At 44.2% G+C, this 288358-nt stretch overlaps 2 protein-coding genes across 3 annotated transcripts in view; one reads left to right on the forward strand and one right to left on the reverse strand.

The window, feature by feature from the left end:
• The first annotated feature begins 18318 nt into the window (after positions 1-18318).
• Positions 18319-198260, forward strand: sorcs3a (sortilin related VPS10 domain containing receptor 3a). 2 transcript variants are annotated; one of them, XM_070925801.1, is made up of 28 exons: positions 18319-18588; positions 18700-19005; positions 92152-92219; positions 122147-122246; positions 128913-129071; positions 152414-152487; positions 153811-153875; positions 154505-154623; positions 157160-157249; positions 157661-157840; positions 163339-163485; positions 165275-165377; positions 166959-167035; positions 168290-168381; positions 169586-169693; positions 170289-170406; positions 170497-170630; positions 173173-173286; positions 174876-175047; positions 180227-180413; positions 184433-184566; positions 185911-186034; positions 186530-186642; positions 192734-192865; positions 193036-193135; positions 195236-195341; positions 196176-196336; positions 198202-198260. In XM_070925801.1, the coding sequence occupies exons 1-28, from the start codon at positions 18319-18321 to the stop codon at positions 198258-198260; spliced, it is 3612 nt and encodes a 1203-aa protein (XP_070781902.1). The 2 variants fall into 2 exon arrangements, with proteins under 2 accessions (XP_070781902.1, XP_070781893.1); XM_070925792.1 differs by having other exon boundaries at positions 18319-19005.
• A 74138-nt stretch (positions 198261-272398) lies between these two features.
• sorcs1 (sortilin-related VPS10 domain containing receptor 1) overlaps positions 272399-288358 on the reverse strand; it is a 126438-nt gene continuing 110478 nt past the window's right edge. Inside the window, exons 17-27 of the mRNA XM_070925721.1 lie at positions 286748-286861; positions 285412-285583; positions 284426-284612; positions 283671-283804; positions 282561-282684; positions 280812-280924; positions 277789-277923; positions 275255-275354; positions 274681-274786; positions 273913-274070; positions 272399-272460 (exon numbers count right to left, since the gene is read on the reverse strand). Coding sequence (XP_070781822.1) covers positions 272399-272460; positions 273913-274070; positions 274681-274786; positions 275255-275354; positions 277789-277923; positions 280812-280924; positions 282561-282684; positions 283671-283804; positions 284426-284612; positions 285412-285583; positions 286748-286861 — 1405 coding nt within the window. The remainder of the gene's footprint in view (positions 272461-273912; positions 274071-274680; positions 274787-275254; positions 275355-277788; positions 277924-280811; positions 280925-282560; positions 282685-283670; positions 283805-284425; positions 284613-285411; positions 285584-286747; positions 286862-288358) is intronic.

Here is a 288358-nt window from a genome sequence, read left to right on the forward strand (position 1 = left end):
TGCCATTAATATTTATACTTGCATATGAAAAGCAGGAGCAGATTTCACAGATTTTCTCTTTTTTTTTTTTTTTCTTTTCCAAATTTTTTTTTTTTTTTTTTCCCAAGCTGCTCCTTTTAATGATCAGTTGCAGTTACACAATTTGTACACATACAGTATGTATGCATACACGTCATGCATTGCCAGCACACACAGGCTTGTCTTAGGGACTGCCACAAACCAAATGCTTTCCTTCCCTTCCTCAAAGCGGCCAGGGGCTTTTAGATGAATTGGCCTGCGAGGAAATATTGGATGATGAGAAATTGAAAAATGGAAATGGCTCCAGCCGCTTGCCTCAGCCCAGCAGTGATTGCCGCTTTAATCTCCCTCTCTCCAACTTATCTAAACAACTCTTAGCGTTTAACCAGATCTACTCACACCAGGAACATCTAGTCGGGGTGCGTGTGGGGGGCAGCTCAGATAAACAAACAAACACCGTCAGAGGAACTCAGGCAGTCTGTAGGTGGCATCAGGGATAGGCGTGTAGAGCTTTACCGCGGCATTTTTTGCAGTAAACCCAGATCCTTGCAGTGAAGCGCTGGCAGACCAGGAAATAGACCTCTCCCTCCGCCCTACAGTGGTATTGGGAGCCCCAGCCGGAGTTCCCACTGGACAGCGGTCGTGCCCTGGCGGCCAGGCCACTAAAATGGCGCCAGCTAAGTAAACACAAGTAAAGTAAAAGCTTTAAAAAACATACATTTGTAACTTCATCATGGTTGGCGGCGAGTATTGTGCGCCAGCAGTGTGTGTCCAGATTGATTCTAAAACATGAACGCTATGTCAGAAAGCAAGTCCTGGACATTAAAATGCCCCCCCCCCCCAGAGAGCTGCTGCAGGCCGCCTGACTCAACCCCCATCCCCCAGGATCCCAAACGAGTGGCGCCGGATGGCAGAGCCTTAACACAGAACGCTCATTTATTAGCTCTCACTTCAAAACACAGTGTGGCTGGAATATTTGTTCAAAACCAGATGGAGCATTGTTTTGTAATGTTTGCCATAAAAATTTGCTGTGGCTAATCTGTGTGCCTTCGTGGCTTTTTTTTTTAATTATGTAGACTTTTCTTGTGGGATATGGGATATGACGTTTTAAGGAAAAGCCTTTGTCTGAAGTGATGACATGATGGACAATAAAACAATAAAAGTGCATTTCATTTTCGACCCCAGACCAGATCACAACAGGCGACACTTTCTATTCTCCTCTGGAATTGAGAGGGAGCGTCCAGTTTCCACCGCCAGAGGCGAGATACCACATCTCAACCTCCGTGCTCCAGTCGTACTCTGGTATATAATATAACTGGTATATTGCAATATTTCCGATCAACGCGTGACCCCATTCATTCAAAGTTTTCAGGGCTGAGCCCCGGATCTCCGCTGACCCTAGAACTGCCGCTGTTCTAGTCTTTGTTTTTCTGTTCTCTCAGTCATAACTCCTGTCCACCCTGCAGAAGGATACTGGGAGGAGGTTCTCATTCCTTTTATTTTGGTGCCTTTCCCTTTTGTCTGCCCCCCCCCCCCCCCCCCCCCACTTCTTTCTCTCTGTTCTTGAGACACGAGGAGGAGGAAGCTTGAAAAGGTGCACCGTGTCTCCCTTGCTTGCTCGAGCAACCACTACGAGGTGCTTTTCACTTCACAACAGCATTACACATCAATTATTCAGAGGCACTGAAATAAAGCAGTTTTCCTCTTCTGTCTCTTAAGGAGGGAAGAGAGAATTGTAAATGAAAAGGCACAGAAGTGGCGGTGACGATCCTGCGTGTGCAATTAAAACACACCACTTTAAAAAGGATTCAAAGGAGATAAGAAGCCACAGCCTCGGTATCTGCAGCCTCCTGCCTTTTGTAGCTCAGACTTGGAGTTGGATTATTCCTATTCATGCTGCACTTTGTCTTTAAATTAATAATTCATTTTCTCCCCTGTCAATGCATCAGCTGGTGTTAAAGCACATTATCACGAGCTATTTTGATATAATAACACTGAAATGCTGATAAATGAGTTGGCAACACCAGGAGTCATGTCTCCAGTTTGTTCTTGATGTTTAAGTTTAAAACCAACGGATGTATTTTCCCTTACAACCTCTTACAAACTTTTTTTTGCAAAGTTTCAATCATTTAACTTAAAGCTGCATTCATTTTAAAAAAACTTTTTTTTTGCTACGCTGCTAAATGCTCCACTACGTCTGCTGTTTGACGCTGGGCAGGTAGCGTACAACGTGTTTATCAGAGCTGGAAGGAGGTTTGATAAGAGCGGAGCTGGCAGGCAGCAGAACCAAAACAACGAGCTAAAAGAGGCTAAAAGGCTCCGGAGGGCTGAGGTGAACTAAAGAGTTGGGTCATAGTTATTGGAACATTGACACATAATCATTTCATTTTTTGTTTGAACGAAAATAATGATCAGTGCAGCTTTCAGTTGAAAATTCAAAAATGAATGAATAAAAGATGTCCTGTGAGGACACGAAAGGATCGCCGGATTAAAACTTGTGTGGTGTAAATACAAATGTTTCCACTCATAACTGCAGGAGGGAAAGGGTTTATATTTCCACAGCTATTTCTCAGATGTCTGCCTTCTGAAGAAAACTTTTTGAACCTTCTTGTGCTCAAGATTTCCCTCACATGTGTTGATGAACTGACTCATCACGAGGAGGGCTAAAGCCTGTTGTGAACAGTTGTATAACCTGAACCTTAAATGACCCTGACGACGTCTCAAATCTCAGCTTGGGTTTTAAGACTTTTACTCATTTTTTAATGCCTGCCAGAAGACTTGGAAGAGACTAAAGTCTGACACCCTCTCACACATAAAGACAATGTGTCATAAGCCACAAGGGTTTGAGATTTTGCAAAGACTGGGGATTTCGCAGGGTCACTATTTGCAAGACTCCAACTAGACTCCCTTTGAGATGATCTCCCATCCTGCTCCTGGTGGAAATTTACGAGAAGAAAAACTCTCACTTTCACTCTTACAACTCTTGGTTTGCTACTTCCTGTTTGGTGCTGGAGAGTGCGCACCAATTGACAATGTTTACATCACTGAACTTCACTATTTGCATGAGCCAAGACTAAAAACACCCAGTAATATCAAACATGTTTGATTATATCGGAACGGACTAAAAGTCAGGATCTTGGCATCTGACCATCTCATGTCTCTTGCAAGTCCAGCAATTCTGTAGAAGGGCAATACTAAATATGCTGGAGTAGAGCACACAAGAAGTCAGAAGTTGCACAAAATGACCTCAGTTTGTCACCGCCAGACTGAAGAGTTTCTCAGAAGAGTTTCCATAAAACTCCACGAATTACGATAAATAACCCACCTACAGGTACAGACAGTCTGTGTTCTGTGAGTTCGGAGTGTGGCCCAGATTAGAGTTAATTAAGCCTAGCTGCCAAATAGTTTCCTATATAGGACAAAACGTCTGCAGTTCTGTCGCTGCCCACTTGTGAAATTAAATGTTGTTGGCGTTTTGTTTGCCTTTAAAAACAACAACTGTTTGAGACGCCTCTGTAATCGTTAATTAGTTCCCCAAAACTAAACAGAAAGCGTCTATGCAACCAGACTTTGTACTTTATAGTGCAAATATTGTTTATCCCAATGACAAAAGTTGCAGACAGAAGTAATGGCTGACTCACTCACAAAGTCATTGTTCTCTGCAACCTTCCTGGCACCCTTCTTACATGCACTGAGATTCTAAGAAGCTGTGAAAACCCCCCCGAATACAAGCACATGCTATGCTCATGCTATGCTATTGTATATCTATAGGGTTGTACAGTAGAATACAGCCTTGTACTATAACATGCCAGTAATGTGTTTCATACACAATGGTATAAATACATTTCTTCCTACAGCAGTCTGACAAATATCCACCACTATTCATGTAGCGGCACTAATTAGATCAGTTCTCCCACACAGCTCTGGGATCAGTTGGTCATGTACCTCATATAATAGTCATGGTGACTGTGTGGCCGTTCAAAACGCGTGCTATATACACTGCTCAAAGAAATGAAAGGAACACTTTTTAATCAGAGTATAGCGTCAAGTTAATTAAACTTCTGGGATATTGATCTGGTCAGTTAAGCAGCAGAGGGGGTTGTTAATCAGTTTCAGCTGCTTTGGTGTGAATGAAATTAACAACAGGTGCACTAGAGGGGCAACAATGAGAAGACCCCCAAAGCAGGAATGGTTTTCCAGGTGGAGGCCACTGGCATTTTTTCCCTCCTCATCTTTTCTTTCTGTTTTTCACTAGTGTTGCATTTGGCTAGGGTCAGTGTCACTACTGGTAGCACGAGGCGATACCTGGACCCTACAGAGGTTGCACAGGCAGTCCAACTCCTCCAGGATGGCACATCAATCACGTGCCATTGCCAGAAGGTTTGCTGTGTCTCCCAGCACAGCCTCAAGAACATGGAGGAGATTTCAGGAGACAGGCAGTTACTCTAGGAGAGCTGGACAGGGCCGTAGAAGGTCCTTAACCCATCAGCAGGACCGGTATCTGTTCCTTTGTGCAAGGAGGAACAGGATGAGCACTGCCAGAGCCCTACAAAATGACCTCCAGCAGGCCACTGGTGTGAATGTCTCTGATCAAACAACCAGAAACAGACTTCATGAGGGTGGCCTGAGGGCCCGACGTCCTCCATTGACTGGCCCCCACGCTCGCCTGACCTGAATCTAATAGAACACCTCTGGGACATTATGTTTCGGTCCATCCGATGCCGCCAGGTTGCACCTCAGACTGTCCAGGAGCTCAGTGATGCCCTGGTTCAGATCTGGGAGGAGACACCCCAGGACACCATCCGTTGTCAGGCGTGCTTACAAGCACGTGGGGGCAATACACAGTACTGAGTACCATTTTGAGTTGCTGCAATGGAATTTCAGCAAAATGGACGAGCCTGCCGCATCATTTTTTCACTTTGATTTTCGGGGTGTCTTTGAATTCAGCCCTCTGTAGGTTGATCATTTTCATTTCAAGCGATGTGGCATCCTTTCCTTCCTAACACATTACACAGTCCATATCAGTATAGATATCCAGCATGACTTTTTTTTCCCATTGAGATCTGATGTGTTTTCAAAGTGTTCCTTTAATTTTTTTGAGCAGTGTATATATACAATATAATACAATATGTCCAAAAACTGTGTTCCATGACACGGGCTTATTATTGGGTAACAAGCTGATTATTACACATTATATTATTAATAAAATGTATTTTACATATTAGTGGGGAGAAAAGTTGTATTTTAATTCAATTAATCATATTTATAAATAAGCCTCCAGACCAGCAAAGAAAAAATATCTGCTGGTTAAGTGATTGTTTGTGGCAACTGCTAATAACGATGATAACTTAATAACCTGCTAAAGTTAGCATCAGGGCTCTTGCAATTTTTCACCACAGAAACATCAAGCTGCTGCTATAAAAGTAGTTTTAAGCCATATACATAGAATATAGTATAGCTCAGGTTTATAGCAGGCTGTGGCAACCAATCAGGACCGCGACTTTTAACAAGAGGTTACCACAGACGGCGACAGCGACCGGAAGAAGCACGAACCCGGAAATGGAACAATGGGCCACATAAGGTCAGTACAGTCGATAGCTGTGAGTGTGTATTGTGTTTTCTCCCTCCCTCTGCCGAGTCAGAACATTTTACTTCAAGACTTCTTCTACACACTAAAATGTATTCAGCCAGGAGAGACTAGTTTAAGAACATAACGCGTTGTTGATATAATCTGGGGTCCACATTGATCAGAAGCTGAAGGCATCATGCTATGTGTGCACTTCATTTGATTGGCTCCCATTTGGGCAAGTGAAAGGATTGGTAATGTTAGGCTTACGTGATTGGATAAAGGTGAACAGGAGGAAGTCGCCTCTTGGATTTTAAAGTGACAGCATAATAAAGGAAGCAGGGGAAGTACGCCAAGAGGTGTGGCTCAGCAGCAGTAATGAATGAAGGAGTCGGGGAGGATGAAAGTCCTCCTGATTAACTGTTGCTGATGGTTCATTAACATTATATTTTCCATCAATCTTCGTCGAGAAGCTCTCTTTCTCTTTGTCCCAAATGATCTGAGGTCTGCTTCGGCACATCAGTGCAAGCAATCGGGGACTTGCTCGAGGATACTTCAGCAGGGATGAAGCATTGGTGACAAAGTGGCTCAAATGTGACTTCCCTGGCTCACCGCTCTGCCAGCTCTGTCAAGATATGCCTTTTTTATTTTTAACATATTGAAGACCCCACATTTTGGCCGGATATGATTCCAGACACGGTGGCTAGCACATGAAATGTATCACACACACAAAAAAAGAGGTATGATAAAGTTCAAAGCATTGCCCCTGATTTTTCTGCTCAAAAAAAAAAAAAAAAACGTCCCTGAAGTACGGCTAAATAATGCATCCAGAGAGAGGCTGGTTACCTGAAATGCCCTGCTTAGATTCAGCAAAGTTGGCCGTTTGGGAGAGCGGCTGCCTACTGAGGACCCCGAGGTGTGAAGATGGATATCCTTATCCACTGATAGGGGAACGAACCTGCCACTGGCAAGCACAGCTGTGACAGCGACAAGGCACTGACTCAGCCATTGGAGGATCCAGTGGCTGCCTGGACTGTCAGTCTCAATTTGGAATTAAAGCAGTAATCGATACGGCAACCATTCACCCTGCCCCTCGCGCTTTCTGTGACTAAATGGAAGGCCTTTAAGTACTTCAAAACTTCTGCATTTATTAAGTTCTTGCATCTTTACTCATTAACAAATGGCATTCACTGCAGTGATGCCTCAAGGCTGCTACAATTAGTCACATAAAACAACACTGTTCGGGGGTAGATTTATCACCTGTGCCTCTCTCTCTCGAAGAAGAAGAAAAATCCACACTCACAGAAGCAACACAAGTAATTAGGCTGCCAGATGTGATAGTGCAAAGAACAAGCAATTAGTGGTAGAATGATCAAGTGATCAAGTGAACAAGCGAGAGACACACAGTGGGATGCACTCACGTGATCCTGGATATAAGGAGCAACAACGTGGACAGTAGCTCCATACGCTGGGCTGGATGTTCAAAGACGATGCGTTCACTTTCACTTCCACATCCGCTGATGAATTTTGATTTAAAGTGCGCCGGGTGACCACTACAGTCGCCCCGAGTGAGCCATAAATCTGTTTACGGGTGTTGCATGTCTATTTAAGACCACTGTTTGGTATAACAACTGATACGTTCCAGGAAATCCTCATTGAAACGTTGTGAGCTCAGTTCAACACATACAAGGCCCGGGAAAGCTAAAGTGGTAGCGGCTGAGCTGACGTGCCTTCTCATTAGCTTTTTTTTTTTTGCCTATCTTGGTGTTGCAGACACTTCCCTCAAAAGCTGTTCAGTACATTGAATTAGAAACCAGCTCTAGTCTTCCTCAATCAATTGGAAAAGAAAACAACATTTGTATTCTGCAGTGGAGTATTGGCCTCAACAAGCATGCAGTGTGAAATGAAAGTCCAGTAAATCATGTCTCCTCATAATCCCAATTACCATTGTGTTTCTGCCTTGTATTCTACTTATTTATGTAGCTGTCATGGTAGAATTGGAACTGATAGTACTGTTGTTAGTGGTCAGAAATATATCTTTTCTGTTCCCAACTTGAGAAAAAAAAGGAAAAAAAAACAAACATAGTAGCCTACATGTAAAAGCACATTTTGAACAATATAATGAGCACGTTTCCAGTTTACCAGTATCATTGAGGGAGCGTATACCTGATCCGATTTAAAAGTAGCCTTCATGTTTTAAATGCTCAAAGATGTCCGTTAAAACTGCTCAGTGTTAATATTTTACATCTAACACTTGGATCCCGAGCAAGATATCTTAACGAACTTGCCATGGACTTTATGCAGCCGGAGGCCTTCTAAAAAAACAAAACAAAAAAACCTCTTGGCTGGAATTCAGTGTCCCCCCCATGTCCCCCATATCAGTGTACCACATAGGATCACCGAAATAAATTAAACAATTCTAAATAAATAAACAATAACAATAAAAATAAATGTTACTATTTCCATCATTGTCCCATATAAAATTCTAATGTCTTAGGTGACCCCCATGACCCTTTCCTTTAGCGCCACCTGTAAACATAAAAGATCAAGGCCAATGGGACTCATAAAGCGCCACGGGATAATGGTGTAAAGAGTTACTACAGCCCAAAACCAAAGTAACACCTCCCTTTATGAATCAGTATGTCCTCCTCTCTGTCTGCCATTTGGCGCTGGGCAGGTGGTGTTCAGTGGGTTCATCAGAGCAGCTACAGCCGCCTGTGGCTGGAAATGAGGTTCACGAGAGAGGTGAAAGTGAACCGAAACAAGAACGTTTTTTTTTTTTTTTGGGAGATGAGGGCAACTGCAAAGCAAGATTATTTTCTGCGGGTTCATCACCACAAGTGACCCCTTTCATATCACATGTGCTCATTTGCTCCATTGTTAATATAAAAATACTGATGAATGCAGCTTTGAAGTAGTGCATTGCCTCGGCCAGGGGTTCTAAATGGAGCTTTCATGTGCTTCAGTGGGAGAAAAAAAAGTAGACTCAAAGCATAAAAATGCACATCCAGTCATAGTTAAACATGTAAAACAGATGATGACGGAAGCGCTTTTGTTCCAGGAAGTCTAAGACTTGTTGAAACAATAGTCCCCCAGCAGAGTTTCTTTTATTTTTTGCACAAGGTCTCCAAACAGGTTAATCCGTCCATGCAATGTCACTCGGTATCGTGCCCTCTCAAGTCTATTATACCTATTACGCCGCAGTTTTATTACTGACATTCACGGAAAGCCGCTCAGACAACTGTGACACAGCTCGGCGAGAGAGCATGCAAAGAAAAAAACAACTCCGAGATAAAGCAGTCAAATTCCATATAAGCACTGGAAAGTATTGCTCTGTCGCTTCCTGCTCCCCTCATCCGCAGAGACTCTGAAGAGGTGTTTCTGATCTGTGTCCGCTCGCAGTCATGATCTCTCTCCGCCTCCATTGCAGCATCAGACACCATCTGAATAGTATTTATCCCGAAGCTGTGGCTGATGTGCACACAGGATGTGCCAGCCAGCTTCCAGCCAGAGACGACGTGACTGACAGCTGGTCCACTCTGACCGGCGCTGCATGAAGGGAGGGATGTAAACTCTCTGTCATCGACGAAATTAATCATTCAGGTATAGATAGATGCAATAAAGTTGCTGTGATGTATTTTCACGCTGTAGAAATTCTGGTTAGAGTGTGTGGCCTGGTTGGCGGCCGTTGATAGGTTGCTAGGTTACTGGCATAAAAAGGTAAGTAAGGCAGAGTGATACTTATAGAGATACCGTAGGAATGCTGACCATCAGATAATGGCACTCATTAAAGCACCTGTCAGCTTATCATAACGCGAGGTTGGAAGTCACGGTGACATCATTAATGTTGTTGCGTTACAGAGGCCGAGAGAATGCCTCACATGTTTTGACTAACAGTCACCTCATTGGATATGGAACACAAAGCGTGGCCCATTCCCACCAATGACATAGATGAATATCTTCAAATTCGAATCTTTTGTTGGCAGCAAATCCACCGCAACGGCGTACACAAAGACAGAAAAAAAAAAGCTATTGTGTTTCACCTCTTGTCACCACTGCTGAACCCCGTCCTCTAAGCCTGGCACGTACTGTACCTAATGACTCCCCGAGCAACTTAACTAATTATATTTGTACAGCAGTGAATGAAGCTGGGCCCCTATAGAAGCATATGTCAATCCGCGCTCTACTATCAAAGGAAAAGGTCAATTACAGTTGCGTGTCCAAGGACTCTCTATCATAGCCTGACCTTTTAGCTTGATGTGCCAGGAAACCCACAAGAGCCTCGTCCAAATGTCACATGTTTCCTGACAGTGCTCGATTCCCCAGGCTTTGGAGTATTTACTGTGTCCCTCGTCTGTATTGATTCAGTGCGTGTGACCTCCTACTGATGAAATCCCACAATTACTGCCCAGGCCGTATAGATATATAAGTGTTTTGTAAGACTGCCACAGCCTATGGAATAGCTCTCCCAGAGTTTGTTTCTCTCAGTGAATATCCTGATTTATTTGGAAATCTTCCATTCTACTGTTGTTCAGTATTCATTGTTATGACAAATAAACTTAATTTGACCTTTTATCACCTCATACCGGGCAAAACAAAGCCTGGCGGGGTTGTCGTGGCAATCAGAAAACCTGACGCTGTCTGTAGTCGGTGGGATGCTGGCAATGAAATACCCAAACACAATATCTGTCTTGATCTCTAGTTCCCAAGAATTCTTTATTGCTTGCATGCAAGAGTCACCCCATACGTGTTACACCACATATATATATATATATATATATATATACATATATATATACTCTGCATCACAAACCAATCATAAGCGAGTCTCAAGTTTCACAAACCTTCTATCATCCCCCCGCTATCCGGCTTATCTAATAGGGCAACAGGGTCTGCTCTGCATGCTCTATACCTTGTGATACATTAGACACAGTGCTTGTCTTTGTCTAACATATATCCACATTGATGATACTTACGCTTGCTCTCCCCATGCAGCCTTTACATCCCGTCATGAGGTTATCTTCCATGGTCATGACGCACACGCATACACAAGTCAAAGTCTAGTACTTTTCCAAGGTCTTCACCCTCACGTTGTCGCTTTCAGATTATATTTCAATACATTTTCCACTTACAAGCACATGGACATTTAAACACCTCGATTTCCATGACAGGGTACGTTGCCGCCATCAGCCGCCATCATTCACGTTTATCATGTCCTTGACAAGTAACCTCTTGCAGGTCTTAAAGAATAATCTCTCAGAAGCAAAGGCAGAGGTAGCAAAAACTTTTACGGAGGATAACTGGGTATACCAAGTATCTGGCTTTTACACTGACGGCCGCAGTTCGTGACAGTTGGCTGCTGGCATGACCCAAAGACGCTCCCTAACCTTTGCAAAGTAGGTTTTCTAAACATGACAATCATTTTTTTGTCCAACCAAGTCTTCCACAAAGGTCCACTTACTTGCTTTTCTTGAGCTAGAATCTACGGTTCTAAGAATTATGGATGACCACCAGAGACAATAAGTACCTTTTGGGAATTTTACTCCATTTTCTGTGAATAAAAGAGCTGCTGTTGCAATGAACACTATAGACAGGGACCATATTCACTTTATAGTATAATACAGTTACTGTACATACCATATAGATTCAATATTGAAGGGTTTATTTGTCACATACTCAGATTTCTCAATATGTGCGAGGGAAATGTGCAAAAATGTTAGTGCGCAAGGATAATAATAAAAATAATTAGAATAGAGACAGTTTAGCAACTTTGACTTTGAAAGAGTCATTGTCTTCCTGCAACAACTCAGCTCTCGTGAGATTTCAGAGCGAGACTTCTGTTTTTGGTTAAACACAGAGGATCTTACTCTTTACTAAGAAAGGTTTATCTCTGCAGGGGTCCTTTGTCATAATGGTTTCAGACAGTTAGAATACCAATCTGAGCCTGTCCCTGGCAAAAACAGTGATTACGTTGGAGCCATTGCAGCCCGCTGAGGCGATCTACCGGACCAATTCCAAAAACCTTTGATAGCTACTCATTTAGACCCCAACACTTACAAGAAAAGAATTACCCTTTAAGTACAAACTTGAGGTATCTCTACTTGAGTATTTCCATTTCATGACTCCTCTACATTTCAGCAATATTGTACTTTTTTACTTCACTACAATTATTCCACAACTATAGTCACTAGTTACTTTACAATACATGAACTGGATCTGTCTGGATCCCTGTGAAACACACATAAGTTGTCTTCACGAGATCACACTCTGTAATAAATCAGCATTCTTCAAAGCGACTAAGCATCGCTTACTCGCCATAAAGCAGACCTTCAGTTTGCACCTCTTTGAACCTCAACTGATTGGGCCACTGCCTTTCAAAGCACTTTGTTTGCTTCGCTGGATGCAGTGGCGAAACGTTTTGTTTCACATGCTGGCTAGGCTGGCACGTTCTGCTTGGAAGTTTGTGGGGGAGCCACTGTTTACCAGGAGAACTAATTTCAGTAACACGAGCTGCCAGCAATAACAATCAGTTACCATGCAGAATATGTGACATTCTCAGAGCTAGGAGGATTTATGGTTGTTAAATGCTCATATTTTTTCAGAAGAAGGGGGGAAAGAATGTATGTTAAAATCACATTTTATAGGTATTGTGCACAATTGTCTTTTTGGTCTAATGTACAGAAACCGCTGATGTTGTCTGCTTTTGGTGCTCCTTCAGTAACTTGACTGGTCCTTGCCATTGCTCCCTTGTGATGATCTCCACAGATACCTCCCCGGTCTTTCTCTCTTTAGGAGGTCCTGTCCAAGGTGTTGAATGGTTTGCTTAGGCGCTAACTCCTCGTGACTTAAACACTCTCTTCTGACCGCAGACGGGCGTCCCACTGGCATGCTTCTGGTGGACCCCGGTTGAGTTAGTAGTATCTGTTTTGGTCTTAAGTCAGGGCAGGATTCCTATTATCCAATCCTTGGCCTTGTTGGTCTGGAGAGCTCCTCAGATGTTTGGATGCTTTCACGCCTAAACTTCATCCATTTGGTTTGTTTGGGGTGTGAAAGCAAAACGGACAAGCCAGCACGGGTTCAAAAGCTAAATGACTATTAAAGCAATCTGCTCATTTTAAATGGGACATATACATTTATGCAAGATCATTTGGTACTCGTAGCAACACGGACGCATGTCACCTCGTGACGTTAGGGGATCTTCCCGGATATATAAAGAAAGTGCAATGAAACCTGTTAAAGCTGTGCTGTGTCCTACTACATCTAGTGTAACAGTTCCCCTATACAAAGTGATTGAAGTGAGCTACATGTAGCGTCCACACAGTAACTGTCCTCCAGTAATACCACAGCACAAGACCTCTTTTTTTGCCCGTTTCTGTTTATTCGTCACTATTTGTGACACACGAGGCCCTGTTGCAGCCTCGACTAATAATGTTCGTAATCTGCAATTTCTTCGCAAGCTCTTTGTGAAGACCAAAGAAGATAAATAAACACATCAGGTTCAGTGAAGAGCCACATGATTGTCAGTCGCTGGATTTGATTTCCCCGTCAGGGTCCATGACGCGTTGTTGATTCTGGATGAGTCCGCTGAATGAGTTTACCTTCCAGGCCATGTGACTTTAAGAATTGCTTCACGGTTACAGGTCTTGGTTTGTTGGTAAAAGAAGCTAGTGTGAACACAAAGAACCAGACCAGAACTAAAAGGCGACAATGTGTCTTTGTGCAACAAATCTGGTAGCTGGTCATTTTTTAAGTTCAGTGCCCGTTTAGTTTGGTTCCGTTGGGAAAGCAGTAAATCAAACTCTGGTGCGCTCCAAACAAGCGGACCACTTGATCGCGGTCCACCTCCAAGTGGATTCTGTAAGCGAAGCAGACCAACCACGGCATTCAAAGTCCTAAATAAACTCCAATGCATCCAGGACTCTGCTGCTCGCCCGCTCACCCACCCACCCCTGTCCTCCAGAACCTCCACCGGTTCCCTGTCCAACAGCGAGTCCCTCTCCTCACTCATAAAGCCCTCTTATGACCATTTGGACTTACGTAAAGTGTCTTTGAGTAACATGAAACGCGCTCTATAAATAAAATGTATTATTATTATTATTATTATGTATTTTGTGAGAGTGATTTTAGCACAAATTAAAAAGCTAAACTATAGTTAAATCCATCTGATTGTGAGCTGTCAAGGAATCTTATAGGTGATCATCCGATAACCATAGTAACACTGACGCATGTTGCCACGTTAGTCAGTTAAAACAGTGGTGTGTTGTGCGTGTGTATTGTGTGTATGTTAGTAATTCCACATGAAAAATTAACATAATGTAGCGACCACACAGCACTCCCCACCCCCTCGCCCCCCCCCCGCATACCATAGTACACGACTCCTCGGTTTCATCCTGTTTCTCTGTGTTTGTCACACGTGAGGTTGAGTTGCAGTCTCATAATCAGTTATTTCTCTGTGAGCTATTTGTCACCGGGGTACATAAATATACAGGTAAAAGGCAGTAAAGTGATGCATGACCAGCTGTTTAGTCTATTTCCCCACAAGCGTCCATGTAGTGCTGATGATGCAGGCTGACAGTCGCCAAAGCTTACATCATGTTCATTCCCCTCAGTGCGTTTGTAAAAAAAACCCAGTTTGAACATGAAACGGACCAGAACTAAAAGGGGGGACTGCTGTGATCAGAAATAAAATGTAAAGAATGAAAATGATCATTCGAGAATAAATAAAAGATGGAAAATCCAAATTCTCCCCTTGTAAGTCACTTTGAAAGTTTGTCTTTCTAACTGGATTGTATTAGCATTTTTCATCTACATCTCCCGTGAATACAAAACCATGTCTCATCCTTGGTGTTCCATTCATTACCACCCACTAACTCTTCATAATATTGTTTTAGAAAATATGACCATTCACAGCTGAAGAAGTGCTTCATATCACACACTATAATATAAATGTGATACTGAGTCTCAGCTGCCTCGCTGCATGGAGGACAGAGGGCAGGGTCAGCGACAGATCAGCACCCCTGGTCCAGGCAGGAATTAAGTGTCTTGCTGAAGGACACGTCCTCCTGTCGAAGGGGGACCACCCTTTAAACAGGCCCAGGCCCACTAAGACAGCTCCATATAGATGAGAGATACTTGTGTGTGGTAGGTCTGAGTCATAAAAATGTGCCAGTTCCTTTTCGGTGCAGTGCCCCTACAAGTTGCGAAATACATCTCACTTGGATGTTGATTGATTCAAAAAATTCCATCTGATTTGTAGTTAAAAGGGATTAATAATTTCCACTCCATTAGTAAACTATGGTAATTGATGAATGGCAGCATCGCATGAGATGAGAAGTTTCATTCACTTTCATTAAAATCTCATTACATGTCCCTCTCTGAAATAATTCAGTCTTGGCATGCAGTCCCTGTCTTTGTGTTGTTCAGGGTTGCTTCGTTTGTCTTGGGTGACGGCCCTTTAGAGTAGAGGGGCTGGAGTTCCCAAGGCTTTTTGGCTTGCGACCCATGAAAGGAATAGTCTGACGTTTTGGGAAATGTCTTTACTTTGAGACCGACACCACTCTCATCTTGTCCGCATGCAAAATATGTAGCTTGATAGCTTTAGCATAGCATAAAGACTGGAATCAGGGGGAAACCGCAAACCAGGCTCCGCCCAAGGTGTGGGACTATTTCCTTGACCGGGACCAGTCGCTTTAGCTTTATGCTAAGCTAAGCTAATCAGTTGCTGGCTCTAACTTGAGCGAGAGTGAGAGTGGCTCCTCTTATCTATTCCTTGGCAAAAAAAAACAAAACAGGTATTCCCAAAACGTTGAACTATTCCTTTAAAATGAAGCTATGTGTACTCGCGTTGAAACCAGTTTATTTGAATATTGAAATACATTTAGAGGCCTACAGAGCTGAAATGATCAGTGATTCACAAAAGCAAAGGATGAGGAGAAAGTCTGGGAAAATAAACCTTGCGATAAACAATGTCATCATTTTGTGCTTTCCTGCTTTGCTGTCATGTCATGACTCTTCAGAGTTACCTTGCAGCCTGACCCACCCCAAGATGGGAACAACTGGCCTCAGGCAAACCAGCATGGCCTTGGGGGTACAGAAATTCACAACACTGCATCACCACACCTTAAGTCCCTTCAAACCTTCAACGACGGATTTCTTTGGCAACACGGGCGGCTGAAACGACGTTGGAAACTCAACACTGACACGTCACCACCTTTTAAGTTGACGTGGCGAGCCTGTTGGTCAACAGTTGCTTATTTGCGCACTTTAGCCAGTCGCTAACTGTGTTTTTCTGCTGTTGTGGTGCTGAGCATGCGTCGCAGCTTTTTCCACTGAAAGCAACTTGTTTTAAACGCTGTACAGCTCTTTATTCTACAATATGCATTCATTTTTTTCAAGTGTAAATTTCTACAGGAGTTAAAAAAAAACAAAAACAGGTAGTCAAAATCCAGAGGACACGAGGAACTAATCAGGGCGGGGTGGGTAATCACGAGGGGCGGGGAAACGCACAGGGGCAGGAAGTGACGTGTCTGCGACGGGAGGAGAGGTGAGCACTACAAAATAAAACAGGAAATGTGCAACACATGGACAAAACAATGACGAAACTAACAACTAACGAACAGGACGAGGCGTTACGCTCTTGACTTTCACAGGCTACTTGTTTCTTTTAACAGGTTTTCTGTCGCTTCACAATAGTTAGGACCTACGGAAGTCTCGGACTAAACATATTTGACTTCTCTGGCTGACAAAAGGTCATCAAGTTGTAATTAGGCTTTCTTATAATCTTTATTTATTGACTTATTTGCCTTGTAAAGCACTTTGTAATTGCTTGGTTATTATTTTTTATCAACCATCCAACGTATGTTTGTGTACCGATTAAACCTTCCTTGCCCACAACCCAGCCTTAAAATATTACAATTACACAGAAAAATGTATTGTATGTAAATTATATATACATACATACATATATATATGTAAATTTTCTACAAAGCGCGGTATGTGGTGGTCAAAACGAAAAGCCAATCAGCTCCCTGATCAGGCGGCAGCCAGGCGTTTCCCATTACGCCCCGGGTCAAGTTATTCTGCGCAGGCCTGGCTCATCTCGACCAAGCCTTTTAATTCTAGCCACTTTAGATAAGGTGCTGTAAGGACAGCTGCTTTCCTCCAGACTCTCGGGTGAAATGTGACTCTGGTTACTCCGCATGTAATGCTGCACTGGTTCCCTCCGACGGATATTTGTGCGCAAAACAAAGTGTTTGCTCTGCAGCTGGACGTGGAAATGCGCAAAACTGTCTCTTTCATCACCGACGTGATTGGAAGTTTGTCAGGAAGTCAGACACCGTCCCCCGAGCATTCCCTGACGTGGGCAGTCAAGTTGACAGGCAGGGGCTCAGGAACACACACTCAAACAGGAACTCTCTCATACATATACAAGCTCTCTCTCTCTCTCTCTCTCTCTCTCTCTCTCTCTCTCTCTCTCTCTCATGCACGCACGTTTTCCTGCTTTTATGTCACCATTCCATCTGCAGGACGCGGCAGCACTGTGTCCCAGCACTCCCTCCCCTCCCTCCTTCTCTTATGCCTCTATAGGCGCTGCGTTATTTCCCCCTAGGAGCTAGGAGTGGTGCAACTCCCTGCCTAGTCTTCCCACTCCATTAGTAAGTGTTCACCCCCCCCCCCCCCCCCCCCCGCCTCCCCACCAGTGCCAGATCAGGGGCTTCTTACCGTGAAGGACCTGCTTCTACTTCATTATGTTGAGATTGGCATGTTGTATGTGGACAACACTGAGATTATTATTACTAAGGGGAATGGGGGTCACTAGGTTTATCTGCGAAATAATCCCTAATGATAATGATAGGAGGTGAGATCTGGATCAGATTCAAACATAGGCGTCCTGGTCCCCTTTCGGTCGTACCAATGAGTCGTCGAAAAAGAATCAGAACATTACTTCCTGGCAGTTTTGGCTGCACTTTAATAGTTTAATCGTCCGATGAAAACGTGCTCATACTTAAAGCGATGGTCAGGTGATGGTGGAGTGACCAAAGGCTGCGCTGTAACCGCTTTATCTGGAGTCGCACAACACAGATTATTATTACGCAGCGAATGAGTGACTACTAGTTTATTGAGGGCTTGTGGAGAAAGTGCTCCCAGTCTGGTCAACTCATCATGTGTCTACTGTTCACTCGGGTCGGGTCTTTCCTTGGTAACTGCTCACGTGTTCGTGTCACCCTTAGTGTTACTTTAATGTGTTAAAGTCTTTTTTTTTTACATCACGACGTGATATGTGCCGGACAGAGGGTGGTATGCGTTGCTGAGATCTTAAATGCGTCTAGAATAGGAGAAGGATCAGCACCATGGACAGATCCCCCCCCTCCCTCCCTCTCTGTGCCTCCCTCTCTCCCTCTCTCTCTCTCTCTCTCCCTCTCTCCCTCCCTCCCTCTCTCTCTCTCTCTCTAACTGTCTCTTCCGGACGCACACTCGGCAGCTGGCTGCGATACAGCTCCTCCCTCCTGTGTGTTGGCTTTCCCGAACAAAGATCCTTGGACGTGCACAGTTTCGCCGAAGAGCACTTTTCTCGCCTCCTCCCCCCCCTTTCCCCCCGCCCCAAAACAACCAGGCGGACAATCGAGGCGTCAGTTATTCCATATCGACCTGAGAGAAGGGAGTTAAGGTGTCGGATAAGGTCTCCAACGGTTCTTCACCACCCTCCCCCCCACCCTCCCAAATCTCTGTCAGCGATGGAGACTTGGGCTGGCTTCTGCCCAGGCTTGCACTTATCTCTGGGTATCTGGGTGATGATAGCCGCTCATACCCTCCAAAATGCCAAGGCGGAGATAACTTGCGCATCTTGCACGTCGCCGCTTCAACTTCACCTGGAGGGATTACAGCTGGGGATGCGCTCTGAGCCGACAGAGGAGCCGGGCACCCTGAAACGCATCCGAGTAGAGTTTATGGAACTCGGGGATAGCGACCAAAATACCGGAGTGGACGACGACCGTGAGGCGGGCGTTTCTGCCGAGGACGTCCCCCAGCTCCCTCGAGGTGTCAGTTCGGATGGAGTTAGTGCAAAAGAAGATGCGCCAGGGGCCAGTGGGGAAAGTCGCCGCGGCGGTGGTGAGGCAGGGGATGCGGGGACCGGTGAGGATGCCGCGCTCCGGCGAGCGAGGAGAAGCGGTCCGGAGTTTGCCGAGTTCGGCGAGAACGGGTGGACCGGCCGGACTGGCATGGATACGGGCGCTCCGGAGGATCGGGGCTCGTTGTTAGACGGGCACAGGCAGGGCAGGTCCGAGTTCAGATGGAACAGGGACGACGGGAGAGGGAATAACCGGCAGGATGAGCCCAAGCTCACCAGCAGCACTTTCGCTCTGACGGGGGACTCTGCGCATAACCACGCGGTGGTCTACTGGTCGGGCCAGAACAGCAGCGTAAGTGACAGTTCATTCTTATTTTTTTCTTTTCTTCTGCGTGTCATGTTGCTTTTCACGACTCCGCATTTCACGTGAACCTTCTCCGGAGAGTGGGGTATTTTGAGAAGCCGCAGGGGAAGGAGGTGGGGAGGAGGGGGGGGGGGGGGGCGCAAAACTCCGTGACGCACAGAGCGGAGACTCTGCGCTCCGCCGTGCCGCCGAGTTGTGGCTCGCCGTTAACAGGTGCACTGGAAGCTACAGATGCGCACCGACGCATGCTGCCCCCTAAATGCTGGACTTGTGCAGCGACTGTGAATCGCATTCGGCCGCGACCTTTGACTCCCCCGGCTGTTACGCACGGAGCCCCGCTCCGCCGCAGCCTGTCCTTTGCCGTTTTTATCCCGCTTTATCTGCGCTCGTCCGGCCGTGCACGGTCTGAGAGTCGAGCCTGTCCAGTTTGATATTTAGTCTGTCTTGATTTACAGCCTTAGTGGGGAAGGGGGGGGGGGGGGGCAGCGAATTTGAAATAGGCTGTGCTAATGCATGATTCATTCCTCCCAAATGATGCGAGGTTTTTTCATCCAAACTAATTGATCGGGGAAGGAGGGAGCCATAAATTATTGCTCCATCTCCAATAAGCCTGTAAATTCTTCAGATTAGGATGACTGCTCGTGCTTCCCATGAATTTTGGGGGGTTTGCTGTACCTAAATAGAGTGGACTCATTCGGCTGCATTGAGTGCCCAGGACCTCTCTCTTATGAAATGCAATAGGTGGCCAGCAGTGTCCTGTGATAACATCTTTATATTGCAAATGAAGAGGTGTCAGACCTGGATGCATTACCACAGCCTTTCCAAAGGGGCGGGTGTTCAGTGTTTGGAGGTCGGGTCATCTGCCTTAATCCTAAACTGGAGATGTGTTCCTCCTTGAAATAATGGTGCCCGATGACAGGGACTCATGGATTACATGCTGCCCTGAATTGTTTGAATTGAGGGAAAATCTTAGAAAATTTTAGTTATTCTAAACATTTAATTACCTGTTCACACGGATCGATTCCAGTACATTTATGTGCCCAGAAGATGCTCAGTTTAAGAAAAAATATGTACTCAAAATCAGAAGCTTAATCGGTTGCCTCGCTCTCTGGGTGCAGAAGGAGAACAGGTCAACCGCACAGGTGAAAGACGGGGTCGACCTGCTGCCACAGACGTGTAAATCAGCAGTAAAGGGTTCTCACAATACCACTTGCTCGTCTCTAAAATGACACTGACCACATTCAGGCCCATTCCGCGCAGGAAGTGGACGAAAATCCTGCCCCTCTTACACAAGAGGGCCCTCATAGGAAGAGAATAATGAGACAAAATGAATCAAAGTCATTTACACAACCATGTAAGCTCACAGGGAGCCGATGGGCTCTTCTTTGTGGTTTCACAAGCTTAATTTGTTGTTGTGGCTGCTCCTCTCGCTTTATTCCGTTAAAAACAAAAAAAGAAAAGAAATCCCACATATTCAGTCTTGTCTGAGCTGATTACGACACGGTGCATGAACTTGTTTTCTAACCCGCAGTGAAGACTGAAGCGATGCGAAGGGGAACATGCATGTGTGTGTGTGTGTGTGTGTGTGTGTGTGACTGTGCGCCCTGGTTGCAGAGGGTGAGGAGGTTATTGTTGCGCCGCTGCCCCTCGGCTTCAAATCCTTAATAATTATCTTGAAGATTGAGGCCTCGATTTCAAAGTGTTTCCTTCGTTGGCGGCAAGAGAAGGGAAATCAGGCCTGGCCTCGAGAGCATGCTCGAGAGAGAGGAGGTCTGCTACTTAATCTTCATTGGCCGTCGGTGTTTGTCCTCGTGACGAATGGAGTGGTAGGACAAAGAGATTGAGCTTGAAGTCCTTTAACTTAACTGCGGCAGTGGTTAAGTTGGAGTGAGAGTGAGTAAGGGGGTGACTAGCTGGTTGGATGGATGACCCCGTTTGCTTCGAACACCTCAATCTGGGCTGTCGATTCAAGACCCATCGTACGTTTGTGGGCTCCCTCATTTTTCATCTGATTTTCATCTTTTTACTATGGAGACTGTCCTCTGAAAAATGGCTTTTTGGTTATACACTTCAAACCACCTGAGGCATACAATCGAACAAAAATACCCCCAGCTCGATTCCAGCTGGGGACATTTCGCGGCACGACAAACCCTTGTCTTTCGGTCTTTTTCAACACTGTCAGCTATCAAATGCAAGCAAAAATGCCCCAAAATAATCGTTATATAACAAAACCTTTAAACAACCTATGGTTTGGTTTTCCTGAAGTTGGGTTCAAAGCGTCTGACCTCTAACCTCAGCCAAGTAGTTCATCTTCTAACCATAACCATGACTGTTCCCTAACCTTAACCAAGTAATGGCCTCCGGTGTCTGGCTGTTTACATCCCCAAAAGTCACAACCACAATCTTTCGAGGAACCTTGAGAACCGCCATTCCATAACCTTGACCCAGTAGTTCTTTTAACCACAAACGTGATTGTTCCCTAACCCTTAACCAAGTAGCTTGCGGTCATGGTGAATTCTTTTAACTTTGAACACAATGTTTCCCTAACGTTGACCAGGTGGTTCTTTTCTTAACCATGTTAGTGATCATTCTCTAACCTTAACCAAGTAGCAGCCCTTGGTGCGTGGCTGCTATTTGCTTTCCGTTTTCTACCAACAGCCGACATTGGTTTCAACCTTGACCATGCAGTTCTTCTTTTCACCATAATCACCAGCTGTCCCTGTCTTTAGCCAAGTAGTTTGAGTCGGCTAAACCTGACCAAACATTGACCAAAGAGGTGCCAGATCGGAAAAGGTCTCACATGGGTTGGTTTGGAAGGCAATGACAAACAACATTCTTTGTTGATGAGGTTGGAGAACTTATTGGTACTACCCTATATTGTTTTTGGTAGAAAGTGACCAATCTTGAGCGACTGGCAGACTAAGTGGACGGGTGGCGGCCATGTGCCCAACTCAACTGACCTTTAGTCAAGATACCGAAAACCTACTCGCTCAACAAATTCATTCGTCTGGACTAAACGACTAAAATATAAATGTAAATGAATCTCAACTGGTTGACTGGTACGCTGTTTGGTCGAGTCGCCCCGGCATCAGCCATAAATTCACAACATCTTTGGTCTAGAGACTTCCTCTCCGTCTTATTTCAGCCAGATTGGTCGGCCGTGTCTTGCACTGTGTCTACCTCTGGGAGGACTTGATGCGGCTGTGGGTTCCCTAGGGGGGAATGGTGTGTCCTCTGAGGCGTGTACACAAGGCTAATGCACTCTCATTGTCTCCCTGTACCTGTCCAACTTGCTGTCTCTGCCCCCGCTGCCCCTACCTCTCTTCCTCTCTGTCTGTCGATGTATGTGTCGTCATGTCTCTGCCTCAGGCTTACGCAGGTTATGTTGAAGCCTTAACCTTAGATATTAACTAGAGAATGTTGAGACTAACTGTCATTTGTAATATTCATGGGCATAATTCCAATGAAGCATCCCTACAGCAAAGTGACAAGTTCTTTCCTGAAGTATCTTTGAGGCTGTGTAAACCCCCCCCCCCCACCCTCCGCAGTCATGAGCATAATGGCATTGTGACTGACAGCTTGAATACAAAATGGATAGCAGTCCCTCGTTTAGTGTGATCTTGAAACATTCATCTCTTCTAAGGGAACCTTGAGATTTCTTCCCAACAGCATAACCACAATGAATGTGTTCCTTTAAGAAAGCTGTGACCATAAATATCGGCATATTTAGTCAATAGCTCAGGGCGGGGCGTCAACTTTTCAGCTGATCGCTATATTTTCACTCCTAGATGTCTTTTTCATGTGCCGTGGCACGCGGTGCTCTCTTTGATGTCCTTCGTCTGTTGGGGAGGTGTTTGAGGGAAATTAGCATAAGACGGCGCGAGTACGGGCGCAACTTGAGTGGTCTTTAAAGTCGCGAGAACTCACACAGAGGCAGGTCAGTCGTATCTGGCAAGTCATCAACAGAGCTGTGTGTGTGTTTGAAATTCACAAATCCCTCTTGAGAACCGAGTGTGGGGGGGGGGGGGGACACATGCAGACTCTCAGGAGCGGCATTTGAAGGCAAAAATATCATGCAGCAATAACGCACACAAGACCAGAAAAATACAATATTCACATTTTTGCAGGATGTTGCTGTAGAATCAACTGGACTGGATGTTATTTGCATGTTTATTGTCATTATATGCACCCTCCATAGTGCAGAGCCCAGAGACCCGCCAACAAGGACAGAGCCGCGCGCAGCAATTCCAACCGAGGGGATATGATTTAGGACGCAGAGGCAGGTCTCGTTGCCGCTCACTTTCCATCAACCCATCTCACCCCTCAGCCTAAATTACTGATGGTAATACATTATAAAGTTGTTTCTTTTCTTCCCTCTCTTGCTACCCTGGTGGCACTCTGCTCTGGGGGAAGAAAGAGGGGGAAAAAAAAGAAAAACGAGAATATCATAAATAATGTAGCCCTTCCAGCGGGGCCTTATCTCCCTTATTGCTCCATCTCTCCTCCCTCCTCCTGATTAGTGTCTACAAATTTGTTTCCCGTCCCTTGTTTTTTTTTTGTTTGGGGAGTATGATGTCGTGGCATGAAGCCATGTGCCGGAGAACATGAATGGAGAATCCGTCTTGACTGGCCTCCAAAGCTAAACTCTTGGCTGCAGTTCCCAGAACAGTCGGGGCAAGGCTGAGACTCGTCCCTTAGCCTCCTGATTCCATGCAGGGTGGTTTTTAAAAGCACGTTATGTCACCTAATGTTTACTATGTGTAGGGTGAGTCACACATCTATGGGATGTCATATTTCATTTCTGGATACCTTAATGGGCAGATTTTAGCCTTGCAGACTAAAGAGCAGCATTTGGTTACAAAGGTTTTGTGTGGGAATGACAGAACAATCCAACCCCATCATTTGAAACGTAACCAGAAAAATGCACATGCAGCTACCGAAAACATATTTATGACTTATGACTGCTGAATCTGCCTTCTTTCTTTTTTACCTGCAGTTAACTAGGTGAGCACAATTTGAGACTGCATTTTATAACTCCCGTTAAAAGGTCTCCGGATGCCCTTAAAAGCATCACATAATGTTAAAACTCTCCTTAGCGCTCGGCACAGAAGCGCTGCAACATTAAGGAAGCCATTCAGGAAGCCATCCAATCAGGACGCACTGCACCTGCTGCTGCTGCTGCAGCTCGCCGCGGATCTTGGATCGCATCAAGCCGCTAAAAGCTTTGAAGCTACGGGCACGTGCGCGGTGGAAACCCCCGGCCGGTCGGACAAGAGGCTTTAAGGCTGCGTTCGCCAAACCTAATGGCCTCATTATGTTCCCTGTATGACTGCCACGTTGGCTGAGGCGCTGATGGAAGCCACCTTGCTACGACTTCAGAGACTTGAGTATAATCATACGCTTGGCCACTGATCCTGTTCGCCGGTACAAGAGTGCTGACATTGTCTGTGTGTGTGGGAAAGAGTGTGAGGTAGAAAGAAGTGTGTGTGTGTGTGTGTGTAGGTATATGTGTGTTAATTACATTTGGTCCACCCCAGTGTCGGATTTCATTTGGTTTAATTTCTCTTCTATTAAATGCCTTTTCCCCATATGGGGTGCCCAGAGAATGCGGGGGGTACCACCTTCCAGGGCGGCGTATCTTCCTCCCGCTGCGCACACAGCTTGAACACCTATGGATTGACTCAAGGAATATCGAGCTTTCAGTTTGAGATTTCCAAGTCCCAGAGGCACAGTGCATCTTGACCTTCTCCCTTCCCTTTTTTTTTTTCCTGAGCCAAGTGCGATACCTTGTAATGCTGATGTCCCTTGCCATTTCCCAAACACGGAGCAAGCAGTGGAGAGTGGCCAGGCGATGAGCACGTTAATAATGTCAGACCACAGTGAAGCGATAGGCCGCACGCTGTGTTTCTCTCTCTCTCTCTCTGCCTCGCCCTCTATTCGCTATCTTCCCTTCCTCTTCCTCTCTGTTCGTCTTCAGCAGGCGCTGTCCCTCCCACGCATTGACATGTCTTCACTAGGTCACAGGCACACGGGAATCGCAGGCACCCCCAGAATATAGTTGCGCGCATGCAAACAGGCACACATAAAGTTGCACGCATGCACACGTGCGTTCATGTAAAAACAGACACACACACACACACACACACACACACACGCCCTCAATCATTCTCAGTATCACGTCTCACTCTCTGTCCTGTGAATGGTGTCGTGCCTGGAGGAGGTTGTCATTGATGGAGACTAATGTTGACACATCACACCCCAGGACCTGCAGTCAATTAACACATTGTCTAATTAAAGTGATCTACTGGTTTATCTATGAGAGATTGAAAGTGGCTGCAAAAATGGGCCCACGCTGCATTAACTTTACAATCAGGTCTGCTTCTTTATTTCTCTCTAGATTTTAATGGTAATAACCGTTTTAAACGTCCCCTCCATTACCAAACAGATTGTGTAAGCATCTCTCACTGATGGGCGGGCGGGAGACGGATGCTCATGATTTTGGATCCCTATTTCCTGTTAATTCCCCTCTCAAGCTGCACAAAATGCTGCGAGCGGCCGGCCATACGTGACTGAACTTCCGACTGTCCATAGTGTCTGCCGTGGAGCTCGGGCTCGAAAAGTGCCCTTTAAATAAATCATCCCTCACTCGGCTATAACTCATCTTCCTCCCCGGAAGGTTTCGCTTCTCACGTCTTTTGAATGGGAACCACATTACGTTTCTATCAAAACACAGTAATTGTCTCTTATTTACCCAGCCTCCACGCTGAGCTGCTTTTAAAATTTTAATGACGTTGTAAGAGTTGTTTGAACTGCTTGACGGGTACGGTGCTAATATAAGCCTGCCTTATAAAAGAGGAGGGCGTGAGTGGTCATGGATATCAATGCATTATTAATCCTCGCGCTCTTTTCTAGGTGTTTTCTGTGAGGGTGGAGCTTCCGCTGGGACAGAAAGTACAGTGCCTTCACATAATCCCGCTCAGAAAAAAAATACTGTGAACCACACAGAGGAAGGCAGGCCAAGGTAAAGGCGGATCGCTAACGATCCTTTCAGTTAGTCAATGAATCGAGGTGACACTAACACTGCCAGCCTGTGGCATTTAATTCCCACTGAGGCCCCATTATAAAAGGTATGCACTCAAGCTATATACTGTAGAAACAAGTGTGCGATGTAATGCAACATGCTTAACACTTCCTCATATAAAAAAATAATGGCCTTGGAACTGCAGTTTCCATGGTCAGAATTGAGTTGTCAGGCTCAGCCTTTAAAGAGGCAGGATGTTACTTTTGGAAGAAACAAACAAACAACTTGAATTCATAAATATAAAAGGCACTCTTTCGCTCAATTCGGTGCTCTCAGAGGTTTCGTCGACATACAGCCGTGCGCAGCCTTGTGTAACCGGTAGCTTGCGGTGGCTAATGTTGGCAAATTTAAGATACATCTTTGCTATTTAACTGATATTGTTGCATCAGTTTGCTCACTTTATGACTCTTCACTGCGTTTGCTACTGTCACACGATGTTTTTTTTTTTTTAGCAAGTACCATTGTCACTTCAGCAAAAGCTTTAAGCCAAAATGGACGACGAGTCCTTGAAGTGGTCGGAAAAATAGAAAGTTTGAACAGCGATCATAAAACCAAACACTGTGTGATCGCAGGCTCCGGAGCGAGCGAGTACGTGGACCTCAAGTGGCGATTGTTTTGCCCTAAACTAAAAATGACGTTTAAGAGGAGTAGCGTTGGATTGCATGACAGCGGCTTCCGTTTCTCTGGTCACGCTGTTAAAGAATCACAGGCAAAAATATCCGGTATTTGATGTGTCGCTTCAGCTGGATGATTGAGTCAGAATCAGAAATTATTTTATTGATCCCCTGGGGGAGGGGGGAATTACACAAAATGCTTCCAAGGATCTGTGAGAGCTGGCGCCTGGATCCAACAGACGACAAGCTGCTGCCACCTGTAATCAAGTTTGTTTAGCTAATGCACGGAGGAACGAGGCTGTTGCTCTGTGTTGCCGGTCAGCGTCCGTCTGTTGCCAGCATAGGGATGTGAGGGGATTGCATTTCGCCCATCGCCGCTCAGGTGTGACTGCAAAGATTTTGGAAACCAGAGCGCAGTTGCCTCACGCTGTCACATTTGTGGCCATCAGTGGCTTACAGATGTGTGAACATGCTTGTGTGTGTGTGTGTGTGTGTGTGCATTAGTGTAGTGGATGCTGCACGTGTCAATGCGTGTTGCTTACTAATGGACGCGAACTGCCGCGAACACAGAGACACCTAATGAAGCGCGAGGGATGAGGAGTTGTCAGCTTTGGCTTATTTAACTGACAAAGCAAGCGCCAGAGCTCGAGCTCAAAAAGTTCAGTCTTCATTCATTTCCCCGGTGGGTAATTTGTTGGCTGCAACTAAATAAAAGAAGAAATACCACAGTGTGGCGAGAAAAAAGGAACAAACATGCTGCAAATGAATATATAATCATATGCAGCACACCCATAATGAAAAAGAAAGCGCTGATGTCTCCTCTACTTTACATTAACCTCAACAGCTAAATAATCTGTCTTTCTCTTGCCGCTATAATAAAACCCTCCCCCAAGTGCCCCCCCGCCCCCCCGCCTCCGCACTTTCACTCGCGGCGTCTTGAGTTGAGGTTGTTGTACTGAAAGCACAAGCCAGTAATGTTGAGTAATGAGCGGTAACAGGCTCGTAACTAAATAAACACCCTTGGTCTGACACTTTTCACGTTCTCCAGCTCGCGAGGCCCCATTTTCTGTTGGGGGGGGGGGGGGGGGGGGGGGGGGGGGGGGTTTGCCGGTGTCAACAGCACAGCGATTTTCTGTGGCTCGTCGTGCTGAGAGCAGCACATAAAAAGGCAGCGTCAATGAGGGGCTTGTTCTTTTTTAATGCAAAGCTTTATCACCTTATTTTTTTGTTGTTTGTTGTAGTAGTTGTAATGAAGAGAGCCTCTTGAACATTCACTTATATTGCTGTGTCATTTGTTGATCAAAAAGCACACGTCGTTACCCCCCCACCCCCACCCGAAACCTGCCACCTCCTGGTACATTTCTTGCCCCCAATGTAGAAGCTTCAAAACCTTCTAAATCCCAATAATTCTCAGTGCAGGTAGCCACAGTGCTGCCCCAGTCCTGTCATCGAGAGACTGATGGTGCTCCTTTACAATCAATGGTGCTCAGTATCATTCCTGGTGTGTCATATGCCTCCAGGCCACAGTGAAAATAAGGCAAGTAACAGTTCAGCCAGAGTCGATTTTTGGGTGCTGTATTTTCTTGTGGTCTAAGGACGGCATAAACCTGCATTAAACAATGAATCAAATGACTACAATGTGGCAGGGGTCAGTTGAAGGGCCGAAACTGAGGTAGAGTTTTTGTTGGTAGCCTACACTTTTCTTCATTGTTCTGCGTCATAGCAAAAAAAAAAAAAAAAAAAAATATATATATAAGTCAGATAGCGACCAGATTTTGAAGGAAGTTGAACACTTTCTTCAAACAAACAAGCTGCAGACCCAGATATTTTCCTCAGGGTTGGTAGAAACCAAAAAAAACTCCAACTACATGCTAATGCTGTGTCTGCTGGGTGTGTAAGTATGCTACCGTTTGCTAACATGGAGATCTTCACCCAGGTACACGCTGGTGACCGCATTATTTTTTTTGCTGTTTGCTAACACCCCCAACACACACACACAAGGCACAAATGGCTCCCATTGGCTCACACAGCATGTTAGCGATAGCAGCCGTATGCCGAAGCCCCTTTTAATTATCACACATTATCCCGGAGGTGTCACAATAACATAGCAGGAGCATTAGCTTAGGCTTGACCTTTTCGTCTGGGGAGATGAGCAGAATCGCGACAGGAAAGATTGGACGAAACCTGTAATGTGCCAATGTCAGTGAGCTCATCTTTATTCTGGAAACACACACACACACACACACACACACACACACACAACAGACTACAGACGGATCCCTTAAGTTCATCAAGTCCGGCCCTTCAATGCGACACCATCTATGAGGTCTGGGCTGACCGTGGCTCTCCCTTTAACAATGGATATGTTATTGTGTAATCTTCAAAAGTAAGTCAGTTATATAAAATTGTATGAATTATGAATAATGCCCCAATTCCACCATGTGGTCTGCCCAGACTCTGGCTGTATCAATTATCTTGAAGGGGATGGATCTCATTCCAGTCCCTATCTGATTTTAAACATGTCAGTGTGGAGACATAATGGAATTTAAATGAGACCACTCAAATTGAAGCAATGATTTGTTGCGCGGAGAGAGCGCTCCGTGGCAACTTTATTTAATGAATTCTATTCAGTTCAGTGCGTCGAATTCTGACTCACCTTGTAATTTGTGTTGCGCGATGTAGCTCTGGAGTAAGACCATTATATTCATTATGTATCTGTACATTCAGCTTGATGTTTAGTGGGCTAATCTTCTCCGTTCTGAACACACGGCCACCGAATCTGATATAATAACTGATGGGTTATTAAAGCAACAGACCTGTTTTGTTTTGCTTTTTCTTCCCTTGCCCCGCGGCTTTTATCATTCGAAGACGATACCCCGTTGATAAGCGCCGGGAATGCAGATGGCAAAGTGGAGGCTGCGTATGATTATTAACATTCGCCGAGGTAGGGCCACGGGTGAAGGCATCGCTGCATCATCCAGACCAGTGAGATGGATGAGGGGAGCGGGGGCCGAGAGGGAAACTAGGCCTTGTTGGGAACCCACAGAGTAGCGTGCAGCTCTGAAGAAACCCAGCCCAGGTAATTATCACATTGCGCCACTTAAATACAAATGAACATGCTTTTTCACAGCAGAGAGCAGTTTAATCAAGTGTGTTTGCGCGCCTGTCTGTGTGTGTTTGTCCTCTGCCTGCTCCTGTGTGCTTTTTGTTTTTTTTTGGGGGGGGGTTAGCACTTTAGCCCGCCACATTTCCCCCCGTAACAGAGCACAACACTTGCACTCAGTCGATCATTTTTATGCGGTAAGCGACTGTTTTGTGTGCGTCCCGGCACACAAGCGTTCCTCTCTGTCCGCCGCTGTGTTTCCCACCGGCAGCCTGGCTCGGCATCCAGCCTGCGGCGAGGGAGGCTGACTCTTCCTGTCATTCCCGCGGTCCCACATTTGCCGCCTGCCTGCCTGCCTGCTGGCTGCTCCTCAGGCAGTGCCTTTGTCCATCACTAGAGGGAGCGGGTAGCCTGAAGAATAATGAAGTGTAATGGGAGCTGCAGGACAGGAGGACAGAGGGAGAAGTAGAGCGAGAGGGAGAGACCACTGATTATTCATTATCCTTACTTTAGAGCTGTAGCCACACTGTGCCCCATGCAGCTCCAATGCACATATGCACTAAATGATGAATATGCTGCATGTTGTAAATGTAGAGTGGAGCTGGGTGGATGCCATTGGACAAATCCCGCGGAGGGAAATGTCATGCTCGTTTGGCAGATAAAAAAACAACTCTGTGATTGTGATTGAAATGAATAGATATGGTGTTTACTCTCTGTCTGCGTCTGTGTCTGTGTGTGTGTGTGTGTGTGTGTGTGTGTGAGAGAAAGCATGGGGGGGTGGGGGCGCTCGGAGTCAGATAGATGGATGGTAACATGACAGCAGCAGACACGCGCTGAGCGATAAAGAGACACAGCCGAGCTCTTGGACTCTCACAAAGCAGCTAGTTGGGCGCATGCTAAATATTACAGCGCGTCTCCTGCAGCATCTCAAACCTCGCCCTCTCGCCTCCTCTGCTGCAGGACCGAGCTTGTTTGCCGCCCCCCTTTCACAGCTCACTTGCCGCACGTGAAAATGTTTATGTGGCCCTAATTGAATTTGGAGCAACATGGTTTACCAGATAGAACGGCGTTTGTGGAGCAGGCTGCTACAAGACAGCTAATCCAGCTAGCAAAGATTCCTCTGCTTCTGCAGCCAGTTAAGGAGCTTTTCGCTTTGGTTCCACGTAGACTAATAGATTATTACAACTGACAATCAATTGGCAATGATTATTACCACCAATAATACTTCAAGCAATTTCTGTGGCAAAAACTGATCGATTGATTTTTGATACTATACATTGACTCTCCATTTATTTTTGATAATTTTCCATAATTTTGACATTTTCTGGACTAAACGTTCGTCAGTTGCTTGAGACTTACAGGCTTGCTGTCTTTTCCTATTTAGGCCGTGGGTGAGTGCATACGGCCGTCACACATGAGAAGAAGTTGTGGTGCCCCCCCCGTTCTTGGCCAGTGGGTTCCCAGATGTGGAATTTACCGCTGGAACGTCTCTGGGCTGTTTTAATTTTTTAAAAGTTTATTTTAAGATCTCTGTGCATTGCTTGAGTGACAGGAAAGGAGAACAGAGGGGTGTGTGTGTGTGTGTGTGTGTGGGGGGGGGGGGGGTGATGTGATGAAGGTTGCATTTGACATTCTAACACATGCAATGAGAATTTCATTGTTTCATTGCAGCGATGAGTTCATCATATAGATTGTGGATCTGTTGCTGTGGAAAGGTTACAGGATAAACGGTGGTAACTCCATGTATCGCTCCATCCACAGTGTAAATACACATGAACGTAAAGTGGAACAGTATTGGCAGGCCGTATTTTGTGTCTTGTTTTCCTGTGGATAGAATGTCAATAAAGGGAAAGGGGGGCAGCTTTCCAATATATTCCTGCGGTATTACTTCTCATGTCATCACCATGCCAACCGAGACACGCATGAGCATCCTCTGCAACTTGAGGCGGATGAGTTGTCAACACAAGTTCAAAGGTCAGTTGAAGTGCGGTTGTCACCCCCCCCCCCACACACACACACACACACACACACACACTCACCCCTGCCTGAGTGATGGGCACCCAGGGCTTTAAAGTGCTGATAGGTGGGGGGAGACAGGTGATGGGTCGAACCAATCCATGACACATGGAGGGGGGAGTCACGTCGCGGCAGAAGCGGCACAGTTTAATAAATGGCTCCGCAAGTTTGTACAAGCGCTGCAACCTAGTTGTGCATGGAAATTTAAATAATCTAAATTAAAAATCTTTCCCGTTATTCCACTTGGCAATTGAGCAATTTCATCTCTCAGTGCAGTTAACATGTAATTTCATTCTTTCCAGTGACGGCAATGTCCTCAAATGAACCGAATGCTCTGCAGCGCATCCACAAACCTGCTAGGAAACAGAGGCTGAATGAGGATCAAACAATGCGAAAAGCAAGTAGCTTTTAAATATTTTAGCGTGCAGTTGGTTGCGTGGTCATTTTCGCGGTAATGGCTGCCTTCGCCACAAACTCAACAAGTGCCTGCACACCTGTGCATGCGCCGTCAACGCGCGCACGCACAAATCTGTCAAACGCGAATCTGTTTCAGAAAAGATCCAATTGTAGTTTATATTTTCTTATCAGCTGGATATCAAAGAGCCTTGATCCATAACAGGCTGTGTGTGTGTGTGTGTGTGTGTGTGTGTGTGTGTGTGTGTGTGTGTGTGGGGGGGGGGGAATCTGAATACACAGGAGTCTGGGGAGCATCATTTTTTGCTCTGCTGCATCGAGTCATCATGGAGTGGGTAATTCAGCCGAGTGGAAAGTGTTCTATCGGGAGGCAGACAAAGAGCGTGCCAACATGCCAAGCTCCCACTCACACTCAAAGCTCAGATGCAACATCGAGACGAGATTATAGATAATTACAGCGGGAGTGTGACTGGAGAAGCACTCCGAAATAAGTGCAAAAGGCAATGTAGGAATATCTGATACCTGTTGTTATCTACAGTATATTGATTCCACCACTGACTCCCATCTTTTTGTGCGAAGTTGTTCCATTTCTCTGTGTATATATATATATATAAGTGTGTGTGTGTGTGTGTCTGTGTGCGCAACATGGCTTCTCTGCAAGACTCCGTGTAGGTGTGTGCACATGCATGTGTGGTCGGCGTAGATAGCGTGCTCCCCGGTTTCTGTGTTATAGAGAGTGACATGCAGTGTGGGTGGATTCACAATTCGGACCATATCTGCTCCTCGGGCTCTGATGCGCATGGTGGGGGCTGGGACTGGAATTACTGAAAGAGCCCACTCCATGGTTTTTTTTTTCTTCTTTCTCTGTGCCAAGACCCCTGGGAAATGTGTTTATTTAAAGAGGGGGGACTTGTGTCTGGACTTAGTGGCCAGGATTGTTCCGCCCCAGAAAGGGAGGCCTAACTCCCCGGACCAACAACACACAGCCACAGGCATTCCTTTATCTCCTCATTTCAATATCGTTTTACTGTAAGGTGCTCGTACTTTACTCCACTACGCTCTCATATAGTACTTTGTGCTCCATTACATTTATTTGACAGCTGCCGTTACTGATCTCTTTGCAGATTCAATTTTGACATTAACAACATGTCTTTAGGAAGTACGATGCATTGTGTTGTGTGTAAAGAAAATGAAATCAGCTCCCCCGGTGATCAGCTACAACATCACATGCTGCTTGCTGTTAGAAATACCTCATATCAAAGCAAAATAAGATTCTCTGAGGACTACAGGCACGTTTGTTCCCCGAACAAAAATGCGTTTTCCGTTTAGCAAAAAAACAATACAAACCCTCAAATGTCAAATGTCTGAACACAAGCAGTCGTACGAGACGTACGCCTTAATAAAACAGTTTTCGACACTCTTTCCTATGGACAGTGTTCAGAATCAGAATCAGCTTTATTGGCCAAACATATATATATATATATCTAATTTGTCATTTCCCTATTAACAGTGGATCAAATGGTAACATGTCTTTTGAAAGACAGAAGACAGACCCTTCCCTCGGGAGTTTTTCTGGAGACCAAAACAGGTCGCTAATGTTGCCCTGTGTCTGCTGTGTCTGTAAATAGGCAACTGTTAGCTGACAACCTTTTAAGGTGACAGTATGTCAGGGTTTTTTTTTGTTCCGCTGCCCCCAAAGTGGCCAAAAAATAAATGATTTATTGCTTTAAGCACATTAAGCAGTAAGTATTTTTATGTTATGTGTATTTCTACTTTTAATTAAGTGAGGGATCTGAGTACTTCCATCAACCACTGATCCAGTGGTTTTGCCTCTCTCGTCTGTCTCTTCATTTAATTTGTCTCTATCGTACATCCATAAAAACAAGGGGCATTTTGTGTCATGGATTATACGCGCTCGGATAGTGGTCTTCAAAAAAAATGTCCATACTTAGAGTCACAGGCAACAACAGTGTGACCACGTGAAGTGAGATTAAAACAAGAGAGATCACATTATATGCACATCACTTGTAAATATCCTTATTTAGTCTACCAGCTAATGTCCACCATAACGACCAATTTCTGCCATGTGAACAGATTCCAAAAGGCCTAAGCGGCGGCATATGTCTCCCCAAATTAAGGGCCTGTTAGAGCATGTGAATTGGCTGCGCTCGCAGCGACTCCCCAGATGGATGGCGATTTCCCCACGGACAGGAACTTAAACCATCTCCTCGGCGCCCGCACCTCCTCCTCTCCTCTAGGGGTCCCTCTGTCTATTCCAGATATCATGGTCTCACTTTGTGACCTTGAGAGGATATCTCTTTTCTCCATTAGACACATATAATATTCCCTTCCACCCATCCCAGGAAAGGCGCTGGCTAAGCCTCAGGAGGGTGGGGGGGGGGGGGGGGGGGGGATGTGGCATTTCACCCTCGCCGGAGGACGACATTTTAAACACAGAACATTTAGAGTCTTCAGAGGCGCATTTAGTTGAGATCGTTTCATCCCTGAGTTAGAAAACACCTCTTTCTTTTGTCTCATGAGGGACTTGGGAGGAATTAGCTCTTTTCAAAACACTGACATCAAACATGGAGTTGAACGAGATGGTTGATGAATCCGCAGCCTTGCCTCTGGCACGCGGGGACGATCACTTCTCGCTATCAAGACTGCCTAAAAGTGAAAATCTCCCCAGAAGCCACGGTTACACAGCAATTAAAAACAACATTTGTTCCCCGTAGTCTAATATTAAACCCTGGGAGGTAAAACCATGGTATATATTTGCTTCAGCCCTGTGGGAGGCAATTAGAGATCTACTCCTGTTTTAGATTCATGGTCATCCACATGCACTCAGAAGTGATTTATTGATGTATACAAACAAACAGCGTAAATCTTGATTAGTAAACAGCCTGTGTGGCGACGGTGTCTGGAACCTCCCAGTGTGGACGGTGGATGGCAGAGCTCCTCCAGGCCATTTCTCTTTAGATCTGGCAGCCCTATGGCAGCCGTGGGCTGTTCCCTCCGTAAATTCAGCCTGGATGAGGGGTGAATGCTGATCAATTAGAGTACAGCTTTAAAGCGGGTCAGGCTCCGGTGGCGGCGGTGGCTGCCGTGCCTCCCTGGCCTCCAGATGTGCGTTCATCTCTGTGCCCTGGAACAAAACGTCAGCATCGGTATTACTTCATTTGACACCGGGAAGTTGTCATGGCAGATTGATTGTGTATGAAACGGCACAATGAGCTCACGAGAAAAGGTTGTGCAGGCTGGCAGGTTTAAAATCGGACCACGCACAGGTGTGATTGGGATTCATATGGCATGGAGAATTACCAGACGCATTGATTTAGATTTTACAAGATGCACAGATATGTAAATATGTTTCGGAGGTGTTCCTACGACTTGCAGAATATTAAGTCTGCAGAGCTTTAAATTCCCATTTTATAGTTTTCTTTATATTCTCTACACCATATCTATTCCTTCCAGATATTCCCAACGTTACTCAACATGGACGCACAAGAATCTCTTGGATGATTTAATGATAACATACGTTCACGTTGTGATCGTCACATCTTGTTGGCAAATTGGCAAATTAAAATACCCATGAGCCTCCTCTGCAAAACAAAACACTGCGCTGTAGTTGCTGAATTCATCCAAAAGTGATCCAGAATGTAAAAGTGAAGAGGGGGAATAAAAAAAAAAAAATAAGACCTGAAAAACCTCAACTTGTTGCGCTCCAACTGAGTCACCAAACATCTCAAAAATAAATCGGACTTCTACTTCCAGAAACCCAGAAGCCGGGAAAGAACTCCCACCGTCTGCAAGTAAAATCACATCATCAGCGCGTGCAGTGTGCGTCCATTGACTGGTGCTGTCACTGTCACATTGATGCCGTACAGTATTTATAGTGGAAAAATGCCTCGTGCGGGTGAAGAGGGGGTCATGGTCGGAGTTGGGGGGGGGGGTATACGGAACTCCAGGTACAGGAGCGGGTGGTAGCCAGTGGACCTCTCTGCTAATTGGACATTTTGGCATGCAGAGCCTGCTATTTTTTGTGCATCATCAGAGAAGCACATAAAAACAACCTGATGATAAACGACTGAGAGGCTCTATTTTTTTTATTTTTAATAATAACAGCTACATGTGACGCCTCCTTTTGCAATCTGACCGACAAGCGCCGCCGAAAGTCAAACTGAACGTGACGGACGACCTCGTAGACAAAAAAAAAAAAAAAAAAAAAGGTTGAGCGCTTTCATATACTTTTTTTTTTTTTGCGGTTTGATCGATTGAATGACATATTCTTTGCGACGGAGCTGACATTCCCGTTTGACCTAGGGGTCAGGGGACACGCCGCTCCTCGAACGCCACGGCGAAACCCCCCCCCCCGCAAAGAACGATTCACGTTGACGTTTCACATCCAGCGAAAGAAGCCTCGCCGGCGTGTACTTCTTTAATCATTCTGAAAAATGTGTCATACACAGCGATCCTACAAGGACTAGTACGTGCCTGATGGCGTCCTTGAGTCTACAAACAGCACCATTTACAGGTGTATTAGAGTCTTAAGGAACTCAATCAGTGGCTTTGCACTTCCTGCAGCAGTGATGACAGCGCCTTGATTGTGGCTGCTGGACTGTGAGAGCTAATTACAGGGTGAGAGGGTGATCCGCACCAATCTGGGGTGATGAGGACGCGATGCGTAACGCGGGCCCCCGAGCCTGATGAATGGGCCGCTATTGTGACAGAGCATGTGACTGATGGCGTACGGGGGGGGGGGGGGGGGGGGGGGACTCAGCGGGGGAGAGAGAGAGAGAGAAAGAGAGACTGTTTTGTACTGTGGTGGTAATTAACGGCCCTCACGCCGAAACGAAGCCCCTCTCCGAGCTTGTCTAATCAAACCGGCGCGCACCCCCCCCCCCCCCCCCTTCTGCCGCCCCGTCTCCCTCATGATGTCTTTCTCTCTGTCTTCCTTAGTAATTTGCTCAAGGTCTCTTCCTTTATCTTCCCGCTTTTACTTTTTAAGTGGTGGGGGGAAATGAGTAATAGGTTTTAATTAATGACAGTCGGTTTACATGAGGCTGTGCTGTTTTACATGGTGTTAATTCACATTCCCACACATGCTGTCCATTTTCTCACCTCCCAAACCCCCACAACAACACTGCCTGCATATGCAAGGATAACTCTTAATTGTTTTCTCTTTTGTGTAAGTATCGTATTTAAGAGTTAACCCTCAGATGTCTGGCTTAGAATAGAGTTTGCAAAGGTATTAGACTTAAGCTGGGTGTCCAAGGCTCCGAAAGCGAAAAAGGGGCCTGTTTATTTTCTGCACAGACAGTGCTGGGTTACACAGATGGAGAACCTCCAGGGCTCGGATGGGCATCAAGATCTCCCACTTAAATAATCAGTATAAAAGAAGTGTGCAAGAAACAGATGTGGTTCTTTGAGAAAAGGTCAAGGAGTCAAACTCCCAAGGTGCATACATCCAATTATCCAGCTTAACGGTTCTACTTTGAGTTTTCAGAAAGTCGTTGTTATTAATGACACCGGTGGCCGCGAAGTGAACTGCAGTCAGCATCCTGTTGCTCGCGCCCGCAGTCCGTAGGCACGAGTGAGTATCCGGGGCAGTGATATACACCAGACTGATTTACTGTGATTCACAATCACATTTAGAATAATGTTACTATCTGTAGTGTTCCTGTATTTTATTTGGGTGGCTATAACTTCTGCCGCTGGTTGCTGCGTATCATCAGCTGACAAGCTAAAGATGACACTCTGTGGAAGCCTGATAAATCGTGGTCAGGTGTACTACACTTTCCAATCTGCTCACTTTCAGTTGAGGTGTTTTGTTCTCGGGTGCAGCAACAATTGCACCGCAGACTCGCCTCTTCTTCACGGGAGCCATGTCTGAGCCTCGGTTTGCTCCAAGCAAAGTGCCTGTCGGTTGTCTAACACCCTTAATGAAGGACCCCCCCCCCCCCCCCCCCCCACAACAGACAAGCCGACAATCACGCCCGCTTCACGTAGGAATTGGCCAGGTGAGCAGAGGTGTGGAAGTAAAGCAGGGTTTGAACTTCTCTCTCAAGCTGTCTCTTTTCATCCTTCACACAACCATCTCTGGAACTTTCCAGCTGCAACACCCTGGATGCTTGTGAGGTGGACGTTTTTTGTCGTTCTAATTAATGTAATGAAAACACTTATTAGAAACCGATGCCTATAATGTCATAAACATGGTGAGCGAAGAATGTATATTTTTTCGTACCCATATTACATGCATGTTGGATCTGTGTAACCAGGTTTGCCAATATCGGGTTTATGTTTGCGTCTTTGGCCTTTTCCTGAAGTGGATTGTGGGAAGGTGTGCGTTATTTCAATGAAGAGCACATGAAGTGATGAGTCACACCATTGGTCATTCGCGTGTTTCCCCATTGGCCGTCACTCTTTCAAAATGAATGGAAGCTAACATTTGCTATTCCTGAGTGTCATGTGGGTCCGTGTATCATCCGTTCAACCTTCACAGGCTTTAAAAAAAAAAAGGAAAAAACGGCCGTGTGTGTTTTCTCGTTTTCATCTTGAAATGCAATCTAATAAACAAGATCAACCAAAAACAACAACAACAACAACAGCAAAAAAAAGTCTTATTTCTGTTTTTCTGTTATTTCTGTTTTGTACTGTTTCTCCGCTGTGGGGGCATGCAGATTCAAAGGAAACATTTGTAAAGTTTTAGTTACATTTTAAATTATTGGGGGGGGGGGGGGGGGGGGAGATTAGAGATAGATAGAGAAGTGACAGCCTGTCATGAAAGCAGGAGTGACCAAGTGCACAAAGATAGCCTTTTCCTACAGTGTGCAGTGTTTCCTGTGTTTAACCCCAGCAGTGAAATCACTTTCCGTCCACACCGATGTGTTTTTAAGCATGGGAGTTTAGACAGTTACCCTGTGCTGCACTCGGAACAGTGCAAGAGGAGACAGTAACCCTCTTGGTTCCCCTAATAGAGTCTTTGATTTGACACGCTCGTGTCGTACAGCGGCAGGAATTAGCCACAGTCGCGAAAGAAGTTCTCTTTCAAATCAAACATCTTGAGACATGAGTGGAAAGTATTGTTCTTGCAACTGGATTTATCCGCTGACTATTTCGCACGTTCTACCAAACACGGTCCAGCCATGCACTAGGTCTCGATCCCGTCCCGTCTCAAAATGACATTACGCACGCTTATTATGTTATCCACAGTTATTATAGTTCCTACTTGGCTTCAAGACTACAAGGACACAAGACAAAGTTCTCAGAGAGAGATCGGAGGAGGCAGTGTGGTGCAGTGGGGGGGGGGGGGGGGGGTTACGATCCGGTGTGGCCATTTAGGACAGGTGTTTTTATTCAGACGCAGTTTGTTTAAAGCAATATGGCACCTGTGGCAGAAAAAAATGAGAACTACAAAAAAAAAAATTTGGGTCTGATGCGCCTAATGTAAACCTATAGTATTATTAAAATCATTGTTTGAATTACAGGGGACATTGGGGAGGTCTGACCCCCTCCTAATTAAGACTTGGACCCCACTCCAAAAAGAGGCAAAAAGAACAGGTCGGGGTGGTACGAACATTTATATATCCTCTAGCTATGGAAGAATTTTGTAATACGATTTGTATTGACAACATGTTGCTAGGTCCTGCACCATCCGGCCCTGCACCATCCGGCCCTGCGCCATCCGGTCCTGCGCCATCCGGCCCTGCGCCACCAGGCTCGGGCACAGCTTCAACCTGCAGGCCATCAGACTGTTGAACTCTTAACCTCTCAAGCTCATTGCTATGAAACTTTACTCACACTGCACTTAGTATAGGTGCCATACTTGTACTATATTTATGACGCATAATCTACTGCACTGGTTCCACCTGGTCACTTACAAGCTCTTTACATCTCAGTATATTTATTTGTTTACTTCCTGTTTATGCCTGGACACATCAAAGTGATTTTACTACCTATAAGCTTTAGATCCATCACAGCCTATATAATTATATGCATACCTGTCAATGACAACAACAACAACAGATACCAAAAACAGATAATCTCCATGCATGACTACATGCCAACGTGGATATTTTCAAATCTTAAAATCCAGGATTTAACAGAGATTAGACAGGAACAAATTGGAACAGCTCACCGGATACTGCAAATAGGTATAATTCTGCTTTATCTCACTATATACTGACTGCTAAACTCTGCTGCATCATCTAGCGTTCAGATACAGAACTCTAGATGTGCGTCATGTGATATTTTATTTACCAGTAGCCGTAACACGACGCATTTGTTGTGTCGCTATTCATTAATTCTGCGTTGTGCTTATGTTGTTTTTGTTTTCTCTGTAAAGCATCAGCTTTAGCTGCTTATGACTTGATCCACGGGGCGGACTTGACAATTCAGATTATGTGTCTGAGTGTGCTGGGGTTTTTTTTTTTTTTCAAGCGCGAGACGACACGATCCCTTTTTGCTGCACTTGTCTGAACTTTTCGGGGGGGGGGGGGGGGCAAAGAAAGGAATGGGTGGGAAAAAGGAAAAAGAAAAAAAAAACGGAGAGAGAGCTAGTGACTGAGAATGAGGCAGAATAAAAGAGAAACAGTACAGTCATAGGTTGGCGGTCCATCCAGAGATGAATGCTGGGTTAGACTCTAGCCCCCCCCCCCCCCCCCCCCCCCCCCCCCATGACCTTGAGCTGGATAGGTAGGTATAGATAATGGATGGATGGATTAGCAGTAAAGCATGTTCTTTGGGAAGTGGCAGTTAAATTTGCCTTTCTGCTAAAGGTCTTCTATGCCAGTGATTCACAACCAGGGGTACTTAGCCCAGGGGGGGGTCCCTCTGGAGTTGCCAGGGGCTTCCTGGAAATATTGCAGAGTAGCTCAGAAAAATTAGAGAGAGAAAAAATAGAAATGATGATTAGGTTTTGGCTATAACCTACGTTTGTTCTAGTAGAAAGTGACAAAGGGGTCGCACTTAGTAATGAGGACCGTCACCTGAATCTGCCCCTCTGCCTTCAGCAGCTTTATAGTGAGGTTCAGCTCATGGTTTGCCACACCTTTACGGTTTCATGGCGTCGGTTTTGGCCACAGCGGGAAAAGCTCTAAAAGCCCAGCGTTCACCGCTCCGCACCACAACACAGACACAGTTAGCATGAAAGCAGGTGGCAACCAAAGGCTCGAATATCGGACACAAACGCGACTCCAAATGACCGATAACATTGCTCTGTCACCGCTGGACGTGTACACAGCAACTGTTTGCCAACAAGACATCAGTAATTGCCTTCAAATTCAAGAGGAAAAGAAAGACACAAATCGGATTGGAAGTTTAGCGTGATGCCTGATCTTCACTATATTGTCACTATAACTAATAATGTGTTTCAACCATGTTTCCTGTATGGTCAGCTTGTCAGAGCTGATAGATTATTAGTTATGTGCTGCAATTTAGACTGCATACAGTCAAAACTAGTTCAGTGCACCAGCAGGGAAATGGAGGATGGAAGTATGAATGTAAACCAACCCCCGACACGTCACTATATTGTGTATGGAAAGTGTGTAACATCTACATTTATATAATTAGGAGTGTTAAATAACAATTTAACAAATTAAATAGATTCAAATGGAGCACCAAAGCCCAGCCTGTTGGTGTCGATGAAGGGCGTATTTGGGCTCATCTCGTTGGCCCACCGGGGTCGGGAACCGCCGCTCTGCAGGTTTCAGGCTGGACGCTGCCTTTGACGATACCTCCCCCACCTTGCTTAACCTCAGTGCAGTCAGAGTGCTCACAGCCACAGCAGGAGGCTACTCGCTTTCCAGACAACAGCTAATGTCACACCTCGACACACCCCCCCCACCCGTCTCCAGCGAATGAAGATGCAACTCTTTGTTCACGCGCAGCATGCATTTGTACATTTTTTGGAGCGGCTACTCCAGATACTCCATAAATTATACAGTGCATCCATGTTCTCCCCGCTCTGCTGGGGGTTCTGTGTCACTTTCAATTTGCCATCCTCTCTCACCATTGACCTATTTCCGCCTTGGCTCCCACTCACTGCTGTGGCCCCCAGCGTCACGCTGACCCAGTAACCCCCCCCCCCCACCGCAACACCTGGCCACTGGCCCTCTGGGTGCTGGACAAGAGGTGAGGGTTCACACTAATATTAGCAAATACTATGTTATGACGGAGAGGAATGAGTTTTACCTCAATTTCATTTTGGTTTAAAGAAAAGGCGGGAAAGCACAAACTGCACACGCTGTTGTTGTGATGATATGTTTGTGGCTTTGGTCTTTTCCTGAAGTGGATTCTGGGAAGGTGTGCATTATGTCAATATATAAAAATAATGGTGGGTGATGAAGTTACACCATTGGCCGTCTCTCGTTTTGTCAAAAACGTATGTACAGGTAAAAAAAACACCTGTTTTCTAAATGTGCATTCCTAACTGTTGCTATGCATGAAGCACGGGGGATTTAGCATTTACCATCAGTGGGGCATTCCAGCCTCAACACTTTTCATCATCAAATTATGATTCTGGTCTTTTTTCCAATCTGTCTCAGGCTTCATGCTGTTTAATCCACCACGCGTGTGTGTGTGTGTGTGTGTGTGTGTGTGTGTGTGTCGTGCAGCAAGTGGATTCGTTCACTTTGTGGTGTTTTGAATCCCGGAGCGCTGTCGGCAAATGTTGGCGGTTGATTTTTTTAATTCTTTTAAATGTCTTTTTTAAAATGTGACCCATCCATCCATCCATCCATCCGTCGCTCTGCTGCTAGCTTCCTGTGCTATTTCCAAGAAAAAGTCCTTTCCAAGAAGTTTCTACCCGCTCGCCCGGGAACTCGTTTACACACTCGTGGTGGTGCAGATCTGTTGTGTTTTGCACGTGGGGGGCATTGTGCTGCGAGGTGTGCACGGCGTCAGTACTTGGACTGGACCCTTCGTTTAGCGCGACCTTCCGCGCAGCAATATCAGGGCTTGGCAACACTTTGGCTTTTGTCGCAGGGGATACATATGGGCAAGGGCACTCTGAGAACGAGCTCTCGGTGCCGTCGGGGGGCATGTTATGTCACCGGATTAATTGATGAGACTAATGGATGACATAACGTAATGATGGCAGCCTTCCATGCCAGTTCTTCACCTCTGGGTTATGAGAAGAGCAGGGAGGAGGGGGCGGGGGGGGGGGGGGGGGGGGTATAGAGGGAGGGTTTGCACACCAACAGCTCACAGAGAATAAAACTGAATACACCCACATGCAAACTATAATTAAAGACCTGAATATGCACACACACACACACACACACTTAAACTGTACATCTTCCTTCTCTGTTTCTCTTACGCTTGCTATTTCTTTTCCCAGATCACACTGCTTGAGAATCGTTCTTCAGTGCAGCCATTACTTAATAAACCCTCTGATACCATTACTAGTCAGCATATTATGCAGAATATAAAGCAGAGTTCTGCATTAAAAAAGGAATTCCAGCTGATTGTTCCTTCCAAACAATAGCCATAGCCGGCTTCTGTTAAACACTATAGCGCTTTGCCTTTGGGCTTTTTTTTTTTTTTTTTTGTGTGTGTGTGTGTGTCTCGTCTTGTAATTTAATTAAATCTATAAACATTCAGTCACAAAATTCCCTCTCCATGCTTAAAGCTTCCCCGTCAACAGCGCAAACTTGGGGCTTTGTGTGCCTTCAGCTTGAGGGCTTCTGTGCCAGCTTTTAATTTTTTCTCTTTGTTACGCAGACCAAACAAAACGAATGCTCCTTAGAGAGCCTTGGCAGAGACAGGATGTGACTCCTCGGGCCCCGAATCCTAATGACATGTAAATAAATATATAATGTCATCACTTCATTAATTGTACCGCGGATCCCGCAGTGAGTGTTTCCTCTCACATCATGTCTCCCTGTCTTTAACTGTGTGGGGCCTGATGCGAGTCGGAAGGCATATATATCTGTGTGTGTGTGTGTGTGTGTGTGTGTGTGCGTGCATGCGCGAACACAAACTCATCAATCTGGCAGTTGTTTCAGCTAAAATCAATTGATTTATTATATTCCATATGTTATGTGGCATCCGTCGATTCATCATCCGCTGGAATAATTGCGGTGCTGGATAAAACCTCAGTGAGAAATTGTATGGATCAGTCATGCTTCTTATCACTGGGTGGGGGAAAACAGCTAGAGTCAACATTCTGACATGTCTGTCATCCCACACATCGCCTATGAAATAATCGAGTCATCCCACATTCTGTATGTGATAAATGTACAGTATGTTTCCCCCACAGACACATGATATAGTTATCCAGGAAGCAGCTTACATATGGACTGTTTCCCTTTTTTTTCCCTTCTTTTTTTTTTGCCAGGGATGGACAGCCTTTAAATAGCCCAATTAGCATTCTTGGCTTGAAGGCGAGACAAAGCTGGCAACGTCTGTCCCTCAGTCTGGAAAAGTGCTCCTCCATTCTGATATGGCTTTGGCTTCATGCTCCGGCGCCAGCGCAGACTGTACACGCCGTCGCAGATGAAAATGGCGATGGGAAGAATTCCTTCACCGAGAGTTTTGGGAAAATCCCCTTTTAATTCAGTCTGATCCGGGGGGGTATTACACTCAAGGAGCTTTGCCAATTGTCATTTAGCTCAACTTGATTTTCAGGTATTTAACACTCTTAGGAGAGAATCTGCAAATTCCCCAAACAATTAGAAAATGTGGCTGTTATATATTTCACATCCCCTGGTAATAAATGACTTATTATTTAAGAGTTGCGTGGATTAGTTTAGTTCCAGCGGAGCTTGGCGCAGGCAATCAGCTGTGATGCTTTCACATGCAGGCTTAGCCAGGATTTTAGAAATACTGGAGGTCATGAGTCCGAGTCCCCTCTTCAGAAACTTCTGACCAGATTCCAAAGTGAAAGCCTTTTCTTTCTACTGTTCAATTATAATTTACTGTTCACTTAGATTTTTGTACAGGTCTAAATGTTGTTTCAAAACTTTCTCCAATAATGTTCTGGTGGTTAAATAGTGAATCCTTAAATTTATTTTTGGCTTTAAAAGTACACAAATTTGAATTGGTATTTTTTTTGGGCCACGTGGGGGCAGCAGAACAAGCTGCTAACATAACGCTTGCATATTATCACCTTATAAAGTTGATGTGGCGAATGTGTCAGCAAAAGAATCCCCTATTCACCTATACCAGCAGACAGCACAGCAACATTAGCATTCATTTGCACTCGTGTTTCATGCGATCTGACGACCGTGAGTCAAATATTCCCTCTCCTTGCTAAACGCTCCATTATGTCCGCTAGCTAGTTTTTCCCCCGAAACAAAATGGCAGAGCTGTGCACTTTATAACCAGAACAATTAGCTAAAATGCCACGTCGAACTGAGGGAAACTGCAGACTAAGGTGATAGTTCTCTGTGGGTTCGTCACTATAAGCAACCCCTTTCACTTTACGCGCAGTCATTTGAGCCATTGTTCATAAAATAAAAAAAAATACTGATAATTACACTGAGTCTAGAAATACTGGAATTAGCCAATTAAATACCCTCCATGTATCATTTTAGAATGTAGAATTACACATTTCTATTTCATAGAAATAAATCATGAGAACATAACCTCACTGTATTCAAAAGGTGGGTATGTAAACATAATAATTTCTAATGTCACAATACATCGATTAAAACCAAAGTCCTGTAGAGAGAGAGAGAGAGGCTGAAGATCGACTACAGCTTTGTGGGAATCTTAATTGAGCTTGCTTGCCTTTTTTTTTTTATTATATATTTGGAGAGGCTTGTCATTGAGCTTCTTTAAACAGACATATTGCTTCACCAAAATAGAAACCGAGGAACGCAGGAAGGAAGATAATAAAAGAAAGATGTGATGCTCGGAAACAAATCAGAGCCATCTGCATGAGGGCGTCAGATCCTTCCATGCATTTGCACAGCGGAGAAACGCGTTTCAGGTTCATTGCTTTACAGGTAACACTCGCTCTGTTATCCATACATCATAAACTCATCACTTACTTGTGCTGAACGGAGGTAATTTAGGATTTTTCTTTTTTTTCTTGCCCTGTGACAGCTTTAGAGCTACATATTCCTCTTTTGGCTCGTTTGTTTAAAATATAGCCACAGTAAAAGAAACATTACATACCATGATCGCAAGCCAATATAAACAGGAGTTCAAGGAATTTAGATAAATTAACCCTCAGACTATCGACTATATACATATTTATGGATATCTTGAAGGATGCTGATTTGACTTTAATCACCTTGTCCTTCATAAATCCTTTGTTTCTAATGTTTGCCTTAATTTAGACTCCAGGTGAAGACGTGTCTTTGGGGTCATAATTAAAACCCATGCCAACTCCACACAGAGGTAATGAAGAGATATGTTTTTGAATCAACTGCGGCTTCTTCATCACTACTTTTACTTTGAGGCCATGTCTGACTCCAGCTGGTCATTAGGGTATGCAAAATACTGCATGCTGACTGCCTCAAGGTTGGACTGATGTTTATTTTACTATTAGCTATCCAGCTAGTTAGCAAGGCTAATGCAATAGATGAAAAACTGAATTTTCATATTACTCGCAGATGAACGTGCTGCTGTGGCCGCCGTTGTGTAAAGCTGAGATCCCGGCGCGCGCGCCAGAGAGCATATTTCTCTCTGCGTTGACCCTGTTTGACCCTCCGGTCACCTCACCGAATTTAGGTATTTTTCTTATCATGCACGGCAGTGCAATTACACACAGGGGACCAACTACGAGCGTAATGACTCTCTGGGCTGAATTCCCTTAAATTGAATTCCACTGAATAATCACCCCGCAATATAATGAGCCATTACCCATTTGCTAGAATTGTCTCATTTGTCTTCTAAAACGCCTATTAATTTGCCCATAATGTATTATCTTTTCCCATCAGATTTCAAATCAGACATGTGTCCCTAAATGCGGCTGTATGACGCAAGATCTTTATTTTTCAAAAGATGTCCTCAAACTTGTTTCACCTCAGCCTCTCACACTTAATCTGTTTAGTAAATATAAGGTTTCAATAGTAGCTCAGTAGCTTAGCATAAAGACTGGAAACAGTAACAAAATCCGCCCACCAGCACTTCTAAAGCTCAGCAATTAACACAATATGTCATGAAAATGCTATTTTTACAATTTGCTATTTTACAGGGGGTGATGTGTTGAACTCTGCCTAGGCCAGGAACAGTAACTTCCAGGAGGTTTAGCTGGTTGCCGGGCTCAGAGCCAAGAAATGGTGCTTTTCAGCAGCCAGATTTTGTGTTGTTTTGCTTTCCTTGTTCTTTGGGCTTCAGTTACCTTTTACTTTATGATACACTGCCTCCCCTTCTATGGCAGTGGGTCATAAAAGTTGGTGTGTAAAGTCATCAGACATACTGCGTCATTCAATTCAATGTTATTCATATAGCGCCAAAGTCATCTCGTGGCACTTTTACATACGGAGCAGGTCTAGACCGACTCTTTATAATAGTATTTACAGAGACCCAACAGTTCCCACTACGAGCAAGCACTTGGCGACAACAGCAAGGAAAAACTTTCAACCTTTTAAAAGGCAGAAACCCCGAACAGAACTGGACTCTAGGTGGGCGGTCATCATCAATGCTGAAGTGGAGCAGAAAGAACTGATTATTTGCAATTCCTCCGACACTCTACGAAGAGTTCGTTTGCAGCTGGGCCACTTAAAGCGAATGGAGTTTGATTGCTTTACAAAAGAAAACACTCAAAAAAAAGGAGGTTGCCAGAAGTGCTTTCTTTCAGGGAAACGAGCATTGTACAGAAAACGGCTCGTCGAGACACTTGCGCCACTTCACATTAACCATATATTAAATGGTGCATGAGCTGAGTGGATCAGTCTGCTCAGAGTCGTTCATATACGTGTTCTCAGGCAGGAAGATGACACAAATTCCCTGATCGCATATTGATATTCATGCCTTAACTGTTTATTTCATACAATTTGTGTTACGGAGCTAACATTTGAGAGTGGGCTTTGAAGCCGTTTAGCTACGTCTATTTTTCTCTTCTCCTCCGTAAAAATCAGCCAAACGAATATACAATTTCCCACAGCGGCTCCCTCGGATTTTTTCAAAGGGAATTTCGTAAGAGGCCCTTGTGTGGCAATAATTATGCAAGTGTTAAGAATCGAACTATCTAGCGATCTGCAGGTGCCTTTTGAATTCGAAAGACTCAGTCAAAGTCCAGCTGCACAAATGGACGTTTTAGACTGCCCTGTGCCTCAGGGCTATGGCCGCAAACTCCTGGCTTTCATGAGGAATAAGTTCTCTCTCAGAAAGAAAGAAAGAATGAAAGAAAGAGGCAAAAGTATTTACATCAAAATGGAGACAAAGTCTGACTGAGAGAGAAGAAGAAGAGGCAAGACAGGAAGACAGAGCTTGAAACAGAGTCATGAGTTCGTGGGCTCATATGCAGTATTCCATCTTGTGTTTCGGCAGACAACACACAGCTGGGGACAAAATGATGGATCTCACAGAAGAACAGAAGTCTCATTAGATGCTATTAACATGGAGGCAGATGTATTTGTAGATATAACTTCATTGCTACAACTAAACCAACATTGTTACCGGGATTAAACAAATGCCATTTAAAGAATCAATTTCGGTTCATTCTGTTTAGCACGCAAATTTGAATAAATGTTACATTCGTTTCACAAAGCGAGGAGGAGAGGTCTTCGCAGGAAAATGTCTCGAGTGCAGATGACATGATTCTGTATATTAAAATCCTCATACAGCCTTCCCAGCTCTGACTCAAACTATAAAGAATACGGCTGGTTCTCTGGGTGTAACGTGAACGTGCAAAAAACAGGAATCTGTGTATGTTCAGATAATCGTGGATGACGAGTCACATTGATATTTAAGTAAAAGTATCAAATGGAAATGGAATAAAATAAGCCAAAGAATATAATTACAAAATATTAAATGTGGAACATGAGCAAAAAGACTTACTCTGGCTCTTTTAATAACTGAACAGAATTTAGCACCACCCATATATTTATCTCAGAAGTTCATGGATCAGATATTAGTAAGCTTGAGGTAGCAAGGAGGACTTGACCGGGAAGCCCAAGTTGCTCCATTTCTGCTCGATGTTTAATTCAAATCAGGGAGAGGGTTTGCTAACATTTTATCCATCTCTAATACAGCTTGACTTGTGCGCCAAAGGGTGTTGTGGGAGTATGTTTTTGTTACGGTGATAAGCAAAAAAGTGATAAACAGGCAGCAGGTCAAAACCCAGGGGGGGGGCAGGAACAGATGAGGCACATGACCAACTGGCAGAGGAACAATGGATCAGGGCTGGTACATATATAAGCTGCTGATGAGGGAATAAGGTGCAGGTGGGGAGGTGGGTGGGAAGCTCAGGTGAGGGGAATGAGGTGATTGCAGGGCAAATGGGAGTGACAGGATCTGGAGTGGAATGAGGAAAGTCAGAGGGCACCTGGTGGACAGGTACAGGAATAACGATGCCAGGGCCTGGGAAAGTGGAAATGTGGCCTGTGGAAGAGGGGACAGAGTTTTGACGTGTACCTTCAGTCCTCTTGTGTTACTTAAATGCTAACGTCAAGGCGCTAACATGCTCAGATGTAAATTAGATATAACCTTTACCATGTTCACCATCTTAGTTGGGCATGTTAGCCTGCTAACACTTAACGCTTAACACAAAGTAAAGCTGATGACCACATTTGGTCATGAACCAAGGTATTGGGCGAATTCAGATTGTGACCTGATACTGGCGCCAGTTGAAAAGTCAGATGATCACCAAGGTGATTATAATTCATCCTGAGGGGGGACATGAATGTCAAATTTAATGGCGATCCATGCAATTGTTGTCAAGACAAGCTGAAACAAGACACAAGACCTCATGGTAGCACTAGAGGAAAAGTCAGGGGATCACCAAAGTCAGCAGGCGTCATCCTCTGGGGACCATGAATGTCTGTACCAAATGTGCAGATTTAATTATAACATGAAAGAGTAACACCACATTTCCCAATATCTCTTATTGATATCAGGCCTCACTGTCGTATCAGTTACACGTATAGGTGCATCATCCCTTCTCCATATTCTCACCAATCATTCAGTCTGTCTTCTAAGGAGGCTAAAAATACACCCGGTACTCAGCACTTCAGTGCGCAAAAGGACACACAGCACACTTCAGCATCTCTGCTTTGATGTTCTCTGTGAGTGATGTGCTTAAACTCGTCGTGCAGTGTCAAAAAGTGTTGCGCGTGCAAGTTCCCATGGCGAACGCCAATTCATGCGTCTGCCATTAATTGGTTTCTGAGATAAGGAATCCCCTCTTTCACAATGTGGATGACTCAATCCCTGATCTTGTTAGGAAGCTTTTAGAGGATAGAGAGGGTCTCTGATTCTGGCCATAGGTTTTTTTTTTTTAATCTGTGGATGCCAGCTAGCTTGGGATGGCATGCCTCCTAGCCAATAATGGGCTTGGGTGCGATGATATGTGGCATTCTGTGTGAGTCAAATGAGAGGACGCTGGGCCTCAGTTGATGATGCTTCAAACCATAAAGTATAAAATGAGCCCTTTCCTGGTTGAATTGTGAGCACTCAATCCCTCTTCCACTCGAGCTTTCTTGTAAGGGTTGTTAAGGGGGCTGAAATCATTATTTCATCAGCCAGCCGAAATGCTGTCCAGGTGAGGTGACAATTATCGGCAGGCTTTTTGAAGTGCTGCTATATTGGGTCGACCAATTTATGACTCCCAGTTCAGACGATATCTCTCGGAAAAGCCGGGACTATGGGGTGGCGGAGGCGGAAATCTGTCAACGCTGACTGACTGGAAACAGAGACAACAGACTCCATCTTGGCCCGTGGTAGTTTTGGAGGTCCTCTTTTAGCCATCCCAGCTATTACATGGGTCATTTAACATACAGCACGCTGCCTGTTATGCTTCATTTTGGTGACCTCGTCGTGAACCATGGGAGAATCTTCTTACTCTTCTGAAGCAGTTGCAGGTAGTGGAAGATTTGTCTCGGAGTTTTATTCTGTAAATGGATGAAGAGTCAACGCATCAACTTTAGAGTTTTACTGCCTCCTGAAGATTTATCATTGAGTGATGGTCTCAAATTGTCTGTGCGTGTAGTAAGTTAGTACTTCATTAAAAAAAAAAAAAGAAGGTAGAGAGGAAGAGAGACTTTAATACATCCCTTTAGGATTTGTAGAACTGTGTCTTTAAGCCCCATCTGGCAACACTCTTTGCTAAAAAATAAATGCATTTTGGACGCAGTTATCCATATGGCATTCACATGTTCCGCCATGTCTTCGTCTGCCTGATGATGAGTCTGAGTATGGGGCCGTTTGGAAGGGAGTGAAGTGCACTATGCAGCGTGGGTGGGTGAGGTTTTGACTTTTGGACAGTTACAGATGTGAACCCGAGGGGATGAGGGCAAGAAAAAGGACACAGTACAGAGAAAACAGCCTGACAGGACAAGTCTCCCAGATTATAGTTGCAAACAGTTTAAATTTAGATGGAAGAGCAGGCATTACACAACCCCCCCCCCCACCCCCCCAAAATGAAAAGAGAGATGCACAATGGGCCGCTTTGTATGCACAGCATCAGCTGACTGAAAATACTTGTTGTTGTTTTTTCTTCTTTTAAATGGCTCGAAGCTCTAGTTGGAAAAGACGGTTTAAGAGCCAGATCTCCGATTTGTGCAGTGCATTGTAGCTCAGCACCGACATGGCTTTGTGCAGCGTGACTTGTCGTGCAAATCCAAAAAAGTGGATCAGCTGAACACATCAATGCACTTGGTTAGGGAGATGTACTCGAGTATATAAAATGTATAACCACTGTACACGAGGATGTGCAGATGAGGAGCCGCATAGTGAAGATCACCATCCTCGGGGCGCCCCGGTAGCTCAGCAGGTAGAGTACAGTCCATGTCATCCCCTCTTCCTCTCTCTCTCTCTCCCCTGTTTCCTGTCACTCTCCAAGCCAAAATGCCCCCCCCCCCCCCCCAACCCCCGCCAAAAATCAAATCTATATTTTTAAAGAAGATCCTCCTGTCGCCGCGTTCGTTATCATGTCGCGCTAACAAATCAGACGAAACCCCTGACGATACAACTGGAAGCCATGAGCAAACATTGTGTGCTTGCATGACGACGGATGTGTTTTATTCCCATTTAATCACATTTTGTGATCACTTCACAAACATTCGCTCTTGTTAGCGCATAATCCAGCTGTCATGTCAGATTCTATTATTATGTATGTAAACGGAGCATACTCCCTCCTCATGAACTAACAAATAGTGCTGCTTTTAGCTTCCCTCTTTTTTTTTTTTTTAAATTTCAATAGTATTCTTTTACAGTAAATGCCTATTTGCCAACGTACCATAAAACCATGCCTCCTTCATTGTTATTATAGGAGCGGATCCAACATGTTCATATATTTATAATTAATGCATGGAAATGTCATTGCTGCCCGGATTATGTTCACTGGCTGCATACACAGTCGCAGGACTCTCACGCCGAGACCAGGATCGGCGTCCTGCGTCCCGCGTCCCATGCAGGGTTAGAACTAAGCTCCTGAAACATTTTGGTCGAGGCTGCGCCAGCAAATATTTGTGCGTAATGTGAAAGAAGTCGCTTGCAGTTGACGAACCCTTACGGAGCATCATCACCCAACTCCGCAGCTCCCCTCAGCTCGACAGAGCCTTTTAGTGTCTTTTTCGGCTCATTGTTTTGCTTTTCATGCCCCGTGACTTTACTGTTTTGCTTCGGCCCCACTGTTCTCATCGTTTCCAGCTGAGGCGGGCAGCTGTTTCGCGCAGAACAGCTCAAAGTTAGACAAAGTAAGCGACTAGCCGGTGAACACAGCTGAGCATTTAGCAGCTAAAGAGCCAGACATTTCCTTTCCTTTTGAATATTCAAATTATATTTGCCAGGTGACCAGAGACTCCAAATGAATGCTAATGTTATGTACACATACCATGTGTGCTGGGTGTGGAAATAGGCAACCGTTTGCTCACGTATTTGCTCATTAATTGTAATTAAACTATTATTTATCCAAGACCACGATCTTTCCCGACCTTACCCGAGTGCTTTGAGTTGCCGAATCATTTTCCATCACCAATTAGTAGCATAGAAATATCACTTTTTGTCCCCTTTGCTCTGCGCCAACATTTGGGGAACAAGCCCAACTGAGTGAACGCGCTCTCAGTGGGTTGCCGTTGAAATGACAGGTGACGTTAATGTCCCACCGCCTTTGTTGTTGGTTTCATCCTGCTGAGAACGCGGCAATGAAATGCTGACAAGCTGCTGATGACCTAATTGATGGTGAGCTACTTGCAATGACTTTCACAGCCTCGCCGCCTCTGTCCATATGTCCATTCTCAAGGCTCTCTGGGGATTCACAACATGCAACAGCAAATTACTTTAACTATTAGAACTCGATGTCATGCTGGCACTGGGCTTATTGACTCAGAGAAAGTTCCATTGATGAGAGCTGCGCTAAGGTTTTAAATGGAATCCTTGACTGCCTCACAGAGAGAGAGAGAGAGCGAGAGAGAGAGACAGAGGGGAAGAGAGAGAAAAGATTTGCAAAGCTTCGACAAAGGTGACACGCATTTTTCTCTTTCAGGGATGTGCACTCTTGCAAGAGGTCAGGCCAGAATGTTCATGGCCCATTTAGTCCTGAACACATCAGTTCTGTGTTGTTGTTTTTTTTTCCTCTCTAAGAAGAGATGAAATCCCAGAAAGCGCAGTAATGTGACAGGGGGAGAAATGTCCTGGCAATGTTTTTGCGAGTGCAGAGCTGAACATAATTAGATTCCAGAAATCCACAGGGAGTTACCAAGCACACATCTCTAATGTCATCATGCCTGGGCCTCTGCTAGGGCCAACAGTACTGTCAAACAAGCAGTTTCAATAAACCAAATCTTTTTTTTTTTACAATGCTGTAGATAGTAACTGTGCGCTCAGAGATCTCCTGTCAAAAGCTAGATGCTGCAGAACGAGATCAATGCCAGCAGCGGCTCTATGGATGCCGATGTTAGTGTGTCTGTCAATTAACCACTTTGGTCCAGACTGTATATAAATAAATATCTGAACAGCTATTGGGTGGATTGCCACGGACGTCTTTTTAGACATTCCTTGTCCTCAGGGGACGGACCCTCTTGAGCCACCACGAGGTTTCCATTTGTCCAATATTTTGGTTTACGGCCAAATGCCTGCAAAGCTAATGACATCAGCCGAAGCTGTACTTTGTGCTTAGTGCCAATTAGCAAGCGCTAACACGCCGAGCTGAGATGGTGACCATGGCGGCCATTACACCTGCTAAACAATATCACGTTAGCATTGTCACTGTGAGCATGTTGCCGTGCCAGTGTTACGCAGAGCTGTTAGCATGGCTGTTGTTAGTTGATGAAGGGTTAACCCCATTACAGTCAAGTCAGTTTGAGAAAGTGCTGCAAAGTACTGCAGAGAAGAACCTTTTTTCCAAGTGAAAGAATGTGAATCATAGTCACCGCGCTGGAAAAACACGAGGCAGAATCATCGTCAGGGGGAAGAAGAAGAAGAAGAGAGGTGGGGGTGGGGGTGGGTGGGGAGGAGGCAAGTGAAGGGAGGGCAGAGCAAATTGGATGGCATCGCAGACTGTCATTGGTGGGAACAGAGTGTGTAACAGTTTGGGGAAACTGTGAGGAACTTCGCCGAGGTAATGGAGAAAAAAGGGCAGATGATAAGAGGGAGTTAGAATTAAGGCAATCAGCACTGAAGGACCTTGTTTGGGGTGTTTTTGCCCCCCCCCCCTTTGGCATTAGAATGCGAAGCGGCAGCCGCAGTCTGGGGCCGGGGAAGTGGGAGTGACACAGAGGGGGGAGGGAAAATAAAGGTGGCAAGAAGAAGAGGAAGGCAAGAACGTCTGTTGAGGATAAGGACGATATTGGAAATGACAAAAGTGGGTGCCTGTGATGTGGCGTCAACTGAATCCGAAATGGCAGCGAGAAAGAATGAGATGGAAAGATGGAGAGAGAGAGAGAGAGAGAGAGAGAGAGAGAGAGAGAGAGATGAAGACAGTGGAGGAGAGAAGGGAACTCAGAGAAAGAGGAAGTTGTCTAAAGTTCGTGATGATTTTTATATTTCTACATTGGCACCAGAAATAACTCAGCGCAGCAATTAAATAATCATTTTATTGTGACACTGCAGAATGTAAAATGAGTGTTTGCAGATACTTGCTGCATGTTTTCACTGGATTGCAAAGTGGAAACACTTCAGCGTAGGTGTTGCACTGTATTTCAACCGAATGCATGGCTGCCTATCAAGCTCGTCTTTGAAGACGGGAGACAATAATGTAGAACAAAGGGCTTCCCAAATGCTTTTTTATTGCACAACCTCCGGGCAGGATATTGAGAACAATTTCATCACGTTGGATTTTGAAAAAAAAAAAAAATATATATATATATATATATAAAATAAAATACTACGGCTACATGGGCTGTGATGAGTAGAGACATAAAAGCCTTTTTTTTTTTTTTTTTGTCAATGTAACGCATTCTTTACTGCTCTGCTGACATTCAAGCCCAAGGCAATGTTTAGTCATTCCATTAAAATGGAACACAAATGGATAGCCGTGTAGTTTTTGCTTCATTAGACACAAACTCTGCTGCTACCTTGCTACGTTGCGCTAAAGATCCTGCATTCCCTCCAGAAAATTAATTGCAGCGTGTGAGATTACTCTTGAAGCAAATATATGAATAAAGGATGTCAAAATGCGCGAGAGTGAGATTAATGGCTCATTCATTTTTCCTTCAGTATTCCTCTTCAGGTGCTGAGATCGTTGAATTATTATTATTTTTTTTATTACAGATCTTTTTTTTTTTGGCACAAAAGCAAACGCTAAACACTCGTCACCATGTGTTCCCACACCCGGTGAATTACCTCTGCAGCGTGATGAATGGCACTAATTGATGCTTTCTTTATTAACAATGAATCAAATGTGAACCTTTGTCTCCTCTTTCTGGCGTATATATGCCTCCAGGTTTTTCTGTAGCCCAGAGCCATGTAGAGAGAGAGAGAGAGAGAGAGAGAGAGAGAGAGACAGAGAGTTGCGTCAACTCCTTTCTCTAACTAATTACCAAAAATCGCAGTTTCTGTCTCCAGCGCGAAAATGGTACACTGACAAATGCAGAGAGATCCACCTGGCAGGCTTAATCAGCAACGGACGTTCGTTTACATGTAAGAGCCCACAGTTCACAGTAGTAGCAGTCCTAATAAACCTTAAACAGTATTACATATCACACAACAAACAATTCACAGTGGAGGGGGAGGGGACACTTGTCAGGGATTAAGGATAACAGAGTACTTATTGTGGTGGAGAAGAGACAGTTGTTAAAGTGGGACACATTGGTAGACAGAGACCTGGATATTGAGCGGGGATTTTACCTGTGCAATCATTGCATGGGCGGAGGTGGGAAAACCTGGTCTTAAACGATCTCTTGAGTGTGCCCTTCAGCTCTTTTTGGGTGTCCGACAGTTTGTGCCGTGTTTTCAGATGGCTGAGATCGTTTCAGCTGCATGAAACTGTCGGAACAGACAACAAGGCTGACGTAAACTTTAGATGAGATTAGATTGAATTCCTTGTAACGTGAAACGACCTCACCTATTTCTTGGTGTTATCTGCAAAGGCTCTATGGAAATCAGATTCCGTAGTTGGATTTAAGGGGTAGTAAGGTAGCAATTAGGCAAGTAACTGTGAGTTGAGTTTGAGAATTTCAGTAGGCAGCCGAAATTGAAATGCTCAGCTGGTTTTCTACCCCCCCCCCCCCACACAGTTGTTTTTGGTGGAAAACCTTGGCGTGTGACATTCAGCAAATTTCTATGAGACTCCCTCTTTGAGCAAATGAGGGCATAAGGCAGAGCCTGCTCAAAGAGGACATACAGTATATTTGATTTAATGTGCTAGGACAGTGCAGAGTTAGAGGATCCCCTCTGGTGCTTCGCAGAGGAGAACAGGAGGACTCCGCAACCAGCGTGATATTAGAGGACAGAGGCAGAGAAAGGGAAGGCAGAAATGTGCTAAAGAGGTTCAGAAGGAGTGATTGGAGGCATGTGGTCAAGCAGTGAAATGGCCCAGCAAGCAGAACCTGAGTAACATAAAAGAAGCTAATGCGCCCAAAAAATGAGGGGCCCCCCCCGGGATGTGCTGGAGCACAAAGGTTAATGACCGGAGAGATCCTCAGCAGGAGGCCTGATGAGAGAGGGGAGGACGAGATGATGTTACCTGAGAGGTTCCCGAACGGGTGGGGAATGTAGCCTGTTGCACCTATTTCTATTGAGTGTCCAAAATAACGTCAGCTAAAGCGACAGCCTAACGAGGGTGAATCTCCCTAACGAGCTTGATTTGAAAAGCAATATCACTTCAGTTCAATCCAAAGATTCAATAATGCTTTTTTTAAATAAAAAAAAAAAACTACTTGATATGAATGAACAATTTGCTCGTGCCGTCTTGGTGGGGAGCCATCCGCTCTGATGTGAACACGCACGGATTACGTTTCCCTGTCGTTCCAACACTCGAGCTGAATAGAAATTCCGCAGCGCTTGAACGCAGCACCAGTCACAAGGAGAGAGCTGTCTCAGGCGTGCCCCTGCCACGGCTAAAACAGAACCAAGGATTGATTTTCAAAAACAAAAGTGAGGAAGAAAAGAAAGGCCGATAAAAACAAAAAAAAAAACACATCATGCCGCCTGGCAAGATACACAACCTCTCTCACCCTTGCACAAAGGTTCCCCAACAGAAGTAGTTGCCAGATTGCTGGAGCATGAAGCACTAACAGCTTTGCCCAAGGCTAACTTCAACCTTTTCCAGTGGAATGGAATAGGAGATGTCTGGCGAATTTCTCATTGTTTATCGTCTCATTTCATGAAGAGATTAAGAGTGAGTCTCTTGCTTGGTGAAACAAGGAAAAGCCAGGGAAGCGGGGGGAGATCATTTACTTCTCTGACAAAATGAGCTTTCCTCTTAAGCGAAGCCACGTGTGATTTAAGGGTTGAATTTCGCCAGAAGTAAGGTGTAATACAGAGTAATTGTGCTTTCGACGTTTTCTCACATCTCGAAAAGATGTCGGATTTTAGGTTTTTCTCGGCGTTATTAATAAAAAGTGAAACTGTAGACCAGATTCACAGTTATTTTCCAGGAGGTAGAGGGTGGGTGGATGAAGGCTATATATCACAAAGGCTCTGCTCAGTTGTGCTGTGTGCAAGACTACAGAGACATGGGGGGGGGGGGGGGGGGGGGGATCCAAATAACTATCAATCTGAATGCCTCATTTAATATAATTTTCCATCTAAAATGTTTTGAAGTAAAAACGCTGTGTGAGGAAGGCAGTGGTTATTCAGAGGCAGCCTGTAAGCCCGCAGCCTCCGTGTCTTTTATCTCAACGACGGAAAATGATCAATACGATTGGTCAAAAAGACCAAGTGGTGGGATATCCCTTAAAGCTCTCCTGGGACAGGCGAAAGCTTGATGGGCAATTCGTCTTAACACTTCTGCTGTGGATCAAGCAGGCTTAAATGAATTCCTCACCGAGCATGCCCCTTTCCTGGGGGTTAACGAAGAGGGGGTGGGTGGTGGGGGCTGAAGGCGGAAAGAAATGCGTGTTATTCCAAAGAGGGGTGATTTGAGTCGGAATGGAAGTGGAACGCCAGAACATCCTCGGTACTCATTTAGCCTTTTACTGTATGAAAATCAAGCCTTCATCAGGTGTTTGTCTCCGTCTTTAAGGCGGCGGAGGCGCTTTGAACCTCAACAAAGGCTCTGAGCTGCTATCACATTGTCGTGTACTTGTGGAATGCCTCCTAGTCGTAACGATGTGGCATACCCCTCTTGATGTTGTTTTGGATGTTTTACAGTCGCACCGACTGTTTGCACTCAGCTCTGCGAGGCTCCCCCCGTCTGCCTGTCTCCCAGACATGGAAAGCAGGTGTTTGACAGCTGATGGGTCTTACTCTGCTGGGAGCGCCCGGCTCATCTCTCCTCTAATGAGCTACATGAGACGGATTGTTTCTTTATCCTTCACTTGACTTTACAACAAAAGTGAGCGTCTTAACAAAACTGTTTCGCTGCTGACAGGATATGTTTACCCCTTTGAGGCAGCAGAGAAACAAGGTGCCTCGATGAGGTTTTTGAAGGTGGCTTAATGATTTTCCTAAATTAGTGTTTTGGCAGTTCCACCGTCTGGCTGCTTCGGCCTGCTTTTATCGCACATTTTAGTTGCTGCGTGTTCAGTTTGGAGAATCAGTGGCATTTAGGTGATGTGAGAGATATTGAAGAAACCTGGAATATTGATTGCCGCTGCTGCAGTCTGTGTCACTTTTGATAATACCAGCACCTGAGAAAATGTTGAGTGGTTATCAAGGTTTTATTACAGTGTGACAAAAGCTGCGCAAAGAAGTGCAGCCCGTCATTACACCATAGTAGGTCCAGCGAGCTGGGGATGAACACATTGTCGGAGAAAAACAAACAAAGCCGGCTTGAAGTACAAAATAATCCTTCCATTAAAGTCGGATAAAACTACACACCGCAATTACAACTGGTAGTGTGACTAATCCATGTACATCCCGAGCTGGAAATATGTGATGAGCAATCTACACAACAATGCATCTGTTCAGAAACACCCAAGGCTGATTTTCACTGAGGATGTTTTTCAAGTGTGAGCACACTTGAAGCCTTCATCTTTTCAATGATAAAGAGATACCCAGAGGAAAAATTTGCCCTCAGATGTAGCCTCATCAAGTGCATATTAGCGCATGTTGTGATTCTGTCTCTGTCTCTTACTACTAAGATTTGCTGTGGTTTGAAAAAGGGGCGCCACCTTCAAAATTGAAGGAAATAAATAAACCAAATGAATCGTTAAATTGATCAGTCTCGTCAGAAGGAACTGGAATTTCTTTTCTGACACATTTACTTCTGTCTTCTGCTTCAAAGAAAACACACAGACAACTTCTTCTTGCTAAATGAGGTCATTCATAGCTTAAACGTCTAATAACTGAATAAAAGGATTAATAAAGGTCTTTATACTGGTCTGTCGGTCTAGTTTCATGTCCGACGGCAAAGGTTCTGGCCGGGCGTCGCTGGCACGGTTCTCCGGGGCAGTACGGCTCTTGTCGAGTCCCTGTGATGCGGTGGCTGAATGTCGAATTAAGTTTTTCCGGCAACGCTAACTTAAAAACAAACAAAAAAATGTGAGGCTTAGTGGAACAAAAACATAAAAATCTCCATTTAAAATATTAAGAAGATTCATGTTGTGGCTTCACATCTGGGTGTTACTTTGTTATCTTGACAAGACGTGTATTTCTCAGGGGTAGAAAGTCCTGGTACGTTCTCCGGGAAGTGTCCCAATGACACCTTCACTATTCAAGATGTGAGAAGTCAGTTAACAGATCAGGAGAGGTCTCCCCAAAGAGGGTTCTTCACCCCCCATTGGCAGTCTTGAAAGTGAAGGATCAGTCCCGCAGGATGTCTGTCAATCTGAGGGGGGGGGGGGGGGGGGGGGGCACTCTCCTCCATTGTAGTCACTACACACAACTTGTATCTAGAGAGTAGGGTTAATACAACAAATACCAAGAGTGACTTTTTTTTTCAATTCAGTGATTGAAAAAGAAACATTACTTTCCTAATTAATAATAATTTGTTATATTAATCGTGACATTACTTTCCACGACTCCAAAGGTTGGGGGGCAGTAGGAACACGTTGTGAAAACAGCACTGACAGCATCTTTGAAGCTGATATAGTGAACTTGTTAGCCAACGGTTAGTTATTTGCACACCCAGCAGTTATAACATTATAAAGAGTCGGTCTAGACCTGCTCTATTTTGTGAAGTGTCATGAGATGACTTTGTTGTGATTTGGCGCTATATAAATAAAATTGAATTGAATTGAATTGAATTATTGAACGACATTATCATTGATTTGGAGTCATGTTTGGTTGGCAGGTAGTGTACACACAAGTGTCACATTCTAGAGATTTTTTCAATGAAAACAATGAAAATGTAGATTAGAGGCGCATTAACTTCAAAATTGCATCTTTAATGAAACTTATAGTCTAACAGGCAGCCAGCCAACAACTTGGAGGTATTTACTGACCATCAACAACTAGCTTAGTTACTAGAAGGTGTATTCTTTAGAGGCTAGCTGCCTGCTCTTACACCAAGCTCATAGGACCAGTTTGTCCACTGAAGGCACAGAGACGGAAATGATATCAATCTCCCAACTCTGGTTATGTGCACGTGTTAACACGCTGAAATCCAGTTCAGTTCAGTTCAGTTCCATCGGCAACCTAAAAACCCATCACACACAGAGAGAATCTGCTCAATCACAAGTTAATAAACAATGTGTCTTTTCCGTGAGAACGCCTCAGTTGATAATGCACAAAGATCCGCTTCGCTCTCGTCTTGAAGAGCTCCTTTTCCGTAACGTCACTTGTACGTTTTGGCTTGTGTTTTTCTTATTGAGAGCAACTTCAAACACATGCAAATTTGCAATTGCCAAACCACCAGTATTAGAAGCACCCAAGTGGAGTGCAAAAGCCAGAGCCATAAGAGTACAGAATACTTGTACGGCAAAAAAAAGCAAGTGCAATTTAAAGGTGCTATAAAAACTAAATGAAAACACAGTAGGTAGCAAGGACAGGCAGAAGGGATCCTGTTGAATTGTGTTCGTTCAGCCTTTGCTGTCATTTTTTTTTATATATGTGCGGTAACAAAGCAAGCATTTCCCTAAGTGGTTTGCTCTGTATCTCGTCTATTAACAACAAGAGGTCAAAAGAACACTGGCAGGGAGAGTTGGAGTCAGTGTGGAGAAATGTTTTGTTAGGGAAACCATATGGTGCCCTAAGCGCTCATGGAACCTGAGGAGGAGGTCGCAGCCACATCAGAAGATGATGGATTGTATCGAGCTACAGGCAGGCAACGGTAGAAATAAGTAATAGAAAAGAAAGTGGGGGTAGGAGGTGTTTATGTGGAGGGGTTGCCCACCATTTCGTTCCTTTATTCCAAGAGGTGATGGAGCTTGTTATGTTGTTGATGGCATGAGGTATTGTACAAACTCTACTGCCTCCTGGCTCCGGTAGGTGTTTTAGTGGGATAGAGTTGAATTATCCATTTAGTACCAGAGGGGTACTTCATGACCTCTTCCTCTTCCACTCCCCCGCTGCTCCATCAGCCGCCCACAGTGCCAGCCACCGGTCAAGGTTAGCACTATGGCTATTCTGCATTTTCGACACTTTGTTGCGTGAACGGAGCCAGGGAAGTCTGCCAGACAGGTTTAGCCCGAGCGTACTCTGGTACAGAGCTGGTTTCGGGGCAAGCTTTCATTATGCAAGCAAATGACCAAGACTGTTTTTCTGTTGCCATGGTGCCTGCACACCACATGTACCAGAAATATCAGAAAGAGATTTTGAAATTTAAAAAGAAAAAAGAAAAAACAGGAGCAGGGCTGTGGGATTTTAACAGGAACTGATCAGTCTAAAAATAGATGGATTTTTTTAATCCAGCCAATAAAGCAGATAATGACACAGAGAAAAGCTGTGTTTCATGACAGACCTCACAAATAGGTACTGAGAAGAATTTTTTCACATCACTTTCAATTTGCTTTAATGATGCCAAGAAATTAGCTTTTCCAGAAAACAACGTAATGTGTAATGGTTTAGGAAAACAGACCATTAACACATCCGTTTTGGAACGATGAAAGCTTGGCTGAAAGGGTGCAATTCCCAGTGGGGGCACCTCTGGCTTGGTCATGCATTGCAACAAGCACAATTGGCCATGTTCGTGGAGAGGACGCCCGTGAGGGATCATGTCTTTGTCACTAGTCCTGCCGGCGGTTAGCACACAGAGACGGTGGGATGTCAGGGGATTAAGAGTCATGGAGGTGTCACAGGGGAAACTTTTTCACCCAACAAACTGTTTGGATGCAAATTTTCTATACTTTTTTTTCTCCACACTGATTGGACAGCCATAATTGCATGACTTAATACACAAATTTATGAACCACTAATAATGCTTGATTAATCAAAATAGGAAAAGGAATTTGAGCCGCATCTCTAATTTTCTTTAATGTGCTTAATTTAAAGAAGAAGTCCATTCATGAACGGCTAGGAGCTGGTGTGATTATGTTCATGTGAGTGTGTGAAATGCAACCGCAAACATTATTTTTTGTTCATCATTATATTTCACATAATGATTTGATTGAGCTTTTTTCCGCCCTTAATGAATAGCGGTGAGGCAAGAATAAATCCAAGGAACCTTGCACGTCCAACTGTGCAGTTTTAGGGGACAATATGTGTGATTTTTGTCAATGGGAGGCAAAAAAAAGTGCAGAAGAGACACATAGCATCCAATATCACAGAGGCCCAAGCTCAAAGACTACAAAGGATTTGTTACTGTAACGCTTTTACTTTGCTGCAACAGATTTATTGCAGCCCAGGAACAAAGAAATACAGCCGTGCTTCACCTCAAAGGAAATGACGCCACTTTAAAATGACGCTCGTCTGAGCAAGAATCACATTTGGCAGTGAAGAGTTGGGCAGGTTCCGGCACCCTCGCGTCTCATCCGTGCATCGCTCCATTGAGTCGGAAGAGGGAGGCGCTAGGTGGTGAGGAGGAGGTGCTGGTGATTCATGAAAGTTGGAACCTCTGCTGTGGATGACGGCCGCTCATCTCTTTCATTCGGCGGGAACCTTTGGTGTTATGATTGAAAGGATGATGGGAGGTGAAGCAGGTAATCTTCTCGCACCACGTCGGTCAGTTACGCATATTCTAACCTGAATAACAGTCACCCAAAAAAAACTATTTGGTCTCTTAAAAGGGGTCTGCCCTGAAGGCTAAGCCAATGCAGTGATATCCCTAGAACCACTTTCAGCCCAACAAATATCCGATGTAATCAGAATCAGAATCAGAATCCTTTTATTGCCAAGTAACATACATTGCAAGGAATTTGCCGTGGTCTGAAGGTGCTATTGTTTCGATAACAAATAAGTAGAATATAAAAGGTAAAATAAGAATAAAAATAAAAATAAGATAAATAACAAACAGTGCAATGGGACCAGCATAAATTCTCACGAGTCTCTTGAAAGATAATGCAGACATTCATTTTACAAGATGTAGTGATTATTGCTGACATATCCTCTACAGAGCGGCTATTTGCTCAGCAGAATTAACGACAAACCTTAGTGTAGCCCCCCCCCCCCCCCTCCCTTATAAAAAAGAAAGAGTATCGAGGTCCATCAGTGCTATTCTCTTTCAATCTGCAGTTTCTGATCAGAGTGTGTCGGGGGGGGCTTTGAAAAGATGTCGCTAGCCTGTCAGCGCAGATGATTTGCCATTAGTGAGCAGAATGATTGATTTCTTAAAGTGGATGTGTGGCACTGGAAAAGAAACATTTACCCCTCAGGCAGAGAGGCGGCATTAATAAAACATTACAGGGACTCGCCAGCTCTCAGATTCCAGAGTGTTTTCCTCCCTATCTTTCATATATGTTTAAATGCTGTTCATTGAGATTTTCAATTCTGAAACTATGCGAGTCGCGTAAACTACTGGGAGGAAAGTGGGTTAACTTTGCAAACTTGAACATCTGACTAAAAGTTATGAGTCTCGGGTGGTGTCACCGTGTTTGTGTTGGCGTTTCATTTTCCAGCATGATCTCCTTTCCATGAAGCGACTTGTAATTCCAGTCAGTGCCGGTGCCGGTTTCAAATGTTTCCATTAAATTTGAAATGGTAGGAAATTACCGTCAGTTTGACACATTCATTCAAAGCCAGGGGCTGATATTCTAAACCTGCCTTACTGTTTACCCGACCATGATTTGGAGTTAATTAACTGTGCTAATATTTCAGATGTAATCTGTATTCATTGTCCAGGCTGCTGTCTCTTGTTTGTTTCTTTGCATGACAAGTAGAATCTCATTTCACAATGAGAAATGCAGCACCATACCTTCCTGGTATTGCAACAATAATTGGACATTTATTCTTTGAAATGCTGTTTTTGTTTGTCACTTTGCTCACTCTTCTTCGAGTGTAGTTCTAGTGAATGAATGAAAGTGACTGAAATACTTCGTTCAGGACTATTAATGGCTTTCTTTCTTTCATTTTACCAAAGACCTTTATTTTGAACAGTTCCTCAAATGGATGTTCAGAAATGTAGGAAAGGGAAAATAGACCCAGATACGCTGTAGAAAATAGATGGATGGATCCCTGTGTCGCAGCTGCAGGCCAAGCAAAGTAGCCCAGGCTAGGATATGTAAGCCTTCCAATGTGTTCGGGGTCTACCTAAGGGTCATCTCCTAGTTGGACTTAGTTTGGAATAACTGCACTGAGAGGTGTCCCGATAAGATACACAAATCACTTCAACTCATTCCCCGTGATATGAAGGAGCAGTGGTCCTACTCCAAGCTGGTCGTGCATTTGTGAGTTCTTCACCCAGTCCTTGAAGGCTTGAAGGAGGCTCATTCACAACGCTGCAATGTATATCCAGACTGCACAGGCAAACACTCATGCCCCCTCCAGGGTTCTTATGAAGAGCGGGTCTGCTGCTCCGCAACAAGGTCAGAGTTCACATTGCTTACTCGAAATCCAAGCCTTTCCGTTACTTTGGCATAGGCATTCCAGGGAACCTATGCAGGGCGATATCGTGATAATTGCAGCAGGTCCTCTGGTCCTGTCTGGAAAGCCTATCAGTCCATAGATACTGTGCCTGTGCGACATTGGAGAGGTCTGTCAGGTATGACTACCCAACCATTCTCAGGGAAAATCTCCACCACCTCTAGAATCTGGAGCTTTTAAACTATCTCAGTGAGCTCAGCAAAAACAGTCAGCAGTCAATGCTTTTCTCTTTCTCACTCTGGACAACCCTCCGAAAAAGGAGACAGTCCAGCTCCTACCCAGGAGTGGAGTGTATTCAGCTCCCTCCCCACCAGAGAAGTTCCACAGCATTCCACCATCACAACAGCCATTTTGTAAATCCACCAAAGCTTCCACCTCCACCTACCATCTGACTGGCTATGCACCAGGCTGTACACCTGTCCTTGGGGGTGGTGATCCCACATGGTCGCGGCCTCGTGTTGCTTCTTTGAGCTTAGCCTGACAATGCCAATGAGTAAAGGCCCCACCACTAGGTGCTCGCCTGTGAGTTTGCCTCGCTCCAGGTGGGAGTCCTGGTGTGGCCAGTCTTTCCGAATCAAGCTTTATAGGGGCCTATGAGTCATCTAGCCCCTGACCTGGGACCAATTTGTCTTCAGAGAACCTATGAGCAGCTATTGCCCCTGACAACACAGCTTCCAGGGTAACCAGGGCATGCAAACAATTCCACCGTGATAAGCAAGGAATGCAGGTAGGAGACTGAAATCCCCATTAATAAGGTGTTTTCATCCATCATATAATTTGCTTTTCATTTGCATTCATGAGGATGCTCACATCTGTTTTGAGAGAAAGCCACAGTGAAGAAGATCGCCACAGGTTGATCACAGCATAATGAGTGAGTGCGCGAGTGGAAGCTGGCTGCCTTAAATAGAGAGGATTTGAGTGAAGCCTCCCATAATATGAAAATGTGCAGCAACTGGCTAGGTGCCACCTCCATGCATTAAATAAAGTGCACTTGTGTGCTCCACTGAGTGGGTTAACAAGGCACTCTCAAGTGAAGAATCAACATGCCCCAGAGAGAACAAAGGCTCATTCAAATCCAAGCCTTTCCAAAAAGTCATAAACCTCTCAAATGGGAGAAAAGAAAGGGGGGAAGAAGAGCTCAGCACAATAAACCTCTCACACGGTTGCGGTTGTATTTATAGGAAGCGAAATGGTTATACCTCATGTTTAAAAGTGACATTAGGAATATGTTTCTGCAGGACCACTGTCTTTGGAGTAACAGTGGTCATCTTTTATCGGAAGAGCTTTTGTTCTACGCCTGCTCCGTGTTCTACATCTTGGATCCAAGCCACTATGTCCGGTTGGTGTACCCTTTTGTGCTGCCTCTTTTGTCCTTCATCACTAAATGGCGGCAAAATGCATCTTCGAGGTTGCATACTAAATGCATGTCAATCATAAAGCCATCCTGTGTGGCATCTAACCCTGCACCGTCGCATTGGATTTCACTTTGGATCTCAAGAGCCTGTTGTCTTCTGCACCTCTGTGGACTGCTGCAGTGACATTCTTGTTTGAGCTATCAGCACCATTTTCTCACACACAATGAAATGCCGGCTGATAGAGTAACAACTTGTCTTGATTGTTAATACTAATAGTGTACCAAGGCTGTCATTTCCTCTGGGGACCCACCTCCTCTGTATATTTAATCTATATTCATATTTACAGCTGATATTCTTCTGAAAAGATGTTAGAATCAGACATCAGCAGAGCCGCCACGACACCTACAGCGGCCCAGGAAAGTCAACAGACGAATTGCATGCTTTGAAAATGATCTCACGTGACGAGAGGCATGAGGGGGGGGGAGACGAGACGAGAGACAACAGTCTGAGAAACAAGTGAGTCAGAGAAAAGTAATTTTACATGGCGTGCTCTAAAAAGAGACGGCGAAATTATTATTTTCAAAGGCAGCCTTTCTTTTTACTTGAAATGAGAAAAAAAATCCATTTATTTATTATTAGAGTCCTTATTATTTATAATCCCCCCTGTTCAGTGTGAAAAATAGACAATATAGTTGAAATATTACTGAACTGAACTTTATTTGATTTGTCAGCCAATACATCACATCACAATGTACGAGGCCTTTGTCATGGAATACCATGATTTTGAGAAGGGTTAGTGCATCAACACAACAGTTGTTGTTTTTTTTTATTCCATTGTGCCCTCCCAAGTTCTGAAATCAATCCTATTTCCTCCTCCTGTGCTTAAAGTACCACAAGTTAAAAAGTCTTTGTGTTTCTTGGTGATAAAAAAGCGTTAAAAACGGAGCAAGACTTATTTGTGTCGTAATTTAAGCACGTGTGATATTGTAAAATAAAACAATTTATCATATTTATGAAAAATGTATTTACTACTCTAAAATCTTAATTTATGACTTTTTGTCATATTTCTGGTGTGAAGTTTAATTAAAAAAAAAACCAATATCCTAGTTACAATCACACCAACGGGTGATTCGCTAGATCGTGGATGGAGTTTGCCATAAAGCGTGACATCTTAACATGAGGGAGTTCTTTTAAAATTTCCATTAAAAAAAAAAAAAAAGGAAGTTTTTCTTGCAGCGCAGGTCTTACTTTTAGTTGAGATCGCCAACTCACCAACATCTCACTGTCCAACTTCACTGAGATATGAGTCAACAGTGACACGGATCTCATTGTAAATGGAGCTTTAGATTTCATACGGAGTCAAATTGTTTGTGGCCCATTTTCTAACTTTTCTCATACTACTTATGTCCGATGTTTGAAAGCAACCATAGATGGATTTTAGGTCAGGCTCTAGTCTTTCCTGCAGAATTCACTCTCAAATCTGCATCCACGCAACCAGGTGAACTTAGATAGCGAATGACGTTAGGCCTTTTTACAGGTTGACAAAGCACAAACATAGTTTCTATAAATATACTATAGTATACAAAGTGGCCATAAAGTGTCATAAAACCTGCCTGGTGTTCAAAGGGTTAAGGTTGGCCGGGTTCACCAACACAGCTCTGCCTCCTTGACGCTGTTTGCCTCCACCCCCTGCTCCAGCTTGACTGAAGAATTACTGTATTTGGTGCAATTTGATGGACTGCTGAACTGTGAATATGCTCCAGCCCCAGACAGCTGTCCTGCCCGGAGTGAAATGTGATGGATGGGTGGGAGCACAAGGGGGACATATGGAAATGACCAGCATGAAGGGAGAGAGAAAATCTGTGGCGCCTTTGTTTCACTAACCCCTGACCACACGCAGGCACTCTTGTTTTCTTTTTCTTTGACCGTTTCTGCCAGAAACTGGACAATGTCGGCTGTTCTGTTTCCCAGTTAATCAATATCCGTGTGCCCTAATTTCCTGCACCTAACTCCGACTAAAATTCATCTAGAAAATGTAACATTTCTCTTTGGAGTTCAGTGATATTGATCAAAATAACCGACGCCTGAACTCATTGGGATGCATTTATCACGCCCGTAATGACACCCGCTCTGTCTCCGCAGCGGCGTCAGGTCACAGAGGCAAGCTGGGTGGTGCTCCGGTGACAGCGGCTAAATATCGGGATTGACAAAGTGGATCACCATCCCAGACAGAGTGGCAGCTAAGCATAATTTCCCAATAACTCACCATATTCGGCGATGCCTTAGTCAGCAGAGGGCCTGCGGGCCATCAATCCAATCCGAGGAGATTGATCCACTGAGTGTGTTTGCATGTGACTGTGTGAAAGAAGGGGGGAGAGAGAGGAGAGCAGCGAGGGAGAGGGGGAAAAAAAGAGGGAGACATGTGACTGCGTACATAAGGTTGGCAGGATGTTGAGACAGCTTTGTGTGGTTTTATTGTGTGATAGCGCGTGTGTGAGCAAACAAGTGTGTATTTGTGTGTGTGTGTGTGTGTCATGTGCATCCAAAAAGAGAGATGTGCCGGAACTGGTGGGTGTCAGGGGAGCCTTCAGCGGAGTCTTCACATGCCAAGTTAAGGCTGAGGAGGTGACCGGAGGCTGCCGTGTGTGTTGGCTGTATGAAAGGTCACTGAGCTGCGTCAACCCCCCTGACAGACTCCTCGAATGGAGCAGGCTAACAGCGCTGAAATGCAGTGGGACCGGACAGACACTCCTAAATATAACTCGTTTTCGCCAAACAAATCAAAGCCGTTCACAGAGGAGCCGGTTTTCTATGTAAATACAGTAGCAAATGACCTTGAAAAGGTCGCACTCGGAGACACACGGCTGCTGGTTTGCGGTGTCTAGATTTATCAGTGATGAAAAGAAAGAAAACGGCGCGCCTTGAGTCGCACATGAATGAACTAATGGACAATCAGGTGAAAAAGCACAGTTCTTCTTGAATGCCAATATTCATACTGGTTGAAATGTAATTTATGGCAAGCATTCTGAAAAGTGGGCGATACATTTAGACACGTCATTTTTTAATACCCAAACCGACAGAATGAGGATGTTTTATGGGTGCACTCCAGCACAATGGATTATATTTTTATTTACAATGTGTAAAAGTTTTGAAGTATATTTCCGTTAATTCATATGCACAAGCCTGTCCAATATCTCTGTGATGTGTGTTCATCAATAACTTCTGAGAAACTTCTAATAATTCTCTCGGTATGGTTTGTGGGCTGTGGAAAATTCCATTGCAGGATTTGTCAATGGGCACCCTGCCATTTTAATTTATCAAGTGTATTATGGATTGTGTAATATCTGCCCAGCTGGAACTATGGCAGGCTTGGGGTTTTTAGGGAATTACCTAATGATGTGCTGCTGCTACCTCTGCTATATGGCCAAAAGTATGAGGGCACCTAAACACTACACCCTTATGTGTTTGTTGAACGTTTCATTCCAAAAAACATGGGTATTAATATGCTGCTATAAGAGCCTCTCTTCTGCTGCTTTCCATAAGATTTTGGAACCTGGCTGCAGGGACTTGGCTCACAGTTGACGTGCCAATTCATCCCAAAGGTGATGGACAAGAATAATAGTAATAATTATACAGGTAAAAGTAAAACCATTGAGATAAATTAATAAATGAATGAAATAACACAATGTCCAGGAGATATAAAATCATACAAGTGTGCGCCCTTGAACATATGGGCTTAGAAGGTCAGAGACAGAGTGGATCTAATCCATTTAATGCTTTGTAAGTGATTAATATAATTTTAAACTGAAAGCAATGGCCAGCCAATGAAGGAAGGATGAAATTGGAGTAATGTGTTCTCATGGTTCCAGTTAAAAGCCGAGCCGCTGGACTTTGGACCAGTTGTCGACGATTTAGGGCTTTTTTACAGAATAAAAGTTAAAATAATCGAGACGGGATGAAATCAAGACATTCATAACTTTCACTCACATGAGGCAGACAGAAATGGTTTGATTTTAGAGATGCTTTTCAACTGATAAAAACAAGACTGCATAACCCTTGTACCTTCGTTTTGAATCAGATTTGAATCAAAAATGATGAATTTCTTTCAGACAGGTTGGTAATGGTTGGCGTGAAGCCAGGTTTTCCATTAATTTCGACTGTCTGGCTGAGTGGGGCAAATATAATTATCTTGGTCTCATTCTTGTTAAGCTGGCGAAAGTTACAAAACATCCAACGCTTAATGTCATCAAAGCAGCCTTTTAGGGCATCGAAACTACAAGAATCAGTACGGTTGAAAGGAAGATATAATTGTGTATCGTCTGCATAACAATGAAACAATATATTGTATCTACTAGTTATCTAATCAAGCAAATGTATGACATTTTGTGCTTAGCGGCACTATTATGTTGAAACAGGAAAGGGTCTTCCCCAAACTGTTGCTACAAAGTTGGAAGCCCACCATTGTTCCAAAGTAACCCCAGACCCAAACATGCCCCACACCAATTGGACATAAAAATCTGTGGATGGGGGCATCTACATCATGGCAGGGTTAACCTGTTAGAGGGCTCTAGAGCATAGATTTGCAGTTGAGCCCCTATTGAACCCCCATCCTCACCCACCACCGAATGCCCTCTGTGCATTGTGTATGTGCCCTATTCCCATGAAGTACAGTGCAAACAGCAGACTACATACAGCAGCAGCATCATACGTCCAGTGATCCAGACCCAGAGACCAACCAATACTCCTTTGCTGAAATAGTACCCGGAGCCATGATCAAACACAACTTTATTTACGAAAAAGTTTAGAGCCATGCTAGCGCGAGGCTGTACTTTGGCACAGCAGTGCTTTGACCAAACTGCCAACATCAGCATGCTAACATGCTCACAATGACAATGCTCACACACAAAGTGCAGTTGAGGCTGACGGGATTGTCTTTAGCTTTGCGGGTATTTGCTCATGAACTAAGGCATTGGACACATTTGGATGATTTAGCGAGATAGTGCAAAGTTGTTATAATTTGTTACAAGGGGAACATGAATATCGGTGCCGACTTTCATGACGATCCATCCTCAACAACCTCACAGTGTAGCATATCTAAAGTGCGCATCCTCTGTGAACATGGCAGATGCGAATGGAGGTTATTTTGAAATTTGAGTGGCTATTGTGTTTCACAGGTTTTAAAAGGTTGTGTTTGACACACTGTAATGCCTGTATTGTGAAAGTTTTTTGTTTTTTTCATGTAATCTCTTACTGTTTGCTTTAGTTCTGAGAAATACAATCAGGAGGCACTGTAACGTTTTGTTCAATTTGCTGTTGCTATCGGACTGAAAAGCCAATATCCACGGAGATGCTTCTGTGCCATATAAGTGCACAGCAGCTTGATAGCATTATGTATTACATTGGTTGAATTACAACAATATTTGCTTTCATTTATTGTATATATGAATCACGAAGTGAATGAATAGATGAAAAAAAAATCCAACAGTGGATAAAAGCAGGTTAGATTTGATTACAAATGCACTCTGCAACATTGCAGAGTCGAGCAGTTTAAGCGCAGCGGCAAGTATCAGAAATGAAAGCCTAAATGAAGCATTGATTTTAGGGGGAATTGCAGCTCTGTTTCAGTTCATGGCAAGACAGAACACATTTCCAAACATGAGGTAAGTTTAAAAATGTGCACTTCTTAGCTTCCATGGTCCAGCAGCTTTGTTTAATTGATTTTCACAATGAACATAAATTCCTGTTTCCTCGGGTTTATAGGAAAACAAGCTGTGCTTCCTATCTCCTCTGTCATATAAAGACACGAGGATTCATGGCTCTGATTGTTTTTCTTCCCACTAGCTATATTAAATGTTTTGTTTGTTTTCTCCTGAACACATAGCTCTCTTGTGTTTACCATAATTCAACAAGCGCCCCTTTGGGCTGACAGCCAGTATTTTAGCACTTATTTTAGTAGTTGAACATAAAATGCATGGAATGCGTGACAATATTTCTTTCTCTTTTTTTTTTTCGTAAAACAGACAGATATTTGTGTTTGGAGGCAGAGTTTGTCACCAGGCAAATTGTCAAAAATTGTGGTCTATGCATACAGTTTTTCTGGGTGCATTCACTGTTCATAGGCCTGCCAGTGTGTGTGTGTGTGTGTGTGTGTGTGTGTGTGTGTGTGTGTGTTTGCATGAGGCTATTTCCACACTCGAGACGTAAGAACAGACTCTAAGTGCACTCACTCCAGGTCAACTTTTAAAAATGAATGATTTGCAACTTCACAAAGTCACATTCTGGTCATAACAACTTGCAAGACCCGAACCACGTTGGTTTAAAGTCCCGCTTGTGATTCTGCGAAACAACAACCACCACTACGTTTTTTGGATCAGCTGAGTGGACCTCCATCCCCACCTGCTTCCATTATCTGGCGATGGGCGACAAGGGAGGGTGTGATGCTGCACTTTAGCCGAGCTTTGTCTTTCCGAATTGGACTGGATCCGGAACAGCTGATGATAACTAACTGCCGTCACTCATTGTCAGATGGCATACCATTTATTGTATTTGTCCTGGTAATGCATCAGTGGCAAGCCTTGCATTACCAATATGTCACCCTGTTTTTCACACAGCTGAGAGTGAGCAGCAGCACAAGAGACACAGTAATACTGATTTGTTATGAGCAAGGAGGTGGGCTGCCTTAGGAACAGTTTTCGTGTTTGATGAGTAGTTTCCATGAGGATGGCCACAAGTTAATATACACTTTTCCTTGGTTGTATGCACACAAAAACACGTTATACGCAGTAATACACCTAACAACAAGTAATGTGCCTCGGAGTTTTAACAGTGTGGCTGTATGGTTGGCAGTGTTGGTGGGTCGGTTGGTCCACCACTTTGGTCCAGACTGAAATATTCCATCATCTGTTGATGACGCAGACATTCATGGTTCCTACATGACGTACCCTTATGGCCCTAGCATCACCTCGAGGTTGCCGTTTGTGGATTTGGGTAAAAGGTCTCGTCAACTACTGGACGGATTGCCATGAAAATGCAGTACAGATGTATCTTAATGACCTGATCCTCTGACATTTCCTCTGGCGCCACCAGGAGGTTGGCATTTTTGGTTCAGAGTCACATGCATTCCGCAGCGAGTGTATGGATTTCTGTGAAAACCATTCCTCCAGGGCCATTATCAGGTAAAAAAAACGTTCATTTGTCCAAACCTGCAAAGCTAATGGCGTTCCCATCATCCTCAGCTGCATTGTGTTTAGTGCCAATGAGCAAATCTGAGCATGCTAACGCGCTTAACTACGTCGACGAACACGGTAAGCATTACCTGCCAATCATCAGCATGTTAAAATGATCATTGAGAGTGTTAGCATGCTGATGTTAGTATTTAGCTCGACACGCTGCAGCAGTCTCACAGGGCTGTATACTCTTGTTTCAGACACTGTGCCAGTGACTGTCGGCATTTTCAGCAATCTAAGGTTGTGATGTAATGGTGCAGCACACCTGCCATGCAGGAAATTTCACATCAGCGCTTGTTGTTTGCACAATAAGAATGTTGAGAAGCGAATGCCAGCAGTAAATGCCTTTTTTTCTACTTGTTGAAGAAAAGCCACCGTTCATTTGATGGCGATTGTCATGGGCTTTCTTGCTCTCCATTTTCATTAGTCCGCCATAAACCCTCCTCTTTCCCCACTCGACTCCAAACCACACATCAGATTCAAAACACAAAACATATGAGTGGGGTGTGGTTGAATTACATTGCATTGCATAAGCCCCTAACCCATATTCATGAATAAATAAATACAGTAGGGAGCAGGCAGCGGCCTAGTCGGGAAAAGGTGAGTCAAAAACTCAAATAAACACAGACACGAAACGCTGGGAAGTCGCTGGGCCGCTTGACACGGAGGACAAAGACGAACTGGCGCAGGAGGAGGGGAGCACACAGACTAAATACAGCCAGGCGAGTGACGAATGAGGGCCAGGTGAAACTAAGCAGGGCGGGGCAGCTAATCAGGCTGGCGGGTGAAACGCACGAGGGCAGGAAGTGTCATGTCTGAAACGAGAGGAGAGGTAAGCGCTCCAAAACAAAACAGGAAATGTGCAACAACCTATCACCTTTTTTCAGGTCCAAAGACAAAAACAGTGATACATCATATTCAGTTGAATCAAAGTGAAACACCACATCTGTTTCCACCTCCAACTCTGCACGCCGCTATAAAAGGGCCAAATCCTTTTTAATTGACCACCAAAGCCATCACAGTCTGCAGCTAAGGTGCCAGATTTAATTGAGGAGAGATGTCAGCTTCGGGATTGGAAGACTCAACTCCAGTGGTCCTCGGAGTCCAGCGAGAGTCAGTGAAAGCCTTGAACTTTCAGACAGCGTGAAAAGAAATGAAGGCAGGCGATAGAGATAGGGGGGCAGGAAAATGGCCAAGAGGGGAAAGAGGGAGTAAAGAGGACAGAGAATGAGAAGGAGGACGGTCAGAGAAACGGCGGATAGATACTGTATCTATTCAAGTGCCAGCGAGCAGACTCTATGCTGCTGAATTACACCTGATCCAAGAAGTGCAGACAGCTCCCTCCTCGGAGAGAGTTAGGGCCTATAATCTTCCGAGTTGATAATGAGAGCTCAACCTCAATGATACATCAGCCCAATGGAGAAACTTAACAGCAAAGGCATCATTCTTCATTGCAAAATCCTGACAGTTTTATTACCTCGCTTTTCTGAGGATATTTATAGCGCGGCAATGCTGTTATAGACACAAAGAGAACAGCAGCCAAGAGAGCTGAGAGGTAAGGTTAATACTGTGCCACACGGTGAAGCTCCACTTTTAACATTTAGACTAAGCGCTGTGCAAAAGAGGAGCACGCCAAAAAAGAAATGCAGGTCTCTTTGCTTATACAACAACAACAACCAAAAAAAAAAAAAAAAAAAAAAAAAAAAAAAGGCAATATAAAGCTTTGTTGGTGTTTTCAGAGTCATGAATAAAAATGGCTCCACATGCAGGAGCCATACATCTTATTTTGCATTCAAAAGGCTTTCTGTGATGCTGATCAATTTGGAAAAAAAAAGAAAGAAAAAAAAAGATCAAATAGATGCTCTGTTCCCACCTCTTTCTCCTTGAGCTCCCTCTCTATCTCTTTCCTCCTGTGGTGCAACAACAACAGCAGCAGAAGTAGCACAAGTATGATTTGCTAGGTGCTTTTTCGTGTGTGTGTGTGTGTGTGTGTGTGGGGGGGGGGGGTGTCCCTATCTCAGTGGCTTCAGATATCAGACATTCATTGGCAGCATCCACTGTGTCCCAGTGGCTGACAGAAAGAATAAATGTGCTTCTCTTTGTAACGATCACTCCAGGCCTTCGCCATCTCCCCAGCAAGCCCCGAAAGAGGAGCGAGAGAGGCACACTCGCAGGCTCTGATCGAGTCTCTTAATGAGACCTAATGGTCCTAATTCTCTGCGTCAATGGAAAATCCTTTATTTTCTTTCTTTCTGCATTCAAGGCAACAAAGTAGATTAGGCCTCCACAACATCAGGAGGTGCAGAGTGATTTTTGGGGGCTTTTTTTTTTTTTTTTGCACCGAGAACAAAGAAAGCTCCTCAGATTCAAGGACTGTGCAGTTTACTGATTGTTACCCACATGAAAAGGATACACCATTTACCATTTAAAGAATATGCTAAGCAAACAATGGAAGGAAATCAAATGTCCTTTACGCTGGGGCTTGCTTTTTTCCCGAGACAAAGGATTGATGTTGAACGGAAGAAAATAGCTCGCGTCATGTTGGTATTTTGTTTAAAGCCTGTTGTAAAGCGACGTCAGAGGATTTGTCTTCACATCACATTGTACATGTTAGAAAATAATCGCTGAAAATATGTGAAAAAGTTGAGGATTTTTTGGCCTGAAATCATGGCTCGCTGACACACTGGAGCCATACTGAGCATGACCCCCCCCCCCCCCAAACACTATACAAACACTAGGGCTTTGTGCAACTTTACATACATGGCAATTTTTTTAATCATTCAAATTTGGCTTTGGGTGGTGGTTTCTGTGGTGGGACAAAGTCGGAACACATTTATTAGGTTTGCGCTTCAAACTATCTGCTGCTCGTCAAAAACCTGTGTCCCTTTTGGGGTTCCGTAGTTTTTCCATTTTCTAAAAGGCAAATACAATATGTATGCTGTCCGATTCTGACCATAATTAAATGTGTTACGGTCATCACCGCTCATGTCTGTGCCATAACGACGTAGCCAGGGCAAATAAACTCAGCTTAACTTAAAGACTGGAAGCACAGCGACACAGCTTGCCTGGCTTTCTCCAGCGCCCGGCCGCTGGTGACCAAAAATCAGATGGTCAGGCCAGCTGTTTCCCCCTGCTTCCAGTCCTCTAGCTCCACAATGAATGCACAGACACGAGAGTGGTGTTTATCCCATCGTCAAGCTCTCAGCGAGAAAGCAAACGTGTGTTTTCCCAAACCGTTGTTTTTAAAGGTACGATTAAGTGCATCTGATCTGCTGCTCAACAGATATATCTGGCACTGCTTCACCCATTTCAAACACCAGGCCTGTTTTTAGGGTTAGGGGCAACGAGGAGGAGCACGTTCTTTGTTTTGTTTTGTTATTAAATTTCCGGGCGCGCGCGATCTACTTTCAAAAGCCTGCCGCGCTGACGTCCAATGTGCACGTTGCAATCTTTAGTAAACCCACACATAAAATGTGGTCAGTGCATCCATGAGGGAGAGTCAGGTACTGATAACACCTGCAGCTCAGTGCAGAAATGACAGAGACTATGGGATGTGGGGGAATGGAATAAACTCTGGCACAGATAAACAGTAAGCTGGATAAAGTTGGAGCCATGCAGGGATATGAATAACCAGGTTTGTCACGTTCCACACCCCAAACATGATGAAAACCAGGATAAAGGAACAACAGCCACACTAGTGTGCGTTTGAGGGTGCTAACTGACAGGCTATATGGTGTGGATGAAACGACACTTGAATTGAGTTCGATTACGGTTGAGGCAAAATGAAATACTGTAAAAGCATCAGATAAGCCTCGTAGTTAAACACATTTGACTACACCAGTTTTTATATTTCTTCGTGCAGCCGACTCCCCCTTTTCCCTTGTTTTCGCCGATAAGCAACTCGTGTCTCATGTTGTTGTTATTCTTACAAAACTTCATTATAGATTGTGATCAATTTCCATCTTTTGGGCACACTCGAACGCAGCGATCTGGGCGCCTGCAATCCATTTTGATAAGTTTGCTCTTCTTTTTTTCCTTTTTTTTTTGTTATCAGCGGCAGATGTAGCGGGAGACGGAGTGAAATGGGCATATAGTCTCATCCTCGCTCTACTTCAATGCTCGATTGAATAACTTAGTGAAAAGTGTGATGGTCAAAATTAGAGCATGAACCAATCCAATCAGGCTTTTATCTCTTTTTCTCCAAGGCTACTGTATGACCTTTTCTTCCTCTAATTGGTTTATGGAAAGTCTCTCACAGCTGCACTGAAGCTTGGCTAGATAAGTAAAGGCTGTTTCAAATGTCTTTTTTTTTAGTTTTTATTATTCCTCTGTGTGAGGACTGAACTTGTAGCACTCGTTCAGGCAATGTCATGCATGATTAAAAAAAAAGAAGAAGAAGAAAAAAAGAAAAAGTTCATAAACTGTGAAAGGAGCGTAGTCCTTTAAAGTTCATTGAGGCTAATTGATTGCTCAGCTTGCAAAATCGATCGGAGTCGGATGGCTTGTGAAGAAATTCCAAAATGTGGTTTCGTGTGTGGAGCTAAATAGTTTTGTAAATCTCAATGTGTTGCTGAGAGGTCAAATTGTTCTTTTTGGCCAGATTACTGATCAGGTAATCAGTGATGTCCTTGTGCTTAATAATAATAATAATAATAATAAGTACTGTATGAGTGTTATTTTTCAATTGTGCTTTACTTCCATTAGCCAGGCATGACCATAGAGCACCCCGGGGTCTAAGTACCACGTTGCTCCTGGGTGCTTCTAGAAACGTCTGAGCTCCGCTACTGCGATTAACGTTCGTCGTGACGAGGATTCGCGTGCAGCTAGATGGCTAAAGTGTAACATGCAATTGTGAGGAGACAAAAAGCTACATAGGCTAAGCAGTGATGCCACTAACTGGCTTGGTTGTTAGCATTGTAGAGCCAAATCATCATGGTGTGAAGTGAAAAAGAAAACGACGGCAGCCACCGCGTGATCGGCCCCCCGTGCTGAACGGCACACAGCAGGTCGGCTTCTTACCGGCCTGTCTCACGCAAGAGAACCTTTATTTTGAAATGGCGCTGGACTTAACACAGTGCTTTTCTACCAGAGCGCTTTATTATTTGCTCCTCGTTCACCAACACGCGCAGGCGTTTGAAAGACAACAGGAAGTCAGTTATTGTAGGTTGGCGCTTGAGTTGGCCTCCTCATCAACGCGGTCAGAAGTTGTGGCGGCAGCAGTGGCTGCAGTGACACACAGCTCGCGGAGGCGGGTGAGGTACTTTATTAGTGCCTTGGTGCCACAACGTGTCAGAAATCGTACTTCGCCCTGGGCTCATAACTTTAGATACATTTTTTTTTTTTAGATTCAGTGAGGAACAGTCACTACAATACATTTTGAATAGTGGTAAATTCGCCATTAAAATCAATCTGTCAAGTTCAATTCAGTTACTTCAAGAAACCTGCATCAGACTCGGTTCACATGTGGACCAGATAGTACAGGCGTTCTTCAAACACCAGCGTGGCACAGCTATGGAGGATCCCGCGCCCCCTATAGCTGACATATAGATGAGAATAGTTCCTCCAGTGAGTCGGCCAATGATTACAGGTGGCCACGTTGGGGGAGAGAGAGAGAGAGGCAAGTGCACAAACATTCTGTGCCGGCTCTGGTGACCGATAACGTCTCCTTCAAGCCCGTCATTGCATAATCGTGTTTGTTTGAGAATTCAGAGGTCTCATTATAAGTACATGCTGTAGCGAATCATCCCTGTATCCGTGCAGTATGAGAGAACCTTTAGCTTCTCTCGCAGTGTTTGTGCAGGGTTTTGTTTGGGGACCCGCGGCCCAAGACCCCTCACTCAGGAGTCTGAGCTGACTCTCGGAAATGACTCACTTAAAATGCCTTGGCTGTGAGGACACTGGACGCTAGGCATGTCAAAATGAATCACGCCATGCAACACATGGCACCAACTGTTTTGTTTGCCGGGCTACTGTTGCTGGCACAAAGTGATGCACGCTGCCCATGACCCGCGATGGCACTGGATGATGAGTTGAGACATGCAGGCTTTCTGGGGCTCCAGTCCTGAGCGCGTCGGGCGGAACTGGAGAGCACGGCTGTCTCGCTGGAACTTCACCGCAGTGACAGTTTGTGCTTTCTATGGAGCTATGCAGTTTGATGGGCCAAGCTCACAGAAACGGGCTGAGCTTTTTTTCCTCGAGTAAAATGTTTTTGGGTTTTTTTTTTTGTTCACTTCATATCTGTCTGCAAAACATAATCATTAAACAGAACACTTAGAAGCTGCCAATTCATGTTTTTCAGTCTCATTGATTTAGCTATTACATGTGTCATTTTTCCATTAGTTATAGATATCCCTTTTGCTTTTACACGTTCTCCAACCAGATGTTTCTTTTGGGGCTTTATCTAATCTCGCCGACTTCTTTCGAAATGTGATCTTGATCACTGCGCTGTTGGTTATTTATCTTCTCTTATTCTTTTACCTTTATATTTTTACATGCTTGTATGTTAAAAAAACAAAATGTAGCACCATCAGACCACGGCAAATTCCTTGTAATGTATGTTACTTGGCAATAAATAGTTTCCGATTCTGATTCTGATTACATCATCAGGACTCTTCGCCTTGTGGCTCTCTGAATACAGAAAGCTGAGAAAGTGTGACAAGCAAGCAGTTTGTTTTTTTTATCTGTCCCGTGATCACAAAGTTTCTTCACTGTTAAAAGAAAAGAAAAAAAAAAACAACAACCCCAAAACAGCCTGGCCTCAAATGATTCCCCCGAATGCGGTCGATCCGTCAGGTGGAAGGCGTAATGGTAATGGATAGGCGCGCCGGGGGGGGGCGGGGGGGGGGCATCGCCACCACACTCCATTGTCCTGCTAACCCAGCATTGTCACAGCAGATGTCAGTGTAAGCAGCTGCCGAGCCATCAGCGAGCCCAATGGATCAAGCGCCTGATGGATAACATAATGTCCCTGAAAGGACAACAAATTGCAAATACCACCCCATCAGTATGTACCATCTAGAGACAGGAGCTAGTGAAAACCATAACACTTTAAGACAGAGCCTGGTGTTAATCAGCTGTCCTGCTGCCTCCGTGTCGTGTCACCTCTGAGAAGATTCACAATGACACGCGGGTGCGCCCGCAGTTAAAGCCCTCTCTGCCTCGCTTCTCCTCTCTCCCCCCCCTCTGCTCCTGCTGACACCAGAGTGGGGGAAATTACCAGAGCTCAGAGAGAGATTGTGAAAAAAAAAAAAAAGAAGGAAATAATGTGAAGATGAAAATGACAGACTCCAACTAATTCCTGTCGCTCGTTTGCTGAATAAAGAGCAATATGTCCCTCTAATCAGAAATGATGGTAAGATGGGGGGAGAGGGGGAGGGGAGGGGAAAAAGAAGAAGCATATTCAGACTCGCTGAGGCGGAAGACGACTCTGATTAGATTAATAGTAGTTTGTGTCTCGAGGATGTGTTTAGACCTTCAGCTGTCAGGGTAATTCGCGCTTTTCGAGAATCAAAGCCAGCAGCCGTCATCGGGGTAACAGCACACAGCGCGTCTTCAGTCAATGAGAAAAGGTAGAAATCTCACCATAACCACAGCAGCTGCGGCTGGTGACACCTCCCCACCCTGACTCCGACTCCCCCGGGCTGACACAAGCTAGTCCCTCATGTCCCCTTCCACTTGCAAATTTGTTTTTCACACTACCTTGAGGGAAAAAAAACAAACAAAAAAAAAAATGGACCATTTTCTTGGCAAATTTTTTTTTAAAAAAATGGGTAAAACAGAATATTTCTGGCTTGCACATTTCACAGTCGGACGTCTGTCACTGGAGAGCCACGGACCATCAGCCCACCTGGTTCCCTCTGGTGAGAAGTGCATAATGCTTCTGTCAGTGAAAAAACTTCTCACCGAAAACACAAATTACATAATTACAAAATCCGGTCCAATACTTTCAACAATCCCCTGCAGAATTTCAAGGACAAATCATGCATTTTATTCAAACTTTGACGTTTTGCAGAAGTGTTAACTCTACCAGCATTGAAATCACTGAACTTGTGAAAAACATGAAAAAGGCCACTGTCACCTGCAAGGTGAGGGTCGCCTGACTCACGGGGGGGGGCAGCTGGCATTATGAGGGGAGTGTCTCGCTTACACGTCTTTATTCAGGGTGTTTCTCTCTGAATCTTCCTTTTTTTTTTGCATATTTTGGCATTGATTACATTCAAAATGACAGTAGGAACATAAATGCTTTGTTATGGCTAAATGAGAAGAATATGAACAATCATCATCATCATCATCAACAACAAATCCCCACCATCATTCAAATCAAAATCCAGCAAATAAAAGTACAGTGGATAAAATAGAATGAAATACCCAAAGTACGATAAAATAAGGTAAAAACGATACAGCCGAGGGCCTCGACCTTGCATGCCATGCCCATCTCTCTCTCTCTCCACATGTTTCCTTTGTCTCTCTACACTGCCGCCACCAAGCAAAAGGGCAAAAATAACTTATTTCTTTAAAAAAAAAAAAAAAAGAAAAAGCTAATATTTTGTTGCCATTTCTTGCCATGTCTTGAATCCCTTCGCTCTTAGTTTTGGCACCACATTTGATCGCACCTGGTTTTGGATTTAACTCGCAGCGCAGACGTGACCGCACACCTGTACAATATGACACAGTAATTATACAAATATAATATACAAAGCATAACGTGCGCGCACAGGTCCGCAGGGTCTGGACTCGCCTCAGGACTCACGCATCACACATGGCGATCCGTCCTGGCCGCTTCGAACCGTAACCTCCTTGAATCATTACACTTTTTTTCCTGCAGAACATGTCGTAGCATTCAATAAACGACGCCGCTGTATCATATTTACAGGCTGTATTGAGCATCATTCTGGGCTCTTCCCTTGCCGCAGTCCATTTTTTTTACCAGCTTTGCTTCCTACGTACACAACAGCCACTGCCCCGTCCTCTAATTAGTGATCACGCAGGGCTGCATTCTTATAAAAATAGTTCCCTCCGAGAAATGGAAATCCTTTGAACGTCTCCCAGATTGTCACTGTGGGATCCCGCTGAATTAACCCTCCATGTATTTCATGATTAAGATGTGAAAAGTCTGATGCGGTAGAACAAAGAAGAAGAACTGGACTTGCTTTGCTACTCTTTTGTTTCATTGTCAAAGACACATTATCATAGCTTCTCTTCCATAATCAGTCCAAGCCCAAGGGGATTGTGGGATGTCTTTTTTTTTGTTTCGCTGTGATGTCTGGCTAGTCTGAGTCTGTGTGTCAATGAAAGTCCACCTCTTCCGCTCTTCTCTGTCTGCCTCTGCGCTATACAGTATGATGGGGGTAAAAGTCAGGCAGCCTTTGTTTTTATTGCGACTGTGCTTGCACTGTGATAAGCTCTAACCCCCCAGTGCAGGCTCCACGGCCAGCCAGATAGTGTTTGCTTCGCTTGACTTCCTCAAGAGCTGGCCTGAGAGACAGATGCACCATGGGAAAGAAAAAAAAAAACCAAAACAAACAAAAAAACAAAACAAAACAGGACAAATAGGAGATCTCAGTGGCTGGTGTCCTGCATGCTCTTGAAATGCCTAAAATAGCCCATGCAAACGTTGGGAGTCCAAAGACTTGGAAGAGAAGCATTTTCCCCCTTTTGTTTGTTTAGGACAATTCCGATTTCCTTTTGAATCGGCAAATATTTTTAGAGCTAGTTAAGCCTAATTAGGTGGTGTGAAACGAGGCTGGCGTCTCGCGGCGCGCCGTGGAGCAGGCTGCGTGCGGGGAACATTCTGGGGTGCACTCCAAAGAGGATGAAACGAACGCCAAGAATGACTCGAAAATACAGATTCAAATCTGAAGAATCCGTTGCTGTTCTTCCTTTCTTTTCTTTCTTTTTTTAGATGAATCATCCATCAGCCCATACAGCTATCATTCAAAATGGCAGCAAAAGTGGTAACACCTAGCAGCTCAGTATCGTGCTTTTGCACTTGGGCAGCCTGCTCATGGCATTGCAAGCAAAAAAAAAAAAAAAAAGCAATGTACATGTAAGTCAGAGAAATCACTTTCCTATTCCCTTTTGAGGGTTAGGTACGTTTCAGCATTTTCATATCACCCGTGCCAGAATATCCTCACTTTTTTGGACAAATTATAAACCCCGCATGAAGAAGATAGCAGCGGGTTTCTCTAGACTTTGAGAAACTGTGGATCCAGAATGGCTGGAGCCCCCTGCGAGCTTTTGCAGCTGCTTTACAGACAGCGGTTGTTATGGTAACGCTTCTATCTCAAGCCTTTGAAGCTGAGGTAGGATATAGTGTGCTTGTGTGAAATGGAAGAACCTGAAACTTTTTTTTTTTTTGGGGGGTGGGATGCAGAGCATAATGTGACACGTTTATCTCAGCGTGCTGGAAAGGTTATTCCTCCCACGGTCTATAAGTCCAGCTGGGGTGATAAAGCAGATACGCTCGCAATCTCATTCCTGCCACTCAGGCCACTTGATTGGTTTATCAATTGACCTTTCCCTCACCTTGTTGCACCATATTGATCCTCCAGCTCTCTTTTTTTTTTTTTGGAACGCCGTGTCACCTGCTCAAGCAGGAACTTATGTTGTACCAGTCAATGACAAAGCAATCCAATGAAGAGCTTCTGCTCCCAAATTATATCTGTCAAAGGGTTAGCTGACGTTAGTTGAGAGATAAAGTGTTGCTTTTTTTTTTTTTTTTTTTTTTTTTTTTTTTTCAAAAGCCTGAAGTGAGCATTTTTAGGATTCCACCACGAATCTCTTTAAAAAAAAAAAAGTGCTTTCCTTATTGTGACCTCACTTGGATTCACCCACCTGCTGACGGGGGAAAGTTTCCCCGTGTTGAATTTGAGTCAATCATGTCTGGAGGTGATCTTTAAACACTAAAAACAACGCAGGGACGGATATTAAAGCTGCATTAACTGACCTTCTGCAGCACTCAGGGGAAGCAGAAAAGACAACACTGATATATTACCGCCTCGAAAAAGTTGTTACGGCAAATGTGCCCCCCCTCCTGTGGCTGGAGAGGAGGTTGACAAGCAGACTTGGGTTCTATTTCTCTGGCGTGGTTCTCTGCGGGCTGTCACTGAGAGCGACCACTTCCACAATTACATAAAGTCATTTGATTCTTATGTTAATTTAAAAAAAAAAAAAAAAAGCTTAGATTTTAAAGATTGGATTTGAATTAACTGCTGATATGATTATTAATATATAATTCTTAATATTTGGTGCTGCACCGTACATCGTGGTTAAGAATCACATCAAAGGCTGGATGGCGGTCAGTCTGGGGTGACGGCACACTTCCTGGATTTAAAGGCGGGCCCTGACGATGCAGTATTGCACTCTTTATGTTCTACACCTTGCCTTAGTGCCCTTGCGTATATGTAAAGCATCTGAATTGCCTTGTTGTTGAACGATGCAGATGAATACAGATGAGACAGAGTCAAAAAGAAAAATGAAAGTAGAGACCACCTCTTGATGGCATCACACCAGCCGGTCAACATGTTGACGTGCCGACCCACGAGTACTCGGTAGTCATTACTGCATAATCACATGAGTACTCAGAACTCATGGGTCGGCTAACGCTTCACATGCTAACATACCCAATAATCACAAATCACAATTTGCCTCAAGGGGCTTTACAATCAGTACAGCATACAACGCCCTCTGTCCTTAGACCCTCGATTCAAATGAGTAATATTAGGCCCTTTTTTCGAAAAGGAAAGCTGGAGGGTTCCTTTAAGTAGCACACTAACTCCATTCCTCATTGTAGTTCAGCAGGCGCTGCGTTCAAAAGATGATTTCAATTAGGAAATCTGTCAGTGTACAACTCAAAGTCTATGCCTTTCTCCCTTAATAGGCCAAAACAGACAGCGGTGGTGGAAGACAGGAGAAGGAAACAAAACAAGGCAGACAAGTAAAAGTAGAAGGGAGACAGGAAGGAGCATTAGGAAGAGATAACTAGAGGAAAAAGGACAGAGTGAAGGTGAGGAGCAGAGGTTGGGGAGGGGAATATGAGAAACAACTCAGAATATAAAGATAAGAGGTAAGCAAGAAGACTAAGAAAAACTCAGGGAGACCAGCACAAGGGGAATTGGGAAAAGACAAGCCCAGATAAACAGAGATAAAGTGGCTTTAGTTGGGTGGAATACTCAGAGTCGGTAAGGTAATGGCGGGGTGAGATGCAAGGGAAGTAACAAGGGAAAGACAGACACATGACGGATGCAGTAAATGAGAGAGGACTTCACTCCAGGGAAGGCAGGTAGGAAGTGATTCAGATACAGAGGGAGGGAGACAGCAAAGCGTGAGAGAGCAGAAAACAGAGAGAGAGAGAAGGAGGGAGGCTGCAAGGAAGCCGAGCGAGTGATGTCCAGGAGGGGCACGGTGCTGCAGTCTTCTCCCTGGCGTGGCCTTGATGGGACTGCGACATGCCAGCGGCCGCGGCATTACCCCGGCGGGCCGCATTCACACACGCAAACACAACCCCTTTCACGTCTTGGTTCCCTCCCTTTCATCCACCGGCGGCCCTCACCTCGGAAGTGTTAACGTTGATTTAATTGGCGCATAATGCCGACAAGTTAATCACAACATTCAGAGTGGTGAGCTTTAGCCGGAGCCTTGGGTTTTTTTTTTTTCTTTTCTTTCTTTCTTTGCTGTGAGTTGAAGAGGAGGTATATATATATATATATATATATATATATATATATATATATATATATATATATCGCCCTTAACTGCACAGCATGAAAGGAAACATATAGCGTAGAGGCATTTCAGCAGCCAGCCCCAGCTCTCCAGGTGCAAGCCTTTTCTTCGGCTCAGAATTCGGCACATTATTTAAGGGGGCTCGACATCCCAGTGTTTGTGGGACACCACGAGCCATGCCGTGACGGCTCGAGGCGCTCTGACCGTGACGCACAAAATGAGTAGTGGTTGAATATTGGAGCATTCTCACGGTTGAAGCACAAGAGTTTGGTGATTAAAAGAATCGGAGAGTCAAATGGGACGAATCACCCAGGGGCCCATGAGCATATACCCTTTCCTCCTGTGTCAGTCCTTCCCTGATTTAATTTTTTTTCTATGTTATTCGTCATAATCCTTCATGTCTTCAGTAGATATGGTTAATATAGAAGATTCACAAGGATTCCCTTAACATGACAGTAGCATTTAACCAATGGCAATCCTTTGTTGTCTTCTAAACAATAACTAGTTTCCACTGTTTGTAGCATTTCTACCTACTTGTTCCTTCTTAGCTTGACACGATGATGCGGGAAATGACTTTGTCATGCGTTCGTCTGTCATTACGTACAATTTGTTTTACAAAACTGCTGTAATCCAATTCGCCAGGAACCGCGATTAGCGCGCATCAATTTCAACGTTAGCGGTCAGGCTACTAAAGGTTGTTCCATTCGCTCACCGCAGGGCTGTATGTTCGCCATTATGTGAACACTGATTGCTCAGATTCTAAAGTAGCATTTATTGGGGTCTTTATTGGGGACTTTTGGGGCGGCAGACCTTTCAAAGGAAGTTATGGTACACATCTTAGCAAGCAATTAGCTATTTGCTCCCGCCAACGACGCAGAACAACATTAGCGCTCTTTTGGGGGTCAATTTTCTGGCCACCTGACCAATGAAAGTCTTAATATTCACTCTCCTTTAAGCTCTGTTTTTGTCTCCATCAACTTTTGAGGAAAAAAAAAAGAGAAAGAAGAAGATCTGGCTCTTTGGCTTGCTTGGTGTTCGGCTCTCTCGACCAGCGAGCCGCTAACTGCTTCGTGTTGCCATGTTTGGAGCGAGTGGGCTGGAATAGCCGAACAATGGCTGAAAAAGAGGCCAGAAAGAAAAGTGTGTCAACTACAAGCATGAAAAGCATTGATTAGTGCAGCTTTAATCTCTCAGGACTAATGGTCATCCGCTGTTACGCTGTTGTATTATGCTGTACAGCACAGTCGCGCCAACCCTTTGATCAAAATGGTGAACGGAGGGATCCTTACAGCCCGGCGCTCTTTGTTGCTAGCCACAAAACAAAGGCAACAGATGACAGTTGAGTCCTGCATGTCAGATACTCTCTATTGTTGCCCCCCCCCCTCGCTGCACTTTATTCCAGCTCACTATTTGTCTCCATTTATGATCCATGCAATTATTCCAAAACATCTCCCCGTGTATTTATCCACTTACCATTAAGTCAATAGCTTCGTTTTCCCTCACGACGTGCCAAATTGGGTGAAAGGACTGTTTTTCAGCCTCGCCTTGTTGTCAACTCTGTCGCCACCAGTTGACAATGTGCCTCATAAACAGCTCTCGCCAATTGACAAAGTAATTGCTCCGCTGTTGACATGTTACTGAGAGGCTTAATCACTTCTAGATAATGATCAGCTGCAGCTGCCATTTTGGTGTCGCCTATCCTGACGTGTTTGCCGACTGCTAAGAAAGCTTGTTTTCACGTTGTGTGCCAGACTGCCAATACCGAAGGGGCAACGACATTTTGCAATCAAAGGCACGGGGAGATCTTTTGTGCAAGAAGCGAGCGCACAAAGCGGACGTCTCCGCGACATCGTCTGAGGCGTGGAGTGAAGCGTCTGAGAGGTTGCAGTCGAGAAGGTGCACGCACCAGGGCCTTTGAGTGGAGTGAATGCCGCGCAGGGGAAACTTCTGTCAATCTGATTCATTTTATGCTGTTTTTGGTTTCACTGCATTGCAATTTTTGCTTTGGAGAGGTTTTCGGTGAATCACAAAACGGAACGTCTCTTCATGTCAACACCAAACGCGGCTGCCAATGCCGCGTTTGGTGTTTGCATTACTCCATTCACCACAAACTGACACATGCACCCGCTGCTATTGGCGGAAAGCGGCATTTTATTCGACGGCCTCGCCATGCTGACTCGTACCGCTGCCTGACATCGGAAGGCGAAAACTCTTCAGGTCAAGATCATAATTAAACTATCGCTCTGCAAAAAAAAAATGAAAAAGAAAAGAAAGAGGTGTTAAACATTTTTTCTCAGAAAAAGTCATTAGCGCTATCATTAGCACATTATGAGGTGAACCAATATTCAAAATTGTGTCTTGATCGTCGAGGACAAGGAGACATTTAGTTATGCTAATAATATGTTTTCACCCCAGTTGGTTAATTGCTGAGGCAACAGGGCTAATGCAAGTGCAATGTGACTGACATTTTGATTCAATAATTGCAAGTCAACCGGGGATTCAGAGGGGGAGAGTGTACTTGAAATACAGACGCCCTGTCAAACTTTTTTTTCCCTTTTATAAGCGTGCTGCAGTTTTGTCCTCCCGCTGCACAAAGACCGCGAACGCTTGCGAGCGAGCATGTAAATAAACAGCAAGAGCATCTGCCCGGCATCCCTTGAAACCCCCATGCCTTTTTCATTCAGGTCTGTGGCTTAATGCATTAAATATTCTTTAAAGAGGGCTTTAAAAGGAAAAAAAGATATTTTTGAGACGTATGTGAAGACTTTCTTCAAAGGCGCATTTGAGGGGACAGTAGTAGTTTCTCTGTTTTTTCGGCTGGTGTCCTGGTTGTTCAATGTGAATTTCAAAGAGACGACTCGTGTCTGTGTGTGTGTGTGTGTGTGTGTCACCCCCCCAAGCAGCCGAGACCACACATCTCTGCCAGCACAAAGCCCGTAGGAGCACACACACACACACACACACACACACACACAGAGTCTCTGAGACACCCTCATTTCTACAGTGGCACGACATGCACATATGCACTTCCAACAAATATGCACCCACGTACACACAACAACATGCACACATAGATCCAGATTTTGTGGTGCCGCCGCGTGGCAAGAATCCATTTTCGTCTTATCCGACGTTGCCCTCTCCCTGGCATTGCAATCTTGCTTGGCCTCAACCATATGTTCACAGTCTTAGTAGGAGGATCCCTTGGGCAAGTGGCACAAGAAACATCCAAGGGTCCCTGGTGAGCGTCTGGCTTGTTTAAAAGGGCTTGTGGGTATAGTGAGGTTCAGCCAGAGGTGGAAAGGTCCTGGAAGTCTGCGGGCCTCGGAGCTTCTAGAGGACACGAGCCCTGGGGAGGTGGAGGATGCCGGTGGAGGCTGGTTCTTTTCCAATCTGTGCAGAGATTCAGTTTCTTCTCATCTAGCCCTGATCGCTGATGCCTGTCAGAAGAGCGGAGGCCACACCTCCTGCCCCCCCCCCCGCAGCAAGTGACTCAAGTCGAGCTTGTCAGGTTGCGGGTCGCTAATGAGGAAGAGCAGCAGTCATTTAGTCAGGAAGGAAAACAGTACAGCAAACAAAACATGGATGGAAGAAAATAGCTTCTATTTTGTAAAAGGACCCCCCCCCCCGCTGAGGTCAGGTCAAGTGAAATGCTAAATTATTGTGAGCGCACACTTTCCTGTGTTTTCACATTTGCTCGACTGATTTTTTTTCCACACACCTCTGACTGCATTCTGCAACCCAGAGGTGAATATCTGTCATGGATGCTACCAGATGGTTAAGTGTAATAAATAGTGGGTTTTTTTTGTTTTTTTTTACCCCCCCAGTTAAGTGTATTACCTCTCATCTCTCGCGCAACTTTACACCCCCAGCTGTCTCTCTGTGCAACAGAGTTGTGATCCTCCGCTGTGTGAGTGGAGTATCACAGCCGACCACTCATCTAGGCCCTTCATGTCTTGCGGTTCGCTCTGAGGACTTGCACAGCGCTTATCAAAGTGCCCCGCCTGCTGATTATCTCTCCAAAAAAGAAAAGAAAAAAAAGAGCAGAGACCAAAGCTGCGAACACAGAGACTGTTGGATCAGGCTTTTCTACAGGGCCGAGGATGGCAGCGCGCTCCATCAAGAGAAAAAAAAAACTACACTTCAAAGTGGCGTGCTCAGTGCTAATTATGCAACGCACCACCTACCGACGCGCTTAAAACTATTGAACCTTGTAGTGCTTCAATTCAATTTACTGTTAACACAATCAGTGATACAGTATCAAGAGAACAAGAAGTACTTTATTTGTTTGAGATACAGACAACAGAACTGCGTCAGAAAGTTGCTGATAAATTGTTGGGTCTTATGGGATTGCAACATATATACATTTCACCTCAGGGTGACAACAAGACTTCAGGAGGTCACTTTTGAATGGATTAAACCTATATAACATATTAAAAAGTAAGATTGAGAGGTGCACGTAGGAGGGACTTTTTTTTTGGGACAAAGCCAGGCTAGTTGTTTATCTGTTTTCCTACTCTTTGCGCTAAGCTAAGCTAACCGATTGCTGGTTGCGGCCTCGTATTTAATGTACAGAAATGTGAGTGGTGTCAACCCTCTCACCTAACTCTCACCTAATAAGCAAATAAACCCATTTCCCCCAACTAAACTGCAGCTTCGAGGCTGAGCCCAGCCCACAATTTGGGCCACTCATCTCATTTTTTCATTTGTCATGACCAAAGGCGCAGGTTGGAAAATTGGAAATCTGAAAGAACTTCAGGCTCGGCGTCCTCTCCGCAACAACAGCCAGCCCTCGTGCTGCTCTTACCCTCACTTGTGAACTAGATCCTGGAGATGCTGGAGCTCCTTCACCAAGTCTGGTATTACACGCCGGGGTCATGAGGGGAAAAGGAACGAGCGTGATATTCTTTGGTGTCTCTGCTGTGAAGACTTCACCGCTGACGTTGACCGCCCTGCGCGAGGATTGTAACGGTTTCATCCCCTCTCTTTGCAGGTGATCCTGATCCTAACCAAGCTGTATGACTTTCACATTGGCAGCGTCACTGAGAGCACCCTTTGGAGGTGAGTACGATGAAGATTCCTACTCATAAAATGTTGAATTTAGGTATTTAAGTAGATGCCTTTGAAAATGAGTGCTAAGGGGTAGAATTAGCTGGTGTACACTGATGCTGTGATTGGCTTGATGTTTCAGCTAATTGATTAGTCTGTTTAATACATTTTATTCCCACTGTAGTGAACCCTTAAAACAAATGCTCGGGCTTCCCCACTCATTCATTTTCTTGTACATCCTTGAGCCATCAGTCTGTCTGTTCCCACCTGTTTGCGATTAATCCGTGTCCTTTCCTCACCCCCCGGTGCTGTGAACAGTATGTTCTGGTGTTATGCACGGTCAGACAGGGCACTCAGGGTGGAGGATGCTGTTTGCCATGCTCTTGTTCTGGTGTATTAACTGATGTACCCTCCTGAGAATAAAATAAACACAAACACACACACACACACACACACACACAACAAGAGTGCTTGTAAAGAATAAAAATACACTAGCAAAAAGGATGGGTAACACATCCCTGATGAGTTGAAACTGCATGTAACCCATTTCCAAATCTGGATGGAATGTGTAAACACATAGTTATTTATTCGAGCTTTTAGGAGTTTAAGGATGACGCCAGGTGAAGTTACAGCAACTAGACAGGCAACCAAATGAAACACACTGTTACCTTTTGTCGCGACCAGCTCAAAGGCCGTGACAAAATAAGGGAAGGTAACACAAGGAGTTAAAAAAAAAAACAAGTCACACAAAACACTGAAACGAACCAAAAGAAGTCAGCAGCAAACCAGGTGTTCCCAATAGCTGATGATCGACCGCACCCGCTGGACATGCACAGACAAGCAGGCAGCCCAGCAGCCAAAAGAGGCGGGGTCGTCGCAAAATTACGAATTTTCTCTGGTTTTGGACATTGTTGGAAACGACATGTTTTGAGAAAAAAAATAATCACAATATTTCGAGAAGAAATTAGGGAGCGAGAGGAAAAAATATATAGTAATTAGTTCCCACAAACTAATCAAAAAGTGGGAACAAAATGTGTTTTTCTCCAGGGCTTTGAAGCAAAGTCCTCATTTTTCAAGAGAAAAGCAATTATAGAAATTATCAAGTCACGTTATGCTTTTAGGGTTCATTTTGAATTGCCTGCAGTGTGACGTTGTTGGGGACTGTCTGACTCCAGGATGCTTCAGGGAGGCCGCCGAAGTTAACATTTGTGTGGACAGTGAGCCGCACAAAGGTCGAGATTAATGCCTCATCAGTGTCATCCAGAGACAGAGTCTCAAACGGGCTAAACGTGTCTGTCAGACGGCCTGAAAGGGATACTGCCATATCAGCAGAGCGCCGAGCCACAACACAATGCACTGCAGACTGCAGGACAGGTAGATTCTGGCTGCCCACCGAGCCTTAATCCCTTTCAGATGCCATGGCTGAACTCTGGTCTCAGCTGTGTGGAGAACACAAGGTGCCCCCCCCCCCCCCCCCTGTACTCCGGCTGCTGCTTCACATTGACTCGCACATCGTGGAGCTGGTTCCATTTTCTCTGATAATGAGGTCGGCTTCTTCTTGGCACGTACAGACAGACGCTCTCATCTCATCATTGACAACGACAGAGTGTTCAAATCTTTTTTTTTTTTTTTTTTTCTGGTAAAACCACGACTTTGTTCGAGCAATATTATGACTTTCTGGAAATAACGATGTTAGCCTTGTAATATTAAGACCTTTTCTCAACATGTTTCGACTTTATTCATAACGTCTCAATCAATGTGGCTCCAATGCTCCATCTGAGCATTAAAAGATTTTAGACGCTGGTTAATTTTGTTTTTCTCCTAGCCTTTCCAAAACCAAAGTCAAAGTCGTTGTTTTTGATTTGAGTTTAAACCTCCCTGCCAGTCCAAAGGAATAGTTATAGACTATCCCTACCATGCTGCCACCGTGCTATTTTCCAAGCTACTGTGGCTTGGTTTGTTTCACAGGAACCTGCGTGTCACCATGGGAACGCAGCCGTCTAAGCTTTTGTCATATGGAAGTGGCCGTGGTTTCATCTAAAGTTGGTTGGGAAAATGACAGAGTTCTGGATGCTATCAGTTTAGGCTAATATTAGCAGCTCTGTCCTGTTCTTTTATTGTGTTTGGGGGAGTTTTACGCTCCGGCAACCCCACCCAACGTTACATATATAGCATTATATTTGCCAAACGCACAATCATATATCCAAAATGCCAATACTCATTTAATGTTAAAACCAAATGTATGTTTGGATACATAGACTCATTGTTTTAGAACATGATTGAGTATTTCTAGAGGTAAATCTGCCACTGTTATGACTGTGAACTGCATTATGAGCCAAGAATGAAAAGCTTGATGGGGGGGGGGGGGGGGTTAGCGAACAGTCAACAGCATTTCAATTCATTGTGGGGTAATATGCTCACTGGGTGCCCTGGAAGTCGTCAAAAGCCCGCATGGGAAAAGGAATATGGAAGGGAGGAAGACTGGGGACCAGAGCAGTTTGGTGAGGAAACTGGGAGACAGATGCAGAGAAAAACAGAGTAAGAGCAACTTGTTTGTTTACTACTCAAGGACATTCAATCCCGTCTCTTCTTGATTCCGCTCAAATTTGCTTTTTGGCTAGCACCCCTCTCCAGTGATGCAGTTCTGCACTTGAGTATGCAATTACTGGTCCAAACCCCAGCAGCTCTATTTGACTAAAGAGAAAGGAACCGTATTCCATCTGTATGATTCCCCCCCCCTTTGAGATTTTAGAGATGACAGTCCTTTAAAGCACAAAACATTTGCACTTCTCAAGCTTGCTTACTCTGCCCAGCTTGAAGTAGTGGTTTGACAATGATAAGTGGTGCCAAAGTGACTGCTAGCCATTTTTTGACATTTAGACAGCGACTGTGTAATTTGGACCCCGAGGCAAAAACAGAGCAGTGTTTTGGTGTTTGAATAAGTGCAAAGAAAATGCAGTCCCCTGATATTCCGCGGTAAGACAGAACACAGCCGCTTAAGCTGCAGACACTATGGATCGTAAAATAGTCTGGATATACTCCTTTAAATTATTAAACAATTGTTTTCGTGATAAGTCTCTAATCTCGCCATTTCAAAATGATCTGCGCTGCCTGTCCTTTGAAACTCTGGTTACCTTTTCTCCCATGTTCGTCCTATTATACAACTTCACTTTGATGATCCCTATAGTCTCTGTTGCATAAACACCCCCAGACATACCCCTCCCCCGTCACAACCACCACAGATGGCAGAGAGAGGACACAATGTAGCCTTCAGGAGAGGTGAAAACCGTCATAATGCAAACTGAATGGAGCTGGCGTCAACTTGAGCAAGGAGAAAGTGGAGTTTCTCTCAGCACGCGATGCATTCATCCAAAACCAAGTGCCTTATTTCATACTCTCGGCATCTGACATGGTGCCCCCCCCTCATGTTATATGGTGCCTCCTTCACCAGTAACACACTAGTGAAATGTGTCTTTTTATTGCTAATGTTTGTGTGCCAACAACTATGTAATATTGTATGTACCTTATCAGGTTTGTGTAGGTTTATAGGTTTCTGATGCTAAATAACAACCTATTACAAAAGACAGCTTTGCCCAGAATGTAGCCCAGTCCAGTAAGAAACACTCAAGTCAAGGAATTGTCCTTTCATGGCTTGGAGAACAAATTCCCTTTGATAAACATACATGAACGTCAGATCCAAGTCATATCAATAATGCTCAAAACGTTGAGTTCAACCCCAGTTCAACCACACTCAGTCCTATGAAAGTTGCTAATTCGGCCCTTCTTTTTGGGCCCATAGAGCATGCCCACCAACCACGGAGCCAGTTGAAAGCATGCCGAGACTTCCTGTTGACTTCCTGTTGGCTCCCCGCACACATGTATGGGATACAGTTATTTAACCATACAGCTCTTCCAGACATTCCAAATGTTATTGAACCAAAATGGATCAAATTCTGATAACAAAAGAGTCATTTCAGGGGGTTTGTGACACTCTAAACAAATGTATTCACCCTTTTACAGGTGCTTCTTTTCCAATGATTGTGCATGCGAAAAAAATATTACCACGCAAATACCCCACGCAACCGGAATCCCTTCACAGCCCAGGTCAACTTCTGGGGGCCTGGTTGACATGAGTGTATCAGCAAAGTAATAGTGTGAGGTGTAACGTTTACTAGCCAGGTGGTAGCCAAGCAGCTGATGACTGAGCCGGGAAGTGTGAAGCATGAACGAAGCAGCTAGCGCCAATCAGCTAATGCAAGGGAGAGTTCCGTGCCCTACCCGAACTAAGGCTAAAAACTGGCCGACTGTGACAGGAGGGTGGAGTCATTCTGGGTGCCACTGTGCTGTCACTGGTACCATCGCTGTTAGCCTGCTACTCCCAAGAATTTAAAAGACGGACAAGCTAATTTGCCAATGCCGTTCCCAGACGTCAAAGTGTGCCTGTCTACGTTTCTTGAAGAATGGACTAATGCAATAGGTCAGAGAGGCCTGATGATAGTGGACCCCTGAACTAGTTACACAAGGCACAGAAGTACTAAATGAATGGACATTGAATGGAAGTTCAGTCCAGGTCAGGGAATAGCCAGCATCTGATAACACCGAAAGTCCTAGCATATGGTGAACAACCCAATGAGTACCTCACATAAATGATTTGCGGTACATTTAAAAGCCAACAATATCAACAGGATGTCTGAGTGCTACCCTCTGCTACACGGCTAATTTTTGCACACAAATAAGCGATGATTGGACTCACATAAACCCTGGCACTGTCATCAGAGTTAAATGCACCATGACAGTTTAACTCTGTAGGGAAGACGTAATCAGGTGAAGTAACTTATCCATGGTGTGAGAGCAGGGACATCACTGGGCTTGAAGATCAGCGTTATTGGCAGCACTCCCAGCCCTGTCACTCACCCACAAACCTACAGTGAGAGGGGAGCAGCTGTCCATCTAGGCTTGACTTTCCAATATGTCAGTGTCTGAAGGGATGCAGGGTTGTGTATGTAAAAAAAAAAAAAAAAACAAACAAACAAACAAACCAAACAGACATAAATGATCGCATTAATCTTGGTTTTCACAACTTGAGGAGCATTTGAGATAGGAACGTCAGAAGCAGAGGAAGTTGAAGGAAGGGGAAGTTGATGAAAGGCAAACTCGCAGCATTTCTTGAAGCAGCCATTTTCTTGGATCAGCTCAACTGTGGCAGTCGCTGAGAGACCTGGCTGTCTCATGTCAGCTCCGGTCAGTGATTCGTCTCTCTGTTGCCGGCTAATTGAGATCACAGCTCTGATGGGGTTTGAAGAGGAGCAGTTGGAGAGAATGTTTATCACTTCACGGCGAGAGACGTCCCAAATGGCAAGTCTAACGCTGCTTCTTTTTCTTTTTTTCTTTTTTTTTTTTTTTTTTGTTGCAAAGGTCAAGGCAGTGGCAACACCTCAAAGTATCACCCAGTCAGTCTGTCAATTTTAATGAACATGCTGACCTTAAACAATGGAAGCTGATCAGTCAGCCTGTGCATAATTTTCAAAGGAGCCTTCACATGCGCGTGGTGGAGGGGAGAACGAAATGAAGGGGAGCCTAGTCGCTGTTGACAATAAATCAACTCAGCAAAACAACTCTTCTTCAAAGTTGCTCAGCCTCTCTCATCTGGCCCCTGGAGTATTGTCCCTCTGTGGATGAAAACTGATCAAATGTGACAAGCCCTGTACTCATTTGCAGGTGTTCAGACGTGGGTAAATGAATGCCAACAACAAAGTCAGGCTGTATTTCCCTCCCATCGCTGTAGTAATTTGACATATCCTGTAAGTTTTTCCCCCCCAAAACAAGCCTATGCAGCGGTTGTTTTCTGTTGCTTTACACGGGGAGTCTATTGAAGTTGTGCTCGCAGTGTGTCACTGAATTACTGCGCCGGAAAGCTTGAGGATGAGCCGGTGATCTCTTTTTTTGCACCACTGCGTCACACGTAAGCAAAAGTCCAGCCCGTGTTTCTTATTTAGTGTTCAAACAGCTATGAGCCAGATATTGTTGCCATTACAAATAAAGGCTTAGTATTATTCGACATCTCCGGTACAGGAGTAAACACTGGATGCTCAAATGGAACTGAGTGTACTGAGTCATCACTGTCAGTGACAGCCAGCAGCATTGGAGCTCCCCTCGCTGGAGAAAGAAAGTGCCATGGCTGTGACAAACAGTGTGTTAGTTTAAAAAACAGCTGGGGGAAAAAAAAGAAAGACATTCTGTGTTGCAGATAGGTGCCACACAATGCGAATTTGGGCCTAGTTTTGTTCTGCAGGAGTTCAGTTTGAAGCAGCAGCAGACTAAACCGCATTAGAATCCAAAAAACTGCACTGAATGTTTGAAAAGGTGACGCGGCGGGCTCTTTCGATTGACCGATCAGATGCAACAACATCGTGACTTTCTATCTTTGCACTGAACTGGACTGAGAGTTACTCAGATCAGTTTTACAGCTGCTCATTTGCCAATAATTGTGCACGGGGGGGGGGGGGGGGGGGGGGCTTTCGTGTGTGCTTCACGTGATGAACGCGGAAGGCTGCAGTAACCCGTGCGGCCACTGTGCCAAAATCACGTCATGGCCCAGATCCATTCCTGGGGGCTTGATAGGAGCGCGGGCGATCTGAGAGACTACAGCTGACCCATGAGCTGCCTCACAGCTGACATTTGCCAGCACACAAATACTGACACGTCAGAGCCAAAACATGCAGGTTCACTTTTGATGTTCACATGAGCAAAAGCAGGAAATACTTTGGATGAACATGGTGCCACGGGCCCCCACCCGACCACCACTACCAGTACCCGAAGTGTGTTGCCGGACGTACCGTTCCAGCTGGTGTGACCGAACAGAGCACTGCTGGCTTGAGCCCGCCGCCATTTTGAAAAGGTTTCACAGAACGTTCCACATCAGCCATCTTGGTTGTCCACAAAAATGCCTAATATGGGGCGGGTTTTTTATCAAACCCGCCCCATATTAGACACGCGGTTGTGATTGGGCGGGAGATCTGCCTGAACGGGAACGGGTATAATTTGAGCGGATTTGTTGGGCGAAACGTTATACTTTAATGAATCGGCTTCTCCTCCCTTCCTACCACTATCATCGAGATTGACAGGTTGTTATCTGGTCTGAGATACTTCAATCAATATCTGTGAGAATGAACTACTCCCTTCAATGGACTTCTAAATGATGACACCACACCACCAATAAACTGTTTTGGGTTTTTTTTTTTCCATGTCATCCTCCAGGGACTTGCTGTAGTCTTAGTCAGTTTGTCCTATTTCATTAAGTCACATTTTCACACTAAATGATCAGGCGTTTGAGTCTAATTATTTTGATTTAATTGGTCTTATTCTCGCCTTCAGCAAATGAACACTGATCTGATAAAAAAGAAAAAAAAAAAAGAGCGTTCTCTTCACTCTTCTTTGTCCCCTATTAACATGCTGATTACAGTTGTAATGATGTTTGGTATGAAGGAATGTTAATTATGAGGATAACTGCCCGAAAATAGCGTCACGGAAAATGACAGTGATTATGAAGTATTAGGCAACAATTAAGGCAACTGGTGGGGAGATTTTGGGTGACACTACTTGCTTCAGGTCTGCGAACTAATTAGCGATCCGGGACAGAAGTTGGTTCAAGGGGAGCTTCGCAGATTCTGTGCATGAAGGTCAGTTTAACAGGCATCGGGAGTCCTGCTCAAGCCTGTGGCAACTGTTGTTTAATGCCTTTTGTGCCTCTGGATGGGTTTTTTTTTTTTTTTTCCCAAGTAAAGAACATAACTCCGGAAGATGTCATCTGGGGTTATTTTCATCCTTATAACAAGAAGGCTGCGGTATGAACTGAGAGGCATGGAGTTTGAAAGATGTGGGCATTTACCAGGCCGGGGAGGGGCTAAGAAAAGGACGCTCGTGGTTGCGTGAGGGTCAGGAAACCACAATGCCGACAGTTCGGCGGAAGATGTGGAGGTGTGTTACGCTCGTAGCAGCTAATGTAGCCTTCGAGCCGCTAGCGTCAGGTAAGCTCGCGCCTCCCTGACTCCACACCCCCAGATTGTTTTTTCGTTTTCAGACTTGTTTTGTGTGTGTTTGTGTCTTGAAAACACAATTTTGCTTTGTCCTTTGTCACTTTACATGACATTTTCTTGTTTTTATGTATGTTTGTAAAACACTTTGTAACTTGTTTTTGGAAGGTGCTGTACAATGATTAATGTAACTAATAATAATGATAATAATAAGATATTTTTATTAGGCAGGTTACCCTGTTTAAAAGCTACCAGATATACTGGAATCTGAAACGTGTCCCTTTGGAATACATTTCCAGTGCAGACCGTGAGAGAGTGAGAAAAATAAAAACAGGCCTAGTCAGTGCATGTGCACACCCTCCATCGTTGTTGGAGGGGATTCCCTTGCCTGAATCCAGGGGACCATCAGAGAGAGAGAGAGAGGAAGAGGAGATAGCTCTGTGTTATCGCTCCCTGGATGCAGACTCCACCTCTCCCGCTGTGCCAGGATGGGGGTCACCCGGGGGGTGAGGAGTGACATCCTCTCAAATTGCATCATTTTGCTGAGCATGCTCACAGGCTATGTGATATTTCACAGGTCAGTGCCTATAATAAGGGCCCGGCTTTCTCGGAGAGACCCACCTGATGTCTGTGACCTTTTGGACTTGGTATTTCCCTCAAAAACAAACCTCGCCATTCTGGGCTCGGCAGAACTTCAAGCACTTCAGTGAAAGCGCTTCTTTCGAGAGGATAAGATTGATACAGCTACTGTAGTCTCTCCTGAGATGGAAGGAAAATAGTGAAAGGTACGCTGGATGATAACTTTACCTGCACGTGGCAACAATGGTGTGGTCAAAGCCGCTCTTCAAATGACCATGGCTAATATGAAAGGTGTTGCTCATAGAGAGAGAGTCATCACCTGACTGTTTTAGCCCTCCTCTCACAGTCAAATGTTTTACGTTACAGTTGTAGTTGTTTTGGATTATGTCTGTCGTATACAGATATATTGTTGAGGAGCAAGCGCCCCAAGACTTTCACCCACCTTTTTATACTCGTGACGTGGCTCATAAACGTGAACCTTGGATTTTTGAAAGCTGACGAACAAATGCAACTGATTTAGTAGCAGTAGTTTTTATTATTATTATTGTATTGTTATTGCACCCGTAGTTTGTATTGTTGGTGCTGTTACCATGTGAAAGACGAGGACAAAAGGAGCTGACTGTGGATCTGAGGAGGACCAAGGCGATCCAGGGGGTCAGTGTGGACATTGTAGAGGACTACAAGAACCTGGGAGTCCACATAGGCAATAAACTGGACTGGGTAAAGAACACTAACGCCCTCTACAGGAAGGGCCAGAGCCGTCTCTATTTTCTGAAGCGTCTGAGGTCCTTCAACATCTGCCGGACTACGCTGAGGATGTTCTATGAGTCTGTGGTGGCCAGTGCTATCCTCTATGCTGTTGCATGCTGGGGGCAGCAGGCCGAGGGTGGCGGACTCCCAACAGACTCATCAAACCGATCCGCAAGGTCAGTTGTGGGGGTGGAGCTGGACTCTCTGAGTGGTGGCAGAGAGTAGGATGCTGTCCAAGCTGCGGGTCATCGTGGACAATGTCTCACATCCTTTTATAATTTATTTTTATATCTTTATTATAACCGCTAGATAACTGAGCCCAAATGGAAACAACAAAAAGGAAATCTGTCAGAACTTCACTTATGTTGCTTTGCCGTTCACGCACATTGCTGGTCTCGGTCAGCGCTTTGCATGTCAGCATACAATACGTGCAGTTACAAAAGATCACAAGTGTCCATCAGAGGCCAGTCAAACACAGTATTTGTCAGACAGAACGAGTGAGAGTGGGTTATTCATGAGCAGCTGTCAACCTGGAGTCAACACAAAGCCAATACATTTGCAAGACTGGCTGTGCACATCATTCATTTCATGGTAGTAAAAAAATAAATAAAATGACAGCACTGAATTATAGACACCCTGAAAAAACATATTATATGCATGCTGCTTTAAAACTAATTTCATGTGAATTACTGCGACCTTTTTGTTTCCTCCCTCTGCGCTGTACCTCAGAGTTAACGCATTAATCACCCTCGCCGTTATTAAAGAGGTCATCTGTTGTGATCCTTTCTCACAATATTTAAATTCTTACCTTTTTAATTACACACTCTTGCCCACCCACCCACCCCGCCACCCCTCTCACATCCTGAAGCACATACTCATTTGCCTGCTGTCATAATAGCAAAATGGTGGATTCCATCATGAGGCTTAAGTCTGGGGTGGGGGGAGGGGATGATATGGAAATTTCATACCAGAAGCAATTCAAGGGCATCTCTCTCGGAGGCGGTTGGGGGGGGGGGTGTTTTCCGATTTGCGCTAATCAACTTAAAGTCTCGTCAGCCATCCAGATGTTGAAGTGGTTAACGCTAATTCTTTTCCCTGCCATTCTGGGATGTTAAACTGGTATTTTTTTTTGTGTGTGTGTGTGTGTGTTTAAAAGTTGATGGATTTGTCAACCGTTCACCTCACACTTACACACTTTTCCAATTTTGATCCTGAACTAAAAATGGATTCACAAGCACACAGACTAGCAAATGAATGTATGACAAAGTGTCCCGTGTGTTTGTCGACAGCAGCGGGTCGCCTGAGAGCTTTGACTCCACTGCTTATCTGAGATGACAGAAATATTTCCACGGATCACAACGTTCTGACACCAGCTGCCCACAGCAAGTGGGCCGGACTGTGGCGGCTGGCTAGTGATGTGGCTGGCGGCATCGGGCGCTATAGCTAGGTGCATGTTTTATTTATTTATTTATTTATTTTGCCAGCACCAGCTTACACAACGGCCACTTACGTAGTCAGCGCCGAGGTCACGGGGCTCAGATCGGTGGAGATCATGGACGGGGAGCTGCCGGGACTGCCGAATGTGTGAAGAGCGCGTTTCGCAGCACTGGAAGAAAGTTTAGAGAAGGTTGGAGGAAAGTTTATTATTCATTCCCCCCCCCACCTCCTTCTACTCACTCACCTCGGTAAAACTTCCCTTTGACATGTCTGAGTTATAAGTTCCACATGATTGGCTCTGGAGCTGCTTATCAGAGAGAAGAAAGGTACCAGATAAAAGCACCGCGGAGTCGTGAAGGATAGGTCCCACTCACTTTCCAGGAGAGCTCTTTTCTCTTTGGAAATGGAAACAAAACGTGTATTTACCCTGTGCTGCTGCAACAGGATGCAAAGCTGGCAAATGAGCAGGCGATCAAACAAAAGACTTTTAAGAGCGTGCTCAGACTTCTTACGCTCCTGCCTGGCTTTTATCACTCCTACTTTCACCAAGTCCCCACCAGAGAAACAGCTGGTGTTCTGCTAAACACTTGCATTTGTGAGGCGCTCATCCCCGGCAAGCGACTTCTATGCTGACAGAAAAGGAGTGAATGATTTAAAATTGGATTCTGCATACACAGTGCATGATGAGCATGAATCCAAAGGAATTATTGCAGATATAAATGAAAAGTTTGTTTGCAACGCTCGTCTACTACGACGCAAAATATTTCTCAGCACCTATATCAGTTTACAGGTATATGTTTTTCAGAGTAACTCAGTAAGTTCACAGACAGACAGTCATTAAGCTGTCTCCATGGGAAAGACGCGGTCGAGGAAATGACGAGTGAAAGCGCACCTGACCCCCCGTGTCTGCGCTCTACACCTCAGTCTCCCTGTAGGTATACACTGCAGGAAAAGGGGATAGTAGATTAGCTGTAAACTGCGCACTAAATCACTGATGAATTTGGTTTAAATTATAATGACTATTTTGGGAAGTATGAAGCCCCAAAAGTGACTAAATGTTGTAAAGGGTTGGCAGACAAGTTGAAGACATAACTAGCGGTGGAGTGTAAAAATAATTAGATTTTTCAACGCCTTCCTTTTCCTTCCTAGTCTTGGCACACATTTAATCACTGATCGATTTTCCCCACACACATTTCCGATTTTTCCAATATTTATATGAGAGGGGCGTGTGCTGTATGTCCAGGGCAATGATCAGTGGTGTGTGCGTGCGTGTGTGTGTGTGGAACATGTGGAGCAACCACATGAGGACTATGTGGCTGGCTCAAGTCCCCGGGAAGGGCGTCGGGCTTTGAAGCCAATGTGACATAGTGGGTCAAACTGTGTGATTACAACATCCGGGTCCATCACGTGATGCACACTGGCCCGGAAATAGTCCCCCCCCCCCCCCCCCCCCCCATAGACTTTTTTAAGGACATCAACGTCAACGTACATCAATGTCCAAACGACAAAATCTAAAAAAACACTGGGAACACAAGGAACGCAGGGGAAACAGGGAGCCAAGAGAGGTAACACACACACACACACACACACACAGCAACAACATACAACAAACTGGCACTTGGGAGGGGGAAGCGCACAGACCAACTACAGCAGCAAGGTGGGAATAACGAGGGGCAGGTGAAACGAATCAGGACAGGTGGAGACAATCACACAGGCGGGAAAACACACAAAGACAGGAAGTGAAGTAGTCCGAAATGAGAGGAGAGTAAATTAACAAAATAAAACAGGAAACACGAAAACCTAAACGACTGAACTAAACACACAGGAAGCACTGTGACACCCTTATTTAAATCATTATGTCCTAAAGGTTCACTAAAATTCACTAATAGCCGCCTCGAGTCGAGTTAGTTGGGGATAAAGATGACGTTAGCGCGCTTGCTCTATGGGCCGCACAGAAACAGGAGCTTGGCGAAAGAAAAAAAAAAATAGAAAGAGAAAAGTTTATTCTCTCTTACATGAGCGAGTCAATTCAATTCAATTTTATTTATATAGCGCCAAATCACAACAAAAGTCATCTCATGACATTTTACAAAATAGAGCCGGTCTAGACCGACTCTATAATGTTATTACAGAGACCCAACAGTTCCCACCATGAGCAAGCACTTTGGCAACAGTGGCAAGGAAAAACTTCCTTTTAAGAGGCAGAAACCTGTTTGCTGCTTTGACCGGTTGGGTTTGAGAGAGAGAGGGGGAGGGAGGGAGAGAGAGAGAGGGGGAGGGAGAGACAGACAGACAGAAAGAGACAGAGAGAGAGATAGGCGTAGAGACACAGACAGGCAGGGATGTATGGCAGCGCTAGCAGTAGAAATAGCAGCTATAATTATAATAATAATGGAAATATGACTGATAGTAGTAGTTACAGCTGTAATAATAACTGAGATTAATAATAGCAGCTTTAATAGTAACAGAACTACGACTAAACATAATAACTGTAGTGATGAGAGTCAGGCAGGCCCATGGCAGTAGCACCCAGGCGTACCAGGACCACGATCCACAGGAACCTGCGAGACGAGAAAGCACAAAGAAACTCCGGGGGAAGATATAAAGTTAGTAACATGCATTGGACTGTGATGAATGTGCAAAGATGAAGAGGGAAATGTAAAAAGTTGTGATTTAGTTCATGAACTGATTGGCGGTCATGACGGAAGCGTTCATGTTATATTTTGGACTCCTCCGACACTCTTTTACTGGCTTTTGCCATTTTCAGGACTCCGTATTGTTGGGCATGCAGTTGAAAACCCAGTAATTGTGTCCTTATACCATGCTGTTCTTGCATTTCAATTGCAGGTATTTCCACGTCGGTGCTTAGAAAATGCTCTCGTACGTTGTGCACACCCGGTGGACCACTTAAACAGAAGAATAAACTTTTTTTTTTTTTTTGGTTGTCTTTATTACCTTCCACAAGCGTCTTCACTAGAGAGCTCCCGTACCTCTCCGGTGCCTTTTTTTTTAGCACATGGACTTCCTGACCCCGACATGTCAGTTATCATCACTAACAACGCTCCAGAGACCTTGTTGGAGCACAAACTGGAAACCTAAAGGCCACTGCAGTGCGCTGCCACTCTCCAGCAGTAGTAATCATCTAGTCATCGAATTGCTGTTTTCCAGGCCTTCTTGTGGCATGAATAATGAATGGAAGTCATTTCTGGTTGTTCTTTGCTCGCCAGCTTTGCGAGGTTGGAAGACACACTGGGGGCTTTTTTTATTTTTTATTTTTTTCCCTCCAAAGCCTGCACTCTGACTACGGTTTAAATCAAGCACAAGTACAGTAGCATCTGTGGTCGACTGCAGGGCAAACTGGCTGTCGGCTCACCCCAGACCGGACAGAGCGGAGGAGAAGAGGGTCGGGTAAGGTGACTTAGTCATGAGACTAGTCGGGTCGGGTCAGCAGCGGGCGACCACAGCGAAAACGAGGCGGATGTCAAGAGCAGATTTATCTTTTGGAGCCTATAAAGTCCTTCTCGAGCTCATGAAAAAGTCATGGTGTCTGGGAGGAATTTTGAAAGTTTTATACTCCATTTAAAAGATTCATTCTGGAAAAAGGCATTCTAGAGAAAGGGGACGAGGCAAAGACACTTGCCTACCAGCTGTCAAGGTTGAATGGAGAACACGGGCTGCGAGTGGGATACACGACAAACGTTGTCACTGAAAGCGATCTTTGAATGTCAGCACTTCCGTCCCACTCCGGCTGCTCCTTTAAGGTATTTTCCTCAACGCTGCATTTGTCAGTCGCGGTGCAGTGATGCGGTCAGGGTTATATTTGGCAAGGCCAAGGGATACTGTGAGGATTTTTTTTTTATTTTATTTTTTTTACAATCCCCCCCCCCCCCGTTCTCCTGCTCCTGTTTCGCTTGTTGTTGTACATGAATCACACTCCAGCGAATTGTTATGTGAAATCTTTTGTTTTACACTGCAGGGCCGTCCCCGACTTTCTCCCTCTGCGTTAACAGCAGAGCATGGATTCTAGCATGGTGGGCAGGCTCGTTTCCTCTTCCTGTTTGCTTCTCGCATGGGCGGCTTTCATGTTTTCCCTTCACCGTCTCCCTCCGACACAGACACATCGACATCAGCACACACAGGGTTGGATATGCACATGAACACGTTTCCTTAATCTACTGAAAGAGAGACAGACTTTTGGCATGCAGCCTTTGGAGGTTCCATTATGTTTTTCATGCTTCGCCGTCCTCTGCTCTCACGTGTGCTTCACTGACAGCTCTCCTGCAGAAGCACCTGCAAAATACACCGTCTTCCAGCCTTAATGTGTCAATTCTCCAAAGTCATTTTCAATTATGCTTCAGTGGATTCCGCATTAGGGGAGAGATTGTGTGGTGAAAAGAAGATGCAGGCGTTCGTGTGTTTGTCTGCCGCCTTTGAGCAGGACTGTGTGTGTGTGTGTGTGTGTGCTTGAGTTGGTGTGCAAGTTTTCACAAGAGTGCAGCTCAGGGTGAGCATATATTCCACAGATAAACTCCCCGACAGCTTGCACATTATGACTCTCGCTGAGATATGCCTTGCTGATGGTAGCAGTGATTATTAAAAAAAAGTGCTGGATGTTTGCTGCCCCTTTGCTCGAGACACGCCGACAACACAATCGTCGCGCTTGCTTCTGCTTTGGATCTCATGTCATGTCACAATTTCCATCCGGTTTTGGCTCCCAGCAAACATCAGAATGGGTTTTCATTGTCCTAAAAGTTTACACTGTTCATTTCGCCGATGGAAGTCGGTGGAAATGCACTGTGTTTGTGCCTGTGAAAGATAAACTGCGTTGCCTGCTGCTGCTGCTGCTGCCACCAGCTCTGTGTCTACCTTTCCGTGTTTTTAATGAGTCATTCTTAAACATTGCATCTGCAGTGTAGACATTTGCGCCATATATCAAGCTTTCAGCCAGAGGTGTGGAGCGTTGTCGGAATTCAAAATGTCTGCCCCATGACTTTCTGTCCACAAATGTTCTGGACTGCCTTTTTCACTGAGGGAGGAGGCAGATACTTCTCCCCCTTTAATGTTAGTTTACATGCAGTGGCGTTGCAGAGATGTGTGACTGCAATGCAGATGGCAAGTCTTAATTGGGTATGATGCTGCCTTTTTTTGCCTGGACATACAATACTGGTACAATGTCACGTATACACCCACTGTCACACCATCTCTCCCTGTTAAACATTTTTAAAAGGAACAAAAACTAACCCTACGCTACACAAGCCATTGACCTATCTGAGCAATCTATTTAAAGCCCCTGTGTGTAGGATTTGAACATTTGTGACTGTGGCGACTCCTTGCACTACTATCCAAAAAGGCACCAGGACACACGTGGGGACGCTGACATGAATGGGCTGGAAGTAGTACACAGACTGCACCAATTTTCACTGGCATCAGCTTGCCTTGCACCTATGTGTGGAGTGTGTGACACCGCACGGATCTCTCTATTGCGGTATATGTCGTGTTCTATCACAATATCAACATGTATATTATGATATAGCGAAACTGTTGGAAAGGAATGGCTGATCCGGCCAAGAAAATATGTGACAAATCAAGGTGCTTCATCATGTTGCCGTGAAGGGGCTCAGCTCATTGATTCACAACATTGCCCACGATGGACTAATAGGCCCTAAAAATAGAAATGGATAGCTCATTATGGCAAAATATCTGACCGTAGATAAATTGATATCGTCTCCACGTAAATATTGTCGCTACTCCCGGGCCTTGGTTTAGCTTTATATTGATGAATTAATGCTGATCCACTGACTCATTTTAATGAAACATTTAAACCTGTGTTGTCATATATGTACAGCGAACACTGAAAGACACAGTGTTTACACGACTGGCTTTCTATTATGGAATGATTGGCATAATGCTTCCTTTCAAAGCGGCTTCCCAGCAGCAAAGTCAAGTGAACAACTCGCCACAACAGTAAACTATGACAACAGTGTTTCTGCAATCATGTTGTCTGGAGTGCCGGCTTAGTGTTTCGGATTAAAGCACTTAATAATCCGTTTGTTGAATGAAGCAGTACACTGCCTGCAAGTCACAGACTAATTGCCCCAGGCAACTCATCCACCCATTCATTTTCTATGCCCGCCTACCGCTCCCCAGGCTCACAGGGAGGCTGAAACCTTTCTCCTCACGCCTCAGAAGAAATGGCAGGGAAACACCCCGGACAGGTCACCAGTCGCTGCGGGGCCATCAGACAGACAAACACATTACAAGCTAAACCGTGGGCAGTTCTGACCCAGTGAGCATCAATCCTCAGTTCGTCTACATGTCTAGAAATCTACTGCAGGTGAAAACTGGGCCTTTTTTTTGTTGTTGTTTTTTTAGACATCTAGGTTGCCTTTAACTGCTGTTAATAACATTTCAACAACTCTATTTCAAAGTGAAACAGGTCCTAACTACGAGTTGAAATACAGGGTGACAAAGTAAAGGAAAAATATATTCTCCTAACAAGGTGTCCTCAGCTCTGCTAGCTGCAGAAGTACAAAACCCAGTGGAAATAACGCTAAGTCCACTTTATCATTCAGCACACATCAACTAAATAAATTGCTGTTTCTCCAGCATGCACGATGCACTGAAGGCGAAATCATTGTTGTTGTCACAGGTCACAGAATCTGACAGGTCACATAATACAGTGTATTAGTGTATGGTAGGCCGAGGCAGACCTTCACATGATGGACGGCTGATAAATATTTAAGCAAGGGGCTTGTTTTGTTGACTTCAGTGAAGTGTGCCCACACTTTGGAACCTTTGAGGCAGTCGCAGAGTTAACATGTGCTTGTGTACATCGCCGCGTAACCAGCTTTCTCTCTCATTTCCTTCGCATATGTCTGTAGTGTCAGAAAGAGTAAATGACCAGCAAATCACCAAATCAGTGCACAGATTGTAAAAGCCCCCTGAGGCAAATTTGTGATTTGTGATATTGTGCTATATAAATACAATTGACTTGACTTTACTACTGAGGAGGTTCCAATTTAGCTGAGTTGTGTGTCTGTGGAGTGGGAGGACATCAGAGCAGCCGGAGGAAGCCCACACAAACATGAAAAGGATCCTCTCGTTCTTTCAGCTCTGTGCTGCTTGCACACAAATATTCACCTCTAAATGGATTTAAAGCAAGGTAACTGTGGAGTGAAGGTATAAATGCTTAGCTAGCCCTTTTTGCTGGGTAAATAAGGGTTAATAAGAAGGTTTACAGCTTGCCCAAATCTGGTCTCTCATACTGTGTCATCAAACTCTCAGGCGTTTTGTTCTGGCGACAGCTCTGTTTAGTTATTTTCCTAGTCACCCAAAGTTCCCTGGATTCCATCCAGAGAGCAGGCTTGTGTCGAGGACCTGTGGCTGGAGTGGAATTGGCTTTGTCATGCCCCTAGAGTGTCTTCCTGGAACAAAAGACTGCAACAATTCAGACAATTGCAGTGGAAAATGTCTGCGACGCATTCAGGCGTCTCTGCCTCTGACCCCTCAGCACTGCATAGAACGCTTCGGTTCACCAGTGCTGAGAATGTTTTTCAAGCGCATCCGTCAGCGAGTTTTCAGAGTCTTCGGGCTTGATTTTGCCGCAGGGTTCTCTGCTAAGAATCCTTTCCTCTCTCGTCTCTCTCGCTCTCTGAGCCTCCCGTGTCTCTGTGTGACTCTCTTTCTGAGGACAGGCAATTGAGGTGTTGCTGCTTCGGTTCGACTCTGACAACCACCTGATGATGCCTTCATCTTCGGACCCCTGATGAATATTGATTTGGTGTTTTCTGTTCTCATTTTGTCTCTTTGCATGTTTCGTATGCGCTAGCATGCATTCACAATTTGCACGCATTTTGATTCAGCAGCAAGCAAGCCAAAGTCAGCTCTATAGTGAGAAGAGTCAGATCAGTAACCTTTTGTTTTCCTTGGAACGATATTGCAACAGACTTCGTTTCTCTTTAATTCCTGTATGCGTCAGGGCGATGTGCTTTGTTTGTGCGGGCTCGAGAAACTACAATGATGTGGTTGTAGGTAGGAGTTTTCATCCTTCAGTCTTCCTCTCACTCTGTCCCCGGAGCATGGTCAACAGTGTTGCACACCAACGCTGAATTGTTCTGCTCTACTGGCAAATCTGGCAAAACCTCACAAACATTCCCTAATGCAATTTCTGTCTGCCTTTTTCTTTCCCAGTCATTTGATGTTCACACATTTTGGCACCGCACAAGTAGCACTGTGACTACTTCAACCGTAAAGGCTGGCATTCCGTTATCCTTTGTTGTAGATGGAAAGGGACCATTCTGGAGAGTATATTCAGGAATGGCTGGGAGTATTCACGATGCTCGAGTTCTAAGACAGTTCACATTGTGGGAGTTAGTCGACCGTGGTAGCCGTTTCCCAGCTTACACTAGGAACATGAATGCTGGGATACTCTGCCTATCCTTTACAGAAGTGGCTTCTGAAACCATTCTCTGACAATGGGTGGCTGACAGCAGAACAGGGCATAGGTGGTGTTTGAAAATGGCTTTGGTGAACTAAAGGGTAGGTGGCATTGCCTTATGAAAAGGAATGACAGCGATCACTAACTGATCATGTAGTTGTGGAGAGGACTACCAGAATGAATGGGACGCACCTGTAGTAGCAGCAGAACCTGTGGTGGAACTGGCACTGGGTGCAGAGGGTCTGATGCGACAATACTTCAACCTTTGTGATGCCTTGCAATTGCACAAATAAAAAATGTTTTTCTTAACCCTGACTGTCTGGCTCTTCATAGAAAAAGGTTTTACAGAATAGAATAGAAACACATGTGGTGCAACAAAAAGTACTTGATTAAACAAACAGATAAAATGTGCCACACAGCAAACAAGGGGTATGAAGCCCTATGACAAACCAAATAACTGTAATAATGTGCTGTTGTCCCTGGAACAAAAAGTGTAATGTCTGTGGTGTAAAGCATCCAGTCACTGGATGGAGGTACAGGGTCACACCGCCCAGTCAACGCCTTGTACAAGATGGCTCTGGGTACCACGAAAGGTTTGACTGAAAGCTGCTGCTTGCTGAATGCACTCGCTACTCAAGTCAGATTCCTAGCGCCTTTCTTCCTGAGCATCCACCGATATGATCCGGACGCGCCGATCAAGCTGTTCTTGTCTCAGCTCCAGCTGCTTCTCATCTCAGAATCAGAATCAGAATCAGAATCAGAAACTGTTTATTGCCAAGTAACATACATTACAAGGAATTTGCTGTGGTCTGAAGGTGCTATTGTTTTGATAACAAATAAGTAGAATATAAAAGCTAAAATAACAATAAGAATAAAAATAAAAATAAGATAAGATAAATAACAAACAGTGCAGTGACCAGAATAAAGTAAAGTAAAGTGTCCAGATAAAGTGTCCAGTAGGGGGTGAGTGCGTTAATGTAACGCAGTGGGGACAGGGGTGATGTACGTTAATATAACGTATAGCTTGCGGTAGTGTTCGGGGGGGTGTCAGTGAGAGTTTGTCAGGTTGACTGCAGAGGGGAAGAAACTGTTTTTGTGGCGGGAGGTTTTGGTCCTGATGGACCGCAGCCTCCTGCCAGAGGGGAGGGGGTCGAACAGATGGTGTCCGGGGTGGGAGGGGTCGGCAGCGATCTTCCCTGCTCTCCTCAGGGTCCTGGAGGAGTACAGGTCCTGAAGAGATGGGAGGTTGCAGCCGATCACCCTCTCTGCAGAGCGGATGATACGCTGCAGTCTGCGTCTGTCCTTGGTGGAGGCAGCAGCGTACCAGACGGTGATGGAGGAGGTGAGGATGGACTCAATGATGGCGGTGTAGAAGTGAACCAGCATTGTTTGTGGCAGGTTAAACTTCCTCAGCTGCCTCAGGAAGTACATCCTCTGTTGGGCTTTCTTGATGAGGGAGCTGATGTTCAGCTCCCACCGGAGGTCCTGGCTGATGATGGAGCCCAGGAAACGGAAGGACTCCACAGTGTCCACTGGAGAGTCACACAGGGTGATGGGGGCGGGTGGGGCTGCGCTCTTCCTAAAGTCAACAACCATCTCCACTGTCTTTGAAGCGTTAAGCTCCAGGTTGTTGCTGTTGCACCAGGTCACCAGGTGGTCAATCTCCCACCTGTAGGCAGACTCATCCTCTCCAGAGATGAGTCCGATGAGGGTGGTGTCGTCCGCGAACTTCAGGAGTTTGACGGACTGGTGACTGGAGGTGCAGCTGTTGGTGTACAGGGAGAAGAGTAGTGGAGAAAGAACGCAGCCTTGAGGGGAGCCGGTGCTGATCGTCCGCGAGTCTGAGACGTGTTTCCCCAGCTTCACGTGCTGCTTCCTGTCAGACAGGAAATCTGTGATCCACCTGCAGGTGGGGTCAGGCACGTTGAGCTGGGAGAGCTTGTCCTGAAGAAGAGCCGGGACGATGGTGTTGAAGGCAGAGCTGAAGTCCACAAACAGGATCCTGGCATAGGATCCTGCGGAGTCCAGGTGCTGGAGGATGAAGTGTAGAGCCAGGTTGACGGCGTCGTCTACAGACCTGTTGGCTCTGTAGGCGAACTGCAGGGGGTCCAGCAGAGAGTCTGTGATGGATTTGAGGTGGGACAGGACCAGGCGTTCAAATGATTTCATGACCACAGAGGTCAGGGCGACGGGTCTGTAGTCATTTAATCCTGTGGGCCCTGGTTTTTTGGGGACGGGGATGATGGTGGAGGCCTTGAAGCAGGCTGGCACGTGGCATGTCTCCAGTGAGGTGTTGAAGATGTCCGTGAACACCGGAGACAGCTGATCGGCGCAGCGCTTCAGGCAGGATGGGGAGATGGAGTCTGGTCCAGCAGCTTTACGCGGGTTTTGTCTCTTGAAGAGCCTGTTCACATCTCTTTCAAGGACAGACAGAGGTGTCGATGCTGGAGGAGTGGGGGGCGCTGTGGGGGGCAGCTGTGGTGGTAGGAGGTGTGAGAGTTCAGCCCCAGGTGTGATGAGGGGGTTGGGGCTGTTGGGCTGGAGCTGGTGGGTGATGGTGTGGGGGATGGTGTCAGGACTGTCCCATTGTCTTTCAAAGCGACAGTAGAAGTCGTTGAGGCTGTTGGCGAGGCGTCGGTCGTTAGCAGAGTTGGGGGCTCTTGGCTTGTAGTTGGTGATCTGCCTGAGCCCCCTCCACACAGAAGCAGAGTCGTTGGAGGAGAACTGGTTTTGTAGTCTCTCTGAGTACAGTCGTTTAGCTTCCCTCACCGCCTTGCTAAACTTGTACTTGGCTTCCTTAAACTCCACTCTGTTGCCACTCTTAAACGCCTCTTCCTTTTCCAACCTCAGCTGTCGCAGTCTTGCTGTGAACCAGGGTTTGTCGTTGTTGTAACTCACCCTGGTCCGAGTTGGTACGCAGCAGTCCTCACAGAAGCTGATATATGAAGTCACAGCCTCTGTGTACTCATCCAGACTGTTGGTAGCAGTCCTGAAAACATCCCAGTCAGTACAGTCCAAACACGCCTTCAGGTCCTCTGCAGCTTCACTGGTCCACTTCTTCGAAGTTCTCACAACAGGCTTAGAAAGTTTTAATTTCTGCCTGTATGCAGGAATCAGGTGGACCATGTCGTGGTCAGAGTGTCCCAGTGCAGCGCGGGTGACGGCGTGAAAAGCGTTACTGACTGTGGTGTAACAGTGATCCAGAGTGTTCCCCTCCCTGGTGGGGCATTTAATAAACTGTTTGTATTTGGGGAGTTCATGTCTGAGATTACCTTTGTTAAAGTCACCGAGGACAATAACTAAGGAGTCCGGGTTGGTCCGCTCCGTTTCCAGTATCTGGTCGGCGAGTGCGCGCTGTGCATCCTGCACGTTGGCCTCCGGTGGAATGTAAACACCGACCAGAACGAATGAAGCGAACTCACGGGGGGAGTAGTAAGGTTTACAGTTTATGAAAAAAGTTTCCAGGGAAGGAGAGCAATGCCGTCGGATCACTGTCACGTCGTTACACCAGCTGCTGTTGATGTAGAAACAGATACCTCCACCCTTTGTTTTGCCGGAGAGGTGCGCGTCGCGGTCCGCTCGGAGAAGCTGGAATCCGTCCAGCTGCAGCGCCGCGTCGGGAGTTCTTTCCCCCAGCCATGTCTCCGTGAAGCACAAAACAGCAGATGAATAAATAAATAAATAAATAAATAAATAAATCTGACGCCTGCATTACCCTCAGGATAGTCAAAATTTGACAGAGAAACAGACAGGAATGGAAAGCTGTTAAGTATAGCTTTTTTCTTTTATATAACTTATAAAATATAATATTTTTATCCATATAAGTTGAGACAGTAGCTTTTCAATCAATGCATTGATATGCAAATGCATACTGTGCAGGAATATGTTCACAGACTACAGTTCGACTACATTTCGAGCTTGTTCTGATGTTAACTGCTTTGGGGGTTGGTCTGATGAATGCTAGTGGTGGAAGAAGTATTCATATCTGTTGTGTAAAAGTAGCAATACCACAGTGTAAAAATACCATGTTGTAAGTAAAATGTTACTTCAGTAAAACTAAAATAAAAGTATTGATACAAATATACCAAAAATAAAAGTACACATTATGCAGAATCCTCATCACCCACAATGCAGCCACCGTTTTCTGAATTAAGCTAAATAAAAATAACTTCTTGCAGTGTTTCGAGTCTCCATCGCAATCAACAGGATATTTAAAAATGGCGGGTTTGTGCATTCAGTCCTTTGTCGCTCGAAGAGTGACGATTCTGTTGACCAGTCAATGGACTGCAGTGTTTCTAGCTCCGCCCATAAGTCCCAGGTCACTGTGCGAAGTGCCTCTACAGAGGGGTAATGAAAAAACAGGATGGAATAGAGTGGTACCATCCACAACTTTTGTGAAACGTGCAAATGATCGTTCTAATGTTTAACAAACTGAACTGGCCTGCTTCATGGAAATGCGGCTATACTCTTCCACCCCAGGCCCCTGGTCAGACCAACACTGGACCTCCTGCAGTTTGCCTACCAGGAGCACACTGAGGATCATATTCTTTGATTTCTCCAATGCTTTTAACACCATACAGCCGCTGCTGTTCGGAGACAGGCTCAGGGCCATGCAGGTGAACACTCCACTTGTGTCCTGGATAGCGGATTACCTGACCAGCAGGCTACAGTTTGTAAGACTGAAGCCCCCCCCCCCCCCAAGGGGACTGTTCCCTTCCTGTTTACTCTGTCCACCTATGACCTCAGCTACAACTCGGAGCCATGCCACCTGCAGAAGTTCTCTGATGACTGTGTTGTGCAGATTGAACCATCTGCCACTGAACAATAGCAAGCCGTATGTATCTATCCAGGGGGAGGATGTCGAAGTGGTTCACTCACTATAAATACCTGGGGGGCTAGAGTGGGCTGGGAACACAGAGACCCTCTACTGCTACAAGATGCTGCAGTTGTTCTACCAGTCTGTGGTGGCCAGCGCTATCTTTTATGCTGCCTTCTGCTGGAGACGGAGTGTGAGGGCAAGAGGCGTTAACAAGCTCAACAAGCTAGTTAGAAATGTTCAGTGATTGCCCAGTGGTTGGAGGAGGAGTTGAGGTGGACTCACTGGAGGGGGCTTCCTGAACGACGTCTCCCACCCCCTCCACGACATGCTGGTTGAGAAGAGGAGCGTCTCCAGCCAAAGACTTACACCCTCAAGGTGTTCCACCGAGCGACACAGGACATCATTCCTGCCTGTGGCCATGTGACTGTTCAACTCATCGCTGCTGCGTCGCAGTGTGGACACCAGTGGACTGGGAGGCTGCTGAGGTCTTACTGGACTTGCTAACATGACATAACATTTCCTGTAACTTCTGGCCCACTGCAATACATCTTATTAACTTATACCTTACAATTATATCCGCTTTACACACCTTACTACAATTTGGACACTTGTTTGCATGCACATGCATACTTTTACTGCGGATAAATAATAATAATATCGATCTATTTATCCATAGAGGAAGCCTTTGCATGTTCTGCAATCGATTAAGCTCTTTAAATGCCATATCTCCAAGAGCATATTATCGCCAGTGTGGTAAGTCTGTTTCACGGTCACGGACTTACTGAGAAAATCTTTCACTGAAGAGAGTCTGACGTAACATCCTGATTCAGATCTTCCTTAATCTCTTTTACTGATAGTCACAAAAATATTTCCAGCCGCCATCTTTCACCACAAGCGTGAAACAGCCATGAATTCCGCAGGAAGGCTCACAAACCGCTTGTCTAAAGAGAAATGGAAACTGGTTGCCTTTTGCAAAAAAACACACAGGTGTTGTGCCTCAGATTGAACATAATATGTAGAAGACTCAAGGCAATGGCAGTATTTTTCTTTCTTCCCTCTATTCTTTGTCGACACTGTGCAACTTTGCCTCTTCGTTTCTTTGCACACGGTGACCAGACAAAACAACGGGTAAACAAGCGTCTCAATGGACTTAATCTCTATAAACAGACATCTGCATATGAATGGAGAATCTGTAGGCAGGGGACAACACTTTGATATTGGAAGCGTTCTGGTTTTCCGTTTGAAGTCCAAGTAGTATTTACCAATCACGTTTGAGCGGGCTTTGATTGCATGCAGGTAAACAGTCCGTGTGGACAGCAAAAGAGGCGGAATGCATTGGCCAAAATGCAATCTCGGAACCTAGCGTCTATCGCTTGATGACGCTTTAGCTTTTCATTAGCTTTTTTATTTATTTATCTGCATTCGCAGGCATTTGTTTAAACTTCACAGAAAATAAACCAACGTATGCTAATTTCTAGTAGGTCACCAAGGGGTGTTCAAAACACAGCAAAACAAAAGGAAAATTTGGCACAAAATAGGCACATTTATTGTAGTTTCAAAGTACTACGGGCCCTGACCACGCAGGCTGATCCGATTCAGTCACACAGTTCACAATGAAACAACCAGTCAGTTCGAAGCCTCAGACAATCCTGCATATTAAATCGCGTCTGATCACTCGCTTGCATCTAATATAGCGTCAGTACCCTCTGAAAAAGCCAACAGTGGTTAATTATAGTACAATTTGTCAAATAGCAACAGGCTGCTGTAGGCGATGATTTGCTCTTTTCACAGCACAAACATCAGTCAGCACATTAGACGGGGGAAGACATTCCCATCGTCTCACCTTCTGGTGCTGTATCCCGTTTTCACGCAGGACTTTTACTGATAATGGATTGTTTTTACATCTCTGTATTGGTACTGTACTGGTTTTGGTGGGGGAAGGATCGTTGTGGTTATTGTAAATTAAAAGGCAAACGTTAAGTACAGTTCGCATTACATGTTCATTTTCACCTGGGTGTATAAAGGACACACTACCTCCAAGGGATACCGGGCTGCTGATTAAAGGGCTCCGTCACGTTCATAGAACTGTGGTAGCAATAAGTAACCATCACATTAGTTCATTAAAGCTTCACTCTCAAATAAGAGCTCCTAAGGCTGAGAGAGCGAAGCCCCAAAAACTATATCCCCTGCTGTGAGACAGTGACAGGAGGACGTAAGTGTCACACAGCAGTCACGCCAGACCTGCGTTTTGTTTTGCAAAGAGACATTAGGCAGAAATGCCTCCCTGCAGACACCAGCCTGCCTGACGGTCACTGTGCAGGATGTCAGCCAGAATAAACGCGACACACTTCCTATTCTTTTTGCCTTGCAGAAGGTGGCAGGTTGATCCAAGCCAACACAAAGCAGGTGTCAGTGTACTGGAGTGTAAGACACAGGGGGGTTTTTCACACATAGGTCTACTCCCAGTGCTATATGTGGACAGAGGAACATGGAGGACGGGACGTTTGCAGAAGTGGATTTCCACAACGTAACGTAATAAAGAATGAGTGTCTGAAGAGAAACCTAACACAAACAAGTAATGCCACAATCTGCAGCATTAGGCCTTATTTTGGGTGACACAAGGCACTGCAGTAATTGATGTACTATGAAGTATTAGCACGGATAATCCTCTCTGCATCACTGAGAATTCTTAAAAGTACGACTCAGGTCAAATTGGACTCGTCAGTTCCTGAAGACTTAATATGATTAGAGGGCCAAGGGCAGGCCAAATGCGGCTGGAAACGCACACTGAGCCTTTGACGCAGACTTTCAGATTGTCTAAATTGAATTGTGGGACATTTTAATTGTATTTGTCAATCATTATAGCCAGGGATTGATGTCGACTGAGCTGTTATGTAAAGCTGTTAATTTAATTTGAGTAAAATATATTAAAAAAAAAATAAAAAAAATATGTCCCTCAGAATACGGCAAAGAAATAACAGGTCTCAGAAGATACCAGCTCAACATTTTTACCTCTTACAACAAATAATAAAAAAATATTATAAGTCAATCACAGTGGGTGTTGCATTTATAGTCTCCACCGACTCTAGATTCTCCTCTCTAAATAAAGTCTCTAAATGTCGGCCTTTGCTTGGTTTGATTGTCTTTATAAAAGGGGCCCTGTGGAGTTTTCTTGTAAACAAAACACATTTATGTTTGCGTTCAATTTTTCTCACCTAACTACGTTGCGTATATCATTAAGGCTTGTATGTAATCATTCCCAGGAAGTGAAAATGCCAACAAATTGTTATCAGGCAAGGATGCAGTAAACTAAAATCCCTGTCAATGGGAAATGAACCCGCCGGCGTACCCATGCTGATTGGTCGTCGTGACATTGATACTTACGTACATTTAAAAGTAGAAACTTTTTGACTTTTACTCGATTGCAACCCTGCGGATTACGACTACTTTTAAAGGGGGGGGCCTGAGTATAATTTCTGAGAAAAATTTTTTTTCTTTTCACCCCTGATGATTTGATTTACTCAGGCTAGCATCACTATGTGTGGAGAATGGTCCTGTCAAAGTTCTGTGTGCAGACAGCCTGAACTGCCTGCCAAGACAATGACGCCCAGGCAGCTTTATTTATAGAGCACCTTTCATTACAAAGAAACTCAGCGTGCTATACATTTCACTGCATAACATCAAGCGTATGCAATGCAGAAAAAAAAAAATAATAATAATGAGAAGAAACACATTTTCATACATACCCATAATGCCTACACACACACACTCTAACTCTGAGAAAACAGCGAGGGAGCTAAGCTTTAAACGTAGATGCAGTTTTTACAGATCGCGGCTCATCAGGCAAAGCGTTCCACAGGGCAGGTCCACAGTAACTAAAAGCACATTTACCAGCTCCTGGTCTTATCCTTGGTACAACCCAAGACCGCTGCCTGAAGACATAATGAGGCTGATTTAAATAATAATCACGGTGGAGCACGCTGTTGTAGTTGGCCACCGACAAATAAATGTTATCACGGCATCAGTCCGGACATTTTATTACAGTGTTGGTCAAGTTATTACATTGTTGGGTTTTATTTCTAAATTTTCTATCAGGTTGAGTGAAAATTACATAGAAGCATTACATAAAAAAAAAACATTGCTCTGTAGCACTACTAGTGGTCAGAAACTCCACAGGGTCCCTTTAACGACCTAAAAGTATTCCAGTGACAACAGGCTGCATCAGTAAATAAAGTGGGTTTTATTTAAGTTCTGTTTCCAAGCAGCAGATTTACTTCTGACACAAACCCGCACATTTTGCCTTTTGGTATATGTTTTATAACACTTGCGGAAGGACTCTCTCTGAGCTCACAAAAAGTACAGCGCCTTGCTAATGACTGAACCGTGGAATCAAACTATTGCCTTTCGGATACAGCACAGCGGTGTACCGGCCCATCCACTAGCCTTCCCATTACACACCGGGCCAAAAAATAAGATGTGGGCGGTTACCGTTCTTTTGTCACTTTGCCATGTCCTCTAATAAAATCAGCTCATTTTCCTTTTCATATTGATTAGCTCTCCTCTCAGGGTGCGAGTGTTTCGGGGGAGAGGGGGGGGGGTCACACTTCATCTCGGCCCATATCCGAGAGAGCTGACATCTCCCTGCTGCCTGCGCCAAAGATGTCACCACTTTCCATTTATGAAATCTAAGCATATGCTTTGTGGTGACTAGATGATGAAGGCCCGCCTGGCAGCACTGCTTACCCATGTCATGCCAAAAACAACATATGTTTCTATGGTATTTATGGAGTCTCCTCTCAGGAGGCTCCAACCGTGTTGCACAGTGGCAGAACAGTACAGTTCACCGCCCCTGCTCCAAACCGGGATCATTCTCAGTGCAGCGCTTCTCCCCACACCTCCACTTTAATATACTGAGGAAATGATGCTGCCTGTCTGACTCGTTATTGGGCTTTGCATTCAAATTCGTTCTGGAATGCCTCCGAGAGAGACGCAGCAGTTGCTATGATTACAGAGAAATCTCTTTGCAGTTTCGCCGTTTTCCCGCTGAAGGAGCACAAGAAGAGGGCTTTGACTAAAAAGAAGAAAAAAAAAGGGAAGACGGCTGAAATAGGTATCATCTTCACTTTCCTCGTAGCACCTTGAAGTAGAGGTTCTACGAGACTGCAAACCCAAACGGGAGCTCCGCCACAGCTGGAGGTGTGTGCTTCTGTCCCCCACATAAGAGAAGTATTTGAAAATCCTGGGCACGTGAATGCAGCGTCCCCAGAAAGAAAGAAAAAAAAACAAAAAAAACAGCAAAGTCATTACAGCCTTGCAAATGCTGTAATATTCTACTTGAAGGCGGATTCAGTAGTTGCTAGCGATGATGGATTCATTTGGGTTTTTTAAAGGGACTAGGCTGGCTAACAGGCTCATTCCCACTGTTCAATTATTTAAGCCCATGGGTTCAAGAACATCCACATGTTTTTGCACTCGTCATATTTTATTTCATAGTAGTCATCGGGAGAGAATTAATTATTTACAGTGCCGGGTCCCCAGACATTTTCGAACAGTTCGTTTTGTTGGCAGCTATAGATGATTGGTTAACCTCCTCTTGTTCTGTTGCCAGAGGTTTCGCACTCGTTAACTTATATAGCACCGTACCAGCCTGCATCTGCTTGTTGTTTTACTGTAGGTTGTGACATTGCCTTCCTTTTCATCACTGCAAATATAAATACCATTTGACATGAACGGGCGCAGTGTCCCAAGCATCCTTCAGTCTGTTTGTTTACCCATTAGATCGTCAGCAAACCTTCGCTCTGTTTTCGTCGGGTTCATCTGCTGCAAGATTTGCCTCCTTCTGACCGCATTTCCCTCCCCCTCCCCCTCTATTTCCTCCCTTCAGATCCACTGACTACGGCTCCACGTACGAGCGGATGAACGACAAAGTCGGGTCCAAGACCATCCTGAGCTACCTGTACGTCTGTCCAACGAACAAGAGAAAGGTGAGATGCTGCGACTCATTTATTTTTCAGTTTGAAACAGGCCTATATGAGAGACAGACCTTTGTTAGATGTAAAGATATTTCATTTTGGTAAAAAACCAATGGTTTGTTGGTGATTGCACAGCGGACTCATGTCATACTGGCCAGAGCTTTTTATTTCTCTAACAGAAGTACTGTCGTCGTGCGCTCATTATCTTCAATCACTTTCCCAGTTGCAGTTTTTTGATGCCGGGTCATCAGCATCGATGTAACGCAGCACTTCCTGCGCAGGTGTTTCACATTAAAAGCCTGAGATAGCATAGTTTGTGGCAGGCTTTTGACTTAATGCCTCAACTTAGTGAATGCACATCCTCACATGATATCAGGTGTGTGCACACTGAATAGATGCTCCCAAAAAGACTGTTTATTTTTGATTCACTATTTTTAGTGAATGAAAACAGTGTTGCTGTTAGAGAACAGATAGCGGTGAGTATGACATGACTCTTGTTCTACAGATGGAATTGGTGCTGTCGAAATTTACATTATGCCGAATACACAACGTGAGCTATAACATAGAACATACAGGTAATTCCACACCTGCGCAATTATGTTATACCTGGCATCTAGTGGACGTCGTGTTCATTTACAGCATCGCCTCCCTCACGGAATATCACTTGTGATGTGCAAAATGACAGCTATAACGCAGGAAGCCATCCAGACGCGAGTGCTTCCCACATTAGGACGTTTCTGGCAACCACCAAAAGTGGAATTTTAAGGACTTCAGGCCACACGAAAGAAAGAGAGAGAGAGAAAAAAAAAAAGTGTGAGCATTGCCAGCTGCCAACCATCTGCCTACATCTTTAATATGCCTGAGAGTTCTGTCAATTACTTTTCATTTCATTTTTTTTTTTTCGTCTGACATTCTAAGAATTTAGTTTCCTGATCAGTAGATGGTTTGCACTCCATTTTCTACCATCTGCCTCAGTTTTCTGTTAATTTAATTTCATTAAAAAGAAAAGAGTTAAAGAACCTCCCTAACCTTCCTGTTATTAAGGAACCCCCGTTCAGCTTTCACATGAGCTGAACTGAACCGCGCAGGCGACGGATCCCCTTAAAGATTGGGCTCATTCCTGCACCACATGCTGTATAGATCCATCGTACAGGAGACATTCAGAAATCTCAGCGAGCCTCAGGCACTAAATCAGATTTGCCCTCGTGTGGTGAACTCCACCCGTCTGGTGCTCAGAGCAACAACTTGATAGACAAGTGGAATTGTTGCCAAAAGGTCAGAGTGCTGTAAGCAAGCTCAGTTAAAGTAGGAGCCCAGACTATCAGGTGTCCATGTCAGTGTGTTTCCGGTCCAACTATAAACCCCGATACTAATATACCCAGCTCTCGTTAGCATCCCACTGCTAATTACAACAGATTGTATGCATATGGAGCTGATGGGGTTTACGCGGCGTTAAACTGATCTGCTCCTCTGTTAACGCAGAGCTGGAGACACTACCATTATAGTTTTACAGGGAGCTTGACATGGTAATTACAGGCAATTAGTCTGTGAATGTTTTCACCATTTCAACCACAGAAGAGTCTTGAGTCACTTTTGGTGATTGTTACAGTACATGTAGAAAAAGTAGCAGATGGTCGTTTAAACTCGACTACAGCTGAGAGAAAAAGACGAGTGGATTGGCACTTGAAGGGAGACTATGGAACTTTGGAATGAAGAGATAATAAGAAATGGGAAAAGTTGTGTTCATAAATGATGAAATGCACCACATGCTCAGCTCGGTACGCTCAGGGATGTTGCTGCTGAGGTGACAGACCAAAAAGCACAGGCCCTTACTTGGTCTGGTATGACCAGTGCTGTAGCTTATGGTGGCTAACATTAGCCGACTTAAGATTGGTATTGTTGTGAAACGGACATGTCTGAGCGAGCTCGCTGCCTTATTCACACTTCCCTATTTGTGCTACTTGCTTTTTAGCATGCAACAGGGAAACATTTCAGTGTTGTTGTTTTTTTCTTCTTTTAATCGAGCAAGTGAAACACAAAGTAAACATGCAGTATGTCAACTTACGTTTGCTTGTGGTTCCATTCCACGAAAAGGTATAAGTCAGGTTGTCTAATTAACACATCCAGCAGTTAGCGAGCAACATTATCGCTCATTTGGAGTTTGCAAGTCCAACATTCACTTTTCTTTAATGTCAATGATGGCCGCTTTAACTGCCACTTATGGCCACGGTTGCAGCAGTTACATAGTCGTAGTGAAACATGCGAGAATTGTATAAGTGAAAGAGTGTTTTTGTTTAGTATGCAAATGTGTTTTTTTTTTTCCCTCCAGAACACATCTGAAGATGAATACACAGGCCATAAAGAGTGGTCTTCACAGATTCAAAGATCTATGGAATCTTTTAGCCGTAGGACATCAGTGGTAATGATGTGGTAAAGAACCAGTCATGGCCACCCTGATAATAGAGCTGAGTATTTGCGGAACTTGTGCAAAAACACCTTATCCTTGAAAATAATGATTTGGTTCAGGTTGACCCGCGTGAAATGTTGAATAAATAAAAATCCAACATTTGGCATCAACAGACTTACAGGAAATAAAGCATGACTCCCCGTGGGTGAGGAGGACGTGCTGGCAGTTGGGGAGGTGCTCGGGTTCATCAGCCTCACTTTTCCAAGGCCGAGCCAATGTGCTGACCCTGAATATGTTAATAGGATCCCGGGACTGTTGAGCTAAAACCACGTCAGGGTGAGGAACAGATCATAGCTGATTACCTCCCCGTGACTCACTCCTCCTGCCTGTTTTATGTGGAGAAACTGTAATTCCACATCAGGGGCATAGCAGGAATGTGGTCCCTCAGGTCCTGCGTGTTGACGTACTTTTTTGTAGTTTTTTTTTTTGTTGTGCGTGTGTGCTTTCTTCAGTTATATAAGATTAGATAAACTTTATTAACACCCCAAGGAGGAAAAAGAGAATTCACACATCCACAGGATGTAAATAACACCTAGGAACAATACCGTTACCTGATATCAGTTTCCCCAAATTACATTGAAGATATTGGATTCTTTTTTTAACATTTCATTGCATGCATGCTACTGTATAAGTGAGTCATGGCGGCCAAGAACGAGCAACAACCTCAGGAGAATGTTTTACTCTAATGGTTGACCTCTGGCTCTGCTCGTGGGCCGATCCCCTCTCCGCACCTTATCTCTGATCTAATTAGTTCGATTTGCCGTCCCGTAGATGGATGAAAGTTTGCCTGTATGCTGGCTACATTCCTTTTTTTTTATTTGTTTTTTTTGCCTCCTTGAATCTGAGCAGCCCCCCCCCCCCCCCACCCCATGCGCTCTACCGGATAAAGAGAGCCGTCCGGATGCCCAATCGCTCACTGTTAAGATATAATCGCCTGCTGCTCTTTGAGATATTCCCTTCAACCACAATTTAAAAAATGGTCATGTGTCGACTGCGGCGATTCCGTAGGCGCATGTAGAATTGCTTCTCATACATTGTCCAGGAAAAAAAAAAGTCGAAGCGGCGGCCCATTTGCGGTGTCCCATAGTAGATTTGAACGATAGTAATGACATTTAGCGCGGGGGCCCTTTGAAAATGACACCTCCCGTGAATCTTCTCGGCTGTATTTTGATGTCTTTCTCCGAGCTCGGTGTGCGCTCAGTCCTTGAGCGCTTTGACTGAACGGCTGGTAGATTAGGTTAATTCAAAAATAAAGACATGCACAGTTAATGCGCCATTGTGGAAGCAAGACAGTGAAAACATGATAGCTAAATGTGGGTGATTAAGTCCTGATCCGTGGTTAATGAGCATATTGCAGCGACGACTCTCTGTTAAAGCCGCCCGTCAAAGACAGACTAAGCTCAATTGATCTGGCGTGACATGATTCATTTGCTGCAGGGTGTCTCCCTCCTTCCGTCTCTGATCCATACCTCCACTTACCTCATGATCCGACAACTAGCGGCTTCTATCTCTGCGCTCCAGCTTATGCACAGCTCAACACCAGGCTGATAAAACACAACGGTTATCCCTCCAACCTCTATCGATCTGGTATTGTTACCCTCCTCACTCGCCCTCTTCCTCACAAAGGCTGAGCGGAGGCTGTGAGGGAAATCTTAATCACCCCTCGCTAATGCCATCGGTCACTGTGATTTTGGAAGTGAGTAATTATTGTGTGAGGGCGATTGTTTTTAGTAGGCAGGAGAGAAATTGGCCACTGCTCCTGTGCCTGCCTTTGTATTGGCTTCCAGTTGGTTGGGAGTTCTTTTCTAATCTCAGAGGCGACAGGCAGAAACTGGCTTGTTACGATAATATGTAAGGTTGGGAAATAGCGTGGCTGTTTTCACACTTACATGGTAAATGTGATAATACTTTCCAGGCCCCGTTCCCAGTATTAAAAGAGCACACTGTGAGGCTCCCTGGATCGAGGATTGAGCAAAAGATGAGCTGAAAGCAACTGCAATTGATGGCTGTTGTTACACAGAGAGCATAGAGAGGGAGCACTCATTGCTCAGTGCAAGGCTTGAATAGAGAGCAAGGGTAGATTTTAATATGAAATGTACAGCACAGTGCAGACACCTCTTGAAGGCATTTCTGCTTTTCTATTTAACTAAAAGTCCTGACAGTTGACTCAAAATAAGGCACGGCGAAATGTAATTTCCCATTCCTAATAGACTGTGTTGCTTACGATAATAATATAGAATATGATTACCGCTTCGCAACTGTAAATTATATCTGACAAGCCCCAAAGACACTGGCAGACACCAGGAGGCCTTGGCGGGTTCACAGTGACAGGTAATGAATGGCGGGATTCGGCGAGCCCGGGCCAATGAGAAATCCAGGGTGGGTATTTGCTGCCTGTTTATTGGTGCTTAATGAAAAACAATTTATCTAAATCACCACCAGGGAGGGGTTCCCGGGTTAAAGCTCTGGAAAGAGAGCGAGCGGTTCTGTCAGTGACAAATGTGCTGCTGTTTTTCCAATTCAAATGGAATTGACGGGAGAGAACACAGCCATTTAGGCCGCGAGCGCGGCCAATGCCCACAATTCCCCCGCATAATCCTCGTGGAGGCGTGGGTGTCGTCGGTCAAACCAGATGAAAGACTCAACACTAAGAGATAAACATTTAAAGCTCCTTGTTTTCATATTAACAATGAATAACTGAGAATGTGAAAGGGGGTTCACTCCTAGCGACAAACCCACAGAGCATCATCACCCAACTCCCCCCCGGCTCTACGGAGTCTTTTCAGAGTCTTTTTAGCTCATTGTTTTGGTTTTTCTGGACCTCACACTCGGACCTACCTCCCTACCTGCCCGCCGCCAAACAGCTTAAACAGTTTAAAAAGGAACGAAAAAGAAAGTGAATATTGGACTTGCATTCACCGGGTCGCTGGAAACCCAAACGTTAGCGATGCCATCGTAATGTTGCTCTGTGTCTGCTGGATGGGTAAATACGCATATGGTGATGGTATGTCAGTGTTGTGTCCAACTGTTCCTCTGGCAAAAAAAATAAATAAAAAAATTCATTCAGCTTTAATATTAAGAAGAGACACTGAAGGATTTTGCATGCTAGCTTATGGGCTCAACTTGGCTCCTTTATTATTTGTTGCTCTCCCAATATTGTTAATGATTGATAAGAAGGGGGGGGGGCAGTTTGAAAGAACACCTCCATTGGTCAATGTGTAATAATGCAAATCCCTATTGTAGCTGTTTAGCTCATAGAATTGCAAATCATCCAGTTAAATGTGCTGACAATGGATTTTTTTTTTTCCTTTGGTCAACATTTGAAATAGTAGAACCTTTTGACACGAACACATGTATTCAACAGCATATGTCTGATTCAAAAGAAATGCAATTCTCTGAAAATACATTAGACACCTATTCAAACACTTCTTCTTCAGTCGAGGAGGAGTTCCTGTGACCATTTGATCCGCTTCCACAAAGACTCTAAATGTCATTAGCGGAAAGAAATGTGCATTGTGGAATTCCTGTTCTTATTGAATTCTGTAATAACTGTGATAGCTCTGGCAGAAATATTCCAAGCATGAAATTAGGGCTTCTGCCACTGTGGCACTGTTACATTTGAAATTAGAATTTTATTGGAAGGAGAAATGCTAAGAAATGACAAGGACTGGCTGATAAAAGAAAATAACATACTGTATATGCAGGTTCATGCATGGCTGCTTGTTCCCTTGTTGTTACAGGCACCTAATTGTAACTAGACTATTAGCTCCACCACCCTTATACATGTATATTTTCTGTTTCGGTTCACACACCATTCCACCTCTTGTTGCTGTGAACAACCTTGATCTTTATTTTGGAGGGACATGATGAAAACCCACAAGCCTTCACCCCAGAGTGCACAGGAAGAGCCACAGAGCCATGGCAACAGAGGCGCCAGAGTCTCACTCATGAAATTAAGTTGGAAATACAGCGGAGCTGTTTGCCAAGCAGAAGCCTGACGGGTGCCAAGAGCCCGGCCTTTTCTGCTGACACTGACTCCCGCCTCTAACATCCCTCCTCTACACCTTCTCTCATCTCCCTGTCTTTCCACCTCTTTACTCAAACTCACCCATCAAATCCTTTCTCCTGCCGTCTTCAAAAACCCATACCTGCTCCCCTCACATGTGTGCGCACCCACCTACCCTCCCACTCTCTCTTCTCCCGGCTCTCAGATTATGGTGTTGACAGATCCGGAGTTTGAGAGCAGCGTGCTCATCAGCTCTGATGAGGGAGCCAGCTACCAGAAGTTCCGCCTCACTTTCTACGTCCTGAGCCTTTTATTCCACCCCACCGAAGAGGACTGGGCCCTGGCCTACAGTCACGACCAGAAGGTGAGATTGTGCTCGATGTCCTGTCTCTTTGCTCTCCTCGCCCCCAATCAGCGGCATGTGATTTACTTAGAGCCGCCTCCACCTTTGTGCTACCCACAGTGCGTACTCACAAAAGGCCTGTAGTCTTCGTCAATTAAGCTAGTTAGCTGACGGTAGAGCATTAATTCGTTTGCTGAACGTGAGTCTTGTTGAATAACGCAAATTCTAAAATTGTGGCGTGAGCCTTTGTATGAGACAGGCTATCATTAGAGACAGGCCTTTATGTCTATATCCACCTGTTATTGTGGAATATATTATCATATTTTAGGAAGAGGCCTTTGGGTTTTTCAGATCTGAGCCCATTTGCACTGTAGCAGTGGTTTTGGTAATGTTTCCTGTCAATGCAAACTAAACACTTTCTCCATTGTTCCACGTCACAGTCCTGTTTGTTGGTTCATTTAGTCGCGTCGAGTTTAAAAGAGCACTCCTACGATTTAGCATTGTTCTCCTACGGCAGTATCAAAATTGATGCAGCAGAACCAGAGATATCGGTTTTTTTTTTTTTAAATTTATTCCACACATTCTTCTTCTTTGTCGAAACCTGGCTTCTACATTACCCGCAACGCCACTCGACCGCAGACAGTTCCGTCTGAGATTCGGGTGTGGTAGGCTAGTAGCATCTGGCGTAGCCTCGAGCCTCGAGCCTCAAGCGGAGATGAGGAGCGGGCTACAGAGGCCTGGCAGGCTCACTTCTCTCTAACCCCACACCCCCAGATTTGTTTTATTTTCAAACTTCGTCGTCCTCAGCCCCAGCCGGCGTTGACTCAAGTGACACTCGAGGCAGTGTATCAGACTTCCCACAGCTCCCTCTGGAGCCCGCAAAGCCTTTATACAACTTTTGTTTGACAGAACTCCCCAACACTCTGATGTGCAAAATTGGCGGCGTTCCCCTTTAAAAACAGATTTCCTGTTTCTGGAACGCAGGATTCCATTTAAACCTAAGTGAATATTTATTCCTGTTCATTATTATTTAACGTCATTCCTCATACATGTTGAATTGTCCTCCTGCCTCTAAACAAAAGGGCTCATTTTTGTATGTTCAACTGCTGTGCACTCCCTGAAATAATACTTTAGGGCTCAGGCAGCTTAGCATTTTATTGGAATTATCTCATTGTCTCCATTTCACTCACAATTAGTGCCACCTGAAAGGAACCGGCTTTAAAAATGATCATCAGAAATGTACAAACTTTCATTGTGCAACATTAGGGGTAGTAGCTTAACATTGGAAAAGCACAGTGAAGGATAACCAATCAGAGTGAATTGACGGAAGTATTTCTGTTAAAAAGTGGAGCTCTTGTTGTACTGATGGAAATGTACACAATGCTGTATGCACCCTCACCGTGAAAGCACCAGTCCCGGCTTTACTTTGGACTGGCCCTATTTTGTCAACTCTTACGGTACTTGAGCTCCAGCTTTTATTTCAGAGGTGATGGTGTATATACACACACACGACATGAGCCAAAAAACAGCATCAGTCACTGAAAGTGATTCTCAGTCTCCCATGATTTCGTCTCCATCACGGTGACCTTCACTGGTCTTTGTCACACAGCACAGAGCGCCGTCTTCACACAGTGCTCTAAGATTGTACCCAGCAAAGGTCTGCCATTAAGGTCAATGACTCTGACCTGAGAGCCAAAGCCATCTCTCTGCAGGGGGTGAGGGGGGGGTGATGATTGTTGAACAGGGGTGGCTGAATCAAACCTGTCAACGATGAAGCCTGGAAAAGGTTGTCACCGCGTGAGCCAATATCAGGCTTGGATTCACAGTATCTAAGAGTATCTAGGAGTTCAAAAAACAGGTGGGTGAAATACAAAAGGACACTAGGAACATCGCTGGACCACTTAGCACAAAGGAAAAAGACAAAGAGGGGAGGACACAGGCTGAATACACACACAGGTGAGTGACTAATGAGGACCAGGTGGAACTAATCAGGGCGGGGGACGGTAATCACGAGGGGGCGGGGAAACGCACAGGGGCAGGAAGTGAAGTGTCTGCGACGGGGGGAGAGGTGAGCAACACAAAACAGAACACATGGACAAAATAATGACGAAACAGACAAACGAACAGGACGAGGCGTTACACCGGAATAGATTCACCTGCAGATAATCAATCCTCTCCCATTCATTGGCATCTTTTTTACTTAAACGTGTTATATTTCGTGGATCTGTTCACTCTTGTTTATTGGGTAGCATTTATGATTCGCTCCTCTCTCGCCTCACATCTACCTCGTATCTAAATCGTATTTTTCGCAAATGAGCCGTTCGGTCTCAAGGATCATAACTTGCGTGTGAGCTCCACTACTTTAAAGCTCAGCGTGACATTTTCTTGCTGCCGCTGTTTCAGACTGCAAGAGCCACTATTAAGAGGAACAAGGTGGCCGGGTTCAAGAAGTTCAAGTCCCTGTGAAGTCTGGGTAGGAGCGTAGTTGAAAGAGAGGTGCCTTCCGCCGTCAGCCAAGGTTCTGGGCAAACCATAAAATTATTCCGATGGATTGCAAGGAGCAGAAACGGCTCATCAGTCACAGCCGTTACATTACGGTCTCTCCTAATGTTAATTAAAAGCAGCCCTTAGCGCCTTACATTATCTATAAAAATTACAGCGTATACAAAATATGAGGTGCGCCTGACTCGCCCATGAAATAGACTCACAAGATCAATGATGGCGACGGCTATTGATCTCCCTGATTAAATGCATCTCAGTCATGAAGGCGGGACGCACATCAAGCAGAGTGAAAGGCTCAAGAAGACGGAGCCGGCTGAGACTCGGATCTGGCAACTCCACATTAACAAGGTAGCCGGGGTCAGCTGCACGCGCGCAACGGAGATTACAGGCCTTTTGGAGGATATGACTAACGTGGCTATAATTTGCATCATCCCTAGGACACCTTGGCACCCAAAGCGAAAAAGGCTCAGGCGCGATTACCACCTCTGCTAGACCCGCTTTCACTGCACTCCCGAATGTGTCAGCCACGCGCCTCCACCGCCTCCACGGGGGCCGTTGTTCCACAGAAAGAATATGTTCTTCGTCTGGCTAGTTAAAAAGAGGTTTACACAGATATTATTGGTTGCTTAATTCGACCTGATTTCCCCCAGCAGCCTCGACACTTCATCTCGACCGTTGAGCCAGCAGCGAGAAAGCTTTAATATGCTCATTTTCAGCTTGTAACCGGCTAATAGTTTTCAGACTGGGTCACTCTGAATTTAATCAGCTGTAAGTCGGTGCTTAGCCGTGGTTAAGTGCAGCCCCGAGGACTTAACTTTGAGGCAGGAGTGAAACTCTTTACCGAGACATCTGAATCCGTGTCAGGACAAATAGGCTGGAGCGAGGTATTTGTTGTAGTTCTTGATTCTCTTTTATGACTTAAAAAGAAATTACATTCAGGTCAGTCCCCTCCTCGAGTAAATGGAGGTATTTTTAGATTTAGAACTCTTATTGACCTTTTCCCCGGCTCTTATCTCTCGGCTGTGAGGGGTTTTGTGTGGAGACAATTACTCATTTATGTAGTCCCAAGTTGGCTTCTGCGAATAAGGCCGATGTTGCTGCCGCCAAGTGAGTGAGTTATGTAAACAGGCAGACGCAGATGAACAGTGGAGGGGAGAAGTTCCACACATAGAATAAACAGGAGTTGTTGCACTGTATTCCCTGTGAACCCTCGGAGCTCCAAGTAGACTGGGTGTTAGGGCACCTTGCCCAAAAATCCTTCCTTGTTTTTTTTTTGCCTTTCTTGACAATTCCTCACTCGTTCGCGAGAAACTTTCCTGCCCCCGCGTGAAAACTAGAATATGTCTAGCGTTGGCAGATAGTTAGCAGCATTGGAGGGATACTGCAGAGAAATACATTCCCTCCAAAAAAAAAAAAAAAAAGGAAGAAAGAAGATAAATATTTCCCTTTATGTCACTCGCAGTGGAATTTGTAAAGTAGGTTTCCACCGCAGCAGTGAATATTACCGTACAGCAGCTTACGCCTCAGCAAACTTGAGAGACAAGGCTGTGACTCTCTAATGGACTGCGCAGTGATTAACTCATCCAATAATTGCCTCAGAGGCACGAGTACAGTGCACTACACTGTAATCAAACATGGTCTCCAATCGTCCATTTCCTTGTGTGAATATCTGACCTGTAACAAAATGGGATATCTCTCCAGCAACTATTTGTCATTAACCATTATGATCTTTATTACCATCGTTGTGATCCCCGCGATTCCTTGTGATTTTATTAAAGTAGTATTGCACTTCCATAATAGCTGTGAGAGAAAGAGTAAAAAGAGTGTCCGAGATGTCCTGACTTCCAGTCCCTAGTGAAAAAAAAGTGTTAAAAGTTAATCCTATACTTCCCATAATGCAACTTGATAGCATCTTTTATCGGACTCATAACTGATTTCAAACTCCCAAGGCTTCCTTTTACCAAGTCTGACAGTCTGCAGGTAGGCACCGCAGTGCTTTCACTCGTGCTAAATGCTAGCATCAGCGTGCTAACATGCTCACAATGACAATGCCAACGTGCTGGTGCTTAGCAGGTGCGGTGTTTAGCTTAGCTTAGCTTGGTTTGCGCGCAAACATTTGCCAATTATCGCTGAACAGAAAGTGCAGCTGAATATAATCTAAGCGTCATGAGCTTTGCAGGTGTTCAATCATAAACCAAGTATTGAACAATGTGGATATTCTTGACCTGATGATGGCGTTTGATTAAGTGATTTGATTGAAGTTGAGCGTGATGAAAAGTTTCATCCTGAGGGGAAAACGAATGCCCCAGTTTACCATGCCGAGACCTTCGGCTTAAAACCACAAATGCCGACGTCATGGTGGCGTGAGAGGAAAATTCAGGGGATCACCAAACAAGTCACCAGACTTGACAAAGAGACAGAAGTGGTACTTTTAGCGATTATGATTGACATTTGACTTTAAAATCCAGTCCTAGATCGTGCTGGACTATATAAGCATGGCATATTAAATGATTTGGTTTCAGCTTTTTCCACAAACAAATCCATGACTGACATATTTTTTTGTTTTGCGCTCATGTTCTAAAAATGTGCCTGTCAGGCGCCTGCCACCTCTGAACAGCAGCCTGTCGCACGCGAGACTCAGAAGGTGTATTTCCTGCTGGTCTGCTGCAGCCTGAACCTGCCTCCAGAAAACACAAGTTGAGCACATTTCACACAAATTGAAATTCCCCATCTTCACATTTCCTTTGAACCCCTGGCAGCAAACAACCAAACTTGCACTTTAGAGAAACAAAGAGGGCCACCAGTGTATATTCACATTCAAGTGTTGAGTTCAATAAGGACAGCGCCTTTCATGGCTCTGCTCTAACCTCATAAAAGAGCCGCCCTCACGGAAATGTAGTGCGTATTCACGCTGCACTGCAATTGCATTATCCTAAGACGGTACACAACAAACCATAGGTTCAGGCAAAACATTTATTTGTTTGTTTGTATTTCCTCTGGAGGAGCGGCAATCTATTAAGGCTGCGGCCGCTGTAGCAGGGAGCGTCTCAGTGGTTACAGCAGCTATATTACTGAGTCTGAACTTGAACCCATATGGGAATCAACCAAAGGTTTCCATGGCACTGAGTTAGCAGCCTGCTACATACAGAGGTATTAATACCATTAGTCAGGTGTCTTTGGCAGGTTAGCTCTAGATGGCGGAACGAGTGTGCTGTCATTAGTGTTGAAAAGAAAAAGAGGCACAGGCAGGTTTGTGAAAATGCACATTCACTGTCAAACAGAGTAAAATCAAAAAACATCATTACAAGATGGGAAACTTTGCAATATGAATTTATGAAAAAGAGCGAGATAGCGCGAGATGACACCGGGTCAAGCGTGGCTTGATTTATCAGGGAAATGTTTGATTGTGGTTTTGTGTTGCGTCTGGCATGATGAAACAGGGAACCGAGCTCTGAAATCAAAGGGAAATTATGGATACAGTGCAGCGCTGACGGCTTCATGGCAAGGAGAGGCAGGCAGAACAGATGGAGTAACTCGTTCTGATGGAATGGCAGATATTTATTGTCACTCCATTGTCAAAACAGCAGATGGAGGTGTGCTGCCAAGCCGGCAGTGGAGTGTATCAACAGCAAGGAGGAGAAGAAACTTTTCTGCTACTTGGTAGCCCTCGCTAAAGATTATACTTCACACTTATAACTCATGCATAACTACGCACGTTGTTTTTTGCGTTGCTACCAAATGCCGTTATTGCACAATTGTACAAAAAGAAGTGGAGGCAGGGGGGAAAGAGCTGCTTCGTTCCACCAGGTGGGAAATCAAAAGCGTTTATAGCTGTTTTCCGATGTGCCACATCCAAAGGCAGGGTGAAAAGCCAATCGTCTTAGAGAGGGCCAAAACACGATAAATATTTAAATACGGGGATTATGGCTCACATTTTCACACGGCCTCTCCCGGAAGGCATCTAGAGTGTAGCACTTGTTTCAACACAGGCTGTGTAAAGAATGAAAAAAGGAGGGCGGGGAGGGGGGGGCTTAAGGAAGAAGCGCAGCCCCTGCTTTCTCTCTCGCGTCCGCACACTTGGCTCGCCACCGCCCGAGGTGGGATTGTCAGCTTCGGAAAGTCACAGAAATGGGCTTCTGAAGCTGTTCGACTATCCCACAGGCAGCTTAACCCTGAGCAGATTAACCCACCCATGCCACCTTGACAGTTTCAGACGAGGCGAAGGCCACGCTAACTCGGGGTTACAGTGGGGTTTCTTCATTGTCTCCGAAGATCAGGTGAAAGTTGTACTCTTCCCTCAAGGATGACGGTTTCGAGGTAGAGGCCAGCCTCTTCGCCCTCTGTAAACGCCTCGTGTCCTCTGAAGGTGTTTAGGATTCACCAGCTGAGGGAGGAGCCTTTTGATATTTCAACATCTGTCGTAACCTTTGTGTGTGTCAAGTGGACCTTGAGCTGAGACTCTCTTGTCAACTGCTCTTCAAGAATGAAATGTCAGCCTACCACCTGACCCTCAAACCAAACCCTATGTAAAAAAGGCCAACTTGCGCCTCTCACCCAGGCTTCTTCTTGGCTCAGAATGGGAGGATGATGACGCGCGACAGTAAGCGTGACCGGTCCGTGTACAGTGTGAGTCTGCGAAGAATCAACTCCCAGAACAATGGTTCATTTTCCAGGACCAACGTTGCTTTAACGACCTTCTGCGAACCCTGACAGAATAGTAATGAGCTAGCTAGCTGTTGTGCTGACCACTGTCTTTAACCAACCACGAATACACCGCAGACTGGCGTGCTTGCGGTGGCCAGTCAGTCCACTTTCAGGTCTTTACAGGAGAGACACAGCTGGGGAGGGGGGTAGAGGAAGAGGCTGAAGGTGAGGGGGGCTGTTGGCAGGTATGTACAGTATGTTTGTGTGAGGTGTGTGAGAAGAAGGAAGGAAATGAGCCAGTAAATGAGAGCAAATGGAGATTGATGGATCATGCTTGAATTCTTATTAAGTAAGTCATTTCTATCTCTTATTGGAGGCTTCGCTGACACCCTCCATTGGCGCGACAACAGATGAATATCAGTTGATCTGTTTGTTGGTTAGTTTATCAGTTTTGAAACAGGCCGGCGGCGTATTCCCTCATCGCCTGCCACTCTGGCGCCGCAGCCGAGCCAAGCCCCCGATATGACACGCCAGGTTAAAATCACTTCTTTGAATCAAACCTGTTCCCTTTATCACATCGAAGGGAAGACACTTGAACGGTTTGCATATTTATGTTCTGTGGAGGGTGATGTGACAATTTACATCATTCCGTCTTCATTCCTGTCTCTGTGGCGGCTGACGGCAGAATAGATGCAGGGTCTTCTCTGAGCGGTCCCCCCCCCCCCCTGGGCGAGGAGTTGAGGTGTATGTTTTTGGGCTGCACGCAATTATGACGTTTATTTTCACCGTCACCGTCGTCACCGCGAGCGAGCCTGTCAGTGTGGGGAAACGCAGGGCGGCAAGGGGGCACGAAACATCATTTACCGAAACCTTGACTGGAAAGCTCCTGCCAGTCCTGCAAGCCAGCTCTGCGTGGCGGACGGCACACTGAATTAAAATGAGTGCTTTAACTTTGAATCCATTTGTGCTCTTCGTACCATTGGAAGCTCCTGAGACATAATTGGCTTACTCTCATTCGCAGCAAGGGAGAGTCACCGGAACACAGGATTTATTCTGAACAAAGCAAATACGAGCAACACAATCTCAACTCAAGGTCAATTTGTTTGTTCGATACTTAGTTATTTCATTCTCCGTGATTCTGATCTCCACGTGGACGTTGGCTTAAAAGGCTGGCGAGCTGCAGATCGGGCGAGTAAGTGGACCACGAGTTGAGACTGTTTTGTCGACTGCTGTTTTCATGGGCAAAAAAACGAACATTCTGGGATGTCCTGCGCTCGCTTCACATTTGTAGCTGTGTGTGTGCCTCACTAGTAACAAAGCTTGTGGATTACGGGCCGACAGCGTGTGAAGAGACTTTCGGTTCCCCCCGAGTTTGTCCTTCAGACGGCACCTCTCTGTACCAGTCTCAACGGACCAAGAGTCATCGGGGCAGCAATGTCAGTTTTTTTCCCTGTCGTAAATCCACCCCAGGTAACATAAAAGCAAATGCTTCTGTTTATTTAGGTTGATTATGCAAATATGAATTATTCAGCACGATCCAAACGCCTAATGACTCCCGTTCATTCAGTTTTAGCGGGGGTGAAATTCTGCTGATGTTTGTGTAGCCCTTGCCAGAGATCCAACTAAATCGACTGAAGTTTCTTCTGGTCTACTTGCAGGCACAAGGCGAACATAAAAGCAATAATTAGATTGTTGTTTCAGGAGGTGTTTCTTTCTTTTTATACCTCCCTTTTCAGCGCTGCCATAGTTCATTTGGGGTTCTTTGACTAACCTCGAACGCAATCAAACAAAAGCCACTTGTTTTTATTAACCTTGCGTAAAGTCTATTTTTTCTTTCGCTAACCAGGTTCCCCCGGGGTGTGACCTGTTTGTTTATTACCACCCCAAGCCTTGCATATCGGGACATTAGTAATTTACTAATTGGAGTGTGAAATTATAGGGCGTCCTCCATTATAAAATGCCATTGCACAAATAGGGAGGAGAGGATCAAAGATTTATGATTTAAAAGTGCTGTGTTACCAGAAAAAAAAACTCTGTGCAATTTCAACCTCCTCCCAAGCCCATATAGTCTCAACCCCATTTCCCTTTTCCTTTCACAATCCCCCTAATGATCGTAACAGGCCTCGGAGCCCATAAATCTGAACAGTAGGGAAACTAAGTGTCTCATCATTATGCAGCCTCCACCTATCCGCTCAAAGAGCATCCATGTAAGGCCCCCAGGACAGCAGCGGCACTTGTTTAAATCCAATCTCATTTCAGTGAGCTCTTCATCACTCCCCCCCCCCTGCACCCGGCGACGTCCCCGCGCCATATTGTTTTCTTACGTGTAATGGGGACGAGCTCAATTACTCTTCCGCTTGACTAATGGTGATGACTGAGTTAAGTTGACGGAGTCATTTACAGTTGAGGTAATGTTGTTGCTGGCACTCATCCCCCCCCCCTCCCGGAAGAAATGATCTGCCAGGAGACGTCTGCTGGGGAGGCTACCACCTTGGCAGGATTCGGGGGGGTTCAACTGTACGTCTGTTCAGATCTGAACCGTGAAGCAATTCATTATGTTTAATGACAACACTGACCTTGTCACAACTCAGCACGTCAGAGGAAGGTCAAAACATGTTATTTTTGTTCCTCAAAAACCTGCTATATGTAACGCAACTGAAGTGCGCCTTACTTTTCTTGCTGCTGACTGTGTGTTCCTTCATATACAGTTCAAGGTGAACTAGAACTGTAAGTCGACTCCAGTTGTTGCTGGAAACCGCACATCTGGAATGAAGCAAAATCAGAAAAACATGTCTTTGACGTGGCTCGCACAGGTACATGTAGAATAGAAACATACATGTAGCATAAAAAAACATACATGAAAAGAGGCGAGGACCCATGATACAATTGTTCATTTTAAGGTCTGGACTGTGGTTTTCTTTAGCCTGGTTCCAGACCTCTAAACTTGCGCCCACATCTCAAATTCGCTCAGTGAATATAGTCGGCCCGGTTTTGTGCCCGTTGACTGCTGTTTTCAGTTGACCGATCACAGCTTAGTAGGTGGGATGAAGCATGGGGGCGTCGTCTTCCCAGGGGCTAGGGTGGATGAGGTGGAGGCAGCGTTCCGGGTTGTTGCAAGTCAGACGAAGAGAGTTATTGTCTTGTAAAAATCGACACGTTTATTTTACTCAAACTACTCCTAGAAAGTGCTACTGCAGCTCCGATTTGAGTATATTTATCAGGCTACTGTTTCTTCCACGCAAGTTGCAGCAAATATTAGCAAAGCGAACAGTTTTTTTTTATGCATTTCTTTTTTTGTTATAGGAATACCCATAATAATACCCATAATAATACCCATAATAATACACATAATTTCGTGTTCACGCGGGATTTCAGGGGTTGCATTGTGACGAAACTCTACTCACAGCAGCTGATCTGCCGTCCATTGTGTAGCCATGTCTTTGCTTGAGACTTGTCCTCCCAAGATGAATGTCAGCATTAGTCATTTGGGCAAGTGCCCCGAACGACGTATGTTTAGGTTCAAGTGACAAAGCCCTCTGGGGCGACATGTTATAGAGTTCGGGGGTGGACGGATTGGTCCACAAAACATTGGTGTTTAACACGGGACACTGCTGTTTGTTTCTCATTCCTCATGACCAAGGACGTTTTTTCCGAACCGTGACCACGTGGTTATGATGATGAGGGTCCCCCAACCTTAATGAAGTGGTCATTTTGACCCAAATAGCCACCCCTGGGGTCAAAAGGCCAAGATCCGATGCGGGTTACTTATTTCACAGGTTAAAAAAAACAAAACGCGCTCATTGTTCAAGTCGATCCGAAAACTTGTTCAGCTGAAGACTGGGGTAGATGTGTAGCGAGTCTATGAGCCCCCAGTTTCCTTAGCAACGAGCACGCCAGAGTCCGGTAACTGAGCCTCCTGTGAGTGCCACGGTCTGGACTCTTACCAAGAGGTCAGACTGAGTTTGTTAGCTGATTGGTAGCTGACTCTTGTTATCATATCATATCATTAATATCGTAATCGTATGATTTCAATATGCACAGTAATGCCCATTACTGTCACATCACGCATGAAACAATCAAATAATACTGCTACCCTGCTGCTTATATTGTCATACGTGCCAAATTATTATGAAAGTAGCCTAAACATTCTAATCCAATTTAATATATGTTACAATTTACTGTGGTATATTTAGCCAGTGTTTGGCTTTATGATTTATTTTGCTGAAGCATCTGAGAGAGTCGTCTTGGACTGAGAAAGAGGATAATGACACAGACAGCAGACAGATTAAACAATGAGTAGATGGAAGCTACCACTCTGGACTGCAGGAAATTGAAAGAAAATTCTCTCCACAACCCCCCACGCCTTGCCGCTGGACCTCGATTATAACGCCCCCCCCCCCCCCCCCCGGCCGCGACCCTGCGTGTCTGTGTTGGTGGAAATAGTGAAATAGAGTATTGGACTAATGTTCTTTTTTTACAATAGAACATCTTTTTTAATTTCTCCTTTTCTGTGAATGCTGAATGCAGGCACATCCGGGTAAGCCGTCCGAGTGTCAGGGTCTTAGAATTCCGGAGCGGGTGTTAGCAGTCAGCAGAGTGAGCCTGGGAAACGGGAAAATGCTCTGTCGAGGAAAATGGGCGACTTACTTTCGCTGCGAAGGTTGTGACTGGAAGAGGCTCAGGGGACGACTGAAAACACACTACGCCGCTGCCTGTAATTGCCATTCTTCTCCGTCGCTGCTCTTTTACACATACACAAATAAGTGCTCAAACGCAACAAAAAAAAAAACCGATGTGTGTACATATTTGTTTCCCAGATAAAGTGGGAAAGTTTCCCACTGCCGTGCACCCACGGGAAGCCGGCAGCCCACCTAAAAAGGAACTGACAAAACCACCTCTCAGAGAGAGTCCCTTTAGTCCTTCGACGTACAAACATTGTTTGACTTAATCCACCCTAATGATGCAAATTTATGCTGTTAATTATTTCTAGCTGAATTGTATCCTGGCTAAACGTTCTCAGAAATGCAATGGGGACATCAGACTCAATAAGGTATTGAGGGAGAGAGTGGGAAGACATTATTCAGGATTACTTTCTTTGATTCTTTTTCATTTGCATCCACTCTATAAAAAAGAAAAAAGAAAAAAAAGAATTAGCATTTTCCATTTTGCGACATTCCTAATATGGGTGATATTGTTTGTCTGCAGCTATAGATTCTGGTATTGAAGAGTCCTCTTTCGATAAGCTCTTTTAATTCAAGCCTTACTTAACAGGAAGCAGTGAGTCTACGTCCCTGAGCGCTTTAGCTTTCACGATCTTCCTGTGTCATTGTAATCCTCGGCTGCTAAATGTGGTTCTTCATGTAAACCCCCGATATGGACGTATAGAAAACGGGTGTTGAAGAAGTCGTACGGAGTAAACCAGCCGCTGGTGGAAAAGCTACTTTTGTCACACTGTGATTATAGTTAAGGGTGGTTTCAGGCAAGCCACTTTCTTCTGATTAAACTTGCATTATACTCTGTAGACCTCTACTTCTGTTGCCATCTATTGAAGCAAAAAAATAGCATCTACTGTATATCAGCGTGGCTTATTTTCTTTGTTTCCTTATAGTCTCAAGTCGTTCCCTTTTCAGACAAAAATCATTGCCAAATTGATTTTTTTTTTTTTTTTTATGAAATAAAAAGGAATAAATGTCTTGAGGGACACATCAGAAATACTCCTCTAAGACCCTCAGTGGGTGGGCCAGTGTTTTTGTATGATTGACAGCTGACCCGGCAGGAGCTCAGAGGTGTGTGTGTGTGTGTGTGTGTGTGTGTGTCAGTGTAACTGTGCGTTATTAGCTAAGGACAGGCAACTTTTTGTTAGCATTGGCATTGAAGAATAAAGGCTGCACCAGTTAGCGTCTAAACCGGTCGATGTTGACATTGGCGTGCTCTTTGTGCCACAGCCGACTGGCGAATCAGCTCTTGCTTGCAATCAGCAAGCTATCAGCGGTGCATTTTTTCCCCCCCTCAGTGGACGTTTCTTTGGTTGCTTGTTCAGCAAGCTCAGGTGTGTTATTGAAATTGGTGTGTTACACAAGACAGGTGTCACTGCTTTTAGCAGAAAAAAAAACAAAAAACAAGGAGACATTAGCCAAGAAGCTAATGTGGGCTGCAGTTCAAAGTCTGAGGCTCTTTTTGTGTTGGGGTTGGGGCTGTGGTCTGGCTGTCAGTCAGAGTCACTGTCAACCCATGATAGAAGGGCAACATTACTTCTCTATACCGAAAGGCTACTGTAGGTTAAAAATGAATTAAATATATCATTGGCTATGTGCAAAGAATACTGTCCAAGTAGATGGAGAAACACTGTTCTGATTGGTATGTCATGCCATCATCAAACCCAAATATCTCAAAACATTTTCTCCATTTTGTGTGTGCAGATTTCTCAAAAGAGAGCAAGGGGAATAAAATCTTTGGAGCAGATCTGTGTGCTGTTATGCAAAAGATATTGTGGTGACCGTCAATTCAAAGTGGCAGCCCCTAATTATTTTCCCAAACCAAAAAACGTTTGCAAACCAAATCTTAATACAGTGCGTCTATTCGAACAGGTCCACTTTCAGCCCTCTCTTACCCCTGTCTGAAAGGTGGCGCTGGGCTCGAGCCAGAAGGGCTGCTCAGCTGGCGCAGTGCATTTCTCAACTCAATGACTCTCCAGATGGCAGGTATCTTTACTGCTCAGCTCCCTTGTCCTGAGCTGCGGCAGCTCTGCCGCGCTCCGCTGGGCTGCGTCGGGGGCCCACCCTCCCGGGGTACTTTTAATGGACTTTAATTTGAAACACACGACAATACGGGACAATACAGACAGTGCACTTGCTAGCACAATGGAGATAATAGGGCTCCTTTTCATGCATATGGGCTTGGCAATTCACAGCATGATTATTGCTAAGTGGAGAAAAATGATTGCCTTAGGGCCCAGGTTGAAGCGAGCGACTTTATACAATATACAGGTTGTGAGGCACCGGTTTACGTATATATATGTTGATATGCAGGCTAGAATTTAAAGCAGCGGGAATTATCCATGAACCCCCAAAAAACAACCAATACGATAGATATATGATAGACGAGTGGCTGTTGTTTCTAAGCACAGGCTGTTACTGTGATGGGTCCAACGGACCGCATGAAGAATTGAAGCACACGTCTCAGTGTCATCTGAGAGTACATACGGTAACTGTGTGATAACCAGGCAGGTGTGCCGCCTGCTATCATTTGTTATGTAGCTATAAAAGGCAACAAGATAGCATAACAAGGAATCACTGAGGGAACCGAGAGGAGGTTGAGCAGTACGTAAGTGAGCACAAAGCCGGGGGGAATGCATTTGTTAGCCTTGACTGGGCTCACATTAGTGTTTGACACTGATAATCATACGGGATAATATTTTAATTTGTTGAGCACGCTACTAGCAATGAGTGGTTGAAAACCCATCTGGGGTCACACTGCAACATGCTTTTTACTTTGTGAAATATACTGAAGTGCTTTTCAATCCGGAATTTCTTCTGGACTGAGAGAGAATCACATTTAGGCTGTGATAATAAGAACTGCAGATAGGCACATAATGTGCCTAAGAGGTAAAATATGGTTCTGAATATTTTCCTGCATTTATAATGTGATAAAAAAAATGGCACGACCACATGTGGACCATTTGTGATTAGCTGTAGAAGTAATTGCATTATGCACCTTCATGGCCTTTGTTCCATCAATGTGCAGTGTCAGTTTAATAGCATGACATTATGAGGTGAATGACTGTCAGAAGCATGAAATCATTTCATATGAAAGCTTTCATCTTTCAAAGGGTCTTTATGATATCAGAGTAAATTATGGTCCCTATTTATGTAAAATACATCATGTCTGTAAAATTCTGAAAGATAATTATGAAAGGCGAGATGTAAATGGTACAAAATGAAAGCTAATTCTTGACCTTGATGAAGTATTTTGACAAAATAATCACACTTTCACCATCTGCTTCCGACCCAATTATGTTTGTTGGAACCAAGCACCTGCATTCTCTCTGATGGCCAGTGGGGGGGCAAAGTGGGAAATAAGCCAGATTGTATAGAAGTGAGAAAATGACCCTACTTCTCACATTTTCCTAATGAGCTTATGGTCTCAATCACAAGTTTCAAGTCTTCTCCAATACAGCGTGATGTTCATGTTGTAAATTATGGTGCCATTTAGAGAAAACATAGACGATAAAGCAGGGTATGCTTTAGGGCGTGGCTACCTTGTGAAGCCCCCACCAGCGGCAGCGCTGGGTTGTCAAAGACACTCTAAGGAGTCGGCTGTTCATAGTTTTCTGATAAATACATTTACAAGCTGACTTTGTTAGCAGCTACGTCGCGCGGCATAGCCAGGAGCCAGGTGCAGTCAAGTCGCCGGTATAGGTGGGCGTGTATATATCGTCTTTGGGTTCTCAGATCCCCAGCTCCACCCTCTCATCCAAATATGGTCACTTCTGGTTCCAAAAACAAAACAAAACAAGATGGCGACGGCCAAAATGCCAAACTCGAGGCTTCAAAATGGCAATCCACAAACCGGTGGGTGACGTCGCGGTGACTACGTCCACTTCTTTTATATAGTCTATGGTTGGAACACACAACTGAGCTCGAGGTACAACTCCTGGAAAACAATCCCTGTTTGTGCTGGTCAGAATGTTTTTCCCCTGGTGATACTTTCTGATTACTTATGAACATGGCTTCTGATTAGGGCTGCAACTAACAATCATTTGAATTATCGCTTAATCCACGGATTATTTTGCTGATTAAACGGTTAATCGTTTTCTGTACGAAATGCCAGGAAGTAGTGGAAAATGCCTCCATATGATTTTCCGGACTCCAAGGTGACATCTTCAAATGTCGAGTTTTTTTGTCCGACCAACAGTCCCACAGGCATAAAACAAAAGAAAACCAGCAAGCGCTCGCATTGAACAAGAGAATGCCTGGAGTGTTTGCTCAAAAAAATGATCCACGGTCAAACTAGTTAATTCATTTGTTGTCGATTGACCAATCAGAATGCCAATCTGAAGAAGAACAATGCTCTCTTTGGGTTAAACTGACTTTTTGAAGGTACTGATTTTCTCTAGAGATACAGTGGCAAGCAATCCAGACGGTTCATTTGCATAGCCCTTTCCTATATGTCCCACCATAGGATCATCCCTACTGCTGTGTACTTTGCAGGCTCCATAAATTGTGGGGTATAAAACCAGTCTTCCTCTCCCCCTCCCATATGGGATATGCCAAGGCAATGCCAACAGAAGCCATTTGATTTAGAGCACTGTACATAGATGCATCAAGAATTTATAGGAGACTTAATTAGGAGTTATAAAAGTGACTTATAGTAATTGTGTGGGACACAGGGGCCTGTAATGCAGCAGTTATCATTTCCATAACTCCCAAGTCTTGATTCTTTTCCTCAGAACTTTTATGTGTTGGTGGAGATGTTTGTGCTTTGATGTTAATGCACAAAGCTTTTCTGGGTGGCAGAATGTTGCCGCTGCAATGCTGCAGAAGGAGCTGTGCAAATGAAAAAAGGCAGAAAACCTATGCTTTGCTCTCTGCTACTGCAGTGTGTCATAGAAAAAAAGATGTTATTCAAGTTTACACACATTATCCCAACATCAGGGCAAAAGCCGTGGCGGAATAGGAGCCACATTTTGAAGCGAAGAGAGAGAGATTGCAGAAAATGTCTCTCAGCGAGAGGAAGTTCTCTTGAGTGTATTCACCTCCTTTTTCTTGCCCCGTGTTTTGTTTTTCAGTCATAATCAAAATGTCCTGTTGACTCATTTTGCAAACTGTAAATGAGGCCAGAGGGCTGCAGCATAATCGAGATCCTGGCAAGCAACAAAGATGTTGAGGGTCTGGAACTCTAATGGAGGTAGGAGTGGTATTCCAGTTTAGCATGTACCTCTAAAGACACTACCAAATACGTTTCAGTCACATTTCTTTCGAGCGTCCTGGCTGTCTCTCACGAGACCACAAGTCATGTGGTGGAAACGTACATCTCTTTTAAACATTAAAAAGGTTGGCCTTGCCTGACGATCACAGTGAATTGTCATTTTGCCTGTCTTTATAATTCAGTTGGCTATTTTTCTGGCTCTGGCACAGACAGATGACATTCTGAAAACCACCTACAAAAGCTCTGACTGGCTTTGTTGTTTTCCAACCAGGGAAACCTGTTGTGTCTGTACGCCCAACAAGAAAATCAAAAATGTTCATCTTTGAGATATCTGCCTCAACAATGTGCACAGTTTCCATTGGAGCTACTTTCCAACAAACAAATAGTCCCTGTGAGAACTGCGGATAGTAAGGTATATGGATTATCTAGAGTAACAGGTGGAAAGGTTTATGTAAAGAGATGTTGCTGTTGAATTTTTTAAACGTAATTTTTCAATGCCGGGCACAACACTAATGAAATCCCATTCATCTCCGTTGTACTGGGGGAAAGGCAGAAATATCAAAGACAGGTATCTTAAAACCTGGTCAAATACAATCCATAGCTAGAAACCACTGGAGATAAGTGAGAAAATATGCCTTTCCCTTTAATGCAATTACACTATATAATCATTTAATCTAAATTGTATTACAAGCCTGTTTCTTAAACAATAACTATAATTAGTCAGTTTGAAGAGTGATGTTTCAGTGTTTGGTTGCATCTGTTGCTATGGGAAACTGTAAAAACTATCAGAGAAGCAGGACACGATCCCTAGCATTTTTATCCACTTTTACTTCCCACTGCCTCGAGCAAAATCCATAATGTCTCATTTACAGTGCAGAATGGAACAGACTGACTGTCAATGAAGAACACTGTTGCGGTGCAGGAGTGATCAGAATCTCACCGGGAGTAGCGTGGTGCATCTGGTAATGGTTGGAAATCCTGCGGGAACTGGCGTGTGCGGGGTCAAAAAAAAAAAAAAAAAAAAGGTCCTGCATAGGCTTCCTGTCACTAATTGGTTGCACAGGTCCACTACCTTTTATCATCTGCTGTGAGAGTAATGGTTTCGTCTTCTCTGTTTCTGTCTCACTTCAGCCGTTGTTTTCTTCTGCAGAATTTTCTCACAGCTCACAGCGAGAGTCCAGGAAAAAACATGAATATAATCATATACCAAGTATAATCATACCAGTTCTGTCTGTGACAATTGGTAGATTGGGTAGATGGTACAGTCACCTCGCAGCTAACAAGTAGCAAGGGGTAGTTTGCAGCAGAAAACTAGCAGCAGGGTCAGCTGCTCTGTTATATGTGGTAGAGCAGTATGGGCTTTCCTGGAACGATGAAAACCCATACCATTCTATCCACAGGGGACAGGTCTCTGTACCACCACCACCACCAACACTACTTATTTTCTACCCTTGATTTGAAGGGTAGACAGCCACTGTAGAGCAGCCATTTATTTTTCATTCCGATTCATATTTCATCTAAAAGCAAAAATTGCACTCACACCAGGCTTTAAATAGTTGGATAGCAACAGCAAATGCAATAATGTGCATTTCCGGCAAGCATTTCCTGCGCGCCTCTGAAAAGAGAAACAAAAAAGGGGGAAAAAAGTAGTCAGGTGAAGGCTTCATGAAATTCGTCTTTCAGTGGTTGATGTGTAAGCTCTCCTGCGGGAGAGCAGAGTTTGAATCAATTCATTTCTCATTTAGGTTCCACCTGTGTTTGATTTACCTCACTACCTGGCGTAGATTTGTTTGCTGCAAAGTTTAAGGCTAAGAGGAAAAAACTAACCTATACACAAACCTCAAGATTTATTCCCCATAAATACATGCTGAAATCCTGTATCCCTAACTCCTAAACCAAGAGTAGTGAAACAAAACCTGCTTATTATGGCCGTACGCCTGCAGCACACTTTAAATTGTTTGATGGTTAAATGTGTTAAAAAAAAAAAAACAACGCTGCCAGGAATGAATTTCTTGTGAGACGTGGCCCTCAAAGACCTTAACTCTGATCTAAACCGCAGAGTGAGACACTCTTTTTGGCTTCTTTTTGGCACCTTATTTGTGAACAGTGTTTTGAGTGCATTTCCCTGTATCTCGATTAACATGAATTATTCCTGCGAAAAGGAAGCTCAGTGGAATGGCCTTTTCCATCCTTGAATGTGTTTGTTTTTCACACTCGAGCTTTGGCAGTGTGTTTTGCATGTACCGTTCAGCTGTCTGAGAAATATTATATATTATGTAGAGTGTCGCATGCAACTACAAATACTTTGTCACCTGATTTTATTTAGTAGTCTTTTGATAAAAAATGTATATTAGTTTTAGTCACATTTTACTGTGATTTGATTATGTTGGTTTTAGTCAACAAAAAACGAAGACATTTCAGTCCCGTTTTTGTCAGTGAAATTTTCATCTCACTTTGGTAGTGCATTTCATTTGTATGTCTTCTTAGCATTCTGAGGCGCCATCTCAAGGACGTTGAGGTTCATGGTCCGTCTTAAACTGAGGCCACCAGCTAAACCACTTGGTTCATTTGTCAATTCTTCACTCTTTCACAGGACCTTTCAGTTTTTATTTGTTGACAAAAAAAAAATTGGAATACATTTCTCAATTTCCACATTTTCAGTGATTGATTGATTTATCAAATTGCAATTTCAAGGTTACTTTTTAATTTTAGGTTTCGTCTTGTTATTGTTGTGGTAAAAATGACCCAATGTGCTCAGATCACGACTGGACCTTGAAGACTGCAGAAAAAGAAAAACTAGGACAGCACTCCAGTTGGACTTTTTAATATTGCCACATGGACAAGACGCCCTTCTTCAGCGTGTATTCTGGCAATTTCACAATCAATATACACAGGTCGGGTTAATTTGCAGGTGACCGCAATCAGCACGACAGATACATCCAAACAGGGGGAGCCACAACCTTTCCAGGCACAGAGTCTCATGATGTAGGATACTAAAACTTGAAAAAAACAAAAACACAACACAAATTATATTCACTTCATAAGAAACAAGCCAGTGAAATCTCCTCATTCATCCCATTGGGAATCAGGGCATCAAGGAAATGTATCCAATACGCCTCCCTTTGGAGAAGGACTCTGTCCCCATTTGTTAAGTGGGGCCGAGCTAGTGAACCCAAGTGCAGACTCAGTTGACAGGTATGAGGAAAGCTTGATGTTTATTGAATTGTAAGGAGAGGCTTGGGCCGGGAATCCGGGCTGGGGCTTGGGCCGATTGCTGAAAAGATCTGAAGCTGAGGCAGGGAGAGGTTGGGGCCAAAGAGGGCCGGTCCGGAGTGGGATCCAGGGAAACAAGGTTGACACAACGAGAGCCAGAGGCTGGAATCAGGGCAGCAACGGTTTTGACTGCGATCTGGCAGCATGGAGGTGGCCGTGCTGAGTATTTGTAGAGGTCTTGATTATGGAACAGGTTGCAGCTGGTGGGCTCAGCTCCGACTCCACCCCACACCCGAGGGAGAGAGCCACTCAGGAAGGCCCAGGATGGGAGGTAGAGGGGGAGGCAGGTGAAGCAGATGTAACACTATTACCACCTCTACGTGGCATCTGCACTGTCTCAGTGCCCAGGTGATGTAGTTCATGTGGTTATGACTATTAAAGTGCCTCGCCACCGATGATTTATCATCATGATATGAATAGAACACTTGTGTTCACAGATCCTGGTTTTTAACTCATTTTGTTTTCCCAACGTAATATAAATGACATGGGCATTTTAACAGGTAAACCACATATACATTGGATTCTGCCCCTCACCTTGATGTCCACATCAGGCTGCGGATGGGTGAATTGATTACCCTTAATCATAGTATAGCAGCGTATACACTTATCACAAGGAAAGTTCCCACCAGGGATCTAGGTAATCAGTTCGGACGACCTCTTATGAAAATACCTCGGCAGAGTTTGAAATGAGCTTGCAATTTCAGGGTCACTTTTCAATAACTGTCTTCTCACTACTTGTTTGACTGACTTAGGACTGTAGGTGGATGCAATTGCAAGACCCTGAGACGAAGCATCTCTAGAGCTCGGTTTGAGTAAGTCAGACCGCTGTACTTGGCGTTCCTTATTGAGATGGTTGTCCAGTAATTCATCCCATCCTCCAAAGGTCTTTAGCTGGTGACTCAAAGGATTCATCAGAATTACAAATGGGTCTCATCCTGAGTAGTTGACTATATGGTAGACTTTTTCTTTTTAATGCTGGTGAATGATAACTGCTGAATTGTAGAAAAGTTGTTCTATTGGTATGCTGGGATTACACAATAGTACAGACCTTGTTTCCTTGTTCCTAAGCTGCTCAATCAGTGTAGAGTATGGCTCCATACAGGCCCTTTGAGTGAACAGAACCTGGGGAAACAATATCTCCCTGGACGCTCTTGCTTCAGTAAGTCTGCTGACCTTGACGAACATCATTTTGGTTAGAGGAGCCGCGTTCACAAACAGCTGTTGTGGGGAAAAAAAGGTTGTCATTTAATATTAATGGGACACTGGTCTCATTATTACCCCACACACATCTGGCTTGGACTTAAACTACAAGTCCACACACTGCATTTCACAGCACCTTCAGCTGAATGTCCAACATCACCTGCAACCTGATGCTCAAGTCGGAGCAACCCGAATGTTTTTTGGAACCACCATCAGCATGAATAGATGAGTTTAACTCACATGCTCTCTGCGGTTCCTCAATCACCATTTGAGATCCCGTCCTTTGTCGGCTCCCTGGGCTGTCACCGGCTCCGTCGGTGGCGTGGGAGATGGCTGGCCGCACTTTTGATTTATCGAAGTGAGTGGGAAACTATGAAGCTTACTTTGTGACAGCTCAGAAGCTTTAAAATTTAAGATGTCATTGAACTGATGAATGGAGAGTGGAGAGGCTGAGCCTGCCCGCTGGCGTCATATGTCACTGTCCAAAGTGATGAGGGACCCTGCCTGCCGCCCTGTTACATCGACGTAAGGGCTCCGGTGGGAACCTTTCTTTGCTGAGATTGGAAGAATCAGAAATCAAATTTCCTGTAGAATAGACGCCGTTGGGTACTGTATGTTAGAGTCTGTTCAACTTCATAAAGGTTTAGACAAATGTTTGCTCCCAGCTAACACTAGATCCATGCCTTATCCACACACGGGACACTAAGATAGATGCTTTGGTCTCCTGCCATCGCTTATCATTGTCAAGCACTCCAGACAGACACATGGCCTTCAAGTTCTGATGACATCCACATGATAGAGTTTGACATCCATATGGGAAAACCAAAGAATCACGCCATTTTCAAATTAGAAACAGGTTATTGCTGCAATCCGCATCTATGTACGGCACGCTTGCTGTACTTGTTTTGACACTTGTAAGGTAATTCGTAAATGGAAAGCACACCTGCTGACATAGATAGATTTTCCCTTGTGAAGCTGACAAACACATTTGCAGTGTGGGTGACAAATGTGTATCCTTTTATCAGAGTACGTGTCAGATTTGCTGTGATAAAAGGCAACAAGTAGGAGCATTAGCATAGAGCTCAACTGGGGCCACCGACTCGCCGCGCTGCAAGGAAACAACAATGCACAGCGAGATATAAGGCAGCTTTTCCTCCAGCATCAATCAATACAGTGTTGAGAAATGCACCTGGGTTATTAATGGTTTGCCCGAAACCCCCCCCCCCCCCCCCCCCCAAAAAAAAATGAATTAGCACATTGAAATGGGGGTCACTGGTTGCATACTGTACACCTTCACGGAAACTGAGCTGTGTATCATTTCTTACACTCATTCTGTAGGACTGTTGGTTTTGATTGGGTGCTAGAAAAAACTGCTTTATATTCAACATTTGTTTTTTTCTAAACCGCAGCGGGCTAAAAACTGCTACTGGATCAAACCAAACTATTGGCTGATCAAGCTAAAAGTGGCAGCAGAATTCCCGTAAAGGGCTTTGTTGAAACCTATAGCTCTAGTTTGTCAGGGGAGGGGGGGGGGGGGGGGGGGGGGGGGTGCCTATATCTGTGACAGTATGTTACGTAAATGGCCAGCCAGTAATGATGATGGCCGCTCATCGCTATGTCCGCCTATCTCTCTCCCGTTAATGCCTCATAGCCCCAGACTAACCTCCACCCTGGAATTACCCAGCACCGTCTCAAGCCCTCTCTCGTCACTGTTACAACTTCTAAATCAATGCCAGTCTAATTAGAAGCTGGACCAACGTGTGGAAACATGCATTCATCTTGCCCCCCCACCCCCCCTTCCTCTGATACCTCCACAGTTGTACAGCTCGGTGGACTTTGGAAGAAAATGGCAGCTCATCCACGAACACGTCACGCCGAACAGATTCTACTGGTGAGTCATCCTTTTTCACGTCCTCGTCCCACCCCCCTTCTTTTTTTTTTTTTCTTTTTTTTTTTATTCTGCTCCATTCCTCTTCTCCAAAGTTTTGTTTACTCAGGAATGCAGAAACTGTTGCTCGTGTTCTGCGCGACTGAGCAAGTGATATTGATGGCTTGGAACAAGGTGTGTGACTGACTGGTGATGCTGCTGAAATTCTGCACATTTTCTACCCCTTGATACAATCAGGCAGAGATTAATCTCCTCCTTCAGCACACACTTTGCATTCAGCGTCCGAGGGCATGTCGCATTCCACTTCACTTCTCACACACGTCCTGCTCATATCAGGCATATTGCACATAAATACAATTTTTTTTTTTTATCAGTAGTAGAAGGAGAGAGAGAGGGGTGGGGGTGGTTTTCTACAGATTCATACATGCAGATACAGAAGCTTACGTACAGTATGAGGAGCTGTGACTAATAATGGATCCGGGACGTCCCTGTCACTTCTCATCCGGTCACGTCTGCTGCTCACTCCCCCCGCAGTGTGCCTAATATGTCTGAAAGTGCACACTCATCACAAACGTAGGCCCGGATCTATTCCAGCTCATTGCTCCTCTCCCGCCCCCCCCCTCTCTGAGGTGACTGGGGTGTGCCCGGGATTGCTGTTGGCTAGATCCACCGTAACTTGCATAAATCTGGAGCTGCTTCCGTGCCATCGTGGTATAATCCCAAATAATGTGCACAATCTATCGCAGGCTTTGCCCTTCACCGCCAAAGCCCCTTCAAGGGCATCTAAACACTGGATGGGCCTCGAGCAATGGCTAGGCAGGCCTCCAGTTGGCTGCATTTAGACAATGGCTTCATCAGCCTCCAAGGGATAGGAAATATGGCCACAATGGGAAAGCTGCGTCCATCCAGTCTAATCCACATGCAGCGAAATGAGCAAGAAAGAGAGATTTTACCCGGAGATGTACTCAGAGTCAGTAGAGTGTGGTGACCCTGCACCACCCAGTCAATGATGAGGAGACTGTATTTCTTTGCATTGTTCCATTTTGCTGCAAAGGAAATTGCTGCTGTGGATGTTTTTGCCATAATGTGGCATTTAGAATGGGGGGGGCTTTACTGTATTCCACTTACAAAGTTAAAGAAACAGCTATAACTGGGAAAGAATGACTCTGCTAGACCTTTGCCCCTTTTTTCTGTTTCCTCTTCCACCCTCTCTCTGCACTTACAACCCCCCCCCCCCCCCCCCCCCCCCCCCCCTTACATTCAATTCTATGCAATGTCATGTCATTATGATTATGTATTTCTCCATGGTCTGTCATTCTCTCCAAGGTCTGTCTCGGGCCTAGACAAGGAGCCAGATTTGGTCCACATGGAGGCTCATACGCCAGATGGAAGTGAGTGTCTCCTACACACACACACACACACACATCAAAGAGAAGTAATGAACGGGTCTCTATAGGAATGAATTCCTCCTGGAGAAAAGAAGGCGTCCCCGGGGAAACAGCAATGGCTCGCCGCGCAAATAAGCCCAGAGCATGATTCTTGATTAATATGGCCTTTCTTCTCTTCACCTTCACTCGCTGAATGTCAGCCCCATAACTCTGAATGGCAGCACCACCAAGGTCGCCCATAGGTGACAAAGGTGAAACTGTTTATGCCAGCCTGGGACGTCAGAGTCGCGGCCGTCTGAGATATGAGCATTGCTTTTTTTTTTTTTTTCCCTCTCGTAAACGCGGCATGATTGACAGGCGGATATGTTTGTTTGTGGTATCTACACGTGATGAGAGTAGATCTGCGAGAAAGAGGCGCACATTAGTCGGAAGAAATGTCAGACCTGCTGGACGGGTGGAGAACCCTACGCAGTTCAAGCAAGACATAAATATCTTTCGAGCGCTACCGATGTGATTGAGAAAAAGCGCCCGCCTTTCAAAGACGCCCCTTACAGCTCTATATATGAAGATGCACTGTAGAAGTTAGGAGCCATAAACCTCTCATGCTTTCTGTATGTCTTCCTGTGCAACAGATGTGCAGTATGTCACATGCAGAGCTCAGATGTGCACAGAAGCTAACAGGAACTACCCATTCCCTGGATACATCGACATCAGCTCTCTGGTGGTTCAAGACGACTACATATTCATACAGGTAGGGCTCCAAACACGTGGTGCATGCAGCATTAAGCTATGTATGGCATTATCAGCCCGGTGTAAAATGTGTCTCATATATGTAGAGTGCGCGCTGCGGGGATGACGTGTTTTTATAGGCGGACCCGGAAGTTAGCGTCGCCCTGGTTCCCTCGACAAAAAGCCAATGCGATTTTGGATGATCGCAGAGAGTAAAGAAAAGTTTACTCGCTAATGAACACCACGTTTATGATTTTTGTAAAAGTAAAAAGCTAACGTTAGACTGTAATATAAATGTATTTGGCTACCGTGTTCGTTTGTCAGTAGGGTTTTGTTCTACATGAGACCCTTTCGCAGTCATTTGATTGAACACGCATATCCATTTGTTTGGCCTGAGCAGGTTTAATATCTTGCTGATTCTTCACTACTATCTTCAACTGCTGCCACAAAATCACAGAGGCATGTTTTCTATGCAAAGGGTTCACGGAAGAGTCCTTTTCGTTTTACCTCAGCTGATCATCCGCGCTTTGTTTGTCTGCGAAGCCGGTCGAGTTTTAATATTCATCCTAACCACTGCCCGGCGTGTCGGATTAATCATGATTTGTGCGACAGAAAAATCTGAAATGGTAATGTCCTGAATTGCGAGTAACGAAGATGCAATTTATGGGTTGTATTTTAATTTCCTCTGCAGCGTGAATATTATTTACTTTGACATTGTGCAAATGAGGTTTCATACATTTAAAAGTCAGCAGGAAAAAGTCAGCATAATCACACGGGCAGTCCACAACAGCACCGATTTCATTCAAATTCGCCTCAACTGTTGCGGCGGTTCATGTCTGTTAAAGGTGTTTTCAGCACCTGTGTGTTTTAGGGGGGAAAAAAACAACTATCTGTTACGGTTTCTACTGACCTCTTCACCTCTTCTAAATGTGTCTTCTTCCAAATGTGGCTATAACACCAACGCACGGTGGTGAGCTGGTGAGTGTGCTGGCACCACCTCCGACGATCTTCGGATAAGCTTCGCTGTTTCCAAAGCCAGCTGCTCCTCACACAGCACTCTCTTGCTCCAGAGACTACATGACCTGAGTCCTCCAAAAACCTTCCTCGACACTGTTCACGGATCACACCGTCAGCCTGTGCAAACCAAAATAAAACTCTGCCTTCTGTTATTATGTTCAGTAGTAGCAGGTGTAGTTGTAGCTGTAATGATGCTCTTCCTGCTGTTTGATCCCACTAAATGTTTTATTCAGCGGAGAACAGGGATTTTTCGGAAACCTACTTACCTGAGCCACCTACGGGCAAGTCCTTCCTCCGGAAGCCTTGCTGGCCTTGGCAACACAATAGACAAAGAAAATAGAGCTGTTCTCCAAAGACCCTTCAATCCTGTTTGACCTCTCTCCGAAGCCTTTCAAGTAAACTTGAGTAAACTCACAGGCAGTCAACCTAAACCTCCCCTTCAATTCTCGCTCCTCCACATTTTTACACGTATGCGTCACAGACGGAAGATCCTGAAAGGGATGGGAGGGGGGGGGGGGAATCAATCATACCAATTCCTCTTAAAGTTCAAACCGCCTCTGGTTACCCCGCCATCGATCTCCTGCTCCTTCACTCGATTGCATGTGGGACCGTTCTGCAGTGCTCGCTGCTAGGCCGCTGTATTTCCTCTCAGAGCTTGTTTTCTCTCTTCTGAGCCGTTCGGAGCACTTACAAGATCAGTAAAAGAATCAGCCCCGTCATACAACATTAATACTGATATCGCTTCTCTTCAGCAGAGAGCCACAAGTTTGATTTGAAGGTTTTCCTCTAATGAATTTCATGTCGTTATTGATAGGAGGGAAAAGTGGGTTACGGAGCTGCAGTCTCACTTCGCTCCATGTCTCTGTGTGTGTGTGTGTATGAAGTGCTTGGCTTCCATGGCCTGGAGGCTGATGACAATTCTCCAGCACCCACCAGCCCTGTGTTTTCTTGCTGCATAAGCTAACAACTAACAGCTTGGAGTGTTTGCAAAGGGTCTAGACCATTAAAGACGGCTTCTCTTTTCTTTTTTTTTCCTAGACGGCAGATGAGGCTTGCTGAGGCAACTTTCAGATTTCTCGTGACAAAGAGTAATGAGGCTATCGATTGTCCTACGAGATATTTACCAAAGTCCACTCTGAAACCACCGAGTGTATTGACACCTGGAGAGGGCAGCACTCTCTGAATGCAAGCCAGGAGATAGCACTATAAATGGCTATATAAATAAAACCCAAACCCCTTGTATCCAGCAGCGCCTCAAGAACCAGCAGGACAAAGAGAGAGGGGGGGGGCGAGATTGATGTGCTTCTCTCACCCACCACTTTAATTGATTGGAGAGAATATGATGTGGTGTCAGTGGTGAGGTTGCACATGAGGCCTTGATACAAGGCGTCCTCTGCATTCGTTCAGCCGCAGGGCTCCATCGCAAGGGTGACGTGGACGCTAGAATCACACCAAAGCTCCAGATAATGGGGGGGGGGGGGGGGGGGGACTGCATACAGTATGTTATGCAATATCTGAGATGAATTGTGCTCCATTTGTAGGTTCCTACATCAGGACGAGCCACCTATTACGTGTCCTACAAGAGAGACTCGTTTATACAAACCAAGCTCCCCAAATACTCCCTGCCCAAGGTAAGTTATTAGCCAAAGTCTTTTGACTTTTTCCTTTCTGACACAGAGAAATCTGTTTTAATATCAGAGTGTCAGAGTTAATTAATCATAGACTCAATTAGGCATTTCCATTCCTATTCCTGAAAGCTTTTTAATTTGATGCTGTCACAGCAGTGAAATTGGTGTGGATTGCTTGAAAAACGTGTTTGTTTTCCTTTAAAAGCCGGCAAACACTGTCCTTTTTAAAGTCATACTGCTAGTGGTGCCCGAACTCAGCCCCCCGAGTGAGCTACACATTACATTGCGTCGTCAACCATTTATATTCACACCCCAGCATTGATCTCATGACCGGTCCCACAGGGTCAGCATGTTATAATCCGTCACCTCTCCGCCCCCAGTCATAACTCTTAATCTCTCCCTGCTCCCTGATAGGATTTACACATTGTCAGCACTGATGAGAAGCAGGTATTTGCGGCGGTGCAGGAGTGGAACCAGAACGACACCTATAACCTCTACCTGTCTGACACCAAAGGGATCTACTTCACCTTGGCCATGGAAAATGTCAAGACCACTAGGGGCATCGGAGGAAACCAGATGCTGGACCTGTACGAGGTAGGCACCGGATGAAATTGGTCACCCTGGGGTTACACATACAGTGAGGTTTTCATTGATTGAATCTATGGGAAGCTACAGGGACTATTACTTTCTCACTACTTCTTACTTCCGCCATAAAGTACAGGCGCATGGATGTGCCAACACACAAACAGTGAAGCAAAAGAGACGGGTTTTTTGTTTTTGAAAGCTTGTGGTTAAATGTGCAATAAATCCAGATTTCGACGTCTCACAGCACACGAATGACCATACACTATCCCAGAAGGGTGCATCAATAGGGTTGTTAATCGACGCCAGTGACCCCTACCCTGCAGTATATTCTAAGGTCCACATCTGACCAAAATGTGAACAAAAATTAAAACACGAGATTGGGCTGATTGACAGGTCTTTTAAAAAGGGGTCCACCAATTTGATACATCAAGATTAGCTGACTAGTCACGGGGACAAGTACTACTACTAGCACTAGCCTATGACAACAGTAATAATGCGGCTTTGGAGGAACTTCTGACAAAATAACCCCCGATGATGACACCAGGCCACACATTAGCCACACACACGTGAGCATTCGGCGGGGCAAGCAGCACAACGTTGACTTGCATTACGGGGAAATGTAGGATATGGCGGAGTTTGACCCACACAAGGAACTAAAAGTCGGGACATCCTGGCCTCTGCTGCCTCGACCTCGACCCTTCTTAATGTATTCCGTCTCTTGCCAGACCCCCAAATTTATGTAACACTTAATTACTGGAATGCTCATTTAAAGCAGGGACCAACACAAGTGTTTTATTGTCCTAATCAAATGTGTTTTTTATGACTTTATAGGCATTCATTATTCATACTTGTAATTACATATAACTGTCAATTGTCTGCTGATCGACGCTCTGAAGGTCAGGTAAAGGCGTGCGATTAGAAATAAGATATGGACGTTGATGATGACAACAACGCTGCTGCTGCTGCTGCTGCTGTTGGGGATGATGAGGAGGTTTATAAAAGTTATGAATCACACGTTAATAGATTTTTGACCTCATGGGGCCAGCGCAACAAGATGTATACATTCACACTGACATAATATTACCCTGTTACATTGATATGTTGTAGCAGACAATTGCCTGTGTACATATTCAGCGGACGCAGTGCGACGTCAACATTCATTTGGAGCAATGTTTAAAGCCGCCTGATGATTTTAGCTCCACTGGTTAGTTGCTACCACTGTCTGTCATTTGGTGGGGGGGGGGGGGGGGGGGGGGGGGGGGGCAGACAGCATGCAGTCGGTTTAACAGAGTTCCTTGCTTAAAACACCTGCCTGCTGCAATGGCAATGAGGCTGATGAGAGCGAGAGTGAACCAAAACGATGAGTTGGATGAATATGAAATATGCTCTCTGCAGCTGTCTTTCACATGTCTTTCACACTAATCGGCTAGTTAGTTAAAGTCGGATTGTTTGCTTTACACACATATGTAACAGACCTGCTGCAGAGTTTGTGTAACAGTTGCCTTGTCTGGATGATGCGTTACAGGCCGTGGTCGTCCATCTTCCTGATGACAGACACATACAGTGTGAGGAGCATGCTTAATGGGGCTCGCTGCCATGCACCTCTGGACTTGTAATGACCTTGTTAGCTTAGTGGCTAGCTACTGTATGGGCTTGCATTAGCATTCATTGTAGGAAAAGTAGAATTCCCTCCTTCTCCACTCTCTGGTGAACCCAGTTTATCACTCCTACACTGGCAGGTGTGACTGAGAGAGTGAAGGAAGTGAGATATTGGCCAGCAGCAGTGGCAGCAGTGTGGTAATTAACAATGCCATTACTTCTCCTGCACAGTATGTGGCGTGTGTGTGTGTGTGTGTGTGTGTGTGTGTGCAGCTCCTATTACCATGCCAGCTGTAGTCAAGCCATTTCACCATGCAGCATGAGATGATAAGGCGTTTTAATTACATTTGCAACGCGGTCACAGCTCCGCTCTTGATCAGAACCTAAACAAGAGATAGATGATACACCGCTGCCTCTGATCAATCAGAGCCATTACACAGGGGAAGATATATGCCGTGGAACCCGTCCCATTTGTTGCTGTTAGACCCTGACAAACTGCACTTCACAGACCTAATGTTCCAGAGAGAAGATGCGGCTCCAGTCAGACCAGAGGGGAGAGACTGCAAAGTATGGCAAAGTTGTTTCGTTGTTTCCGCTTAGAAGTCATGTCTCTTCCCAAAGGGGACTCTGTTCTCTTTGCATCCTCCCCCCTAAAAATCAATTACGCCATTTCCACACCGAAAATTGCACAATTATCTTCCAAATTAGAGGGATTATTTCATTGTCAATCAGATTGGATAAGGGCAATTTCTGTAATCATGAGCCTTTGTTGTGCAAACTCATTTTCTGTTGACATCGGGGCTCTACATCACCCGCTAAACTTCCCCTCAATCCGAGAGGTGGTGTAGCAGGTGGCCTTCCGACAATTATCACTCTGATTGGCTCGGGATTACTGTTTTAAAAAGATCGTTTATCTCCCTCTCGCCTCGCCATAAATAGCCCTGAATGATTGATTGAAGACGTGAAGTGGATTGTTGCCGGTGGAGTGCATCCGACGACCTGGATGATTCCGATACTCATGATGACGTTGGCCCTTCATGTTCGTGTTTTTTTGGGGGGGGGGGGATTTTGCCTGCCAGGGCGCTTAAACCCACAGAGCTGCGGTTCAACAAATGAGCCCTGTAATATATTGTAGAATGCTAAATTGCTAAATAATTGGCGATGCCCTGCTGTTCAGTCCCTCCGTCTTCACTGAACAGCGCTGTTTTCCGATTGGCAGCCATGTTTTGTTCTGTCGAACATTCTGCAATGGACGCGTGGGCTGCACTCCTCTCATGTGATCCTTCAGTTCAGGATGGTGGATGGAGGGTGCTTTTGATGTGGCGTGGGTTTGGAGTCATTCAAAAACCGTCAGTGAAAGTAAAATTTGCTTTCATTCTGGAGAATACAGAACAGGTTTAAAGCTACACCAATCAATATTTCCAATATATAACAATGGATCAAATGACACGGCGCGTGATGTAAATGGGGTCACTTGTGGTGAATTCTCACCCAACTCTGTAGTTCCGCAAAGCTCTATAGACACTTTTAGCCTATTTAGTGTCATTTAGCGCATTGTTTTTGTCGTGAACATAGCAGAACCCGAATCAGAGCTAAAAGCAGAGAGTGAATATCGGACTTTTGTTCGTCAGGAGGACGCAAACACGACTCCAAGTGGATGCTAATGTTGCTTTGCTTGTGCTCGACGTGTAGTTAGGCGACCCGTTTCACCACAGTGTTCACCATAACAAGTTTGTAAGGTAATGCTATGTCTTGGCTGTGTCTTCTGCTGCCAAAAAACACAAACATAAATCAACTCACGCAGCTTTAAGGGCTCAGTAGAGCAATTGAAACTATTTTGGCAAATCGAGCAATCGCTTAGATCATTTATCAAACAGAAAATTCCCAAACATTAGCTGGTTCCTGGTATTTGCTTGTTTTCTGTCATTAAGACGGTACCTTTGGGTTTTGGACTGTTGGTTTGGCAAATGGAAGATGCCGGCTAGAGCTCCGGCAACTTGTGATGACTGAAGAAAAAGGAGCAGCGACAGGATCACTTCTGGTGCCCCTTACACCCACTGGTGCTCTGGGTCATTGGTCATTTCAAAGAAGAAAGAATATGCTTAGAGTAGGATGTGGCACAAGGCACTCAAGTGGATAATTATGAGTAAAAAGCCTTTGATAAATAAGGACTGATGCATTATAAAAGAAATACCCCGGCACACTTGACTTCCTCGGGGAGTCTTGACACACAATGACCCCAGACTGTTAAATTGTTAACTCCACCACACACCTGTCTAAAGCCGAAACCAAGAAACGCCTACCATTACTTGCAGCTCTATTGCATGCTCCACAGATACAGTCAATTGAATTTATATCGGTGTTGTGGCATGAGATGATGCAATAAACTGCAACGGTTGCATTTTACGTTTCTCATATATGTGAGTGTGTGAGGTATACTTAGATTTGTCTGAAATGCAAAAAAAAAAAAAAAAAAGGGGGTCATGCACAGAGCTTCCATGTGCAGTAAATGCTGACCAATCAAGTCCCCCCCCCCCCCCCCTCCCCTTCTGTGTTATTTAAGAATCCCCCTTTGAGTCCAGTGCTGAACACGGCCTCTGCAAATAGAGATGTTTGTGTATGATAGTAGATCTGAGCAGAGGTTCAGAGGTGCTGTGCAGGCCCGCGTGGAGACACATCTAAATCAAACATCACATTTAAGATGTTGCACTGTTCGCCGCTGCCTCGCTCGTGGCGGCAGAGGCTGTTAAAACCAGCTGGGCGCTCACCGTCTTTGACCACATGCACAGTCCTCGCGCTTTAGTCTCCCTTTTTGTTCTTCTTCTCTCGCTTCCACTCACTTGGCATTGAGGTGAATAACAGAACCGCTTTAAGTCGTCATCGCACAAAAGGCGGCAAACAATGTCCCACAGTGTCGGAGTGTCCCTTTAAATGCTGCACTGCTGAGAGTAACCTGCGCTGTGGAATAGAGCTCTGTGTCCTTCACTCCGTCGCCAAGAAAGTAGAGTGTGGGTGGTGTGAGTGATGGACAGAGAGAGGAATGTATGCTGGTGGGGACTCGTGGTTCTCTCCTTGTGTGTGTGTGTGTGTGTGTGTGTGTGTGTGTGTGTTTGTGCGTGCACGGGTGATAGAGGAGGTGGAGGCAATAAATATTTACTGCGGTGATTGACAGGTCGGGTTGGATAAAGAGAGGACCCTCGTTAGCTGCATCCATCCCGAGCGCCATGTTTCTATGACAATGTCAGATGCGCTGCCTATTAGTGCCACTTATACAGACGTGCCCCTTCAGGGAGGGAAACACATCCAACTGGGGCCCCCTCACTATGGCAACCATTTGGAGGGACTCTGTCCTTTCCACTGCGTATCAGGCCATTGTTTTAGTTGAGGAATATGTCTAATCCCTGAGAGACAGCTAGCAAGGGAGGGATTTTGGAGGAGAAGGTGTGTGTCTGTATGAGTTTTTTATGTAGGCGTGTGTGTGTGTGTGTGTGTGTGGGGAGATTCAGACTGACTGGGAGAAAACAGACAAGGTGTCACTTCTCAGCGGTCATCATTCTGTACTCCCTGGATTGCTGAGACGTGTAAGGATATAATTACAGCCGGCACTTACTGCAGTGTAAGAAAAATGCAGCCGACGCCGCTGATGGCGTCTGCCAGACTCGTCAGCCGCGGCGAGAAAAAAAGGATAAGCACACCATTTGCATTTAACAGAGCTCCTGTTGTGGAGGATCGCTGCCTCAATACACAAAATGCCCTTTCCGATGAGAGCACTGGGTGTGCTTTTTTTTGTCATCTGCGACTGAGAACTAAACTGTTGTTGTAAATATAAAACGCTCCCCTGCTGGTTTGCATTGCAAGAGGGCAAGGATGAGACTCAAAGCCTGCCGCTTTGCACCTGTGTCCACCAGGTGGTGGGAATCAGAGGCATGCTGATCGCCAACAAGAGGCAAGACAACCAGGTCAAGACCTACATCACCTACAATAAAGGGCGGGACTGGAGGCTCCTGCAGGCTCCCGCCACTGACCTGGATGGAAACGACATTCACTGCATACTGGTAAGATACGGCACGTTTACCGTGGCTGGGCAAAATGAGATTGTGCGTGAGAGAGATTATAGAACTTAGTTTGTAATAAGGCACTCTTTATTAGTCACTTTTAAGTCAGTAATTAGAACGACTTATTGGTTTCCAGGTTGATAAGTCCATTATTGTTTGTATTCCAGTGAAGGTGCAATTCTGAAATGATAAAAAATGATATGAAATAATAACTTTAACTAACATTAAATTACAGATAAGATTATCACACCAACTGAGTAACATATGCTGAAGGTAATCATGGAGTTCTTGACGCGGCAGAGGCCGGTCCTTTATCTTTACTCTTTGCGCATCCGCGAAGCAGATGGTTGAAAATGGAGAAAAGGGGAATCCGATCGCCTCTCCGAGCTTCAAAATGAAATCCACCGTCGTCTTGCAGGAACTTGGTGAGACCCGAAAGGCGTGGTTGCTTTGTCCGAAGAGGAGACTCTAATGGTCTCTTAACAGCAAGCCGGGGGAGACCAGTTTGAGTCTCTCCGCTGGTTTTGTTGAGCAGATGACGCCATAGGTGTGAAAACTTGGGAGTTTTGTGTTCTACAGAACAAAAAGGAGCATGCGTTCTCAGCCGCCATTTTCAGCGGCCCGACGCCAGTAAAAAGCTCACTATTGTCAGTCAGCTGTTTTCTGGTCGGCTCTCCTTCATCGCGCTTTGCCAGAGATATTAACGCCAATGCATGTCATCCAAGCGATGCTTAAAGCCGCCTTCCCGACAAAAAACTGCTCAACGGCGTCAAAAAAGTTAGAACTAAACAATCGAATAAACCACCAGACAAGTCAAGTGTAAACTTGATAACTGATGTAGGGTGTCTTGTTAGAAAGTGGTACTGAATTGGAGATGCAACAGTCCACCTTCACCTCTTCGGTCCCTTCAAACCATAAAAAAAAGACACCACCTGATTTCGACGAATAAAATCCAACAAAATTCTATTGGAGTTCAGTTTTGCCATTTGCTGCAATGTCAAACTCGTTTTTAGTAAAAGTGTTTTTGAATAATAAACAAATGCTGCAAAGGTGCTGCACTGGCAGATCCACATTTACTGCGCACGGCGTCTCGGCCCTCATTAGACTGAAACCAACAGGGTGGCTGTGAGGAGGAACCATGTCTGAGACATTAGGAGGACTTCGTGCCGTTTAAGAGGTGATTTCGGCTTACAGATTCCCTGTGATCGCACATTCGTGTGACATTTTAATTACTGCCGTGGATTCCTTTTTGATTACCCTGTTCAGTCCCACTGCTCTCGATGTCCTTACACCAGTGACACGCTGTCTGCTGCAAAGATGAAAGCAGACACGTTTTTATGGTGGGGTTTTTTTTTTTTTTTTCTGCTCTGTCAACAAATGTAATTGTCTTCTGTTGTGTGCATGCCCTGGAGACTTGGCGTCATACTTTGATGCAAATTCCCTTTGCTCTCTGTATTAATGACAGATTAAATGCAATTAGCAAAAGTTATGAAGGCACAGTTGGTCTGGGAGACTAATAAATCTGCCTTGTTTTGTGATGATTTTGTTTTTGCTCGACAAGTTTGTCCTGATCCCATCATTTTCACAGTGACAGGACGAGAATAAGGTGGACTTATGTCCCATTTACTGTAGACATGATATGAACTCTTGCAAAATCACTTCTGGCGGAAATTAGTGGCAGTATTTGGACATATGTGCAACCTTTTTCACTCTCTCTCTTTAACTTAACATGTGTATTCTTCTTCTTCTTCTTCTTCTTCTTCTTCTTCTTCTTCTTCTTCTCCTGCAGCCTTTCTGCTCACTCCATCTCCAACTGCAAATGTCGGAGAACCCTTACTTGTCAGGAACAATCTCCACCAAGAGCTCTGCACCAGGGATCATAGTTGCCACAGGTAAGTAAAAAAAAAAAAAAAGTCAACCCAAGTTGTGCATGGCAAAAACCACTTTGAAAGATTGTAGGACGATAAGTAACATATTTCTACTGCAGCAACTTGAGATCCATTGTGTGTAATAAAGCCCTTCTTCCTTTGAAAACGGTGGCATTTTCTAGCCTCAACTTGCTGCTACAAAGTAAACACGGGCAAGGTATTTTGTGATCCTCCCAGTCAGCTACGAGACTAGTTAGTGCAGCGGCGATGTGACCCCTCCGTGCCCTCTCACTTAAAAGGTCCTATGCGGAGTCATTAATGACACCGGTGGCCGTTGAGTGAACTGCAGTCAGCATCCTGTTGCTGGCAACTGATTTACGATCATATTTAGAGAATAACGTTTCGATCTGTAACGTTCCTGCATTTGGACCATTGGCCCCATGACACTAACTGCAAATTAGGCCCACTTTCATCAGCTAACAAAGCAAACGCTGCACGGATCGGGCCGTTGTGGGCAACTGAGGAAGTTACTTCCCGATCCGTTCACATGTTGGCAATAAAAAGCCATTAATACATGTGAAAAAAACTCCACATGGTACCTCTAAGCCTCTGTCTCTGACGGTGGGCACGGTGCACCGCAGGATCTCCGCGCCCCCCACTTTGGGCAAACGTGTTGTGGATCACACGTCACGTCCACCTGCTTTGATGACACATCACCGGGCCAATCATGTGTGTGTGAGAAAAGGCGGCGTTTTTGTGCCGTGCAGCGTCTGTGTGCCTGCAAGAGTAAGACCGTTTGAAAGAGTTGAAACACAGAAAGAAGAGATGAGTTGAGACAAAATAGATGTGTTAGCGCCAGTGGTGGTGTCAGCAAAAAAAAAAAAGTCTGCCTTTTGAGGTGTGTGTGTGTGAGCGTGTACGTCCATGCATGAGTGTGTGTGTGTTTGTCTTTGGATCTGTCTGTTTTGTCTTTGGTGTGTGAGAATGCTGAATAAACATACATCTCTGCTGCCATGCTTGCACAGTGTGTCTTTGTGTGTGTGTGTGTGTGTGTGTGTATTGCTGGCCGAGCCTTCGCCTTGGCAACGTGATTCACTTTGCCCGCTGCGCCTTTTAAGACGTCAGCTGGTGCAGAGATCGTCTCAACCAACATGACAAACACCATCCAGATCAAACACATGCCTATTTACTGAGCCGTGGCCAAGATAGTGGAGCAGATCAACAAAAGAAGCTAGCTCACTTGCTGCACGCTCGCAGGGAGGAGAAAAAAAAAAAAAAAGAAAAGAAAAGAAAGAAAGCTTTGGAGCCATTGTGTTGTAACACTGCAAACTGCCAAAGCGAGGGAAGCACCCGCTATCCTCCACATCTCACATTATGCTGCCCGGATGATGCAGGCATCCATAGGAATGGACCCGTATCATTCACACGAATTGAGAGACAGCGAGCTGATCTGGGAGTCAAGCCAGAGGAATAAATTAATCACAGAAGTGGTGTGATTGGCGGCATGTATTTAAAAAAAAAAAAAAAAAAGAGCATATGGCCCTTTATCTGTGTGATCTGGCCCGTTTTGTTGTGTCACATATTCTGCTGGCATTCCCACTGCAGGAAATATTGGAGCCGAGCTGTCTTACAACAACGTTGGCATGTTCACGTCGTCTGATGCCGGCAATAGCTGGAGACAGGTGAGCCTCGCGCCGAGATCGAGCCAACTGACAGACTTGTGCAACACTTTGAAACGCTGACATATATTTCCCAATATGTACTGTATTAGGGTGCCGTGTCATACAGGCCCAATGTTGTTTTTTTTGACGTGTCACTGTAGGGAAAGCACAGGAGTGAATGGCGAAATGAATGATGGCTGGATTCCGTTTAGCTGCTTCGGCTTCAGGGTCCTGGTCGACAGTCGAATAGAATGGAGCCATCTATTATTATTATGAGCAGCACCTGTGCTTTTCCTAACAGTACCAGATTTACCACTCCAAAATCATTGTCATTTGTTAAACAATGGGCCCTTGATATTAGACAAAAGCAGATTTTATTAGCTCCGGCTATCTAATTAACAAGAACCATTGGAGCCAGTCTCGGGCTGAAACCTTGTAAATGGGCCTTAATGATGTACTTGGTGGCTTCGTACACGATATCGTGCACAAGGACTGAGGCTAATGCAACAGTTCCCAGGTCTGAATCCTCATCGCGTTAATGATCCATGTGGGGGACATGTAAATAACTGCAGGGTAGCGCTAGTTAGCCCTATTATTACAGCACATTAAACCGAAAAATGCAAGAACAGACTGTCCTCTATAGAAAAACAGACTTGGACAAGGTTGGATTTATGCTTTGTTGTTGGTAACGTTACTTTCAAACCATATGTTTGAACTTTTACCAGGGACAAGGCGCGGAGGATTAACTACGGGTTTGGCGAATGCTGCACATCTTTCCCCACATCCAATAAAGAGCAGGATCATTTAAAAATGACCCCACAAAATGATAAATACTCCAGAAAATAATGTAGCTAGCTAAGGATATGCTAACTCTTGGTTTACCTCGGCTAGTTAGCTGGACATGCTTATGTGCATAGGTTACTGCAGAGCCATCGTTGCTAACTATACTCCATGGACACCTGCTGAAGCCGGCTTGAAAAGTCGCGAGATGACGCAAGAAAGGTCATAAAGTTGAAAGAAAATCGAAGTCAAGTTAAAGGTAACAAATTATAAATCGAAGGTTGATCATTGGCTAATATTAGTTTTGAAGCTGCTACCATCTCATCAGTGAGGACCAGTGATTGGTCGTTAGGTATGCCCATTGACAGCTGATTGGCTGCTGCCCTCCCCCACTCACTGAACACAGTCAGACAAACACGGCGTTTAATGCACTCATGATTGGTTCAGTTTTTGGTTTATACTACTATAAGGATGCATCTCTTCATGTCTGTTCAGATTTTCGAAGAGGAGCACAATGTGTGGTTTCTGGACAAAGGAGGGGCGCTCGTCGCCGTCAAACAGCCATCTGTGCCAACCAGACACTTGTGGTATGTCCCTTTTACTTCTTTGGGCACTATTCCTTTCTGAAATTGCTTTTTCCGAGTCCTTACAGCTATTTTTAGGTTTATTCAACCCGTATGCCCCCCTCCCCCCCTCAAAAAAAGTGAGCATGTCTATATTGTATGTGACACTCCATCCGTTTAGCGATGAACTTTGACTGGAAAAAAAGGTCATAGGCAGTCTGTTTTGAGATTTTCTTTTTTTTTTTTTCAAGCCACTTATCATTAACAGCCAGCAGTCTGAGCACCCCCCCCCCCCCCCCCCCCATTTTAGTGTTTTCATTAACACGTTGCCGTCCTTTTGCCAAACCGGGTGCCCACGCTTTGCCTCAGTGCAGGCTAATCCAAGTGAGACCAGATCTGTTCTACAGTCGGTTTTTGCAACAATTCTGAAATTAGTTTTAGAGCCAGTGAAGCGTAGTCTGCTGGGTTTTTTTTTTTTTTTTTTTGGTCTCCCAACCAATTTAAGTGCAATGGTAGAGGAAGTGGAAGAAAAGAAAAAAAAGAGAGAAATGACAGTGGATCTCCACAGCCGCTGTCCAGAAGCCACGGAACAGTATTGCTTTCTAAGCCAGTGTTCGGTTAAACACTTCCCCTGCATGTCGACGCTTTTAGCCAAATGAAAGTGGTGGGGGTTTTTTACAGAGGCAACGGGGGCTGTCTTCCAAAGCACAGGCCTCAGTAGTGTTTCAACCCATGTCACACCCAGGTACTCCTATCTGTTCTCACTTCAGCCCCGATGTTGATAAGCTGTCAGAATCAATAGAGCCCAGGTCCCGATGATGAAAGCCGTCCAATTCTTTTTTTTTTTTTTTTCCTTCTCCCTCTGCAGTTTTGTAGTTGAACATGAAACAGTTCTATTCTGGTCTCGCCTTTTCACCCCTGTGCAGACTTTACCCAGGACCCGTGACGACGCTTTTGTGCATCTTTGCTTTGATAGCCAGACCGGCTGCCTCTTAAATATCCCTTTAATACTCAGCCTTTTGATATTTACCCAAACCTACAGTAGCTAATTGCACAGAGACTCGGAGACTCGTCTGTTGAGACAAGCCAGTCCAGTCATCCTGATCCCCACCTAAACCCCCCCCCGCCCCCCCTCCTTTGACTAGGCTCTAATAGAGAGCGTCTGTTTCCGTGCCATTGCTGTTGCCGGGTGTTTGTGATGGGAATGTGTTCTGACACACATTCACAGGGTCAGCTTTGACGAGGGGAGGCAGTGGACCCAGCACAGCTTCTCCTCTGTGCCTCTGTTCGTGGATGGAGTCTTGGTGGAGGCTGGGGCCGAAAACCAAATCATGACGTAAGTCCAGAGAATCCAAAAAAGGGGGTGAGTGACATGGTAAAAGGTGTTGATTTCTCTGTCCTTTTAGGGGGTATTGTGGGCTGAGTGAAAGGTGAATGGTATTTTCCTCTCTTCTGTTCAGCCCTCTGGGTTATTTTCCCCTCAGCAGAGAGGCTAGACAAGATGGAGGACCTTTAAGAAGTCCATTTCAAGCGCTGTGGTATTTAGCCTTTATTAAGCCACATTTCTGAGGGGCAGGTAACGGGTCAGGTAGGCTGTGAGTCAGACCTTTGTGGATATTAAGTCACCTGACAAGAGGGTTTGATCGTAGAGAAATCACTTGGTAACGGAGCTGCTGTCCTTAAACCTCGAAGCCCCTGAAAACATGGCTTCTTAAATATCAACAAAAATCTCCACAGTCATGACTAAATAAGCAACAATCACAGTCCAAAACAGCAGTTTAACACTCAAAAACTGTTGCAACAGGACTATGTGGGGGGTGGTTTGATTTGATACGTGCAAGGGGACTGCGTCGCCTCGCGTCATTTCAATCACTGTGTTGTGTTGTGGCAGACTTGCTGCTTTTGATTTAGTTTGTCATTCGCCTCTGCAGCTTCTTTGGACACTTCAGCCACCGTTCCGAGTGGCAGCTCATCAAGATAGACTACAAGTCCATCTATAGCAGGAAGTGCACGGAGGAAGACTATCAAACCTGGCACCTACACAACCAGGTAAGCAAAGATAACAGCGCTGCGTGCACCGCCGTTCGCGGAAAATGGATATATCACTCACAGTACTGGTGGTGCTTATTGTGCCAACAGGGTGAGCCGTGTGTGATGGGACAAAAACAAATTTACATGAAGCGCAGGCCTGGAAACCACTGCATGCTGGGAAATGACTACTCCAGAATCCTCTCAGCCGAGTCCTGCATTTGCCGGGCTCATGATTTCGAATGGTAAGACGATGCGCGCCTTTTGTGCAACGGCTCCTTTCTTCATAATCGTCGAGGGGGATTATGTCTCTCTCCATTGTCTGCTGAAGGAGAGCCTCATGTTGATGATGTCTGTTCTCCAACACCGCCACACACGTAGAAACACTCCTTTTTTTTTTCTTTTTTCTTTAATCCCTTTTTCAATACGTTAGGACTTCTTATTTTCTACTGGCCAGTGTTTGTGACAGTATGACCGTGAGATCACTTAGTTAAATGCTATGCCCAAATCAAAAGCTCCTGTGTGCCAAAGTAAAAGTAACAGAAAAACAGCTGCCATTCAGTAGCCATTTGTTATTTTCAAGTTCATCCACCGAGCTACCATTAAAGACCCTCCTCAGACCACTTAAATACGCTTTCTAGCCTACCTACTTTAGCTCCAAACAGCTCACTCACAATCACTTCAATCATGCAACTTTATAAGCTGAATTTGGCACAGATTTCGAAAAGAACACACACGTACACTTTCTTTTCTTAATGGCTGTCTAATAACCACGTTTGTTACTGAAAGTGGACGCAGACATACTTCAGGAAGAACGTGCTTGATGGGCGGGCGCTCTCCCAGATGGCCACATCTGTTTAAGGAATACAACTGTGAGGGAAAAGAGAAAGTATGTAAAGTGGGTGATTTATTCCTTAACAGTGCAACAGCTGAAGCGTGCGGCCCCGGACAACAGGGGAGTCCGATACAAACACCGCTTCCACTCGACCTCGTGGAGGCCAATTTTTGGCCCTCCAAGTGGAATCCATTGCATATGCTATTCACGGTCTCATTAATTTACCCTATTTGCTGTGTGTCTTCCAATAATCTGATAAATTGGGGATCGTTTTAAACAATTTGCTCACATTGTGTGTCTCCGCCGACTTTGACTGTGATCTCGCTATGCTTGTAATTGTGTTGAGACGATGTCGGAGGGGGGGGGGGGGGGTAAAATAGTTTCAATTTGTATGCAAATCCTTAACGGTTTATTTTTTATCTTGTAATGACAGGGAACAGGGAAAAAAACCAACAACAAAAAAACGCCATCCCAACATGCAGCAGTTATGTAAATAGTGTTTGAAGAAGGTCAGAGAGTGAGTGCTAATTGGTTCCCATTGAACTAGTGTAAAAGTTTGTTTTCCTTTCTTTTTTTGTCTCCGTGTCTAATTTGGGTCTGACTGTGTCTCTCTCTCTCTCTCTCTCTGTGGGGAATTATTTGGCAGGCGCTTTAAAAGCCGCCCAAGCGGACAATTTGAGGTGTAAAGAGTCTGCCACCCGACCCGCTGAAATACATGCATGTTAGCCTTGCATGAAATAACGTTTAACGTAAGTGAAACATAGTGCGCATACGTGACCCCTTACAGAAAACGATGTATTTGAATGCCACGTCCGTGCGTTGAGCATCAGGACGCGGTGTAGCTTAGCATCCCTTCGGCACAGCGTCTCGGCTGGTCACCTGGCAACTTCACGGCCACAACAAGACTACGGGAGGCTGTTTTAGCACTCAGCTCTCCTTGAAATATACAATGTGTGAATTGCAGGAGCCGATGGGTCTGTTTTTAAACTTTGGGCAGAGCCAGGCCGTGACCCCCCCCCCCCCCCCCCCCCCCCCGCGTCCAGTATTTTTTGCTAAGAAAACCTGATCACCCGCTGCCTCTGGCTTCACATGTACCGTACAGACACGAGAGTGGTATGGACCTTGTCATCTAACTGGTGGTAAGAAAGCGACCTATTCCTTAATAGGACATTAAACACTGATGAATGTGGGGAAAAAGATGGGGGTTTGTGGAAAAACATGTTTCTCTTCCTCAGATCCTGAAAAAAAAGTTTCATTTCGGTACCAAAACCCTTTGTCGTTTAAATGGATTTCTTCTAATATTTGAGTGTTTCTCCACGTAACTAAAACACATCACCGATTAAAAGAGAGGTGTGATTTTTGATATCATGAAAAGTTTGAACCGTGATCCCAATTCTGCCTTTATGCTTCTGGCTGTTGTGTCCCTGCGACACCCCGCCAACCTTTTACCTCCTTGGCCATATGCACCTGCGCGACCAATCTGCCTTGACAGCTTGTTAATGGATAGTTCACACTGTCGTGATCACGGAATCAAACTGGACCAGTCGGTCACTCGCTTGTTGGTTTTGTTTATTTGTTCTGGCTTGGTGATTAATTGATAAATCAATGTCATGACCATTATTAGAATGGACACTTGCTTACCTTGCTTTGTTAGATGTAAATCATGGTCTGATTGGAAACGCCAGCAGGCAAGTGAGAGTCAGTCATCCTTGCGTGCGGTAACTAATCCCCCTCCAGGGTGTGTTTCCATACACACTGCTTTACACTGCTGTGGCGCATTTGTCAACAGTGGCCTTAATTAATACATAATAATGACGCGTCCCTTTGCCAGAAAGGCCCCTGGTCACCAGTAATAAAGAGACAGATAAGACAGGGTTGTGTATGACAATATGTCCCTTTTCACAAGCTGATATTGATCGGGGACCGCGTGGGTGTGCTTTGTTGCCTGACAGTGATTATGGATATGAGCGGCGCAACGACGGGAACTGCCGGCCGGCCTTCTGGTTCAATCCCTCCACCGTCTCCAGAAGCTGCAGCCAGGGTCAAAACTACCTCAACAGCACAGGGTGAGGACTGTGTGATTTACTCTGAATTCATATTATATCTATATATACACACACACACTGTATAATGTTATATGCATTCATTTGCATTTTTGTCTTTGCACATATTTGTCTGAAGGCTTTCCCTTGGATGCTCGAGCAGGGTTTTTTTTTTTTCTCTAGCAGATACCGATCACAGATTTAATACGATTAGAATCACAAAACTGAATGAGACGCTGTGCGGCAAGAAGAAGCAGCTGCTCACAATCTGGTTTTTATCCTGCTGGCGCACAATGTGGGCTCTCAAAACTCTGATACATGCGTAAAAAGGATCCGGCAAAAGCCCCATTTGTTTAGGAAAGGAGCTTTGTAGTTATTAGTGTTGACGAAATAGCCCGCCTAACCACGTCTCAAGTCCCTCAGCGGTTAACACCACCACCTCAGTGAGGAGCTAATAAAAATCATAAAGCGGCAACTTGTCCCACATAGAAGCTAGCAGGGCAGCGCGGGTATGTGAATCAAGGCCACTCTGAGAAAGAGGTCTTATCAGGCAAAAATAAGTGGAGATTAACAGCGGAGCATGGGTGTGAAGGGTCGCTGAACGACCAGTTTCCACCAAATCTATTAAAATGCCGCTTACATTTTAACGTAACACAACCTTTTACTCTTAATACTTTCAGTACAAGAACATTTTTGAGTGCACTCAAACAGACACAGCGTCTAGTTTCAGTTTGCTAACTTAGCATCACCCACCATGAGCTACTCATACCGGGACAAGTAAGGCTGTAGGGGCAACACCCTTGCGTGTACTGAATTGAGCAAGGGTGACTTATAGCTCATGAATTCCACTTTTTATTAGCAAGAAGAAGATTGTGTTGTTACTCATTTCAAAAGATACATAGCCTTGCTTCAAGTAAAGGATAAGAATAAAACTACAGGTCAGGTGGCCATGATGAATCTGGCATCAAAAACTGTTTGAGTAAGATTTATTTAGTTGTCACCAATCAAATACTTTGTAATGCATGTTGACCATCACTTCCCAGTTGATCAGAGCACTCCTACTTTCTGTTTCGCTTCGTAATCACTCAACTCAACTGAACCTATTTCACTGCCCAGATTTACTGCAGTACACCATGTAGGTTTAGACACTTGTGATAATCGCGTCTTAATATGAAACTCATATATTTTTTGTATCCGTGGGATAGTCATTTCCTTTAATTCCTTTTTTCCTTTCTTGTGCTTGCAAGATGTTTCGTCTGTGTTAGTTGTGAGGCTCCCCGGGGGACTGACACCTTGCAAGGCTTAATCACGGTGGGAGTGTTTTTTTTCACTCCCACCATGATTAAGCTTTGCAAGGTGTCTCAGCCTCTGAGGCAGCTTGTGTTGTCAGTTGTCATCTAGCCTGTTTTGCGCAGTTGTTTGGCACAGCAGCTGTACTGACACACCACTCTGCCGAGTTCCAACAAAATCGCAAGCTCATGTAGCATCTAGGGGTTTGATACAAACACTAAAGGAATGTGTAGACTTGAGTAGATAGAACTGAAAAAGGTACAAATACAGTAAAGTCAAAGGGTACACTCGAAATGTTAATTTTTTTTGGATCTTTCCAAAAGGTACCGTAAAGTGGTGTTGAACAACTGCACTAAGGGAGTGAAAGAAATGTACACGGCCAGAAAGCAGCAGTGCCCCAACAGACCTCCGAAAGGACTCCTGCTGACCGCCAAAGATGGCAAACTCACCGCCAACCTGGGCAACAACGTCACCTTCCTGGTGCATCTGGATGAGGTGAGAACACAACCAACATGGCTACTTCACTATCTGTCTATCTAGGTGATAACTGTTTCCTGCTGATTTTTTACTTTAAGCTGCATTCATTGACTGTTGGCCACCAAGGGGCAGAAAACCTTTTGACAGATACCGTATCAACAGTGTAAGATATATTGCGAATACGTTTGCAACAATTTTCTACTTTTACATCCAGCAAACAAGGTACTTCATTAGCATTGAGGGACAACTCTCTTGGGAATTTCTCTGTGCAGGAAAGTCAACGTCATATGTTGGGGTCCCTCAGGCCTCAATACTGGGTCCACCTTTGTTCAGTTTGTACGTGTTGCCCCTAAGCCACATAATCTGGAAACACACAGCATATGTTAACATAATCACGCTGATGACACACACCTATCCTTGACCCCTGGATACATAAAGCCTTGTAAAGCACTGCTTGAATGTATCATAGATATAAACAGCGAGATGCCCCAAATGTGAGAGTCTATTATGGAAGGTTTAAATACACATAAAATAAAAATGCCAATGTGTTTGTTACTACACAACAATAAATGAGACCAAAGGTGCTGCATGGAACGGAGTTTAAAGGCACATTATTGTGTAAAGATATAGTTTACAGAACCCTGAAGCACAAATGGCGAAGTTTGAGTGAGTCTGCTGATTCCTCGGAAAGTAAGCTTGTTCTAAACACTCTCCAAAGTTTAATAGAGTCAACTGGCTCCAAATCACCCACGCAATGCAAGAGCTCTGAGCCAGAGGCAGAAGTAAAAGACCTCACCGGAGACCCTGTTAGTGAGTGAGAGGTGCTGCGTTCAGAGCCAGCCCTGCCAGGCTGCCTTGTCACTAGGAAACTGCCTCATGTTACTCAGGCAGAATATGGTCCGTTGACACTAACTGCAGGCTTTGGGGGCATTAGCAGCAGGAGTGTTTTCCTGCCACTGCAACAGCTCAAGGCAAGTGTGTGTCCCCCCCAGTGTCTTGTCCAGGCACAGTTGTCATATTACTGTGCGACGGGTTGAGGAATCGAGGCCGGCTTCTTTCATTATGAGGGGGATTGTCTGATTGAAAGGGGAGGGGGCTGGTGGACGGCAGGGAGGTGGGTGGCAGAAAGAAGAGAAGTGTGGGGTAAAGAATCCTCGTGGCATCAGACCTATTTGAGGAAATCCTCGAGATGATTTGAAAGTTTAATTTATATTCATGAAGCCTGCAATGGCTGTATTTCTTGGGGAGAGCAAATGCTCTTAAATATTTAATGGGCGGAAGGCTCAGTGGCGCACATCCACATTTAAAGATAAAGAAGAAATCTGAAAAAGAAAAAGAAAAAGGACACATGTTTTGGGATATGAGAAGAACAGCACCGACCACATGGTGGCATTTCCATGGTCAGACCTGGTTTTGTGTTGGCTGAGAAGCCTGTTACGCAACACAATAATTACAGCTTTGTGAAAGCGACTCCTGACATCGACCAAATCTCAAACAATTCATGAGGAATTTAACTGCCATTCCATACTCGCCATCAAAGGAAGCAGACACAGGGGATTTGAGACACTTGCATGTTCGCTCGTATTCACTTCCTCTCTGCCAGTTGAAATGGTTCGGTGCTGACGGTACGCGGCATCTTGTTTAAATGGCACGTCTGAAATGCATGAGCTCATCTTTGCTCAAAATACAAAAACAACTGCATGACAACATAAATGCGAAGAGGTACATGTTGGCATTACACAAATAACTGCACGTCAATAATAACTGACTGCGATGAAACGCAAACACACCTTGCGAAAACTGACAGTCTGGCGCATTTGCCTCACAATGTACTAACCATTGTACAGATCGTCATGCCTTCAGTCCCCATGCTTGGGAATTGTAAGACAATAAGATATGACGCGTAAAACTCGCGAGCTTTAGGTGTCCTGGCAGGTGAACGGCGGGCCCTGCATTAAAGCCTGAAACACAGCGCATCACGAACGTGCATCACTTTTTTTTTTTTTCTCTGACGGATTCATTTTTAAACAATCAACAAGTACAACGGATCGCGATCAGACGGTTGCACAGAGCGAGCGGTGACGGCCCCGCCCTTGGATAAACTGGCTTCCCTCTTGGTTCAGTGTTGCCATTAATCAGATTTGGCTTCGCCGTCGCTGGCAAAACTCAAACCAAGCAAAGCTCTGCCAGCCCAGTGCACGCTCCATTGTTGTGCTTTCATCACAGAGACGCCGTTTTGTTTTCCATTCAAAATATTCCGTTTGTCCAACAGTTATTTTGAGGTTTTAGAATAGCTTTTTAATTGTCTCCTTGAGGTGTAAAAACTTGAAAAGGATTTATTTATAACAATTGAATTGTCATATTTCAGCCACTTAGTGTTCAGCTTGATTTAGATTCGTGCTCCCATTTGTGTGTGGCCATTGCTGCATTATATAGTGTCCCCAAATGGGTTACAAGTTCAAAAGGCTGTGATCTACCTAACGATAGTCTCCGTCAGTTTGACGTTTTCTCCGTTTCACACTCTGGTCACATTTGGAGAGAGGGTGTTGTTCTTGCTGGGGAGAAAAAGTGCATTACGCACAGTTGTGGGCACAAAAACAATGACCAAAAGAGGCGAAAGGCTCCTTGGAGCCGAGGTGGGCTCCAGATTTGGGTGATGATTCATCGTGGATGTGCAAGTGACACCTTTCACGTGTACATGTCGTCATTTGATTCATTGTGCAGCTTTAAATAAAAGGCATTTTAAAAAGGTAATTTCATTCTATTTCATCATTATACACCCATGGTACAATACACAGTTGACAAAATATTACAGTGCGTACATTAACCCCCACTGGGGGAGTTATTCACAGCAGCAGTGTCTTTTGCTGTCAGACGCACCAGAACAAACGCTGGCCCTGGTGTGTCCAGACCCTTGTCCGCCCGTACAACAGCGCTTTCACGGCGAACCAACACCGACGCCCCAGCCCCAAGGCTCCGGCCAATGGCGTGCGTGCGGATCTGCTCAGCCCTGGGAGACAGACACAAAGAGTGACATTTAGAGAGAGACGGGTCAGCATCAGTCTCATGCAGATTAGTGAAATCCCATTGTGGCTGATACAGAGAGCAGGCGTGAACACAGAGCGGAACAGCAGACAGCGAGAAGAGCTGAGTGACATCGGAGCCACCGTGGCCCCGAGTCCTGTTTGCGTGCCAGCCCATTACAGCTCTTAACAATAGCCGCGCTGTCAAACCCTGTTCTTAGCTGTTCTCCATTCTCTCCAGCCACTTATCAGGAGGTATCATTTCCCAGGCAAAGTGACATGAAATATCCCCAGAAGCCTCGACCAAACCTCCCAGTGTCTTCACACTCGGAAGCACACAGAGAGGGATGGAGGGAGCAAAAGAGCGGGAGAGAGAAAGATAACAAAAAGGTGTATTTGTTTTGCGGCATTGTGCATCCTGGCGGAGCAGGGCATGCTAATGCAGAGTTACAAATGAAGTTCCCAGCGGCGTTGCCACGGGGAGCGCAGTTTGGGGGGGGGGGGGGGGGGCTGCAGGGAGGAGAGCAGATTTGGTCGCCCGTGGCAGCTGGAGCCGCCAACGCCCGTGCTGCGTGCTGATCCTCGGATAGTGCCAGATGCGACTCCCAGAGGAGACTGTGCAGGCGGCTGACGGCTCACACACCATGCGAGAGCAAGCGTGGTGCGGGTGGCACGCATGTGCACACAGGCGCTCAAGAACCCTCACTCCTCCTCCTCCTCCCTCTGACACTCACACATGCATAGATACGGCTTCTTCCTCCACCCACCTAACACTAGTGAAAGAAATCATTTGGACATTAAGAATTTAAGGACACAGCACGAGGGACTCACGAGCGTCTAGATCATTAAAAATCAAAGCTGTGAATGTCTTTTTGAATGAATTACAAACAAATCAGCTGTCTGCAAGGACTCCTCGAGCAAAGTTTCATGATTTTTCCCCATTTGATACATCAGTGCTTAGCAAATGAGTGTTTGCTAAACGTGTGCAAAACAAAAGAGCGTCGACACAGCTAAACTCGTCAGACAAAACTTTTGGAACCACCCGTAATGATTCCACACAAGAGACATTATGTCTGGGAGGTGGAATAATTGAAAAAACAACTGTAATTATTCAACCGTGTAATTATATCTGAGTGCTATAATTATATAGTGTAACTGTAATGATGAAAATGAACATACATTTGTAAAGAGCCCAGCAAACGCCAGCGTGTCATGTAAATGAGGGACAATCGTGCCGATCGGCTGTAGAACCACATGAAGTATTTCAGAGGTGAGTGTTAACGTGGACAAATGTGGATTTTGTTGGGGCCTTTTTCGTCGTTTTTCTGCTCAAATCTGAATCTAAACTGAGCGATCCATCATTTGCCAGTCAACTTCTGCGTGGCTGTGCCGCTGTCCTCGATGCCACGCTCCTCGATAGTCTGTTGTGTACATCCGCCTGAAAAGGAACAAGTCGGAGTCTGGTCTAGGAGATAAATCCATTTTATGAACTGTATTGGGTTGAACTGAGCGCTCTCGCCAAGAGCTTTAGGAGTTGTGCTCTGATGATTGTAGCCCACAAAGAGTTTTCAGTGTTTTTGTTTTCTGACAAACTGCCAAAGAGTATTTGACCTTTTTTATTATGCGATAGATTGAGATAATGTTAACATTGTAGTGAGTCCGAGTAAGTACGATTGTTCAACACAACATTCCCGGAGAAGAACCGTTTTCTCCCTCCGGCTCATTAACTTCTTTCTTCTTTAAAGCTTCTTTCGCTCTTAAAACGGCATGAGATTGGTCAGCACTGATACCCACCTCAGCTTCGCCTGCTGAATGTTCTTCCAACTAATAGCTACACTAGCATGTAACATTCTTCTTCATGCCTCTGATCACCAAAACTGCTAGCCTCGCTAATGTGCACTCACCAAAGTCTTGGACAGAAGGCATGCGCTTATGCTTCATAAGTGACAGGAAGCTCTGTTTATTTCTGCACAGCGTTTGGCGCACGTTGCCATTTCGGACTGGCCGTTGCCGCTTCGCTGTAATGCGTGGTAGCCCTCGCCTTTCAAGGAGCGACCTGACGATTTCGTCTGGCCTTTCTGTGGTGCCGTGTTTTCACGTGGAACAAAATGATGCCGGTGCATAGTGTCCCACCTGTGGCTGAACGAGGCCCTGTGCTGTGCCGCGTTCCACAGGGGGACTCGCTGCGGACCAACATCCAGCTGGACTTCGGCGACGGCACCGCCGTGTCTTACTCCAACCTGAGCTGGACGGAGGAGGGGATCAAACACGTCTACAAGTCTGCAGGGATATTCCGCGTCACGGCGCTGGCAGAGAACCTGCTGGGCTTTGACACCACGACGCTCTTCCTGCATGTCACATGTAAGTGCTGCTGCTTTCAAGTTAAAAAAAGGTCCAATAATAAGTTGATTTTCATGTTTTTAGTTGTTTCTTTTTTCTTTATTGAGACACACATTTTTGTCCCCCTCACTTTTACTGTTGCAGGTTTATTTTCTTGAGGGGACGTGAGGAGCAAACTGTGGCGTTTTGGGGTTAAACCACATATCTACATATCTACATTTCTGTTTGCTTTTAATGCTACAACCGCCCAGAAATATATGCAATAACTGAACACCATACACAGCAAACGGTGTGGACAAAATAATAGAAATGCCCGTCAGTACAAGGTGGTACTAAACAGCACCACAAACTACGTCTTCCATAATCCATATTAATAGTATAGCCTTCATAAAAGGGAGGATTTATTGCAGGACTGTTATATGAGATTGCGTTCGTTTTAAGCGAGGTGCACTTAACGGACCGGCAGCTTGTCAAATCAAGCTTTATTTGTACAGCGCCTTTCGTGGAAAAAATTGCAATACGAGGCGCTTAACAATACGATCAAATACAACCATGCAATGAAAATAAACGGTAATATACGGAAATGATAATACAGGAAATAAGAAACCAGTGTAGCACGGTAGAATGCCAAGCTAAAAAGGTATGTCCTGAGATTCCTTCTGAAGGTGTTTACAGATTGCGATGCCCTCAGCTCCTCTGGCAGGCAGCTCCGGAGGCGAGGACACTAAATGCCGCTTCCCCCCGTAGTTCTTTGTCCTCACCCGGGGATCAACTGAAGGGCCAGCGCCAGAGGACCTGAGGGATCTAGAGGGGAGCATACACCAGACGCATGTCTGACAAGAAATCAGGGGCTAGTCCTTTGAGAGATATACTGTACATATTTTCTGCTTTTCACCGTCGGTTATTCTACTGTTCCACCCCTGGTCCCCAGATATGGTTCATAAGGAATACAAACATTGAATCTAAAGCAGCAATGTGTTCTTTTCGCTTTTTTTTTTGTTGTGTATTTTATAGCTCCAGGTACTGAAATATGTTCCACTGAATGACAGCCACACTGTTGATCCGTTCGAAACCCATCTGAAGTGAACTGCACTGACCTATACACAGGATTATGTAATGCAGCAGCTGTGATAAACACGAACAACTTTAGGGAGAAAGGTCATCACAAACTTGCTTATGCAAGGTTTCACTGTGGGCAGGAGCAGGGACAGAGAAGTGGGCCTCTAAGGCCACTGCGGCTAATTGCCAGTTATCTGAGGATACGAACACCAGAACAATGGCTTATTTTAAAGTGGAGCAGGTTTCACACAGCAGCACACGTCGACAGAGCACAGGATCGTCAGGCTTTCCAGCTCTATTCAGACGGCAACAAAATAGTGTATCGTTTTAGGTTTCCATGGGAGCTCCTCTCAGCAGGTGTTGCATCACATTTTTTTTGTGTTGTCAGTTGACTCGATTTGTTCAATCCATCTTAATTTAACCTCTTGCCATCCCGATGTTTCAGACAGCGAGTTCTGTGTTCATACATTTCTGAATCATTTTCGCTGGAGTTCTTTCACAGTGTAGGTGATGCTTTGGGGAAATGCCAAAAACTACTATAATGATTTCTCAGCTGAGCATAGTTAATACGAAATGATTCTCTCTCCTTCTCCCTCTCATTTACACACACACACACACACACACACACACAGACGCAAGCTGAGCATCTCAAAGTGGGGATAAAGATTAGTTCTGGTTAAAGAGGATGAGAGCCAACAGAAGCCTCGACGAGACGAACACCCCAGACCGCCGCATTGCACTTTCGTTGGAGTTCTTCCATGAAAGTAGTGTATTACATCTGTCCGCAGCGGGAAACGTCATCCCTGAGATTAGTGTAAAGCAACCTAGACCCCTGTCAGGTCCTATTAGGTTCTTAGTGGGGAGGTTGGCAGCATTACCCAGAAGGTATCATGTCAAAAATACATGATGGCGTCAACATGTTTTCAGTGTTCAGAATGGGATTTTTTTTTTTTTGGTGCCATCACCTTAGTTACAGGCCCGCAAGGACCTCTTAACGAAAGGGATTTTTGTTTTCTGTCACCACTTCATACTGCCAATGTCAGAAAATCTTTTGACCACCTTTTAATTTTAAATTCCTCCAGTCAACTGTTTGGCGATCCATCCGATGTGTTAGCGAATAATCTAATAGTCAGGATAAATTATGTTTACGTACTGCGAAATTACCACAGCAAACAAGCGTTTGAGAGAAATGTGATGTTGTCATGTTTTTTTTTATTTTAAAAATGTTCATACTAACGGTATCTGCACAACTTGGTCCATTTGTTTTTCCATGCAATGTCAGCTAAAGAACAATTTTTAGTTCCGTTTTTTATGGTTTCGGCTACTCAGAGCACAAGGTTAGGGAAAGATCATGGCCATGGCTAAGACTTGAAGCACAAAACAGCTTGAGTTCAGCCTGGTTGCAGACCTCTGAGTCGCCGCCCACATCTCAGATGTGTCCATATATTACAATGCAATATACAATATGTATATGTATGAAATGTGAGAAATTATTGGTGAACTACATGTCTTTCTTTGGCCGCTCCAAGCACCGGTACCGTAACCGGAGGGTTGGCTACTGACAAAGAACATGTGATCAAACAGACTGGTCAGGGTCCCCCCTCCCCTACAGCTGCCAAGAGTTCAGGATTGTAAAGCAGGTTATTTCGGTAGGAGACTTTGTCCCAATTAAAAATGTAATTTACGATCTGTATTTTGTCGTTGGGTGATGGTAGGGAACACAACTGTTGATTATCCCATCAGTGTATAAAAACCAAAATTTTGTTTTGATTTTTCTATTTAGAAACCTTGCTTCACCCGCCTGAGAAAGCAATGGCTGCTGTCATTTGTTCAAAAAAAAAAAAAAAAAACCCAACAGGCGGAATGAAAAATGAGAGAGAAAGTGTTCCATTTGAGGACTATTTTCTCTCCAATATATGAGGATACGATTAAAAACAAAACACACTGCCAGTTCTCATTGTGATTAATAATAATTGTACTGTCACAACTTGATGGATTTGATAACAGAGCCAAAACAAACAACACAAAGAATCTGAGACAAAGGAAAGTCACAGCAAACGTATGCTATAACAGTCGCATTGTTATAATGGCTCACCATATACTGTGTCTTCTCTATCAGGCAATTACCTTGTCTCTGTGCACCTGCCAGCAAGAGGCTCAGACAGTCTAATTGGGAAAATCTGTCTAACTCACTTTGCATTTATTGTAGGACGGAAAAAAAACTAAACTGTAAGAACAATTCCATTACAGTATGATTTAGTGTTTGTTTATTACCGCGTTTTATTTTCTGAATTCACTCTTATCCAGTTTCAGATTACATAAAAAGTCCCCCAACTGTCTAATTTGGCCAGTGGCGATAATCTCTCACAGTGAATGAGAAGTTTACAGTCCCGCGTTTTTGTGAAGTCGCATCGAAACGGCTACACAGCGAGAGGCCATACGTTTTAGATTTTTGAAAGGATTTGCATCCATCATTTCATATTAATGCACAGTCGGCAGCAACTTGAGAGTCCCAGTCTACGAGTAAATCGTCTCTGGGAGTTTATACTATATTCGTTCCCAAAATGTTTGCACCCATCCAACCATCCGTTTGTCTCATTCACTCGTTCTGTTCGGGGTATGCGGGTAGATCCTATCCCAGAATGCACTAGACGAAAGGCGAGGACACACCCTAGACGGGTTGTCAGTTTTTCACAGGTCTAACATTCAGATGAGCACAGTCACACCTTTGGACTGTTTATCATTTCACCTGGGGGTGCAGGGAGAGAGAACCTGAGCACGCTAAACTGTCACAGAAAGGTGATGGTGTTTTGGAGCATTTCTCTCCCTGACACAAGCGTGTACTTCGGATTTTGTGATCTTGCCGAATGGCTTTTCTTTTTTTTTTCTTCTCTTATCTGAATGAAAAGCACACTCTCAAGTGTGCCTCATTAGAAGCAGCCATGCATAATATCAACTCCTCGGCGGCGTTTCTCTCGTAGGTGCGGTGGAGCATGTCCAGCTTCTCGCTCCCTTCGTGGTCATAAGGAACAAGGAGGTGAACATCACAGCGGCGGTCTTACCCAGCCACTCACGTACAGTCACTTACTTCTGGTGGCTAGGAAACAATACTGAGGTAATTCTTCCAGGACTTCCAAGACTCATTAATACACATTTCAGTTTCACTTGCATGTTAACTTTGATCTGTGTAAGTCAAATTCATATACTGTATATAAAAGCTAACCATTGTCAGCAGGTAAAACAGTGTACCTGACTTTGAGAACATACACACAGTGAGGTACAGACCAGTGTGAGCTTCGACGAAAGTCCATCAAAACTGAAATGGGTTTTTCCACAAAACCACTATTTTGACTTCATCAGGGTGATGGCCTCAACCAGTCATGTGACTTAAAGATCACAACTCATCTTTCATCAAGACTGAGGCTGCGGTCGAATAGTCTTTTTGGCTTCAGAAGGTTCCTAACTCAGTGAAACGACACAGAGGTATCCAAGTTGCCATGTTAAGAGCTGGTCGAATTCTCTCGGTGCTAAGGAAAGGTGCCTCAGAGCTTCCTTTCTTATCTCCTTTGGCATAGGCTACACTGAACCATACTTTACTAAAGGAAAGGAGATTATGCCGCCCCACAATTCCTTGCGGCAGCAACATTTAAAGCGACCACGGCAGAGATGTAGATTAGATTACGTAGCCTGGTGCGGTCGGATTCTCTTTTTATTCGCACTGTACGGGTCTTCGGCCAGCTAGCAGCTCTGTGCGATGCTGTAGGCTACTTAGACACGGCAGTGCTTTGACCTAAATAGCTTGCATCTTACACGCAAACATATTCCCAACGACAATGCTAACATGCTGCTCATTACCATGCTCACCACCTTTGTTTAGCATGTCAGCATGCTAGCATTTGCTAGCTATCACAAAGTTCTGCTGAGGCTGATGGGAATGCCGTTAGTAGAAAGTATTATTATACAATTACACATTTTGACCTGACGATGGCGCTAGATGTGTACGAGAGCCGGGCTCTTAGTGAAACTTCCCTGAATAAATAAAGGTTTTTAAAAAGTATTCGTCCAATCCAATAAATGGTTGTTGAGATATTTCAGTCTGGACCACAGTGACTGACATTGCCACCCCTAGAGCGGTGCTGCTAGCATGGCTAAAAAGCAGTATTTTTACATCTCTGCCATCCTTTAATACTAATGGATGACCCTAACTCATTTTGAAGTCAGTCTACGGTTGACCATGACACGATCCCAACTTTAAACTTTCTGTTGCTCTCAAACAAATCTTTTTCGATGCTCCTTAAGTCACACCACTGATGGATAATGACACCAGAGTCTTCCTCGGACACCACCCCGATGAAGGCAAGATAGAAACTGTCTGTTGAATAAAAGCACTGTGTCCCGCAAGAGGAGTCGTGCCACGTGCTTGCGAAGCGTGACGTTATTTTGCAACCTGTACCCGCAGCCCGTGATAACGCTGGACGGGAGCATCTCATACACCTTCTCCAACGAGGGAATGCACACCATCACGGTCCAAGTGGCTGCAGCCAACACCATACTGCAGGATACCAAGACCGTAGCGGTCAGAGGTCAGTATCTGTTTCCTGGAGCTCATAACAACAGTTAACAAGTCTGTACTGCTGGCATCTTTTGAGCTTTTAATATGTTCCAAAAAATGCAGTTTTATGGAAAGCAGTAAAATACTTGAGAATACATCATTTTAGTCAAATGTAATAAAACCTCCTACTTGACTAAAATATATTGCATTACTGTTAGAACCTCTGAGAAATATGTCTTTATTTGAAATGAAGTAATCTCGCAGCAAGTGTCTGTAAAATGCAATGATTTATTACCAGTGGATGGGCTGGCGTGAAGCTGTGACATTTTCTAATTATCTAGAAGTGCATCTGGTACATGTAGCCAAAGGGAAGTGCAGGGGATATGAGAAACCCTCTTCTTTTCATCAAGTGTTAACTACCTGAAGCTCAACTTGAGCAAAATGACAGTTGGCACGGCTCCCTGAGAATAATGCCCCCGGATCCGGGTGAATTAATGGCTGATTCTCCCCCGACTCTCCTCAACAGAATTCTTCAAATCTCTACTTTTATCTTTCTCCCCTAATCTGGACGAGTTCAACCCCGACATAACCGAGTGGAGACAGGATGTGGGGAGAGTAATTAAGAAGGCTCTGCTCCAAGTGAGTGATTTTCATTTTTTCGCTGTCCTTCCCACTCGGTTCCTTCCATCCTTCTGTCTGTTCTTCAGCTCCTTTCCTTTCTTGTCTTTTGTTTTATCTCCTACTTTTTCTCTCACCCTGCTATTTCTCAATTATTTCCTACACCCTTATTACCTTGCCCAATACTCCGGGCCCATTGGTGCGGCAAGAGAACGCCCTCGGGCCACCCTGTGATCCATCATCAGACAGGTATGAAGACGCCTCTGCTTTCCCTCTCTCCCAAGACGGCTTCCCGAGTGCTGATTCCTTAATTTTAAAAGTCACCAATAAAATGATCTCAGAACCTCAAGCATGGGGGCTTGTTAGGGACCCGCGAGTGATGATACGCGTGTCTAATGTGTGTGTGTGTGTGTGTGTGTGTGTGTGAGCGTACTTGAATGTAGGGGGGGGGGTGCAAGTGCTCTCAGCGTGTATGTGGGAAGCTCACCCATCATTGTTAAGTGCTACTCCTCTCCCCATTCACAGCTCATGAATAGCGGACTGCATTTGGTTGTGCCGCGCTCTTGGCCATCTTTCCAGCATATTGAGCGTTAGAGCTGCAGGTGGGTGCTTTTGGGCGGGGGGGTGTTGGGTGGAGGGGATCTCATGAATAACCCGGATAACCCAGACTCAGGCCCCCCGGCTTCTGAGCCGATTGACTTCCCTTTTCTTGGACTGCGATGTCATTAAAATAAATAATTTGCCGATAATTGTTTTTCCTTTTGACACTTTTTAATCAGAAATATATTGCTCCATCAAGAACAGAAGCGAGTTTCTGCTAAATTATTTAGACCGAATCGATATTAACAGCCCTGTAGACACACTGGTTGTGTTTGTGTTTGAACTCACTCGGCTGAGGGTGTAAATTTCACTCTTAAATGAACCAGCAGGGTTATTGATGCGTTCTCAAGCTATTAAAGGCTTATGTAATTCACTAATCACAGAGACTGGCATGTTCTGAGTGTTAGTTCAGTCACAGTTAAACTCTTTCACTGTGTGGAGGAAATGACGCGCACGTGCCGAAAATTTATACTCTCATTGTAATCACTGACTGGGGCGACAGTACATGCACTGGTGCCAGGAATTTCTTTGGTGAACCGCCACCGGTTGTATCTGTGTTTGCTTTTTTTTTGTATGACAACATGTTACCATTTGCCTCAGGGCTGCATTGCTCACGTTACTGCAGAAGACAGCAGCATCGTTTCCTACTTTAATTTGCTCATGTTCTCTGCTTCATTTGTAAAGTGAATTTGATCAAGAGCTGGTAGCTTGGCAAGTTATTTTCCACTTGACAGCAGGATGAAAATCAAGGGCGGATCACAGACCAGGTCAGCTGCCTTGGGAGACCCTCATTGGGCCTCAAGGCTCCAGGTTCGCTGGAGTGGGAGTTTAGTGGCGCACACAGTTCAGTTCATAAAGCCACTACAAAGCTTAGTGTAATCTAAAATGATAATAACTCGACAAGAGGTTGAAGGTCCTTATCAACTTTATCATTCCAATTCATATTTTGTTCATCCTCCAGGCCCCCGAAGAGAAACAACAACAACAACAACAACTTTGGAATGCATTTTTACACAGAAGACTGTGGATTTCCTCCCAGTTCACTTACATTGAAACCTATTCGGGAATGGATCTCTTCAGGGTCCTTCATGTGGGCACCTGATCGATCCTTTAAGATAGACGTGAAAGACTGTCAATCTACCTTTTAATGAAATACCCCCCCCCCCCCCCCAAATTAACGACTAATTCATAAAATGTACAGAGACAGGAAGAAATGAGGGCTTATTAGTGGCCCAGAAATAAAAAAAAAAGCAAATTATTCCCATGTTAGCACATCACAGTGCACTACAGTAACAGCTTAAAAACGTGTCCTCCTAAACACTGCATACTGTGAGACCACTGTCTGCTTCAGCTACTTTTCTCCTCCATTACATCAGAATTACTACCTTTACTTGACAGCAGTGTGTTCACGGCACAGACGTCTATCTTTTCTGTTATGGCGCCATGGCATACTTGGAGCTAGGGTTAGAATACATAACCATCCATACAGGGTCTCCCTTAAAGTGAAGTATTATAATGGAACATTTGGGTGAAACTGGTGACAGTTCCAGTATATGTTTTATTATTTATTACACTTGTGGATAGTGGCTGTTTGTTTTCATCTTTTCGCATGCCGGAGCTTGATATCAGCTGCTACCCGTATGAAAGGGCTGTAGATTTGTTTATGGGGCTGGAGCTGACACAGAGTTCATTTCCAGACAAACATATTGTCCAAGTGGTGACAGGAAGGGTTAGTTTTCCTCTGTTTTGTTATGGTTGAGAACTCTTGCTCGAGACAGAGGCCAGTCCACAGCGGATGGCTTTTCAACATAGTAAACAACTCCCCAACAATAAAATAGGAGATGAGAGAGGGAACAACTTGCAATTAAAGTCAAGGTCCATTTAACTGAGGTGCCGTGCCGGGTGGCCCTGTTGCTGAATCTTTCAAGTCATGACTTTGCACTCTTCACCCGGGCTCATTTCGGTGCCACTGCCTCCACTGGTCCTGAATGCGCATTCAGTAATGGAGGTTATTTCATTCCACTCTGTCTATCTTCAGCCTCCCTCTCACATTCCCTTAACGTTTCTCAGCTCCAAACTCATACCGTTTACAATGTTCATACTCCCCCATAGCTTTCCTTGAAGGTTAATGCAAGCTATCAAGCTATCATCCCCTTATTGCTTCCCCAAAGGCACCAAAATACTTTCTCATCAACTGATGCATGGCAGATCACGCACAGTAAAGTGATACTTTGGTCTTTCTACTTGTAAGAAATTGTAGTGTTGATAATTAACATACTCTCAAATGGCTATAATGCATATTATGTTACAGGAGACTCCCCTCACAACAATTGAAACAATCTGGCTCACAGATATTCAAGGTCTTCAGAGAATGGATCCTATTGACTTGCTCTCACCTCTCATCTAGCACCAGCAGCAGGTTAAAGTTTCCAAGAATCCAAGGAAAGAGAAAATGTTAACGTACAGTCATGGTTTCCGGACAATGAATCCTAATGATTTTGGTGACGGTACCCTCATGGTGTGACTCTGTGTGATGGCAGTGTCGGTCTGTCTGGTGGACGGTTGATACACCACTTCAGTGTGTTTCCGGTGTTATACTCTATAGCCTCTGAGGTGAGAGCAAAACATCAGCTTACAATCAGTAAAACATGTTTGTAGTGTCGAGATTGAAATATCCCAACAACTATTAAATGGATTGCCATGTCATTTTGTACAAACATTCTTGGTCCCCAGATGGTGAATCCTAAAGTTGAGACTGAAATATCTCGACAACTGTTGCATGGATTTAAATGAAATTTTGTGTCATGTTTCCCAAAGGAGGGATTGTAATCAGTTTGGCGACCCCTTCACCTTTCATCTAGTGCCATTATCAGGTCAACATGTTTATTAGTCCAGTATGTTGGTTTATATCTGCAAAACTAACGACATTCCCATCAGCCTCGGCCGTACTTAGTGTTTAGTGCTAATTTGCGAACGTCAGCATGCTAACGACCATGGTCAACATTAAACCCGCTGAACAGCAACATGTTAGCCTGCTAAGTACAGCCTGAAAGAGCTGCTAGCAGGGCTGCACACATTTTGACAGCAAGTTGAGCCTGAACACTAAAAAATCACATAGAATTTGCCATTACCATACATCTCAAGGGGTTTATCCGTATTGAATTTAAATTAGAGAAAATACCTTTCGGCTTGCATGCATATGGTGTCAATCCTGTGCTGAGTCCTTCTTCAAATAGTATTTCTTCAAATAGACTCGCAAAAATATTGCACTGGTGGAATCTTTGTATCAAACCGAATTGAGCCCGGCTTCGTTGCAGCAGGTAACCTCGTCCTCGCTGAGTATCTCATTTCCCGCCCTGCTTGCCACCCCAATCTGATTCCCCCCTTATGTCATCCTATTCACTTTTATCTCCCCCTCTGCCACCCCTTCTCTCATTGCAAGCACTGCCCACAGCTATCGTGTGTCCACTACTTTGGCACTCAAATGAAAGTGATGTCTGTGCTTGATAATTGATGTGCTTTGGCTGTACCCGCTCCATTGTCCGCCCGGGCCACTGAGAAAACATGAAAACATCACAGGCTCTAAAATGAAGAGTGATTACCACCGTGGCCCTGCTTCCCTTGCTTGTATAAACTGGTTAAGAGCTAAGAGCTTAAAAAATGCTTTTCTGGAAACACAAACAGAAACATTTGTTTGGCTTCACCTTTTTTTTTCTTTTTTAATCAAAAGACAAACAAGCTTCTGACGTCCTTGGAAATTGAGATGAAGCCAGAAAACATTGAATAAATTGTTCTCTTTAGTTTTTTCTTTTGAATAAACAAGTTAAACGCCTTCTATACAGTCGGACATCTTCTTTGCAACCAGTGGAGTCGCCCCCCCTGCTGGAGGCACCTCTGCATTGGCTTCACTTTTCAGACCCGGAGGTCGGTGCTTGGGCTAAACTGGCGTGACTGGCCCCCACTGGCTTCATGGTAGTGATGGGAATTCCGGCTCTTTTTAGTGAGCCGGATCGTTTGGCTCAGCTCACCGAGAAGAGCCGGCTCTTTCGGCTCCCGAACGGCTCTTCATTTTGCCACTTATACCTTTTATAATCCAGCCAAATTTAGCGCTGTTTTGACTTGTGATTTGTACGTGTACACGTGTATCACTTAAATTATTCAATACATCCTTTTTGTCTGAAGTATTCAAAAGTAAAAATTACCTTTTCTAATATCAATAAATTAGTAGAACCACTTTGCTACACAAAGCAGATAGAAACACCTACAAAAACTTAAGCATAGAAATTAAAGACAGCTATTGACATTTTCAATCTTTATTTAAACACACACCCCAAACAAAACAGCAGGGCTTTATTTTAGTATTAACAAAAGAAAAAAAAAGACAAGTACAATATACTGTATATGTGTGTATGTATGTATATATATATATATATATATATATATACATACACACATACACACACATATATATACGACCGACACATCGCTACTTCATGGGCATGTTGTACAATATTACATAACATTACATTTGCCAACTTACACATGAAGGCCATTATGCATTCAACACTTTCTGTCCATCTCCCTGCTTCTCTCTCTCTCTCTCTCTCTCTCTCTCTCGTGGAGCGTTTCAGCTTTAAAACATTGAAGAGGAAGAAGAATTAGCCAAAGCAGCAATATTTCACACAACACATTGTTTTTATTTCTATTTATTTATTTATGTGTTCTTTAGTTTGCATCTTTAGGCATTCACTCCGAATGTGTTTCAAGTTCATAAACGAACAAAAAAAGATCATTGAAATAAGTGAAAAAGACATTCATTGCGTTACACGTAGAAACACAAGCATACCATTACGGCATCAAAAACTTTATGAAGGGGGTGAAAAATAAATCTGCTACTTGAAGATGATCACCAGCGTCTGGAGCGTTGCTGCTTTTCCAGCTTAAGTGGCAATCACATCTTGACTGAGAGTTTGAGTACGTCATTAAGCTCTCCAAAAAAAAAAAAGAAGTTACTTTTCACCGAACATGATACTGAAACCTGCAATCTCTGAGTGTGAAGCACATCGAGTTTGCTTGTAATGCAATGTGCTATGTGATTAAGACACACTGCAATACATATGTTCATCCTTGGCTGTTTGGCAACAGCCGTCAGGCATACAGTATACAGCCTGTTTTGTTGCAGCGGGGAGAGACTGCAGCCTGACAGTCCGCCGCTACACTCAGCATATCTCCATGCACCTTTTGATTATGGCGGTTACTTGAGTCTGCGTTCCTGTCGAGGGGAAGTTATTAACATCACTCCCCACCGCTGTGCTGAGCTCAGTGACAAGGCTCTGACCCCCAGTGCTGTGCATGTATTGGATTCACACACGAGTTGGCTGACTGAACTGATGTAATTGTTTGATTTCACTGGCGCAGACCCTGAAACGTGTTTCTAATCCATGAAGCTATTTCTGATAACCGCTGCCGCAGCGTAAGGAGCTAAGAAAGCATTATTTCTGCCTCGTCACAGGTGTCGGACTTCCCGGAGGAGCAGCTCTTGGTAGCCGTGTTCCCAGGAGTTCCAACGGCCGCTGAACTCTTCCTGTTACCTCACAAGAACCAATCAGAGGGCAAGAAAAAGAGCGAGGAGGAGCTGGAGCAGGTATGGGCAACTGTGATGGGATTTTACGTCGCGAATTGTTGACGTCCAAGCAAATCGATTGCTCTACAGATAAAACATTTTTTTAAAAAGGCGACCGAAGGTGTAAAACACCACGTTGTGTGTGTGTGTGTGTGTGTGTGTGTGTGTGTGTGTGTGTGTGTGTTTAACAGGTATCTGACATAATTGTAAGCGCGCTGAACCAAAATCTGGTGGAGTTCGAGCTCAAGCCTGGCGTAAGAGTGATCGTGTACAACACGCAGTTAACGCTGGGTAAGTAACATTTGCTCAACCACAATATTAACTTGCACAGGTGATTCAATCGTGCCCTGGCATTATTTTTTTTTTTCTTCTTCTATATTTTTTTCAATTTTTGAAACGCCAAGAAATATAACCATGTGTTGACAACAAGAATTTTCCTTTGGTCCGCCAATTAAAATTCCTGTCAGTCTGCCTCCATCCCAGGCAAAAGAACACATGGGAGTATGGCTGGGTTTGATTTTAAGTGGAGCTCCTTGAGACAAGGGATCTTTTTATGCCTGCCATCAAAAGCTGAACATCTGTTCTATTTCTTTTATAGCCATCCAACCACAAAATGAGAGTTACACTGAGCATAATTATGTTGATTATTTAGTCCTTGAGAAAAGAACACTGTACAATTTAAAGGGCAGAATACAGAATTCCTTGAAGAGTCGACCACACTGTGCAGTTTTCGTAACCGCTGGAAATGGAGGGCTTGTTTCGAGAAATTCAAAATGCCCTCCTGCCAAAAAACAAATTGCTGTTAGAAGTATCAAATCAATGCTGGATTCATGGAGGCACGCTGATTGTAAATAATGTGGCTGGCGTGGAAAACTCTACTTTTTTCATTGGCTTAGGCCTCAACAACTCCCGTGTCCCAGCGCCGGACAGATCTTACATTGTATTCATTGCTTGGCTGGTTTCATTAGGCACACAGTCTCTGGAGGCACACAGCCATGAGTTGTCTGTAGCTCAAAGTACTAGGTATTAACAGCCTGGCATGTGCTGCTCTGTGACGTTCTGCGCTGTGCTGCACTCTAATGACATTGGAGGTGTACCCAGCTGGATCCCTCTTTATATTTCACCTCCCAAGAAAAGGTCTGAAAAGCCTTCAAGCTGCTTGGGAAAGGTCAGCCGGCATGCGCGCCGCCGCCGTCTCCGAGCCGAGGGGCTCGGGAGCAGCGCGGTGACGTTGGAAAAAAATGCAATGTGTGACGCTAAGTGCTCGTGTGGTCGGCTTCTCCTTTTGAGGTAAAATGTACATGCATTCATGCAACTGTTTCAAATCCCGCTGCTGTCACCTTCTTTGCCCAGCAATAGCAAAACATCTGTTTCCCGCAACCACAACTTACGACATGAGATAATGCACTGTGTGTGTCATGTATACGCGCAGTGCTCATAATCGGCAGTGGAATTCATTTGCCGGCGAATAAACGTGGTTTTTCTGTAATTTCAGAAGCAGAGTGGGTGTTGATGAGAATGTGCAGTCAGGAAAATGAGAGAGATTGCAGTTTGTATGTTGATAGAAGCCGATGACAAAGATGTTTTAAACACCGTGCCCACTCTTCTGCTAAACTGCCACAGCACTTATAGTGTGTATATATATATATATATATATATATATATATAAATAAGAGAATTACATTTCTTTACTTATTATCAGCGAGTGTGCACATTAAAGAACAATACACACCAATGATGAGAACAAACAAGCAGCGACACAGTATCCACCCAAAAAAATACTTAATACAAATACATGTGAATGTGTACTAGATGTAGCCAAACGCTAAACTAGCTAAAATACGTTAACGTCTTTACTTTATTCATTAATAATGATTTTATAGGATTATATACAGGGCTTTGAACATCTTAATTTGTTTAACTTTAATTCATTCATTAATAATAATAGTTTTATAGGATTATATACAGGGCTTTTAACATCTTAATTTAATAGAACTTTACTTTATTCATTAATAATTGTAGTTTTATAGGATTATATACAGGGCTTTGAACATCTTAATTTGTTTAACTTTAATTCATTCATTAATAATAATAGTTTTATAGGATTATATACAGGGCTTTGAACATCTTAATTTAATAGAACTTTACTTTATTCATTAATAATTGTAGTTTTATAGGATTATATACAGGGTTTTTAGCAACTTAATTTAACTAATTTTAGCTTTAGTTCACTCATTCTCAGGGGCAGTGCACATGAATTCACATCATTAGGATGTAAATAAGCCAGATTTAGTCCTAAAACACTATACAGAGTGTCCGACAACGTGATGTACCTCACTGTTTGCTGACACATCCGCCTCATCAACCGGTCCCTCTCTCCCGCTCCCACAGCACCCTTGGTGGATTCCAACCCCAGGCACAGCAGCTCAGCCATGCTGATGCTCCTGTCGGTGGTGTTCCTGGGCCTCGCTGTGTTCCTCATCTACAAATTCAAGAGGTACATCACTTCCACCCGCTGCACATACAGCATTATCATATAGAACCCTAGTATACGTCTATTACCATATTATCTATTATTGATGATACCAAGCGAGTACAGTCTGGACCAGTCAGCCACAGTCATGTTTGGAACCCCCCCCCCCCCCCAAAAGATGTTGTGGACAAACTTCTAGCTGGGTTCCAATGCAGGAGGCACACGCACCAATCAGCGATAAAATGCAGAGAAAACGACCATTTAATGGTTTAATATGCGGCTGCTGTGCCTCGGCTCTTATTTGCTGAATAAATTATTCATACTCAAAATGATTCTCTTGAAAAGTCGGAGGGAAATGGAAAAGCTGTCATTAATTATGGATATGAAATTTTTCCCATTAATCTAAAGAGGGGGGCATTTCTCAAGAAAGCTCACAGTTGACAAAACAGAGCAATTAATAACCAAAATGAATAGTAATTGGAAATAAATTGGATAGTGACTAAATAAAGATGTATATTATGTGCCATAAATGCAGATGGAAAAGATACCAGTGTTACTGTAATTTGCCTATAAATTGGTTACAGAGGTATAATTATAGCCAAGTTAACTGTGAAAGCTGGCACGCCCCAAGCACTGGGAAACAGAACTTTCCTTTAGGTTTTTAGCAAGAGTTGGTCATTCAAAGTTACTTCTTTCAGACTAGAGAAAATGTTGAATCATGAATGAATTATTTCACTCTAGGAATGATTCATTTTTTCACTGGAAAATGCTGCCCACGAGAGGTTTGCATCCCAGGAGAGGTTTCCTAACGCCGCTCCGCCGCTCACTTGTCCATCTCCTCTTTTGCACAACCTTCAGAAAAATACCTTGGATCAACATATATGCCGAGGTGAACCAGGAGAAGGAGCAGGAGATGATCGGCTCCGTGGGCCAGGGTGACAGCACGCCTAAAATCACCCTGAGTGAGTTCTCCACTTCCAAAGAGCTCATGGAGAAGGAGCTGGATGCCAGGGTCAAACGTAAGCGAGGAGCCGTCATAATCAGAATCAAAGTGATTTTGGTCTCCTGATGATCTGTGACAGGATTTGTTTCTTTGGTTCTGGAGTAGAAGTCTACCACTCGGCATACTTCAGTTGTTGAATTTGAATTATTTTGTAAACAGAGAATTGGCGACATAACCTCCTTTTTAGCATTTTTTATTATTCAGAGAGCGCCGCACGCAGAGTAGGAGACAGTCCTGGAAGGGCTTTAACACAGTAAAGAATAGATTCTAGCAAGGCTTGCAGCAATGAGAACAATGAATACATCAATGTGTTTCAATAGGCCGGCGGTGGCGGCTTTAATCACTTGACTGTTTGGTCACAACATGACTTTTTTTTTTAAAAAGAATATTTCAGTCCAGCACAAAGCCAGCAGTTTGTCAAAAAGCAAATTGGCACGGAAACTGCTCGCTATGACCTTACACGATGCACAGGTCTGCTGTGCAGCTTTACCAACAAAAGGACAGTCCAGGTCATCTGGTGCAAGCGCAGTTCCTGGATTGATTTGGCTCTGAGAGGAAGTTTACCAGGCAGATGTAATTTCCTGTAATTTCCCAGTTTCGGAGTTCTGATGTTAATATTTCAGAATAACCGTCGAGAGCGGAAACAGGCCTCACACAGTGGCGGACGCCTTCAAGCACCAAGGCCATCAGTATTCTGCTTTATTTCCAGCTCAACATTTTTATTCAGCTCAATGTCCATTGTTATCTTCCGCATACATCCTGTAATCCTCAACAGAGTCTGATTCTGTCAGTTCAAAATAAGTCATGTAGCAGCTGGACTCGACGGCAGTACAGGGGGGGTTGGTGGCTCATACTGAATAGGTCAATATAATAATAAGACATCCAGAGGGAGGGAAGACATGAGACAGATCAGTCAGTCGGTAAGTCGACTGAAAGAAAACTATTTTGTCAGTGAGGCATGTTTTAAAGCTTAAAGAGTTCAAGCTTCAAAATTCAAAAAGTTGGTCAAGCTAGATGAGCAATTTGAAGACGTCAGCTTGGAAGTTAGGAGATTGTGATTTTTCTCTATATTCTGACACATTATAGACCAAACGATGAATTGACTCATCAAGAAAATGATTCCATAGTGAGAATAATACTCATTTGAATAACTATTACTGCATGAAGGAGACAGTTTCACAAAGGGATGGTCAGAAATCTGCGCAGAGGGGTTAAATAAACGACGCCGTCTAAATCAGTGGTTCCCAACCTTTTTTTTTTTTTGCTTGTGACCCCTTCAAATAAAGCAATGTCTGCTTGCGACCCCCTCTTCACAGGTTGCATTTGTTTACTGGTTGTGACCCGTTCATCCAAAGAGTGACCTTGTTTTATCTGTATACGTTTTAGAGGTAAAATTATCTCATAATTCACAAAAAAAAAAAAAAAAACATAATTCGGTGCAGCAGATTGTCTTCAGTAGCTTGCAACCCCTTAGATTTGTCTGGTGACCCCTTGTGTGACCCCACTGGTTAGGAACTAAGTAACCACAGACTTTAGGAAACTGCTCCAGAGCCACAGAAGACATTATAGAACTGGTTTCACAGTACTCTTGCACTATGCACCGTGGAGTCGTATATTAACATATTATCTCTTATCTGTTAAAATTCTGCATGGGCCCATTTATTCAACTAAAAGGCATCATAGCTAAAAAAAAAAAAAAAAAAGACATTTTCCTAATGGATCGTTCTCTAATGTCCATGCTCAGAGCCTTTGATAAAACAACACATTGGAAGTTCAGAAATGAGCATGAGGTGTCTATATCAGAGACGGTATTTGTTTTACAGGCATTAAAGCTAACTCTCTTTGTTCTCGGCTTGTGTTTCTTCTCTTATTTCTGCTCAGGGGGAGTTGGAAATGCCTGCGAGAGCACAAGGGAGATACCAAACTGTACCAGCGTGTAAAGCCGGAGAGCACCAGTTTATGTACAGCGAGGCGACGTATTACAGTGTCGTGGGGGGGGGGGGTTCTCTTTTTTTTTTTCTGTTTTGTAATTCTCCACACAACTGATGTTAATAGTTTTCTAAAGGGACCTCATTTATACAGACTTGCACGGATGCCTCGTTCAACCACATCCACGTGCAGCAAATGTCAAATTTCCTCAACGAGATCATTGTAATTACTGACAAAACGTGTTCAGTTTTGTGGATGTATTAGCTACATGTCGACAAATTCATTTGCGGAGTGAAATATCTTTCGTCAAAAGCTATGAGGAGTTATGTAAAAGAAAAAAAAGAAAAAAAAAGGAGTTTGCTTTGAAAATCATTTCTGCCTATATATAGACTATAATGTCTGAGTCTTCAATCAAACAGGGAATATTATTGAAATGTACAATATTATCATCTGTTTTGTCAAATGTATATATATTATTACTTTCTACATGCTCGTAGTCTTGAGTACCATGGTGACGACAGAAGATCTGACAAAATGGTCCGTTTTTTTTGTTTTTTGTTTGTTTTTTTCGAAAGTGTGTTTAAAAAGTCAAACATTACTTAAAGAAATCAACTTTGTTTTGCTAATGTCCTTGACTCGTGCATGTTCTTACTGAGGACACAAGTTTCTGTGTTGTAGATAAGCAAGTGTGTGTAAATAGTTCTTTTCTAATTAGTCATCAAAAAAAAAAAAAAGAGCCCAATCGACTTTTGCCCAGGCTTCTGTTTCGCTCTCATTTTCTTCAGTTGCTGTTGGGCGACGTGTATCTCGTGGAAAGGGGTTTAACCTGTTAATGCTGTATTGGCATTCCTACAGTCCAACCCCCCGCGCCGTTTTCCCTGGAAATGAAATAGGATCGACATGAACGTGATCATGTTCGGTACGTTTATATTTTCATTAGACAAACACAATAGAAATTCAGGTGTTTTTTTTTTTTATTTATTTTTTTTTACATAGATGACAGTCTTTAAACCATCTGAACAAAACAATTGTGCCATCCATTTGCAGTTAATGCAGGTTGCCACTGGCATCGTTGCACTACACTCCAAGACAATGACTCTTAGGCCTCAGAAGAAAAAGCTCAATCATTTGTTATACTGTGGCTACCAGTGACATGTTGGGAGAAACATGACGACATTCATTCCAAAATATATTTTAAAAAAAAATAAATATACAGTGCTTGACAAATTTATGAGACCACCACCCAGTGTAAGGTGTTTGCCACCTGATATTGCTGATACCAAAATATTTGATGTCTCTGTAATGGTTAATCCACCAGTATGTGCAAGCCAAGCACTTTAATCAAAATGATATATTTAATGCTAAAATATAATTATTGTTGTTATCCATGAATTCTCAAATTTACTGTTTTACAAAAAAAGCAGAAAAAATTAGTAAAGCACATTTATTATTTTTTGATTGAGATGCCAAATTACAGTTATTTACTTGCATTCCTGAACAGAAACATTTTGTTTTGTGGTTGCAAAGAATGCAAGCTGTTATCAGGGCCAAAGGAGGTCATACAGAATATTAAGACTTTTTGTTAATATATGTGAATAAGGACTATTTAGTTGTTCCAGTTTGTTATTTGAGTTTTAGTTTGAAACAAGTTTTTGACAGATTTCTAAAATATTTGTGTTTTCTCATTTTTATGACAGGTGGTCTAATAAATTTGTTAAGCACTGTGTATATATATATATATATATATATATATATATATATATATGATATTACAGGTTATGTGTACATCCTCTAAAACACCAGTAGGCCCAGGGTTGGGTTCTGATAGCTGCTTTGGATTCAGTTCCTGCCAAGCTCTGACGCTAATGAATCTCTTATTAAACCTTTTCTTTCTTTTTTTTTTCAATCCTTCATCCCTCTTTGTAGCCATGACAATGACAGTGGCAATGTTGGTCAGTCCGCCGACAATGTTGAAATATCCAACAACTATTGGATGGATTGCTATCACATTTTGTGCAGGCATTCACGGTCCCCTAAAATGTAGGAAGTCACTCAGGGGCCTCTGTAGACATTTAGCAGGAAAACAAAACAGCGGCTTGCCTCCATTCTCCCGGACAGTGGCGAAAACCAGACCCGACCAGATTGCTACCTTCCACAACCTTTTATACCCTGGTCACCTGCTGCCCGCGGCCAATCAGGGAGGATCTCTGGAATTAGTGCCAGGTGACATCAGTCTCCCCTCAATTGGAGCTAAATGATCCTCAGTACTTTGGACAGACATAGAAGAAGCGTAATCAAATACCTTCCTCCCAACACACATGCCAACATCATTACATTTTAGGAATGGAGATAGTAGGCTCCATGACCACACAAGCAAGCATAAACAGAAAAGAAAGAAAGACAACAAACCTAGAATGAGTAGATAAGTACAACCGACAGAAGCATCTTACCCTAATAAAATAAGATTTGTTTTTAACTGGGTCCTAAAAGCTGGCATGGAAGATAACGTTTTCTAGTCAATGAATTCCATAACTGTAGCCCTCTAAATTTGATTAAAACGAAATGGATGTCTTGATGTACGACAATAGCGTAAATGGAAAGCTTTTTTTTTTCTTTTTTTTTTTCACCCACCCAGAATATGAGTAAATGTCCGATGATGAAATATAAAAAATGAAGTATCCGGAAGTATCTTGCTTGCAATTCATGCGTCTAAACATGAACAAGCATGTGTGGAAAAAACCCCAAAACATTGACCTCATCTGCAGATATCATCTCGTTTGCCCGAACGTGAGACTCATTCTCAAACGCCTCCTCTTGAGTTACAAGAGCTTTGGTAAGATACAATGGATTTGTAGCAGCACAAACACCACTGCAGTAGTTAATACAGGGAGAATTAGACTATAATAAAGAGTTAAATAAGAAGGATGGACCAAAGAACAATACAGCAAGCGTCTTCATGGACCTCTTCCACACGTTCGACATGGTTTTTCCAGTTTAATCTTTCATCTACAACAATTCCTAAGACTTTTGTATGTGGCAAATATCCAGTTCCAGTTATAAATATTTTTAACTCATATTTGGAATCAGGAAGTTACATTGAAACTAATATTAAGGCTAAGCTTCGTCAGCAGACGTTTCATTCCTTCACACACTCTAGTGGTGTTTTGAAGTCGCCGTTTTTCCACAGGTCATAGCCAAGCCATCCATCAATTAAAGCACAGTTGTGAGATTGAGTTTCTCCCGTAACAACATCAATATTTGACGCTTGTTGACTTAATAATTAGGAACTGGGACCTCCAGTGTTTCAACCCAGGTGGCTGGCAAAAAGTGAGGTGTGCAAAAGAGAGCCGGTTCCATTTAATCAACACTTCATATCTTCTGCTGCTCATCTCATTTTCAGGCCACTGCAGGTTGTGAACATTAATTAGGCTTCCTCGAAAATCGTCAGTTTCTGCCCTCTCAGCAAACAAAAAAAGGGGGCTGCCGATCTAAATTGAATCTTTGAGTTGTAGTTATTTGTGAATGTAGTCACTTGCACTTACATGTTCAAGGCGAAACCTAACGCTATTAAAGCTCAACTATTAAGTCGGCCGATAGAATATAGGTGTTTTAGAGAATCTAACATCGCTCATGTTATATTGAATACAGAATATCAAACATACTTGATGATCAAATGTATTAGCTCATCGTTATTTTGTTCATGAATGGACAGTTGGTTTGGATGAACCCCTTCGCTGCAGTGTTTCTTACTTGGACCTTTGCTCAGGGTTTTAGGAGTCTTTTGTATTTGTTAATTGTCACAGGGCGTCATGGTTATTTGCCCACTCCGCTCCTTCTGCCGTCGTCTTTAATTGGCTAAAACATTTTTTCTTTTCTTTTTTTTTCATTTGACAAAACCAGAATATTGTCTCTCCGAAATATGAAGAGTGGAACAATTTGCAAAAAGAGCAGATGCGGAACAATCGAGCTGATGGGATTAATCCCGTCCTCCCTGCCGCATCAGGCTTCTTTCACAAACCTAACACTTGACTCGCTGCTTTGCGTGCAGTGTGAAACGAGTAGCGTCCTCCCACCAGCGCTGTGTTTTTTTCCGGTCCCACAGAAGCGAGGTGGCTCGCGTTGACTCCTCGTGGTATCCAGTGTGACGATAATCAAGAGAAAGCTGGACAGCTGAGCAGAGGATCCCCCATGCAGAGCCTTCCCCCGCGACGCTCAGCTCAAAGTAAACAGCACTTGCAGGAGAAGCGAGAGGGGTACACTGCACAAAGATATGGGCTGTCACATCACATATGCATTACCTCGAGCAGAGCGCTCTCATCTCAAACCAAACAGCCAAGCCAGGCCTTGTTACCGCAGACGGAATACGCGTTGAACAAAGATTGTTTCGTGGCTTTGTTGCATTCAACACGTCATAAGCGATGAGGGTTGTTTGCTTGGCTTGGATTTTGTTTGGGTGGGGGCTTTGATGGAGTCACTTTGTTCTAGATTCTTATTAGCAAAACAGGATTAGGAGAAACAGGTAAAGAAATATCAAAAAGTTTGTGCTGAGCACAACTCAAATCATATTTTCATTGTATTTATTTATTTTTTTTCTTTCTGTTCTTGCTCTCGGACCCTTTTGAACGTGTAAAGAATGTATGACGACTACGCTGGCTCATAACCAGGCCATAATGCTTTGTAGCAGCTGCTGCTGGGAAGGGATTTGGCATTCCACAAACGTCTGTGAAGAAAGTCAAGAAAAGCTACTGAAAATGTTGTGCCAGACACATTGGAACAGTCACCAGTAAAAGAAACCCATACACTTTGGGTAATTTCCAGGTGTTTATATCCTCATTCGTCATCCCATCAATACTTTGATCGCTGGAAATTGCCGTCTCATCTGATATCTTAAATGCCACATTATTCTGCAAGAACCAGATCTTCGGAGGGGGGGGGGAGAGGGGGGGGGGGGGGTGAATTCTTGCATTGTAATGTTCTCCAGTGCACAAAAATCTACAATGCATGCATCATCAGTAATGTTTGGTTTCATCTTTATTTCGATATTTCTACGATAAAGAAACTGTCATTTTGAAATTGTTTCAAATAAATGTATTTTTGTACATCAACGCTTTGGTTCTCTGGGTGATGGAATTCCTGTGAAGTGAAGGGTGCAAAGAAGATGATGTTCGCTGCAAATTACACTGCTTGCCTGATGAGTCAGTGTGCCCATCCACAGTGCAGAAGCACACAAAGAGGTTGGAATACTACCAGCCCTGTTCGCTGTCTTCCTGCTCCTCCACTCGGAGCGGCTCGGCTCTCACATATCTAACAGTGACTGCGGTTTCCAAAAAAAAAAAAAGGGTCAGAGTGTGTGTGTGTGTGTGTGTGTGTGTATTTTCCTATTTGATCATGATCAAGACTGTGGGCAGGTGCTGTACGAGCTGTGAGTGAAGAGTGTGTGCAGAGACCCTAATATAGTGTATGCACATACAGTTACAAACCTACCCGCTCTCCAAGTCGAGTCATTTTGCTGATGACAGAGACGATGCACAGAGTGCGAATGTATGCATCGCTACCTAATATGCTGGTAATAAAGGCAGTGTTTGGGTGGGCTTTACCAATATATGTTAGCATGTATGCTATAAAGCCTGGCACATGTGCTAAAACAAGCCACAGAAATGATTTCTAAATGCTGTTTAGCCTGATAATCAGTGTTGCCCTAAACAATCGGTGTCACCTGTCCTGACGGATGGTGTCCACTGGAAATGACACGAAATCAGAGACGTGTGCAAATGTGACAGTTGTTGTTTCAACTCGCAGCAACCCGGACAGCTGCCTCGTTCGCATTCCACGCTGGTGGCTGTTTTTGTGGCCCAGCAAGCGTGCAGTTTTCCTGAGCAATGAGCGATCGTTACCGACGTTTTGTGTGGGGGTTTTTTTTTTATCTCCAAATACAGACAGTTTCTTGTCCCGTTGCTGTTCCCGTAGCTTACTGTACTTTGTGCTTATCTTGTAACAACAAAAAGCTAGTGTGGCATGTACCCACCACTTACCAAACAGCGCTTCACACATGATAAGTCACGTGAAATGAACACATGAGGTTTGCGGACGCATCACATTCACTGAGAAGTCACACAAAAAGAAAGACATCTGAATGTATGAAATCATGGAGAGAGAAAAAAACCCATAACCATGGTTACTGTGAGAACAAGAACTGCTAAATATAGGCAGAGAAAAAACAAACAAACAAAACAAGTTGTAGCCCACAGCTAACTCACTGACTCCATGGCAACAGTATACTTCCTGTTTGCATCCCCCAAAACGTTTTGAAGAGGAGCAAACAGAAAAAAAAAGAAAACTCAGTAACATTAATACTGCTTAATACTGCCATCAACATTGCTTTAATATCCCTAGAACACAGACACTCACTCGTTCACTCCTCTACTCATTCATACACAGAGGTGTAAAGTGTTTTTAGTTTTGTATGATGCAATGCTTTATTTTCAGTACCCCCTGTCTGAATTATAACCCCCCCCCCCCATGCCATAATCCTTCTGTGAATTTCCATAGTAACACAAGTGTGATGCAAAATCAACTGAAGTTTTCAAGTTTTTAGTTGTGAGGCCCTACTTTGGTGGCCCAAGTGCAACAATCTGCAAATGAAATCCATGATTAACTTGACAGCAGGCCAAACTTAAACTTGGCTGCTTGTGTGCTGCCTGTACTCAGCCAAGGGTTGTTTGTGAGGAACGAACCGCCCCCCCCCCCCCCCCACACTCTGTAACACCACTGTACAACCGCGAGTGTTTTTGTACTTCCTCCAACTCCAGCAGCATGTACATCACATACATTTCGCATTCTCCAGGTTAATCTTTAATTTCATATCACATTGATAATTGAAGCTCATCAACGTTACGGCCTTCAGTATTTGGACCAAGTAGCTTGTCAGAAATAAGGCGTCTACAGCTGTTACATCAACGTGTCAGATACATACTTCATCAACATTTAGGTTAACGTAAGCATAGATTGGAATATTAAAAGGAGGCCAAAAACACTTGATCGGGACAACCCTAATCAAAATGAATCCTTATATTCTACACTTAAGCGGAATTTATAATGAATGCTAGGGGTTAGCGCGAGTTTCGCTGCATGAACCTATTTTGAGTGTGGGTCAGCTTTGTTGGATGGAAGGCTAATGCGACCGTACCATCAAGCTACTGCTGATACTAACTCATCACTTCCTGCACGTGCTTCACAATGAATGCAATGTAATGTGAAGGCAGTGGTAAACCTTTACTGTGATACCAGATGTGTTGACAATGGAGATTTACTCCAAATAGTAGTTCTGAAACGAGATTTAGACGTTTTCTGAACCTTTCAACAAACTTTTAGCTACTGAAGTTAAAACCACTAAGGACGAGCTACAGTGTTTATCACCATTTATCACAGCAGCTCGGAGCTGTTTGTTCGGTCTGTATCTACACACACCACTAACTCTACAGCAGGAACACTCCACCAACTGCACAATCAATGAAAAAGATCACCTTTTTGGGAGCCTCCTCCAAAGATCTAGTCAAGTCAGTTCATTTATGTAGCCAAGTATCACAAATCACAATCTGTGCAGCATACAACACCCTCTGTGCTTAGACCCTCGATTCGGATAAGGAACCTCAGGGGGAGCAACAGAGGAGGGATCCCTCTCCCAGGATGGGTAAACATGCAGTAGATCCCATTTGTACAGAATAGACCAACGTAGTAAAATTACATGATGACTAAATTGTAAATTTATTGTAAACATACTGTTTATGAAGAATGGACCTGGGAGGACGTTGAGCAACTTCAGGTATCACTAAACAGATGCCACATGACCTCCTCTCCATTATGGAGATCTGGAGGAGGACAAACACACAAGAGGCAAAAAAGAGAGAGAGAGAGAAGAGGAGAGACTGAATTTCCTGGAGGACGGAGGTCCAGATTCAATGATCTGGAATACAGTTGACCAGAAAGGTCATCCTAGAGACCTCACTTGCGGCATTCGTGGCATTGAAACTGGTGCTTCCAGACAGCAGTCCTTCTGGCCTTCAAAATCCAATATCTCCTCACATTCAGCTCACATTCATATGGTTGCATTTCATCATTAAACTTATGTCTGTTTTGTCTTTGTTAAAAGGGCTTATGGAGTCCTTTTAGCAAAGACAAGGTCCTTAAACAAGCCACAAACATGCAGAAGCTTCTCCCTATCAACACAACTCTTGACCTCAGGCTAATGGTTTCTAAGAAGGAACTGTGAGTGGAGAAGATGAAAGGAGTCCTTTATACCCTGGTTGCTGCTAGCCAAGTGAGTGCATCCATTTGTGACGAAGTGTTGCGAGAATTCAGAGAGCTCCTTGATGTTGCTGCAGCATCTTGATGGAGCCTCAGTCTGGCTCTCTTGGTCATGTCCAATGGACAAGCCAGTGTGGAGAGAGGAATTTCAGTTAACAAGCAAGTCATGGTGGAGAATAGGAAGGAAGAGTCGGCAGATGCGCAGTGGGTCATTGCTGACAGCATCTGGGCTGCTGGTGGCCTTGAGAAAGTCGCCATCACCAAGGAGCTTCAGATGCCCGCTTCAAGCACTAGACAACGGTATGCTGCATATCTTGACGACAAGAAGAAGAAAAAAAACAAAGCAAATCAAATGCTGACAAAGGGAAGAGCTTGGCAGATGAACTTCAGGAACTGAAACAAAAAACCGAAAAGTCAGACATTCAACAACTTGAGCAGTCTGCTGATGAATTTGCAGGGACGGGAGAGACGACAAGAAATATGACATTTATTGTTAAGTCAAATAGCCTGCGGCACGCAGCAAAAAAAACAAGACAAGCCTGTCAGATTTAGGCAAAGACATTGAAGAAAAATGAAAAAAACGATTAAGGATTAGACCTGGGTGATGAGTTCAAACAAACCATGATGGTGAGTTGACAATGCATTAAGAATCTGATGGATGGATGGATGCAGATCCAGGTGATAATCTTCTGTAGGTTCATCGCTACGAGCGACCCCTTTCACATTGTCATATTGTTATTGATACGCTGTTATTATCAAGGTATCCATTACGGCCGTTCCAAAGACCTCACTGCTGCTTCGCTGACAGGTAAGAGGGAAACAAATTCAAGATTGGGAAGTCATTTCTAATTAGAGACATGCAGGGATTTCTTTACCTTCAATTCCGAATGGGTCCCTTTTTTTTTTTTTTGACAAGAATCAAGCAGCTAATTATAGCGTTATTAAATCATGTCAAGATGTAGATGGAAACAAGAGGCAATAAAGCTTTCCCCTTCACTACTTTAACTCTTGGTAAAAGCCAACAAGTCTTTTAAAAGTTTTGGGGTGCCTTTTTATGAAAGGATCTTTTATATATCTGCTTCAGGTGGGGACTTTATTCAGTTCTTCTTTTTCCTCTTATTAATGTTAGTAATAAAGTGAAAAACTCTGTTTTTCAAATGTTAAAGCTGTTCTAATATTTATACATCAACAGTAGGAAAAAATACTATATGTGACTTACTTGATGTGAAAGGTGTCACTCGTAGTGACAAGCGTTTTGGTTTTACTACCCGTAACTTTACTCCCTTGATATAGTGTGTTGGAAAAAAAGATGTCCAAGTTTGGGCAAGAGTATGAGTCTGGACCTCTTCTCCAACACTTAATCTTCAGCACGAATGAATGGCTACTGGAGTCCCAACAGGTTCGAAGAAATCACTGGAGATGATCAGAGTTCAGTTCAAATAGAGTTTATTCTTTAGAGATAAACCCGAGCTGGCTCTGGAACCGACAGAATGACTGCGCTCGCTCTTGTATAGCCCAAAAGTCTCCTCCTTCCAAAATGGAGAGTGGTGAATTCTCCACCTTCTTCTCAAGAAAATCACCAACCATCTCTCCCAAAAATAATGGTGTCATTTCTTCCTGAATTTGAGATTGTACCGCTCCCTGCTGGAGTCCAGACACAAGTACTGACACCAATGTTTCTGGGATTTTTAGGTACTTCCCACTTGCCAAGGATATTGCTGACACGGGTATCTTTGGGAATTTCCAGCCTGCACCTGGTTTCCTGACACCATTATTTCTGGGCCATATTTTTTAAAAACTTTATAACTTTAAGGTTACATGTTTCAACAAACATAGTTTTCTGTCATGCAAACCTCAACATTAGATATGATTACATTTGATATGATGAGTACATTTGGTTATCACTTGTTATATTTAAAATACAGAGCACCTTTCATGAAAGTTTACTACAACAAGTCTCACCGCTGTCATCAACTGCGCACTACCTGCCCAGCATCAAACGGCAGACAGGCAAAGTTACCAACCAGCTGGTGAACGTATTAAACTGCTGGAAACGTAGCAAACTAAAGTGTTTCATGTAATCACAATTAATTACAATTAACACAAACAATCTTCCACCCCAATTCAAATTCTGATAAGCAATTAAGCAGGTTCAAAAGTAGTTCAAGACACGTCCCATCAGATAACAACAATAGGCCCATTTATCATCATGACATGTTGACAGCAGCTCGAGAAATACATCATAAGAATGTCCTTTTTTGAAATACTCCCTTATGATTTCAGTCCTCCTCTTCCATCCTTTCAAACTCAGCTTTAAAGTTCTGCTGACAGTCGTAGACTTCACAATAGAAACAGGAAATGACATTGAACTGTTACTGTGGACTTCGGTTCTGTCCAGTCACAAACAAGAAGTGTTGTCCCACCTTTTCCGTAATCGGAAATGTCGTTTAGTTTTGTGAAATGTTGTTGTGTTTTGACCCCCAGGGCCACTGTTTACAGCCTGTTGTATGCCCCCAAGTGGCCAAAAAAATCAATTAACGCAGGTTTAAGTAAAATATCTGGCAACATAACCAAATGACCCCACAAATGCGACCATTCTGTTTTTAGATATGATATGTATTTAGTGTGTTTTCATTTGGGCTCCAATCTGCTAGTAAGAAGCAGATAAGAAAATAGGTTTTGAGGGCCTTTAAAGATTGATCATCAGCATCCTTAGATGCAATACTTCATTTATACTGTCATGCTTTGCTGCAGTGGGCCGATCGCTTCACTTTCAAGGGTTAGGGTCAGGTTTGGGGTCACGTTTAGACATAATTGGTCCAGCCTGCATGTGATGGCTCAGACCTTGTTGACCATGTAGACTCAGGGATGATATGACAGTCGATGGAGCAATTACAGCAATTACTGACTGGGGTTTTAATTATCACCGCAATGATGGTATGATTTCATGGTATGGCAGTCAGATCCACGCTACTATCTCTTGACCCTGACAAGTAAAATATTTGATTTGACGGCTCCTACACAACAATCCTGCATGCAAATGTCCATTCAGCCAAGAGCAAATCGAGGTATTTGTTGTGCTTGTTTTCAACAATGAGAGGACAGCTTTGTCATCTCAGATCCACCATCCTCCACTCTCCCTGCTTCCACCCACCCCCATGGGATTACTTCCACTAGAGTATGAAAATACCCTGTCACTTAATAAAAGCCTCCCTCAATTACGGTTTATTTCACCTTTTTTGTTGTTTTCTCTGGCTGTGGCAGATGAGACTTGGGCATGAAATGGAATTATTGGAGTTATCAATGCAAGATGGCAAAGCTGGCACAAACAAAAGCCATTTGTCTTTATTCACTGGGGAAGTCTGAGCGGAGCCTCATTATACTGTGGCTCGAATTAATCTCGGGCCCTGTCTCTCCCTTTCACCTTGGGATCCTGATACAATGTATTACAGGGCTCTTAGAATCCTGAACACATACTCTAACCCTTGGTGCAGGTTACTGATGGACTTGCATGTCAGGTGTGGGACAGAGGCACAGACAAATGCGGCAGTGCAAGCTTAATGTGTAAAAAACAGGTATAGGTTGGGTTCCACTGTCTCTCTATTACGGTTTCCGCACTGTTTGATTTTTTGAGTTACATTTGATCTCAGACAGGAAGCCAGATCAGGAGAGCCTATAGACTTACACATTATATTCAGTTTCACAAACTGGCTTTGGAAACTGCATGATACACTTCTTTGACTTTTTTTGTGACACAGATTTTATGATTATGGGTGTTTCTCAATCTGTGGTTCAATATATCAACATATGCTAATAATATGAAGAATTAATGATGAAAATAATCCTCACTAGGAGAACAGCATGGAGAGCATGTGGATCCATTAGAATAAAAAGTAAATCCTACTTTTACACCCATCCCCAGCCTTTCTTAGCATCTTTAAAGCCACCACCCACGTCACGCTACCAACCTCCTCTACCTTCCCCACTAATGACAAAGTCACTGGCCACACCACACCCACCCTACCACTACAAGCTCTCAGAACAAGCTGGATCAACCATGTCAAAATGCCCGAGTCATATATTTTTTAAAAGAATAGCTTGATGTTTTGGGAAATACGCTTATTCGTCTCTGGTGGAGCAGTAACTTCCTGAAATTTCTACTGGTTGCCTGGCAACAGCTGAGAAATTGTCCGGAACATGGCCCCCTGTCAAACGGCGAACTGGCCATTTCTGCACTTTGTTTTTGTATGGAAAAAATAAACTAAATGTAACATGTTAATTAGTGATGGACACTATCGACAGAGACAGGCTAGCTGTTTCCTCACCTAACTCTATATTTTAAAGTGGTGCAAAAAACTGGTTGTCATAGTGAGAGGGTTAGGGATACTGGATTACTGGATTATGAGGTTGGGTGTGGGCCCGGGTGGGGCTCAGATTCAATTATTTTTCAAATGTAATTTAATGAGAAATTCTCTCTTTCTCTGCCTGACTCTACCAATCGCCTGGAGCCATGCGTGTCATGTGTTATAAGTAGATACACAACGCCCACTGGAAAATGGGAAGAAAGACAAGTCAATAATCGATGAAATAAAGCAAAAACCTGCAGAGGGGGAGTTTCTTAAAATCACCACTGGGAGGTGGACAAACTAGGAAGCGGTCACCAACAGGGTCATAACGTGGGCTGATGTGGAAGATCCCACAAGCAAGGCTGGAATTCCTCATTAGGTCCCCATACGACACCCTCCCAAGTCCCAGGAACTTACACCTCTGGTATGGCTCAGAAGAGAACTGCCACCTCTGTGATGCCCACAACCCCACATTGTACAAGCACATTGTATCAGGCTGCGAGTCAGCTTTGACCCAGGGTCAATATGGAAGGTGCCACGACCAGGTCCTGCAAAAACTGGCGGAGGTTTCGGAGGCACGCAGACTTGAAGTGAACCAGAAAGATTGTTCTGTCCCGACACCTGGATGTGAGTGGAACATGGGAGTCCACCGGGACCAGGAACAGCTGAAATTCCCACGTGAGATCTACCTCTGCCAGGATGGTGATCATGGCTGAACTCACTGTCCTGTGGGAGGAAGGTATGGAGGCAGCCTTAAGGAGAAGAAGGAGAAGTACAGCGAGCTGTCTGCGGCATGCACAGAAGCAGGGTGGAAGGCATCCACCTGCCCTGTGGAAGTCGGCTGCAGAGGCTTCATTGGAAAAATCCACCCAACGATTCCTGAAGGCTCTCAGAATTACCGGATCAAGGCAGAATAAGGCACCCAGGGAACTGGTTGAGGAGGCAGAACAAGGGAGTTTCTGGCTTTGGCTGGGAAGGAAAGATGCAAAGTGGGATAAACTTGGATCTTAGGGTCAGCTGCAGGGGACGTCCCTACCGCTGCCCCACCACCTCGTTTTGTGTTGGTCTATTGCTGTTATTATTTACCATTAATTATTTTCTTAATCTTTAATTGTCAGAAAGCCTACCCAAAGAAAGCATATAACTCGGGTCAAGTTCGAGTCTCACATTCGGCTGTACCAGGTGGGTTCGGGGTCAGGGTACAGTTTGAAAGGCGCAGATTCAGGTCTCAATTTTAAGGCCTGTGCATGCACTCATGCTCTTTGTTGAAAGCACACTGCCTTTCATCAGCAACACCAGGAGGAGACCATTGCGATCAGCAGATTTAAACCAACCAGTAAGAGCTTCCCAGTGGTACCACCATGCTTCTTGGAGGTACGCTGAAACATGTCCGTGTTTAGTGTGGATAATGTGGACGTCTGGATTATGCTTTCCTGCAGCAATTTGTTGACATTTGCATCAACAAATGTAATACTCTTTTCTTACAGGCTAAGTAAAGTTAATTTGATATTAAATTCATGTCACTGTGCACGTTTAACCGATTCCACAAGCTGCAGGCAGTAAAGTCATTCAATGATTTTACCTTAATAAACAGAAATGTTCCCAATCAGATAGATCAAATGTTCGATTAGCTATAAACAACTGTGCCACCTATATCAACATTACCTAATTAAATTAGTCTATTATTCTAACCAAATGCCTAAAGATAATGTGGGTAATGTCCAGGAGCTGGTTACAGCAACTCAATCTGTCCGACTTTAGACTGTTGGTGATACTCAGATGCCCAGTCTATTGGAGTGCAAACTCACCATCTACTCTCTGCACCAGTGCAGGGTGGCAGAATGAACAGAGTAACATTAAGTGCATTAAGTTAATCAGTAAACGTGAGCTATTTTCTGAAACTTCTAACCAAGCGGAGTGTAGCCAATCTGTGTTGTTTTGCACAGGACCGGTTTGAGAGCACTACGGTGGGCTTATGCATGTTGAACTTCTGCAACAATAATAATCAATTTATTAAATCCACCACCGAATCACATTTGGAGAGCAGAGCACATTGCATAAACAGAGGCACTTAGTGAGATCAAAAGCTCTTTGCTCAATCAAGAGCTCCACCTACACTTAACCAGCGAGGCAGACTGCAGGGACACTGACCTTTGTAATGTTGTATAAAAAAAGAATAAAAAAAAGATTTAAAAACAGGCTTCATATCCAATTAACCAAGCTGGGCTTCACAGAGTGAAAACCGTGCCTCCCTCTGCATCAGCTGCCATATGAATAACATATGGGCAATGATCCCCCTGCCCAACAAATTACAGTTTTCTCTCTTATTTATTCATGCAATTAAGTAATCATTATTCACAACACTTGGACAAAGACAATAAGCATTAGGCGTGATCTCTGTATCCCCACAAAACTGCTCAGATCTCTGTAAAATAACTTGTATGAATAAACTCACTCTTTGAAAAAAAAAAAAAAGATATTTTATTTATTTATGGTTTTATACTTGCTGATGGAAATCATAAATATGCATTACCTACCTCATGTCAGAGCTGTTCGAGAGGCCGGTATTTTTGATCAGCAAGAACTGCAAGCCTAGGGCTATTTGTCATTAATTCAAAGCCGGAATATGTATTATTGTTATGTATTGAGCTAAACTGTGCCAAAAAAAAAAAAAAAGGGAGAAAAAGAATCTACCATTGTGGTTGTCACTTAAGCATCAAACTGAGTGTACAGCTCACAGCTTTGTTGTGAGTGGTCGACAAGAGCAGGACAGCCCACACATGAACGACTATTTCCACCAACATACACTGAATATTTTAGTCCTGACAGTCTGAGCACATACTGATCAATGCAGTAAAGTACACAGAGGACCAAAACAGAAATGGACATTCCCAGTCTAATATGTCTCATACATTTGCAAAGAGGACTGAGGGAGCGGACGTTTGGATGAACTCTGACGACGGCTGGAGGCCACTGAACTTTGCGAGTGTTAGGTGGCTGAGATGTGGCGCGGCACTGAAACCTGGTGAACTGAGGAACACTCTCGCGTGGCACACCGCACTATTTCACCATTTTTGAACAGTCTTGATTCCAGAAGTAAGAATTTCTTTGGCCAATTGGAGGCAGGAGAATAAGCTACACAACACCACATTTAACTATGACCCCAATAATAAACATATAATAGAATTTATGCATTTTCTGACAATGTCACAACAAAAAAAAAGGTCAACATCATGAGCTTCGTAAAGACAGATGATGTATTGGATTACATTAGATTGTACAGGTGCGCCTAATAAAGAGGCCGCTGAGTGTATTACTTACTTATAAAGCTGTTTGTATTGAACATGTTTATTTTTGGGGGTGGGGGGGGTTTGTTGCAATTTTGAATATCAATAAGAATCCTCAACCATCTCCCGGGTGTCAACACCAGCCGACCCAGATGTCATAACAGATTCAGTCCAGTTTGGATCAGCCAGTTGTATCGCCCACATCAGAAATACAATCAATCCAACAACTGTAATTGTGCCCCCCCCCCCCTCTGCCTCAAGCAGTGACTATTTCACTCAGTCGCCCCTCCGCTTTGCTCATTTAAGTCAGTATTACTGACGGATTCCTGATGCCCCGCTAAAGTTAGATGGATATTCCCGCAAAAGTAAAACCACTGCAGTGTCGAGCTTCACAGTCGACTCTTACCAGCTGTGCAGTAAATGTATAAATGTGACACCGAGCTTACAACACAGTAGGTAGAGGGTTGTAAATATCAGAAAGCTTAAGATGTCATAAAACAACATGTCTTGTCTCAAATAATTGGTCTCATCTAGCTGGCAAAGCAGGATCCAGTGCTGTGAACAGAAGGTCACGGAGGCCAATTAGAGGGTTCAGCATGGCTGCAGAGATAGATGAGGCAGATATATCTGATGCTGAGTCTAACATCAATATGATTGCTCTATCTTGATAATAATTTAGATATTTGGATTAGCACTACCCATTAAAATAACCCATTAAAAGATAAGTATAAGGGATACTGAGGCATTTGCTCAAGTTTGATTACTTTTAAGAGGGCTAAATGGATTGAAACTTATTAAAGTCTTTAATCAGAAAGTACTTCATAAAGCAGATTATCTATCTGAAAGTGAAAAACACTTCACTCTGTCGCTTTAGCTAGCGGATAACAAGGCATCTTTTCATTTTTGACTGACATGTGAAATATGATAATTTGGCTAAACAGGGATGATGCACTAAGTGAAGCTGTCAGAAGGTGCCTCTCCTCAGCAACACTAGTCAGAGTCCTGTTGCCACATCCTGACAGTTCTAAGACTCTTTGTTGAATTGTGATCCCCCGATGTATTGCGACAGCATCTGTGCTTTCATTTTCAATTTTACCAGCTCCAAAGGCCCATATGGAGACTGTCTGAAGCTATTGTGTCACTTTGTATGCAGATCTTTCAGCTCTTTACACCGCCACTTGGGTTTCATCGTTGCACCATGTTGCTTGGATGCAGATGCGTTCGCGATTTATTTTGAAATGTGAATCCTTTCTCTTAGCAGACTGATTAAAAGATTGGCTGTAGCTTGACTTTGTGTTGTCGATAAAGCCAGAGACAGTGCAGCAAGGGTTGATTTCTAATGTGAAATACACTGTAATCCCATTCAGCTGGGCCATTGGAGATAAACACTGACGTGCCTTGAGGTTTATTTATTCCCCCATAAACTTTGAGTTTAGAGGTAGCAACAACAGTCAAGTAAAAGTAGATTCTGGCTTCTTTGGGAGTGTGCACCTCTGCAGAGTGGAAAACCTTGAAATAAGGTTACACCCACCAGTGCATACTCTGCATATCAAAACCTGTGAGAGAGAGGCCCAGTTCATTGATGTGTAACACTTTGTTTGTCAAAAACATTTTAACATCGCTGTGTGGAACTTTTTGTGCAATATTTCTATAGTGGGTGAAATTCCATATTTAAAGTTGAAAGAGGAAGTTGATTTGTTAACTGTGATGGATGTTTAGAAAGGGACACTTTCACAGCTCGCCTTCATTTCTCTTCCAAATAATTTTGGCTAACTGGGGGTTTATTACAACCTGCAGACTTAGACTTATTTTTAGCAATACCCCTGTATTCCAGGGGTTAGACTCAAACGCTGGAGCTACTAAAATAAAGTTGTAATAAACCTTAGTTTTCCCTTAAATTCTTTTGGTTCTATTGCTTCATGCACAACAGAGATTATCCTTAGTGCTATGGTTAGAACCTTTGGAGTAACTGTAGTAGTTGTGTCTTCCAAAAGAAATCCATGTCAGGAAGCCCAGTATTAAATATTAAATGAAGTTTTGACTAATCGCTAAACCCTGCATTGGGTATCACGCTGTGTCGTCATAAATTAGTTCTGACCTAACTTACCTGTCAGCTGCCTTTGAGTTCTACTCTTAGCCAAGCAAACAGCAGATACTCAGCAGCTTGACCCGGCCTTACGTCTCCATTATATCTGCTTGGGCTAACCTACGCCACCGGGTTGATAGTGGGTTTCATCGTAATGCCACGGCCCACTCGGTAGTCCAGCTGGCCTCCCTGCTTATCTAGCTCCGCTAGTCTTACAAATAGCTACGAGTTCGGAAACTTCTCCACAAACTGTCCTTTACAGGTTTGAGAGCAAGTCAATAGCATCATTTCTAAACCTATGTAGTCCTATTTTGTTGACAGATTAAGTTGAGCATGAATATTCAGTCTTTTGCAAAAAGACAAAACTCCACTCGTGATTCCCTGACCCGCTTGTTCTAGAGCTTTTTGACCGTATCACCCGTTCTTCATCAGCAGCTGAAAATTAAGGGTTAATTTAAAGCTGGACTCATCGATAATTTATTGAAACAATGGATCACTATGTGTGATTGATCGACTGTTAAAAGGTTTCACTTGTAGTGACAAACCCGCAGATCATTATCACCAAACTCGGCAGTTCCCCTCAGCTCTATGGAGCGTTTAAGAGTCTTTCAGCTCATTGTTTTGGTTTTATGTCCCACAACTTTAATGTTTTTGTTCGGCCTTAGCATTCTCATCTGCAGCGGGCTCTATAAACACCACAGCACACTGTCTGCCCAGCACCAATGGAGCATTTGGCAGCTGAAGAGCCAGATATTTTCCTCGGGAGTTGGCGAAGACCAAAACAGAGCTAAAGGGAGAGTCGGTATTGGATGTATATTTATTAGATGGCCAGAAACGCCAGTCCGAAATTGTTGCTCTGTGTAAACAGGCAACTATTTGCTGACACGTTCACCACGCTGTCCCCAAGTGGCCAAAAAGTAAACCAATTCATGCAACTTTAACTACTAGTTTGAACATCTATAGTTCCATGACAACTGAGTGAAGTTCATCTGCTGATGAAAACAGTGCGATGTGGTTGACAACGCCGGCACAACTGAATAAGTGGACTTTGAGTGGAGATTGTTCTGGCAAGGATCTGATGACATACTGTAAATGCTAATGACAGGAAAGTGGAAGAATCTTCTTTTCACTAATATACAACAAAGACTCATAATAACCACTGTGATGAAACTCACCATCCTCCCATAACCCCACATTGATCGGGTGAATTTTATTTGTCTGTATTTGAAATTTAAGCACACAGATTTCGTTTGGACGTGTTGGGCAAAGGCTTTAATTGTCAGGATAGCAGAGGGGTCTGGCCGTGCAGTGTTAATCACTCTCATTGTTAAACTGTTTATGCTTTGTCAGATATAATTACATGCATGTCAGGTCAGGCCTGTTTGAGAGCTTGAAATGTTATTTGTCACTTTCTTTCTTTCATCCTATATTGGGGCTTTTAATGACCCCCCAGTAAATGTCAGCTTTTAGTGCCTCTGATCTCTCCGAAAGAAACAGACAAGAATCAAGTGATGTGGTGACTTCTTTTTTTGTTGTTGTTGTTGTTGTTGATGAGTTTAAAGGGTGACTGAAAAAGAAAGGAATGAAACTATGAAACTAAATAATCGGTGGTTATAGGAGGCTGCAAATGTGCTATCTCGAAATGGAAATGCGTGGCAGACACCTGCTTGAGTCCTTAAATGGAAAAAGCCAGCTGGCGTTTTCATTTCTTGACTGTGTAAGTTATAAACTCCTTAGGACTGGGCCAATGTTGTCTGTTCACCTTGTGATTTTCAATTTCATTTTTTTTTTTTTTTTTTTTTAAAAAGGATGTTTATTTTGCTTTTTGATGAAAATGATTTACATAAATAACAAATGCTGTGAGAAGAGTGCAGATGCTGTGTGCTACAAAATTACATGAAAGAATAATGATGAAAGACATCAAGCCCTAATGAGGCATCTGGAATTGCATATAAAAAGGCAACCTGGTGTATTCCTTCACTCCCTGGGAAATTGGTGCTTGTCCTTGATGCCTTGTGCCTCGCTGAAAGGATGGATGCTGTGACTTGGTTGCCAAATAGGAAGATGTTTTTTTTTTTTCTCTTTTTGAGCTGTATTTGATATTTTGCCTATAAATTCTTGCCTATAAAAGTCTTTGATGACTTCAAGTAGACAGCATCAGACCAGACCGAGATGCTTCACTGTGAACAGAAACTTTAATTTACATTTCATCATGAAATACATTGGCAAAGAGATTTGTTCCACCCAAAAACTGGGAAACCAACAGTGAGGTTGGCTTTTATACAGCTGGCTGTATAGAACAAGGCACCAACAATTGTCTAAAGCACGTGATTGAGAGTGGACGCCAGTTTTATAGCCTGTGTCGGTTATTTATGGCGACTCAAACTGACAGCAAGCAACAAGGTTAGGGCTCCTCAAACGCCCATGCTGCAATCTGGCAAAGATTAAATATCAGTTTAAAGGTCAATTAAGCTTGATTTTCACTCTGACTCGGAACAAAACGTGTCTCGCAGGAGCTTAGTAGGCAGTTGAATTAATTACCAAAAAGGTCTCGCAGATGAAACTGCTCCTCAGATGAAAGTGCTGCTTGAATGGATCGGCCAAACTCAGCCCATAAAACTCTTGTAACTGTTTAACTCTTTACCCATCCATGCAACAGGAGCAATATGTCTTGCTGCAGGTAAAGTTGCTATGACATTTGGTGTGGATTGTCATGGTCCCCAAAAGATCATGCCTACTATTTTCATGCCCTTCTGACCTTTCTTCCAGTACCACCATTAGCCCCATATTTGTACTCGTGATGTATCATTATGAAAAAGGCAGATTGCTATGCAGTTGACCGTGCTATTTAAATTTCACGGAATTGCTCATTCGTGTTCCCCAGAGATTCAACCATCCTCCGTTCATACATACCATGTGCTTTTCCACTTTCACCATGCACACTCAGGCCAAAATGTCAAGTTAAAACCAATGGCTACATTTCCATGAAACGTTGTGCGGATGTTCGTGTTATTGGAAATGTTTGTGTTGAACCCCTGACCCTTTGTCTAGCAACCACCATTGGACCAATATTTGTCTCAAATGGGCATTTGCAATGAAAGAGTCATTGGCCTTTCTTTACATTTTGAACCCCAGTGTTACATCAAATGGAAAATGTCTTGTGCAACATTTTTTTTAAATTGTATTTATTACCATAAAACTGTTTCTGGCATCTTAGGAAACCACAGAATCTAGCATTTCAAATAATTATTTGATTGAAACTTTTTTTTTTTACTGTGGACAGTGCCAGGCTAGCTGTTTCCCCTGCTTCCAGTCTTTATGCTAAGCTAAGCTTATCTAACCGTGTCCTGGCTCTAGCTTTATACTTAACAGACAAACATGAGCGTGGTATTGATCCTCTCATCCAACGCTTGGCAAGAAAACGTATTTCCGACGAGTAATTCCTTGAAGTTGCAATGTCAACACGCAAGCTTTTCTTGTCGACATTATCTTGCCACAACCCAAGTTGTTTTCTTCTTTCTTCTTGTAAAAAATAAAATTCCGATGTGGCAATCATCTGTAACAAAAGCTCGTAATGTCAAGTGCAATGATCGCAGGAAAACAGACGTTAAGTCGAGATCATAGCGGGGTGATAATGAGGCAAGAAAACATAAACACCCGTGGCCTCTCCGACCTTCTGTGTATAAATCCTTATAATGATTTCCCATACAGTCTCCCACCCCCAAAGAGCAGTCAAATGTCCACTTGGCGGTTCACTTAATGATAATGTCATGGTTTTAGGAGGAATAATTGATCCAAAAAACAGAAATGTACAGTGCGTATAAAACCTGGCACTAATGACAGTTAAAACTGTTCATAAATTAAAAGAATTGATGCATCGACAAAGCTGTGAATAGATGGTTTTATAGAGGTGCTCTAGAGGCTACTAGCTTACTTGCATATTTGTGTTATTTACACACATTTATAACAGTAATTCCACTTTCACATTGTGTGAATTTATAATATTGGCTCCAGTCCTTTTATAATCTCCCACTATCCTTTAATTGCCCCGATGAAACTGCTGACATACTATGTGTCCCTGTGCAATATAAGTACAAGCCCCGTATTCAACCGCAAGCTTTTCTTTCCTGGTAAGTAAAGCCACGTTTAGTGTGAAATTACAGAATTCGGCAATTCAGCCGTTTGATCCCTAGACAGAACATTCACCTCTCCGTCAGCAGGGATATTGTGTGAGTGTGTGTGTGTGTGTGTGTGTGTGCGCTGCCGCTCATTTATTTGCCGTGCCATCAGTGTGAGAGCTAATGCCTGCGGTGAGAGCCAGTCCTTTTATTCAACCATTAAAATGGCCTGTGATTGCTGCAAGACACTTCTCTGGAAATGAAGTCATTAAATGAAAAAACTCTTGCTGACACATGTTCGGAGGTAACAGGTTAACAGCATTTCAACACCGGCAGCAATATGTTATGTACCCATGAAGATTTAAACCTGCAATAGCAGATTGTTTTTTGCCCCTTTGGGGGTAGCAGAAAGCAGTTATTAACACAACACACATCGTCACAAGTTGATACTGGCAAACTTGTTAGCGAGCGGTCGCTTATTTACACATCCAGCAGATACAGAGCAACATTGTCGTTCATTTGGAGCCATATTTCTGGCCACCTGATGAATCCAATGGAGTGTTGCCAGATTGGACTGACAAAAAGTAGCCCAATCGGAAGCCTAGGACTTGCCTCAATCCTCATAAAATTAGCCCAATTTTTATTTAGGAAGTGTTTTTGTCATATTTGTTAGGGTTTTGTAGACATGAATTGGTCCTATTTTAGCAGTATATAATTAGGCAAATTCCAAAATAGCGTAAAAATGTATCACAGAGGTCTTTTAGATAATGTTACATTCAACTGCTACGAACCGACGTATGTCTGACTGCAGAAGGACAAACATCTCATCTTAGCTGTGATAAGCTGAAGTGACATCTGGTTTTGCCCAGTAATCAGTCACCGTGTGTTCTATAAAAAAAACACTGATGATACTACGTGATGTTACGCGAACTGGTAATGTTACATAACTTGTCTAATAACCTCAAGCTTCCCCCCGGACACCTTAACAGTACATTCTGTTGTCGACGAACGCTTCCTTCAGAGCACGTTCCCATAAATATACCACCTTTAAAAAGTGAAATACAATGATGTCATGGATATTTCGCCACAATGTTTTTTAAAGTGCTAAATGAAAATTAATTAGCCTTGTGAGTTATCACTGTGCCTGTAATGATAAGAAAGACACGGGGCCCGGATTGGTAATTTATGTCAGCGCTTGAACAATGCTGCTGGGTCAGCATTCCCATTTCCATTCCATCAATAGGGTGCCTCACGTATTTTACTAGGTGATTTGTTCATTAAGATGAGAATGGGCCGCGGCTTTCTGGGGGTAAGCACCCACTTCAAAGCACCTGGAGACACGTATCAAGATGAACAGCTGAGATAAACATAAAACTTCCCGAGCTGTTTTAGTTGCACTGGGAGGGAGACAATGCTCGAGAAAAGCAGTTTGGTGCAATCATTTGTACGCCTGGCTACCTGCAGAATGCTAAACAGAGCCAAGGCTTTGAAGCTCCTTCACTCTCCTTTTCCCTGCACTTATGGGAATAGACAGAACATTTATTGAGTTCGTTTCGGAATGTTTCTGGTTTATAACCCGCTCTACTGTTGTCACATGTTCATCCTTTCAATAACAGAGCGTCATCGAGGCGGAATGGAGAAAAGAAACTCCCAGTGGGTATTTCTTGTTGCCTCTGCCACCCCGCCCCATCCGCTAAATGACTATGGATTCCTGGTCACTTCATCAACCTCCATTAACACGCCAGGAGAATTCTTAATGGGACTGGAATGACTCCCAATAACTCCGACGCATAGCGGGTCACTCTACTCTCAAGGCGCGCCAAATTAAAAATTCAATATCTAGTCCCATCCTCTAATTATTCCCCGAGTGGAGCCCGGTCGCCGCGACAACAATGGAGAGAGGGAGAATATTCAGTGTTCCCAACAATTATCCACACCATCGTGAATCTTCTCCCGATCATTAATATATTATGTATTGATATTCATGATACTATTCATAATATACAGGAAATAAAAATGACCCCCCTCCCCGACGCACAAGGCAGTGAAAACGTGTTCACACTATTCAACAGACCACCGGATGTAGATTTGTTTCCTTGAGAGCCGAGGAGACCAGGAGACCCCGGCTTCGACAGCTGGGGAAAAGTTTGCCGCTCCTGCTCATCAGGCGTGAGGTTGCCGCTTGAACGGCACTTCTTTCAGCCTGACACGGATGATAAGTTGCTTATCGTCGCTCAAAGCTTCCTGAGTCCTCGACAAGGGGTCACGTGGGGAAGTGCCGCCTTTTCTTTTAGTGTTTAGTCTTTCCCCCCCCTCCGTGTGTCTTTGCAGTAGGACCTATTAATAGAACAATGTGAAATGTCACTGACGGAACGGCAGGAAAATTAGCCAGGAAGACGAGCTTAAAAGGTGCGCTCCGTCAAATTTGCATGTCAAAGTGAATTCACTAGTCACGGGGGTGGAGGGGGGGGGGGGTTGCTCAGCCTGTGAAAAACAGGCGTATAATGTGCTCTGTTGCTCTGGAGGAGCTTTGTCAAGTCTGACTCAGTTGAAATCGCTGCTTGGGATGGAGACATCAACATTTCGAACAGAGGCCTGCGTCACAAACTGGGAGCGGTTGAAGTGCACCATAGGGAGTGCAGGATCCAGCATGTGCCGCGTTCTAGGGACTAAAACTCAGGATGTCTTGGACTCTCTCGCAAGTGTAATATTGAATCTGCCGTTTTAAACGCATCTGATTTTTATTGGCCACTTGGGCGCCACAGGCTGAACACTACACTGACGTTTTCTCAACCTCTAAAGTTGAAACGGTGAACATTAGTAAGCGTTCCACCAACCCTTCTCCTCTGGCCCTTCAGTGAAATGCTCCACTATGTTCACAAGCTAGATGCTGTTTGGCGCCGGACTGGTAGTGCACGTCAGAGCCTGTTGCATGTGGAAGCAAGGTCGATGTTGAGAGGTGAGAGTGAACCAACACAGTCAAGTTGCGGGGACATTAAACCAAAACGATGAGCTGACAGATTCTGAAACACCCCGTCAAAGCGACAGCGACTCAGCCTTGTTCGGGAAGTCGAAATACCGAGCCGGTTCTGGCCAGCAGCTGGCTGCTGGGCCAGATTTGGCTGGGATTTGGCAGTGTGGACCTGGGACCAGTGTACTTGAGCGGACTCCGGAGCGTCCTTCATCACGGGTCTGCGTTGAGTCCAGCGATCTGGCGTGAAGGATTTAGGCTGCTGTTGGGGCCAAGCCATTTTGGCGACAAAAGGGGGGCTTTAACAGTCCAGTTGTCTGATTTGAGAACAGACAAGACAGTGGGTGCAAATTGTCCATAAAATCAAATTAAAGGCGTAGGAGTTAAGGACTTTGACAGGGGTTAAGTACTACACACCTGGCCAGATCACCGTCACTCCTACTTTATACATTTATTACATATTTTGGGCCTCAACCATTTATCATTTCACTGCATATTGAATAGAATATTATGTATAGATGTATTACACGAGAGAGAGAGAGAGAGAGAGAGGCAGATAATTGCTGATAATTGCTGCAGGACAGTTCATGCACAGCACAAAGAATAAGGCCCACACTTGGGCAGGCACAATGGATGCAGCACATAGCAGAACATGTTGCATATTGATGGCGGAGCATGCTGTGAATAGAGAGAGCTTTTGGAAGGTGAACAGAGCTGCAGGAAGAAATGACGGCGGTGGCGTGTTTGAATTCTTTTACACAGGGGAGTCCGTGTCCGAGTCCGAGCAGGCAACGTCAACGTCACCAGAAAATTCCACGTTCCTTCCTTTGCGTATTCTAGAGAAGCTGGCATGAGAGATTGGGGGTTTGCGAGCGGCGTCCCGGGCTTTGTGAAGCCACGTGTAGCTCACTTGATGAAACCATCCTTGTTTTTCTGAAATGACTGCATGTCAAACTCCGCAGAGAGAATACTGTGAACGTACCCTGCGACAGGCTTCCTGCTCATTGGGATGCAGTTTTGCTGGGAATGCCATCTCACACACACACACACACACACACACACACACACACACACACACACGTCCCCACCCCTCTCTCCCCCAAGAGACAACCGGGCCAGGCTCGGAAGTGCGACAGCTGGAGGTGTGCATGGACTGCAGTCAAACACTTGGAAGCTGTTGATCTTAGAAACAACTGGAGCAGCTGTGCGGTGGGAGCTACCGGTACCGGCAAAGTTGTTATGTGGCTTCGCTTATTATGTTGAGCATTTTTACATTTCATCTGGTGTTTGTTTTTTAGTTTTTTTTACCTTTAGCAGTAAAGTAAATCAATTCAAAAACAAATTCTCCTGGTCGATGCGCTGGAATCTTCACTATTTTATGAGTTGTTGCAGTGAATTCAGTTTGGGCTGGCACATTATGTCTCCTTTATTCATGACTCATATTGGCCTGGATGCACTTAGTGGCACATTCGAGATTTTCTTTACCTCCAAGGGTGGGCTAACATCATGTAATGAGCAAATTTACATAGAATTATGTTGGATTATAGAAGTTTTTTTTGTTTTTTTTTGGCCAAATTTGAATTCATTTACACATTGCACCAAGGTCTTTATTGTTTATCCTGCTGTCCCTGAATGCTACTAGTTTCAGACTCACTTTGGAAAAGCACGCCTGGCATCGTTACAGTCAACAGTAATGTTGACACAGATGCGTCCTCACAAGCACAGGTGCCATTTACACGCACGCAGTCTTTACATACGATTGTCCGGCATTCAGCCGGTGTAAGAGGCAAATATCAATAACGTCATTAAAAAAAAGGGGCACCTACTCTTCCAATTTATGTTCGGATATTCGTCAGTTCTTCCTAAATCTGCAGGACAAAAATCCATGATTTCCCAGGGGTAAAGGCGCGAGTCAGAGTGAGCAGATTAAACAACTGAAGGTGAAGAAGAAAAAAAAAGTTTAACGATACGAAAGGCCACCCGACTGGAGCGGAGTGTGCTGAGTGCATCTATTAAATCCTTTTAAATCATGTACACTGATCATTACCATACAACAGCACATGAAAGGGAGACTGAAGAGTTTACCTTGACATGACACTCAGTCTCCCTTTGATTCTTCAACAGCCAAATCTACTGAGCATCCATCCATCCGTGGGTATTGTATTTACGCACATTTCTGAGGTGTCTTTCTTGAGTAATAACACTTTCTGTTCTACTTTACACTATCACTCCATGACAGTTATTAGACAGATATAGTTACTAGTTACTTTTCAGATTTTGATTCAGTGAAAAAAAAGCATACATAAGTTCATAAAATACACATTATTGAAGGTTAAAACAACCATATTGTCTTGTGGCGCCTTAGAAAAAAGGAGCGTCTGGCTGGGGCCCCACGTTTCTTTTCACGTGTCTATGAGCTGTTAGCACATCTCCCCTCTGAACTCCTCACATGGTGTCATTTCAACTGCTTGAGGTCAAATTATCACCTTTTTCAAAGAAAACAACCAAAACAGCAAAGATTAGAGAAAAGTAAAAAAAAAAATTAAACACAATTGTGTGCGTCAGAGCTTTGTTTTTTTTTTTACTTCACCTGAATTTCAGGGTGTACATCATTGTCTATCATTATAGGTTATCTTTTGTTAAACCTACAGACTGCTGTTGCGCACACAGTTTTAGTGTCTCTGTTATTAATTATCAGTGTGGATCATACGATGTGTGAATGGAAATGGAACACAAGTAGCCGGGTAATTTACACACAATTCTTACACAGCGGGGTAAACAAATACACTGTGGGGTCTGCAGAGCCAGAGTGCCCCCCCCCCCCACAGAGTTTGTTGTCTCCTCTGAGGTGTTTGATGCAGAGTGCGCAGTGCCAGCAGTCCTGCCAATGGTGCCACGCCAATTCCACTAATCTACAGGTGGAGGTAATGCACCAAGAAACGCAGCAATGACCAGGCAAAGGCAGGGAGGAAGAAGGCCGCTGGTGAGCCATGGATGTGTAAAAAAAAAAAAAAAATCAGCTTTGTAAATGTCTTATGGAGGAAGAAAATGTTTTCGCCACGTTTGCTGGACCTTAAGGATATGCACAGTGCGTTCTGGTGAGTAACACTGAATGTAAACAATGTTTGTTCATAAGAAAACTCCTCAGGGGGGCCGCCCACCGCTGATTTTACATTGTGCTCTGGAAGACATTTGTCTAGAATCACACAAAAATAATGCGGTTTTCTCCCCAGTGGAAGCAACGTTTGTTTAACGGGCTTCCAAATACAAATGACACTGAACAAACTCAGTAAGAACCAATGAGAACACGTGATTTGTCCTTTGCCAAATCTTGTATTCACATTCGGAAAAAAATCCCTCCCATTGAACCATACAGTCAGAGTATTCTCGCACCGTAACACACTATGCAACACTTCTTCACTTCAGATGTTAACAAAAAGTCGCATTCATTCACGGTGAACTGGTGCGTCCGCTCCGGTCTATGAATAAAATTGGATTCACGGAGCTAAAGATTGCTTCAACTTGGACACTGTTGTGTTAGTCAGCCCTAAATATGTGTGTGTGTGTGTGTGTGTGTGTGTGTGTGTGGAAAAGCATAAAATTGAAACAGCAGTAGTTTGGGTGTTAAATTAAGTGCAGCGACAGGGCCCGTTCATCAGTTCACTACCTAATTCTCCCTTGCAGATGTCGCCGCTGCAGAATTGTGATTTTTTTTCCCACACAGTCAAACATCTCAGTCAAACTGTCGTAATTCAATTCTGTTTCGTATCGTACTGTTGTCTTTACAAAAGGTCACTTTGTAGAACGTCTAACTTTTTGGAAGTGATGAGGTTTTCTCGGGCTTGAATTGTTCAAACCGCTCATTACTCGTGCGTTCCGTTCGGGCTCACATTGTGCTTTTTATTACACATCTCTTTCATCTGGAGATTTTTTTTTGAACTTCAAACAAGCCTAATTTGAAGCTCATTAACAGCAACATGCAACAGCTACTACAATGCTACTGTATTGCTTTTTGTCGACTTCACTTCTAAAGATGCACACACACACACACACAGAGAGTTGGGGTTATGTGGTACAAAGAAGTGGGATATTGCCTGGGATGCTCCTTGTACAAAACCTTGAAATACAAAATACCTCTCATCTATTTATAACAGGGAACGCGAAAAAAAACTGTACACTAACACCACATTATTCCGCTGTCCTAAAATTATCTACTTGGATATTTGCTTTGGAATCCTGTACGGATGCAATTAAATCTACCATCTAATTATCTTTACTGACAATGTAATAGGTCATATTGTGGATAGCTCCTGGTGCTGAAAGCTTTAATAAACTTACCAGATGAATAATAAATAAGAGATAAAAACCACTTCATTTCAATTTAACAGTGCCACATATTTTTTATTCAAACACAAATTCCTCTGTGTTATTCAACCCAAATGGATTTGCAAGGAAGAGGCAGAGGGTCATTCTTTTCATTTCCCCCAGGTTTTTGCACCTGTTGGGAGAGATGTGTTTTGTCCTGCAAGTCCTCCAAATTGAACGGCAAAATACATTTGGAACAGTTCTTTGTCTTGTTTTTTTATCTGACCCCGCCTTGGTTTTAGGTGTAGGCACAAAAACAACTTGGTTAGGTTTAGGGAACAATCACTTTTTGGGGAAAAAATAACTACTTCCTTAAGGTTATGGGGATCTATGTTGTTGTGGTTGTAGTCATAGCAACCACTTTTACCACGTTAAGGTCAGGGAACGACTGCGGTCATGGTTACAAGAAACAAACAGCAGTCTTCCGTGTTGTTCCTATGTCTTGTTGACCCAGGTTATAATTCTTCACCTGGGAACCATCAATGTCCGTACTACATTTTGTGCCATGATGTTAGATGATGTTGATATGTTGTTGATGTTGAAAATATTTCACAAAGAACAGCTGAGGCTGAAGAAAATGTCATTACATTTAAAAAGGTATTTGGTCAAAAAACAAAGTATTTGACGTAGCTTTGGTGCTGGATGGACAGTCAGAGGATCACTGAAGTGATTTCACTTCGTCCTGGGGGGGGGGGGGGGGGTGAATTGCCATGAATGAAAATTCATCCAACAGTTGTTGAGATATCGATTACTAACAACAACAATGCCGACTTCATATAGCACTAGAGAAAAAGTCAATGGATCATGTCAAGTCAGTAAGGCTCATCATCTGGGAAGCATGAATGGCTCCACCAAATTTTGCGCCAATGCTCAGTGCCAATGCTGGTGTCTGTACAAAATATAAATGGCGATCCATCCGGTCGTTGTTGAGATATTTCAGTCTGGACCAAAGTGGTGGACTGACCAACCGGCCAGTTTGGGAACCAGTGGCCTGATGTCATGGCAGACCCAGTTTGAGATATTCTCGGATAAAGTGGGATATAACTTTTATTCTAAATATATTGCAGTGGCTATAAAGCCGCTCCAAGCTGTGTTATAAATTGAAGTATCTTATTCCTGACAAAATTTTAAAATACTATTCATACAACTGGAAAAGCACAGCCCTTCCAATTAGCACTGTTTACAAAAACTAGCCGCTGACTGCACCTAATTGCTGCCCCCCAGCTCTATTGCTTGTCCAACGGCCAGCTATTGTTTTTAATAGACAGTATGTGTGTGTGTGTGTGTGTGTGTGTGTGTCACATCATAGTTGACACTCCCCACTGAAAAGGAGGATCAGAGGGATGAAGCAGATGTCTTTGTGCAGGTGAGATCAACAGGGGGCCTTACCATCTGTTTCGACCGGAGGCCCTTTTTACAAACTGTCCTCAGTGTTTCACAGGTTTATTGAGACAGTTTCCTTTGATGGGTCAACTAGCTGGGCTTGAAAGACCTGACACGCACCGACTGCACACAATATAACCACGGAGGAGACCTTGAGTTGCTCTCAGTAACTCAAATTCAATCAATAGCTGTTGTCAACCTTCAGCTATATAAAACGAATATTGTACCGGTGACACTTGTCCGAAAGGAAAATCTAGAACAAATGCAGAATCCCTCTTTCATGAAATCAGCAGCACTTTTCAGTACATACAAAAGCTGTTTTTTTTAATGAGCTACACCTTTAAATATCATAGTGGGAAAATAACTAAAGAATTGTAGAATGTAATTATCCTGTGACAAGAAAGGACATCTCTTCAGGAAGCAGGCTATTGTATCAACCTACTCAATGGCAAACAAGTCCTGAGAAGCGAGTGGCAAGTGGCCAAAGAGGAGTCATTTGTTTGGTTTTTTTTTGGGGGGGGGGGGTTTGTCACTGCCCTTTCATCGGAAGCTCAACAAAGTGGCACCGCAAAATTCATCATTGCATCTCTGCTCGAGGCTTGGTGATGTAGAGTACTTGTCTACATAAGAGCACTCCACCGCACTCCTTGTAACATTGTCGGACTCACGATGGACTGTTTAAAAAGACGATTCAAATCAAAGCGGAGATATCATCTATTTTATTTTTCTACATTGCCCACAGTTCAAGTCAACCACCAACGGTTTGGTCTGAGATCGGGGCAGAGACGAGGAGTGGGCTACAGAGGTCTGGCAAGCACTCTTCTTTCAAACTCTGCACCCCTGGATTTTCGTTATTTTCAACCCCAACTGACACAAAAGGATTTATACAACCTTGCTCACACATGCAGTAGCGCTCCCAGTGACCTGTAAACAGACTTTTTACACACATTTGTGTAACTTCAGTGGAGTTCCCCTTCCGCAGTTAGTTCAAGGCAATGTCCTTTTACCGTCCACTCCTACTCTTATGCAGAATCTCGTTTGTTGGATGCAGCAACACAGCGAAGCTCTTGCCGTTTTGGACACCCTAGGTTCCCTCAAAACTTCAGTACTTTGAAGACGGTTTGCAATTGGTCAACAGCAAAAGTTCACGCGTCAAAGCTCACCAAAGTTGGACACCGCACAGAAGCAACGTGCTAATTTACACCGCTGGTTTGGGGAACTGCAGTAATGAATAAGCAAACTGATTAATAAAGTTCTTTAAATGTGATTCGAAAAATATTATTCTTGTAGCTGAAGAGGGGAAAAAAAACAGAACAATCCCCACAAGAGTGGTGCCATGTGTGAGATATGGCAGTCCTCAGCACTGATTGGTAAAAGTCAAAAAATGTAATGAAAATAACGTTTCATGCCGTCTTTCTCACATTCTCCAGGGATATTGGTGGTTTGGTGGTGTACAAAGCAAGGCAGTGGTTGTCAGAACCAGACACAGCTGTTCAGGAAATTGCAGTTCCAACCATTGGAACCAATCACACAGCCAACAAGCAGCCACTTGCTTCAGCTTGCTTGCATTTGGCAAATGTGCTGGCATGGACACAGGGTCAAGAAAAGCTGCAGCCTCAGTGACATCCTCAAACTTGTGGAGCTTGCCAGCCCAACCATGGGGGACTACGAATGCGGCAGGAAAGACTGGAGGCCAGCACGTGTGGTACTTTGTTCAAAACCGGCCATCTTGATTGTGTGTTTTCCGGGGTCTTGTTCAGAAATTTGGAGCCTGCATAATTACCTGCGTGATACGAGTTTGTCCACCTCACGATGTGTCCAAATGCACATGAGACATGCACGCTATATCCAAATCAGATGCTCCACCCGTCTACCTCCTACAGCTCCTTTACTGTTGGTCAACAGTTTAATATATATCAGACATTTTTGTTGGTTTGCATTATTTATATATATTGTGTCTTTTGCTCTGCATGTCACTTTGCCTCATGTTTTGTTTTGCATGCATTTGCACGTATCGATGCGATTGTGCCCACAGCCGATTATGGATTTTTTTTGCACCTGTGCACTTTTTGAGTGGCCCGGGAGGCAACAGGCCTGTGGGGCGGCTCAGGAGGACCGGCCCTTTAGCCCCCCCCCCACGGCATGATACAAGTAGCTGCCAGCGGCGGCGTGGAAGGAGGAAGAGGATGACGGCGGGAAAGATGGCGGCTTAGCGCCACAAGATGAAAGAGGTGGGGTCCGGGTGGTGGTGATTACTGATGGTCTTGCCTTGCCTTCCTGAGAGCGTGCCGTGGCAAGTCCGGGGGGGCTAAGGAGAGGGTTCGGGAGTAATCACTGTAATTTACATTTTTAAGTACACCCTTCGGCCTACGTCACATATACTTATGTAAGTAGATACTCTATATATATATATATATATATATATCTAACAAGGCAGATGAAAAATACTTTTCATATTGTCCAATTCTTTATCTATATACTATGCAAGAAGAAGGGGCATTTTAAATTGTACAATTTCTGACCATAATTATAAATAGAATTAAAGAAAATAAGGGTATATGGGTATTACTGCCATTCGATTTTTGAGTAAAAAGGACTCCAAATGAATAAAAATAATAAAAAAAATAATCTGTAATAAATCTGCCCCTCCACACTCTCCCCAATCCTTCAGACTACTCTCTTTTCTGCAAAAAAAAAAAAAAAAAAAAATACAAAACCACAATCCCCTCATTCTGAGTCTCTTACCCATCTAATCATTTTCACACAGTCCCTTATAAAATGCTGGGACACTGGTAACGATCTGTTTGTGTGTTTAGTGTGAGCACGTGAGCACGGCGTCTCAGGATCACAGCTTTCAGTCACAAAAACACTGAATGTCTCAGTCGCACCCACATTTACTGTTTTACAATACATATCGTAACAGTGCTACAAATGACTGTGAATTACTTTGGAGCAATATGACTGGGCAGTGATCCAATTCAATCAAGTGAGAGGGCATACATATTCATGACTTCCCTTTGTTTGTTTTCTCAATAACCGAATACCGAAGACAAAACCACAGTGATACAGTTTTTGTGCAGAGATATATTCGTCGACAATGACAGCGTTTGCAAATGTGCTTACCATGAGGTGCGGAATGCATTCCCTTTCTGCAAACAACCAATCACGGAGCCAAAAATCATTGTCAAGACGAGAAGTGCAAAGTGAAACTCGCGCCATCCGCTGGGAAGTCAGCGGGGTTTCAGAGGAGATTAATAACAAGAACTGTTATAGATGTCCTGCAGAGGACCCATAAGGCCATTCCAGCAACAATCTGTTTCCTCGGTGTCAGGTGAAAATATTAAATTGAGGAGATTAATCTCTGCTGTCCCGTAGTACTAAGGTTTGGGTCGCCTGGTTTGTGTTCGTCCACAATTCCATAAGCAACAAATACATTTATTAAACTGCCAAGTGTCACTCATGTTTTGCACCGCTTTGAAGCCTTTTTTTTATTCAGAGAGGCGTCCACGACAATGCATCCGTTCTTTCAGCAACGCCCGGTGTCATTTCCATGAACTTCCTTTCACTGACGGCCGAAAGTCTCCTATTGTCGTTCCACCGAGCAGCTTCACCAGGTCTCGCTCACGTGTCCCGCTCAGCAAGTTCGAACGGACAAACCGCGGCTCATAAAGCTGCTTCTCCATCATTTACAGATTACAGTCTTCATCCATGGGTACTAGCTCGAGGCTTAATGCATGTATGGATTATACATGCATAAAGCCTAAAAGCTAGGGAAGATGTTATGTAACACTGGCACCTGTGCTATTAGCCAAAGAGAGATTTCCCTCCTAAACCTCTCAGATGGTTTCATTTACATAAAACTTTTCAGGTCTAAAGAGGTAAAATTATCCACTAATATAAAACAAAGATTCGTTAAAAGTCCAGACTTTTTATGTAGGAGAACTTGGTTCTTTCCTACCCCATTAATCATCTCAGATTTCTCTTGTGGCCCTTTGGAAGGAGCCCAACCCCCAGGTTGGGAACCACAGGACTAAACTACATAATTGCATATGAAGTAGTTAAAACTGGCTCCACCCCGACCAGCTACAACAGAGTGCTGGTGTTCTGCTCAGTATTAACAATCTAATATAAATGTATAAAAATGCATTACATATACAGTGGACATTATTGGACATTGTTAGGACATTATTAGCCAGTTTTCTGAATACATTCAGCTCATAATACTTTTGTACTTTCACTTAAGCAAGGTTGTAAATGCAGGACTTTTACTTGTAATGGAGTATTTTTACATTGTGGTATTGGTACTTTCACTTAAGTAAAGTGTCTGAGTATTTCTTTCGCCACTCATTATTGCTCCACTTACCACAACTGATGTGTCTTATGAGTGTTATTGCAGATAACAACCATTATTTTCAGTCTTTAATATCTTGCAGTTCATGCAACAATTCTACTACTAAAACACTGAAAAGGTCTATGATCAGTCATTTAACACGTTCTTTCAGGCCATGCAGCAAACTTTAAACATATTGGAAAAGCTTCTTTCATTGTTTCTTGGAGGCTTTTGGGAAGCGTTGGGAACCTGATCTGCTCATAGCCACCCTTGGAGAAAAAAAAAGACTGGACAATCATGTATACACTTGTATACACACTGTGTACACATTCGTCCCAGACCTCATCTTTTAGTTTCTACATTCGGCTTGTTGAAGTCCTGATGGGTTCAACAGAGCTCTGTTATATAGGATCTGATCATAAAAGGGAGACAGCCCCGCATGTAACAGGATCAACTTTATTTATTGCCTCCAGGGACTCGTCAAGATTTCATAGACAGGCATGTACTTCTTGTCTCGGATTTGTAAATATATCGAAAAAACCTGATGCAGGGATATTGTAAACAGCTCGTACTTAATTAATATAATGAATTATATATATATCACAAATACCTCTGTTTCCAAGTGGACAAAACTTCTGATTTTCTGAACTGATTTTCACAAATTGGAGCGACCACATAGATTTTTGGAGCCTTAATGTGTAGTTTTATCTGCTTCCACATTTTTATAGTTCTGTCAACTACAAAGCCGTTACTAAAGTATGACTTATTAACTACATTGAGGAGAGCTGGAAAATACGTATTTTTTGCAAAGCAATCGTTCCATGAGTACCCATGTTGGGCAGGAGTCTATGGTAGAATACAGGAATGGATAAGTGAGCAGACCAATAATACATTTTAATAATGCAGTTTGGTAGGGTAAAACCACCGGCATCCTTTGGTTTTGATACGTTCTGATCATTTTTTTTAAGAAACTCTGATGGCTTTATAGTTTCAAATGAAGGGTATAATTATTGAATCCAATTGCTTAAAATAAGAATGAGAGATAAAACATGGAATTGGCTGAAAGATATGGAGAGCGCGCGGCAGTACAATCATCTTGATTGCGTTAATCTTCCAGAGAGATTGGAAGGGTTTTCCAAAAGTCAATATTATGTTTAACTTTAACAAGCGCAATTGTTCTGTCATGCCAAGATATGAAAATGTATTAAAGGCTTTTTAGGAGAATGGACTGCAAATAAGTCATAACCACTGTAGAAACTAGCATTAATTTACTTTTGTCCCAGTTGATAAAAACTGGCTTGTGGGTTTGAGATGTATAAAAGGATGTCATCAGCATATAATGATATGTAATGTTTATATCCGTACATGCAAATGGGAGATGTTAGAGGTTTCGGTCTGATGCTCCCAGCTAATGGTTCAATGATAACTAAAAAACGTAAACCGGGAGAGATGGCAGCCTTGACGTGTCCCACAATGAATTGCAAAAGGGTGAGAAATATTTTGATTGTAATAACTGAGGTAGTTGTGTGCGAATAAATGATCTCAATCCATTTCATGATCCAAATCCTAATTACTTGAGTGCAAACATCATATAGGGCCACTCCACTTGATCAAACGCGAGTTGGGCGTCTAATGAAATAACAGCCTCTTCTGTGTGCTTTGTATACAAAATATTGAAAAGGCGGCGCAGATTGAAATACATATGTCTGCCTGACATAAAGCTGGTTTGGTTGGGATGAATAATAGAACATACTCATTTCAGCTTGTTGGCCAGAATTTTTCCAAGGATTTTGTTTTCAATTGGCAACAACAAAATGGCACGATATGATGTTACCACCTCAGGGTCACAGCCTGGTTTTGGAATCACTGAGCTGTTGGCTTTATATAGGATGGGCGGCAACCCAGAGGTTAGTCCAGAACAACTCAACATGCGTAAAAGCAGAGATGATATTTTAGAAGCTAAAGCCATCTGGACCTCCTGCTTTAGTGTCAGGGGAGCAGATTACTTTTTTGATCTCATCCAGATTAATACCAGTATCTAGTGCATTCATTTAATCAATTGACATCTTGGGTAAATTAAGATTTTCACAGATATCAGCTTTGAGTGGACATAGATGTGCATATATAATGTCTACTGCTTAGCGGAACCTGTTGCATGACCGTGGCGAAACATAAACAATAATCTGAACTGTCACGGCTGGTGGGGCAGGTCAGCAAGGAAGCAAGAAACAAGGAATAGGACCCAAATGCAGACACTGAGGCAGAGCAGATGCAGTGCAGGGGATTTATTAGCAAATCCGGGGGTCGAAACCGGGAATCAGAATCCAATAAGCTGTCCAAAAGTAAGTCCAAATCACCGGGTAGTGGGTAGAACATGGAGGTAGGGAGCCAAGACGGGAAAAACACACAGCAGTAACATACAACAAACTGGCACTGGAGAAAGGGAAGCTAAACTAAATACAGAAGCAAGGTGGGGGATAATGAGGGGCAGGTGAAACTGATCAGGGCAGGTGCAGACAATCACACAGGCGGGAAAAGTGGAGGTCAGCAGGAAGTGAAGTTGTAAGAAACGAGAGGAGAGGTAAGTAACAAAATAAAAGAGGAAACATGAAACACAAATGACTGAACTAAACACACAATGTGCTGAAAGAGCCACCCTAAGCCTTCCTAAGGAACACAAGAACCTACCCTTGAAGACTGAACAAGCCCAGGAGCAGTGCTTCCATATATCAAATCTAAAGTTAAAGCTCGACCCAGGGGCTTGCGTGAGGCCATTATGAAAATGTTTGGCCAGCAGGAGCGAGCCTCCAAATCATCAGGTTTGGCTTGTTGTTGCATGTGTCTGGCTATCGCTACCAGGATGTCATTATAGGGTATTATAGGTTGCCGCCCATAGGATACCTCGTTGGTAGCTAGAGTCGGGGCGCTAGCAGCATTAGCTTTAGCGTCTCCCATGCCCGTTAGCTTTGTCAAGTTCTCACCAGAATCTTCTTCTCTGGTGTCCTTTTCTTGTATCATTGCCTGTTTTGTCATTTTGTTTAGAACGTAACAAGTAGAAATAAGAATTTTTATGTTTTGGTTGAGGGAAAAGGTGAAATTGAGGAGGAGCTCCCCGAAAACACATCTACTCCATTCCAAATCATGTCATGTGACATGAATATTTATACATTTCTATTGAATAACCCTGTCAAATGCTATACATGCTGCTATTTCACCATCTTAGCGGAAGATGGTGGAGCAGACATGTCTGTTGCAATTGTCCTCTATCTGGTGCGCATTGTGATACTGCAATACTGGTATTTTGTACAAGAGCAGCAGTCTGTGCATATGGGGAATGTTCCAACATAAACATTTCCACTGGGGCTCATTACTATCATGTCACACAACAGTTCACAACCGTACAGAGCGGCCAACTTGCACAATTCTTTTCTGCAGCAGCAGAAATTTGCTTTCCTTTCTATCCAGCAACTTGCACAAGCCATCCATGTGTATAATTGCTTACATCTCCAGTTTGAGACCATGAGACTGTCATCATCCTCCGTGCTGTGCTGTTAAAGATGCCAACCTTTAAAATTTGAATGAATCTGCAACACCACCAGAGGAAATGAGAGCATTGATTGTTTTAGTTGAAATAACTAAAGTGACCTTAATCTTCCTGACAAGTGACCTCTTATGGTGACTAATCACTGCTCTCTCTAAGAAACAAATGCAGAAGTGGCCCAATGTTGTTACACGGCCGCAAAACTCTCAAAGAGGGGGTAGGGGACTCTTTGATATCGGGGACGACAGTACAGACATTCATGCTTACGAGACAATGAATTCTTGGACTTAGGTGATCCTCTGACGTTTCATCTAGTGCCTTCATCAGGTAAAAATTTCAATTTGTCCAATAGCCTACTTTGGTTTACATTGTTATAATTGGCTATGTTTCGAGCTATCATGTATTCTGATTCTGTATTTCTCCACTGAACTTATGATCCTGTTTTGTACTTTTCTACTGAGCACAATGTATGTCCTTGAAGATAATATGACTGGTTTGAACTGGTTTTCATACCAGGAGATGGCTGAAACTCCTCTATTTTATCAGTTAGGTTTACGCCGTACCACCAACATCCACACATGATTTATTAAGTCCAACCTCTGTACAGGGCAGGCCCAGCCCGAGAAGATAAATATGAATCATTTTCGGACATCTGGGCTCCTTCTGACTGAGATCCTGCGAGAGCTCTGTCACTCCGAGCCCAGCGCTGCATTTACTTTACCTGTGACCGAAATAAAGTTTACATTTGTGAACTGAACATTGCTCCAGTTTGTTCTTGGGCTTCCAACAAAAGAATCGGGTTAACACATTCTCATCAGTTGTAGAAAGTATTAGCACGCTAACATGCTACACTAAGATGGTAAACATAATACACGCTAAACATCAGCATATTAGCATTCGATTGTGAGCATGTTAGCGTTTAGCTCAAAGTACAGCCTCACAGAGCCATTAGCATGGCTGCAGACTTGTTTAACTGAGACAACAATCTTTCCCTAACCTAAGCAAGTCATTTTAGCTGCCTAAATGTAACCAAACATTGACCATAGAGGTGACAGATCAAGAAAACACTCGTATGTATCATTTTTGTAATAGTCACAAGAGGTATTTTGGAAGGCAACGGCAAACAACCTATTCAGTTATTTAGCTATGTGCACCTGTTCCACTATATATAACTGTAGGTACATACATGTATGCTTATATCTTAAGCAGTGAGTACTTTCATTGCCCTAGTAACCTTTGTAAGAAACCTCTGTTTACCTCGTTCTGCAGTTTAATTCAACTCAATTCAATTTCATTTATATAGCGCCAAATCATAACAGACGTTATCTCAGGGCACTTTTCATATAGAGCAGGTCTAGACCGTACTCTTTATAATGTTGTTTCCAGAGACCCAACAGCTCCCACAAAAACTTCCTTTTAAGAGGCAGAAACCTTGAGCAGAACCTTGAGCAGGTTCTGGGTGGGGGGGTCATCTGCCTTGACTGATTGGGGAGGGAGAGAGACAGAGAAAGAGAACATACAGTACATAGAGATGTAAAGTAATATTAATAGTAATGGTAATGGTAATAATATTAATATTAATTCAAATAATAATAGCAATCATAATATAATAAGACTAATAATAATAATTGTAGCAGCGGGTGTTGAACAGGAACATGGGGGCACAGTAGGTGGCTTGCCATCATAGAGCCAGACTCTATAGCTCCGGAGGCAGAAATACCTGCAGAAAGCAACAGAACGGGGGGGGGGGGGCGGGGAGAGACAGCAGATGAGAGAGAAGATGTCCAGATAGTAACTTTATCAAAGAACGTATAAAAGGTCTTAAGCCTACTCTTAAAAGTAGAGAGTGTCTGCCTCCCAATCCGGAACTAGGAGTTGGTTCCACAGGAGAGGAGCTTGATATGACTGGACTCTACTTTTGGAGACTCTAGCAACCCCAAGTAACCCTGCAATCTAGGAGCGCAGTGCTCTAGTGGGGTAGTAGGGTACTATGAGCTCTTTAAGATATGATGGTGCCTGACCAGTAAGAGCTTTGTAGGTGAGGAGAAGGATTTTAACCTCTGTTGTGGATTTTACAGAGAAGCTAATATTGGAGAAACATGACGTCTTTTCCTGGTTCCTGTCAGTGCACGCGTCGCAGCATTCTGAATCAACTGGAGGGTCTTAAGGCACTTATTGGGGCAGCCTGATAATAAGGAATTGCAATTATCCAGCCTAGAAGTAACACATGCATGGACTAGTTTCTCTGCATCTGTTTGAGACAGGATGTGCCTGAGTTTTGCAATGTTACGCAGGTGAAAAAAGGCAGTCCTTGAAGTTTGTGGAAGTTAAACGACGTGTCCTGATCAAAGATTAGACAATGTGTTTTGGAGGTGTTTGAGGCCAAGAACAATATCTTCAGTTTGGTCTGAGTTTAACATCAGATAATTGCAGGTCATCCAAGTTTAGCTAACTGATTGGTTTCATCTGGCTTGATCGATAGATATAATTAGCTATCATCTGCATAACAATGAACATTTTATGGAATGTTTCCTGATAATATTGCCTAAAGGAAGCATATATAAAGTGAACAATACTGGTCCCAGCACAGAACCTTGTGGAACTTCATGACTAACTTTGGCGTACATGGAGGATCGTTAACAATGACAAACTGAGATCGATCTGATAAATAGGACTCAAACCAGCTTAATGCGGTTCTTTAATGCCAATTAAATGTTCCAGTCTTTGTAATAGGATGTGATGGTCAATGGTGTCGAATGCAGCATTAAGATCTAACAAAACAAGTACAGAGAAAAGTCCTTTGTCTGATGCAATTAGAAGGTCATTTGTAACTTTCACCAGTGCTCTTTATTGGTGCATATTCAGCTGGTCAGTGTTATAGCCTATTCAGACTACCAAATGCTAAACCCTTTTGCTCATCCCATACTATGTGAAACACACCAAAGCCTGTGAAATGTGCAGTTCATCGCTTTAGTGCAAAGTACCGCAGTGTGTAACAAATGCTGTAAAGATAGTATGTGAGAAATGAAATCCATGACAACGCGATATCGCCGTCTTGTGAAAACTAACTTTGATCTCACATTCATCTCCCCAGTCATGCCCACGTTTAACTGCAAGCAAGATGGAATACAACTGCGCTGTAAATGTTCTGGGTAATTGGTGCACCATTTTGTCACTGTATGAATTATTCATTTCTAGTTGTAGCTTCTCCAAGTTGTAGTTACCTCGTCTAAAACGGTCCAAGGAGAGATTTATCACCTTGCCTGCTGTCAAATGAGAATATATTAAAGTGAGGTTTGTGGATCGCTTCTGTGATAAATGCCATATTTATAATGCCCTAGGAGAGATGATGGCAGCTGATAATTTGCCTTCTTGATATCTGCCCATATGCTGACTTTGACTCTGGTTTGCTCACAGATAGATGCATAAAAAAAGGAAAAAGTCCACCAGCAGAGCATGGGTGATTGTAAGTGAATAATAGAGGTGAAATTCCACCGAGACGGGGATATATTGTTTAGGATCTGAACAGAGTAGGCAAGATGCATTTAGTGACTCAACAAAAAATCCAAAGAGAAGAACCAGACATTTATTAAGTCGTTTGTACTTTCATTTGTCACTGCTGTCTCACAGATGTGGACTTCTTGTTCACCTAAAGGGCATGCGAGTTGAATTTGTGGTGACTAATGAACTGTAATAAAGCTGAAGTTTGGTGAGAAGTAAGAACTTGTGTTATATTGTAGTGCTAAATTTAATTCATTAAAGTGGAGAGGGCATCTATTTTCAGATGACGGCGTTGTTTTCCTTTCGGCAGAGCCCTGCTGCAGAGTGTGAATTTCATAACCTTTAGATAGAACCTAATGTGTCTAATTCTTTCAGATATGTCAAAGTGAACGACATTGACCTGTTTGTTTTTGACAGTTCTCTGGCCACATGCCCTTTTGCGTCCACTCATGGCTAATCACAGAGTTCCGTCTTTTAGACACATCTTTGCTTTTCTCTTTATACTTTGACATTTAACCCATCGCACTGAGAGGCCGGGCTCCTTTTCCGCCCTCTTCACAGCAGAAAACGTCCACTTTGTCAACTGAGCAAAGGTCTTTAAGATTCAAAACTGCACTCAGCCATTTCTGCAGGTGAAACCGCGAGCAATTACATGGCTCTTCTATCCACCACTATTTTCCAGTGCACTCAGGGCAAACTAAGTGTTGTCTAATGCACACTCGTTAGAAATCATGTGGAAGTTGAATTCCCACACAGGGACCAATTTTTTAGGACTAATTTATTAGAGTAACAACATTTCAGTAATGGACAGGTGACGATAAAATGAATAAAAATTAGAACATCTTTAAAGGAACAGTTCAACATTTTGGGAAATACACAAAATTAAATAACTAAATAGGTTGTTTGCCATTGCCTACCAAAATATCTCATGTGACGTGTGTTTTCTGATCTATCACCTCTATGATTCACTTTCTCTTTCTTGCCAAGAGTTATAGGCCTATGTATGCTATCTTGTTGTCAGCGTGACAAGTCTCTAGGTTACTGCACCTGGCCAAGAAATAGTCCCACACATTGTTTTTACATTTTGGCCTTTGTACGGAGCCATGACATCTTAATTAGAAAGCTGTGGCTTTTGTCACCTTGGGCGAGCCCAAGCCCCAGGTTAGCCGTTTTGCCCTTTTTCCTCGTCGCTGTTACACTGGCAGTCATGAGAATTTTATAAATCTTCCCATCTTACTTCTGGCAAGGAAGTTGATTTTGCTAAATGTCGCTATTGCTTTAAAATGAGACAGTACATGTCAAATAAGCAATTTCAGTCTCATCTGCAAACTGTAAATATCCTCATAATCTTGAAAATAGTGTAAATTGTCATTGTTATACTTACGTTGTTATGCTACGCTGCTGGCTCCAGCTTCATACTGAACGGCCATGTGTGGAAGTGTTACCAATCTTCTCATTTAACTCTCGGCAAGACAGCAAGTAAGAGTAATTCCCAAAGCGCTACATAAATGTAGCCATTACCATTTGCGTAAATAGCCTGACAAAATAATACGTGAAGCCAAGAATTCAGTAGGGTTTCATCCTTTTCTTTCACGTGCAAAAAAAAAAAAAATGCAACGTACACTTGCGCCCCCATTTTGAATCTTCCACTAAGGCTGTAGCATTAGACTTAGAATTGCTTTTCTCTCCCCGAACACACCCAAGAAATACAAGTAGCTTCACACACATGAAACTTTTCCGATTTGTCACAAGCCTTTGTTTTATTTGTCGCCATTCTGAGGAGCGGACATGTTCCCGCAGGCCGCCTGTAATGAATTAAAATCACTTTATCCTGACGATCATGTCGAGCTTGTTTATTTGCAGGGTTTTCCTTTGGGATGATTTACAATGGCAGAATGTTCAAAATGACTCACATAAATCATACTATAGTGTAACGAAAACTCATTATGAAAACTAGTCACATCTCGGGCCGATAAGAGGGAGGTTTATGGGTGAGGCTATTACATGGCAGGGGATACCTTTGCTTTGAGCTACAGTTACATGTAAAGCATTGTAAGGTGTTCGTTGTGTGAGGCAGAGAGTGTTGCTCAGCTAGTTTGTGTATGCGAAGTGTGTGTTTCCATCAGTTTGTGTCTCCCGTGTATCTCATGTGTCCTGATCTGAGTGATTCTCATTGCAAAGAGCTACATTTTTAATCCGCAGCCCTTCTGAGGGGCTGAAGGAAAAGCAGTAGCTTTTCTTTTTTGCTGATGTGGAACAGGCCTCGTTGGCTCGCCTCCTACAACATTAATTAACACTATAGCTCATGATGGATGACCTCAGCTTTAGCTACCTAGCTCCCATTCATCACAACGCGTAGGAGGATGGAACTCAAAATCTTTTATTTCCCTCCTTTCTTTTTATTCCACAACACAAGCAGTCACATTGGGTTTTTTTTTTCTCTACTCGTAATAACAACGTAAAGATGATCCTCTGTCAAAAGTTCAGACATTTATGTGGTTTATCATGAGACATTTGATCCATTACCAGCTATACATCATTCTTCTTCTCAGTTATAAATGCTGCAGAGATAATACATCTGCAACCTTTCTTTGTCACTGTTGAAGAATTGTCTTTTACATGAAAAATGTAATATTATATTTAACTTCTTTAATATAGTTTTAAAAACGTTGGTACCACTTTTGATACGACAACCTTTATAAAGGCTTTATAAATTGTACCTAATGGCTTGATTAATGGTTTATAAATCATTGATACTGATGCTTTATAGATTAGTTATAAGCTATAATCGAGAGCAACCTTTGGTCGCCAAGTTGTGAAAAACCTCTGTGGCTTGCGATAATCCTCTTCGAGATAGACCCCTCCAATGCACCATTTGATCTCTGACCTTCTAAGGGCTGCATTCCATTCATTAAAGTTGAACTGGGATCAAAATTCACATTTCTTACAAAATCAGTATATCTATTCTCTGTTACAATAACAGGGGAGACACAAGCGCAGGACACGGACAAGTGGATGGTTTTAGGAATAAGGTGTTTTATTGCAATGAGGTGGCTGAAGAGAGGGAGATGGCTGGGAATGGGGATTCGGCACGTGCAGGGGGAAAGGGAGTTGCTGGGCTGGTGGAGTGGTGGGCTGGCAGGCAAGTGACGGACAGGCTGGAGATGATCCTGAACACAGGTTAGTGCATGAGGAAAAGACGAGACAATGGGTTGCTACTAAAATATATTGAACGCCCTGAAGCGTGACTACCACTGGGGTTGAGGCAACAATCTGGCGACGAGTGGATGAAAGACCGGAGTAGATATACTGCAGGCTGATGAGTTGATGAGAGGCAGGTGAGTAGGTGTGTGAGAGGAGAAGGAGGACCACGCCCATGCTGGCCGACAGACACGTGAACAGAAACATAGACAGAGGGGTACTGGTAATACAAGGAAGAGAAAACACAAGGAAACACTGGGAAATCTACTGGGGTACAGCCACAGCTGTAACAGTACCCCCCCCCCCCCCTCTCGATGGGTGCCTCCAGGCGACCCACCAGGCTTGTCTGGGTAGTCACGGTGGAAATTCCAAACCAGGGAAGCATCCAGGATGCTGGGGAACCCAGCTGCGCTCCTCAGGGCCGTATCCCTCCCAGTCGACCAGGTATTGGTAAACCCGGCCTCTACATACGCCCAGTAACTGCTGGACAGTGTAGGCCGGGTGGTCGTCGAGGAGCAGCAGCTGGGGGAGACAGGCTTAACCTGAGAGACATGAAAAGTGGGGTGAATCCTCATGTGAGGGGGAAAATTGAGTCTGACGACAGTGGCGTTAATGATGGCCACCAGAAGCACTGCTTAAGGAGGGGCAGAGTGCGACTGATGCCTGTATGGCAGGAGAACCGAGAGGTGTGTCTCCACTGGAGGACCTGGGAGCGGACAGAATCAGGGACAAAGAAGTTATTATCGGGGCCGTTACCTGGACCTGGCTGGGCTTGTTGAGCGTCCCTGACCAGAGACTCGATCTCCCAGGTAACAACGGCCACCATATAGGAAGCTGGGAGGATGGTGTCAGGACTGGGGGTAGGCCCCTGGGAGGTGAACTGGCGGGAGAGAGCGTCCAGCTTGAGGTTTCTGGAGCCTGGTTAGGGTGAATGAAAACAGACCAAAGAACAAGGCTAATATGAAATTCACATTTCTCAGCCTTCACAAAGAGTTTGTTCTCAAGCAGTCTCTGAGGTACCTGCCTTAATGCTCCTCCAGGTTGCGTGAGAAGACCAAGATGTCATCTAGGTAGACGAAGACTGACCGGTTGAGGAGGTCACGTAGTGCATCGTTAACTAGCGCCTGGAAGACGGCAGATTTGAGGACTCCTTAAGTTACTCCATGACTCTGTATGTTACCGAGTGTGATTCGACTCACCTGGTAAGGACTGCTGAGGACTACTGAGGACTACCCGATGCTGTGAGGTTTGATGGTCGGGTCATTTGCTGTCACCCCATCTGGACCCATGAAAGAGAAATAGCTAATGTTACCCATACCACCGCATTTTATAATGCGAACACAGCACTGAGTGAGCAGAAGCTGTCGATTACTCAGGGGCTATTGAATTACATGAACGAAAAGTAAGTTTTCACGTAATAGCATGGTGGGTTCTCCCAAATGTTGAATGTTGTAAAGGCCAGATGGCTAATATTCCTATGCTGAAAATGAACCTTTACAGGATAGACAGTAGGACAGGCTCCAATCAATAGCTATGGAAGTTGACAGCGTGTCTCCAAGCAATGGTGGTTCATTTGTCATTCAGCTGCTACCATGGGAAACATCCACGCAGAGGTTTGAAGCCCAGACACTGCTTCCACAAACAGGTCCAAAAACTATTTTATCCTCTTTTGAAAAAGGAAGAAATATGCACAACAGCTGCAGTATCATTACAGTGTATGTTTCCTTACACAAAAAGTGAGCAGAGTTCAGATTACAGTTTGATTGTCCGTATTTAAGTATCATTTTTTATTACACATTCTCACTACAATAAAACACAGCCCCATGAAATGGGCCTAATCCTCACTTACAGTACAGACGCTCTGCCTAGCATTGAATGGATCCACAGTGTCAGCCCTAAAAAACTCTCTCAGTTTGCAGCCCAGACAATTATTTTCTATTAACAAATCAATTAATGAGGGAATTGTTTTAATCATACCTTTGGTCAAACTCCCTTTTGTTGTAATAGGAGTTAGGATGTGTTGGGATTCAGCTCATAGCAGACAACTGTCAGGTTAGTGGTCAAGATATGCATTTTGCTTTGTTTCTGAGAGTTAGATGAGAAGATCAATACCACTCTCATATGTAGCACAGGAGATGTTAGCTTAGCATAATAACAGGAAACAAGGAGAAAACAGCTAGCCTAGCTTTGTACAAAGATAACAAAAATCCATCTACCAGCTTCTGTAAAGCTCACTAATTAACACGTTATATCTCGATTGTTTAATCTGTGTAGTGCAGCCAGTAGTCAGTCAGTCACTTTTGCTAATGGCCTCTTAGAATGTGAGAAAATCATGACCCATTGTTAATTACCGTATTAACAAGTGTAATTGCGGAATTTATGGTTTATTACCTTTATTATATTACTTATATTTCTGTCAACATGGTAACCAAAAAGTCGTCAACCAAAAGTCTTATTAGTGGCCAATAACTATAGCATTACTGTTTTTATTCATATCAACATAATTGCATAGTTTAGGTTACCTTTTGTTTAAGACATGTATCAGACTTTTTAATAGTTTTGTATTTAATTATTAATTACAATATATACGTTTATTTTGATACTTATTTTGATTCGAGCATATAAAATGAATGCGCATTCCAGAAACTAGAAGACAACACTCTCTAGCCTACATTGTTCACACAGCAGGGACAGACGGGGCCCAAGTTCCAGACCCACGTGTGGTTAAGCAGACTACTTGAACACTCCATATAGATCCAACTGTGTGTCATTTTTAAATGGTACCATTTTGAACACCATCTGCAGCATTCTCTGAAAATAAGCCCTACGTGATGGATTCATACACGTCTTGGATTCGGCGGCACAGACACCACGCTGAGCAAAATGTCAGTTACTTCAGTCCCTGGTAGATATTCTGGCACTCAGTTACAGCAACTGAGTTACGGCTCTGCGGGGAGTGTGGTTTTATGTTTCTCTTGACGAGAACAACGTACTCAAAGACTCCATAAATGAGTAGCCTCACTTTTATTTATTTTAAATGGTATGTTTATTCATTACCATACCATACTATTTATATTATTCATGGTGATGCTATTGCTATAGACCAAAATCCAGGAAATGAATTTCCCACTCATGGTATGAGGAAACTGTACAGTGAGAGCCTTCATAGAAATCTAAATTGAGCGTTGAAGAATGTGGGCAAAGGGGGGAGCCGTTGATAAAGAGAGCCAAAGTGAAACCAAAACTTGCGGGTTCTGTTCCAGCAGTAAGAAAACCTCATTCAAAAGGCCCAGAGGCCAGAGGACACCATTGCTGCTGAGCTAAACGTCGGTGAGTCGTTAGATCAGAGGACACCATTCCTGACCTGAAAGGATGTTGGTGTGCTTCCTGGCGAGGATTTCACCCCCGCTGCTGTTTGGTTTCCTCTGGACTAACGCTAAACCGTGAGTTAGACTTTTTGTGTTCACTCTGCTGAGGATAAGGATTCTGACGGCCGCACCGCACCAGAGCAACAAACAGGCCTGCAACTTTTATTATTATTATTTAGTGAGTGCGTCTGTGGTTAAGTAGATTTGAGTCTTCTTATTAATGGGAAAGAGTGAAAAAAGGGGTGACGAATACTTTGCTAATTTTTGAGAGGTGTAACTGTGTGTAATATTATTGCAAGGGTTACTCTTTGTGTTTTGGTATTTTTTGTTTTATTAAGAGGGTAAATATCATTTGTACATTTCAGAAAAACTGTCTGTCATTCCCTTTCATGTCAGCGTTGTCTGAGGTCAGTTATTTGAAATACAACATAGTCAATGTGAACAAACCTACTGCTAAGTTTGACAGATTTTTTTTTAGTAAGAAGCAAGAATTATAGTTTCCACTAAAAACAGGTAAACCTTCGTGGTAGCCACCTTCGGAAACTGAATCCAAACACCCCATCATTCCAGTCTAGAAGTGATTATAGCCATTAAAGCATAATTCAGAGTGTTGGGGTGGGGGTCCATTTCAAAAGGTTTATTCCTAAAAATGGCCCCGCACCAACAAGTGAATTGCGGAAAGTTGGGGATCAATACAGTGCAGTCCTGTAGAGCAAAAACTGACTAGTGTATCTGATTGTAAAACATGTCTCATTTGGAGACAAAGGTTGCTCTGAACAACTACTGAATATTTCAGTTGGCAGTTTAGATAATAAACACTATCAAATGCAAGTTCCAAAAAAGAATTTCCCATGAATTCTGTATAACCATGTCTATAATTGTTTTACTCATCTAACCTTAATCATTAATTCACTTAACAAACAGGGGAATGGCCAGTCCATGTCACTGATGCATTTTATTTTCATATACTGACCTGATACTATATAGTGCTATTAAAATGAAAAGAGAGTTTTGATAATATTCATGCCTTAAGTGCATCTTTTTAGAGGTCTGCTCATGTAGTGGACTGAAGAACTGTATTAGTTTAAGAGTGCTGGGCTGCTGCCATGGTTCAATGACAACTGACCCTCAGGAAAATGAAGTTGGGTCTTTTAATCACAGCGTTTGGACGACACCTCTAATGATTACCTGTTACTCCTGCCAATCTGAGATAGATTGAGTTGGCCCCAGAGATGCTGAAGGTGTGTCATTCTGGTATTTGCAAGTCATCGAGGCTTATTTAGTGCCAAGATGTTGGGAGGTTTTTGAGATTGTATTCACTTCCTGTTGCTGAGGATGATCTAAAGAATGTTGCACGAATGTTGGCATTAGGAAGGATGGATCCACGGTTCATTGCGTTTATGTCAAATTCTGACAGCAGGCGGTGAGGGGCCACACTAAAACACACTTATAAGTGCACACAAAGGTCCGATTCTTGCGTCATCTGAAGTGTTTTCAAACGGTTTTAAAAGAGAAAAGATTTCAAGGATGAAGACTGTTGGTTTGTCAGATGTAAGTCCGGTTAACTTCCCCACCGCATATAAAGAGCAGTGAACTCCCTAAGCTTTTCTATGGGAACTCATCATGGGAGTAGCGCACTATTCATGTAAAATGGTCTTCACTTGTATAGCGCTTTTCAATCTCTAAGGTTCCCAAAGCGCTTTACAGATCAGGTCTCATTCACACATTCACACACCGATGGCGACCGAGCTGCCATGCAAAGGTGCTGGCCTCCGTCGGGAGCAACTTAGGATTCAGTGTCTTACTCAAGGACACTTCCACATGACAAGGGGGAGCCGGGGATCAGCCTCCAACCCGCTCTACCCTGCTCTACCTCCCGTGTGACAGTGCTAACCACTGCGCCACCATGTGCAATTAATGCAGTCCTATTGCCAGACATGAATGTTGATACTGGATACTATATCCATGGACAGCAACTATGGGGTACAGTATGGTTAAGGAAAGATTGTAGTTAGTTTTGGCAAGTCAACCCAGTTAAGCTAGGCAACTAAAACACTAGGTTAAAGGCATTTAGTAAAAAAACGTGGTTATGTTTATGAAAACATGCCCATCAACCAAACAGACCTCCACACCCTTACTTTCTACCTTGCCTCATAAAGGACACACCACTTCCTGCATTGGCACCGAACATCGGCAAAATCACAAGGTGCGGAATCGTCCAATACGGATGTAACTCCTAGGACGCTGGGCTGAATCAATGCTACGGGTCCACAAGGCTCATTTAAGCACTTGAACAGTCAGACTCAACAAATGTTGGAAAGCTCTGAAGAGAAACCAGTGGACTCCATAACAGTAACAATTTAATAACCTTGAGGCATCGCCATGTTTAGTTAACTTTACAAACTGTACAAAATCTGACGTTCTCAAGAAAGATATTCTGGTGTCAGCCAGGGATGATGCGCCCCATCTCATTTGCAGAAGTACAGTGAGTATATCATAACTAGACTAGAGTTTCTTTGATAACATACAGTTTGTGTGGTGCCTTTTTGGAAGTTCTACAGCCTGTTCTCATTATGGTTTTATGGTGCTTGTCGCAAACGAAAACTGACATGTAATCATCATCAGGGTTGCTTCTACATGTACCGCCTGCCGGTGGAATATTACAAATAAGGTGTTTGCCCAACTAAAACTAGCCTGCCCAGTGATGCATGGTTACAGTGCAAGATACTGACTACCTGCAGATTTGTTACTGGGCAGTAATTACTAACCCAAAGCACTGTAGAGTACAGTTTCAGGTAATTTGGTGTGCTGCAGAGATAATTAGAATTCCCCATGAATGACGGAGCAAATCACTGTTGATTAGTTTAGCCGGAAACACTAGTCGTGGAGTTAAAGCTATTATCATACAAACCATTATACAAAGCATTATTATACAGACCTGCGACTGAACCTACACCTCTAAAATGTTTTATTTGATTCAGTAGGTAGCCCACTTAAAAGCACCCACAACCAACATACAGTACACCGCATGCAGTTTCTTGATTTTACAAGAAATATTCTATGCCCCCATGTGTGGCAACATCATGTGCACATGCCCTGTATGTACAAAACTGTACTGGTATGTCATGTGCCTTGGACTGTTTTGACAGTCAGTAGGATGCTAGCATCGTCATCCTTTTCCAAAATACACACTCGGTTCAATTTAAAACCAAAGCCCTCCAACCAGCTATTGATACATTCATGGGGGCAGATTTTTCTAAGTTTGACTTCTCCCCTCTCAGTGGGAATTGCACCAAAAGCGACAGTAAACATGTGACAGAGTTTTCTTGAGGTGATAAAAGCAAGTGTTTCTTGCAAGACGAGAGCTTGCATGACATGATGAACTTTCAAAAAGATACTTGTTCTAAGATAAATGCATCTCAAAGTTTGCCCATGAGATCGAATATAAGGGAAGAAAATGTGTTTTTTTCTCCACACAAGCACAAACAAAGGTTATGCATTGTAACTCTTGTTGTATGAGCACAGGCAAAGCCCTCTTTTTAGAATTGACATCTGTGCACAAATCTCAGGATGCTGTTCTTACCTGGGCGTAAATCAAACTAAAGGAGTAAAAACTTTAAAAAACTACAGTTTAAACTGATTTGCAAATGTTATTTGACCCACATCTGATGGATGTGGTTATGGCTGTTTAAATAATACAAAACACTCACATAGCGTGCTGATGGAGGAGGCCTGGAGGATGAGGCGAGTAAACCTCGGCATCTCCAATTAGAGTCAGACCCCCGACCCGCTGCCTTCTGAGCTAATTTACACATCTCCATTCCCATCTCTTGTCACCTGTGGCTGCTTTTTAATATGTGGCAGGAAATGGGAAACATGGCCTCCAGCATTCACATATTAATATGTTTGCAGCTTCAATCTGGTGCTCCTCATCAGACTGCCTAACAAGGTTAACTGGATATACATAATTTACCGGCACATATCTTCTATCTTACAGTGTCACAGGAAATGTAAATGATGCCGGACAAATAGCATCCAATGCTCAGCACCATATATCCGTCACTCCTCAGCATCTTTAATAACAATCATACTGCATACATCAAGGAAGTAGAGGACCCACTGGTGTCAGGACAACAACCTACTCCTGGACATCAGCAAGACTTAGGAGCTGATAGAGGACTTTGGCAGCAGGGAAGGAACTATGCTCCCCGTAATATCAACAGGTCCTCGGTGGAGAGGGTGGACAGCTTCAAGTACCTTGGTGTCCACATCATCGAGGGCCTGACCTGAGCGCTGCATACTGACTCAGTGGTGAGAAAGGCAAGGCAGAGGCCTCGGACGGTTGAGGACATTCCGGGTATCCCTTTTTCTACATCCTGATGGGGAACATCACTGCTCAAATCATATGTTTTTTACTATTCCTATTCTATTTAAACATATAACGTGACAAAAAAACATGATTCTCTTGACATGCAGCTGTCTTTATTATCAATAAAACATCCTTTCTGGGTCTCAGACCTGTTTTTAGACATGTTAGTGGGGCAGCTCCATAGCAATGTCGGTCTGTCGGTCAGTCCACCAGGTATAGACTGAAATATCTCAACAAATATTAGATGGATGGTCATGAAATTTGACCCCCAGAGCACAAATCGCACTGATGGCTTTTCCTCTAGAACCACCAGGAGGTTAACATCTTTTTTTTCTTTTTACTTTAGGTGAAATATCTTGAGAATTATTGGATGAATTGCCATGAAATCAGGTACAGATATCCATGGTGTCCAGAGGATGCATTTTAATTACTTTGATGACCCCCCCGCCCCCCCGAGTCAACTTTTTCCTGTATCCTGTGAAATATTTCAACATACTACTGGATGGAATGTCACAAAATGTGGTACATGCATTCATGGTTCCCAGATGATGTATCCTTCTGACTTTTTCATGACTTTTCCTGTGGCGCCGTGAGGTTGGCAGGTGGTTTTAATAGAAATGGATGGAATGGCAAATCTAAAGACATCCCCATCAGCCATTGCTTTACTTTGTGTTTACCATGTCAGCATGCTAATATTTGCTCATTAGCTCTGAACACAGAGGATGAGCATGGTGAACATGATACCTGCTTAACATTATGTTTGGTTTATCATTTGTCAGCATGTTAGCATGATGACATTATCATTTAGCTCAAAGCCCCCCACTATGCCTAAGCACAGCCCCACGTAGCCGCTACCATGGCTGCAGATGGTGTCACAGTAGCGTGAGCAGCAAGTAAGCAGAGCAGCAGGCAGCAGCTTCAGCCTAAAGTTGAGTCTAGGTCATCCTCAAGCTTAAAAGTATGCTTAGTTTTAGCGTGAATAGTGTGAGCAAAAGGTGAGCATGTTACACGGCCTGTGTAGACAGCCGGATTGATTCAAATAGGAGTCCGTCAGACATGCCTGAGACAGATGACTGATAAACGCTTCCTATGTAGACACGCCGTTTGTCTTGTTACAGCACATGTCTTTACCATAGATGATCGGGGGGTTGGGGGCTACAGGAGTAAGTAGGACAGTCATATTTGTAGCATAGTGGCGATTATCATGCTCAGCCTCGACTCGGGGAGCAAGTCGGTCTCTGGAAACCTTTCATGATATGGAATTGATTTCCCAGAGAGAAAGATAATTACTCTCAGTTGCACAGGAAATGTGCAATAGCCTGTTAGTCCCAGACGCCGTGGCAGCGTGTCTTTTTTATTATGCTCACTGTCAAAGCTGCCAGGCTTCCTCACCTTAAAACTGCAAAATAAATACAGAAGATGTGAGACGCCATTACCCACTCCGCTTCAAAATAAAAGCGAAATGTCCTGCCGCTAGTGTACTGACAATGCTTTGATTAGAGCGAAGAGAGGGAGGAGTGTGGGGTGTGTGAATCCTCGTCTTTTTTAATGTGGATGTGTGCAAACATGCCCATGCACAAAGTTCTGTTTTCACCTCATTTTGCCGAACACAGCCGCCACGTGCAAACACATCTGTGCGTACATTTGTATGCGCATATAGTGTGTGAAAAAGGTTACGACACAAACAGATAGCGAGGCACGTCCATCCGGGCGACATTGAGATACAGTAAAGACTCATGGTTATTAACCTTTTGTGTTCATGATTGTTTGGACTTTCTCTACGTTTCTCTACGTACGATAAATTTAAAAAAAAAAAAAAAACAAGCAACAAAAACACAGGCTGCACACGAGCATATGGAAGAGTTCACATGCAAATTCAGTCTTCAGAGTCGAGCGGGGAAACCGCTGACAGCATTTAGCAACAAGGAGCTGAATCAACATTTGGTTGCTTTTTCTGTAGATGAATTTTAAATGAGTCTCTGAACTTCAGAAGATGCTCTGGGTTTTTTTGCTGTCTTAATTTCTCTGTTGCACTCTGGTCTTTTTTTCTTCTTTTTTTTTTAACTAACAATAAACAGGAGAAACCAGTCAAAGACATTACATCTCCTGTATGATAATAAGCACCTTTATGATTTCTGTCCTGGTTATATTTAGACTTTCACAAGCATATCTTTATGATGAAAGGTAAGAAGTTGAACTAAATGTCTTTGATGTGAGCGAGTTATGCATTTCTGATGTCTGGACACACACACACTTTTATTTAATATGGCTTGAAACCCCCCCCCCCCCTTTGTTAAGCTGCCCACTCCTGCGTGTGTGGAGCGGCTGCACACAGACAGATGGAGCCGCTGATACGTGGATGAACCCCTTATTTTGAGCATATGAAATCTGGGCCAATACCACGGATGTATTGAACAAGAAGCCACTGCTCTGTTGTTCTCTAGACGAGTGTTCAGCTGCATCATATCATTGAACCACCTGTTTTCAATCCTATGAAATGTGTAATTTTTGCTGTGTTTCCATGTTCTCTTTACTCAAGAGTGTGCGCGACCACAGGGGCTGGCTACTTGACAATGGACACCAAGCTATGCGTAATTTAAGTCCTGATCATTTCTATTCGTCACACGTGAGGAAATTCGCTCACGGGAATGTAAACTCCAGTGTCGGACCTTGCATATTTGAAGGAGGCGCACCTCCTTGAATGGTGACGTCTTCTTCTTCTGTAACACACGGTTGTAGTCGGTAACATGCATCCATCAGCCCACAATTGAGGAATGCAGATTTAAGGAGTTTAAAAGGGTCAGTTCACCCAAGTCACTTAAAAACATACTTGGTTTGAGATTTATGTCCCAAAAACCTACATATATATATATATATATATATATATATATATATATATATATATATATATATATATATATATATATATATATCAGCCTCTGATGCTTTGATTTCCACCATTCTTCATCTCTCTCACAAGCCACTCCAATTTAATGGAAATGCCATACTAAATTGCTTGGAGTACCCCTTTAAAAGATTTAAGAGCAGTGTGTCTTTACAGAAACAATTTCACTGATCCACAGATCACACTGTCAACAGTTTTCCTAGGGTCTGTTTCTTTGGCAGAAAATAGTTCCACGGTGTGCTGTGGGTCCCGCAAAAACTCCATTTATTATTATTTATTATTTCATTTTCAGGGAAATACACTTAACCACGTGCACAAGACAGATGGCAAATAGCAAACGAATGTGTTTGCTGTGTGAATTCACTGAACTAACAAGGTGACTGACGCACATGCAACTCTTTTTTTGTACCGAACCTAATGAGGCTAGTATCGCTACTCCAAACAAGACTTTGTATCGCAGTATCAATACTTGCCTACAGGAGTACTTCCCAGTGCATACCACTACTTCTGGGGCACAAGTCCATGACTAAAACCACAACAAAGTCAAAGCAGAGCCAGAGCCGGAAAATGCGGGTGCCGATGCAACTTCCTGTTAGTTAAGGGGCTTACCGTGGTGCAAATTACACCAAAGCTACAGGTGGCGCTATCGGCGGGTAACACTGGGCCGCCACTCCGAAGCCACCAATCATGTTCACACATCTCGTGGCGTTAGCTACCAATCAAATCATCTTGAGTACATTAAAGTCACAACTGTGGGGGACATTGTTTCAGAATAACTACTAACTTGCAAATTGTGTGTAAGTTATTGCCAGATACCAGAAGGGGTAAATAAGAAAATGTGCTTTTGTGTTTTTTTATGTAATTTGGTTCAACCGACCATTTAAAGCCACAGAGGCTATAACTCAGAATCTGAATGGACATGTGAGCAACCCCCCCCCCCGCTGCACTGCGTAGGACAAAGGAGTCCCGCAGTCGCACAGGTGTGCTGAGGTAGTCCCGGCCAGGCTGACATTTTATTCAACTGCTGGATTACCTGGCCAGCACGGTGTTCGAGTAAGACTTGGCTTTTACAGGACATCAGTTTCTAAGACTTGACTTTTATTGCCTGGCTGTAATCCAACAAGGGCTAACGGCTCAGCACCTGGCCCCGGCAGGGACCCCTTTGCTAATTCACTCTCGGAGTGTAGTGTCATCTCCGGTGACCTTTGCTGATTCAACTTAGCTGCTGTATGCATTACAGTGACTCGCCTTAGAGGCGGTTGGACGGGGAGTAAATTACACCGTGTGGATTTGTGCAGCCCGTTTTAGACCTGTTCCCACGGCAACAGAGCCGACCTGACGGGGTGAAGTCTAAATACAAAACACAGTGTCAATAACTGATCATAATTTATGTTTGTGCGCTTTGATCCAGTCTCCAGTATGGAGGGGGGCTTCTCACAGCCATGTGCACAGTGCCATCTAGTGTGGAAACCTCCCTTTGCAAAGGGAGGGAACCTGAAAGCGAACGCATGTCTGTGTGAAATACACGTTCAAGCATGCAAGACACGGCCCAACACGCGCTGATACAAAACACAGACAGCGTCACAGTGAGCCTTCCTTTGTACTAAACCCAATCAAAGAGCATCAAACATGTACGGATGATTGATCATATCCTTCAAGTTAGTTATCATGAACCTTTTGTGCGTCCGATTGCCACTGATTCTTTTGGGACTTGGGATATTCTTGTGTCCACCTTTCTGAACTCACTACACTTTGTCCCCATTATAACCCGAACCTGTAGGGCAGCAGCATCAAAACAACAAGCTGGCTCCCACGCAAGCCATTGATCTGCCTCTTCCCTTCGTCACCAAGCTCTATTTTGGGATGCCAAACAATTAGCGTCTAACCCACAAGCTACTGTACATCATCTGCTTTTTGTTTCCGCGTCACTGAGAGGCGGCTCGTGATCTGCAGTCACCCTGTACGGGTAAATTTAGCGTCAGCCAGAGAGGGAAAGAGACAGAAACGTCGGGGTCACGCAGGGTGGATGTTTCTGTTCTGACCCACTGGTCGGTTCCTCTGCCTGCTTCCTGTTCAGGGCAGATGAGCGCGAGGAACATCCCTGCAGTGATATTCTTTTTCTTCCTTTCCTCTCTGTACTATTTTTCCTTTTTTCTTTCTCTCCATAAAACCGTTTCATCCTAAACTCTATAAGAGGGCTCCTGTGGTAGCGCGGAGCAGTTTATCATGGAGCAGTGTGCACTGTACACAGCTTCCCTGCGTTGGGTAATGCATCAAAAGCAAACGAGGCGTGACTTGCAACACACCAGCGCCGGTGTCTAGTGTAAACACGCGCGTCCGTGTCGGGTTGATCTCGTCCCCTGCTTTGAGAGTGAGTACCCCCCCGGACCTCGTCGTCTCCCCATTTTGCAGACATTTTTCAGATTCTGTAGGTCAGCTCTTCTTCTTCGAGTTAGCTGCTAACTTTTTAGCTTTTAAAATTTTCGCACACAATCAAAAGGTCACACCCCTTGCCCCGTCCTGCCCCCATGCTCCCCATATTTTACACAGAAGTCGATTCGGCTCCGTCACTACCTCCACTGGCGGCTTAACATTCCCGCGTTGACCAGGCTGTGTAAAAGGGGCTTCTGTCAGTGTTCCACGTCTCTAATGCGGTCCTCGTGTTTATGAAGTCGCCTGCGCCAGACAACAGGGCTTCGGACTTCATCGTGTACATGGTGAAAGCTGGCTTGATCCCAAAATGTAGAGCACAGCTGCAGGGCATGATGGGGAGCAAGGTTCACTGCTGCAGTGGCGACAAACATGTTTTATATGATGCTATATGGCCTTTGAAATTTTCTCTACGATGTCCGCTCCAGCTACGCCCAATGTCGCTGGCATTAAATGGACAGAAATTGAAAGGAGGCACCCTTCCCCAGGGGAACTGTGGAAAGATGAAGACAGGCCAGAACAATTTCAAAAGATACGAGAGATCAAAAGGATTATTCTAAGGACCAATATGACATTGCGGTCATCGATACGTCAAGGCACCACTATGGTTAAGTCTAGCCGGTTGTACCACGGCCGCTAAAAGGAAAAAGGAGTGGAGAGGAGATGTGACCGAAAAGCTCAGAAAATGTGGAGAATTAAGTCACGGGTAAGGGAGAGAGAGAGAGAGAGAGAGAGAGAGAGAGGCACGCTGTGTGAGAGAGAGAGTGGGAAGGCAGTATTAATAACATGGTGTCGCAGAATGCAGTGCTATTCTCCATTCTTGAGACTGACAGCGATCAGTGAAATTCCCTCTCGGGTTTCACAACTTGTCCGAGCTCAAAAAGAGTTACATATGTAAACGGACCACTGTTACTCCTTTAATATTATGGGTGCGGTATAAGTGGAAGTTTGTACATGGCGGAACTATAAACGTTTGAAACGTACTGATGAAGCAGAGAAGTAGATTTTCTTTTCTTTTGCTGCTTTCCAGTGGTTTAAGGCCACGTTTACGACTTTATCTTTAGTCCAGCAGCACTGTGGGGGGGGGGGGGTGCCAACCATAGACTGTATATAAAGATGAACGACATGACAGGCGGGCGCATACCAATCACCACTGTGCAGACTCCAAATGACGTCACCAGCGCAAGACGGCAGGAGGGTTTGGCTTCACTTTTTCGTACAGTGGGAGGACGTGGAGACGCGTCGGGCCATCTTTATACGCACAGTCTATGGCGCCGACGCACAACGCTGTGATGTCACTCGGCAAGGCACTGCACCGGTCAATCACACTCCTGGGAGATTACTCTGCGACCTGAATGCCGTATTTCCGCTGTTTTTGTCGCGATCACCAAACAAACAAAAGGCAAAATAGTCTGCCTATGTCGTAACTTTCCAGAGTTGTAAAAATCCTGTCCAGCTGCACTGCCTGGATCATGGCCGGCACCTCAAACAACATGCCCTCACCAACGCAACCTCCGTGTTGGTTCTACAAAAGGTTTTTTTCGACGAAATAGAAAGCCTTTAAAGAAAGCAGAAATATATGCACCCAGTCCAGGCTGGTGGAGGCTGCATTATTCACGGTCATGGTTCAGTCAAAGTAAGACAGGAATGAATGAGGCATGAAAAGACTCACGGTGTTGCCATCAGTGTAGGTAAACGTGACCTCAGTCCATACGGCTCGTGCAAACGGCTTCGGACGCCACCTCGGGGGAATACGGCTGAGTAAGAGGGGGTCAACTGAATGAGGCGGGTGGGAGGAGGAGTGCTACCGAGGCGCACACGTTGGTGAGGGTGCGAAGAGGAAATTGCATTTTGACGAGATAGAGATCAAATATTACGTGGAATAAGTCACTTAGCTGGATTTTATGAGAAATGGAGGATGACGGCCATGTGCTCTCCATTCCTCCGGCCCCTGTGGCTCTTGGATGGAAGTGTCCCTCTGAGATGTTGATGCAGATTTGAGTTTTGTCGGGTCATGGTCCATTTGAAAAAAAAAAAGTGTACTTGAAACGCGCTCTGTGTGGGCATTGCAAAGATGTTTAACTGATATGCTTTATAAGCCAATTTGTTGCTAACAGCTATAGCAAACCATTAACCTTGCTGTTCTCCTTTAATCTGGGACCCAGCATGAGGTCATGAGGTGCGCAAGCTTGCTGTCTTTAAATCTTGTGCATGTCATGCAGGAGCTCTCGGGCTAATGCCGCACGCCTCGAAAGGTCTCAGATATATATTAGGACCAACGTTTAAGCCCTTCACGCTGTTTCACCGCAACATAAGCTTTGAGAAGCCGCGCAGAATCAGGTTTTTTTTTTCTCTGTTCAGACAGCCGCGATGAACTCCCCGCCAGCTCCCAGCACACATATGCACTCAGTCAGTGGAAGTGACAGGCTGCAAGGAAGTGACACATTGCTATGAAAATCCTATTAAACAACATGAAAACAGCGAGTTCAAACCAGATCAGCAGCCCGCGGGTTGTGTGGCAGGACGGCAGCACTCGTCACTGTCTGGGAGCTGAGGCGCCTCAGCGAGGTGCGCCCTTCACTGACACAGGACTGAGGCGAAACATGACAGAACCACATCTCCCCCTGTTGAAGGAAAAGTATACTGCTCGTCAAATCTCTGCATGCGATGCCTCAAGCTTTGGCTGATGCAGGTGGAACTGTAGCGACTGATGTGTTAGACTCCTGGGAGAAACTGTGCGTCATGTTTAAAGCTTCGCACAGCTCTTCAATGTGACGTGGCATGAAAGCACACTCACAATATTTACATATAGTGCAATCGCTTGAGTGCATTTTGGTATGGATTGCCTGATTAAACTTATTACCCAGCAATCATATATGGGGTTATAAAAAGGTGGCAATATTGAAAACTGAATAACAGATGGAGACAGGCTGAAACAGAGACTGATGGCATTTTAAAAGTATACAAAAGTATGTTTTTTTTCGACTGAAAAAGATAGAAGATAAGTATAGAACAAGATGGATGGAAATACAGCACTATGATAATGTGGTTACTGTCTGTACGGAAGCATATTGGTGTCGGTATCGCGTCATAACATGAGAGGTTTATTGTTATGATGAGATACATTTGTATATCGCAATACTGTGAAAATATCTTGATATATATATATATATATATATATATATATATATACACATATACATATATACACATATACATATATATACACACATATACATATATATAACAAAATATTGCAACCTGGTTCTTTTTCATTATTTCTGTATGTATTTTTCCCAAGAAACACGAGCAGTCACATAATCAGAATGGCTGTAGACCCCCCCCCAGGTTTGCCAAACCTTATTTTGAAGACTAAACGAGGGCAAACAGTAAGATTATTACCGAAACTACTATTACTACCGCAAGTCATGTTTACTCACAGTGTTAGCATGCTGGGCTATTAGAAACTATGCGACTGTTTAACATAGTAAACTTGAAAGTAGAACTGTAACTCAGCCCGTATTTCAAATACTGTTTGCCCATAGAGAGAAGGCATTTCATTTGTACTGTGCCCCTTTGCTTGTTGGATAATATAACAACTGCATGCCAGCAATGCAATGGCGTATACTGCATGAACAGAACTTACTGGGTACAGTCCACTGCACTGGATCAGTGTCAAAAATAATCTCATTTTTCCGGCCGCTATTAAACATCCACAGTGATTTGTGTAATAGTGCCCCTCGCAAGCATGCATCGCCAACGGTAACCTCATCTCCCACAGCTCATTCGCAGACCCCGACAGGACTGCCTGCACCTCTGATGGGGATTTTAATGAAACGCTTGTCTTGTCTCGGTGAGTATTTGCTTTGTTTGCGTCGCCAGTCACGTCCACGCGGAAAACAAACACGGGGCTGACTAAAGTGTTTCAAATGAAAGACTTTGCGCTCAGTATGTGTGTGTGTGTGTGTGTGTGTGTGTGTGTGTGTGTGAGTTCTAGCCTCAGAGGAATTATAAATTCATCAGCTGGTGTTCTGCGCAGTCCAACAGTCTGCCAAGTGAGTCCAGTGAGCTCGAGATTGAACTCACTGGCTGTGAGTTTCGTTTGAAGGAGGCCATTAAGATAAGCCCGCTGGAATTAGTGGTACTGTATGCTAATGTTCTTGGGCGGGGGGTCAAAGCCTAAGAGAGGCAGACAGGGAGTTTGCATAATGTGTGCTCGCACGCGATTGGACGCAAATGTGAACTGTCCTTGTTTGCGCTGAATCCGGACTCCAATTGAGGTTGTTTAATTGTACGTTGCGTTTACACACGCGTCGCCTCATCTGCGTCACAACAGCCCCGAGTCACACTCGGGCACACACCCTACACACACACACACACACACACACACACACACACACACACATATATATACATTCCTGCACAGATGCGCAGTTATGCAAAATCGGCCCGCGGTGATACGATAGCAGTGCTTCCTCTCATTCTCAGTCGATGGCAAATTCTCCTGTAGGCTATATTTTATTGTCAGCTCCTATTTATGCTGAGGCCAAGGGACAAATACGCCCTTTGCAGTCAAAACAAAAGATCCTTTTGAGCCCGCGTGGCGCATACCAAAAGGAAAACATGTGTATCAGCCGTGCATTTGCATTCTGCTGATCAGCCCTTAATTCATCGCCGAGGTTTTCTGCAGTGTGCCTATGCTGCATTTCCATATCAAACGCCGTGATCAATTCTTCAGCCTTGTCTGAATGCTAAATTTGCTGTGCGCCTGCATGCATGGCTTTAATATTTTAATCTGGGGGGGGGGGTGGGGTAGGAAAAAAACATTCTAATGGAGCTCAGCAGACACAAATAATTTATTAAACATGTGTATGCTTGAGTGTTTGTGCGTCTGAGAGATTGTGTGTTTTTCCACGTTAAGTGTGCAAAGGCTTTTTTTTTTTTTCATTAATTTTTTCTTTCATAAATCTTTCATATGCAGTACAACTATTGTGTCACCGATCTGCGGAGGAACACATGTAAGAAACGAGTAAACACGCTCAAGAGACTGAACTCGTGTGTGCTGCGAGCGTTATTGACTCAGCACCAGTTGCCTTTCAACATAACAAGGTTAGGAGCAAAGGCGCCACTCCCCTCTCTTCAGCAGCAGAGACCCACTGGGACTCCCCCCCCCCTTAATCAAATTAAGCATTTCCAATAGCAATTAATATTAGAGCGTGCAAATTACCCAGGAGAGCAAAGTGACATTCCCTCGATGGACGCCCGGGCTCCGACTCTATCTCTCCTCCCTGTGCCCCCTTTCCTCAGGGGACACAGTGAGGAGTGGAGCAGAGGGCTGGCTTGTTAGCTGTGGCCTTTCTGTGGAACTCTGCTTTTGCCATAAATAAAGAGGGCTGGACGCTCCCCGCTCGCCTACACGGCTACAGGGGCTCTGTAGGCATCTCGTGTGGGACTCGGCTTTGCTGCTCAAGTCAAGCTTGGTCATTTCTGAAGCCTCATTTTAAACGTGAGCCAACATTTTTTTGCCCTTAATATTTGGTTGATTTAAAAGCAATTTGACGTTACACTTCCATGGTCAGTACTGAGGCAACAGAGGCCGAGATCCTGGATCCTACGCTTCCCGTGATGAACATTTTTGTGTCTTCCGTGGTACATGGCAAATGGACAGCATTTACATAGCGCTTTTATCCAAAGCACTGTACAATTTGCCTGTTATTCACCCATCCATATACACACACACACACACACACACACACACACACACACACACACACACAGGGGGGGAACTGTAGCTCCACCTCCTGCATCCACCCGCCCCATTCCGTGCCGCCCTTTCTCACTGGTGAATGCCAAACCTACACTCTACGTCCAACGGCGTCTCCTTCAGACGTTTTTGTTATTTATTTCCTGTACTTAGATGCATTAAATCAATAAAAAAAACAATAAAAAAAACAAAACAAAGTGTGATGAAACCATGGTGATGACAGAACAACAAATAGAAACGCTGTGTGTAAGCCTCTGTGCATGCTTATAAGTAGGGTCAGTGCATTAACAATACAGTTTCCTGTATAGACGCCTGATACTTTATGATGTATGATAATGTTGTATTTTGCATCCTTGCTAGAAAGAGAGGGAGAAAGACAAAAGTGTGTATGTATGTATACGAATATGAATATGTATGTTCGGATTTCGCAGGATCAATGGGGTCAAAATGAAAAAATGTAATGCATCAAAGCGTATATATATATATATATATATATATATATATATATATATATATTAGAAAAATAATAATTTCATTTATATATAGTTTAGACAGAAACAGGTTAAGAGGTGTGTGCTCAATTGTAAGCGAGTAAAAGAAAATGTGCCTGTGACACATTCTGCAGATATGGACAATGAAGCTGCAGGGTTATAATTATGCTAGGTGCTCGTGCTGTTGTTAAATTGAGCCTATAGGTTCCACTGTACTTACCAAAGAACATATATATCTCTGTAGCGACTGCATCGTTTGAACGGGATCAGGTCAGTTTCTGTTTGTGTTAAACAGCACAGGGACGCAATTCCGATCCTCGGTGGGCGGTGCCTGCTTCTCCCGCTCTCATCTCCGTCGCCTCCCCTCTTTCACTTACAATCGTACACTGTTTATGTGTACGGCTTGGCTGAGTACTCGATGGCTTATTAAATTCAGCATTTAAACCAACGGTCGACGTCAACCCGTTGCTCTCCATCTCGCCTTAGTCCAGAGTTCAGTATCCAGACCAGACCATCTTTGTCTTGTTCTAAAATGATGCCAGTTACAGACTGCCCTCCGCCTGCCCTTCCCTCGCAGAGTTTTTGAATCTCTCCGAGCAATTAGGTCGACTTCCTGCAGCGCTCGCGTCCTCGTCATTAGGCCCGGCCTTTAATTGAACATGACGTCACGGGCCATTGAATCTGTCATTATCAGAGGCGGCCCGAGCAATGTGTTGGGAAATGAAACCGGCTCGGTGTACATTATGAGCTGAGGGCAACTGCCATGTCCAATACGCAGGTTAAAGCTACTGCGGCTTATGAACAAAGCTTTTCCATTTGCGCAGGAAAAGCTAAACATTAGCAAATGGATGCTTCATATGAACTAACACCTTTCTAAAAGGAGTGGAGTTTGCCGCAGTCCAGCTAATATCATTTGAGCTGAGAGGAGAAGTGTACCGCGTGGCATTCACGGTGGCATTCTTCTAGCAAAGTCTAACAATACAGTAACTACTTTAAAACAAATGGGAGGAATGACTTGACCCTGGTGTGACACTGATCCACATAAGAAGGTGGTACGAAGGAGTCGGAAAAAATGTTGAATGCTTTCCACTTCTCACCTTAAAATCACTTTTAACAACATCAACAACGACAACAACAACAACAGAAAAAGGAAAACATTAACTTATATGAGACAGGCAGCTCAGGTGCACAGGCACATGCATGAGGGAACAGTTATATAATGTGCAGTTTGGGGTCAAGTGTACAACCCCCCCCCCCCCCCCCCCCAACTGAAACAAACTCATGGATGCCTTTTGTTAGCACGTCTCTCTGCAGTCTCATTGTACACTATGTTATGAGCTCTTCAGGTCATTCAACTCTCATGTGAATCTGAATTAAGGGAAAACGATTCTTCAAAATGCACAAAAAAAAGGACAAAAATTGTTAACCTGAACCAAAAATATTTTATTTATATAGCACATTTCAAATGTGGGTAACATGGGCGACGTCAATACAATGAATCATACACCCAGCAACATACATTGAACATACCACACAGCAACACAATCAAATAGGAACCCCTGCCCTATCACTTATAACCGCACATGTAACCAACTGTGCACACACACACACACACACACCATACGCCTGAGAGAATAGGAGCGTTTGGAGTTTCTGGAAGGTAAAGAGGATAAAGAGCGATAGCGGGACTCAGATGAGGCCGAATTTGTACTGCTCAGTGATCAGAATCAGAATCAGAAGTACTTTATTGATCCCCCGGGGGGCGAAATTATACCAGTTGCTCCCATTCAAGGTTAGAAGGGTAGCATAAATTTAGAATGAGCAGTATGTACAAATAAGATATTAAAAAATAGAATATATATATTTACAATATTTTGGGGGGGGGGCAATATATGTACATATATGTATTGCACTGGTAAAAAAAAAAACTGAAGTTGAACAGTTTGATGGCCACAGGCAGGAATGATTTCCTGTGGCGCTCTGTGATGCATTTGGGTGGAATGAGTCTCTGACTGAAGGTGCTAACGTGCAGCTAATGTGATAATGGTGTGCAAAGTATCCGTTGATTGTTATCTGTAATCATCAGATTGCTTTTTGTTATCATGAGAAACTTAAACCTTGTAACTACGCGATTCACACCCACGGTCCCATTGTCATGATTGTGAGAGTCTAATTCACAGTCACGTCTAATTCACAACACGTCTCCAATGGCTGTGTATGATAAACGTAGCGTGCACGCAACATGGATCGGTGTTAAACGTGTTGGAAGGAGAGAGTGAGCAAACAATGCAGTTGTTATACAGAGTGCGGTCTAGACCTGCTCTGCATGAGAAAGTGTCATGAGATAACTTGTGTTGTGATTTGGCGCTATATAAATAAAGTTTTATTGAAATTGAATTGAATTAATTTATTGATATTAGAAAACTCTGCATAGGCAAGAAGACATGGAACGGCTGCAAGCCAAGGTTAAAATGTTTTTTATATTCGCTGTATGGCTTTGCATTCATGAAAAAAAGAACGTCGATTTTCTACAGAAGAGAAACAATGCGCACATTTGTCCTGTTGATATAGGCAGTGGGAAGTTACTTCCTGTTCGCCTCAGGTTCAGACACCTTCCTGCAGAGCGCTCGGCCTGGATCTGCTCCAGCCTCCGACCACACACACGGCTGAACAGTCTGAGTCTGCGCCACACCTTTTCTCAATGTCGTGGGTGGCAAAGTCTCCTCTAGTCCAAAAAAAAAACGAAACATACAATCCCCAAATTTCCTCCCAGCTCACTGTTTGTTTTGAAAATCTGCAGTAGGTAATGCAGGCTGCTGAGATGCACTGTAAAGCTGTTCATTTCTTTAGTTTTTTTCCCCTTAAATTACCATTAATGTACCTATTAATGACGATGTAATTAAAGATATTTTAATTGGAGTTTAAGGGGATAATTAATGGTAAATTATATAGATCAGTGTAATGACCGGGTGCACGAGGAAGGGACTCAAAAGCAGGACTCCGGCAGGGTTTGGAAGTAAAAGCAGCCTTTACTTGAGGCAGGCAGAGTTTGGTACACAGTCAGACAAATACAATAGGGAGCAGGCAGAGGCCCAGTCGGGAAAAGGTGAGTCAAAAACTCAAACAACCACAGACACGAAGTCGCTGGGAAGTCGCTGGGCCGCTTGACACGGAGGACAAAGACGAACTGGCGCAGGAGGAGGGGAGCACACAGACTAAATACAGCCAGGTGAGTGACTAATGAGGGCCAGGTGAAACTAAGCAGGGCGGGGCAGCTAATCAGGCTGGCGGGGGGAAACGCACGAGGGCAGGAAGTGAAGTACCCGAAGAGAGAGGAGAGGTAAGCACTACAAAATAAAACAGGAAATGTGCAACATACAACATGGAATAAGACACTAAGACAATCAGTACATATTTAGACCCATTTGATGGATTGTTAAATGGGTTAAAATTCCTTAAAGTTAAAAAAGTAACATGTAAAGCATTATTAAACCATTCATTATGCTATATTTAATTCAATACCAATATCAGTTATTTTCAGCAATTGTAAGGTTTTTAACCAAACTGTGCAGACAATCCATTTCAAACCCCTTCATATGCAATATTCCATTAATATCCGGTAATTCATCCGTCATGCTACAACACAGGCCTGCACAATGAAATCTGCGCCACTGTCCGAAGAGCAAGTCAGTCCTTTTTGGCGTGAGGAATTTTTAAATGCACTTTAAACATTGAAAGCAAATAGTTCTCACCTGTTCGCTTTTTAAAAAAAAAATTTTTAGGCCTTTCAACCACATCTCACCCTCTTCATCAGCACGTAGATTTGTCTCAGGTCGCGTGTTTCACCCGATGAAGACCATGAGAATGTGGTTAAAAGCGGGTGAAAAGGCTAGAGAGTGGGCCTTTGATTGAAGAATGTTTGGTCTTTACTGTTTGTTCTCACAAACGTCCATCAACGTGTGTGTTTTCAGACAGACACGGTCCCAGAGGCAGATTCATTTTCTCGTATATATTTTCTGTTATGGCATATTTGGACAGTGCTTTCTACTTCATTCCGTTTGCTCTCCAGTGACCTGATACCAGACATCAATATCAAATTATTCTCAATTCTTTTTTTCTGTTGTGACAGCACGTGTGTTGTTGTTGTTTTTTTTCCCAAAGAGAGAGTCTTGCCTGGTGTGGCTGTAACTCAGCCCACCCATGTTAACATTTTATGTAATCCTCCTGTTATTTACCCCCCCCCCCCCCCCCCCTAAGAGTCTCCTTCCCGCTAAATCCACAGTAATAATACCAGGCTGTATTGGCAGCCGGTCCCGTGGGGACGCTGCAGCGCACTACCTTGAGATGTCAGCAGAGCCAGCCCTGTTTTGGAATTGATCTCTTGGTAATCTTCTGTCTCCCCTGGGCGCCCAAGCATCTTCCTCCGGCTAAGAACGATTAAAGAGTCAGTCAAACCCCTCCCCCATCCTCCCCCATTCCTGACCACTCCATCCGGCACCCCCCCTTCACTAACGTCAGCAGCAGTAGCATCAGCACACATCAGCAGTGACAGGGCCCTGTCGCCTGCCTCCCTTCTCCTTTGTTAAGGACAATGAAGGCCTTTGGACATGCGCATCATGTGAACTGCGACGGCTCATGTCCCTCACGTCAGATGATGTATAAGTTCCCCCGGACGCCTCAGCTGAGATATGCACTGTACGCTGACAGCATCGGCATGAATCAGTCAAACAATCAGTCTGTGTTAGTTTTTGCCATTGCCATCATCATCATCATCATCACCACGGCCGCAGCTATTTTAGGACGCGCATAAATAAGTGCAAAAGAGCCAGCCGTAATTATTTCTCTCCCTCACGCACTATCACTCACTTCAGCATCATTATATTCGGCACTGAACTTAAGGTTATATCCATTCTGAAATGAACATCTTCATCTTTAATGACTCCATCTCAGTTACTCATCCCTATTTATGAGAGTATCCGCTCTGCTTGACAAACTGGTCTAAACTACCCTCAGCAGAGGAGGGAAAAGACAGCACAGAACTTTTTCTTTTTTTTTAGTTTCTCCCCAAGTAAGAATAATTTAGGGGAAAAGACTGGAATAGCTCGTAAAAAGTGCTGGAGTACATTGCGGAGACATTCACACTTCTTGAGATTTTATTTTCCACGGGTTGCAATGGGCTAATAGATTCTTTTTCATCAGTTTCAGATTTGGAGATAAACAGCCAAGCGGGACTATTGGGCAGGAGTGAGGTGGTCAGAGGGAAATATTCACTACACACACACAGAGGCCGTGGGGGGGGGGGGGGGGGGGGGGGGTTGTTCAGACAAACTAACCTGGAGGTGGAGGGCCCTCGCCACTTTCAAAATAAAAGCTGGCACGGCTGCATTTTGGAACCATAGAACGAAGAGCAGTGTCTGACGTTGAAAGAATCAAAGTGCGTTTGACACTGAATGACTAACATCGCATTCAATTAGTTGGCAAATGATCTGGCTTGAGAGCAAAAGTAATCACTATTAAGTAGTTACTAGCTATATGTTACAGTGGCCATGTTAGGTTTTCACAGAGGAAACAGAGACAGAGATCATTCAAACCATCAAAAAATGTACGTAGAAGCACTGAAATCCAAATCCCCCCCAAAAAAGGGGGCATAACCTGTTTGTTACATACATTTTGGTATTGATTTGGAGTCACTGGGGTCACGTGACACGGAAGCTACAAGAAGAAGAAGAGTACACTCGCATTGCATTGAAGACGACCTGCAGTTCAAAGGGTCGAGACCGGCGCGACCCCAACCGCATGAACCGCACCGCCGAGACCACCTTGTTGTGGACGGTACACAGTGTTCACACTGATCAAACCAAACTGGACTTTGGGATCAAGTGTACTCTGATCCAGGGTCTCATGGGTTTCTTCGGCAACAGTGCGGACACCTGAGCCAACCCTGTTCTCTGAGGCAATTCAGTGAAAACAAACTGAGAGGACCTTCGTGTAACTATGTCAGCTCCGTCTACGTACATTAAAAACGAATAAAGTGTGTAGAAGAAAATACCAACGCATGCTTGTTTCGTTTTCTTTATAGGTTGAATATTACTTCCGCAAATACATAGTATTTCTTTACAAATATTGTAAGAAAATGGGAACACAGTTAACAGACTTCTTTCCATTTAATAAATATGATTATAAATGCATAAAACAATCACACACAGCACAGTTGAGGTCAAACAAAAACACTGTAACACCTTACCGTCTGTTCTTATACAAAAGCTGTACAGTAATAAAACTCTTTTTTTTTTATTATTATTAACATTTCTCTACAAAAATAATAATCTCGCTAACTCTGCAGGGAGGAGGAATATCGAGATAAAGAGAGGGGGGGTGGGGGTGGGGGGGGGGTGTAGCTCAAAGCTAGTCTAAAACTTGATACGGTCCCCTCGGGTGCTGTCGCATCACGGCTCGTCCGAACCAGGAGGCCAGACATCCCCAGTGTCGGCAGGACGTCCTTGCCTTGTTCAACCTGTCCTCCTCCCGGTGAAACTCAAAGGCAGAGGGGGCTTTTATCGCGACGGACCTCCTGATCCCGTCTGGCGAGCGTCACTTCCTGTCACCCCGGGGGTTAAGGTTAGGAGAAGTACTCCGCCTCTCTCCGTCTCTGGCCGCTATTCCGTCTCTATTCAAATCCCTTTTTCTAAATCTGAAACGTGAGCGATAGTCTCCCCAGTGTGCAACTTTACATCCTTACTTTGTCGAAAAAGGAATCCTTAAATTTCCCGGGAGCATAGAAAATCCGAATCATTACTGTATCGCTACATTCCTTGACATTTCATTGATGTCGCTGATTTACAAAAATCCAACCACCAGTACGCAAAATTACCCTTCCACGCCATGCAACGGAACGAGACAAATCTGTCCCGACGCCTCAGGTGGACCACGCGCAACCGACTGATGGAAATGAAGAGAGACGCAGAATTGTTGCCAAAATCATCTGAGCATGCAGCTTTTGAAATGTAAACGCTTCATTTTAAACAGATTCATCACACTTCATCTAAAAAACTCTTTTTTTTACGGTGATTGAGGGGCAACGCACTCCTACTCCTACTTCCTGGCATTGACGACCTCTTGGCGACCCTCCGATTTCTCCCAACCTCTGTGCATTAGTTAGTAATTAGTTTGCGGCAACTTAAAAAACGTGCCGCGTAGCACAAGACCAAAAACATAAGGGGCGGAGACTAGATTACAACTCAGGGCCCCTGAGTGTTGTCTTAAGGCCCTCATCATTTCAATTTACAATGATATTTAATAGAATATACATTACTGACAAACATGTTTGCAACTCATTATATCATTTCAAACTGATCTATACGCAGTGAGTCCTTGGGGGTTCCTGGTTCCCGAGGTTCTGGGGCCAAGTGCCTGGTTGGTAGTCCAACCTTGCAAGCAACTTACCACTTCAACAATCGTGTCAAAAGCACGTCATATTTGTTTGTACCTGTAACCTTAAAGGCTTAAAGAGCATTCCCAGGGTTCGGAATAATGATGCTCTCCAGAGATATTTTCCCAAAACTTAACCCTCGTTTGGATTACGTTTTCAGCTTTTATCCCACAAGGGCTTGGGAGGCGATTCACGTGAGCCTCATCTAAAATGAATTGAGGCAAACTTCTCCTCACTTGGCGTGGCGCTCAGCGGGTCTTCGCCGCTACAGGGGTCAAATGAAGCGACGCTGGGTGAGGCAGCCGGTGTGTGTGTGCGTGTTACGCGTCTAATTGCCCCTCTTCTGTATGGTCCATGCCTACATTCTCTGCCGACCGCGTTGGCAGGTGAATCAACCGTGGCAATTTCTGCACAGCAGCCACTGAACAATTGTAGAAGAGATCATCCAGTGCAGACAAAACCACCGCACTCCACTTCCGCGTCTCCTCAAAGCAAGAAGAGGGACAACAAATCCGGAAAAAAGTGTCCTCTGAAGATTTGAAAGGCGCCAATCGGGCATTTACATCTGTCAGATTTTGCACACAAAGTACCCCGGGGGCTTGGCAGTCCTCTGAAAAAAGCTAACCATCCGTGTAGCCTGGTAGCATCTGCGCTCCAGTTCTCCTGCTCCTGCAGCGCGATATAATGAGCTGGGGATGAAGATGGGTGCTACTCCAGAGCGGGTCAGGAGGACATTAGCCTGAATGTGTCACCAACCTTAGCCAGCCTTGAGCTTGACTGGCCACATTAAGGATTCGAGAAGTCAACCTCTCCTTATTCTGTCCGAGAGAACGCTCTTAATGCGCCCCAGCCCCAAAAAGCACTCTTCCGTCTCTCTTAGCCCCTCTCCCTCTGCCTCTCTCTTTCTCGCCGCCACGCACTCAAAGTAGTTGTATCTCATTCCAAACTGCCACCTTATATCTGAGCCTTGATAAATCGCACTCTGCCTCCAGTAGGGATGTTGGCTGTGACCGGGGATGTGGCTGAGGACGACTTTGGAATACTTGTCTTTGTGGGATAGTCTACCTGCCCCCCCCCCCCCCCCCCCCCCGCCCCCGCCCCTCCTGTTCTACTTCTACTCATAAAAGGTGTAATGCCTGGCCATATTTGGGGGTTGCTTGCAGTCGGATGGTGCAGCGTGAGCACCATCTTCTTATTCTCAAGCACAAAACATCTTACAAACTGGTATGCATCATAAATAGTACCAGAAGCATTAGATTAACAGCATATTTGAAATGAATCCAGAAAAAAAAACAAACCCTGCATTTCTGTTAATAAATTAAAACCGGGGGGAGAGAAATATTTGAGTAGAAAATGTGTATTGTGCCATAAATCAGCTTTCCAAGAGACGATGGACCAAAAGCTTTGAAGTACCCTATTCATATTTTATAACAGTATTTCTGTTTAGTATGACATTTGTTATTAAAATACACAAATTTATAACATAGACATTCATGGATTTACAACATAAATGTGTAGTTCACTTCAATAACATACTTCATAAAAGTATATTGATATGAATAAATAATACGCTGCTGTTAGCTTCATAGAACAGCAAACCAGTCTCAGATATGTAGGCGAAAACCAAAACATTGTTGCCCGTTTCATCCCCCCCCCCCCCCTCCAGTTCATGCTGGCTCTCCCTCTGAATGATGTATGCGGCTTGTATAAATAAATGGAATTGTTAAAACGTTTCAATTTATCGGACGTGAGTTAAAAGAAAACGTAAAACCTGTACATAGTTTCTTCGGGTTTGAACGGAGCACGGTATGTGTCAGCAGGGTCCAACATGCACAGGTATAAAGCTCAAAACCATTGTGTCCCAAAATGGTAAAAAAAACAAACAAACAAACAAACAAACAAAAAAAAAATGTAATCATTATCCATGAACGCAGCTGGAGTGGTAATCCAGGTCCGGAGTTTAGACGACGTACGTGGGGAGTTCTGTGGAGAATTTCACATGTACATGAGGTTTCATACATCCTGGGGGGGGGGGGGGGGGACGGGACAGGGAGAGAGACAGGGTTATCAAACGAGGATATGTTGTACAAGAAGCAGAGTAAACCTGTAAAAAAAACAAAACATGTGACATATTGACATGGAACAGCTGACACGTGCACATCACATTCATTTGGAGTTGTGGTTTTTTGGGTCCCCTGATGGATGGAAGTCCAATGTTCTCTCATTATTTAGCACCATTTCTTTTTTTTTTTTTTTTTTATTATTTTTGCTTTTTAGCACCAACTTTGTCTGCCTTGCTGCCTAATGCTGGGGAGAGTAGCGTACAGTGGGTTTATCAGAGCTTTTCCACAAAACAAAAACAAGCTGCCTGCTGCGGCAGAAAACACGGTAGAAGAGAGACGAATTTGTAGACCAGAAAAGTAAAAACAATACGCTTAAAAGGGGCTAAAAAATAAGTTGCTGATAACTCTTCAAGCGACACGTTTCCGCATCACACAAAGTCATTTGAGTCATTGTTAATGTAAATGCGTTTTTTTACCAGATAAGTCCATTTAAAAGTAGTTGTTTATTTGCCATAACGGCCACGCAAAAGTTTGAGGAGGTGTTTTAAGAAGAAATATTATTGATGAAATCGATTGGATGAGAAACGCCGCATGAAAACAGAAAAAAAGCGTCCGTTTAAAGTGAGACCATGTAACCACCGCGGTTACAAGATAACTGCGAATACTGCAAAGGCTACGGTGACAGTGGCAGAAGAAGAATGACCAACTCAGTGAACTGGCTCAGTGACAGTCAGCTACACTATCAATATCTGACCGGATTTAACCACCGCAAGCTACTGGTCATACCAGACCAAGTAACGCAGTGTGGGCAAAACTCTATTGAATTGGCTGGGGGTGACGGCAAACCTGAAGTTAGGCCATCACGGTCAAATGTCAGAATGGGAATATACGGATGGGTGACAAATCACAGGAAAGACCTGAATAAACGAGTGCGGATGCTTCCACACGGGGGCGCAAGGGTTTACCGCAAGGGGTTTGATGAACATGAAAATGATGTCGATCATATGCTGTGGTCTTCATGGCGGCAGAGCTAAACCCCACAGACTTGTGGAATGTATGACAAGGAGCACTGAAGCTCTTCTAGGGGCTCGTAATGGAACGGCACCTCACTAAGGCGCTTCGCGAGGGTTTTCCCTCTCATTTGTTCACCCATCCGTATTCTCGGGTGATTAAAGGGGGCGACAGCACAGAGGAGAACATTGTGTTTAGCAGCTTTACTTTCCATCATACTCGTTTTTGTTTAACTCTCGTTCGCCCCTCGACTGGACGGCGTCCCTTCTGAGAAACACACAACGAAAAGCACAGGATGAGTCTCGTGAAACAATGGTATGAAATGAGCAATGGGGGGGTAACAAAAAAACACACACACACAAAAAAAAAAAAAAGCCACAGATAAGAGTCAAATATTCACCGATGGGCCGTGAGTTGAACTCTGTGTCCAGAATCTCCAAAGAATGCACCAGGTCCCGCTGTGAGCCGGGCGTGGCCTCTGTTGGATTAGCTGGACTCATCATTTCTTGCTCTTTTTCGTTCTGCATCTGCGCATAGACGTTGAGGCCTGGGATCTTCCTTGAGGAAAGATTCACAGTGAGGTAAAGGGAGAGAGACAGCAGCCTAACTAAAGCAAAGAGAGCGAGGACACAGCCAGGGGACGGGTAGCGCGCTGCCACGTGTGGCCATCCGGGGCCAGACAACACCTCTTGTTGACGACTCAATGAGGCGCATTCGCATGTAAATCAGCACTTACACAAATACTAGGCGGCCTGTAAAACCTGGAGTTTTATTCCGTCTCTGACTTGTCTGTAAATCTTCATGACCCTTCGTGCCCTTTTCCCTTGAAACCGCACCTTGGCGTGGAGGCATAATTTAACATTTCACAAAGGTCAACTGCCTACGTTCAAAGGGCTTAATATTGATAGCGGCTGATGGCTGACTGGCATTTCTTTTTGCAACAAAAAAAAAAATGGCCCCCCACAAAAGAACTTCCACCGGATCCCCACAGATGTGTCGAAGCAACGTTTGACAGGCAGCTATCAACCTTCTCCGTGGCCTCGCGGGCAGCTTTTGTTTACCGGGCTGTCGGGACGCCGTGACACCTTTCACCCCCCCCCCCCCCCGTGCGCGCGCGCCACGTACGTTGTGACGACTATATAGACATGACATTTGATGAACACTTTACCTCTTGAATTTGTAGATGACAAACACAGCTAAACCCACAACCACTACTGATAGCAGCATTAGCATGGCAGAGCCACTGTGGTTCTCGCTGGTGTCCACTAGGGGCGCTGCAGAGACAGGGGAGACAAGAGCCACAGAGGGTAAGCGGCGCAACAACCAACACCACCTGTATTTCCAGCCAGCTGAATCATGCAATGAGCAGTCTACAGGATAATTGACACCTATGTAAAGCAGAAATGAATCATTTTAATATACAGTAGTATGGACTTCTCTTACTCTTTATCTTATAAGCCCCTTTAGGACAGTAGCAGCATCCCCAATAGGAAGAGGCACACATACTTGTAACGATGCTCACTCTCTGAATGTCTCTGTGTAGCTACATGGTGGGAGCCAATCAGACACAGGGTTGGGGTTATTAGTTGACGGGGGCAACAAAGATAATAATATACCTGACTGTCCACTGTATCTAGGTCTCTTGATAGTCTACATGCTCTATGTTCTGTCCCACTTACTACAGAAGTACAAATGCCCTCCTGGGCAGCTCTAAACATACCCAGGCAGCTGTGTTGGTTTACCTGCGGATAGGTGCGCTGCGTACACAGTGACTTGGACCCCCGGCCGCAACGTGAACTGGACAAGGTTTTGATTTAAGGCGCTGAGCAAGACCTCGGAGAGCTGTTGGGACACAGAGGGAGGCAGGATTTAGAATAACAGACTTTTCTTTTGCACAAAAGGAAAAAAATGCACCTGTTGAGAAAGGTCACTGGCAAGATCATCAAACCTCAGGCTCATCTGTCTTTTGACTTGTCGTTTATTTACTCTGTTCTGACATTTCAGAACGTCCGGATCAATCTTTGCACAGATTCGTCCTTTTTTTTGGTCAGACTGAAAAATAATTGAGTCCAAATATCACTTGCCCTTCACAGCGCTTCCAAAGGTGTTTAAATGTCTGCCAAGTCAGAAAGTTAGCTCATGTCAAGGTAACACGTCCACCAAATGAACTGCAAGGTGAATCTGAGGAGATGATTCGAAAGAAGAGGAGAAAACATACTTCTGCGACACAGAATTAGGTTTTTTTTTGCGACTTTATGCGATTTCCTTGTGAAATAAGTAATTAAGTAGGCGTTTTAAGGGGACGCAAGCCCGAAAAGGTTGAGAACCAGCGAGGTACACAACTGAGTCCAGTTGAAGCTGTACAGGCAGCTGAAGAGGAAAAATCTGAATCTGTTCACCGGCTAGTGGCTAACTTTGTCTGTCTGGTGATTGGTGCTGGATAGGTAATGCGCAGTGGGTTGTTTTTTTTTAAGTTGCAGAAAATGGCGGCTGGAAACAGGGTCAATGAGAGTGAAATCTGCAGGCCACAACACCAAAACAGCTGAGCTAAAAAGGTGCTGAAGGGCTCCTTGGTTCTTAGCAGGGGAAACGCAGAGTTTGCCAGTGCGAGGGACGCCTTTCACGTGACACAGCCATTTGATCCATTGTTAGCATGATAATATTGACTGGCGCAGCTTTAACTGCCTGAGACAGACAAAATGAAATGACACAGGAGTAAAATGATTGCATGTACAGGGGACCGAAGGACACTGCAACAACATGTTATAGCATAAAAAAAACGACCACAGAATTGAAGTTGACACCACTCTGACGCACTTTAAACTCTGAGCTCTGTAAAGGTTTGATTCACTTTCATTATTTGTAAGCACTCATGACCCAAAGAAACCTCCCCTCCAACAACAGCCCCAGCCGAGCTTTCCTGCTTTACGTAAGAGTCTTTGTCTGTGGGACCTTTCCACGGTGATGCATAATGAAAAGGACGCAGCCTCACTCAGCCTGCTTCCCAGGCTGGTAACCTTCTGCACCGAGGAAACATCTTAACTTTGACATAAATCAGGCAGATTACCCTGACCGGAAGGTAAACTTTGGACAGTCCGATCCTCATTCGCTCTCTATCCATCCCCCATCTATTCCTTACATTCACGCAATTATAAATCTCCCTTCCCTTCCGATACCATAAAACCGTTTGTCTCCGTTTAATCTGCATTTCACACATGGAGCTGCACAGAGAGGACACTCAACTAAACAAAATCCTCCATTTTCTCTCTGCTGACTCCACCACCCACCCCCACCCCCTGCGCACGCTTCATTCATCTTATCTGCCTCACTTTCCAAAATGAATTGTGATATGAGTAATTTTTGTAGCGCTTCACCCCCCCCCCTTTATATTTCTTAGCAGTTTAAATTTAGACCATGATATGACTAATTACCTTTTTTCCCACTGTATACCAGGGTCAGTAAATCTATTATACATTCTAATAAGAAGAGCACGCGCTACACTTTTAAGATGCCAACCTTGGATGAAGATTTATTGCTGCCTTGTAGGGGAGAGGATCTTTCCAGGCGATCAACCAGGTGTGAGCCGGGGGGGGGGAGGGAAATCAAATTGATTCCCTCCTCCAGTTTCCCTCTCTGCCACGTGGAATTCTTCCCACGGATCCAACTTTATTATCAGTCATTATCTATTACGTGAGGCTCAGAGCTAATTCGGTCCATCCTGATACGCCGGTGATTTAGTGAACTGATCAGCCGTGACAATTTCTTTGTCTGGCTTTTTCTTTCGATACCCCCCCCCCCCCCCCCCCCCCCCCACACACACACACACACACACCTCCCACCCCCCACAGGATGTGACTTGAGGGAGTTTAAAAGTCGTTCCCCTTGATAACTTGTTAACACTTGTCAGCCTTATTGATGAGTCTATTGCAGAGATTCCTCAGGCGTGTTCTCGAATTAGGCTCATGGAAAGACCTGGTCCTGATTCAGTAGATCAACACTGACATCTGCTGGAGGAAGGGGGAACTTAAATTTGGGCTTTTTTTCAGGGAGCAATTACTGGACAAGCTGCTGCTTGGAAAAAAAGAGGATCAACTCGGACTCACACAACGGAGAAGATTAAACAATGTTTCAAACTTGTGCACAGGGCTATGGTAGATTTGTGAGTGAGAATAACAAGGTGAAATCCATCCACCTACACAAACACCACCTGGGGCTGGAAAACTGGAAATGACTCACTCGCGCACAGTGGCTGACAGAGGAGCAGTCGTCGTCTCACCTGATCTAAATGAGCGGAGGTCTTCTCCGGTTTTCCCTCGGTTAACTGTTTGTCAGGCAGCAGGAAAAACTCCGCTGCCGTGGGTAAACCTGGGAGGACGGCGACCAGAAGCTGATCCTCTCTCACTCCTGTGGCCTGAAGGGGAGCAAGAGGGAGAGGAGGTCAAAGGTTACGTAGTTCAAACCTCCACACATTTTTGGAATGTGCTCGTGGCACTGTGAATGGAAAGCTGTCAAGTACAGAAAGCTGCCATTGAATGCTTGCTTGGATTCATGCTTATGCTTTCATACATATGTACTTGTTCTTCGATCAGATAGTTCCTTATTTGAATAAAAGTTTTTTGCGGCACTATGCATAATTAAAAAAAAGGGGGGGGGTAGAAAAACATCATCAACAACACAAAATATTGCTCCAAGTAAGGTATTGAAGTGTAGTTTTGGTATCTGTACTGAAATGCATGTATCATATTGGCACTTGGATGGATTACTAAAAGAGCCTACCCAGCCCAGGCCCATGGGGGACCCGTGAGGTCAAGGGGCCACTGTGTTACATGTTACTGTTCTTATTTCAAAGAACTCAATCAAAGGTAAGGATGTCCCGATATCCTCACCGGAGTCGCCTTCTTCTTACCGCGCGCTCAAAGCACGAAGCTTCACAACCAAGAACTCGGTCCTTCGTCCGCCTCTCTGGCATCAGACGGGCTGCTCTGTTTTATCGGGGGTTAGGTTGTTGAGGCCGTATGCAGCCTGAGAGGAAAAACTGCAGGCACGAGGTACAAGTTTATTCAGAAAAAAAAGATGCTCGGACTGATTATCGTCCTCGCCTTTCGTATTGAGCGTCTGCCCATAGGTTCATTAAAGAGGATGAATTGTGGAGTCTCAAGAAGCTGCTCTGTAGTCTGGTGGTACGGCGGCGGATCCGTCCGTATCGCTTGCCAGATGGCAGCAGGGTGAACAGGCTGCGGCTGTTGTCCTTTGTTAGCCGTTGAGCTCTGTGCACATACCTCACCAATTTCACTGACGCTCCCTGGATGGGTATCCATTATGTTTCTGGGCGGTTTTAATCACCCGCTGCAGAGCCCTCCTGTCCTGGGCCCAGTTTTGCCAGTTTTGTAATGTGTCCAGTCAGGATGCTTTCTGTTGCTCCTTCTGTGAAAGTCAACGAGAACTTGCACTTGTTTCCTTACAGTCGTTTCTGAGCTTTTTTTCTTTGTTTTTTTTTACCAGCGTGGAGATGTGTGATGCTGATTCTCAGGAACCTGAAACTGTTCACCTGCTCCACCTCAGCTCCACTGATGTAGAAAAGAGTGTGTGTGTGTGTGTGTGTGTTTGCCTCCTTTTCTTTTTTCTCTAAAATCAACAATCAGCTCCTCGGTTTTTGTTGACGTTGAGCAGTAGGTTGTTCTCTGTGCACCACTCTGCAACATTGTTGATTTCCTCCCGAGATGAAGTCTCATCGTTGTTTGTAATCCGGCCGACGATGGTACTTCAGACAACAGAGTTCTCTCTCCACGCCGGGGATTTGCAGCCGTGGGTGTACAGCGTAAACAGGACGGGGGCTGAGCGCACAGCCCTGGGGGTGGGGGTGTCGAGCCCTCGGGGTGGAGGAGGTGTGACCGCCAATCCGAATCGCCTGGGGGTCTGTTTGTGAGGAAGTCCAATATCCAGTTGCAGAGTGTGGCGCTCAAAACCCAGAGTGCTCAGTTTGAGTCCGTTTCATGGGGGAGATTGAGTTGAATGCTGAGCTGACATCAACAAGCAGCGTTCTGATGCAGGTGCTGCTATTTTCAAGAGTGGAAAGCACTCCATCAGAGTAGCTTAGACTAGACACCACCGCAGACCTTTTCGGTGCAGGGCCGATGGCGGTCGTCTTGAAGCAGGTGGGAACGCTCTCCCGCGACGGGGAGATGTTGAAAATGTCAGTAATGACATCAACTAGCTGGTCGGCACGTGTTCCGGGCAGCCTTACCTCGTGTTCACTCTCGGCAGGATTCTTCTCACATCCGCTGTGGAGGCCGACAGTGTCCGGTCCTCTGGAGGCGGAGGGGACTTGACAGTTGACTCTTTGTTGACGAGACTGAGTACAATCTGATATTTGTTTTTTTTTCCCCCCCCGACATAATGCAGTTGCAAAGTGCGCACTTAGGATACAGTGTGCCAACATTTTGATGCAGACTATATATGTTGCTGTTCGAGAGCATGTAATTGAATTGCAACTGAATGTCTTCACTGATTCCTGCAGGAGCCTCTGGTTCCTGTTCCAGCTCTTGCACGGATTTGCTGCAGTGAGTCTCGTGAATGTGAATGTTTTAAGCTATCGTGTCATATTTTCATCTGAAAGGGTTTTTTTTTTTGGTGTTCTGCCTTCCAGTCTGGTGTTGTCAAGTAAAAATGATGTCAATAACAAATAACAAAACAGACATGTTCACTGAGGACTGAACAGCCCGGGTATATTTTTGGCATCAGTTCAGATATTGCAGGATCAAAAAGTATGAAAACGTGATGCAATGCCCAGATTGCTTCTTCCTAGGAATCGGAAAAGTATTGACGTTCCGAGGACATAAACAGAAAGTTAATGAGGAAAAAGTCTGTGCCTGACATGTCATGTGTGGGTTTGAATGCATGTCTTCCTCTTGACAGGCTGCAAAGCGTTTGACTCCAAGCGTCCCTTCAGGTCAGCGCAGAGCCCACATTAGGCACATTCTGACATTTATTCTTCTGTACGCTTCAACATCCGCAACCTCGTTACTGTATGGCCCTGAACTCACAGAGTGTGTGTGTGTGTGTGTGTGTGTGTGTGTGTGTGTGTGCCAGCCACTGCAATCAGCGCGCTCTTGAACTGTATTTTTCCGCCCTCTCCTCCCTCTCGCCTTGTCATTTATCATCATAAAAGTCAGATTCGTGTCTGAAAGCCTCGGGGGGGGGGATCACGTTGCACATATAGAAAACGCCAGAGGCCCAGTCAGGCGCCGGCAGTATTCATACCAGAATAAAGCCGCGGTTCTCCATGAGAGAGAGCTTTACCTGGATCAGAGAGTTCCTGATGACTCGGCTCACGTCCAGCCTCCATTCCGCAACATCAGGGTTGTGGTCATCCAGGTTTGATGAAAAGGCGAGCAGATGAGATCGGAAATATTCTGCAGAGAGAACAGTACATGCGTGTGAGGTGCTTTTACTCTTCATCTGTTATTAAATGCATGAGTCCAGCCCTTTAGATTCAACTCATGTGGACCAAAAATCCTACCACCTCCTTTAGAGGATCATTCCAGTTCATTACAGCTGTCTCGTTGTCATAGTTTTTGGCCATCGTTTCAGATCTCAGATCACAGTAATAGCAGTGATATGGGAATGCAGCATCCCTGATTCAACGTAATCCGTAATCCTGAAACCAAAAGTGAGCTCACCTGAAATGTCGGTCACAGGAAGTAAGTCACTGCGTAAGCATCACAAGGTGTTTTCACGATAAAAAAAACAAAAAACAAAGAAAGAAAGAAAAAATAAAGGAAAACCAAACAGGAGGCCTAAATCGCAGACCTGACGACAGGGGCCCTGTGGAGTTTCCTGACTGCAAGTAAAACACTGCACCGCAACACAAAATGTTTGGTTTTTTTTTTTATGAGCCGGTCCGCCTTTTGCTTGCATCATGCACGAGGATGCAAGGGCAAACAACGAGATTGCACTCCACACACCAGGCCGCCGCGCAAAAGAATCGTGGCAATGAACCAAACTTAAGATGCAAAGAAGCGCGAAGGTTTTTTTTACGAGGACGGGAATGCATTCGACACATTTGTTAGGCTTATTTACAACACTTTAAAGCGAGTGAATAATAATAGTAGGGGTGCACTGATCCGACTTTTTTCTCTCCCGATATCGATACCCTAAACCAGCGATACTCAACTTGCGGTGCCAGGTGCCTCGACCTTTTTCTAATTCACAATGAAAATAAATGGATTCACTCATATGTTTGTTTATACCAATTAGTGAATGTTTCAATAATGTCCCTTGGCTGTAATTGGGAGGCTGCATATCAGCCTGTCCTACCAGTGATCTGTGGGAGGAGTGTTCCTGCAGGGCCTTTCTGACAGAAAGACAGGACTCTCACAGGGGAGACTGCTTTCCGTGCCCCGTGTGAAACCAAAAGTCAACGCAGACGGATTGTTCTAACCCAAACCATGATCTTTTCCCAAACCTGACCTAAGTAGTTTTGCTGCCTGAACCTAACCAAACTGCAACCACAGCATTAACCACGTGTTAGAAAGGCTTTCTGGCAGAAAGGCCAGAGGCATATTAATGTTTGTTTATTAACTGGCCCCTGGCCTCGTGTCATGTTGCAAAAGCAAGTTGAGTATCCCAGCCCTAAACTATCTGCGGATACAGAGTAGCCGTGGACCTGGCATGTAGTGATAAATATAACAATGCTATGTACCGGGACTGCCCTGACCGGATGACAGTCGACAATTTCAAAAGCACAGTCTCCTTCAGCTATAATCCTGGAGCGAGGACCAATCAGCAAACCCTGATCAGAGGACCTTAGAGACCTACTGGCGATGTACGGCTGCAGCGGCTCTCTAATATAATATAATAATATAAGCCATTCATAAGAAATCTCTATCAAAAGAAGTACAATATTATTATTACCTGTAAGGATGATCGCCAAAACAACAAAAATAAGTTGTAATTAAGTGGAATTATCCTTTAATAATGATTATAACAACTATCTGTACGTTATGAGAGGGTTAATGTGTACAGGATGGAGACACGGGGGCGGCTCACCGTGGACAGCGATGTTTTTCCTGTCCTGCAGAATAGCGTTCCCAGCAGACACCTGCACAGTGACTGTACTGATGCCCTCCCGGGAGAACGTGCACGCCACACTTCCCTCTAGGGTGATTACTGGCTGCTGGTGGTGGTGGTGGTGGTGGGGGGGGGGGGGGGGGGGGGGAGGGAGGAGGTAGAGCAGAGGGAGATGGAGATGGGGAGAGTCAGACAGTCTGGGGGTTTCCGGTGAGAGACCCTTATCGCGCTGCTGTTATTTACATTACAGAGGTGTCAGCCTGCTGGCGTACTCACAAACACACACACACACACACACACAGGGGCGAGCATACACTGAGAGCTCGGCAACAATCTGTGCCGTCGGGGGCCCACAGAGAGTTCCCTGTGTGACACCGGCAGCTCCTTCCTGTCATCAATCACGTCTCCATTTGTTCTTCTTCAAATAGCCATAAATAGGCATAACTGGCTGTCCTGGCGTACGGCCCCCGTTGGTGCCGAACAAACACATTCATGCAACTACAATTATGAAGACAGATAGTGCGAGTGGAGCACTTGTACATGCAGGGCTTCCAGCTTTTTTTCTTTAGTCTCTCAAAATCATCTTACAGTCTCTTCTAGCTATGAAGTAAGATTTTTACTGAGATTCAGCTAGCATTTTGGAAGTGTGTGTGTGTGTGTGTGTGTGTTCGGGGGGGTTGTGGGCCCGAAAACTGAAACTAAGATCTGTATGGCTAGATACCACTAGGGCTTTGAAACTAAATGTGTCTTTTCTGACTACTCTTCAACTGTATGGGATTGAGCGGCTCTGCCCGGCAGCCTCAGACCGTACTGTACTTGTTAAGAGTATGAATACACGATGGATGCACTTGACTGGCTATCAGTAATTAGGCTGCTCTGTGCCTCTGATGTGTCAGCAATGCCCAGCAATGTTTATCAACTGCTGATTACCAAGGCCGCAATTCTTTGCGACCCGAATGCGCAAAAAATAGCTTTCACGAGAAACACTGACTCTCACACTTTGGAAGCAGAAGAGGGAGCAAACCTACTTCCCTGCAAACGAAACGGGCAAAAGGTGGAACAGAATGAAAAGCTTACGGTGCACAGTACCTCTGTGTTGTTTCCGATCCACCAAATGTAGGTGACCGTTCCCACTTGGCTGGGCCACAGCACAGCAGTCAGGTTCACTTCCTTATTCCTCACCGCCACAAAGGGAGCTGAGAGATGGATATACTCCAGCTGACCTACTCAGGCACACATATACATCACAGGGTGAACTCGATGCACTGCATCGCAATGTTTGAAATGATGGGGGGGGGGATGGTGGAGAGCGGGTTTATAGGTGAGTTTGTTCAGAATTATCTCCTGCGCTGGGACTGTTGGCCGCCATCTGTGTGTTATTTTTCATCCGTGGCACCCCTGAGCCTGCGGTGGCTCCATTTGTTGGGCTGGCACATTGGATTGACAGATCGGTGGGGGGCGACGGCGCTCCCTGATCAATAAGTCAGCTCCGTTACATCTGTCACCACCCCCCCCGCCCGAATGCGTCAGGGGTGGTCAGCCTCGAGGCTGCAGTGGCTTCCGTCGGCTGAGTGGCCCTGAAGCATAAGCTGACTTGAGTGGAAGTGCGCTGGGATTCGTTCTGTCTCACTTGTTTGTCTGGTTGTGGGGGGGGGGGGGGGGCATGCTCTATGAAGAGATAAAGCACAGAACGTGTGCACGAGCAGGCAGCCGCAATTCCACTGAATGTGATAAAAAAAGTGGAGAGCAGAACTCGCAAAAGAAATTGGAGATTTCCCCTATCTAAATAAATACACATGCACATTTGTATACACAGATCTTAACGGAGCCCCTCGGTATCTCACATGTCACATGCAGGTACAGCAGGGTGGTCTCCGAGCCGAGGCTGTTCTCCCCGGTGGCGGTCACCCGGTAGATTCCCACGGCTTTGTAGATGTGTTTGATCCCATCCTCAATGGAGCTCACGTTGGAGTAGGTCAGAGCGTGGCCGTCCCCGAAGTCCAGCGTGATGCTCGTCCTCGCCCCGTCGCCCTGCACAGGACAAGCACTTTCAGGCAATCGGCAGGGTCGACTCCGGGTTTAACTGCACCTCACCGGCACAGGGCGCCGAGAAAGAGACGTGTTAATGATGTGCTCGAGCTTGACAGTTTCACTACAAGGGTCAGCGCTTTGGTTCTCACTGTGGTCACCCATGTTAAAAAAGGTGTGCACTCATCAAAGCGTACGGCATTTTAGATAAATGGGTCCATCAACTGGTGTATAAAGTAAAAAAGCTTGAATTTTTCACAGAGTACAATATCGATGGGTGTAGAATTACTGGTCCCCTGTGAGCCAAAGTGCATCCTTAAGATTGGGTTGCACCGGCTATTTGTAAATTCATTTGAATAGCTGTTTACGTGTAAAGTCCTTCCCAAGTTCTTAGCAGTACAAGCTAGTTCAAATCCAGTGATTTACTGAATCATTTTGCAAACTCGAGAAATATCTAATAGCTCATAAAAATTGTAAATGTAATTGTAATTGCGACCTTGGTTTGAAAAGTTTGTACGCGCGGATGGATACTGGACTTGAAAATGACGCCTGTTCACTTCAATGAAAACTGCTCCCCCCCCAGCTCAAAAGCCTGGGCTGGGTTCGGCTTCCGGGTTTTCCTATGAGTTGTGTGGCCCACTTCAGTGTTTCAGCAAAGGCTACTAGTAGTAAGATTTTACACCCACGAAACGGTGTCCTAATATGACACGACGCTCATCCCATAGAGTTCGGCCTTGCTTCGCATTCTGAATATCATGACATTTACTTGGTGTGACGGTCCATGAGACTGCAAGCGGCTCACCTCCTCCAGGAAAACAAGGAAGGTGACGTTGGCGCCCAGTGTGGCTGTCAGCGTGCCCTCGCTGGTGACCAGGTGGAGACCTCTGGGTGCTTGGACGGGACACTGCTGCCTCCTGGCTGTGTACTCCACGCCGACTCCGGCTGTGCAGTTGTTAGAGACCACTTTCCTGTAGCTGGGGGTGGAAACACCAAAAAGTTGATATGACGTGTATGTAGTTTATCCATAGATATGGATGAAATACAGTCATTGTTAAAGGGCCAATAAAGACTTTTGACTGTGCTCTGTGGATAATTCAAAGTAGCGGGGGCACTTTTTATGGAAAGAGTTGTTGCCGACTACATATTTTTTATGTAGTTGGTCAGAGCCGTGAGCATCCTTTCCCACTTGTACTGGGGTGGCAGTAGAAATTGGATCGGACTGGAGGTGAATATCTCAAATGTTGGACAAATAAAAACAATCCGCATGGCGAGAAATCACTGGAAGCAAATGAGAAAAATGGGTGAACAAAACCTCTTCAAAAGTCTTTTTCCGTGCTGTTTCAAACAGAAGATGTGCCACACCACAAAAAGTTAGAATTAAGTTCCGTACATAAGTTACACCTTTCCTCTGTCTGCGCTGCTCTATAATACGTGGGACGAGCCGTATAGACTCCACATAAAGGTTAACATTTCACACTTCCTGCTGAGAAGTGTCTGGAGTGCCGTTTGTGCGGGCGGGGGGCGTAAACAGGAACATAAACGGGGTGCCCTTTGACAAGGACTCTAAAATGTGGAGAAAATGACTGTCGAGCAGAGTCCATTGTCAGCAGAAGGTAGTGTTCAGTCATATGACACGGTTTTCATTAACAAATGGAGTCTGCCCGGTTGTCTTGGAAATGTCAAATTCCTACCCACAAGAAGGGGGGGGGGTACTTAGCACCTTAAGGACTTCTTGCCCATGTTGGCTTAAATATTTGAAATGATTGAAAGCTCCACAACAGCTACTAAATGGACCTTGAGGTGAGTCCAGGTTGTTTTGGTGCTTTACACCGGACAGCATATTGAATCTTTCATTTATACCTTTTCCTGGAACTCTTCACGAGACTTGCCAACACGATTTCACCCACACTAGTTCCCATTAGTACCAGTGGGATGTACTCGCTGGTTCAGGATCGTTTTTAAGTGCATGCTTGATCATTCAGCCCACGGTCCTTTTTTTTTTTTTATCCCTGAGAAACTAATTAATGAACCCCTGAGCTATTCGACAACTCAAACGCAGCGCTCATTTCACCCAATGCCACTGCGAGTCACTGTCGAGAATGTGTGTGTGTGTGTGTGTGTGTGTGTCCTGGGCTCACCCAGTGCTGTTAAGGAAAGTCATCCCCGTGGTGCAACTCCTGGACATCGATGACGGATGGAACCAAAAGGCGGGCGTGCACTTGCCGCTGGCCCGTCTCTCGTAGCCATAATCACTGTAATGATCCGAGGAGGCAAAAACAGAAACAGTCATCCAATCAGGGGCCGCGGAGGGAACACTGACAGACAAGGCGGACGCATATGTTCCCGAGGCGCTGCTTTGGGAGATTCAATTCGAAAATGAGACGCAGACTAAGGCTGAAAATGACTGATATTACTCGCGTACGAAATCAATCAGAAAAAGAATAAAACATTCCCAGCTGAAAGGGGGATCACCTGTTTTAGACATATTGGATATTGAAATTGTGAGGCAGAGTTGTGGGAAATTGTAAACCTAATGTGATTTTGCTATTGACTTCACAGCAGTTACAGCGACTGTGCCGCGGCTCTTTGGTTGCTTTTTTTTAAACACGGCCCACGAGTAGTTTGTCCTACAAATGAAAAGGCTAGAGCAGCGCTGTGTCCCCGAAAATGATGGGAACAAATTGCCCCAATTAGTGCGACATGCACACAGATGCAGAAGTGTTGTGATTGTTAATGAAAGCTATTAGGCGTGGTGATTTATGGGGTTTTTTTTTTTTTTGATGGCGCTTATTCCGAGAGCCTCCTCACTCAGGAGACCTGCAGATTTGGGACCAAAGCAAAGAAGAGGGGGAAGGGAAAAAAAAAAAGCAACGTTAACACTGCTGATAATTCAAAGAAAGCGGGCGGTGAGGATGTGGAGAGAAACACATTCCCTGCAACTGCAGCTGTGATATTAAGACTCACGAGCAGCAGACACAAAAGCAGCTGTGAATTCTGATGTATAATTTGTCCTTCAAGCGGTGAGCGATGGCACGCATTCAGGTGGGAACAACTGAATGTCAGAGAATGAACACACACACACACACACACACACACACACACACACACACACAAAAAGATGACGTGTTTCCATCACTTCAGAGGACATTACATTGACTTACATTCATTTCCTGGAGACCCTAACCACTACTTGCCTAACCCTTAAACCAAGTCTTCACCCTAAAATTGAGTGATTTCTTTTTTTGTCCCCCCAAAAGGAAGGCGAGTCCCCACAATGTGACAGATTTATGTCCCCATGAGTAATAACATGGCACAAGCACACATACAGGTACATGTGCGAGCAGTTGACTGGTTTGCATTGAGCGGCAGCAGCCTCCACGAGAATCTGCCAGAGCTGCTCTACAATTATAATGTCGAGGGTGTTATCCGTGGCGGCGATCTCATATCTTTTAATCCCTTGCTCAAACCCAGTTTCCTTAAACCCTGTGACATTATGGAAAATGTGTTTCCACTACTTATAAGGCTGAGGCTCAGAGCCGCATACATGAGAAATACCTTGGCTAGCACTTCCTTGGTGAGCTCCTCGTCTATTTGTTGGCCTCACTTTTGTTGTCTCTCTCCCACATAATGGCGGTGTTCCGTGCGTACGAATACAAAGACGGAACTGCGGGTGTTCATCCCACAGCTGAAAAGAGTCCCCAACAAATGCACTTTTTTTTTACTCCTGTTTGAGTTGACAGAGGTTAAAA

The sequence above is a fragment of the Enoplosus armatus genome, chromosome 2 (assembly GCF_043641665.1).
Source record: "Enoplosus armatus isolate fEnoArm2 chromosome 2, fEnoArm2.hap1, whole genome shotgun sequence".
NCBI lineage: Eukaryota > Metazoa > Chordata > Actinopteri > Centrarchiformes > Enoplosidae > Enoplosus > Enoplosus armatus.

Bases quoted from the DNA above. Each gene is read 5' to 3' on its own strand.
- sorcs3a (XM_070925792.1), top strand. From the start codon at position 18,319: ATGGAGACTTGGGCTGGCTTCTGCCCAGGCTTGCACTTATCTCTGGGT. The intron at 122,247-128,912 runs GTGAGATGCTGC...CCCGGCTCTCAG, and splicing joins GTCCAACGAACAAGAGAAAG to ATTATGGTGTTGACAGATCC. The intron at 196,337-198,201 runs GTAAGCGAGGAG...ATTTCTGCTCAG, and splicing joins GCTGGATGCCAGGGTCAAAC to GGGGAGTTGGAAATGCCTGC.